The 285039-nt window shown below is 41.3% G+C and overlaps 6 protein-coding genes across 18 annotated transcripts; 3 read left to right on the top strand and 3 right to left on the bottom strand.

Annotated features, from left to right (window-relative positions):
- The first annotated feature begins 21899 nt into the window (after positions 1-21899).
- SH2D7 (SH2 domain containing 7) lies at positions 21900-31031 on the top strand. The gene is made up of 6 exons (XM_067534689.1): positions 21900-22246; positions 22881-22970; positions 25105-25270; positions 26548-26796; positions 27966-28955; positions 29680-31031. The coding sequence occupies exons 1-6, from the start codon at positions 21900-21902 to the stop codon at positions 29725-29727; spliced, it is 1890 nt and encodes a 629-aa protein (XP_067390790.1). The 3' UTR covers positions 29728-31031.
- A 24895-nt stretch (positions 31032-55926) lies between these two features.
- Positions 55927-164888, bottom strand: CIB2 (calcium and integrin binding family member 2). 3 transcript variants are annotated; one of them, XM_067534543.1, is made up of 6 exons: positions 164654-164888; positions 129294-129328; positions 96640-96751; positions 85708-85855; positions 80080-80275; positions 55927-56982 (listed from the first exon to the last, which is right to left on the bottom strand). In XM_067534543.1, exons 1-6 carry the CDS (start codon positions 164753-164755, stop codon positions 56961-56963), a joined length of 615 nt encoding a protein of 204 aa, XP_067390644.1. In that variant the 5' UTR covers positions 164756-164888; the 3' UTR covers positions 55927-56960. The 3 variants fall into 3 exon arrangements, with proteins under 3 accessions (XP_067390644.1, XP_067390643.1, XP_067390645.1); XM_067534542.1 differs by lacking the exon at positions 55927-56982 and adding an exon at positions 76182-76891; XM_067534544.1 differs by lacking the exons at positions 55927-56982; positions 164654-164888 and adding exons at positions 76182-76891; positions 149113-149214.
- Positions 164889-165567: 679 nt separating this feature from the next.
- On the top strand, positions 165568-183180 carry IDH3A (isocitrate dehydrogenase (NAD(+)) 3 catalytic subunit alpha). 2 transcript variants are annotated; one of them, XM_067534834.1, is made up of 11 exons: positions 165568-165678; positions 169332-169394; positions 171547-171630; positions 172686-172800; positions 174204-174391; positions 174679-174812; positions 176407-176509; positions 176591-176655; positions 178385-178469; positions 179149-179301; positions 181446-183180. In XM_067534834.1, exons 1-11 carry the CDS (start codon positions 165652-165654, stop codon positions 181527-181529), a joined length of 1101 nt encoding a protein of 366 aa, XP_067390935.1. In that variant the 5' UTR covers positions 165568-165651; the 3' UTR covers positions 181530-183180. The 2 variants fall into 2 exon arrangements, with proteins under 2 accessions (XP_067390935.1, XP_067390936.1); XM_067534835.1 differs by having other exon boundaries at positions 165571-165678; positions 169332-169370.
- Positions 183181-185041: 1861 nt separating this feature from the next.
- Positions 185042-262660, bottom strand: ACSBG1 (acyl-CoA synthetase bubblegum family member 1). Of its 6 annotated transcripts, none has more exons than XM_067534682.1 (15): positions 243512-243706; positions 240409-240501; positions 237083-237165; positions 219384-219601; positions 217654-217742; positions 216390-216510; positions 213909-213989; positions 210616-210765; positions 207811-207987; positions 206954-207135; positions 205190-205423; positions 199961-200178; positions 190502-190641; positions 189163-189409; positions 185042-185319 (listed from the first exon to the last, which is right to left on the bottom strand). In XM_067534682.1, coding segments are annotated over exons 1-15 (2112 nt in total). In that variant the 5' UTR covers positions 243514-243706; the 3' UTR covers positions 185042-185242. The 6 variants fall into 6 exon arrangements, with proteins under 6 accessions (XP_067390783.1, XP_067390784.1, XP_067390787.1 ...); XM_067534683.1 differs by having other exon boundaries at positions 205190-205420; XM_067534686.1 differs by lacking the exons at positions 240409-240501; positions 243512-243706 and adding an exon at positions 262527-262660.
- A 1368-nt stretch (positions 262661-264028) lies between these two features.
- Positions 264029-271242, top strand: DNAJA4 (DnaJ heat shock protein family (Hsp40) member A4). 2 transcript variants are annotated; one of them, XM_067534764.1, is made up of 8 exons: positions 264029-264177; positions 264404-264541; positions 267021-267201; positions 268101-268205; positions 269163-269390; positions 269576-269806; positions 270461-270561; positions 270647-271242. In XM_067534764.1, exons 2-8 carry the CDS (start codon positions 264410-264412, stop codon positions 270857-270859), a joined length of 1191 nt encoding a protein of 396 aa, XP_067390865.1. In that variant the 5' UTR covers positions 264029-264177; positions 264404-264409; the 3' UTR covers positions 270860-271242. The 2 variants fall into 2 exon arrangements, with proteins under 2 accessions (XP_067390865.1, XP_067390866.1); XM_067534765.1 differs by having other exon boundaries at positions 264110-264541; positions 269576-269819; positions 270387-270561.
- A 1512-nt stretch (positions 271243-272754) lies between these two features.
- Positions 272755-284797, bottom strand: SKIC8 (SKI8 subunit of superkiller complex). Of its 4 annotated transcripts, none has more exons than XM_067534769.1 (11): positions 284779-284797; positions 283465-283510; positions 283345-283372; positions 282170-282275; positions 281612-281784; positions 280228-280376; positions 279372-279465; positions 278335-278428; positions 276761-276853; positions 275960-276038; positions 272755-274746 (listed from the first exon to the last, which is right to left on the bottom strand). In XM_067534769.1, the coding sequence occupies exons 2-11, from the start codon at positions 283474-283476 to the stop codon at positions 274657-274659; spliced, it is 918 nt and encodes a 305-aa protein (XP_067390870.1). In that variant the 5' UTR covers positions 283477-283510; positions 284779-284797; the 3' UTR covers positions 272755-274656. The 4 variants fall into 4 exon arrangements, with proteins under 4 accessions (XP_067390870.1, XP_067390868.1, XP_067390869.1 ...); XM_067534767.1 differs by lacking the exon at positions 284779-284797 and adding an exon at positions 284702-284749; XM_067534768.1 differs by lacking the exon at positions 284779-284797 and adding an exon at positions 284080-284245.
- Between the last annotated feature and the right edge of the window lie 242 nt (positions 284798-285039).

Genomic DNA, 285039 nt, shown 5'->3' with positions numbered 1-285039 from the left:
TCTACACATCATTCAGAATGGATGACTGGAGCTTCTCTTGGCATTTCTGGTAAAGCTGTACTAGATGCTGAAGCTTTGTAAATAGACATGGGGGAAAAGAAGGCCGATCTCACTTAAAGGGCAAGTATATGTCACATCTATAACAAAGACTATTCAATATTTCCTCTGCCAAGTAGTCCCATAATGTGTACAAATTCAAAACTGTGATGGTCAACAATTGCCAACAATTCAAGGTCTGATCTTGCAAGGTACTGAGCATTCTCAGCCTCCGCTGACTCCAGCAAGAGTTGAAGGTGTTACTGCGCTAACTGCACTGCTGTCCCTTCGCTGAGTGACCCCCCCTCCCCCCCCAGGTGTCAGTCCTTTACCTCTTTTGGGATGGAATTCTGAATTCATCCACATTCAGATTAGGACTTCATTTACAGTCCCTTGGTTACCAACTGTGACTGATTCAGTGGCTCCACTTGGGGTTGGACCCTGCGTGCCAGAGTTTCTCTGTGGGAGCCTGTGACAGCATACCTTTGCAGTGAGACAGAAACAGCATCTTCAACACAAAGCATGATTTATTTTGCCCTAAAAGGCAAAAGGCCTAGTCTACACTTCAAACTTAGGTCAACATAGCTATGGTGTTCTAGTGCTTTGAGTGCCGTAGCGGTGCCAGCCTACCCCCTGGTGTAAGTGCATTTAGGTCAACAGAAGGATGCTTCCGTCATCCTAGGTACCACTGCTCAGGAAGGTAGAGTTCCTACAATGCTATAGTCTGTGTCTAACTATGGGCTTACAGCTGCATAGCTACAGTGCCATACTGCCCATAGTGTAGATATGGCCAAAGAGACCTGCATGCATATTGCCTTACCTAAGCTTAACCTCTCTATCCACAACTCAGGCAGGTCTGGCCAACACTGCTTGCAGCCTTCTCCCGCTGTTTGACTGCCAGCCATTTCACTGACACATCCTGACCATCCTCTCTGACTGCTTCTCCCCTCCCTTTTTGTGAGGGTCAACTTTTTAACTGATCAGGGTCTTTTGATCTTTTGGCATCTCAGCCTTGGCAAAACAAATCTGATAACTTTGTTGGGACCTAGAAGTAGCATCTCCCATAATGGTTCTCATTGTTTTGAAGGTATGTACCTGCACCTGTCTTATCTGTCTCATTGTTTTAGCTTTCCTGTGGGGTTCTGTAACATCCCCTTTGCAGCCTCCTTTGATTTTGCTGTATGCATTCAGTCAGGTAGCCTACAAAATTGAAACCAAGTCACATAATATTCATAAAAGATAATACAGACATTTTCCCAGTTTGTCACAGAAGGCACTCAGCATCTTGCAGGATCAGGCCTTCCCTTAAAAGTGTCATTTACCAGACAACACATAACACTTCCTTCTTCCCCGTTTCCAGGAGATGTTTTCACTATTTAGAAGTCTCACATTGCCCTATCCTCATTCATTCGGATATGCTTAAAGAGATTGTCTCCAATATTTTTCTTTAACTTATCACCTGACCAGCAATGGGTCCATTCCTGTGAAGAATTTAGCAACCTGATCTTGCACCGCAGCTGCTATTGGCATCAACAGAAATTTTGGGGTCCCAGCAACTCACAGATCAGGCGCTATACCCTCAAGACTTTTGCTCTCAATACTTCTCTTTTTTCATAGTTGCTGTACAGCTTCCTCACTTACAACACTCTCATCAGGGTGTGCTGTTTTTTACAATTAGTACGTTGAAACAGAAAGTTCCCCTTCTTAGGAAGATAAGTTCCTTATTTCATGCATATTCTACAAATGTAATCCAGATGTAAACTGATAAGTGATAGCCACATCTTTCAACATTATTACAGCATTTTATTATTAACTAAGCAGTGTTTATAGTGCGTTTGTACTCACTTTACATAGTCTTTCTTTTTTATTGTCAGCTCTAGAATGCAGAGTCCCATGTGGGTGACATTCAGTTGTTTGGCAGAGATTTAGAAAGTGAATATAAACAGCAAATTAGTCACAGAGGGTGAAATTTCCCTCCTATGCAGAGGTTCAGCGTAAGGCAAGCAAAGATCTCTATGTAGGGTGAAAGTGGGAGTTGATGGAGTGTAGGCATTAGTCTGATCCACCATAAAGGGGTACACTTCACCCAGAAAGTGTGACATACATGATGGGGTGTCTATATTTCTATTGATAATGGGCTCATAAAGCTTGACAAAATATTTGGTTGGGGTTTTTTGGTAAGTTTGACCTTTCTTAAAATGAACCAGTAATTTTGTAGGTGCATTATTGGTTCAAACTTGTTCATTTACTCTACATATAAAATGAGAGAACCAGTTTTACTCTGAATAATGAGAATTCTTCAACTACTTATTTCATAACATTTGGAATGTTTTTCACCATATTGGGAATATAGGTATTCATAGTGCATGAAGTAAGTTCTCATTTCAATGTAATAGGAACAATAATAAATATTGTGCAAGAAAATCAGTATCTAGGGCATATTATTAAATATAAATGTATCAAGAGTACAATCAGTGAAGATCCTTTGGCTCAGACTTTCATGTTTACACAAGTGCAGGAAATTGGTAAATTATAAGCAGCACAACATCAGTACTTTGCCTTTGGTTAATTGCTTTTGGTTTACAGAGCAGCAGGGTCACACTTGACAAAAGCAAAGATTGGACCCGAGCTGCAAAATTCAGATCTAGTTTTGTGGGTCCTTTTGAAGAAAGATCTTGCAAAGACTTAACCACAAGTACAACCTGTCACTATCAAAGATGATAATTTTCACTGTTGCAAGGACCTCTGCAGGGTACTAATATGAAGTACTTTGACATAGTGCTACGTCATCTGTATTTGTGGGATAGATACTTATGACTCACTGCACTTCAGGTTCTTGAGAGGGAGGGCATAATGTGGGGGAAGGCCAGAGGTCAAGGTGCCCTAAGCCACTTTTACAGCAGGAGCCAAACAGGTGGAAAGTTGCTCTAATTTATACTTGCTAGATGTTTGTAGCTGTGTTGATACCAGCACATTAGAGAGACAAGGTGGGCCAACTGTAATATCTTTTATTGGACCAACTTTAGTTGGTGAAAGAGACACGCTTTGGTGCTTACACAGCTCTTTGTAAGCTTGAAAGCTTGTCTCTTTCCCCACCAGAAGCTGGTCCACTAATATTACCTCACCCAGCTTGACTTGCCTGATGGTCTCCTAGAGACCATTCGGCTGGCAGGGGATCTGAGGAACACATCATGCTCCATCTACACCCCCACCCAGTCCTGATATTCCTCCACCTTTAGGGTGGCTTCAAGGTCCGTCAAGAATATCAAATGTATCCAGTTTACAAAGCAAACCCCTCCTTATGTATGAGCTAATCAGCCAAACTATTAAATGATACATACTGCAGTTTGATTAGAAATGGTCAGGAGAGTTGATCAGTATTAACATACCACTATTTTACTGTATAGCAGTGGTTTATAACCCAGGGTCTGCAGACTGCTGGGAGTCCACAGACTATGGGCTTGTCTACACTTACCTCCGAGATTCGGTGGCAGTCAACCGGAGTCACGCAAGCTACGCAAAAAACGTGCGTAACTTCCGTCGACTTCTCTGCTTCTGTTCTGCGCGCTGTCTTCACTGCACTGCGCTGACGGGAACCACGTTCCCGTTGACACAGTGCTACGCTACTTGAGAAGGTGGTCTTAATTCGTTGATTTCTGGATCGACTGAGTGGGTCTTCACTGACCGCTCAGTCGATCCAGAGAAGTTGATCTGACGGCGGCAAAGTAGCCATAGCCTATGTCCAAGATTTCCAGAGGGATCCACACCCTTTGACATTTTTTAGGGGTCCATAACGGAAAAGTTTGAAAACCATCGCTCTATAGAAACACTAGGTGGTGCTCCTCCACTGTTTCACATTCTCTATTGCCAGTCTTGCTCTCTTTTTCTCAAAAAGAAAAAAATATACCCTGAATAGTCCTGCAGATTAAAGCAAGAAAGATACATATGTACACCTCTAAATCATCTGGCTTTTGTATTAAGGGCAATTTAGAGGCATAACACTATTTCAGTCGGAAAGATGTAATTTAGCTTTATTAGCTCAGCCTCCGGATAAAAAATAGCAAATATATTATAAAGAGAAAGATGTAAAAATGTCTCTTTTTGTTGTGGTAAAAGAGCATTTCTTGAGAAAGAAAACTGCTTTTTGCTTAGAAAGGCCAGCTGTTGTACCACAGTGAAGGGGAAGGAATCAAAGGAGAAAGGTAGCATAGGTTTCTAGTTAGGAGTTTGTAATCTAAATCTGACATCAAAGCAGAGACAGCAAGACTCAAGAGGATTTTAGAGAAAAAAAATTAACAGAAAACATTATTTTAAATCTAAGGCAGAGAACTAATCTGCTAATTAAATTGATGGATTCCATTGTAATGAACAATTTTTTCCATTGTGTAATCTATTTTGATTTCAGATGTAGCATCTGAGAAAGGGGGCAAATGGCTCAGACTAGGAAAAACACTAAATGGAAAATGGGAAAGGAAAAGACATGGACACAAACCAACATTACTGCATATATTTTTGTGAATTTTTTTATATCTTGGTGGGAAACAGAAAATATCCCAAAAGTTTCCCTGTCTGTCATCTATGAAAAAGTGGTTTATAAATGGAAAAATAACAAGATTTTTAAAAAATGATACACCCCTTGATTAGACACAATAATGTGTAATAAACAAAAATAATTCTTTCCTTTGTACTCCCTATGGGCTTGACCTTGCAGTCAAATCCATGTAAGCAGATTCTCGAGAGCCTCGCTGACTGCAACAGGTTTCTGCACAGGTGCAAGGAACTACCTTGATCTGATTGCAGGGTGAGGACCTATGTTTGCAAAATCCAAATTCTGCTAGATGCATAGATCTCTACAATTCTTCTGGCATATTCATATCAATAAATACATGTTTTAAAAACTGTCCAGACAGAAGGGGATGAGTAAGGAAGAGGGCCATCAATTTAGTAATGATGAATTTTCAAAGAGTTAAAAATGGGTTTGGTTAAGTATTGAAAACTTGGAACACTTAACTGAATTTCTTTGGTCTAGAAATCAGCCTGGGGATCTCTTGAGAATTGCTTTTCTCATGTAGGGTGACCACTTAGCAAATGTGGAAAATCGGGAACCGGGGGTGGATGGTAATAGGTGCCTATGGAAAACAAAGCCCTGAATATCGGGACTGTCCCTATAAAATTGGGACATCTAGTTACCCTATTCTCATGAGATGTTCAGGACATTCTTTTTTGGGAGTAGACTAGAAGTATCACAATATCTTCTTGTGAACAAGAGGGAAGCCAAATGGCTTCTGTTCAGAATAGCCTCTTATAGTATGTTAGTATTTCCATTTCTGATCCAGGTTAAAATTGAGATGTGTAGAAACATGGAAGTTAAGAAAGAAAAGATTACTATTTTTTTTCTAAATGTCAAAGAGGTTTAGTTCAGTTCTGCTCAAGTGTTAGCCAAAAGTTTGCTTCAGACCTCCCCTATAATTTTTCTAGGCAGAATTCTGCTGTTCTCTCCACACAGCAGACCTCATCTTTGAAGTCAGGAGAGATGATCTTGTGGGTAAAGTACAGATCTGAGAGTCAGGTTATCTGAGTTCTGTCTGCCACTGGCTCACTTTGTGACGTTGCAAAGGTCATTGAATGTCTTTTGTTTCCTTGTCTGAAGTGGGGATAATACTTCCTCATCATGAAATCTTTACAGAAAATGGTAAAATATTATTACGTCCTGCTGTACCTGTATGTACAGAACTGAGTGTTCCATAAATGTAGGGAGTGCTGGGATCTGCTATGCAGATCTGAAAGCAGATTATTATAAGTAGTCCCATTAAAGTTGTGTAAATAATTCAAGCAGGACTTGGTGCCAAATCTAAAAGAGCAGAAGGCTGGGGCAAATTCTGTTGCCATGAAACCTTTAGGATGAATTGGGCTGAAGCTATGTACCATCAGCTCTTTTTCCTGTTGGTCTGCAGCAACTACAAATGGGCTATCCCACCCTGTGACAGAGTCCTTGTTGTCTTTGGTTTCAGAGAGTGTTTTATGACATCAGTCCTATCGTAATATATTTGCATCTTTCCTATTAGGAAATAATAAAATTACTTTCTCTTACGCAGTGGCTGATTTACATAACGTACCTGTGATCGCAGAGCCGGTGGAGGTTGTCCTTTAGTTTACCAAGCGCAAAGCTCTATAGCCAGAGTTCACCTAAGATAGATGCATTTACACAGGACCTTTTATCCAGGTTTCTCAAAATGCTTTATGAAGTGTCCCTGTGAGGTAAATATTATTATCCTAATTTTACACAGTGAGAAACTGACACAAAGAGGTTAGGTTAACAGGGTCACACAGCAAGTTATCAGTAGAGTCCAAAATAGAACCCAGGAGTCCAGACTCCCTGACCTGTGTTCCAATAGCCCAGATCTTGAGCGGTGTCTGAGGAACACAGAGTGCAACTCAGGAGAGACAAATGTGAAGGCCCCAGTCCTGGTTTAAATTAGAGGCTGCTCTGATTTATGCAGGTTGTCAAGGACAAATCAAGGGGGTCATTCCTACAGTCAAGGGTGAACAGGGCATAAGGGAGCTCCAGCAACACTTAGGCCATTGCCAGAAGAGTGGTGGTGTTGAAAGCACCAAGGTATTGTTACACCGTTTCATGATCTGATGGTCAGGTAAGAGGACTCCTGCTAGTGCAAAGCTGCCATAAGACAGAGTAGTATGGGAGACAGCATGGCTAAAACACTGTTTTTTGGTTGTCTTCCAAAGCCACCTCTACATCCTGCATTTTCTGTTGCTGTTGACACCACCACCATGTTCCCTGATTCTCAGGCTTGTAACTTGAGAGTCATCTTCAACTTTTCCCTCTCATTCTCCCCTTAAATCCAGGCTGTGTCCAAATCTTGCCCTTGCTTCCTCCATAGCATTTCAAAGATCCATCCCTTCCACTTCCTCCTGGCAGCTAGAATTCTCATCCATCCCCTAATCATCGTCTGTCTCGATTAGTGCCTCCTCCTGCCTCACATCCTCTATATCCACATGAACCTCCCTGCCCTCCACCCAGCATGCAGCCACAATGCCTTTGAGCCCATCAATCTGATAACGTCCCTCCCCTCACTGAATTCTGCACTGGCTCCCCATTCCATGTTGCATCACATCTAAGTTCCTCACCCCCACACATTTTCATGCATGTACATTAGTCTGCCCCTTCTTGGTTTTTTTTGAAACCTGTTTTGTTTCTTATCACAGGGCCACTTGGCCTCCTCCCCTTCCTCAATGACTCCAGCCATGAAACTACATTTCTTCCACAAGCATCTTGGTGCCTTCTTTCATCCCTTATATGGAATGAAGTTCTTCCTACTCCTACTCTGATCAGCAGGTGACTGCTCTCCCCTCATTTCAATCCCTGCAGAAGACTAAGAAGTGAGGAAGGATGGTCTTGTAATTAAGGCAGTGGACTGGAGCTTTGGAAATCTGGCTTCAGTTCCTAACTGTTCCTGTGTGACCTTAAGCAAGTCACTGAACTGACTTAGTCAGCTCCACCTGATTTCATTAGGAATCACAGCTTAGTACCCCTGAGAACCAGGTTCTTAATCTGTGCCTCAGTAAAATAGGGATAATAATCATCAGCAACAGGGATAACAGTACTACCTTTCTCATACCCTTTGGCTTTCTTGTCTATTTAAATCATAATCTCTTCGGAGCAGAGGCTGTCTATATAGTTGTACAGCACCTAGCACAGTGGGATTTTGACCTGATTTCAGGTCTTTAGGTGCTACTGCAATACAAATGATACTAGTTCTGCCCAAGAAATAACTCAATGTAACAGGGTCAGCCACCTCCCATGCACCCAGGCATGCCCTGTAGGGCCCTGCTAACAACTTCTCCCTTGAATGACACCTTAAACCTCACACAGGCTTTTCTTGTCCAGTCCCCATCCCTTCTCAGGGGTCCAAGCTTATTCATGTAAATAAAGCTCCAAAATAAAACGTATAGTCCCAAAACACAGCCCTCTTGCCAGGTAACACCCAGGCTTTTCTTGTCTGGGGCCTTTCCTGCTTTGGCAGGGCCTCCCTGGCTGGAGCCTCAAATTTCCGTTTGCGGCTTCAGCTTCCCCACCCTCTAGTATTAGGGTCTTCCCTGCAGTGCACCCATGTGCAGCCCTGTATAGGGAATTACCTGATCCAACCCTGCTGGGCTCTTTAGTAATCAGGATTGGCTAGCCCCAGGCCCTTGAGCTCTTAAGGGGCAAGCCACCCGGTTACACTCAATATTCATATATATTCAGAACATGTATGTGAACCCCAAAGATGGGTACCCTGGGTATCCACACTGCCTGTTGCTGTAATTCTCATCATTCTGTCCACCATCTTCATCCTCGTTGTACTGTGTGCCATTTTCACGTCTGTACTTTAGATGGGGAGTTCTTTGAAAAGGAACTGGTTTTTTTTATGTGATCTGTGAAGCATTTAGTGCAATTATGAGTGCCAGTTAAAAACGTAATTATAATAATCACACTGGTTCTGTGCAATCCAGTGTCCTTCAAATCCTTTTAATTACTAGCTCTGTTCTCAGGTCTGTTAATTTCCCTTTCAGAAAGGAAGGCAAGCACTCTAATGGGTCTATTTCCTTCACAAAAGAGTAGGGAAATTTGTCAAAACAGAATGGGACTGAAAGTGACTAAGGGCTTGTCTACACAAGGACCCCGGGCATCATCTTTGACAGGGAGCTGTTTCTGGATTCTCTCATCCAGGCTATGTCTAAATCTTGCAGATACTTTCTGAATAACATCTGTAAGATATGACCTTGCCTATCCATTCACACAGCTAAAACTTTCATCCAGGCTCTCAGCATATCATGTCTTAGTTACTGTAATATCCTTCTTTCTAGCCTTGACAAATGCAGATGTGCCTTGCTCATATCCATTCAGAATGCTGCTGCAAAGTTCATTCTCCTAGTTAATTGCTTTGACCATGTCACTCCTCTCTTTGAATTCTTCCACTGGTTTCCCCTCCTCTGTTCCATCAAACATAGATGCTTGCCTTCACTTGTCAAGGCTCTTCACAGCTTATCCTCTCCCTACATATTATCTCTTTCACTATTGAGATATCAGTTCGCACTTCCAATTAGTCATGATGCCAGCGTCCATCACCAAATGTCCAATTTTCAAACAAGCACCTTTGTGCTTTCTCCCATGCTGCCCCTTGCATTTGGGAGGAGTTTCTCAGAAACATTTGAGAAGCTACATCATTATCCTCCTCCAAATCCATCCTTAAAACTCTCCTCTGTCATGATGACTACAAAAAACATGACAATGGCTAGCCTGCTGGTGTGCTGAGACCACTGCCTATCATTCTGCCCATATTTTCTCATTGTTTCCTTGTAGCTCCCTGTCTGTCTGTGTCCATCTGTAGTCTTTTGTCTTATACTTAGATTGTAAGCTCTTTATCTTTTTGTTCAGTTTTTGTACAGTGCCTAGTACAAAGGGGTCCTGGTCCATGACTAGGGCTTCTAGACATTATGGTAATACAAATAAATAATAAATAATAACAATTGTGAATTGAAAGAAGTTTGCAGGTGCAATTTAGATAACCCTCTACAATTCAGTTGCATAGCCAAATTCATTCAAACCTTGTCAATCTAGAACTCAGGCTGAAAAATGTCATAAGGACATGCTCTTTCAGGAGATTTGTGTTGCTCTTTGTTTCTGATCAGGCTAAAAACATGTCACCAGAACCACCTTTCCTGTGGTGGTGTATTTTGGCATCTGTGCTTTTAGTCTTGGATGAAGTCAGGAGACACATTCAAGATCTGGAAGGTTCAGATCTGGATCCAGCAGTTGAAGGTTATTCAGGCCTCTCTTTGGCTAATAAAGATATCGGATACTAGCACTGTGTGTTAAAGCATGATGGCAAAATTCTCCTATCACCCATATCCATCTTACGGATGTACCTATTCTGTAGGAAATATTGGCCAAATCCAGCTTTACTTTACACTATTGACAGTATAGTGGTTGCACAAATATAGCAGACTTATATTTGGGCCACACTGCATGCATAACACCACTGACATCAGTGGAAGTTCTGCACATATAATACGTGCAGAATAAGAGATCTGTACTCTGGGAAAAGATCTGCAGTGCAGATGATTGAGGAAAAATTCCCTCAGACTTTTAAGATCTATGATTTTCCTGTCATTTGTTCAGAGCTGTTCAGGAAAACTCAGAGTAATTTGGGTTATTGGTGTCTAATGCTGCTTATTGTATGTGTTTTCCCCAAATTGCTGTATCAAATCTGACATATATCGCAATCTCCATTTATAGTCCTTTTCTATGACCATAGAAAATAGCATGTATGTAAAGTGTCAGCATAAACAGGGCAACTAATTATATTCCTAACTGCAAATATTGTAAATTGTGAGGATATCTATCTGAAGAGTGCCATCTAAAATATAAGTAACTGTTATGCTGCTTGTCATTCGTGGCACCTATCTTGCTGTCCTAGTGCTCTGAAGTCTCTATTTAAATCAAAGGGGTATTAAGACCTCATATTTAGTGCACACAGCAAGTGTAGTAGATGCAGTCAATCTGGAATGTTTTAAGGGCATCAGAAAGTTAATTTAAATATTTGCTACATAGCTACCTAGTCTCAATATTGCTGCCTGCTGACATTCCCTGTAAGTGGGATATGTGCTAAAGACAACTATCCACCTCTCCCAAATTTTCCCCCTGTATCTAATGCTCTCTCTGTCCTCCCAGACCCTCCTGACTGTTTATTAGGAAATACATTGTTTGCAATGGGGGTTAATTCCCCTTAACAAGTGGAGAAATTTGTTTGGGAATACACAGCGTAACTGAATTATACTGTTCAGCTCTAACAAGTAACATAGGGTATTGGTTTTTTAGGGCAGGGGAGAGAGGTGAGGAGGAGGGTAAGAGCAGAACTTTTCTGAAATGAGGATGTCAGAGATGATAATGATGATTAATGTGATCTACTCAGAGTATACTGGGTCGAGCCCTTCAGTCCTCATTCAGACAAAACTCCCACTGAAATCAGAGAATATTTTACCTAAGGAGGGACAAGTGGATGCAGGATTTTGCCCACTGCTGCTCAGCTCATGGCTCAAGAGATCTCCTGTGAATAATAAACCATGATAGTAGGAATCAGATCTGACTAGAAATACACTGAAGGGAGAACATCTCTCGGGTTCAGTATGCAACTCAAGTCTTTTTTCCAAAACATATTTGCCTCTTTTTGTAATAGTATTATTTTGTTTACCTGAGGAAAATCCACTCAGCAAAAAAGCACTTCTCCTTCATAATGGAAATATAATGTACAGACAGGCATTTATTAGTTGTGCAGCCAGTATCAGACAACAATTTGCTGGCAGTTAGTTACCTAAGAGCTGTGAATCACAGAAAAGCATTATCACTGCTCAGCATGAGCTCTTCGAGAAGTTAGGTCAGCATCAGTGTTTCTATAACACAAGACAGAGTCACTAAAGCATTCATGACATAAACAGTAGCATTAATTTTGTGATATGTGCTGAGACCACACAAGGAAATGGCAAGTGAAGGCTGATGCTTTGTGCTTATCACATCCTGCCTTGCCCAATTATTGCAATCCTTATGAGATGTAATAGCAATGGGTTATATCCCCCTGCATCATTATTCATGCTTAGGACAAACTTCCACTGACGTAAAGGTACAATGCATGACCTGTACAGTTATTAAAGGTTATCTGCAAAGAAAATAAATATAGGTTATTTGCCCTTTTTGTTTCTTTGCGGTGAAGCTCTGAAGGTTTTTGTTTGTTTTTGTTTTCATTCTGCTTATTTTTCACATTAGCAATATCATGTCTTGACTTGTTTTGAGTCTGTTAGAAGATTCCTTGGAAGACAAAAGAGTTGGAGTGAGATTTTTTTTCAGCCCTCAGAAGTAGTACTGCATGGCACAGAGTATCCATGTAGGACCGGCAGACCCACTGCGAAGAGATCATCAACAGAAAAAAACGGACAAGAATGGGCCTTATCCTCTGTGGTCTTGCACCTTCTGGAGTCATTTACTTCAGTGCAAAGTGGATGTAAAATGCTACCCAGTTAGAATGGTAGCATTTTACTCACACTTTGCACTGTTGTAAATGACTACAGAAGGTGCAAGGCCATGGAGAATCAGGCTCAAGGTTTAAGAATCAACAGCTGGAAAAATCAAGTTATTGGAGTTGGACGCACAGGGGAGAGAGTTTATTCTCCTCTGTAGTAACTTCATACCAAATCTGGATCCTAATGAATTCAGTAGGAATTTTGTCATCAGCTTCAATCAGATGAAGGGCAAAGTTTGCATTTGGAGTTAAATTCCACAGAGATGGTTCTTAAAGCTTCTTTATTGACTCTATTCTACTGATAGCTATTTTTGTGTGTAAATAACTTCATTTCATTTTATATTTGTCTGTTGGAGTTGTGTATATTAGTTAAAGGTCTACAGAAGGTAAGTAATATAAAATCATCCATTCTCAAAATATTCTGCATTAAAAGAGTGAATTGGAAACAAAACCAAACCAAAAAACCCAAACCTGTAGTTGGTGCATGATGAGTAAACTAGCAATGAGAGAAAAATCTCACTCTGAAAGTAATGGACTTTCAGAAAAAGAAGCAAGTCATATCTAACTCACAGAGAAATGTAACACCTAGGTTTGGTTTTAGTATTTTAAGTGGAAGATGCCTTGTAGACAGCTTGTGTAGTTAAGTTCTCTATTTAACTACACAGATACAAAAGCAATGCAAGCTTCCATCACACCATTACCTGTCAATATGGTTCAACTCTACTTCTATAGCTGAAAAAGTAGCTCATTATCCATGATCATTCAAACCCTTGAGCTCTAATAAGGCTGCCAATAAGTATGTCAGTTTGGCATCCAGTATCTATTGGCGCTATTAGAAACTGGGCTTCGCACACCAACTCAATCAGCTCCCTTTCTCAATAAGAGCATGAAGAAACGTTGGGGGAGAACGGAGCAGCTGTGTGAAATTGCCGGTTTAACTTCTCAGAGATCAGAAAACCTTTTATTGTTGTTTTCAGTTGTGTTTATTCATACCTTGGAATTTCACTTTGAGCTTTTTGTGTTTGTATAAAGCTGAAAAACTTGGAGTGAAATTCAGCCTAAACCACAAAGTCTCTTAGAGTTTAGAGTTGAGATCATGTGAAAGTGCCACATATGCTGTGGTTTCTACCTGAAACTTTAAGCATGAGCCCCCAACCAGCTTTAGATATTAGAAAGAGGGAATATTGGGCCATCCCTTTACGCATTTGGAGAAGTGCTGTGCAGCACAACCTAATCAATCCTGCAGAGAGCTCAGATTTGGGGCCATTTTAAAGAGTGAATGCAGAGTGCTCTGATTTTAACAAACAAAATGTCCATGGAAGATTCAATGAACTGTGATGGATGCTTTACATTGCAAGCATTCAGTCAGGAAATTCTGACAGCGCTAATATGCTTTGGGATCTGCTGATGAAAAGCGCTATATAAAAGCAATGTGTTATTATTATTATTATATGAGTTTTAAATACACCAACCCAGATTTCAAAGCTCAGTGTTCCCAAGAGCATGCCTGCACTTGCATCTGCCTAATTTAATTTGCATTGAATCATTAGAAATTTTGGGATTCTCCACATGAAATCCTCCCTCCTGGCACACAGAGTAGAAGTGGGATTTGGGCCACATAGCAGAGACTGATACTCTTCAACCCTGAATCTATAGGGACCCCCTGTGGGAGGGGTTGTGGACTAAAGAATCCATTTAGTCCCCTCCCCCATTCCATTCCTGCTGTCTTCATCTGCTTCAAAGTGAATTGTGTAACGTAATCATACAAATCTAGATATGTATCTGCATTTTATTTTTTTATTTTCTACTGTTTATTATTTCTGTAACTGTATTAATTCATAAAGGTGTCATAACTGGGTGAAACCTTGTTATGGACTGAGTTAAAACCTCATTCAAACTGATGTATGAACAAGTTCCCTATTTGAGCCCTCGTCTACACTACAAAATTACTTTGATATAATTTACATCGCTCAAGGGTGTGAATAATCCACACCCTTGAGTGGTGTAGTTATACTGATCTATGCACCGGTGTAGACAGTGCTATGTCAGCAGGAGAGCTCCCACCGACATAGCTACTGCCTCTTACAGAGGTGGAGTTATTAAGCTGATGGGAGAGCTCTTTCCCATCGGCTTAGAGCATCTTCACCAGAAGCTGCGCTGCTGTAAATTTGTAGTGTAGACCAGCCCTAAGATAGCTGTAAGAGACAGTTAAGGGGGTCATACCTGAAACAGATGCCTGGACTACACCAGAATTTTACATCGGCATAGCTACATCGCTCAGGGGTGTGAAAAATCCAGCCCCTTGAGAAATGTAACTCTACTAACCTAATCCGCAGTGTAGATAACTAGGTCAATGGAGGAATTCTGTAGACCTAGCTATTGCCCCTTGCAAAGGTGAATTACCTGTGCCAACAGGAGAATCCCTCCTGTCAGCATAGGTAATGTCTACACTGAAGTGCTACAGCGGCACAGCTGTACTGTTTTAAGTTTAGACAAGCCCAAAGCCTAAAAGAGTCTGTCTAGAAACTAGCACCACGTGGAGGTTTGACTAGGTATTATGACCAGGTGTGCGTGTGTGAGCGCAGAGCAGTAGCCTGTGAGCACAGTGTCACCCTGGAACAAGCTAGAGGGAGGGCTTTTGAGGCTGTTGGCTCCAGAGGCTTGGGCTAGTAAGCCAAGAAACTGCTCCTTTTGTTCGTCCTTCTCCATTCAGACACGACTTCGTATATTCTTCGTAAATAAATAAAACTGCATCAAAGAAATACCTGGCTATCACCAATTTCTGCTCCCATCTGGAACTTCCCAGAGCCCTGAAATTTGAGTAGCCGCTCTGGCCGAAAAGGGACGACAAAACACGAATACACATTGGTGTGATATACTGTGTGAGATCAAGTAATTCCGATTATTGTTATTACTACTCAGCCAATCACTGTTTACAGGTTAGCAATTCTTACCAGCTTTATCAGAATTCCAAATCACGGGTGTGAAAACCAGACAGCAAGAATTTACAGAAAGCAACCTGCTATTTCACTGGAGCAGTGTGCTCTTATCTCCACTGCTTCACACACAGAAACACCTGCCGATTGAATGAGACTATTGCCTAAAAATCTGAAGTAAACAAATGATTGGCCAGATTGTGTAACCATACGGAAGAAACATAAACACAGCAGAGGTCTAAATATGCTCCCACTGAAACCAGTGGCTCCTGTAAGTGTGCACACACACAAACACATGTTGTGTAAGGGAGCCCTGATATCCCTGGATCTAGCCATGGGAAAATTCCTCTGGTGAAGACACTGCAGAGGATCCCTTTGCAAGCTCTGGTATAGAGGGCATGCAGAGAGTGGAGCTGGGGGCAAGAGAGATGTGTCAGGAGCAGGACTGCAGCATGGAGTGCTATGGTTTTCTGTGTAGTGTTCTGAGCCATAGGACAGCTTCAGGGAGGCTGCTGCAACTACAATAAGCCCCTTTGGCGGTCCATGTTACATCAGGGGCTGCTCTGGCCCACAGGTTTAGGGGGGTGCAAAGGCAGGTGGATTAAAGCCATCTTACTCTCTCCTCCCCATGGGCTGCGAATTCTTCGCTGAACCTCTTAGAATCCCAGCACAGACTTTTATCCCCCATGGTGTCACTAGGTATAAGATTGGGCCCTGCTCCCAAGAACTTTTTGATGGGGTCACAGGAGATTATGGGTCTGATTCACTGCTGCCCTGCCCCTTCTACACTTTTTTGTACCTGTGTGGAATGGATGTACATTCTCCCAAACTGGATTGGGAGCATTTCACACCCTCTTTGCACTGGTATAAATGACCATGCACAGTGCAGGGCAGTGGAGAATCAGACCCTATGCAAGTATTTATATGGTCAGTTTTCCTTCAAGCTTGTTGGAGGGTTCGGACATATTGGTTTGTAGAGCTGTTTCATTTCTAGGACTCTGGCGGACACATGGGCTAGATCCTGGGTTGAGACTGAACTGGACAGAGCACAGGTTAGTGGGTGATGTGCGAAGGTGGATTAGTGCTTTCTTCTGCACCCTCGGATCCTCATGTTGCTGTGTGCAGGGACAGCCCCCTTAATTCCAGGCAGTAAATAGTGGTGGAGAAGATGCAGCTGCTTTGTAACCTCTTCCCCAGTGGATTTTCTGTTCTGAGGACCCCAGGCATGGATCTATGGTGGCAGAAGCTGATAGAAACGCTAGATAAATTTGGCTCCTGTGTCCCTAAGGAGGATCTTCTTTGGGGCTTGGCAGTAGGCAAAGAGACAGAATAACTAGTCCTGCTGTGTAGCATTGCATAGAGCAATATAAAGTCTCATAGCTCTATCCCATGCAGCATTCTGCTTTACATGTTAGGTAACAATGATAAGAGGCATCCCGGAAGAGACACATATAGTCTTAAGGCCAAAATTCTCAAAAGCTTCATGCGATATTAGCCAATTGCCTCTGCTTTTGAGTGCACAAGTTAAGACACTTCAGGCTTGATATTCAGAGGTGCTAGGCACCCATAGCTCCTACTGACTTCATCTGGGATTGTGGGTGCTCTGCACCTCTGAATAATCAGGGCCCAGGTAGCTCAAGCTGGGCATCCAAAGATCAGTGACCACGTCTATAAATTTGGGTAAGTTTTTAAACTTAAAACTGCAGGAAAGCATCTGATGATAAAAGAGCTGATGACATTAGCTCTAAAGATAGAGTCCAGATAATTTGCATTTCTGTGAAAAATGAACACCTACCGGTCTGACATTCCTATTTTTAACAGTTTGCAAATGAATGAACAAAAGCGTTTGTTCCCTTATGCAAAGTGTAAAAGGCTCTAGTCAAATGGGAATATTATTTCTTTCCACTTATTAAAAAAAAAAAAAAAAAAAGGTAAAGTCCTCTTGTTGAAGGTTTTAAAAAATGTGTTATTTACCCAAGGGAAATATTGAAATACCAGAATGTTCAGTTCCTGCATAAGAAAGGGTATACTGAGTCAGACCAATAGTCCACTTAGTCCAGTTACCTGTCTTCTGACAGTCACCAGCACCAGATGCTTCAGTGGGAATGAACAGAACAAGGCAATTATCGAGTGATCCATTCCTATCATCCAGCCCCAGCTTCTGGCAGCCAGTGGTTTTGGGACACCCAGAGCATTGGATTGCATCCCTGACCGTCTTGGCTAATTGCCATTGATGGACTAGTCCTCCATGAATTTATCTAATTCTTTTTTGAACCCAATTATACTTTTGGCCTTCACCGCATCCTCTAACAACAAGTTCCAAGTTGTCTGTGCATTCCTTATGTTTGTTTTAAACCTGTTGCCTATTAATTTCATTGGGTGACCTCTGGCTCTTGTGTTTTGTGAAAAGATTAATAACACTTCCCTATTCACTGTCTCCACGCCATTCATGATATTATAGACCTTTATCATATCCCTCCTTAGTTGTCTTTTTTCTAAGTTGACCAGTCCCAGTCTTTTTAATCTCTCATATGAAAGCTGTTCCATCCCTATAATCATTTTTGTTGTCCTTCTCTGTACTTTTTCTAGTTCTAATATATCTTTTTTAAGATGGGGAGACCGGAAGGGCATGTGGTATTCAAGGTGTGGGCATACCATGGATTTATAGAGCAGCATTATGATATTTTCTGTTTTATTATCTATCCCTTTCCTAACATTCTGTTAGCTGTTTTGACTGCCAGTCACATTGAGCTGATGTTTCCAGAGACCTATTCCTGATGATCTGAGATCTCTTTCTTGAGTGGTAACCTCTAATTTAGAACACATTTGGATGTATAGTTGGGATAATGTTTTCCAATGTGCATTACTTTGCACTTATCAACATTGAATTTCATCTGCCATTTTGTTGTCCAGTCACCAAGTTTTGTGAAATCCCTTTGTAACTCGACAATGACCACAGTGACTTAAGTAGATATATATTTAAAGCCTTTACCGTGGTTTGTAGTGAAGGAGACCAGATCAGCTCAATCTAGTCTCTTGGTTAGATATGTATTTAGGTATGTTTTTAAGATGCTGTGTTACACATAACATTTTGCTGTCTTGTGGAGGTAACCTGGAAGTGAAATGACGACACAGATTGATACTGAAATGGCTGTTTGACATGGACAAAGTATGGACATCAAGATGTGACATATATTTATGAAAAGCAGCTCATGTGAATGTAGAGGAGCCTCTATTCTAAGTGTTGGCCCCTCCCAAGAGCAAATGCAATTCACTTTATTAATTTAGGTTGTTTCAAAATTGAAACTAAACAGGATTTGTTCAAGCACAAAATAAGCAGCTTAAATGGGTAAATGACACTGTTTAATATTCCGGAGGAGTCAGCCTTCTGTAAAAACTATGTACTGTGCCTGCTGCACAATCCAGGCTGCTGCTGGCCCTGACATAGCAAGGGAATAAACACTGCAAACATTAGCCGCTTTCTATGCAGGTGAGAATATTATATGCATAGGGTTAATTTAACAGAGCTACTCCAACTAGAAGTCCATGCATTCTGGGAGCAAAATGTCAGGAACATATGCTGTATATACCAATGCTGTGCTTGTCACCAGTATGCCATATTAGCCAGCAAAGTATGGCATTACACCTGCACAGGCAGGAAGCCCATATCTATAGTTGGAAGACTGGCTCACAAACGTATCTTAAGTGTAAATACTGGCTTTTCTGAATCTTGTCATTCTGCTCTCCATCCGTCTAAATGAGCAGTCGTTATCTTGAGGCTTATTTTTATGATGAGCTCTCACAGCTACCTCTTTCACCCTAACTTCCTTTCTTAGGAGGTCAGGCCCCAGAGAGTTTGCCTCTCTCCCTATGGGATGCTGCAGCAGCTGAGGTACATTCACTTTCTCTCCTCTTGGTATAAACAAGAGGGTCTAGTGGTGTCACATTCTTGGTGAGAGGGGCCTTGGCTCTGGAATCTGCTTCCTTCCCTCTAAAGGCCCTGACTCAGTTTCTTTTTGGACATGCTGCAAGACCTTCCTGGGTGTCTGATGGGGCAAGTGATTGGGGTTACGAGTGGAAGGCACTGTTGGAGGGTGGGGACTCATTTTATTGAAACTGGTTTTGATAAATTATGTAGTGTACCTCACAGGCAACTGTCCATCTCGAAAGATGATGGTGCAAGCACCAAAGCAGTTCAGTTACTGTGTGTCATGCTCCAGCATTGCAAGTGGCTAAAATATCCTTGCCACAGATAATGCTGTTGTCAAGCGCAGAGTCGGAGGATGAAGCCAGCACACTGCGCTTTCCTCTTCACTCTCCTCTCTCTCAGCCACCTCTCTTCAGCCTCTCTGACTCCCTGTTACAGCACAGCCCTGCAGTGTAGCCTGTTGCGAGCTGCATCGTCCCAGCTTGTATAGGCAGTTTGAAAGTTTTCAAGTTCCTCTTGCAAATGTCCTTGAAGTTGAGCCTAGGTCAACTCAGTGGCCTTGGAACATCCACTAGTTCTCCATACAGGAGAGCCTTTGGAATGCATCCCTCATCCAGGTGATGCAGATGACCAAGCTTACAGAGACATCTGTGTTTGAGAATAGTAATTAGACTTGGCAACTTTGCTCTCTCAGATACGTTGGTGTTAGGATCTATGAAGGCCATGTAGAGAGGTTTTCCTTGTTCTTGGTGCTTTTCTTGAAGTTGCCTTAGTGCAAAGACCATCTTGATAATTGATCTACTGGCACGGAAGCCATATTGATTCTCTGTGTATACATGTTCAGCAAGAACTTGCAGTCTTTTGAGAATGGTCTTTGAGAGTGGTTCAAATGCCTTGCCCACAACACTAAGGAGTTTTGGTAATACACAGTCCTTGGTGGGTGCATAGCTCCAGAACTCTTTTCCCATTGTCCTTCACATCTCATGATCTGAGCAGATTCTAGCGTTGAAGTCTCCCAGCAGATAGAGTCATTCACCCAGTGGTACTTACTGATGAGCTGCTGAGTTGCTGATAGAACAAGTCCTTCACTTTGGAGGTGGAAGAAAGTGATAGGGCATATGTACTACTGATGTTGGTAAAACCTCAGGTGATAGATATTCTTATATATGTTCTGATGTTACAAGAGGACATTCAGCAATAGATGCTAATGAGCTTTTGATCGCAAAACCTGCCCCACTTTCACGGCGGTCTTATTTGCTTTTTCTGTGCCAGAAGGTGGAATGCATCTCATGCAGAGAGCCTGTGTCAGCTCATCTGGTTTCAGAGAAACTGGCTACGTCAATGTTAAGCTTCTCCAGCTCTCTGTCAATGATGGCAGTCTATCTAGGGTCATCGATCGTGTGACATACCACTACACATTGTTCTGACATTCCGACAAGCAAGGATGAAAATGGTTAATTTTGTTCTGTATTGCTCCCTGCTCCACACTGATGAGATCAACCATCGTACCTGAACCTTCGGCACATATGTGTCAAGGCAGAAAAATAAGAAGGCAGGGTCTTGCTTTAGGACCAAAGTCCCTCTCTCAGCAGTACTGACTGGGCCCAAAGGTATGGAAGAGCAAGACATTTGGAAGCCAGCACAGCTGCAGGAGATGCTGGAGGGCAGAGCTGGGTGGCAGTGCTAACTGCCTGACGCTTTCCTCTCAGTGGATTTGATTCAGTGTTTTCTTCCCTACCCTATGTTCAACCAAGAACTACTGCAAGGCAGCAGCACCAGATGGAATCACTTCTTTATGGCTCTAGTTTTTCAGTGGGTATCTGTCATACTCCCTACCACTCGGTGAGGGATGGGGTTCCCAGTGTGGTCGCTGAGCACCCACCTGTTGTAGGTTGTATTAGGTTATGTGGTACCAGAAGCAGGCTTACATGTCTCACCTGACCTGTGTAGTGCACTTACAGCCTACAGTAAATGCAATACACACAAATAAATACATTAATTAAATACACCGAGTTCCCATTGCAGCATTTTCATCCAGGAGCTTGTCTTCCAGCCAAGATATTTGTCTCTTGAGCATTGTAGCTCCCTGCATCCCAGACACCGTTCTAGTAAGACACAAGAAAAGCCCCTTTAGAGGGCTCCAAGGGCTCAGTGATTCCAAATTAAGGACAGTCTAGACACTCCTGGGTGCTTTTCAGCTCACTGATGTGTTGAACTCAAGACATTTGGTTACATCTAAACTCTAACTCACTTTTATAAAATAGGTGAGTAGATACAGTGTAATGAAATGGGTATTTGTGTAAAGAACATCAACTCCACACCCATTTGTGTGAACAAAAATATATTTGTAAAGAGCAAAGAAGAAATCAATATATGCACATATAGAAATGTTTAGAATTTAAACTAGCATTCTTGCAGCATTCAACCAGTGTGGATTGGTCTAGTCTCCATCTAACAGACTTAATATCTATTTTAATCTGGATCATGCTGTGTGCTAGATTTTCTTTACTGTACATATTATATAACTGATTTAAAATTTGTTTGGAACCATGTAGATGTTTACATCCCTTTACAGTATGGCTAAAAAGTTAAGTAATAAAGTAGGTTCCTCAATGACTATGGTTTAAAAGTTCCAATATTTAACATGGTTTACTTAATCCACTCAAAAGACTAAACACTTTTTTGTAAAAGTGTAAGGGAAACATTTTCCTCTCAGACCTCAGTGGTATATCTAGTGCTATTGCAATATAAATAATAATTTTCTGCTCACTGCTACATACCCAAAGTTTGCATTAATATCAGTTTTGTTCCCATATGCAGAGAAATATTCAATATTGGAATTAAGTTCTATCATATGGATCAGAGAGGAAGATTTTGTCTTAAAGTCCTTGCACAAGAGAAAAGCAGCAGATAACCTTTGCAACAATGACAGCATTGAGCATATGTTATTATCTGATTAATGAGCCGCAGGGCAGAGTGTACAATAAGCAAATGAGATCTCACATTCCCCATAATAAAGACAGCAGTGGAGTTTTACACTGTTGGATTGCTCTCTTTTTCTCCTTTCAAATGCTTCAGGTTCAACCTCAAGACAGCATGGAGAACAAACAACAGCAATTACTCTTAGGAAGGAAAACTAACCCAGAAACCGAAAACCAGTCCTTTGAGATGCTAAAAGAACTAGCATTGAAGTGGTTTTTGGAGACGCAGGCTCCTCTTATATTACAGAATGGTACTTTACCTGAGTGGTTCTATGGATTCATTACAAGAAAGTAAGACAGCCTATACCATACAGTATAGCATAAAGTAGATTAAATAAATATGCTTGTTAGGTTCCTCTGTCTTCACAAATCCTCTCATATTTCAGATTAAGTTTAAGCTTACTTTGCAGAAAAACAACCCACTGACCTCTGCTTATGTTTAACTCAATGCTCTTTTAGTGAGAAGGGTTTAACAGGATGGCATTCATATGCAGAGAAAGCAGATATTAAACCATGTAATTGTGTTTCATCACCTAAATATTGATGTTTGGCATGTACTCTGCAGAGGTGAGAATGCCTGAATGTGGTTTTGCATCAGCTTTTAATGTATTGTACATTCTCTAATCATCCAGTTGTCAGTTTTAGAAATTGATCATGGATTATGACAGTCTAGGATAATTCACATAATTTTAATTCATCTTATTTTTTCTGACCAGAAACTTTAAAAATGAATGTATTTTTGTTTGGTGGTGGTCTGAGGAGTGTTTTTCCAGCTGGAAATAATTGTAATGTGCATTGACTTGTTCAAGTGTCTTTAGTGTAGAGATACAGTGTATTTTGTGACCGTAGGAGTCACTAGGAATTTGAGTGTACTACCTTGATAGAACTGGATACTAACTTGAAATTCATTGTAATTCTTCTACAGGCAGAGTGAAGAGCTGCTTAAAGACAAAGACATTGGCTGTTTTCTTATCAGATTAAGCGACAGAGCAATTGGTTACATTCTGTCATATAGGTAAGACTGAACTTTACAGGAAACAGAAAGCTGCTGCCATTTGGTTCGGAAATGTCACCAGCTGTCATTTCTATTTTGCTCTTCTTTTTTACATTATTTGATTCATGAACGCTTTACACCTTTGAGTTTGCTTCCTTCCCCGCTCTGGCAATTAGTTTATGCTATGAGGAATGAGGATCTCTCTTAGACTTTCCCCCCTAACTAGTATAAATATCCCAAAAGAATAAAGATGTCAGTAATCTACACAGTGGCATGATGTGTCATATTTACAGCTATTGGGAAACCAAGAAGAAATATATTACCAAAGCCTGTGGTAATGATTCTATCTTTTGGAGTTTTTTATTCACTAAGAGCCCAGTCCTGGAGTTCTCACCCTCATTAAATGAGTAAAGACTTCAAGACTGGGCCCTATATAGGACTAAAATAGCAATGCCTATTTTAAACTGATCATTCTAGTGAAGAAAGGGATCAGGAAACCCAATTATCAGGGAGAATCTTGCCAATCTGATCAGTGTAGCACATGAGTAGGGGTGTGTGCAGGAATTTAAATTCCACTGCTTTTGGAGCGGCATTCTCTGTGCCCGTTGGGCCAGAGGAGTTTGCTCTCCCTGCCGCAGCTTTGGGGTTGCTGCCAATTATTGGGGGGGGCCCATACTCCTGTTCCCCCCGCCTTTGTGCATGCCCCTGGATATGGGAAGAAGCATATGCAAAACACTTCTGCTGGCTTTTCAGAGTTATTAGGTATTCTGTATGCAGCAGCATCATCATGACTCTTTGTGGTCAAATGCAAAACTGCTTTATGCTTCAACCAGTGCATCGGGGGATTTCTCCTCTCCTTTTCTCACGCTTGACACCCTATCTCAGAACTCAGAGAGCACCACCTCCTCCTCATTAGACTCACCATGAATTCACGCTGCTTTTCAGCTAAAAGGTTGGTGTTAAACCTCATACTGCTGTTTACCAAAAGGTGTTGGTACTCAGCTCAATAGCTGGTCACTGATGATAGTTTCCTGTGCTACCTGCTGATGCAATGGATTTTCAGTCGAGTTCATAAGATCAGATTCAGAGGTGATGTGTGAGGTAGTGCCAGGAATGTGTCATTAGCTGCTGTGGAAAAAATGGCCACATTTTCTCCAAATCAAAAAGCCTTTGAAAAATTTCAGTTTGCACATTTTCAGTAGAAATATGTTGGAATGTGGCCACTAAATTCTTCAAAGATTCTGTCTGCACTGTGCATGCTTCTTCCCAGGGCTTCAGGGTCTGAGCTGGACTTTCCCTGAAACGACCTTTCCTGCAGAAGTGAAAGCTCCCCCGATGGTGCCCAGGCACTGAGAAGGAGAACAAGAAACAGCCTGACTGTACTGGGTTGGATAGGAGCAGGGCGGAGGGCAGGAGCCAGGATTGGGTGTAGTAGATAGGAGCAGAGTGGCAGGAACCAGAGGGCTGGATAGGAACAGAGGTAGAGGAGGGCAAAAACCGAGACTGGGTATGGTGGAAGGAGCGGGAGGGCGAGGCGGGGCAGGAGCTGGGATTAGCAGTGGATAGGAGCATAGGGGAACAGAGGCAGATCGGAGGCACTAGGACAAAACAGTTGTGTCCACTAGAGCACATTCCCCTCCAGACCCTGGAATGGAACCCTTTGTTCCTGGGTCTCACCATTTCTCCATGGTCAGCAAATATCTGTGAAACCAACTGCCAGAGTATGTCTCTCATCCCTCATGAGTGGCTGGTCCACATAGAGGATAATGGCCTACTAATGCTACCGTTACAATCCTGCTGAGGACCCAAGTTCAGTCAGTATAGTTCCACATGATAGAATTTCTTGTTTTTTCAGGTTTTTTAAATGTAGAAAATTACTTTTTAAAACTGCACTAAAAGATTGTTAAGATTGAAAGTCAAGCACTCAAAAGTTAGGAAATTCCAGAATTAAGGCTGTCCAAACAACAATAGACCAAATCAGACCCTTTCGTTCAAAATCTCTTCCTTTTTAGTGTTTCAGATATAATGGAAGCTGGATCCAAACACCCTCAGGTTTTGGTTTTGCAAACCTGAACCAAGAATGCAAAACCAGAACAGTCTTCTTAGCTTGTGTTGTGCTTGCTATTTACATCTAAATGACGTATTTCAATTGCAGAGGAAAAGATCGATGTCGGCATTTTGTCATTAATCACCTACGGAACGGACATTATGCAGTATCAGGGGATACCTGTACCCATGAAAGCCTTACAGAGCTGATAGGCTATTACCAGACTTCAGAAATCGAGCCTTTTGGAGAAAATCTCACAACAATTTGCACTCAGGTATTTTCGACTCTTCAAAATTCCATCAGTTCCTATTGAAATGGGATCAGACATAGTAACTGTTACCTTTGGCTGAGGCTAAAAATTGTTGCCTCTATGTCTGCCCACCTACGTGCAGGAATCAAAAGATTTGTTCTCAACCCCTGTAAGCTGCCTTGGTACTGGTGTCAAAAGAGATAAGTAGATAGAACTTGAAATATGTGAAAGAATTTTATTGGACACAGTATCTGTGAGGAGCAGATGTTGTTGTTGTTGTTGTTGTGTAAGGATGGGGGTGTGGATCTAGAGGTTAGAGGGGCCACCTTTCATATTGAAAGGTGAGATCCTGGACAGCTGAGATTAGATCAGGGAGCTGCAGGCTTCAGCCAACACCAGGCTCTGGTTTTTGTTGTGTTAGACTTATGTAAAATGAAAATAAAATAAACTATTAAAATACAAGCTCTGTTGCTATAATGCAAAGAATACGTCATAGTACCAGGAATGGATGGATTTGAGACCCACTAGGAAGAATTTTGACAGTGATTTCAGATGCCAGAACTTCACACACCCAGCCAGTTCCATCTGTGGGCTAGTCTACACTAGAAGTACTACACTGGTGCAGCTGCATGCCGTTCTAGCATGTCTGGTGAAAATGCTCCATGCCGAGGGAGAGACCTCTTCTGTTGGCATAACAACAGCATGTCTGCAAGAGGTGGTAGCTATGTTGGCAGGAGAAGCTCTCCCGCCAACATAGCGCTGTCCACACCGGCTCTTAGGTCAATATAATTTATGTCACACAGGGGTGGCTTATTCACACCTCTGAGCAACATAAATTATACCGACATAAGTGGTAGTGTGTACAAGCCCTTAGATTTGATTCTTGAAGCATCCCACATCAACTACTTTCAGAGATAGGGTACCAGACTAATGGACCATGTGTCTGTTCTGGTACTGCAATTCTGATGTTCCTAACGTTCCTTATGAAATTTTCTATAAATAGAGCCCTGAAAATCTCCAGATATTCACTTTCTGTCCATGGACCATTTTTGTGGATTGCGGATGGATGCAAATATAAATTTTGTATCCACGTAGGGCTCTATATATAACGCTATTGTAAGGAGGTACTGGCTTTTGCAGAATAAATAATTAAAGATTGCTAACAGAACTCATTTATATCATTATTAAAAAGTGAAGAGTTCAGGCTATTGATCTTTCAGGAAAGGCATGAACATCCCTTTTACCATCATAGTAGTTATTCATGACGTGTTTTAGTAACTAACTACTATTTTTTTTCATAGCCATTTGAGAAAAGTGTATATGATGAGATCTATTTGGATCAGCAAACCTCTTCAAAGCAAAGTAAATCAAACAGTGGGGAAGTCAATCCCTTGCTGATACAGCAAGCGTCTGGCAGCTCACAAACCACTGTGCTAATGAAGGAAGCCACCAGCAATCCTGGTCACAATGAAAAGCTGTCACCTTTACCTCCAAAGTCAAAGAGAGAGCATAGGAACTTATCAGAAGAAAGAAAGAACTTTGATGCCCAGGTATGTTTTATGCAGAATGCAAAAGTAATGGCCAGATGTTGGTGACTTGTCTGAAGCAGAGGCAGCAGGTATTTTGAATTAATTAGTGTTGCTAGGGTGACCTGCTGTGTTGTGACCATGTTTCAGGAAGTGCCTACCAATATGGTGATGTTTCAGTGTCAGAAATGCACATTCAGTAACATTGTAACATCACCTTTGGAATTATTTTCTGCCAAAGGTGGCCTTGCTTGCTAGGCAAAGGAAAGACGATCGATCATATTTTTGCCACTAGCAAAGAGTGAAATTCACCCCTATGCAGCGATCCAGGTACAAGGACTGTGCACTCAAAACAGGGCTTTAAAGAGGACTTAAGAGATGCACTGGCCTTGTGTATGGGGATGAATTTCATCATATGAACACACATCCCCTGTTCTTCCCAGAAGTATCATAGGAAAGTAGTGATGCTGAAGGACCTAGCAGTGATTGTGGACAAGTTACATATTAGCTTGTAATGTGACTTGACATAAAAAAAACCGGTGCAATCGTGGGCTGCATAAGCAGAGGCATCAAGTCACAGAGCAAAGACGTGATGGTCTCTTATTGTATGGCTCTGGTGATCTCTTACCTTAAGTAGAGCATTTAGTTCTGTGGATCTCTACAGTGCACTATTCTATTAGCTATGCCTAAGGCCCACGTCTGACCCCCCAACAACTTCCCCTTTCACAAAACAGAGGTAGAGAGCTGCTAAAAAGCTGCTGCTTTTCAAGTGTAGGGAGCTGACTTCTAGAGACAGGCCCACATCTTGCTGGTTGTGATTTGCAGAGAAATACTGAATTTAAAAAGAATGTAAAAAGAACTTAAAAAGAATTTAACCATACATCCTCCTTTAAAATTAATAAGCTAAATCTCCTATGATATTTTGAAAATCTCAGCCACTGTCTTTATTCTGAATCAGGCCAAATTCCCCATTGGCTTCAATAAGAGTTCTGACCAAGGACTCGGATCTAATTAAGATGTAGGAAAGGCTACTGGATTTGTAAAATGCTTAAGGATTCTGTGATTTCTATGAAGTTGCCTGGGCGTAACCACAGTCTAAGTTTATCTCATCACCTTTGTGGATGCACTGGCATTTTACATACATTACTGACTCCTGAAAATTAAATTTCTCTCTTTCCTCCCCATCATATTAGGATCCAGACATAGGCCCACCACTGCCGAATAGGAGCAGCTTGCTTATGCAGGAGACATGTAAGGTTGACTTAGATGATCCAGAAAAGACTGTATATGCAGAGCTGAACAAACACCATCTGAATGACAGAGGCCTTGGTTTGGAGACACTCTCTGCCACTGAAAAAATCCTCATTGAGAAACCAACCTGTTCATCACAAGGAGACACCCAGCAGAAACCAGACCAAGCCAATTACTCTCATAGCAAAAAAATCAGCTCGGTGTATGCTTTGGCTAAGCAAGCTGAACGTTTCTATGAAAAAAAACCTGATCTTATGAAGCCATTGCCTCCAGAAATTGTTTATTCTGAAGTTATGCTCAAGCAAGACAAAAGCCATTCCTCACTTCCTTGGGGTCAAAGTGCCCATTCCTTATCCCTTTGTTCCTCAACTCCTTCAGACCCAAAGAAGTTGACATTAAGTACTCCTGCTTCAACACCCCCTAAGTTGTCTCCTAAGTTAGCCACTAAAGCTAAGACTTCTGTGGAGTCCCAAGGTTCAGAACAGCTATTTACAACCTATGCAACCTCCCTCCACTGCAATGAAGGGCTTAAAAAACAAAACAACAAGATCCTTTATGATTCACCGACACATAGCACACATGGGCAAATTGAGAAAGTGAAATCCTGTAAGCCTTTTGCTTCTGGCTCTGATAATGGCAGCAATACTTATGAACAGATTCCTATCAGACGTCCAAAGTCGTCCACCCGTGGCGAAGCTTCAGAGAAATTTTCCAAATCTGCTTTAATACAACCCGATGATATTTATGATGAGATATCTACTTTGAACATAAGATCCCCCAGAACAGAGAACTGTACTGAAAATCCATATGAAAAAATCCCTGAGAGTTTCCACAAAGGCTCATCTGCAAGGCAAATTCCTGCTATTGATAACACATATGAGCAAATTTCCCTAGAGCTTGTGAAGGGAGCAGAAGCAAAACCAAATCAGAAGGTACAGTATAATTAGGTTTTATTTTTAAAATCTTTTAACTACCATTCAGAATCATTCCAAAGGATCAGATCCTGTCATTCTTCCTCATGCAAATTTCCAAAGTCCTAAAACTCTAGGTACTTGGGACATGATTTGGGTTGTTTAAAGAATACTATTCAAGACAGAAAGCACACAAAGTTTTAAACATCTTTAGATCTTTAGCTTGGGATTAAATACCAAAAGCAAAAAAAGCAAGGCATCAGGATGACCAAAAATGAACATTTCTAGCAAATATAGCTTGCTGCTATCGGCATTTTCCTATTATAGGGCAAGATAAAGGAAGAGAAATCACCACACTTCCTGAAAACAGAATTTTTTGGCAGGGAGATGCATTAGGCTGTAGAATATTCTCTCAAGGGAGGTGTTGGTCATAGGTTTTGAAATATAAAACTACATGGCCAATGCACTAGTAATTACTGTATAAAACATGGGCAGGATTGGATGGCTCAGATGAGCCCAATAGATCTTTTTGATCTCTTAACACGAGTCTATGGTTAAATACATAAAAGTACATCTAAAAGTTTTCAACATCTGGAGGTGGTTTGTTCAAGTCACTGAATCTGCGTATTTGCTAGTCTTCAGGTATTAATGACCATACATATGCAGAATATTCAACTGTGCTGTCAGTGGCTTAGGAACTATTTCTTGCCATCTATCTAAAATACATGCTTTTTTTTATTGACAGATGGACAAGCGAAGATTTTTTTTTGCTGACAAGAAGAATAAATCATGAAGGAGGAGTTTTACATTAGTTCCATTTAGCCAAGACTAAAGATCATAGAAAAACATGCGGGGACAATTTCATCCCTTGTGTAATTTCACCAGTGGCTGTGGGTTTAACCAGGGACATCTTTAGTTTGTACTGTTTATAAAAGCAAAAACAGAGATGAAATGCTGGAAAATGAATGCCTGTTGTTTGTCAGACAGTTATCAGGCCCCCAGTTCATAGAAATCTGCACAATTTCAATTTTCTTTTCACCTGAACCATGTGAACTTAGGACCACATTCAGACACTGACCTGGAGTCCCAAGCTCAGGAGCATGAAGCACATGGTGGAAGCTGACGATGCCATGCCAATTCCACACAACCTGGGGGGAAGCCACAGTCTGCAATCCCTCCATCACAGACAGTTTTAAATTGGACTAGGAGAGAGATACAGATGGTGTGGCTCAGCTAAAGTGTGTTTCCATCCTGCACTTACGTATTATCCCTGCTTGGGTACAGCAACAGGGAGGGATAGCACTATTTTTATAGTGTTTCTAAAGAACCAATTTAGAGCTGTACAGCTAGGAAGCCATCCTGAAATGCAACAACAACTTTATTGAACATATAAATGTATGAACAATATTACAGACTCTGTTCTAATAAAGAGCCACTGGCATATATGAACTTGTGTTCCCTGTCTGTCTGTAGGCACCTTTTGACTCTTATAGTTAGACTGTAAGCTCTTTGGGGGCAAGGACTGTCAGTGTTTTTGTTCTGTCTTTGTACAGTGACTAACACAAGGGGATCCTGGTCTATGATTGGGGCTCCACAATTCATATAATTAATAACAACAATACACACATACACACATCCCACCCATAGAGCTTTTTATATGCAACTGTCATGACACAGATAATTGACTAATGCCAGTAAATTATTTCTATATGGTATTTTTCCATTTTAAAAATAAAACCTCAGCCTGATTCTATTCCTACAGTAGTTTTCCATTGGTTAAACTCCACTGGCTCAGGTTATTCCTGATTTGCACTGGTGTAAGTGAAAGCAGGATAAAGCCCTTTGAACTTAAGTTTATGCAGTTATTTATTTTGAAATCTCCATACTGAATGTTGAGGACAGAATGATTCTTTCATACTTTTTCCTTAGGGCTTAGAATTAAATGTCTCTTTTGTGTAATTAAAAATAAATTATGCTCCTATTTGTAGCTTATTTTGAAATGTGCCTTCATTCCTGCATGTATCTTTTCAGTCAGAGCTACAAACATTCAGATCCTGTATGTAATTTGTTCAGAGCTATTAAAATTAATTTTGTTCACCACCTTTGGTTCATTTCACACAATAATGGTGATATTGTGTGTTCTGTGGATCAGCTTCAGATTTAGACATGCTGAATTTGATCACTGTACTGTGTGTGATGGGGGCAGGGCCGAGAAGTTATTCACAAGGCCACCTGACTTCTTCTAAGATGTCTTCTTTATAGCTGTATCCCTGTACCTAGCTCAGGTCCATTGCTAGAGCACTGTCAGTGTGCCTGTGCTTTAGCTATGGAGCTGCTCCGCACATACACCCATCTTCACATCAAGGGGAAAGGCCCGAAATGTGCCATAGCAAACTGCATTCTCTTTCTATAAAGCCTAAGGGGCTTGTTCCGGATCTCACTTGCACCAACACAAAATCAAGAGCAACTCCATTTAAAGCAGTGGAGTTGGCCTGGTGTAAAACTGGTGTGAGAGGAGAATCAATGGGCTTGATCCTACTGTCCTTACTCATGGCAGTGATCCTGCTGAAACTGAGCGGACCGCTGATGTAAGGGTTGGAGGATCAGCCCAACTGACATCAACAGAGTTACTCCAATTTACCATAGGGCAGGCATTAGCACAAGCCAACAGGGTGATCCATAGAGTTTTCAGCTAGATCACACTCTTGTGGGAAGGCATTTTATGGTGAGACCTGAATAGTATTGCCATTAGAAAGGGCAGTTTGTAGGTGTTCATCAACTCATTACACTGTAGGGATTTATAGATTTACATATGCATCACAATCAAATGTGGATCTGTGTTATTTGAGGGATATTCTCAGTCCCTGCCTTATAACCTGGTGTGCAGTGTATGGCTGGTGTTTACTAATGTGCTACATAGCCATTATGCTAGTTAATCTTCCCTTTGGCATGTGTGCCTGGTGTTGTGTAAGGGTTACTCAGCAGTTGTGTAACGTTAAACCTCAGATTCTTCTGTTTCCACAGCCACCCTCCTTCCTCATTTTACACTAAGTCAATATTTTACCACTTCTGCAGGTAAATTACCTAGAAACACTTTATTTAAGGACTGTCAATAAATAGCTCACAACTAGTTAGCTGTTATGCTAATACCTAAAGCTACTTGTCCAGTAGAATAAAATGTAACCAGCCAGACTCACTTTAAAACCAGTCATTTCAGTTTTGAATGATCATTTCAATAACAAAAACTTAGGCCTCAACCCTGCAAAGACTTATGCACATGCTGAAGTTTGCTATTAATTTAATTGATTTCAGAGTACGACACACAGGGGCTACTCAGTTGCCCACCCTCTGAGTTCACTTTCAGGGGATGAGAGAGGGAATGAGTTTACTCAAGGTCATCTGCAGATGTATTTATGGAAACCAATTTTTGTCCCTGATCCTGGCTATGCTAGCCGAGCAGTTCAGCTCTAAAGCCAGCATAGCTGCCCACAGGAGGATTGCCCTGTGTAAGGGGATCACTGGTTGGAAAAGAGCCAGAGTAAGGGCTCATATGCAGCAACTCTGTGACCTGCACAGGGGGCACGACCAGAGGAAATTGTGGCTGGAGCATCACTTCATCTCACTGATCTCTAGGTTTTACATAAGCCCCTTAGGGCTGCAGGCAGCTAGCGCAGGTTACAATAACCCTAAGGGTTCTCTATCTTAGGACTAGCTTGTCATGCAGTTAGTCTAGAATCAGGGGAACACAGATATGGCTCAAGCCCCCTTTACACACACACACCCCTACTCCTTCTTAGTTGCAATATGGGCTTCTCATCTGCATACAAGGATTTTGGACCTGAAATCTAAATATGCATGCACAAATATACATGCCATCTAGGCAGGGACACAGCCCCCCTCAAATTGGCCACATTAAACATAAGATCCAGAGCAACATGGTTTTATCCTGAATATTCTTTACTCGACTAGTTCCTACACTTGGAGTTTTAGTGGTTCAGTAGCTCAAAGTCAGAGCTCCAGTAGCAGGTTGTATGTAATGTGCTACATTTCAACTGATCTTGTTAGCTGCACCCACAAGACTTGTGAATGCATCTGTTGGCCAGCAAAAGTGAATTTTTGCACATGCAACTGAGGAGGCCTATTGAGACTTTGATCCCATAAACATAACAGATAGTTTCAGGTTCACAATAAATATAAATAGAATCACCAAGGAGCACTTTCACCACCTGGTCAAATCTGCAAACAGTTTCCATGCATTTCCAAGGACTTTGGTCCAAATTTTAGTCCTTTGGAAGTTAATCAGAGTTTTGACACTCACTTCAGGTGTAACCCACTAGTGGATGTGTGTTACAGTGCCTCCTCTGTACTGATGTGCAGGGGATAGGAGCTTTAACAGCTCCCAGGTATAGTACTTAGCCAAATCTATTTAGTTCAAGCTGTAGCAGCATGTGCTTTTAAGCTTTAAAGGTCCCTGATTCACACCCTGGTGTGTCAGCCAAGATGGCAGCTGTCACACAAGTGGGGGCTCATCCTGGGTTCAAACCACTGTGGACCTCAGATGCTTGGGAGGAGTTTCTTTGAGCAGAGGAAGTATGTCATGTAACTCACTGGTAACTATGTGTTACAGGTCCCCAGAGCACCAATCTGCAGATCAGATATAGGAGAGAGGCTGTCTAAATGCAAGGTCTTTTTTGCACACATGGAATATGAAACACTTGTACCACATTCTACGCAGATCCATGTGTTACTGTAATACAAATGTGAAAACTACCACAGCATAGAGAAGATTGAGAAACTGGAGTGAAATTCACCCAGTTTGGCAGACATTTCCCTCCCCTATCCCCTTTGAAGCTTAGGTAATTGATTATTTATCTGTTCAGAAGTCCTTAAAGAACATGACACTCCTTCTAAATTATTGTGAAGACCATTTAAGTTATGTTGGGTGAACATGTTCAGGTAAAACAACTAGTTAAACTTGTCCCAGAACCAAATGCCCAGGCAGGATTCTCTCTTCAATTACACTGGTCTTACACCTGTTTAACACCACTGCCTTCAGTGGAATTATTCATGATTTGCATCAGTGGGACTGAGGAAAGAATCAGGCTTTCCCCTCTATTGTATCCAACACCCCTTAAACCTTAGCAGATTCTAAATCCAAATGTTGCTTGTGCATCCTAGCTATATAGTGAGTGAAGCCAAAACCCATGATCCAAACACCTCCAAAACTTTGTGGGATTCAAAATCCAAATCTAGACTTTGTAGCTTAGCTTAGGCTTGTCTATCATAACAACCCATCAAAACCTTTGCCCAAAACTAAAAGCCAAAGTTTGCATTTCTCTGAACTTCTTCATTTTAGAAGGACGGGAGGGAGAAATACCATGAAAAGATACATCCATTCTCATCCAAACCCGGAAGCACTGGGAATCTTGCAAGGAAGCCTCTTCTTGTTTCATTTCTGGCCAGCCTGATTTATTGACCACATTGGTTCAAACAAGTATCAGAGCCAAACTCCCATCCCTTTGTTGATGTTATCTCATGCTTGTCTATAGCTATTTTTTAAATATTTTTAAAGATATATTTTACAATCTGAAAATTCACAGCTAGAAGACTCAGGAGGTTCGGACTGTGAGTCACTGCTGTGTATTGCAGATGGCTGTAAATCATAACTGAAAACAGCAAAAGGTAAGAGGTTAATTGTGGTCCAACAAGCATCATTAAACTAAACCAAGCATGGGTCTTAAATATATACATGAATTTAATCATAAAAAGATATGTACACAGTCAGCACCATCTACAGAATGCTAAAGAGTAAAGGGGACATTCAGAGAGGTAAGAACCATACTAGGTGGGTAAAAAAATCCCTTGCAAGAAAAAAAAGTCCTCTAAAAATCTTGATTAAAAATGATCACCACAGCTGACTTTTCTTCCTGTACCTATAATGACTTTTTAAACTGAAAAATAGAAACTGGCTGCCTCAGCAGCCATGGAGGTGATTAAAGATCCTACCTGGGGGCAGAATAAATCTGTCATACAGAAACCAGGGAATTGTTCTTGACTACTCCTCAGCTGCCAATCCATCATTTCCCCTCCTCAGTGTGACAGAAGATGGAGATTAATTAGAAGCCAAGGCTCCAAACACAGAAGGAGAAGTCACATTTATTTGTAATAATGATTCGATTAGATTCCACAGCAGCAGATTAGCTAGTAATTCTGAAATTCCACTCGCTTTACATTTTACCCAAGGTGAAGGGGAGAGAGGAAGTGAGGACGTTTGGCAGTGGTTAGAACCGAGGGACTGGGAGTCAGGTTTCTGGGATTCTAAGTGCTAACAGCCCCCTCCCAACCCCCAGTGAAGAACTTTGTAAGAGCTCAGCATCTCACAGTATCAGGCCTTAACCTCACAGTCTCAGTTTAGCCATCTCTAAAACAAGTATATTTTACCTCCTTCACAGAGAAGTTGCAGAGGGAATAAACTGTACCAGTATAGGCCCATTTACACCAGTATAATTGCACCCACACTGGGGGAGGGGTTGTACCCCTTTATCTACACTGGTATAGTCAAAGTGGTACTGTGAAGGGGGAACTCCCCGCCGGGATGCCTCCTTGTGGCTAGGTGTGGTGTAGTAGCTCTCTTCCCATCTGGTGTCCCCTGCCAGTAGCCAATCTTGTCCTGTGGTGATCAGCTTCTTCCCAGGGCTCAACCCTTTGGCCAGGTCACCGTTTAAATCCAGACCTTGTAGAGTATCAAAAGTACAACCAGAAGTCCAAAAACATCACAACACAAGAGATCCTTCTGCCCCCACTTGGGCTATTACTCAGCCTCCCTTGTAGGTTCAGTCTTCAGCCTCCCTCTGGGCTCACTAGTCCTTGCATGGGCTTGTACATCTGTTCTTTGGGGCTGATAGAGGAACCCAGCCCAGGCACCCTGTATTAAGCAGGTACATCTACTCCTTTAGATGTGCTGCTGGCTCCTTGGGTCACTTCCTACCTCTGAGCCCCATATGCTGCTTCTCTGCAAGCTATGCTTAACAAACTCCTCTGATTTTCAGGTCTCTGGATTCTCCTTGGGTCCTCTCAACTCCCTTCTCAGCTAGAACTTTGACCCCTCAGGACTGCCTATCTGCTCCTTGCCCCCTTTTCAGGGCCCACCACAAGACTAATACTATCCCTGTGGCCTTCTTCCTCCTGCTTCCACCAGACCCTTCCTAGAGAGAAGGAACTTCCTACCTCCTGTCTCCAGGAGTTTTCTACTCTTTCTAATCCCTCAGAGAGTGACTGCAGAATCTCTTCTGCGGCCCCTTCTTCTTTTTTATTGTGAAGCAGACTCACCTCCTGCACCTATAACCACCACCTACTATATTCCTTGCACAGTCATGCCACAACATTCTCTTAGCCTGCTCTACATACTTAAAAATACACAGTACAGCTTTTTTAATGTTACCCCTACTTTCCCCATCCTCTCACTAAACCCCTCACAGTATATTCTGCCACCTTAAATCATCTAACTTCTTCATAAAGAACCTGTCTTTCCCGGGAATGCTCCCTGCATTCCCATATGAGGTGATCAACTGTTTCTTCAATCTTACATGCGTTACATAACCCATCTTTGTGTTTATTTAACAAATATAAATTATTATTCAAACCACAGTGACCAGTTAACAGTCTAACCACATGTCCTTCACTGATCCTTTCCTAACTGTGGAGTAGTGCATTATCCTCTATTTTGGAGCATAGTTCATAGAACTATCTTCTCTTCTCCTTGGTCCATATTTCTTGCCATTCTATTTTTAATCCTTTTTAAACTAAACTTTTAAATTGATGCTTATTCAAAGGAATATTCATATAATTTTCTCCATGTTTTCAAGCATTTGTCTCTTCTTCATCTGCCATTTCAATGCCAGATATTCCAGCATGTGCTGGAATCCATGCTAGTACTATGTTCACACACAGACATGCTAACTCTGTTGTCAAGATCAATATTTCATTTCTTAGATCATTTATGCTTTCTGAGGTACACCTTTTAATTGCCAGTATATCCAATGAGTTCAAAAAGATAACAGCTGCAGTAGGCTGTCCATCACTTATACAGTGTAATGCTAACAGTATTCCCACCAGTTCAGCTGTCATAATGGCTACAAAAGTCAATATTTTAGATTTCTTAGCCACAACCTCAGGGATGCAAAAGGCTGCTCCCATTATTCCTGTTTTTTCATCTTTAGATCTGTCAGTATACATTGGCAATGGTGACTCCATTTACCATATGTAAACTCATACATTTTATCTATCATATGGGATCATTTTTCTTCTGCTTTACATACTATATAATTCTAAATCACATCCAGAGAGATGATTTTGTATGTATAATTTACTGCCCCATAATTACAGATTTTAATCTCTTCTAGTCCTTTCTTTTCAAATAACTTTTACCCACATTTTAATGCTAAGAGCATAAGGGAGTTTATTGTGTTGTGTTACCTTTCATCTGCTTAATTCCCAACATTCCTCAGATATTTGTCCAGTATTCTTATCTGCACTATTTTCCCTAGCCCCCTTCTGCTTTCAACTTCCTTGGTTTATAGTTACTCTCCCAGACCCTCCCCACCTGGGTTTCATCCTCAGTTAAACTTGGCTCTCCCTCCAGGTACAGCTTGGTATGTTAATTGGCCTCTCAGATCCACCCTAACCCTTTTGAAGCCTGTGGGGATACTCGCTCATCAAAGGTACAATTTTGGAGCATGCAGATAAGGCCTAAATTAATTAATCTCTATAAGGGGTTTTGAGACACTTGGGTGTAAGGTGCTGGCAGTGTTGCCAGCTTTTGTAACTGTACTGTGAGTCTTGAAATATTTGGTGTTTTTCTTAAAGCCCCAATTCCTGTGTGTTCTCTGATTATGTACAAATGTTGCTTTCATTAAAAAAAAAAAAAAGTAAGTTTCTAGCCCCCATGATTGGAGAGAAAAGCTTGTAAATGTTAAGGATAAGAGCTCAGAAGGTAAAAAAAGACCCCAATGTTCTTTAAAAAAAAAACCCTCAAATTTATTTAAGCTATATCTGATTCATGATTTTTGCATGTTTGAGCTTGGCCATACGGCACTAAATGGAGAGTAATATTTGAAATCATTTTAAGTTGTAGATGGCTACTAACAAAACACTTGCACTCATTTTACCTGGGTTGCATATGCTGGATGGGCCAAGAATTTTTTGGAGGGGAATCATAAAAATGTTGGGCTGGAAGGACCTCACAGGGTCATCAAGTCCAGCCCCCTGCACTATTAAAGCCCTCGGGCATTTTTGTGAAGTATTCTTAATAGCAGTGGCTTTCAGATTAAATCTGGATAAGATGGCAGTGTTTGTCTGAACCCTGTACAACATATGAGCTGCTGGGGAAAGTGGATCCTGTTGACTCAGTACCTTACTGGATATAAGGGAGGAGGGAGTGGCTCTTGGAAGAAAGAGGATTTAAGGTATGAGCTGATCAGGCCTGAAATCGGAACTTTAGGAGTAGACAAACCTGAGGAGACAGTTGAGATGAACTATGTTTTTCTAATTTCTTAATAAAGCCAAACCTAAAGACAGGAGTGGAGTTTAGACTGTATACCATGTGTTGACTTGGTTTTAGGGCAAGCTGGGAAAGACACCTGTTCACAAGGATGATACAAAACTCCTGCCAGCTGATGGAATGCAAAAATACTACTTGAATTCTCAGCTCTTTGTGGCAGGGACCATCTTTTTGTTCTGTTTTTGTTCTGTATAGTTTATTATTGCCTAGTACAATGGGGTGCCGATCTGTGACTGGAGTTCCTAGGCACTACTGCAGTATGAATAATAAATCATAACAAAATATACTACAGACATGAAATTAATGGTTCTGAGTCTCCTCTAATTTACATAACTTTTACACCAGTACCAATCCACCAAGTTCAAGTGAGTTACTCATGGGTTACATCAGCATGATCAGAATCAGACCCTAAAGCAAATTCTCTTTATAGCATCTGAAAAACATAATGTGGCCCAGAAAGACAAGGATATTAATGCAAGACCTGCTCCACTAAGTCAATCATCTGACCGGCTGTAAAGAAATGAGAGTAAATAGTGAGAGTAAATAGCCATGAATAAGAGGCTGAATTTCTCAAAGGACTGTAAGAAAATCCAAGAGCTGAATTTGGAGTTGGGGTGCATTTGTTGAGGACAATTTCAAAATATTGTTTATTATTTTATATATTTCCTAGTGAATGCTTTATCAGCTCATTTTTAGTAAATGTTTATTCAGCAATGCCAAAGGATAGGGAAATGATTCTGGCAAGAAGCATGCAGCCGCCACATGTACAAGATGTGCTCATCTCACCCAGGGGCATGCTGATGAATACTAGATGAGGTCACCATAGAATGTTATGGGAAATGACAATACAGTGCACACTCAAAGAGCAGAGCTTCATAAAAACCTCAGTGCTCGTTGTTGTGGGCAGTGTGCACTCCAGATAACTCAAATAAAAAGCTGCCCCAGGCATAATGAGATTAGACAGCTCTGGTTTCAGTTTCATTTCATATTTCACACTAGACTCAGGGCTTTATTTTGTCTCCCCTTTACCAACACTGATTTACACCTTAGTCTGCAACTGACCGAGTGAAATCAATGGGCCTTAGTGAGAGAAGGACACTACTCATTGTCAGTAAAAGGGGGACACAACTGGGTCCTCAATGGGCAAAATGAGAAGGTTACTCACCTTGAGGTTCTTCGAGATGGTTGTCCCTGTGAGTGGTTCACTTTAGGTGTCCGAGCGCTCTGCGCGTGAGATCAGAGACTTATGGTAGCAGTGCCCGGTTGGATCGCACATGCGCTGTCATCATCTCGCACTGTTTTCAACAGTTACATAGCACTGTGCGACCAACTGTCCCTCTGTTCCTTCTCTACTGCAGAGTGCATTTTATATCTACATATTCCAAAGTAGAGGGGAGGGGAGAAGATAGTGGAGCACCCACAGGGACAACCATCTCGAAGAACCTCAGTTACTGCACAAGGTGAATAACCTTCTCTTCTTTGAGGAGCGTCCCTGTGGGTGCTCCACTTTTGGTGACTGTTGAGTAATGCCCCTTAATGGAAGGAAGGGGCTTTGGAGCTGTATTATGTACCATTGATAAGACTGTCAGCCTGAATAGGGCATCTGATGCTGATTGTTTTTCTATTGTATAATGTTTTGAGAAAGTATGCATTGATGCCCAAGTAGCTGCTTTGCAAATATCTATAATAGATACATTATTAAGGAAGGCAATCGATGCTGAGAATGCTCTTGTAGAATGCATGTGAATCCCAATTGGGGCCTATTGGTGCATTTTCTGGTAACGGAAGTGAATACACCCCAATATCCATTTGGATAATCTTTGTTTGGAGATAGTCTGTCCTTTCGATTGTTCAGTGATAGAAATGAATCGTATCGGTGATTTTCTAAAGCTTTTTGCCCTATCTAGATAGAAGGCCAGTGCTCTTCTGATGTCAAGAGTGTGGCGTGCTGCTTCTCTTTTATTTGCATGTAGTTTTGGAAATAATGCAGGTAAGTAAACAGGTTCGTTTAGGTGAAAAGAAGAAATGATTTTAGGTAAGAATTTTGGATGTGGTCGCAAGATGACCTTGCCTTTAAGGAAGACCGTATATGGAGGATCGGCCATTAATGCATCTAGCTCGCCTACTTGTCTAGCCAACGTGATGGCAGTAAGAAAGGTGACCTTCATGGAGGGAGCATGTGGCAAATGGTTCAAAAGGTGGTCCCATAAATGTATGTAGAACCAGGTTGAGGTCTCAGGTAGGGACTGGGATTCTAGTCTCTGGGTAAGTATTTTTAATGCCCTTGAGGAATCGTTTAGCTGTTGGATAGGTGAATATGGTAATGCCATCTACTTTGTCATGAAACGCTGTGATGGCCACCAGATGTACTTTAATGGAGTTAATGGGAAGACCACTTTTTTCAGTTCCAGTATGGAATCTAGTACTCATGGTAGCTGAGAGGAAACCGGGTTGAGACATTTGTTGTTGCACCAGGCACAGAATCTTCTCCATTTTTAGGTGTATATCTTCTTCATATTTAGTCTTCTACTGTTTAGTAGAATGTCTTTTACTTCATCTGAACAGGTTAATTCACTTTCCATGAACCATGGAGTAGCCATTCTTTGAGGTGTAGGATCGTCAGGTTGGGATGATGGGTATGTCCCGAGTCCTGGGAGAGTAGATGAGGTATTTGTGGAAGGTGCTATAGTGTGCACAATGACATCTGAAGAAGGTAGGGAAACCAGGTTTGTCTGGGCCACGTAAGTGCTATGAGGATGACTTTGGCACTGTCCTTGATTTTGTGGATGACCCTGGCTAGTAGTGGTATGGATGGGAATGCATACATTAGGGGCGCATCCCACTTGATGAGGAGAGCATCGCTTAGTGAATTCAGACCTAGTTTTTCTCTGGAGCAGAACTGTGGGCATTTGCTGATTTGTGCCATTGCAAATAAGTCTACTGAAGAGAAGCCCCAATGATTGAATGTCATATTGAGGACTCCTGGGTCCATTTCCCATTTGTGGGTCTGTACAAAGTCTCTGCTCAGTGCATCCGCTGTGGTGTTCAGTGAGCCTGGAAGATATGATGCTGTTATGTCTACATTGTGCCTGATGCACCAGTTCCAAAGATTAAATGCCTCCGAGCATAGGGAGTGTGATCTTGCATTGACCCGGCGGTTTATATAAAACATGCATGTCATATTGTCCATTAGAATCCTGATTGATTTGTTATTGATTAGTGGGAGGAAGTATTTGCATACATTTCATACCTCTCTTTGCTCTAGAAAATTTATTAGGGAGGCATCTGTTGTTATTGTTAGTGTCGGGGTCCTTTGGGAGAAAGGGAATCCTCCACAGACATTTTCAGGAAGAGTCCACCATTTTAGAGATTCTTTTATTTTGGGTGGTATTGTGAAGAATCTGTTGAGACTGTGCCTTTGAGGAATGTGAACTGTTTGAAGCCATGCTTGTAGACTTCTCATATGAAGTCTGGCATGTTTGACCATGAAAGTTGTTGCGGACATGTGACCTAACAGCTGTAGGCACATTCTGGTGGATATCTGCAGGCTGTCCATCACCGTTGTTATGAGATTGGTTAGGGAGGTAAGGTTCCAGGATATTGAGGTAGGTTCCAATAAATTCTAGTTTTTGAACAGATATCATTGTTGACTTCTGTTCGTTTATTTGTAACCCAAATTTCATGAACAGAGTTATTGTGCCCAGAGTGGCCTCTATTGCTTCTTTTATCGTCGTTGCCTTTATCAGACAGTCATCTAGATATGGAAATATCATGATTCCATGTTTTCGTAAGTGTGTTGCCACCACCGACAGAACCTTTGAAAAGACCCTCGGTGCAGTTGATAGATCAAATGGGACCACCTTGTACTGAAAGTGTTGGTTCCCTAAAGTGAGTCACAGGAATCTCCTGTGAAATGGGTGTATCGTAATATGAAAATATGCACCCTGGAGGTTGAAAGCAGAGAGCCAATCATCCTTTTCTAATGCGGAGATTATTGTTGCTAGCGTCACCATCTTGAAATGTTGGGTTCTGATGAATTTGTTGCATTTTCTTAGATCTAAGATAGGTCTCCATCCACCTGTCTTCTTCTGTGTCAGAAAATGGTGTGAGTAAAAGCCCTTCCCTCTGAAGCGTGGTGGTACTGGTTCTACTGTGCCCAGTTGTTTGAAGCACTGTACTTCCTGTTGTAACAGGTTCTTGTGAGAGGGGTCCCTGAAGAGGGGGAGGAGGGTGGATGGGGTAGACATAAATGGGATGGAATAACCATTCTCTGTAATTTCTAGAACCCATTGTCTGATGGTATGTTTCTCCAGATGTTCTGAAATGGTGACAGCTGGTCTCCGAATGGTGTGGACATGGTAAGTACTTCTTGCGTTAGTCTCTTGGGGGGTCTTGTGCTCTTGACGGGACCTTCAAAATTATTGTCTGGATGTGGGCTCCTGGCTTGTTGAAGATTGATTTGATGTTGGGCATCTTCTGGTCTGATGCTGTTTATGCCTCTGGTTGAATTGCCTATGAGGTTGGGTGTAAGGTGGTTGAACTCTTTGAGTGTAAAATCTGCCGTTTCTTTTTGTTTGCAGGTGTGTAGATTCCCAAGGATTTGAGAGTTGCCCGAGAGTCTTTGAGGGAGTGAAGACATTCATCTGTTTTCTCTGCAAATAGCTTCGGGCCTTCGAATGGCAGATCTTCTACTGTGGACTGTATTTCTTTTGGGAAACCTGAAAGATGAAGCCATGATTATTGATGTGGCCATGGAGCAAGCCGCTGTGTCAGCTGAGTCAAGTGAGGCCTGTAATGCTATGCGAGCGATGAAATGGCCCTCAGTGATATTGGCTCTAAACTGTTTTTTTCTTTTCCTCAGGTAAATTATCAATAAAAGTTGCCAGTTTAGAAAAAATTGCGTGGGTGTATTTTGACAATAACACCTCATAATTGGCTATGTGGAACTGAACTGTAGCGGACGAGTATACCTCGTGTCCAAAGAGGTCTAGTCTCTTTCAGTCCTTATCGTAAGGTGTTGTTCTGCTGTGGTGTTGTTTACCTCTCTGATTCACAGCCTGTTCTACGAAAGAGTTCGGTACAGGGTGGGAATATAAGAACTCATTATCCTTGAAAGGGACATAATATTTTTTATCCAAGCATTTACATGAAGGTGGTGCCGTGGCAGGTGTCTGCCATACGGTTTTTGCAGGTTCCATAATTGCGTCATTAATGGGTAATGCAATCTTAGAGGATGCAGCAGCTTGTAATATGACACACAATTTGTGACATGCTTCTGGTACCTCTTCCAGGGATATTTCAAGAGCCTCCGACACCCTTTTGAAGAGGTCCTGGAATTGTTTGAAATCATCTCCAGTTTTGGGTGGTGGAGGCATTATAGTGTCGTCTGGAGAAGATGACGATAATTCTGGAGAAGTGTCCTCATGATCAGATGGTACATCAGAGTCATCAGCTACCTGCTCGTGTGGCTCAGAGGGAGGTGAAGCCATTGTTGTTGTGGAAGAGTGTGGTACTCTTGACCTTGGTGGACTAAGGGTCCTTGAGTGTTGGGTTCTGTACATGGCCCAAAGGTCCCAATATTGCCACTGAGATGGAAATGGCATAGGAGGTCGTACCCACAGGTGTCTGTACCAATTGCGTGCTTGAAATGTTGGGTGGTGGGAAAGTCCCGCTTTTGGGAGAATTCACGGGGAAGGATTGGTGAGGTGAATGTATTTGACCTTCTTCCTCCTCCTCATCATCACTGGATAGTAGCAGGCCTGCCATGGGTGTTGTAATAATGTGGCGTGGTACTGAACGTGCTAGTGTAACATTGGTACCGAAAAGGGGGGATTCTTGAGTTGTTGAGACTACCAGATCTCCCTGCCTGAGAAACTGCTGGGGTGCTAGGAAGGTCGGTACCGGCACAGGTGCGGCTAGTGTAGGTATTGCTGCCGTTGGTGCCAAAGGTTTCACTGGTACTGTAGGCTGCAGCATAGGCTGGCATGCCATTGAAGTGGTGCTGGCTGTCTTTTCGGCTTTGTGGGTACTGGGGTTGTGCACTTTTCCTTACCCTTAATACCTTTTCCGAGCTTGCCCTCTTAGGATCTGTAGCTCTATGGGTACTTGCAGTACCTCACAGTACCCAAGTCCCGGAGTATGAAGCGCTTGGTGCTGTCGGTACCGAAGTGGTTTCTGCGACCAAGGGACACTTTTTCTTTGATGATTCCCTCTCAGGTGAGCTTGCAGAGCACTTTTTGATGATCTTTTTTTTTACCAGACTCCTTGGTAGTTGTTTTTGTAGCTAGCCCTGTGTCAGAGGTTGCTGAGGGTGACTATTGGCTTGGAGAAGACCCTGGTTCAGGCTCTGATGCGGGTCGCAGTGATTTCTCCATTAGGAGGCATTTCAACTGAAGGTCTCTAGCCTTCTTTACTCTCACCTTCAAGTTATGGCAATAAGAGTGCTTCTGAGGGATGTGTGATTCCCCCAGGTAATGGACACACTGTGATTGACCATCTGAAAGCCGAATGGAAAGCCTGCAGATCAGGCACCCTTTGAATCCTGGGGAACCAGGCATGCACAGGTTTTTGCCCATCGGGTGAATTTCTAGTCTTCTATTTTCTAACTATAAGCTATAAGAAGAAACGGGGAAAATTCTGGGGAAATAGGATGAAAAATAATTTAAAAAAAAAAAAATATATATATATAGGGAGAAACAAGGAAAGAAAATAAGGGTTTACTAGGTTTCTAACGAGAACAACTAACTATTAAGTATTAACTATCTAAGAAGAAGGGTGCTGCTGTGGGCTCCGACTCAAGCCAAAGGCGGTAGAGAAGGAACTGAGGGACGGTTGGTTGCACAGTGCTATGTAACCGCCAATAACAGCGCAAGACAACAGCGCATGTGCGACCCAACTGGGTACTGCTACCATAAATCTCCGATCTCACGCGCAGGGCACTTGGACATCTAAAGTGGAGCACCCTCAGGGAACTCCTTGAAGAAGAATCAAAGGTTCTGTGTACACTTCAATAGGGTCCCAGTTAAAATTGGTGTAACTTAAAGAGAGGGGATAGTAGAAAAAGCTACTAACAGGACATTATTAGTTTAGTAACCTTCCCACTACCCAGAAACGTCTGGGGCTCGAATAAAGGCTCCGCACCATTTCACCAGACATATCAGTATCCAGGTGGCACAGGCCCTATCTCTGAGGGGCCTGTGTGCAGGAGTCAGATCACTGTGCTAGGCATGATGCACATTTTACAGTGCTGCGTGGATGCCATCTGTGAACCTGCAAAGCACATGAGTGCAGCTCGGCAGGAACATCTCTCCGTGCTGAGTCCCGGCCTGCAGGACCAAATCCAATGTTCCTGGGAGTAAAGGGTGATGATTCAATGACTCACTTGCCATGACTATTAACATTATAAATCTGAATGCCTAATTATTTCAGGAATTACAGGATAGTTCAATACAAAGTTTGTTATTGTCTTCTGATGGAAGTGGTGTGATTAAATCTGAGAAGGCCATAATGAAGAAGTTTGCTTTGAACAGATTGAGTGAACTCATTCATTCTAACAATGTGATAGACTTAGGGCACCTACCAGGCCTCAGTAGTGTTGGTTCATGGGGTATTCAGTTACTCTCTTTATTCATGTTTCATTTATGGAGTTCACACTCCAGCTTTGACTTTTGAAGGTGCCAGAAAAGTCAAAGGGAACTTGGCTGAAACTGCGGACTTTCATGTGGGTACCAATTGAAACTGGAAATCCCTGCCCCAGGGAGTAGAAGATGAGTTGCCTGAAATCCAATCCCACCTTACCCAAAACATCTCCCAAGTTTTCCAGATTGGTTGTGACCCTCAAAAGTTCACTGTTCCCCCTCAGTTCTAGTGCCTACTACTATCCAAACCTTCCCTTAACACATTTTCTAAATCTGAGCCTACCTTATTTTCTTCTCTTCTTGCACCTCAGCCACTGAACAGTGAAATGAGACAATAATGAAGGTTTCTTGGCACTGTAATAAACCTAATTCCATATGGGGTGACCAGATGTCCCAATTTTATAGGGACAATCCTCATATTCGGAACTTATTCTTATATAGGCGTCTATTACACCCCATTTTCTGTCCTGATTTTTCACACTTGCTATCTGGTCATCCTAGTTTCATACGCTCTTTGAGAGGGACCTGTATTAATGTTCTACAGAAAATAGAGCTCATTTGTTTTTGCCCCTTGCCAACAGTGCCTATCTGCACTCTTAGGTTTGTCATCTACTTGCTCTATTCACATATATGTTTGAATAAAGTAAGATATTATTTAAAGACCTGTTCCAAAGCCCCCTGAGGTCAATGGGAATATTTTATTCCATGGGTTTAGGATCAGGTTCTAAAAGCTGTCTGTCTGTCTTTGGCTATCAGCTATCCATCTTGATTCCACCAAATTGAGATAAACAAATAGCTTTCTAGACAGACTTAGGCTGGACTCACAGCATCAATATCCTCAGCACCAGTCTGTGTGAATTTCTGAGAAGGAACAAAAAGCCCAGTAATGTGAAGTCAGCCTTCTGTACTCCACTCTCTTCTCCTGCTCACCCCACCCTTGGCTCACGTCAGTTACAGGAAATAATTGAAAATGAAAAAATACTGGGAATGAATGATTCCTATAAGTTTAATTCTCAGCTTCTATGAGAAACATTTATTAGCTAGTTCAATGGAGGGCCAATGCTAAATCAGTACATAAAGAATGACCAGTGGAACTATCAAGTCTAGTGCCATTGACATTGTTAAGAAATGTAAATTTATGCTACAGAATGTATCTGCATTTCATTTTGATCTGTGAGTTTACCACTTAAAAAATTATGGCCGTTGAAATGTCTATGTAACAGGCCAGGGCTTTTATGTAATTGAAAAGCCTTATTGAGTTTCCTGGAATCAAACCCTCTTCTGAGATCATATACGTTTACTAGTCCCTTTCTTCAAGTGCAGTAACTTAACTCACGTTAGCTTCAAAATGTTCCAGCTGAGGCCTTGATCCTGCAACTGCTTTGTTTGTGTGGAATCCTCCCCCACCCATGTGGAGCCCCACTGAGGTCAATTGCAGAATCAGAGCCCAAATTCATATTCTGAACACATAATTTCTATTTTAGCTAAAATCCCACCACTCTCCCCTTCCATCCTGCCATGATGTCAAAGGGGACTAGGCTTCTCTACTGGATCTGCAGAAGATCATAATCTTTGTTAGGGAAACAAAGATTTGGTAAAAATGTAAATGGAATCTATCAAAGGCATTTCTAATGCACGTATCTCTGTAACATCTAAACACTGTTAAAGCAGCACAGAATATGGATATATAGATAAGGATTACTTCAACATTAGATCAGCTTAATAGCCACATGGTCTCTCTTTGGGAGATTATATCATGTGCTTGCAGGGAAATGGCCCATATGCTCTGGTGGGTCTTTTCCATCACTCACTTTAATGATCCTATATAAATGCTTGCTAGGACACTAACCTATAGGAGCTCATCCAATCCTCTCCCTCAAAAGCCCACCACACTTACATTAATAGTAGAACAATCTACAAACTATTTGGGGTTTCTTGCTGTACATGAAAATAGTAACTGAAGGCCTCGTTGTGAAGTCCATACTCAGGTAAAATGCCCACTGACATCAGTTGGGAGCCTGAGGAAGGACTCAGTGGCTTTGAGAAGGAAAAAGTTACGGCAAAAAGGGAGGACATTTCAGCCTACTTTTGAGAAATGCACAGGCCTGACTTGTACATGCTCATTACGTACATAAATCAGGGGTTGTTCCCCACATGCTGATGCAGGAGCTCCATCTGGATTGTAAGAACCCATTTGGCATTGTGCATGTTCACTAAGACCTTTGAGTCATGCACAGAGTATTTAATAAATCTGAGTCCTGGAGGAAAGAGAAGAATGGAGTCCTAAGCACAGTCCCTGATCTTGGTGTGGTGATTCTGTCAACAACATAGCCTATGTCAATTGACATTTTCATCATACAAATCATACAAAGGGAAGGCCATTTGCATAATGACTGACTATGGTATAATCAAAGACATTCAGTTCCTCCTCCTGCCCATGAACAGTTTCAGTAATGAGAGGCCCAAACCAGATCACTCTGAAACTTGCAGCATGTCAAATTAAATATTTTTAATGACAACTTGTTTTTCAGATGCTTTCAAATTTTTCTTAAGTTATTCTTAGTGGAAGGACCAAGCCATGAAGTTCTTGACCTGTTCTTGATCTGAACTTCCTAAAAGAATAAGGGAGTTTGAAACCATATCCATGTTTTTTAAACTTCAGAATCACAATCAATAAGGTAGTGACAGGGGATAGGAGAGGCTGCATTATATATTCTTTTAATCTAGTTCATTTCTGAAATTTACTTTTTAACTTTTCACTCCATATGCCACACTATGAGATTCAATACAGTCTCTCTAGTTTCTCCTCTCTTCCCACATAGTACTTTCTTTTTTACATATCATAGGCACATGACCACCACTCTGGCAATTGTGAAATCCAGATAGGGGGTTTCCAAATTGTACTTCATCTTTACACTACAGGAGTAGAGAATTTTCTTTGTAAATAAACTTGATGGATGTTAGTATCCTGAAAAATGATGGGAACAGGATTGTAGCAAATGATTCTTTTAAAGTGACTTGGGAATTTAGAAACACATGCATCAGTGCTTAACATCTTGGAGTCTTTTATTTTGTGAAAACATCTTCCATTGGAATTGGGAGATTAGAGAGTAGTTGGAGAGGGACTCTGGTAGTGGTTTGCTTGATTGAGCCCATTTCAATTTTGTTATATTCATGTTGCTGCTGGGACAGTGTTGTTACTGTGGGTAATTGCCAGAGTCTGTTTATGCATGAAAGTACTTTTAAGGGTTTGTCAAAGGTGCCCAGAGTTCAGGTTGGATGCTCTTATGTCAGTTAGCATGAATAGATAAAATAGATTGTGTTTTCTGCTGTTCCAGGAAAGTAAAGCTCACCTCTCTTTAAATCTTGCTAACAGGTTCAACTAACCCACTAGGTTTTTAAAATTAATTCCACCAGTTTAGGAGGATTATCCTTCCAACTGTTTCCAGACTGTAATTAATCTTTAACCACACATTACTCAGTAACATGGACCACTGTGACTCAGGACATGCAAGACCCAGGACTGTGAATGCTCCAGGCTCCTTGCGACCTCTCCCCAGGACCCGGCTCTATGTTTTTTCCACTGATACTGCTATATGGACAGTGCAGCCTCTGCTACTGATAACAACCCAGCACCTGCATCCAACAGCAAAAGTCATCTTCGAAGAGATGTTTCTCCTTCCACTATATCGTTTTATTTATCTATAGAAGAGGCTTGTTTCCTTATTATCCTTTAGTAGGGAACTAAAGAGGAACAAGGCTGTAAACATCGGCTGACGACATCAAAATTAATGACATTCATATATCATAATACATTGAGAGTTTAATAACCTCTCTTGTAAGAGAAAATCCTCTTTATTAACCAGCTGCCTATCCCAACCCTTTTCTCTCTGAACATTAGCTCAGTAACAAATTCCCTATGTCTGGGCATGGCCTTCTCTGAGCAGTCACTTTTTATTCATCGTGATGGAGAATTATTTGCTTAGAAACTAAAGTAGATTCCAGACTTTCCCATTACTCTGTTGGGCCCAATGCTGCAGGGTGCTGAGCATCTTTGCCAAGTGCTGAGCACCTTTAGCTCTTACTGAAGTTTTTTTTTGTTTTAATCCACTCCCTACATAGAACCTGACATGCATTTTAGTACTTTTACTATTGTTTCCTTCCCCTTTTCTTTGTTCCCTATCATCCTCTACCTTTCTTTACCTTTCACAAGAGAAACCATCTAGATCTACTTGCAACTGATAATAGGGAGGAACTCACTGGGAATGTGAGTGTAATAGGGAAGCTTTGAAGCAGTGGCCATGAAGTACAATACAATATTAATGTGGCATAGCAAAGAATTGCTTAACAGGAGGCAGCATGGAGAAAAATGGGTTTCTGTCCTCCCCTGTGGATGGACTTTTCATCACTGGGAGTCTGCAGCCTGGAATCAAGGCCAGAAAGAATTTAGGCACAACAGACTAATTTTCAAAAGAGGATAGAAAAGCAATGCCTTCCAGCATCTGCCCTATAAGTCTGACTTCTGTTTCTAGAAAAACAACAGGATAATTATTGTAAGAAAAACAACCCATTCTACGTCTGGAGAATAATGGAACCGTAAGCAGCACTGGGTTTCTGCAGTGTAAATCTTGCCAGATGGAATTGATCATTGTCTTTGATGGAGCAATTAAATTAATGGCCGAAATGAAAGCAGCAGAGGTAATGGGTCCAACTGAGACTGGCACTTGTGTTGCAGGAAGCAGGGGGAGCACTCAAAGGCAGGATCACAATCCCTATACTCTGAGGGTAGAGTTTGCTCCTGCCTTGACCCCCCTCTCCACTGCAGGGAATTGGAGGGAACAGGCTGCACCATTCTAAAGAACAGTGTAGCATGTATACAAGCCCCTATGCACTGAGATGCTTGTGCCTGAAATGTGTCTCTCTGCCTGAATACAGCTCTGCAGCAGCCCCAGCATGTTTCAGTGCCTAACTGGCACAATGTGGCTCAATGTGTTTTGACTTCAGTGATGCCTTTGTTACACTATCTCCCAAAACCTCACTCTCAAAACTAGTCCCAATTGGCTCAGATTGGAGTACAGTCACATGGATTAGTTACTGACTGAGAGACCAAAGGCAAATTGTGGGGAGGGGCTTAGTGGGTAATACAGGGAACAGGGCAGATCCTGGTCCCGTTGTGCTAGGCACCATACAAACACAGAACAAAGGAACAGTATCTGCCCCAAAGAGCTGACAATTATTTCCTATTTGCAGTTCTGTTTTAGAGCAAACTCCCCTGACAGTGTTTGAAGCACACTCATGACTGGCAGCTCTTATTTTCATAGACACGATAGCAAAAGCCCTACTAGCCCATCTTCTGCCATAGTGGGATTGTTCCCTGAAGTCCATTGTCCATTACATTATTGCATGTCCCAAATGATGGGGCTTCCATCATTTTGCCTGGGAGACCATTTCTCAGTCTAACAGATGGCCCTGCTAGAAACTCTCTCCCAATATGCAGGCTTAATTTTGAGTCTGATTAATTTAATAATCCTGAAGAAAAAATCCTACATCCTAAATGGATGGACTGGCTTCTATAACAGAAAGAGAATGAAAGTGCTAGATTGAGAATAATGGATCCATGATGGGGCAGGTAATCCCCATACTGGCACTGAGAACATTAAGGAGAGCCCATGGACTCAGTCAGCTCCATCCTGCTGCACCTGCAACAAATGTCAGGTGTGGAGGGGGATGTGAAAAGGAGGAGACCAAGTCCAGTTCAAGGATGACCATTCTGTGTGGGAAACCTGGTTCCAGCCATGAGCCTGAACCAACTTACTACCTGAATGAGCCTCCCAGGGGATGGGATGTGTAGGCCAAGGAAGATTGACTAAAGGAATTAGCTGCATGGAGAGAAGCCCTGAATAGAAGGGCAGGGTCCTCCTGACAAATCCTCAGCCAACCCTGATTTAAAGTTCACTGTTATCCTTTTATTTTGGACTCTACTTCCCTGAAAGGAGTAGGATTCAAGTGTGCCATAGCCGGGGCAGCACCCAATAATGAGGACCTGCAGCTGGGCACACAAGGGGGCGCTGCCTAGACAAACCAGTTACAGAACCCAATCCTACTAGCCTTATTTTATTGTAGCCACAGATACACACATATAGATGATAGAGTCCTGCTCCAAATAAGCTTACAATGTAAATAATAGGTTTATTATTATCTTCCATGCGACCAATTTCATGAGTCCTATGAGTAAGGATTGCACAATCAGGCCCTCACTCTGTTCTCTCAGCTATCTAATCATCAGGCTTCGTGAGGTTTATATACTATTGCACTGCAATTACTCTGAACCCTTTGCATATTGGAGAAGATTGCACTATACATGTGTGTCCAATTAGCGTTTCTATCCATAGCATCTCTCCGCTTCTGTTTAGCATCTCAATAGATGTGTTGCTGCTGCACCCCCCTCAAGGCATGAAGGCCAAGCTGATAAAAAAATATTAAGATTTTGGAAACTCCTATAAAATCACAACTGGAAGCACTCAGCCACCCCAGGGACATTTCAGTTATGCAGAATTCCAGCCATATTCTGCAGACACCATAAGGGCGGCCAGTCTGGTCCAATATATCTATATGCAGAAGCACACACCGATGAAAGATAGGATTGCCTAGAGGTTACAGAATGAAATTGGGACGCCAGACGCTTGTGTTCTGTTTCTGGCAGCCCCTGACTTACTAAGTAGCTTTGGACAACTCATTGTCTCCATCTGACCATACATAAAATGGGTATAACAAGCAGCTACTGATTTATGTTGAGGGCATATTTGGATCTATTGGCGAGATATTGACTGAGGAAAACATGAACACAGAGTGATTCCTGATGGATTCAGTGGAGCTCCTGAAACTAGCATAATGTTTCTTTTCACTAGTATCACGAACATGGGGGATTTCGAGAAGTGATTTTTCCAGGAGCTCCTTCCTCTGCTTCCTCTTCTTCCAGACTGGGAAAAGGCTGGAAGCTCTTTTAGAGATAAGAACTGAAGAAAGACAGGCACTTCCTCCTGTAATACTGCTACCCTTTAAATTCCAACCAGAGCAGTCTCCTCCTCTTCCCCACTGGAGAGAATTTGATAGTCACTCTGTCATTTGTCTCTCTCCATGAATACTGTGCATACACACATAAGTGGAACCAGATACAGAGAGGAAAAGTAGGACATTTGCTCAGCCCTGCTTCTCTGTGCCCTTCATTTCTGTCTCTAGCGTACGTATGTTGAAGGACATCACCAATAATCATAATCCTGTTATCTTTTAATGCCTTCCTTATCTCATCATCAAATTTCATTCCACTATCCGTCCTGCACTGAAGGTGCACAGTGCACTAACATTATAAATCCTCTAATCCTTGTTATTTCAACCCAAATTGATTCATTATGGCTCTCTTGCGCTGACAAATGCAATTCCTTCCACTATACATTCCTTTCACTGATATATAAAACCATACCTCCGGCTTCCTTTCTCCTCTGTTACTCCAGGATATCAGGTGGCATTGAAATCTCAATTCTCCCAGGAATTTCAAACTACTGTGACTCTTGCTTTCTGCATAACACTGTCTCATTTTTTAACGTATATTTCAAAGTTTCAAGTATTTTACTTGGAATAGCTGATCCAGCCAGAATCTAGAAAACAGAAAACATTGGATCAGGTTCTGGCCTACTCAGGGGACAGGTTATGTAATATGGAACCTTTCATCAAGAAGACCACAATTCTGGAAAGCATTCCTGTTCAGGAGAGTACTTACACATGGTTAACTTTAAGTTAAATGTGCTTAAGTCCCATTAAAATCAAAATTTTCAGATGACAGAAAATTATTTAGGTCAGTGAAGACTGTGAGGCACTTCAGAGGGACTTAATGAAGTTAGTAAACAAGCAGCACAATGGCAGATAAAATTCAATGCACAGGATAATGCACATCTAAAGGATTAATCTGACTCACTTCTTCACGTTAGTAGGATCTATACTAACTATAACAGTGCAAGACAAAGACACATGGATCACTGTAGACAGCTTAATGAAGAGCTCTACTCAGTGTGCAGCAGCGTTCAAAGACAACCAAGATATTAGGTTTTGTAAAGAACAGTATAGAAAACACTGAAAATATTATTCAAATCAATGGTTTGCCCACCTCTGGAATAATATATTTTGTTCCGGTCACCATATTTCCAAAGGATATAGCAGAAATAAAGAGGGTTCAGAGACAGGTAACAAAAATTATGAGACGCTTAGAAAGATTTGTATGTGAGAAAAGATTGAAAGACTCAGACTTTAGAGAGGCGATAAGTAAGAGGAGACATGATAAATGTATTCAAAATAACGAATGGTGCAGAGAAGAAAAACTGGGTGCTTGTACTTACCCTTTCTCGTAATAAAAAAAACCAGGAGACATCCAATGAGATTGAAAGTTAGCACATTTAAACTGGTAAAATGTTACACACACACACACACACACACACAGTGGCATAATTAACCTGTGGAATGCATTGCCACTAGATATTATTATGGCCAAGAACTTAATAGGATTCAACAATGGATTATAATTATAAATTTATATGGATATATATGATTTGAAAACATATATATAAACCCGCATGTACTGTGGAATAACGACTTCTAAATGTCAGAGGGTTAGGAAAATACTTCCCCCATGGGCAAAATTTTCTATAAAATTGTCCAGTACAGGATTTCTTGCATCTGCTGCCAAAGCACCTGGTACTCGCCAGTATCAAGAGACAAGATACTAGACTAGGTCGATCACAGGTCTAATCAGGTACAGTATTCCTATGTAACTCTCTGTGCTACTGCATCTCTGTTGAAGAACAAATTTCTTCTTTTCATTTAGTCCAGTGGTTCTTAACCTTTCCAAACTACTGTACCCCTGAAGCCTGAGTCCCACCCCCACGGGGCTGAGACATGTAACTTAGTTTCATGGTGCCCCTGTGGCTCCAGGCAATTGCCTTTCTTGCCACCCCCAATACCAGCTCTGCACTTGCGACCCCTCTAAAACCCCAGGTTGAGAAACACTGATTTAGTCTCATACAGACCACAGTTACATCATACGGGTCAGAAAAATGTTTAAATAATGACCTGGAAGAAGAGTTCTGTGGTGAGAAAGGTCAGGAGATGGTCTTATGATGCCACCCAGTGGTAGTGTGTCATAGATACTTTTAGCATGCATAATAATGACATGATGAGCCAGCCAACAGGAGGTAGGAGTATGATCCTGGTTAGAGCAAAGCCATGTAGGATGTAGCTCTGGAGTTCCAAGAGGTGTCAGTGAAGTCAGGTGACTGCAGCATTGTACACCTGCTGACACAGAGGAAAGTGTGACTATCAAGCAGCAGAAGAATATACAGTAGCAAATGACTAAATAAAAGAAATAAGAAGAGGCATAGCAGGGTGGGAAGCACTGCAACAGAGGATCATCTGCTTTCCTCAGCACAGGCCCAGAGGTTGATCTCAAGTATATTGGTGTATATCTGAATTAATTCCAATAGAGTTACTCCAGAAAGACACCAGTATACCAGGAATCATGCTCCTAACTCACTTAGGTGTTTTTGAATTTTACCCTTGGTTTACTCTACCCTCCCCCAACTTCTTCTTTGAGGATACCTTTAGGCCAATATGCAGCAGATATTTCAGACAGTCACATATTCCCTGAAAGGTTAAGATTACACTGACTGGAGGAAAATTCTGATAAAAAAGGGAATTAATGTTCATATTGTATCTCAGCACAAAAATCCTCAAAGCATGATAAATCAGTCAAATGTTTTAATTGTAGGGGACTTTGATACAGAAGCCATGTAAATGACAGAGCCCTTCTATTGACTGTTAGAACAGTTATACAAGTATGATTGTCGTCATGCTCCAGTACCTAACCAATAGTGGAATTAAAAAAGAAATGACAAAGCTGATTTTCAGGAGGACTACGAGAGAGAAATACAGAGCTGCATTCATGCGTTTTATGAGAAAATTGCATAGCTGGTTTAAAAAATGTCTTTTTTGTGTCCTTGGTACTGATGCTGTGCTTCTTGGGGCTACAGATGACAGTATTCTTCTATCCAACTTTATCAGCCCAAGACATGAGAAAAAGCAAGACCTCCTTGAAGAACAAAGACACAATTTAAAGTTGGTCTTGAGAAAAAGTGAATCACTTATGCGGATGTTGTACAAAAGACAAATATATCAAGTTTCATAAGGATATGACAATCCATAAAATATTGGTTGAGGGTTAAGCACCAAGCCCAGCAACCTGATATTTTTAGACTTAAATGGCAAACCCCGTATGCGGTTGTCTTCAACACCCTGAAGTTGATCTTGACTTCAAATTTTAATCAAATTATTTCCAGGCATGATCCCCAGCTGTGTAACACAATGGTGGAGGTGTCTCGCTATTTTAAGGCCAGTGCTTTCTTTCAATGAATAACCTGTGGGAAAGTCACCATAGCTTATCTCTGTCTTTCTTTTTTGCTTTGAAGAACAATATTAAATTTTCATAAATATAAAAACTACAAGGAAATACATTTAATAATATTCTGTTTGTTTAAAAAAAACCAGTCAACCACCCTTTTCCAGAATGCCATTGTTGGCCAACATTGAAGATAAAAACATAGACATCCCAAAAGTCTTGTAGATCAGTGATGATTCTTCCCCCCATGGGACAGAATGATTCCAGTCCTTGTTGCTGAGTTCTAAGAAGCCATAATAAGAAGACAAAAGCCCCCAAAGTGCCTGAGATTCAAAGATGCAGGACTGATGGCAAGTCATTTCTGATAACAGTGGTTCACACCAACATCTTCAGATTCTTATGTGGAAAGTACTGCAAAGAAAAAAAGATTAAGCGGTATCAACACTTGTCATTATACAGGAGATTTTCTCAAAGAGTCCACTTTAATGGAGAAAAGTGGGAAGGAGTGGACTTGATCACTGGTCCATAGTGCCCTTTATCCCAATATAGATATTTCAGAAGAAGGTGAAAAACACAATGCCTGTGGCCAACTGTACAGTGCTGTATGTGAAGGGGAAATCCCTTCCTGACCCCGTGGCAATCAGTTTATACCCTGAAGCAAAAGGTTTGATTATCCTTTTCTTAGAATGCCTAACAACTAAAGGGCTCAGGTACCAAAATGATGAATGGATGATGGGATTAAGAAGTAAGTGTCTGCAATGGTGAAAGTTTCTACTGTTTTGAGAAATATTCCCTGTGCTTAAAATAGGGTGTTTTACTGGAAGCCCTAATAACATCAACTGTTTTAGAAATGACCTTCATAGAAAGACAGTGAAAACTGATGCTGGCCACAAAACTATTCAACCATTTTTAAAATTCAGACACAGTATTTGACTCGCCGACCTTCTGCAGCAGGGAGTTCCTCTTTCCAGTTTCAATCAGTGGGTAATCAGGAGGGTAATTCACAGCACAAAGCAACAGTTTATCTAGAGATGACCCTGGGGAATGAAGCTGGGATTCAGATGTGGACTCTTCCATAGCTTGAGCGTATCTGGATCCGGCGGAGTTTGGTCTCTCAGACACATGCCCAAGTGGAAAGCTCAGGCCTTGGATCTTGAGAGATCAGTGGCAGAAGGTTTTGAGATCTGCTGCTTCAGTTTGGATCTAACTCATTGTTTATCAGAGGGGGGTTGTCAATGTGTAAGTTGCATGCATTTAATTATAGTGGCTATTTTACTTCTTCAGCAAAGCCCTTAAGCATGTGCTGAAGTCCTATTTTGCTCATACAGATGCTAAAATGCTTTGCTGAACTGGGGCCTTGGTCATTAATGATTGCCAGCATGGAGACCCAGAACACTGCAGTATGACACTATTCCACCTACCGGAAGGAGGATCTTCTAGGAAAAGCTATGTAGGATGTCACATTGCCTTTCCCTTTTCTGTAGCTCAGTCAAGAAACAATGGGCCAGATTCATTCCAGGTGCAATTTCACTAAGGCCTGGTCTACACTTACTGGGAAATTCAGTGGCAGTCAACAGGAGTTATGCAAACTACATAGAGTAGCTTGCATAACTTATGTTGACTTCCTAAAGTCTGTTGTGCATGATGTCTCCACTACACTGTGCCAATGGGAAATGTGTATCCGTCGATGCAGCATTACCATTTTCTGGAGGTGGTTTTAGTAAATCGACTTCTGGAACGATTGAACAGGTCTTCACGTCCGCTCAATCAAACCAGATAGATTGATCTGATGGTGGCAAATTTGCTGCCATCAGTGTAGACATAGCCTAAGACACTGGAGATATGGCAGGGAAGACTGTTCCCCTGGTCTCCTCTCTGCTTAGTGTTGTGAGTGTGTTTGGACTGGTGGGGTTGTTCTGACAGTTCTGCTGAATGCTGATAAACCAATATTTATTTGGAGCAATCTCAGGAGACTGTTATTGGTCAGCGCCATTAACTGACTAGCATTCAGCATTGGGTGGGGCAGGTACTGTCGAATGTAGCTAGACTACAGTACAGCATGTTAACTCATCTGCCACTAAACAGTACACAACTCCACAAACCAAGCAGCTGCCAGAGTAATTGATGATTAAACACACGGCACATTGAGCAATAGCCTGGTACAGCAATGTGTCTAGATTTCTGATAACATGGCTAATAAAGAGATTTGAGAGATGCTCTGTCTTGTTCAAAGCCCTGCCCTTCTTCAACAGGTGCAGAGGGATACAGACTATGTGGATGGGTGTAGAGGAAAGGGAAGGAAGGGACAAGATTTTGGATGGCACAGAGCCAAGCTCTGCACGGTCTCCTTGTACACTACATTGCTTCAAGTTCCCTGCCAATCATGCACGGGCCAGGGGAGGTGCAGGAACAGAGCTGGTGGATTCACCACTACACCTGGAAGCTACTGCAGCCTCAGGACTGTAGTAATAACACCTACCTCTTATATAGCACTTTTCATCAGCAGATTGCAAAGCACTTTACAAGGGAAGTCAATGTCATTACCCCCATTTTATAAATGGGGAAAATGAGGCACGGAGAAGTGAAATGACATGCCTAAGGTCACCCAGAAGACTAGTGGCACCCAGGTCTCCAGCCTCTCAGTCCAGTGCTTTTATCCACTGCCCAGTAATGGCCATTAAATGGCCTGGGGAGAGATTCTTTTCTCATGGCTTCCATAGAGAAACCCAGCGATTCAAACTGTGTCAAATGTCAGTATTAGGGGTATAGTGATGCTATTCTGAGGTGGGAAAAGTACTGCCCTTTGAAAAGTTTTTCATCATGTTATCATGGATGAATAACTCTGGAAACCTGGCTTTACAGGGACACATTTATAGAGGATGGATGGATAAAAAGCATCACACCACACAAGTTCAAACTCAAAAATGCAATGTTCCATTTAGAAAATATAACATGCATTTTCCAATAGTAGTGTCATGTTTTCCTTTCCCTTTGCAATAAAGTTAAGTAAACACAGGATGGTAATTCATCCTTAAAGACACAATCAAAGCAGATTTCATGGTTACTGAAAGCTGGAGTGTCATGTCTGAATTTTAACATAGCAGTAGCAATTTAGTCCAATATTGTCACAACTATGATTTCCAGAGCTCCTTTCCATTGTATTGCAGTTGACCTCCAGGAGTTCTTCAAAACCTGCTAACCCAAGGTTCAGTCTACCGAGCTGTTCATTAGAAATTTTAATTAAAAGGATTTCTGGTTCTGGTTCTGGCTGTAAACCAGACTACAGTGCTATGCACATGAATGGATGACAAGGTCAGCCAGGTTAGAATGCTTCCCTGAAGCTGGGAAGATTTCATTAGTCTCTCAGCAAGGAACACTGTGATGTCTAACACTCTCTTGTGTGTGTGCAAGGCCAAATTCTGCTCTCAGATACACTCATGTAAACCTAGAAAAACTCTGCTGATTTCAGCGGTGTTGATCTGGATTTATACCAGTGGAACATAGAAGAATTTATTCCAGATTTAGTACATACGATAGAGTAACCGATTCACTCGTGATAATGGTGCCATAGGAAGGAGGGAAAAGTTACAATTTCACAGAGGAGAGATGAATCCAAACCAAGACCTATGAAATTCAGGGGTATCTTACATTCAAGCTCTGATTCAGATCAGAAATTTGCAAATGGCTTCAATCTTTGTGCTGGACTGAACCAAGACTGGATTTGAATGTTGCAGCCTGAGCCCCTCTCAAACAGAGAGATAAGAACTGCAACTCGTTCTGGAGTTCATACGACATCTGCGGAATATAAGCCAGTTACTGAGACCTGAGGCTGGTGCAGCCTTAGCATCATCTTCAAGTTCTGAAATGACATCAAATGGATTGGAGACAGGACACACCTCAGGGTGGCTGCTCAGCCCAAACTGAAAGACTAACAAAAATACCCAGAAATAGATCTTTAACCACCCAAGGAAAACTGGGATTCTTCTATGCTAAGAAGAATGGAAAGAACATTCTTCAAGTACTGGCAGACAAAAGGACAGTGTGCGGTCTTTCCAGAGCCAATCTAAGAGATGTGACTGCAAGATTGGATGAGCTTCTGAAATTAATGGGCAAGATTCCACTGGTGAGGGTGCATATCAGCTCTAATGACAATGCTTCACGTAATACCTCACAGATCATAGATTATTTCAGAGAACTCAGAAGGGTGTTCATGGAGAAGAATGTCTAAGTGATCTTCTTGGAGATACTTCGGTGACCCAGGGACCCCTTGATGCCAACTGGCAAAGGGCATAATGGGATGTATAGGGGTTTAGAGGGATGCCTTGCATCTGATGTCTACATAATAGTGTGCCAAACAGTAGCATGTGAGGTCTTTACTGACAGCCAGTAATGACAGACAGCATCCTTCACCTAGGAAGCATGTTTATTTCATGAAAAAAGGGATCATGGCCAGCCAGTTTGTCAAGGGCTGTGAAAGACTTTGGGATAAGCTGAATTTGTTGGACAAGAGGGTATCTTGTTAATTAAGTCTAGGCTCTAGAATGAGTGTTATGATTTCATTTTATATGTAACCATTTGTTTTCAATACTTCTGCCTACTTGCTATTACTTGAATCTCTCCTCTTTGTTAAATACACTTACCTTGTTTTTACTATAAGCGAATCTCAGTGCTGTGTATCAGGCATGAGCTTCTTCATCTTGAGCTTGAGGACTAGCCAACCTGGTCTCCATGCAGATTAATGAGTTCAGTCGGGTTGCAGTAAGACTGTCTGACTGGCTGGCCTGCCTGACTGGCTGAAGGGAGCCAGCAGGCCTACTTTTAAGCTCAGCAAAAGCAGCATGTTGCTGGTTTCTCATCATGTATTCCTGCAGCAGTAATTCTTCCTTTGTCTGCCTTTTTCCAAGCCTTGCTTTCGCCTTCTTCCTCTCGTGCTCCAGTCTGCTCCAGCCCTGCTTGCTCCTGACTCTGTCACTGACCCTCATCTTGACTCCTGATTCATGTCTCTGGCTTTGACCTTTGACTCTAGTTGCACCCCAGCCTGACTACTGCTCTAGCCTTTATGCCTGACTGCCCACCCCTTGGTTGTAACACCGTGTGCTAAACAGAGCTGTAATCTCTGGTGTAACTGGTGAGCTGAAGCATATTGTTCCTTTGAGAGCAGAGGATCTGGGACTTCTATGAGTTTGCAGTGGATCAGGGCATGAACACTGCAGGGAGAAACTCAGAGGGCTCAGGAGTTGGAGTGTGCCTAGTGCTAACCTGTAAAGGGAGAGCGGAGCCTGTGTGGGCTGAGAGGGGAGGGCCTGTGTGGGAAGTGGCTTGTGGAGCCAGGGAGCTGACCTCCAGCAAGGCACAGACAAGGCTCCCTCACACTACGGGCAGGTGGTAGTGAGGTACCTCATAACCCCTGCTATCCCCGGGAAGCATCACTCCTTCTTGTCTCAACAGCAAAGGATAACAGAAGACAGAAGAGTCTAAAAGCAAAGTTCTAGCTAGGTAAGTGATATAAGGGAGAAAGTTTTGATTTGGTGGAACATTGGTCCACCTTCTATGGGGAGAGGGGATTGTATAGTTTGGATGGCCTCCATTCAGAAGAGGAACCAACCTTCTAGAGGACAGGCTGGATAGAAGAGCTGGGAGGGCATTAAACTAACAATAAAATGGGAGGATGAAAAGTGGGGAAAAATGAACACTAATGTAGCAGAAAATCAAGATGTCAAGAACAAAATTATTCAACCACTGAAAAGAAGAAATTCTTTAAATTGCCTATACCCCAAAGCCAGGAGCCTGGGTAATAAACAAGAGGAACTGGAATTGCTCATTTATGAGCACCAATTTGATCTACTTGGTATTACTGAAAGTGAGTGGGAAGAGTCATATGATTGGAATGTTACAATCAAGGGTTATAACCCATTTAGGAAGGATCAAGTGGGATAAAGGGGATGAGAAGTGGCACTCATAAAAAATGGCATTATCTGTTTCCGAGTCACTGACAACTCTGAAGCAAATGATCTTGTGCTTCATATAAAGAACAAGATGGGATACTAGTTGGTGTCTGCTTTAAATACATATCTAAAATGTGTAAGAAAAAAAGTTGCATCCAATGGATGGAGGCAGATGATGAAGGTTCAGAAATGGTACATCTCCAGTCAGGATATACACTTTTTAACCTCTCTATTGTTTCCCTGTCTGGTTTTGGCAGCTCTGGCATGTTGCTAATACTATGTTTTTCTCAAGCCCCGTTTCAAATTGCTACACTGTGTATCATCCTCAGGCCTTAAAATAAGCTTAAGCTTCCATGATGATTTATAAAACAATTTCCTGTGGAAAACGTAACCAGTCTTGTAGAACAGAACACTTATCCAGTGCCAGTTCAGAGTGCTAATGCTTCCATTAAGCTACAAGCAGGCTCTTAATGATAACATTTTTGAGTGAAATAAACCCAATGGTATCAAATTTTCTGAACCAGCAACTGTCACTATCATTTACAACTTATTCAGCTTCTGGGATAATAGCCAAGAATGCATATTTCCTCTGTCCTGGTCAGTGATTATAGTTGAGTTTTCTCAAAGTATTTAAAAAAAAATCATTTCCTCAACACAGGAGTGCAAATCAGACAATACACTTTACTGCATCTTCATTTCCTTGGCAGCAGTACAAAGCTTGGCAGACTGTCTCTAGGAGATTAAACCCGCACAGTGTCATTAAATGAAGGTTTGCAAAAGGAGCAACGAGAGAGAAAAAAGTCACTATGCTATGAGTGAACTTCAGCCAGCATCAGGCCAAATGCTGGGCCCTTGGGCCAAACATAATGATTACGGTACTATATGTACAAGTGCATCGTTGTGTGGCATGGCTTAAAAAATCCTCTTGTATGTGCAAGAGCAAATATTTAAAATCAGTCACCTGTATTCATCATTCGTCCAACAGGCAGTGTGGGGACGATGTTCCCACCACTTGTGTAATTATGCCACTGGCTTCATTTAAATGATAATGATGCTTTGTACTTTGAGAACTTCCTGTGAAAGGTGCTAAGTTTTTCACAGGTTGGGTCCTCGAACAAGAAAGGGAGACAGAAATTATGAGACTTACCACAGGCCACACAATGAACCAGTGGGAGAGTCAGGAACAGAACCCAGGAGTCTGGAGTTTCTGATTCTAATCACCTGAAGGATTTGCTTTCTTTGGGGTGAGAGATAGGACAGCCTTTTGTCACTGACATTAGATCAGTAAATGAAATCAATATAGCCATCTTTTTTAAAAAGGATCAGATGTTGGGTGCTAAACTTGACATACTTTGGGCTAGATATTCAGAGATGCTGAATGCCCCTGGATTTTGTCAAAGTCACTGGAAGCTGCAGGTACTTAGGACTGCTGAATATCAGGAGCAAGGACCACAGTTTTCAGAAGTGGCCATGGATTTTGCATGCCTCAGTTACTGGGTTCCTTTGGGCCAAATTTTCAAAGATGCTGACCACCCAAAACTACAGCTGAAGTCAACGGGTGCTCAGGCACCTCTAAAAACAAGACCTAATGTGTCTCAAATTGGATATCAATAAATGGAGGCACACAAAATCAATGGTTTCTTTGAAACTGTGGCTGTACCTGTCCATGGTTTGGTAGGTATTTCCTCCAGGGATCTGGAAATCTTCAGAAGAGCATTTTTATAAAGAGAAAAAATGTTTTACTACCACACTACAAGATTATGAAGATAGTTACCACTTACAGTACCATTACTGCCGCTAGCACTGGATAGACAAGAGCACCAGAGGCCATAAATGGAGCTTGAGATAAATTCTGGCCAGACACAGGAAATGTTGTTCCATTCAGCGATCAGTAAATGTTTGGAATGGCCAATCAAGATTGTTACACTATAAATAACTGAGATAATGAATAAGCAAATTTATTTAATCTTGGGGAAAATTGAGGCAATGTTTCTTAGAGAAAATTGCTGTCTCTCCCATATGTTAGCCCCCACAGAGGGAAATGCCACACATTCAGAGGTGTATTTTACTAAAATGATTACTAAGAGTGTTTTTTACATGGAGTTAGGGTTTGGACTGTAACTTGATAATCAAACCTGAGTAATGGGTTGCACATAGTTGAGCTGCCTACCACAGGATGACTGGCCCCTTTAAGAGGGAGCAGGGACAATGCACCTGTGACTGTTTATCTGACCCCAATTAGGTTTAAAAGAGTGTATTTGGGCCTAGAGAAGAAGGAAACTTGGTGAGTTAGAGCCAGGGATCTGCAAGAATCAGGTGCTACAGGCAGGCTGCCAGAGTTCCCTGGAGGGGAGGCAAGACTCCAGGTGTGGCGATGGGTTCTCTGTGAGCTGAGGCGAATGCCAGCTTGTTACATGTGGTGAAGACTGGGCAGGCAATTGGCCTGTAGAACTGAAGGGAGATTGAAGCCTCTGCACACTGACTGATACCCCACCCAGTTTGTGTGACCAGGTAAGGTGGTGGAGGTATATCTGTTGGTAAGGGCGCAGTGACAGCAGAATCAGAAACAGCCCCAGCCCAGGCTCCTGCAGTTAATGGAGAGCCAGCAGAAGCAGCAGGAGGCACACTTTGCCACTCAACAGCGGTGGCAAGAGGCTCATTTCCAGCAACAAGAATGGTTGCAGAAGTGGCTGGGCCAAGGGACTTTGGGGAATTTGGTTGGTATTAGGGAGGGTAGCTTGGGCTGGCTGGTCCCTGGACTGGAGAAGCTGGGGTCAGAGGAAGATGCAGAGGCCACTCTATGTACCTTCGAGTTAGTGTCCAGTGCAGTGGACTGGGAAGAATTGTCTGGGGAATTATACATAGCATGTTTGATAGGTGAGGGGCTGGCAGCCTACTGAGCATTGAGCAATAAGCAGGTGCACTCCTATCCTGTGGTGAAGGCTACCATCTTAGACAGATTGGGACTGATCCTGGAGGCATATCAGTACTATTTTTGGGCTGAGTCATTCCCATAGGGGGCATGATAATGGGTACTGGCTCAGTGATTACAGGACCTTGCTGCCCAGTGGTTATGCCCAGAGACTAGCTCCATAGAGAAAGTAATGAACTGAGTGATCCTGGAGCTATTCTTGAAGACCCTTCCCATGGGACCCCAGAGCTGGGTAAGGTGGTTCCAAACTGGCTCCGTGGACGAGGTAGTCAAAAGGACTGAGGGAAGGGGGAGAATCCCCTCGGAGCAGTAGCCCAGAGTCAGCTGAGGAATGGATTTTGTTCATTTTGCCTATATTAGGAAAATAAAACTGCCAGGAAAAAGATTGTATGGCAGTGGGTCCTATGTGTGCTGGGAGAAGGCCAGCTTATTACACTGTCCCACAAACAGGGCAGGGTCCCATTTTCCCCCTCTGCACCCATTCAATTATGCTAATCAGTAAGTTGAAAGGGTGGAGTCTTGGATCCTTACAATGTGGAGTTCATGACTGAGCCCTTGGGGACTGCAGACAATGACAAAGCAAAAGCAATAGAAGCTTTGCAATCAGACCCCAGATGGAAAAATTGCAAGCGTCCGCCACACTGCTACCTAACAGCAGGCTCCAGCCCTGGTTCAGAAGGGACCATCAGAGAGAGCTGTTTACACTCAGTGACCCATTCAGTCTTTGGCCTCCCTATTGTGATGGTAGTTGGTGAGGGGGCTCCCTACCCCAATAGGGATTGAATCTGAGTGCCTCACTTTAAAAATACAACACTTGCATAGATTCTTCAAAACCAAGGGTAAATAACGGAGAACACAGAGTTCAGTATAAGACGCAGGATACTGAGCACACAGGAGGAGTAAGGTAATGAAAATGTCTAATAAATGCCTTCTGTAGTATAAACAGATCAGGTACAGACCATGAGAATCAGTCAAGACAACACAAGAAGTAATGAAAGTAACAAGAGAATACAGAATGGTAATTTGGAAAAGGCAAACCACAAGAATGCCAATTTCTCTTTCTTTAAAAGGCAAATGATACCTTCCACAAAATATGCATTAAAAAATAACAAGGGCCATACTGATCAGAGATGCACATGATAGAATATTTTAGAATATCAGCCCTAGACCCACAAGCAGCCAAGGATTTTTTAAGACATTCCGTGCAGTGATACACTCATGCTACAGTATATTCAGTACAGGAAGTGTCAGACAGAAGTATTGCACCATCGTTTGGTGACAGCAGTGTATCATAAGACCTTATACAGTGCACTGGCCCAGACATGCCAAAGAACCAGTCCAATGGAATGCTATTGTATTGTACAATAGCTGCAGCATGTTTCAGCAGTTTGATAAATAGCTTCATTACCATTGAAAACCTAGAACAGAACTTGATCTTTAGTCCTTAATGAAATGGAAGTTGCCAGTCAATCTACTATCCACTCTGTCTATCATTAATATACAAACTCTGAGCACTAGTCCCTATTCAATGTACATATTCTACATCTTATAGCCAGAAACCTTCATGAGATTCAGCATGATTGGTCATTGCAATTCAGTAGGAACTCCAAGGTGAGACTGGGGAGGATGTGTGCAGTTTGGGACAGAGGTGCACTAGCGGAGGAGGGTAGAATTGGCTGTCCAGCATGTGCCCGCAGTATGCTTTAAGTATCCTTATTTCAGTGGGTAATTAAAAGAACGGTTACTTACCTTGTAACTGTTGTTCTTTGAGATGTGTTGCTCATGTCTATTCCCAATTTAGGTTTGTGTGCTCGCCAAATGCACCGATGCCAGAAACTTTTTTCCCTTAGTGATACCCATACCAGCCAGCTCTAACATTCCCTGCAGTGGCATACACATGCACCTGCATATAGGTGCCGTGGGCTCCCCCTCCCTCTCAGTTCCTTCTTACTGGAACTCTGACTGAGGGGAAGGAGGGCGGGTGTGGAAGGGACATAAGCAACACATCTTGAAGAACAACGTTACAAGGTAAATAACCGTTCTTTCTTCTTCGAGTGCTTGCTCATGTCCATTCCCAATTTAGTGACTCACCAGCAGTGTCTTCGGAGGCGGGCATGAGTTCAGGGTTGTGACCTTTGAAGCACCACTCTACCAAAGCTAGCATCATCCTGGGCTTGCTGCGTAAGCGCATAGTGGGATGCGAAGGTATGTACTAATGACCAGGTAGCTGCCCTGCAGATGTTCAATATAAGGATGTGCGCCTGGAAGGCCACAGAAGATGCCTGTGCCTTCATTGAGTGGGCTGTCAAGGACACCCGAGTTGTGATTCCCACCTGCTCACAACAGGCCTGGATGCAGGCCGTGATCCATTTTGAAATATGCTGCAAGGAAACCTGTAAGCCCTTCATCCAATCCGCAACCACCATGAAGTGCTGAGAAGAGCAGCAGAAGGACTTAGTCCTGTTAATATAAAATGCCAGGGTCCTCCTCAAGTCGAGAGTGTGCAAGTGTCTCTCCTCACTGGAGTTGTGTGGCTTGGGGTAGAAAACAGGCAGGAAGATCTCTTGATTCAGGTGAAAATGGGAAACCACTTTAGGCCAAAAGGCCGGATGCGGTTGTAGCTGGATCTTGTCCTTGAAGAACACCATGTATAGTGACTCCAACATTAAAGCTCTGATCTCTGACACTCGCCTGGCGGACATGATAGAAACCAGGAAGGCGACCTTCCATGACAGGTATGTAAGGGAGCATGAGGCCATGGGGTCAAAGGGCGGTCCAGTAAGTCTGGAAAGGACCAAGTTTAAGTCCCACTGAGGAGGAGGCTCCCTTATCGGCGAGAAAAGCCTTTCCAGCCCTTTGAGGAGCTTAGTTGTCATTCCATGAGAATAGACTGTTCTACCTTCCACCAACAGGTGGAAAGCAGATATGGCTGCCACATGGATCTTCACTGATGAGAAGGCCAATCCCTCTTGTTTCAAATGGAGCAGGATATTCCAGGATTATAGGGATCAATGTCTCCATCAGGGACACGCCATGTTCGGTCGCTCAGCAGGTGAAGCGCTTCCACTTGGCTCACTAGGCAGATCTGGTCGATGGCTTTGTGCTTTCCAGGAGCACCCACTGAATCTGGATTGAACAGGCCTGCTCCCCTTGGTTCAGCCACAGAGCATCCAAGCCGTCAGGTGGAGGGAGGCCAGCTCTGGGTGGAGCAGCTGACCTTGATCCTGGAACAGAAAGTCCGGGCGCAGGGGCATGGTCCAATGCCTGGGACCCACCAGCTCCACCAGCATCCCGAACCAATACTGTCTGGGCCACTCTGGTGCCACCAGGATAATCTGTGCCTTGTCCCTCTTCACCTTCAGGAGGACCTTGTGGATCAGAGGTGTTGATGGGAAGGCGTACAGGAGCCCCTCCAACCAGGGGAGGAGAAAAGCGTTGGTGATGGAGCCTGCACTGAGGCCCTGGAGGAAGCAGAAGCCACAGTACTATCTGTTGGCCCTGGTGGCAAAGAGGTCCACTCGGGGATTGCCACACCTTCGGAAGATATGAGCCATCACCTCCGGGTGGAGGGACCATTCATGGTGAGAACAGAAGGCCCTGCTAAGACAGTCCGTTAAAGAGTTGTTGACCCTTGGGAGGTGAACTGCTATTAGGTGGATATTGTGGTTGATGCAGAACTCCCAGAAGCGCAAGGCCTCTACACACAGGGGATCTGGCCCCCCCTTATCTGTTGATATAATATACGGAGACCATATTGTCCGTGAGACTCTGCACCACCCTGTAGGTAAGATGAGGTGGAAAAACTGCACAGACTAGTCGAGTTGCCCTGAACTCTTTGATATTGATGTGTAACCCCAGCTTCCATGGGGTAACCATGGTTACCAACAGCTGGGGTGTTTCATAGGGCATTCCTGAGAGGACGTGACCCGGAGTCGGCCACCAGATCAAAGAGGTATTTCTAGAGGGACCGTAAGTATCCTGTCCAAGCGGTGCCTGATCGGAGAATATACTGACACCAACCACATCTGGAGGGGTTTGAGGTGCAACCTGGCCTGGGGAACCACATAGATGCAGGCCGCCATGTGGCCCAGGAGGTTAAGGTACACCCTCGCTGTTGTAAGGGGACAGGCCAAAATATGAGTAATGATTTCTGTCATTGCCTGGAATCTTTCCTCCAGAAGGAATGCTCTGGCCCTGGATGAGTCCAGCATTGCCTCGATGTACTCTATGCTTTGCACGGGGACTAATACAGATTTCTGTTTGTTTATTAGGAGCCTCAGCACCTGACAAACACCTCAGGTGATCGATATACTGACCTGGACCTGAGATCTTGACCTGCCTCTGATGAGCCATCATCCAAGTAAGGGAATACCTGCACTCCTCTCCTTCTGAGGTAGGCCGCTACCACCGACATGCACTTGGTGAAGACTCTTGGTGCAGTCAAGCGGCCAAAGGGGGTGGATCCAAGGAAAGAACTGGTAGGTCGCTCTCGGGCGCACCTTCAAAAGGACTGCTTCCCACCCTGGTTATGGTGGCTAGGGCTCAGTTGAGGGCTGGCTGCTGCCTCTTGTAAGATTTGTTCTTCTTCTTATAGCAGTCTCTGTGGGGGTGGTCCCCAGACTGCTGTTCATGCTGGGGCTTAAAATGCTCCCTAGAGGAGAAAGGAGTATAGAGATCAAGGGACCACAAAGTCACCCTGGAGTCCTTCATGCCATGCAATTGGGCATCTGCCTGCTTGGCAAAGAGGGACCGCACTATCGAAGGGGAGGTTCTGAATGAACTGCTGGACCTCAGATGGGAGACCCGAGGACGGAGCCATGACGCTTGCCTCATCGATATCACTGACGCCTTGGTCCTGCCTGCAGAATCTGCTGTGTCGGAGGCCACTTGCAGAGATGCCCTGGCCACTGGTCTCCCTTCTTCCAATATGGCCTCGAACTCCTGCTCGGAGGACGGGGACAGCGAGTCTGTGAACTTGTCCTGCGAGTGCCAGATATTGAATTGGTATCTACCTAGCAGTGCCTGTTGGTTTACCACTTGCAGCTACAGGCTGGCCATAAAATAAATTTTTCAACCAAACAAGTCGAGTCTCTTGGTGTCCTTATATTTAGGGTTTGAGCTGACTTTCCCCTGCCTGTCCCTCTCGTTGGCGGCCGTGACAACCAGGTAACCCGGTGCAGGGTAGGTGTAAAGGAATTTAAAACCCTTCGCCAGCACGTAATATTTTCTTTCTGCCCTCTTGGATGTGGGGAGGCTGGGGTTTGCCACAGGGCCTTGGCAAGTTTAACAACCCCCTCATGGACTGGAAGGGCCACTCTACTAGGAGCTGCCAAAGCCAATATCCTGAACAGCTCATCCGTTGGCTCATCCAGTTCCTCTATCTTGAGGCCCAAGTTAGAGGTGACCCTTTGCAATAAGTTCCGGTGCACCTTAAACACTTGTCCACTGGCTCCGCAGATGAGGATCCCATGACCGCTTCATCTGGTGACGATGAGGAAGAGGTTGGCACCTGAGCTGGGGGAGGGGCCACGGGTGCCAAGGTGCGCGAACCATCATGGTCTGAGTCCGAGTCCAGGTGCGGTACTGTGCTCTGAGGGATGGAAGACTGCTGTGCCGAGGTTCCTCTCACGGAACCGACCTGCAGGACTCCAGAGGGAAATCCCCATCAGTAAGGCCATGGTCTGGGCCATTGACCTTGAGGCCACGCCGCCATTGGTGGTATCATGGGGAAGCTGGGCACCGTAGCTGGGGGTTGCATAGCTTGGACAACATCGATGTTGTCCAAAGATGATGTGCTGATATCCAATGGCCATGTTGGTGCCATCTCCGAATAATTTTTGGTGCCATGCAAGCCGTGTTGTCAATGCACCAGCACCGGTGTGGGACAAGCGAAGCCTGAGTGTTGGGAGTGATGAGACCGGGTCTTGTCCTTCGGCTTCCTGTATGGACTAGGCAAGTGGGGTCACAGTGCCGGGGAAACACAGTGAGTCTGGTGATCTGCGTCACTCTGCTCCATGGTGGTCCTCCACTTGGTGCTGGTCCTCCGGCAAACATCGGCGGGAGCCCGATCTGGCGGTGTCCTGACCCGGAGAGTGTAACCCGATCTCCGGGGACCGCCTGCGCACCAGTGAACGGTGCCTCGACTAAGGGGATTGGTGAGCAAACCTGTCCCTCACTGACCTGCCCCAAAAGGCCAATGCCAAGCCATGGTGCAGCATTCTGCCATCCCTTGGCATTTGTGGTACTGGCAGTGCCAAGAAGTCCTTCATAGCTTGGAAAGCCTCCGGAGTCAATGGCACCACTAATCGATGAGAGCCTCTACCACTACCTGGAGTCGGTGGAGGGCCTGGTGCCAGGATTGACACTCGCTGCGGTGAAGGACCTTTCTGAGGTGGGGAGGGTTGGTGGCCTGACATGGGTCTCTCCAGGTCCCCCTTGGCCTTCTCCACCGGAGAGCTACCCAGTCCTGTGCAAATCTTCTTAGACCTCTTCTTCGGAACCAAGGAGAGAGATTGGTGCTGGGAGGAAGAGACAGGTGCTGGAGGGGCACTGCATGCTGAGGCCATCGTGCTCAGTGCCGAGTCCGACCTGCTGGCCTCTGACACCAGTCTAAGAGCCGACTCCATCAAAATGCCCTGAAGAAGGAAGTCATGGTCAGTCTTGGTTCTCGGGCGGAAGCTTTTACAAATCTTATGCTTCTCACTGATGTGGGCTTCCCTTAGACACTTTAAACAACTTTGATGAGGGTCACTCCTGGGCATAGGCTTCTTACAGGAACCGCAGGGTTTAAACCCCAGGAAACGGGGCATGCCCCACTCTTGGACTCTAACTACTAACAAGTAGAACTAACTGTAATGAATGAGAAACTATATACACTAAAAACAACCAATAGACCACTTGGGAGATGAAAAAAACTTGTGATGGCACTGTCACTGGTGGCAAGAAGGAATTGAGAGGGAGGGGGAACCTGTAGTGCCTATATGTGGGCGCACATGCGTGCTGCTTCAGGGGGCGCTAGAGCCATCTGGTACAGGTACCACTAAGGGAAAAAAGTTTCCGGCACTGGTGCATCTGGTGAGCACACACACCTAAATTGGGAATGGACATGAGCAACACATCTCAAAGAACAACAGTTACAAGGTAAGTAACTGTTCTTTTAATTACCCACTGAAATAAGGGAATTATATTATTACTACCCACAGCAAAGCATACTGTGGGCACATGCTGGACAGCTGATCGTACTCACCCCCGCTAGTGCACCTCTGTCCTAAACTGCACAACGGGTGCCACTAAGGGAAAAAAGTTTCCGGCACTGATGCATGTGGCGAGCACACACACCTAAATTGAGAATGGACATGAGCAAGCACTCGAAGAAGAACTTACCAAATCCAGCTATAAAAAATAATGCAAACTGGCAGTAAGGAAGGCACAGCTGTTAGAAACAATATTAATGATGCATACTCATGTTCCCACAGTCTCAAAAACATAGCCATATAATTAGAGATAGGTCATAACCAGATTCTTGAATGTGAATCTTCTTGAATTTCATAGAGTGTGAATGCTCAACTTCCACCTTCGAATATGCCCGTCAGTTTGTGTTCCAGGTTCCATTTAAAACCTGAAGGATCCTATTTTCCAGTTCCAGTTTGAATGCGGACAAGACAGTAGAAGTCTCATGAACACACACCCTGTGGCTGGTTCATCCTCATGCCTGAATCCTGAACCTTTTGACCATCTCTGCTGAAAGTGTAACCAAAGATTTGTGAAGCTGCTGAATATCTCTTAATGATCAAACAATAAAACAGCAAAGGAGATTCATCAAGTTCAGAATGCGGCCTGGCTTGCCTAGAAGAGGCACCTGGAAACTGTCTGTTTCCTTTCTTGTAGCCATTAAATGGTGGCTCTAAGAGAAACCACAGAGGAAACAAAGCATGCAGCCTCCTCTTGACCCTGAGATTGTACAGGCATTTGTACCAGTGTTTCACGACAGAGGTTCTAAATACGGAAGAGATTGGTTGTAAAGCTCAGAGGTCAGAGGCTATGAGCCAGATGGCTTTCAGTGAGAGCCTGGAAGGAAACCCATTGCTTCAGGCCATACCTTATCAGGAGCACTTCAGTCTGAGCACTTCAAGACTCTTTCCACAGACACTTCCCTGGGGAAAGAGACTGATCTTGTGGCTCACTCAATCTGCAATCAAAGCATGGCCAGAGAGGATGGAGCAAAGCCAGCATTAAATCTTCCTTATGTGCCCCAGAGGCCAGATGGGGCCAGCTTTGCTCTGGAATAAATTTACAGCTGGCTGCCTACGGCTCTGAGAGGCCATCATGATAGCAAGGATCACTGGAGAGTAAGTGGTTGTTAAAGTGGGGGTTGGGGTGGGAAGGAGGATTGCTAACATAATCCTTTGAGCCATCAGTATTGTTAGAGATCCCTTGCTCTCTACTAGACTTCTCTTTATACCTTCTATGTAACTATTTACCGGCTCTTCCATCCATCTGCTCACTCACCTATATCTACAGTTGAACGCCCACTACCTCCTACACTCAGCAAGCTACCCAATCACTCCCTTGCCACCATCCCAAAATGTCACAAGCTGTGGGGAAAAAAAAGAAAGGGCACAGGACCTCTTATGGCTGCAGTGACAAACATACCATTGCCTCATTCTTTCTCAGGAGCTTCTGGGATTATATAGCTTCCTCAGCTGCTTTTCAGTTCTAAGAGAGCAGTTTGCAAGTCTCCACTGCACAGCTATAAAGGGAGTGGTGGCACAAGTAGGCTCTACAGGTTTCTCATGCCTGACCCCCATCCCTTGCAGCTGATCCATTCTCTTTATGAGGTTTTCATGTATAGTTGCAACATTTCGTATTGTAAGGAAAAAACAACAGCTCTACATGGCGAAATTTACAAAGAAGTTCGGGGGTTTTTTAAACGGAGGTAAAAATTGGAATGCTGTCTGTTATTTCAGAGGACATGCTTAACTGCCTGGGTATCTGGTACTAAAATTGCTCAAACTGGCACACTTAATTAGTATAGGAGATGTTCTCATTGACACTGTAGCAGCTCCTTTTGAGTTGGTACATTGTCAATGACCCTCTTCAAATGATGTCCCTGTGGGCATGCAGCACTCAGTTCTCACTCAGCATCAGTGGACTATAAAATTTCATTGTAATGTGCCATTCTTCAAATTTTGTGTGCTGAGTAACTGCTGTGTGTCCTCCAGGCTATTTACAAATCATAAAACTAACTAGTGGTGCCAAGATTAAAGGTCCAAATTTGGCTTTACCTCTTTTTTTTTTCTCTACCAGTACAAGTGTTTGTAAAGTCCATGTAATTCTCTAGACATATTTTTTCTCCCCAAGTTCCACTGCTCTGTTCTTTTTAAAATCAATGCCACCAGCCTACGCTAACTAAATGCTCTGTGTCTGAACAAAGAGGTGTGGGGAAAACATCTGTTTCAAGTTAACAAGGGGCAATTATTATTAGGGATAGATGAGCCCAATCCTCAAAGTTGAGAGTCAGAACAAAACAGAGGGAGAATTGGCGTCTGGGGCTTTGGTTATACAAATAGGGTCTGGATTTAAATCTGATCTTCTCCAAAATTGGGAGTATTTAGGTCTGTGGTTTTGGTTCAGTCACCTTTCAAACATTACTGGTGTTGTTCAGTCCTCCGTGCACAAAACCTGAGGATCTAGGGAAGGATGGAATTTACCTATCTACAGAGATTTAGAGTCACAGAAGTGCAGATCCTATGGCTCCATTTCCAACCTGCACCCACCCTGCCTCACTGTCCTTTTTAGCCAAGATTATTTGTGTGGAGGACACTTGAATAGATGCTCCCCTCACTGCTCTTCCCAACATGCAGCCACACAAGAGTATGTGATGAAAAGTTAAACAATAGCTATAATAGAAATTTAAATACAGTAGAAACTCAGAGTTCCGAACACCAGAGGTACGAATTGACCAGTCAACCACACACCTCATTTGGAACCAGAAATACACAGAGAAAAATAAAAAGCAAACACAGTACAGTACTGTGTTAAATGTAAATTACTAAAAAAATAAAGGGAAAGCAGCATTTTTCTTCTGTATACTAGTGTTTCATAGCTGTATTAAGTTAATGTTCAGTTGTAAACTTTTGAAAGAACAACCATAACGTTTTGTTCAGAGTTACGAACATTTCAGAGTTATGAACAACCTCCATTCCTGAGGTGTTCGTAACTCTGAGATTCTACTGTATATGAAATCTAGATTTTAAAAATCCCTTTTAATTTACTCAGTGTAAATTCATGACTTCTCCATGGCTGATGGGAACTAGTGAATTGAAAATAGATCTTTCCCTTTCACTAGCCATGCAAGAGAGACTCCTGCACCTGTGATGGAGATCATCCTTCTGTACTCTAGTACCCCATATGACACTGTAAGCAAAACATGAAATCTTTGCATGATGAAGCAGTGGAAGATAATGCAGTTGAAGTATGTGAGACTTTGTAATGACTGGAGACGATGTGCTGATCCTTGGGATATATACCTGTGGTATATATAGCATGATGATGACTGTAGTAGGTATATAGATACCATGTTAGGCTGAAGGTCTATGTAGAGTATTTTATTAATATGTGCAAGTTGAAGATCTTTGCCTTTTCACAAGATTCTTTTAAATATGAAACTTGCAATGGAAAACGTGAACAATTTCCAGAAGTCCATTATCTTGGGCAAATTGCTATGTGCGGGCTAATAAACTGATTTTGATTTAGGTTTTAAGCTCAACTTTCCCCTCTTTGCTTGAGGGCATCTTTCTGGCTCAGTAATAGGCTCTAGTAGCATTTAGGAACCAAAAGAAAATAAGTTGCCAAAAAAAAAAAAAGAAGAGTCAAATTAACTGCAGATCTAGAAAAGATCGCAGTATTTAATTATTTTAACTGGTTCTGTATTATCAGTTTGAATTATACAGTCGTGACAATCTCTGGCTTGCATTTCATGAAGACAAGTGACCATGATATTTTCATGTATATTCATGACTTATATTCAATAAATACACCAATGGATATAATTAATCCAGCCCCAACAAGTGCTGCAAAATTCACTATTACATATTTCCCATTTCTGTTCCAGGAGGAGGATGCTCTTCAGTTTAATTCTTTTCTCTACCAATCGTAAACTTTCTGTAGTTTTACAAATCAACAAGTTGAGGGTCTGATTCCATTAGGTGCTGGACATCCTTATCTCCTCATGACTTCCACTGGAGTTGAGGTGAATCTGCTCCTCCCAGGAGGTTGTCAGCACCTCACAGCATTGGGTTCTTTGTGAACCAGCCCTCTCTCTCCAAATAAGTCTGGTCTTTTTCTTATCAGAGTAAGCACTGTCCTTTCAGATCCCACAGCATGTTCTTAGGATGATACGGTATGTTTCTGGCCCAGTGGCAACAGTAAAGAGGAGACCCCTCTGTAAACAATAGAGTTCCATTTCATTTTAAAGGCTATTGTGCTCAGAGCAGGATTTAGACAAAATGCCTGTACCCTGTCTGTGCTCGTGCTCCCATTGTGGATCCCACTGGTGAGGCGGCTGTGGTAGTGGTGCACAGTGGGGGGACTGTTTTACTCAGAGGTTTCATGGTCCCCCTGTTACCAGAGAGGACCAGCATGTTGTAAACGTGAGTTAATAAACTGAGGGACCTCTGGGTAGGAGATCATTCTCTAGTTCTCTGCTAAAGGGCTTGGAGTCTCCTATCTCTGGGCTCACATTTGCAGTGTCAGCAGTGACAGGATCCATCTCAAGAGTGAGCAGAAAACAAAAAGGAAAGGAAGAAAAAGGTCAGTGAAACTCTTTGCAGTGAGAGGGAAGAGTCTGAGTTCCTCACCCCCCAGTACTGGAACACGCCCCGAGCAAGCTGGGATTGGACAGGGAGAGAGCAGATAAGGCTCAAAGAAGGGCTGCAAGAGCAGGAAAAGCTCCAACCTAGAGAAGAGGAGACAAGGTCAAAAACAGAGAAAACACAGAAAAATAAAGACCACTGAGACCTGCAGCACAAAGCCCTAGACACGAAGCCCTAGACACAGAAAAGGAGGGATCATCAGGCAGATCTCAGTCTGATGATGTTAGTCCTCACTACAAATCAGAAAAATGAAATAGTAAAGAAAATGTTCACTGCATATTTCACTGGGAAACATGAGCTACCCCCCAGAATCATTGTATTCACCCAGATTCCAGCAGAATCCCTGTTCCAAGGAAACACAGTTTTCATCAAGAGTCCATGAGAGAAGAATTTAATGGAAGATAGTAAGGAAGACCTGGAAGAAGGGAAAGAGTAGAGCCGTTCCTTTGGTGAATAGGGCCACGACAGACAGGGTTTATAGAGTTGCCAATCCCTGATTGTGACAGTGCTGAAAGTGATGAAAAAGAATCACAGGAAAAGCAGATTGGACAACAGAGCTGCAATGGCTGATCATGGAAGCACTGAGAAAGACAAAAAAGAGGCAGAGTAAGAGATGCCCATGACTATGCAGTGGCAGATATTGGCATGTGACACTGGTCAGAATGAAGTTTTTGCTCTTCTGCTGCCACATCCTATTGAAGAGCAGCTCAATGAAAAATGTAATCATAGATCACCACTGGATTCATCAGCAAACTTAACAGATCAATGCATAAATGTAGAAACTTTGATGCCAGCCACATTACAGAGGAACCTTTATATTCAGAACCCCAGAGAATTTAGGGATTCTCCCAGGTAGGCATCTACTCATGATGGAAAATACCACTTGGGCTACTGGGGGAAATTTTTTATAATCAGTATGGAGATGCCTCCTGTACAGCACCATTTTGAAAATCATCAAGAGGAAGGCATGGTGATCTCACACATGGCTGTTGCTGGAATCTGGTTTGCCTGCATGTCTGGATCTATACTCCACTTGTTCCACAATGAAACACTTAATCATCTCCAGGACATTAACATTGCCATTCCTATACACAATATGTCATCAGGACAGCAATGTGTTTCTGTGACTGGTCTAATGTTGTGTCATGGATCATTGTTGTTTGGAACAAATCTGGGTATTTCAGTAGCACTACCAGTTCCTTGTTAGCAAAGAATTCCAAAAGGAACTGGAAGGGACTGGTATCGATGTGTGAACATAATGGCTAAGTTAAATTCCTTATAATGGCTACAGTTATAAGCAACAAAAACAAATCCAGAAACAGTCTACCCTCTAATTCAGGATCTAATGACTAAAATCTGTCCTGCACAATGAAAGACCGGGTTTCCCTAAGTAACACTCATGGCAGCACAATTGGACCAGGAGTTTCCACAGGGGTCCATTACACAAAGAAGGAACTCGTCTGCATCATCTGGGTCTCTAACATTGTCTCATGGTTCAAAGTCCCTAGAACACAGGTGTCACAGGGTGAGCTGGCCCTTTAAGGTGGCAGGTGTAGCTTGCCTCCACAGCTGGAGGGAATGAGAAAGCACAAGGATCATATAAGTAGGAATCAGGTCTGCTGGGAGATAGGACAGCCTGTGGTCATCCAGGGAGAATGGAACTGGGAGTGAGTGCTCCATTGAAAAACAAGCAGTAAGCCAGGGAGGCCAATCTAAGCAAACAAGAAGAGGTTTGGGAAAGGAAAAACAGAGATATAGGGCCCAGCTGTTTGGAGTCTCAGGGCAGGAACCCATAATAGAAGGTGGGCATGGATTCCCGTTGTGCAGTTTGCCTTGTGAGGTGGTACAGCCATGCCTGCCAACAATGGAACAGGGATGAAGGAACTGATTGGAGTAAGGAGGGTGGGAAGCTGAGCTCTGGGGAAGAGCAACAGACTATTGTGAAACAGGATAGACCCTGAGAGGAAGGCTGTGCCTAGCATGATGCTTGGGCAGAAGATTTGGGATGGCCTTGTGATTAACTCCAAAGGGATGTGCTTTTGTCACTTAGCCAAGGAAATTGAGGCAGAGGATGGGCCCAAAGTCAGATTGGGTAGGAACCTGCTACAATAGGCCTATCATAGGGTAGTGTCATTTGAGTTTTTAAAGGATCAAAGCATCTCACAAAAGATCTAAGAAAATGAAATGCAGAGATAATTAAAACTCATTGAGTTCTTGGTCGTCAAATTGCTAAAGGACTAGGATATGTTGTAGGAGGAAGTCAGTAAAGTAAAGGATTTCTGGGCAGAGGTCATCCCCTAGTTTGCAGCTAAAGGACTTGGGTTCAGATCCTCAAAAGGTATTTATGCATCTAACTCTCACTGAAACAAATAGGAGGTAGGCTCTTAAATACCACTGAGGTTCTGAGCCCTGGGATCTGGTGTCTCTCCACTTTCACCACACAGTAGGAGATCCTCCAAAATAATAATAATAATTGTATAAAAGCAAGTATAGGCAAAGCATTGATTCTGGAGAAAGTGCAGAGACCTTGGGTGAACACCAGGGCAGAAGAGTTTAAAAAAAAACACTAAGCATTGCTGCTTTGCTGTCGTCAAAAGAGGTTAAATTGTAACTCAGCTTTTGAGTCTGTCTAATGTTACTCCATCATGTCAACATATGGCAAGGCAGTCATCTTTCCAACTGGAAAAAAATATGTAAGAAGAGCATTTGAACATTTGATAGTTTTGATAGTTGATAGTTTTGAAGGAAATTCTTATACCTGAGAAAGTCTGGTGCTTTGGAAATCATATTTTCGAAGTCTGCAAATGCTAGTTTCCCATCACCATCCATATCAGCTTCTTCTATCACCTTCTCACAAACTAGAGTGATTTCTTCTGCTGTGAGCTCTTCTCGTGTCAGCTTGTTGAGGGTTTTTTCTAGGTCAGATTTACAAATGAAGTTATCTGTGTTAAAATCTAAACAAGAAGAGAAAGAAAGAAAAGAAGATTGTCAATACCTCTCTCCAGATTAATTTACTCAAACAAAATGTGTACAAAAAAGAACAGCTTAAATAAATGTTTACTTCTGTCTTCAACCCCAGCAAACTTGGGGCCAATTTCTCTTGCAGCAGGTAACTCCCATTTATTTCAACATGACTTGATTTTGTAGGGTACAAGCAAGCAGTAGGCCAGCATTCAGAAGATGCTGTATTTGACCAAACATGGAGCATTTCCATCTATTCAAATCTAAAGCTCTTGGATCAACATCTGCATTCTCTCAAAGACATCTCACCTAGTTTCTGTGGCAAGTGACAGACTGCATGTCTGTTTAGAAGAGCTGATATTCTCTGTGGGCCAACCAGTAACGGGCAACATAATTACTTGTTGCCTGATCCAGCAACATGTGGACTTCCATGGGAGGTCATGGCATGGAGCAACTCACAGAATCAAGCCTTTATCAAGAACACTGCAGTCTGTTTCCCCATTCATATAACAAATACTTGGCGGGATGAATTAAGGTTTGGAAAGTGCTTTGAAAACAAAGCACCCTATCTGCAAAGTATTATTTTTAGAGTTCCCATTCAATCTGGGTTTCTGCTAAGATTGAGGTTTTGAGACACCAATCATAGAGTTGATGGGGGAATAGCAAATTATGATATGGCTCCATCTATCATACAAACAGCTAATAATTTGCCAATAAATCTCCATGTAGCACTTCCATGGTCACAAAAGCGCAGAACAGAGTTGTCCACTGAGCAGCAATATTCCAATCCTGATGGAGCTGTCAGATTTGCAGCCTTGTACACCTCAAAATTTAGTGGATTGTCTGCCAAGAAAATATACACATAGCAGGTTTGTTTCCTACCTGTTTTTCTGTCATGGTCTATAGCCAAATGGTTGCCTTTCTCTGCTCTCACTAAGTAAACCCTAAGCAGGCTGTTCACAAGCAGATGGCTCTTTTTCTTTGCTTGGGCGGAAACGTGCTCCAGCAGGGGGTTGGTGGATATATGCATAGTATCAGCAGAGGAAATGGTGTGTGCGCACAGCTATATGGCATTGTGACAAATGTCTCTCAATAGATTAGGAGGAAAAAAACACTCTCCCCCCCTAATCTGAGAAAGCGGCTGTGTGAGGTGATCGCCTGGATAGTGGCCACCCCACTATCCACAGATAATAAAATAATAACCAGCAATTATACAGAGCTTCTCTATTTATAAATCCTCATGCCCTTTATAACAAGGAGTAAGGGTCATTACCATTTCCTGCATCTGATGAAATGGACAACAGGAAAGTGACTTGCCCAGCATCACAACACAGATCAATGGCAGAGCCAGGAATAGAACCCAGGTCTCATGCCTCCTGGTCTTATCAGACATGCAGATTACACTAGTAATGTAATGTAATCACCAGTCCTTGTATAGCGAGCAACACTCTGACTCGCACCAGTCTGTCTTCAGAGAAGATGATGGCTGATGTAGGAGACTAGGGTGGCAACACAACATAAGGGAATGTAATGGGAAAGGAAAAGTTTCCTGCAAAGATTCCATTGTTTTATTTTTTGCCTGGTGCATTGCGCTATTTTTTATGTTTGTTAGTATCTCCAGCATCAAAAAGGCAACTGTTGTGAGCAAATGGTGAGTTTTGTTTTTACATTTCAGCTGATGTCAGGACTCTTGTCTCAGTGGAGATTATGGAGGGACACTGAATTTAGAAACATTTCACTCACTAATTTTGAATCTCAGAATCTCACATATACTTTCATTGTCACTGCCAACTGTTCCATTTTACATGGGTATGGATGGAACACACACTGACTAGGAGGTTACATAGACACCTACCAATAATGCAAAACAACAGTATTTGCAGACCAGTGTTTGGTAGTAATGTATCTCAACCTAAGGTGTTTTGCAATTACTTCTGCAAATGTATAACAGAATGCCTGTTAAAAGACCACTGTGAACTTTTTTTTTAATCGGCCTTTGAAAATAGATTAGATTAGTATGTTACATTTAATTATGAATTTCAAGAGGACATTTAGCATGCTGTATTAAAGGATTATAGAACAGTGATTCAGTGGGTATGAATTTATATGCAAGGCCTATAGCATGTGGCAGCTGATTTTATGATACAGAAAACATTCTGGGAGGCTTGGTTTAGCTCTAATTGGTTAGAAAAATATGCATTCAGCAAACCTGGAAACAGCTGTTACTTTAAACTAGATATTTTAAACACGGCCTAGATGATCACAGTGGTCCCTTCTGGCCTTGGAATCCAATAATTATTCTCTGTGTCCACTGAAGGTAGGAGAAGAAGAAATTGGCTTAATCTGGAGCAGGGAAGATTTAGGTTAGATATTAGGAAACACTCTAAGGATAGTTAAGATCTGGAATATGCTTCCATGGGAAGCTGTGGAATCCCCATCATTGGAGGTTTTAAAGAACAGGTTAGACAAACACCTCTCAGGGATGGTTAGGTTTTCTTGGTCCTGCCTCAGCGCAGGGGGCTGGGTTTTATGACTTCTTGAGGTCTTTCCCAGCCCTACATTCCCATGATTCTATTCATCTAAACTGTTATGAGTAAGACTGTAAGAAAGGTGTGAATTTTTTTGTTCAAAAGTTGCGGCCACAGTTTGTTCAAGTTGAGGTTTCAGTGCAGTCACACCAAAACTGCAATTCTGTCCAACATCCAGCCCTGCTCTCCCCCACCGCCTGAGAAGGGAGTTTGCCATCTCATCCTGAGAGGGCGGAAGCACACAGGCTGGGCACCCCTGCCTCAGTGGTAGCATCAGCACAGGTTCTCTTTCCCCCTGCACTGCAGCTCCCTGATGGGCCAAGCTGCTGGGTGCTCACTGCCAGCCCTGGTGCTGCTGCTAGAGGCAGGGACCAACCGCTCTGCAGCTAGCTCTGTGCACCTACGCTCCCCGCCTTGGGACAGGACCACAAATAACCTCCCTGCCAACAAAGAGAACAGCCAGCTTGAAATGTTGCCCCTGCATTGTGACCCCATGCACCTGTTGACAACACACACACTCAAATATACAGCAACTACACAAAGTTGCAGACAGAGGCTAAAAAGATGCAGTTTCCACAACAAAATTGTGTTCCATGATTTTCTTACAGCCTTAGTTACAATCCATTTAATGCATCTGTTGACAGATGTTGTCATAACATAAAGGGTAAATGACTAATAATTTAGGTGAAAAAATAAATACTAATTTTTATAGAGAGGCTTTTAAATTTTAATGTTATTGTGGGATTTCCCCTCCTCCCAAATTTAAAAACATTCTCCTATAGTGTTTGCCACCCAGTCACTGAAAATTGTACCATTACTTGAGAACCAAGAAATAAAACATTTCATAAACAGACCAGTAAAACAGATCAATTCAGGTTAACTATTCAGCAGGAGTGAATTGCAAAAAGGAAACCAAGAGTAGAAATGGAGAAAATTGAGAGTTTTATCTTCTTTCAATTTTATTTAAGTGTTAATAGTACAACTAAGGGATTCTTTAATATAACTAAGTGCTCTATTACAGTTTATATCAGAGCTGCACAAAAAATTAACAATGACATCTGAAAATCTCAGAGTCTGAGGTTTCATTTGCATTTTGTTTTGACTTCATGGAAGTTATTTCTGTAAAATAAGAAATACCTAGTCCAGTAAAAGTGCAGTGTTTGAGCTAAAATATTGCTTAGCTGCATTACTAATAACATTTGAATCATTTTAGAGAACTCATCCTATATTCTAGTGAAAAACTTAAAATCTCTTGTTCTGTGAAATGGTTTCATAGATCATTTTTTTCCATCTAAAAATACAAAATTTCAAAACACCCACATTTCCTTAAAAAATACATGGAAGAGGGCTAACAGTGGCTTATTACCACTAGCCTGGCACTAGTCCTTTAAATACAGTTGAGTTTTGGGAAACGTAGTCTGGGAAGGACGCACAGCGGTCATCATATGACTAGTGATCACATGACTAGGCTGATAGCAACTCAAGATATAAAAGGCAAAGTCTGTTGCTCAGTGGAGGGGAGATGCTGCTCATGGGGCTTCCTATGGAGAAAACCCTGGAAGGAGCAATGGCTGAGCCAAGTCATAAGGGAAGCCCAGGCTCCAGCCTCAGCAGGAACCTCTACACTGTTATTTTCAGCTCTATTGCACAAGCCCAAGTTCAGGTGGGCTCTGAGACTTGCTGCTGCAGGTTTTTTTTGGGCGGGGAGGTTGCTTCTTTTTTGTTTGGTGGGTTTTTTGTATTTTTTTTTTGCAGTGTACAGCTTAGAGACTTTGGGAACAGGCTGGTCTAATGAGAAGGAGCTCTAAGGGAAAACAAGCCAAGGGGAAAGGTTCAGAAGGGGATGGACTCCTGTGTAACTGCTGGAGATATTGTTTTTTGAGACCTTATTAATAAGTCAGACCCTAGGAGGGGAGACTGTGCTTTGAATTTGGAAAGGTGTGATCTGTTTCAAAGACAGGGCAAGTTGAGGCAGTAATTTTGTACCGACTGTGGAGTGCTGTCTTGGCCACCTTTGCATCCAGCTTTTCTCACTAGTGCTCAATGCTTCTCAGCTGGACCCCAGGATCTAGCCACTAGTCTCTAGTTAATAAAGAACTTTCAACCTTTTGATGATTATAGAAATTAGCAGTTTGTTGCCTGAGATCTGTTATTAGTGCTTTGCAAACATTCTAGAAGCACATGAAGAGGACTCCTCTCAGGAAATTGTTGTGCAGAGATGCAATAACAAGAATATTTTTTACAAAAATGTTGCCTAAGTGCTAATATAAAAAGATTTGATTCATGTTTTCAGAACCATTTGTGCTTCATTTGGCATTCTTCCACATGTCTAAAATTAGATGCACAAAATAAGAAATGCATATTAGTATCATAAGGATCAGCTATGGGCTTGTACAGCTAATCAACAGATGTGCAAAGATATTCTAAAAAGGCCAGAATTAAAAAGCAAGAGAAGAATTCAGAAAGTATGCTTGTGTGTACAACATGCTTTCTAATTATCTTCTGGTTTCTAGAACTTAATTGATATTGGAACTCTGAAACAACCTTATTTATCTTCTTTGCTGTTATCACAATGATAAATAACATCTTTTGATATTTCAGTGGACTAAATAATACAGTATAGCTAGAGTGGAAGATCCCAGAATTACATTAAGATCATCTCACATAGCAGAACATCTCTTCCTAGGGCATAAGTCTTTCCATTGATTTTAAAGTTAAACACATGGTTTGCTGATGGGCCAGAATGCTCAGTACCTTGCAGAACTAAGCCATTAAAGTGTGAATGACCCTTATTTTGCTTTTTGGTTAAGCACGGAGCTGATGGTGAGCATCTCTCCCAAGTGGACAGTTAACCTGAATTAATGGAATCATTTATCTACAGCATCCCCGCACATTACCATAGATCTTAAAGGCATAGATTGCTTTGAGCTCTCTGGGAGCCATTTCACTGAGCACAGAGAACATGTCCACGAAGTCATTGAAGCTGAGGTTTCCGTCTCCATCCTCTGAGAAAGCCTCCACAATCCTCTCCTTGAAGGGGTTCTCCTGCATAAAACACATAGGCTTATTTTTAGAACCTGGGACTTCAAGAAAGCAGCAAGCACAGCAGTCATAAAGTGTAGCCTCTAGATTCCCTGGGAGTTTGAATAGGCTGGTGTGGAGAAAAAGATGGAGGTAGGTCAGGGAAAGAGCTGCACAGATACAGTGATCTGGATGCCAAACCCTGTTTACCTTACTCATGAAAGTAGTCCTAGGGAAATCAATGACACTACTTTTGTGAATCAGGCAAGGAAAATTTGGCCCTGAATTAATTAAAATAGTAGGAAAGATTGTGTACAAATGTTTAGTTTTTATAAATCTATATATAACAAACACCTGACACTGTAGAAGATACTAAATCGCTTCCCATGCCTACCATGATGGGTCAGTTGGTCATGTTGATGTAAGAATCAATGTCACTCCCAGAAGCATGGCTTTTTATAGGGGTAATTTCAGGACTGACTCTGAAGGTACTTTGTAATAGTGTGTACGTCACAGTCAAATAAATGACCTTATTTTTCAGTAAATTGGTATCTCTGTAGTCAGAAGAATTCAAAGTTTGCCAGCTCACATATTTTGATATATATACATTATTGAGTATATATTTTCAAACACATCACAGTCATATATTTATGTATCTTTGTAAGCGGAAAATGAAAGTGACCAAGATGAGCTATATCCTTTAAAAAAAAAAATCCTATTGCCTCCAAGTTCCAGGCAGCAAATGAATTGAACAGAAAGTCAACAAGGAAAAATGTGAATCCATGCCACCTTATTTTTAATTCAAAAAAGAAATAATAGAATCAGAAATGGAAGGACCTCAAGAAATCATTGAATTCAGCCCTCTGTGTTGATGCAGGATCAAGTAACACTAGACCATCCATGACAGGTGTTTGTCCAGCCTGTTCCTAAAACCTCCAATGATGGGGATTCCACAATCGCCTTTGGAAGCCCATTCTAGAATTTAACTACCCTTATACTAAAAGTTTTTCCTAATATCTAACCTAAGTTGTCCTTGCTGCAGATTAAGCTCATTACTTTTTGTCTTACCTTTAGTGGACATGGAGAATAAATTAATCAGTTCTCTATATAACAGCTTTAACATACGTGAAGAATGTTATCAGGTCCCCCCTCAGTCTCCTTTCTGAAGACTAAACTTGTTCAGTTTTTTTAACTTTTCCTGATAGGTCAGGTTTTCTAAACCTTTTTTTTTTTTTTTTTAATTCTTTTTTGCTCTTCTTTGGACTCTCTCTAATTTGCCCACAGCTTTTCCAAAGGGAGGTGCCCAGAACTGGACACAGTATTCCAACAGAGTGCCAAATGCCAAGTAGAACAGGACAATTACCTCCCATGTCTTATGTACGACAATCCTGTTAATACACCCCAAAATTATATTAGCCTGTTTAGCAAGTGAATCACATTGAAATCATACTATAAGTTTTACAAGAAAATAAATAGTACATTCAGAGAATGAAATATATATCATAAGTGACACTCGGGGTTGTCAAACTTAAATTAAAACCTAGTTCTTTGTTATGCATAGATTTTTGTAGAATCCATGTGGTCCAAAACGGACTGTGGTATTGTACAATCATGGTCCAGATATACCACTGGTACCATGCTTCCATAGTACTCTACTTCTTTAGGAGCAATTCTTTATATACTGTATCTGTTTTTCACTGCCCTTTTTTCTAAGCCAAACAAAAAATACAATGCCAGCCTCAGCCCAACCTTTCTAAATAACTCTACAACCCCCACCTCAGTGCTTCCATGCAATGGAGCGAAACCAAATATGGGGAAACAAACAGAAAGACACAACTAGTCATGACAAATAGCAAATAAAACTTAGTAGAAATTACGGAACAGATCTTGTGTGTCATTTTTAAAAAACGAGTGACAGTATTTGAATGGTACAATCCTTCTGTTGATGTAGCTCTCCTGCCAATACTGAATCACTATACATTCCTATGGCAATGAGTTTAAGCAATTCCAATAACCTTCAAAGAAAACACTGCTGGCACCTATGATTGTGGCATTCTGCTGTAAATAATTGATTGCCACTTTATATGAAGTTGACTAGATTATTAAAGGTTTCTTTTTTTCCTCTTTTTGATGTATTTCTCAGGCTCACTGAGACTGTGCATGTTCCCATGAATAAGGTATCATATAATTTCTGTAGCAGCTATAAATCAGGAATGTGAAACAAATTTAATAAACTAGGTCATTCACAGTAACTTTTTGTACAAGCTGATCAACTGTTTCTAATTACAATTTATAATGAAATTTCATATGAAGCTGCCTTTGGGAGGTGAATGGCCAAAAAAAATGCTTATTGATTATTTTTCAGTTTTACTCAAACCCCCTGCTGATGACTCCCATGCAGTATATGTGCAGTATTGGAACACAGCAGCATTTTCTGAGACTACCAAGTTAACGGAGACTACTAAATTGATGGAGTATATACAAAGCAGAGTACCATGAATAGATTAATATTTTATACTTATATAGCACCTTTCAACCTGAAGGTCCTAAAGTGCTTTACAAGGATAGAAACAGGAGTCACTTCACTAACTAAATGCTGCAGCCTCTAAGGTGAAATGCAGCTATTGTTTAATGGCACCCAGCAGCTTAGGACAAGAAGTGATAAACAGGGTATCTAAGTGAAACCATAAGGGGAACTTAGCAGAAATGGAATTTGTCAGACACATGTGGTTAACATTAGAGATATTGATGTTTTGTTATGAAAACAAAACTATGCAAAAAGTTATCTAATTTAAAATGTGGGCCAGTTTGCTGGGGTTTACAAAGCTTGGATGCGACCAAATCTGAGCAAACCTGTGCTGATGCTTAGAGAAGTTAGTCTGACCCAAAAAACCTGTGCCCGAGATCCTCAGCTGGTGTAAATCAGCATAGTTCTATTGACTTCAAAGATGCTGTGCAAATTTACACCAGCTTACGTATTGGCTCTTGTAGATGTAACAGCCCTGAACTCCAGGGGTTTACAAAACCAAAGTCTGGACTTTGTGATTGGGCTTTTCTCCATCTGGAGCTTCATTATTCAAACTCAGTGAAACTCAGTGATTTCTGCTGATTGAGTTTGTTGGTTGTTTGAATCCCAAAATCAAAGCAAGACTCAGGACACATAAACCCAACTGGACTGAAAAGTACAGAAAAAGAAAGTTAACTCCATTCTAAGGAACATAATCAAAAATCCAACAAGTAACTCAGTCCAGATCCCATTAGAGTTCAGTGGAAGTTGATACCAATGGAAATGGAGTTAAAGTCCATCTGAAAGAGGATTAATAAATTCCCAGTTTTTAGGGAATACTGATTTCTAGGAATGGACTGGATGTGATGTAAAAGGCCTTTTTACTTTAGTTTCTATGAAATGGTTTTCTTCAGAGCAGACTTTATTACAACTGGAACTTATGCCAGTACAATTTGCAAACTGACACATCAGAGGGAGCATTTGTGTAATGAACTGGTTTGGGACACACACAGATACCCTTAACATCAGTGAAGATCACACCTAGGACCTTCTGCAGCACAAGTGCAAGATCTGGTCATATTTACAGAAAAGATGTATTGTACTTTCATAAGTCTAGTTACCAGTTCAACGTGTCATTCACCTAGAAAAAACAAATAACCCAACCATGGATTAACGGGTCCTGAGTATATTTCTTAAATGATTCTGTATCTTTGCCCAACGGATCTTTCAAATTTGAGTGAAAAATGAAATCTTTCCTACATCAATTTCTTTCTTTTACCTTCCCCACATTATGTATCTTAGGGGAGGTATAGTTTGCATAATGGAAAGTATTAGTTAGTCTAACAGATACTTTTCAAATCCTTTACATAATTCCATTACCTCTGCTCTAAAGAGCACAGATTAGAGTTCCATAATATTTAAAGGAAAAAGCATTTTCATATAAACTGCAGGGGGGAAAGATTGTGTTCCTTCCTAGCTTCTTGTGTTCCCTTCAGCATTAATTGTTTTTAAAAGAACCACTGTAAAATTCAAAACCTGGCTTTAGCTTGTTAAAAAAGCTTTTTATGTCCTCTCACAATACAAATTAAAGGGAGAGAGAAAAGCAGGAAATAATTGTTAATGCTGAGAATTCTGCTATCTAACAGACTGTTTGAGCATTGCTCTGGTGGTTGAGATCATCAGAACCCCCTTGGATGGTTTATAACATAACAATTGTCATGATTCTTTAGGCTCGTTATTACCCTTTAACCCACCTTTGTTATAACCATGACCCTTTCTATGGATTTTTTGAGTATGCTACAATACACATTATGAAATGCAGTCCTGGAGTATAATGCACTAAGGCAGCCCCTGACCATTACATTGTGTGTGTAACTATATGGAAGCTTTTCTGCCATTCTAGTTATGAATCCTAACATGCAATTTGTTGTTTATTCCTGCCCTACCATTTTGCTCCAAAGCCTTTTTATAGAACATTCATGTTTTGCTTTAATTCCATCCATTTTGTATTTATCTGTAGTTCAACCAGTGAATTCAGAACACTATGTACTGTTAGCATGAGCTGATTGCGCTTTGGAAATATGAGGTTACAAGGCACAGATAAGTAAAGTAATACTCAGGGCTGTGAACAGGTCAAGATAACCAAGCAGGAGTGGCATGGTTGTTATTAAGAAAAGCTTTTATATCAAGACAAATCTTGAGAGTGCTCTCCCTTCAATGTTTGCACATAAATCCACATTGACTTTAATGGAGGAATTTCACTGCATCAACAAGAGAATAATCTGTTAGGTGGCTTAAGGAAGGTCATGTTAGGATGTTTGAAATTGAAATGGACTTGGTCTGAACTGGCCAGAATGAAAAGTCCTCCCAAATCTGAGGGTGGTTTGGTTTGGGCCCATCTCTACTTTTAATCTGAAATGTTCATATAGTGGATGGATACTTTAAATAGCTAAAATGTTCACTAGCAGAGGTGACCCATCATATGCTGATTAAAAAACAATTGTATAACTCAGGCTGGGCAGATATAATTATTTTTAGAACTTCTGGGACTATCCTGTCTGTCTTTAAACATTTTGCTGCTTTCTGAAATGTGGCAAATAGTAAAACAGAAACCCAACAACTGCCACTGGATAAAGCAAACCAGACAATAAGAAAAAGCCTTTGCTGGTCATGAACTGGATTTTTGTGTAGAGTGTTCTGGTGCCACATAAACACAGGAAGAAGAGCTCAGATGAAGATTCAAGGGTGCAAAAGTGGCATTGAGCATCCCCGCCCTGCACCCACCTGACAGGGAGATGCAGGGGACCCTGAAGCCAACAGAGGGATGTGGAGGTGGAATGGTTCCAGAAGAATGCTGTGAGGGAATGCCTGCATAGTTACCTTACATACCCATAGGACCCCCATGTCTTGCAGGACAGGTTGATAGGATTACCAGGGCCTAAAGCATGAGAGGGGATAGGTGGAACAAAAAGGCTCCCTCCAATATAAGCTAATTCTAGAAAGTGAAGTTAGCACTGGTTTTTCAGTCAGAAAGCATGGTTTGTAAAGGAAAAGATGATCATATTGGATGTGCCCATCTGGTCCTAAAGGAAGACCTCTGCTCAATAGGTTTCAGTTGAATATCAAAACCCCTCCAGGTCCAGGCTATTCATAGTGATGCCCCCTGATATATTAGCACTGTGTTGTGTAATGGGACTGTTAACATTTAGAAAATCCAGAATCTCCTGGAACCGCTCCTGAGATGGGATAAATTGGTGTAGCTCTATTGACTTCAATGGAACAAAACAGACTTACATCAGCTGAGGATATGGCCTACTATGTTTATATATTTTCCTGTCCCAACAGTGAATCTCTTCTCTCACTTTATCATGAATTAACGCATGATACATGGCAGATGAAGATTTGTGGCTGTCGGCAAACTTTCTCTCCTTGAGTCATAGAAGTCACATTTAAATTCAGTCTGGCTCAACCATTCCTGTGTGCGGCAGTGATCCCTCTTCCTCTATATCTAATTCTCTCTGAATCTAACTTAGAAAAGTGCATTATTGATTCTATGTATCAGATTCTGCGGCTGTGGTGCTGAGCTCAGTCTTGGCAGCAACTACAATGATACAAAAAAAAAAAAAAAAGCCTGTGTGAGAAACACCAGGTACACAGGAAATCTCCCAAATGTACTTAGAATTCAATAGCTGTTTTGTTTGTTTCTTTTCAGAGACTCAGATGTTAGCTTTATCTTCAAGTCTATGATGATGAAAAGTTACTGATCGGAAATACTACTGCAGGGATCTCTTTGGCACTCCATTTGGAAAAGCTGCAACTGCAGAGCTATAGTATGCATCTTTTCTTTGTGCCTGAGTCAAAGCAACCACTGCCGTTAGATTTAAACTCTTTGGGCAGAGACTATTTTTGTTCTATTTTTATGGCCCCTAGCACAATGCAGTTCTGGTCCATGACTTGGGCTTCTAGGTATGATCACAATACAAATTAATAATAATCATAATCATAATAATATTCTAAGGCAGCTCTGGGAAAAATAGGAAATCAAATCCCTTCCTCCAAACCAAATTCCTCGCTGCAAGCAAATTCACCAGGCACTGAAATACAGATCTCTTTACAAATAATCAGAGTCAGTTTCTCAACCAACAAAATTTGCAATCTGACAGCAACCTTTTCAAGAAATTTACAAATTCTGATGAAACTGAAAAACAAACTATTGTATAATAACCACAAATCTGGCACTGAATTCTGTCACACTGTTTTCACAAAGCAAGATCCAAGATTTTCATCCGGCTCCATTCCCCTATAGACTCCTTCTCAAAGCCAGCCTTAAAGATTTTGCATATTCTCACTGAGAAGACCAAAAAAGGTAATTTTAACAACTCTGGCCCATAAGGAAACACCATTACAGCCTAACCCTTCCTACGCAGGCTGTCTCAATCTTAGGAGGGGGAGTCTTATTCCTGCAATTCAAAATCTGATCACATTAAGAAACTTCTGTTTTGTGCCTCATTAATTATTTAGCACCAAGTATCATGTTCTGCTGCAACTATACCTATTCAATGGATGTTCTCTCACAACAGGCAGCTTCTTAGAGACTTCACCATTTGGGGCCCAATCCAAAGCCCACTGAAAACAATAGCTATAGAATTTTTGTAATAAACCTCTCCGATGGGTCCCACTCCAGTTCTAATGATCCCTGTTGATAGCTATAATGGTCCCCTATTCTCTAAGGAGTTCATATAGTGAGTTTTCCTGTAAGTGCCTGATCCTTGAGGTCAAACAGGATTTTTGCCACTGACGTCATATGGGAGCAACACCAGGGTCTTTCAGTTGTCCTAACAACTCACTTCTCATAGGGCCATTAACCACCTTTTGAGAGTTATAATTTTTGTCAGTGCCATTCAGTCTGGATTCCTACCACTGAACTAAAGCCAGTGGGTTTCATATCTCATTACCAATACCCAGAGATCTCCAGTTAATCCAGTTCTTCCAGTTTGGTGTTTATATAAAATGAAAGGTGTGCTTGCCTGGTCATATTTACCCCACAATCTCTTAGATTGTGATGGGTGTATTGCTGGTATGACATTAGAGATACACATTTCATATCTACATAAAACGTCCTTGCGGAGGATGGATGAGTCAAAGAAACAATTTCTAAATCAAACAGCCCTGGGTGATGAATGGATTTCTGAGTGGTGTAATTCAGTTTGCATGCAATGTGTCTGAAAAAGCAACAACAGGTAGAAGGTAAAACTCAAATGGGGACATATTTCCATTCTGCAAAAGTGCTTTAAATGTGAAGCATATGTTGCTTTACCCTCCTCTTCACCAAGTATGTGAGCTGATTAGTTTCTTCAAATACCCCATTTTTCACTTTGTGTCAGTGTAGAAATGGCAACTGGCACTATCTGGTATATAACACAGTACCCCAAACAACACTACTTTGCACTTCTATAGAGTACTGTTCATCCAATACTCTGACAGCAATTCAGAGCAGTGATTAAGTATTAACCCCATTTTACAGAGAAGTATACTTATCTGATATAGAGAGGTATAGAGGAGCCAAATCCTTGGTCCCACTCTAGTTGCCTTGCACCACCTCAGTGATGCACAACAACTGGAAACTCAATGGATCTGGCCCCGGTGATTCCCCTAGCATCAGGAATTCCCTAGGTGTAACAGAGCTACCAGGGAAGATTTATGCCATCCACCCTTAAAGCAAGAAGGAGAAGGATGTGTGGACAGATTACTTTTGCACTCCACAGACCCTAGGCTGCTGGAATGTCCCTTTCAGGCCACAGGCAAAGGACCATAAATCAGAGCCACCTGGGTGTTGCTATAAGTTACTCTGTGAGTTGACTGTAGGACTAGGGAGAAGCAAAAGGAGACTTAAAACCACCTTTGCCTTCCCCACCTCTCAGCTGCACTGCATGTATCTTATCACAACTGTGGATCTACGACAAAGATTTAATTGGTTCTGTTGGGTGCTAGACACTTCTGACAATCAGGCCACTTATTTAAGTGCTGAAATATGGATTTAGGAACCTAACTTTAGGCACTTAAGTTGGACAATCTTGGTCAATATGTCTAAAGTTGTCCACTGAAAAACTGAGATATCTAAAATTAGAGACCACGTTTGAAGAATGTGGCTGTTAACCTCTGTGCCTCAGTATCCCCACCTGTGAAATAGGAATAACACTTACCCACCTTTAACACATGTTTTGAGATCTATGAATAAATACTGTATAGATTTAATAAAAGGATATTTTATGTAAAAGGACTTAAGTGACTGGTTAAAAGGATTCTGAAATAAATATTTATTGCGCCAAAATAGCCTATTCATATTATGAGCTATTAAAATATACTATACTGTGACAAATGATAAAATTAACAATTCAACATTTTGTTTAAAACGTATCATTTCACACAATGTTACAGAAGAATAATGGTTCTTGAAATATTTCATACATTAAAGGTTTATTGATAAGTAATAAATCTTGAATTGCCCTCATTTTGTTTTCTGTTTCTGCTGTCATGCTATATGTCATGATGGACAAGGGAGGGAATATTTTTGGATTCATGGATTACCCACATGTTGTCTCACATTGTTAAAATATTGCTAATTTTATTACACAATGGCCCTACCAATATATTAATAATATAACATATTTAATATTGAATTGAAATATCAATGTGTTATACTGGTGATGATAGTGGTATTTATGATACCGATGGCATTCAAAAGTTTGATTCATATGTGGGCTTTTTTCTGCACTTTTTGGTAAAGTGTTGTTTCTTTGTTACATTTTTTAACAACTTTGAAAGCCTGTTGCATCTTCTTGTACCCTCTCTATGCCTCTTAAAGGGTTAGCACATAATGAGAATTTATAAATACAAGACTCATGTTTTGATCAAAGAAATCAAAATATCCCAGCATGAAAGCATCCTGAGCTAACCTCCAATATTCTTAGTGAACCCCACTTCTAAGCTGCATCTTTTAGGCCTCCAGTAAATCTTAATTATGCCTGAAGACTTCAAAGTCAAAAAAAATCTTCAAAGATCTTTTTTTTTAAATAAATCCTTATGGGCTGAAAGCCCTTCATTTCTTAATTTACATTAAACCTAGGGCTGGTCAAGTGCTCTTCAACAAATACATTCTTTTGAGTCAAGTGGGCTTCTATGAATATGTATGATGTTGCACCAGCCCTGCACATGCACCAGATGTGGTATTCAGGGGACTAACAATGCTGAACTTCTGTTTGAGTTCTGCTTTAAATGCCTTTCAGTGCATCCTGACTTCAGAACCATACATTTATTTTTTCACAACAGTACTGCATTTGCTTTTGTTTCCATTCAGATGCTGATTGCTGTTCTACATTATGGAGACTTTCTAAACCACCAAAATGAGGACAACTACCAGTCACAACATTTTTGCACTATTTCCTCAAACATTGGGTGACTCTTCAAATGATGGTAGTTTGGACTGTGGTTTTTGCATGATAGTACATAAAGACTTTATTAATCTATTTTATATTACATAGAAAACTAACAAACACATTGTATGGCGTAGTTGGTATATTTCAATACTTTGCTTCAAAAGGTTCAATGGTATCTTACAATCTACACTTGTCCTATTAACCTATGGTACATTTAGTTGCTGTAATAGAAAACAGACAGACATGTGGACTCCTATTTCTCACTCCAGATTTTTACACTGTGTGAACCATATTTTGATTGTCTTATGGACACCCTCTCCTCCTACTTCGATTATGTGACATCGCTTTGGCAACACAAGCGCTTGATTATATGGAAAAGTAATATGGAGGAATAGTTAGTGTGTTTTCAGCTTCTTTTTTATGCTATCAAGTAGCTGGAAACAAAGAAAAGGAACCACCACCTGTAATAAGCCAGCTCTCTGAAGACCACCAGCAAGCTCTCCACCAACAATAGTGTAAGACCTATTGATTTAGTGGTCTGAGAAGAGGGCTAGGAGCCAAGAACTCCTGGGGGCCCTATCAGTTGTTTGCACACTGCTCCCATTAACTTTAACACGAGTTGCATACATGCAGCTGACATCATGATGAGAGCCTTCAAGTTCTGATCCGGGGTCCCTTGGTGATGGGAAAGTCTATACTTCATGCAGTTACATAAATCATTTCCAGTGTCTGATATTGGTTTTGCCCTGGAACAGGAAGGGGAGGAACTCAGCTTCTCACATTAGTTATCACACAACCCTGGTACCAAACTCCTTCCCCTGAGACAAATGTAACATCATGCCATTTAAAGCAGTTAGAAGCAATACCTTTAGTTCAGGCATGTTAATTATAAGCTGTATAGGTAGTTTAACATCCGGATCCTTGGTGTAGTCCATGGGCACAATGTTTGGTGCCATTTCATGATATCGGCCATGCAATCTGCAAACAAGCAAAAAGAAGCCCCTTTAGTAGCTAATTCCATTCGATTCCATTCAGTAAACAGACTCGTGTTGTTTTGCTGCTCTAGGCCGCATTTACTTTTATTACAACAAAAGTCTGGCAGTTTCAGTCATAATGTTTAAGGCCAGAAGGGATCAACTAGTCTGATCTCCTGTATATCACAGGCCACGAACACCACCCAGCACCTGCACTCTAAACCCAACAATGGAAATGAGACCCACAGGAAACTAGTCCAGGGGCATGCACAATGGGAGGAAAGCAGAGGTATGGCCCCCCCCAATAACTGGTGGGGGCATTGAACTCCTCTGGCTCTGGGGCTACGGTGGGGAAAGCGAGCTACTCCAGACCTAGGACTGTAGTAGGGAAAGCAAGCTCCTCTGTCCCCAGGGCCGTGTGGGGAAAGGGAGCTCCTCCAGCCCCAGGATTGCAATGGGGGCACAGAATATGCCCCTCCAAAGCCATCCAATATTTATTCCTGTGCACACCCCTGGACTAGACAACCATGAGCCACTGGCAGAGAATAGGAGGGACCAAAGTGCACCAGTGCTCAAGGCCTGTGCAATGGCAGGGAATTGATTAAATGAGATATACCCAGATAATCCTGGCAAGTGACCCACTCCCTGACGCTGCAGCGGAAGGCAAAAAAAACCCCAAGGTCACTATCAATCTGACCTGGGTGGAAATTCCTTCCTAACCCCACATATGGAAATCAGTTAGACCCTGAGCATTTGAGCAAGAACTAGCCAGCCAATCACCTGCTAGAGAGAAAGCTTGGTACCACTGCAGAGCCCTGGCCCACTCTGCCCACTGTTCCATTCTCAGTCATGGCCATCCCAGATGCTTCAGAGGAAAGAGATAAAAACCCTTCCAGAATACACTGGTTAGAGGATCCCTTCCTGATCCCTGCCAGTGACTGGCTCAAACCCTGAAGCATGAGCTTTAGGAACATAAGATATAAACCTGAAGTGAGCCTCCCGGCTCTTGAGCCCTGCTCGTCACCATCACAATCAGCCCATCATAGAATTGCACTCAAATTTGTCCAGCTCTCTCTCAAAACTAATTAAATTGTTTGACCCACAACTCCTGTTAGGAGGCTGTTCCAGAACCTCACCCCTCTGATGGTTAGAAATATTCTTGTAGTTTCCAATCTGAATTTGTTCATGGCCTCTGTCGCTTCCAACTGATGAACCCCCAGCTTGTAGCAGAAATTCTTATTATTAGACCCTAAGTACACAACCTTGCACTTTGTACTATTGAATTTTCTTCCATTTCTTTCAGTCCAACCTTCAAGTTCATCCAAATCATCCTGCATAATATTCTGATCCACCTATGTATTAATGATGCCTCCCAACTTTGCATCATCAGCAAATTTCATTAGCACACTCCTACTTTTTGTGCCAGTGTCATTAATAAAAATACCGAGTAAGATTGTTCCCAAGACCGATCCTTGAGAAACTCCACTTCTAACCTCTCTCTCATTCAATAACTCCTCTTTCAGCACAACCTGGTTTCCTCCTCTTTAGCCAATTCCTTATCCACCTTACACTGTTTGTACTGACCCCACTTTCCCTACCTGAATTAATTAATTAATTGAATTAATTGACAAGTGGTACTGTGTCAAATGTTTTACTGAAGTCCAACTATATTAGATCTACTGCATTTCCCTTATCAAAATAATCAGTTATTTTCCCAAAGAAGGAAATCAGATTAGTCTGGCATGTTCTACCTTTGGTAAACCCATGTTGCGTTACTTCTCCTTTACCATTTAGATCTATGAATTTAATTATTCTTCCTTTCATAATTTGCTCTAAAACCTTGCATACTACTGAGAAAAAAGAGAGCCTGATCCAGTACCTGGTATGCAAACTGCAAGTAATATTCATTAGACCCTTGTCAGAGTGCAAAGCAGGAGTGGCATTCGCAGATGTCAGTCTTCAATAAGCTAGGTACAGAACTGATGAGTCCATGGGTGGGTCAGGCCCAATTTATATAATATGCCCACACAGCAAACCTGTGTGATCCTGAGATGTATTTGCTTTGCAGCTACACAAGAAGAGGATCACCTAGGCCAAGGGTATGTCTATGCAATTGATGTGTAGTGATGCAAAAACAGCATCTTACTGCTAGACCCCCTAATATTAGTCTGTGGACCCAAGCTGGGAGGCTTGCTCCCAGGTGCAGTGTAGACATACCCCTAAGGGGCCAATGACATGGGCAAAAAGGTGTTTAAAAGACAGAGGATACATGACTCTCACCAGTGGACAATGGCATCCCTGGTGGGACCATGGCTGCATAAACCAAGTCCCCTTTTCTATTTGTACACCCTTCATTGAGGAGATTTCGACCTGTTCTTCTAGCAATGAATTACACTAGCTTGCAAAGCACATTTCTATTTCATGCATTCCACATGACTATTTTGCCCACCCATGATAAAGCTGATCAATCAAACCATTGTGTTGAAATGCAACAGACAGCTACTTGGTTTTTTTCCCCATGGAGAAGCAAACCAGGAGCTTTCTAAACCCAATTTCACTGTATAAACGCAGCCAGTAATAATTATAACAACATTGTTTTGGGAGGGAACTGGGAGTGGGGGAGGCAGACGTTCTTTGGATTCATTAGATCAGTGGGTACTGATATAAGTTTTCATCTTTCATTAAAGCATTACAGCAAATTCAGAACACTGATGTGGAGATGCTGTGGCGGCTGCCATGGCTCAGTTCTTCACTGGTTTAGAACTGTCCCCACATGAGCTAGGCAAATTGCACAAGTATTTCCACAAATATTGGTTCTAAATGAATTCACTTCCAATGTGTTTGCACCCCAATTGTGTCCCCTATTGGCAAATATTCTAGTGAATGAGTTTATGGGCATCAGCATTTGCAGAAACAGCCAGTTTTAAAGAAAACATTGAAGAACATAAACAGGAAGCAAATTTTAAATTTGCAAACATGAGTCTTTTTTCCAGTAAGCTGATTCTAACAGAACCATTCCATGTGAACTATGGCCCAGATCCACAAAAGTATTTAGGCTTTTAACTTCCACTGATTTAAAGGAGCATAAATACCTTTGTGGATTTGGGCCTATGTGCCCAATCAAATCTAACTGAGCTCGGATTCTGGGCATGCATTATATACTCACAATAAACTGCTCTCAAACAACCTGCAGACTAAACATTATTTGAAGAAATTGTCTGGTGACTAATTTTAAAGACCACATTTAAGAAAAAATCATTAGCTCTCTGCAGACAATTCTCACATAGGGAGAGAGGTGAAATTCTAACACACTGTTTGCTATAAATTGTTCACTCAGCTCTAATGGCTGCCCTGGTGTGTGTCAGAGACCCAGTTACAAGAGAGAAAGCAAAAAAAGAAGCAAATACTGGAGAAAGCACTTGTCAGTATCCCCGTATACAGCTGAGATAGTTCAGAAAGGCCCTGGTCTAATACCATTATTATTTGTATTGCAGTGGCACCTCAAGGTCCCAATGTGGGATCAGGCCCCACTGTACTAGGTGCTGTACACACAGTACCTGTCCCAAACAGCTTACAGATTAATGAAGATGAGAGACAACAAGTGGATGCAAACACACACAGGGGAACAATGAGTCAGATATAATCAGTGTAATAAGCAGCTGGCCCAGTGTACCAGCTGCCTAATCCTTGTCAGCAGCATGGCATAAATGGGTTTTAAGGAGAGCTTTAGAGGAGGATAATGTAGCAGCTTTGCCACAACATCGAACAACATTGATTTTTTGTATATTCTAGTGAGATAAAGGAAACTTTACCTTGGGCTGTACTGGAAAATACAACAAGGTTGCTCAATAGTTCTAGCTACTAAGAACGTCTATTCACAGTGCCAAAGGCTCTTTATATTGACCCCTACAGTCTGATCCTGCAAACCCTTATTCAGAGCGTCAGATTCAATTATCACAATGGTCCCTTCTGGCCTTGGAATCTATGAATCGATAGTTCCACTAAGTTTAATGGCATTACACACCTGAGTGAGGACTAGTCTCATGGGAAGATAAGGACGAGTCTCATTCTCTTTGCAGGATTTGGCCCTGCATTATTTTGGATTAGTATCAATGATCTAGAAGTGAAAGATTGCATTACAGTACCAATTCCCTCTGCCATCCAGTTCAGTGTCACTTGAAATGATTTTACACAGCTATTTGTGCCTAAATACTGTATGTAAACTAACTATACAACAAGAAATATTTAATGGTCTCATGCAGGCTGATATGTATCAGCATTCTAATTTGTCAGCTGTTTTTCTGCAGTCCTCCTCAGTTGCATTCAGTGCGTTTCACAGAGCAGCTGCATCAAGCTGTGATGTGCTCTTTAGTGTCATATGTGCGCCAGGGTGTTTTACAAACCTTACCAAGAGCAAAATGTTAAGATAAGTCCATTTCCCCACAGTTATCAAACACAGTTAACCACTTTGAGCCCTTAAAAATCTCATTAATGCTTTCAAGATTCCATGTGCAACGTTTTGGCTAAAGTCATTTTTTATGCACTTAGTGGAAGAATAAAAGTCATATTTTTCCTTTACAAGTTCAATTTATTGGAAGGTTTCTATAGGATGTTCTCAGTACTATATGACAGTATGATATAGCCTATCTACGTACATTTAGAGATGTCATTTCATCAACGGAATCTAGGCACATTATAGACGAAGCATTTATAAGCCAGTGCCTTCTTGATAATCATCAAACCACAAAGGACAGAACTATACATCTTGGCTCAGAGCCTTGGCTATGACTAAGGATCACACAATGCACCTCAGGAGGGATGTTACAAAGATGCCTGCAGTGTCTATGCATCTGTTTGATCATTGGTTGTAATGCAGAGCAGCCTAAGAGCTGCTCTAAATTACATTGGTTGCTAAAGAGCACAAGGGTCTAATAAAGGAACCGGGGTTTCCAGAAGGATAAGGAAGCTCCAGCCATATCCCCTTTCCCCTCCGGTTATACTGGCTGCACAAGGAGTAGGAGAAAGGGAGGTAGCATAGAATCCTCTACAGTAGCTCTTGTCATAAACTCATGGATTTTAAGGCCAGCAGGGAGCAACAGATCATCTGGTCTGACCTCCTGTATATCACAGATCATAGAATTTCATCCACTAACCCCTATATTCAGCCCAATAACTTGTGTTTGACTCACTGAGGATCCCCTAAACTGGGGTGATCCTCACAAAGCTGCACTATTGTGTGTAGTTATTTAAAAACAATAACAGCCACTGAGAAGATACTTATTATCTCCCAGTTTATAGGCTTGATTTGAGGGATGCTTGAGTACACAGCCCCCACTAACAAGGATTAGGCCCCAAGTCTTATTCTCATCTCCTTTCTAAGGCTGCCAATTTCCCAAGCTGTCCCACAGAACAAACTCCTGCATCACAAGACCAGGATGTTCACGCTACGATGTTTTGATGTTTTCTTAGTAAGTCATGATACTACAAAATGCTTTAGCCCAAGATCATCATGATCAAGAATATCACTGCATCATGAAGTTTTGCATGCCCATCAAGGACCCAGTTCCACCATGCTGAGTAATATCTTACTTTTTGAGCAGGCCTCTTTTATTCAGTGGGACTACTCAGAGCTTAAGGTATTACTTACAATAAGGTCTGGAGCAATTTCAGAACTCGTTCAGCACTTAGACACCAAGGTGTTAGGTACGTGAGAAATGCCACAAATTAACTTTCTCAAGTGATACTTGATGGATTCAAGATCACCTGCAATAAAAGTGGATTAATCCTGGAAACTACAAATCACCCCCTATAATCCCTATTCTTTACTTCTGCTTCCCTGTGCCACCATGTTTTTTGTTTCAACTCCTCCCACTGCACCTTAGATGTTTTAATATTACTCTGAGCAACATTTCAGAGGACGACATATGCTTTGCATTATGTACTCTTCTGAGATTATGTTTTTTCCATGCATTTTTCAGAGGTCACTTATGACATCAAGTGCTGAAAAAGAGCATATAAAACACCCAGGACTTCCATCTATTGTAGATCTAGTTGGTATTAAATCTGGTCATGAAATGAATCCAATGATACGACAGAGGGTATTATTTAGATAGAAAAAGTATTGGGAAGAGGTTTTTAGAGATGTATTTCATTTAACAGTCCAAAGGATGCAAATACTAACAAACCTCAGTCTTGACCGTCATATTTAGCAGCACACCACAAAGTTTTCTAAGCTCATTTGAATCAGCTTCTGGCTCATATAACCATCAGCAACTACTGAAATAACATTTTCCTTATCACTGTGCAAAAGCTGCTTTCAGCACACTCACAGTACAATCAATGTGATTACAGGCTAATGGATGTTTCTCTGTCAGCAAGCTTCTGATTTATCAAATGCATTTACAATGCCTTTTGACATACGGTTTCAGTTAACTAGTTGGTGCTGAGGTTTGTAGGTATATGAATAATGCTAGAATGGGGTCAGAAAAAAAAGTCAGACTCCTATAGTGAAATACTAGCCCCAGTGAAATCAACGGCAAAGCTCCCATGCATTTCAGTGGGGTCAGGATTTGACACCAGGTGTGAAAGGGTCCAAGAAGACTGTTTCTCACATTCCCATGTGATAGGAGATAAAATTCAGAGGGAGGATTAATCTCCAGATATCAGTAAGGATATCTTGCAGGTATTTATTTCTGCTTCAACTTTAGCCTACATTTCCCTAATGATTATATCACCAGGAAGATGATAGTGGCTGTGAAATGCTCAGGGAGATTACAGAGGCTATAAAAATAAAAAAAATTAATAATAATGGGGGATTTTAACTATCCCCATATTGACTGGGTTCATGTTACCTCAGGTGAGGTGCAGAGATAAAGTTTCTTGACCCTTAAATAACTGTTTCTTGGAGCAGCTAGTCCTGGAACCCAGAGAGGAGAGGCAATTCTTGATTTATTCCTAAGTGGAGCACAGAATCTGGTGGAAGAGGTGAATGTAGCTGAACCGCTTGGTAATAGCGATCATAATATAATAAAATTTAACATCCTTGGGGGGATGGAGGGAGAACACCAAAGCAGCCCACCATGGTAGCATAATTTCAGAAAGGGGAACTACACAAAAATGAGGAAGTTAATTAAACAGAAATTAAAAGGTACAGTGCCAAAAGTGAAATCCCTGCAAGCTGCATGGAAACTTTTTAAAGATACCATAACAGAGGCTCAATTTAAATACTCCAAATTAAGAAACATAGTAAGAGGACCAAAAAAGTGCCACTGTGGTTAAACTACAAAGTAAAAGAAGCAGTTAGAGGCAAAAAGTCATCCTTTAAAAAGTGGAAGTTAAATCCCATTGAGGAAAATAGAAAGAAACGAACTCTGGCAAGTGACGTGTATAAATATAACTAGGAAGGCCAAAAATAAATTTGAAGAACAACTAGCAAAAGACTCAAAAAGTAACAGCAATTTTTTTTTTTAAGTACACCAGAAGCAGGAAGCCTGCTAAACAACCAGTGAGGCCACCGGACGATCAAGATACGGAAGGAACACTCAAGGAAGATAAGGCTATTTTGGAGAAACAATGAATTCTTTGCATTGGTCTTCATGGCTGAGGATGTGAGAGAGATTCCCAAACCTGAGCCATTCTTTTTAGATGACAAATTTGAGGAATTGTTGCAGATTGAGGAGGCATTAGAGGAGGTTTTAGAATAAATTGAATTATTAAACAGTAATAAGTTACCAGGACCAGATGGTATCTATCCAAGAGTTCTGAAGGAACTCAAATGTGAAATTGCAGAACTACTAACTGTGGAATGTTACCTATAAATTTTATAAGCTTCTGTACCAGATAACTAGAGAATAGCTAATGTGACGCCAATTTTTTAAAAAGGCTCCAGAGGCCGTCCTGACAATTACAGGTAAATTGGTTGAAACTATAGTAAAGAACAGAATTATTAGACACATAGATGAATAGGATTTGTTGGAGAAGAGTCAACATGGTTTTTGTAATGGGAAATCATGCCACACTAATCTACTAGAATTCTTTGAGGGGGGTCAACAAGCATGTGGACAAGGGTGATCCAGGGGATATAGTGTACTTAGATTTCCAGAAACCCTTTGACAAGCATCCTCACCAAAGACTCTTAAGCAAAGTAAGCAGTCAGGGGATAAAAGGGAAGGTTCTCTCCTGGATCAGAAACTGGTTAAAAGACAGGAAACAAAGGGTAGAAATAAACGGTCAGTCTAAATGCACTGGGAGAAGCAGCCAAAAGCAAAACCTCCAAACCAATACTAATTTTTAGGATTAATTAATGTTTTAACCTTTTTAGCCATCAGAGACTGAAATGAAGTTTCATTCTTCAAAAATGGGGTATTCCCTTCCCTCCAAGAGTCCCCACATGTATTGTCAATAGGATGGCTGGGCATCATTCTGGACTCCATTCCAAAGCATAACTGCAAGGCACTATGTGCCTATTGATTATTCCTAGATTTCCTCTTCTCCAATTCTCTCCTTAATCCCCTCCTATCTGGCTTCTGACCTGTCCATCCACCAGAACTTCCCTCAGCAAAGCTACTAATCACTAATGTAACCTCCTAGTCATATCAAAGCTGCATTTCCCCATAGCTCTTTTCAGGATGCTTTGCAGAAATCAGAGCAACAGTCTATGTTTCATAGATTTTATGGTGAAAGAGAACTATTAGGATTACAGCCTGACTTGCACAACACAGGGGGTAGAATTTCACCTAGTCTTGAGAGAAATTTTGGTAGAGATACAACAGCATCTTGTGCTGCTCACAAAATTAATTGGCGTCAGAAGACACGATGTCCACTGTGAAAGTAACATTCTGCTAGGAACAACACACTGGCCATGGTAATGAGAGATGGCAATGATGTATCCCAGCTGTCCTGTTTGTGCACAGCTGTCTTTTTAAAATACCAGCAGTAGATGGGGGCTCAGTGGGTGGATGGTGAGGAAGGCTAGGAAGAGAGCAGCAGTTGGAATAGCAGTTATTTTTGCTCAGTATAAAAACTAAGACTCAGTCTTTTTTGACAGATACAACATTAGCACAAAGTAAACACACCCCAAGAGAAATAAAAGGACCTTTCCTGCTGATGAACCCCCTATACTGTTCACAGAAACCAAATCAAATCATGCTCTACAAATGACATCATGCTCTACAAAACAGTGTCCTTTGCACAATGTGACCTCATACGTGTTGTGTGTGCAAGTTCATGCTGTGCAGAGAATGCCAGTTAATAGGGCAAATGGTGTCCTCTATGCATTGTGACCTCACATGCAGTGCACATTCAAGGTCATGCTCTGCAAGCAAAATGATGTCCTCCGCTTAGGAGGGATCGCCATGACCCCATCTGCTAAGAGTTTGACCCCAGCTAGGGTCTCAACCCACACTTTGGGAACCGCTGATGCCCATGGAACAATACCTTCATCATGTGATGCTGTGCCTGCCCCATGAGAAACTGCAAACCCTTCCCAAAGCACCCTGCATGCAGTTGCACAGTGGGATAGCTACCCACAGTACACTGCTTCCTGTGTCGATGCAAGAGCTGGTAATGTTAATTCACTCCACTGACACAAGGAGCATAGTGAGGACATGCAACAGAGTTTTAATTACAGTGGTGACTGTACACCGGCATAACTTGTGTCGACAAAACTCTGTAATGTAGACAAGCCCTAAGAGTATGGTGTTGTCAATCTTGTCCCATTCAGAAAAATGACTGGGTTTCATATTAGATCATAGAACTGTCTTTGTTGACCCATAGCGTACCAAACAACTTGTGTCTTCCAGTGTAAGGCCAACAATAGTGCTCATCTTATTTAAAATGGACCCATTTCACATAATTAGTTTCCTTCTAAAGCACTTGGGAAAGTAAAAATGTCCAAGAGCAGTGTCTCCCTGACCAATGCATCCTGTCTCCTTGGTTGTGCGTTCCCCACTGCTTAAACATTTAACTGTTGCAACTGTATAAAGGAAAACGATATTCCTGCAGCACATTTGCATCTCTTTGTGGCATTTCAGCAGTACACTAGAGTTAGAAAGCATCACCAAGGGAACATTACAAGCAATATTCCTTGGCAGGCTATTAGAATGATTAAGCTACACAACAACACAAAAAGACATAGAGAGGTGCATGTTCCATGTGGTTAGCTAAACAGAGATTGAAAATAAAACTCATTCCAGTTTGCCCTATTGCAGGGAGGCATGGCCAGAAGTTTAGAATTGGACGACACTTCTGATCAGAAAACTAAGTTTGTTTTTTAGAATCAAAAGGAAAATGCTTATTCTTAGGTAGAAAAACACAGCACCATGTACCTGAGTATCTGTCCTTACCTATAGAAAGTAATAATGCACCTGTGTGTTTTACCTAGAAGTCTCTCTATGAAGACACACAAAGGTTTATTTTTAAAGAAAGCTGAACTAATAATGTGCTTATCAGAGCCATTCCGTCAATGCTAGAACAAAGGCTCAGGCAGCACAGGAGGTTGTGAAAGCAGGGATATATGGCAGGGTGCTATATAAATGATTTAATAATTAACAGTCATTTTGACTAAGTTGCTCACCCATCTGATTGTCCTCCCTCCTCCCACCCACTCATAAAAACACCAGGGAGTTAGAAACAATAGAGGAATTGTGAGGTAAAGGGCAGAAAGAGTTCAAATGCCACCATCCCAATGGCAGAAAAAAATAACATTTATTCTCTATTGTTTGCTTTGCTTCTTTGTTATCTCAGAGTAGATCTTTCCCTTTTGGGGCCTATCCACCTACTAGCAAATGGACCAGAACCTCATCTAGTGTAAATCACCATTGCTCCATTAAGTTCAATTTATATCTGCTGAGGACTGGGCCCATTGGCTTTAGTTCTAGCTCATTCACAGATGAAAGGAGAAGCAAGTCTGACAATTTAAACTGAAACCCAGAGTCACAAACGTCTCCCATTCGGCCCTAAATTCTATCCCATTATTCACCCAGGTAACTGTCTGATCACCTGGCTTTTCATCTCACTGCCATGATGGCTTTACCAAAATGTATCTATTGATTTTGTCTATGCTTTTTCATATAACGTTTATTCCGGCATTGATCCTGGAGCGTGGAGAGCTGGGAATACATCCATTGAAGTGGAATAGGATTTCCAGCCACTTTCTGTAAATAATTAACCTTTTAGACAAAAAACAAAGGCTGCGCCTGTTTTTTTCTGGAGTCTGACAGACACAAGCTATTGACAGTTTTCTGAGAGTCTTTGGAGACAGAACCAAGTCTGCGACAATGATATTCACGGCTGAACTTTAAAAATAATTGCTTTATTGAAAAACATTTCATTCAGGACTGTCCATTAGTGAGAGAAGTACAAGAGATGGAGTAGAATTTTCAGTAACAGTCTCAACTGTTGTGATTAAACACTGTGAGCTTTGAGCTTCCATGTCATACATGAATAAACAGTTAAGGCAGGATAATGCTGCTGTCGAGCAGACCAGTTCCTCTCTAGAAGGCTGTTTCTGGGAATCACACACTGTATTTTATGGGAGCTGAGTATTGTATTATCAGTCTCTATCATGGAGAACTGGCAGAGAGTACAGTGTATGAAGGAGTGGAGTAGCTTTGATTATGCAGTATTATATAGACTCATAGACTCTAAGGTCAGAAGGGACCAATATGATCATCTAGTTTGACCTCCTGCACAACTCAGGTCACAGAACCTCACCCATCCACTCCTGTAATAGACCCCTGACCTATGACTGAGGTATTAAAGTCCTCAAATTATGGCTTAAAGACTTTAGGGTACAGAGAATCCACCAGCAAGTGAGCTGTGCCCCATGCTACAGAGAAAGGTGAAAAAAACCCAGAGCCTTTGCCAATCTGTCCTGGGGGAAAATTCCTTCCCAACCCCAAATATGGCAATCAGTTAAACCCTGAGCATGTGGGCAAGACTCACCAGCCAGACACCTAAAGAAAGAATTCTCTGTAATAACTCAGAACCCATCCCATCTAACATCTCTTCACAGGCCATTGGCATATCTACCACCGATAGTCAAAGATCAGTCAATTGCCAAATTAGGCTGTCCCATCATACCATCCCTTTCATAAATTTATCAAGCTCAGTTTTGAAGCCAGCTAGATTTTTTGCCACCACTGCACCCCTTGGAAGGCTATTCCAGAATTTCATTCATCTGATGGTTAGAAACCTGCATCTAATTTCAAGTCTAAACTTCCTGATGGCCAGTTTATATCCATCTGTTCTTGTGTCCACATTGGCACTGAACTTAAATAATTCCTCTCCCTCCCTGGTATTTATCCCTTTGATGTATTTATAGAGAGCAATCATATCTCCCCTCAACCTTCTTTTGGTTAGGCTAAACAAGCCAAGCTCTTTAAGTCTCCTCTCATAAGGCCGGTTTCCGAACCTGTTCCAGCCCTTCTCTGCACCTGTTCCAGTTTAAGTAAATCTTTCTTAGACATGGGGGACAAGAACTGCACACAGTATTCCAGATGAGGTCTCACCAGCGCCTTGTATAACAGTACTAACGCCTCCCTATATCTACTGGAAATACCTTGTCTGATGCATCTAAGGACCGCATTACGTTTTTTCAAGGCCACATCACATTGGCGGCTCATAGTCATCCTGTGATCAACCAATACGTCCAGGTCCTTCTCTTAATCTGTCACTTCCAACTGATGCATCCCCAGTTTATAGCAGAAATTCTTGTTATTAGTCCCTAAATGGATGACCTTGCACTTTCCACTATTAAATTTCATCCTATTTCTATTACTCCAGTTTACAAGGTCATCCAGATCTTCCTGTATGATATCCCGATCCTTCTCTGTATTGACAATATCTCCCAACTTTGTGTCATCCGCAAACTTTATTAGCACATTCCCACTTTTTGTGCAAAAGGTCAGTAATAAAAAGGTTAAATAAGATTGGTCCCAAGACCGATCCCTGAGGAACTCCACTAGTAACCTCCCTCCAGCCTGACAGTTCTCCTTTCAGTATGACACATTGTAGTCTCCCCTTTAACCAGTTCCTTATCCACCTTTCAATTTTCATATTAATCCCCATCTTTTCCAATTTAACTAATTCCCCATGTGGAACCCTATCAAATGCCTTACTGAAATCTAGGTAAAAGCAGATCCACTGCATTCCCTTTGTCTAAAAAGTCTGTTATCTTCTCAAAAAAAGAGATCAAGTTGGTCTGGCACGATCTACCTTTTGTAAAGCCATGTTGTATTTTATCCCAATTACTGTTAACTTCGCTGTCCTTAACTACTTTCTCTTTCAAAAATTTTTCCAAGACCTTGCATACTACTGAGGTCAAACTAACAGGCCTGTAGTTACCCAGATCACTTTTTTCCCCTTTTTTAAAAATAGGAACTATGTTAGCAACTCTCCAGTCATACGGTACAGTCCCTGAGTTTACAGATTCATTAAAAATTCTTGCTAATGGGTTTGCAATTTCATGTGCCAGTTCCTTTAATATTCTTGGATGGAGATTACCACTCCCCCCCCCAATTTAGTCCCATTAAGCTGTTCGAGTTTGACTCCTACCTCAGATGTGGTCATTTCTACCTCCGTATCCTCATTCCCATTAGCTACCCTACCACTATCCCCAAGATCATCATTAGCCTCATTAAAAAAAGAGGCAAAGTATTTGTTTAGATATTTGGCCATGCCTAAATTATCCTTAACCTCCACCCCATTCTCAGTGCTTAGAAGTCCCACTTCTTATTTCTTTGTTTTCTTCCTATTTATATGTCTATAGAATCTTTTACTATTGGTTTTAATTCCCTTTGCAAGGTCCAACTCTACTTGGCTTTTGGCCTTTCTCACTTTATCTCTACATGTTCAGACCTCCAAGAGGTAGCTTTCCTTGCTGATCCCCCCCATCTTCCACTCCTTGTAGGCTTTCTGCTTTCTCTTAACCACCTGTCTGAGATGCTTACTCATCCAGCTTGGTCTACAACTCTTGCCTATGAATTTTTTTCCCTTCCTTGGGATGCAGCAGGCTTCAGATAGTTCCTGCAACTTTGACTTGAAGTAATTCCAAGCCTCCTCCACCTTTAGATCCATGAGTTCTTCAGTCCAGTCCACTTCCCCAACTAATTCCATTAATTTTTTTAAGTTAGCCCTTTTGAAGTCAGAGACCCTAGTCAGAGATTTATTTTTGTTTATCCTTCCATTTAGTTTGAACTGAATTAGCTCGAACTGAGGTTGTCCCCTACAACCAGTTCTTCTATGAGGTCCTCACTACTAACCAAATATAAAATGGCATCTCCTCTTGTTGGTTCAGTAACTATTTAACTTCTAATTTCTTTACAGTCTACCTCATCATTGATGTACAATGCTACTCCACCACCTTTGCCTTTATATCTGTCTTTCTTAAATAGCACATACCCTTCAATACTTGTACACCAGTCGTGACTACTATTCCACCATGTTTCTGTTATCCATATAATATCTGGTTTCACTTCCTCTACCAGTAGCTCTAGTTCCTCCATTTTGTTACCCAGGCTCCTCACATTGGTATACAAACATCTTAATTTTTGCTGTTTGGCTTCACTCACTTTCCTTAGCTAATTTGGCACAGTCATTCTACTGCCAATATCACCTGTTGGACTGGTATCTATACTACCCTTCCTCTTAATGTCTATTCTGCTCCTCACTTCTGTGTCCTTTCTTACTTCATTTTCCTCCTTCTCAGTGCTAAAATCAGGCGTGGAGATTACCTGGGCATCTCCCAACCATCTCCCCCAGCTTCCTAGTTTAAAGCTTTCAATCAGTTGTGCCAGCCTCCATCCTAGAAGTGCATTTCCCTCCCTACTCAGGTGAAATCCATCCCAAGAGAACAGTCCTCTGCCCGTGAATGCCTCCCAGTGATCATACATCCGAAAGCCCTCCTTATAGCACCATTGCCTGAGCCATCTTTTGATCATCAGAATCTTGTCAGGCCTTTGTTGTCCTCCTCTAGGGACAGGTAGAATCCCACTGAAGATCATCTGAGCCTCGACTTCCTTAAGAGTCTTCCCCAGCCTAGCATAGTCTCCTTTGGTATGTTCCAGCTAAAATCTAGCTATATCATTTGTACCCACATGAAGGACAATCAGTGGATTCTTTCCCGCTCCCGTTAGGATCCTCTTCAGCCTCAGGTCCACATCCTGTATCTTAGCACCCAGCAGACAGCACACCCTTCTGTTCTCTGGATCAGCTCTGGTTACAGGCCTGTCTATTTTTCTCAGCAGGGAGTCCCCAATCACGTAGACCTGCCTTTTCCTGGTAACGGTGTGATTCTCTGGCCTATCCCCTGTTCTTTCTGGATGCAAGTCATCTCGCCTACTATTCTCCTTTGGAATTCTATGCAACCGTTCCTGCATCCTCCTGGGGCTCTTATTTGGCGGTATCTCCATTGGCTCATCCACTCTTTGTATAGGATTAGCTGCTCTTCTCTTCTTCCTTGCCCTCCCACCTTCAGCAACCACCTGCTGGGACCCTTCCTCATTTTCCAACTCCGCAAACCTGTTTCTGAGCTCTATTTCTCCTTCACTAGCCCATCTTTTCCTCTGCCACGTTCTCATAGTCACATGCTTCCACTGGCCACTTTCCTCATCCAGCATTCTCCCCTCAGAGTTCATTGGTCCCGCTTCCATCTGCAGGTCTGGGTTTTTCCCTTCAGCCTCCTCATTCCTTTGCTCCATCATCTGCTCGAACCCCCTTCTAAACTCAACCAGAGCTTCCACCTGCATCTCCAACCTCGAATCTTCTCTTCCATTAGCTCTATGAGTTGGCACTTCATACAAACAAAGCTCTTTTGAGGTACTCCCTCCAGGATCATGTACATTTCACAGCTTCCACAGTGTCTTTTCCACTGCTTGAGTGACTACCACTACTGCCTCTGTATCTGTCATAGCCTTTCCGCCTAGTTCCTGTCAGTGAGAAACACAAAAACAAAAAACCCACCAAAACAATCCCCAATGACCACCCCAATAATACCAGAACACCATACACCCCCTCCCCAAACCACCTTTGCAAGCTTCCACTCAAACTCCCCTTTTCAGCTCCATGTGCTGGCTCCTGTGCCAATGCAGCTGTGGCACTGCCTGATTGAGTGTTAGTGTAGTATAATTATTCAGGAATGCACTTTAGTAACAAGCTGCAATTTACCTAGGTTACTCCACCAGCTTTTCACCTCTGCAGACTTGATTTTGACAGGGGGGGTGGATGCATTTCTAATCACACCATAAAAGTCCAAGTGTAGAGGGGCTATTTCCTAAACTGAATACTTGCTTCATTTTAGGGCCACAATCCTCCTATTTTTATCTAGTGGATAATCACATCAGTCCAGGGGCATACACAAGGGGAGACAAGCAGGGGCAACACCCCTTTTTTCCCCCCAATAATCAGCAGGGGGACACAGAGCTCCTCCAGCTCCAAGTGCCCTGGTGGGAGCTAACAGCTTATCCAGCCTCGGGGGCTCCAAGGCGAGAGGGGGAACATAATGTGCCCCTTCAAGAGCTTTGGAATTTAAATTCCTGCACATGCCCCTGCAGTCAGTCATGCAACTGCTACTATTTGGAACAAGTTGAGTTCTGAGTTCTGAGAGTCAGATTCAGCTACCAACTCCCAAAAGTTGCAGTGAATGGAACTGCATGGAATATTGTCTGCTGAGACTCATCTCTTGCTGAAAATTATTATTACTCCTGAATTCATACAGTACATCAGTGAACCTCTGTGCTAAAGGCTAGCAGCTCCTACACTTGCTGTGTTCTTACAGGAGCAGAAGACACTTTGGATGAAAGATGATGACCTCTGGTCACTATTATCTTGGGTTGGATCTGATGGCGCAGTGACCAGGAGATGAAGGTCTCTCTCCTATTATTTTGATTCTGAGCTCTCCATTCCCTTCAAAGAGGAGGGGTATTTGGAATTAATTTTAAATTGCTTTAATTACTCTGGTCCTGTCCCCCCTCATAAAAAAAACTCATATCTTGTCATAAAGGGGCAGTATGGAGTTTGCCCCCCCAGAAAAGATTTCAGGGCCTGTCCCAAACCAAGAGATCTGGAGGAAACTGGAGACCACCCTTGTTCTAGCCCCCAACAGCTCCCACTTCCCTTGCAACATGGTTCCATTGGCTGCAGCAGTCCTGAAGTATAGTATCTTCTCCAGGGAAGATCCACAGAATCAGAGAAGGGATGAGCACCCATCCACTCTGTGCTCTGGGCTGCTCAGTCTTGACCCTGTGGAGATTGCAGATGCAGTATGTGTTCTGGGTGGTTGGGGGGAGAAAGGAAGATGTTGATGCTGTGGAGGAGATAGGATCTTCCCTTTCACATAAAGGGAGCAGTTCTGTTGAGGGTTTGCTTTGGCAACAGATCTCGGGAAGGGAGCATCCCAGGCCTCTGACGTCACGTGTGGATTTACAGAGCTGATTCTTTTCGTAAAATGACCAAGTGGATTTCCAAGCTCACACAGCTGCAGAGACTGTTTTCATTTACTATTGAATTTTTATCTGAGCACGTCTCAGATTTTGCCAAGGTTCCTGATGTGTTAAATTAAGACTCAAAGGCAAGCTCTTCTTTGGCCTGGTACCCATAAATCACCACCATGCTAGGCGATGACAACACATTATAGCTGGCTACACTGCCTTGATAATAAGAACTCTACACACAGGGGAGTGCTGAAAACAAAAGATAAAAGCTGGTAATGGCTCATTGATTAGAAATAAGTAGAGGCTTTAGCTGCCATTAGACCCTAATACATTAAACATCTCATTAACTCTGTAGTGCTTTCACAATATCACAAGCTAGTAGTAGAGGCAAAGTAAGAATAGATTGCACACATTTATTCAGGAATATTATATATTCTCCTATACATCAGGAATCTATTCAAATACATTTGATAGTGTGAATCATTAAAATAAAAATGTCCAAAGTTGAATTCTAGATTACTTTGCATATTTATAGAAAATTACAGCAAAATGGATTTAGTGGATTCCAGTGACTATGGCGTGTCTTGGAAAGCACTATCAGTATCAAGTGAAATGCTGATTAGGTCACATCTTCTCATTCTAAACCAGCTGTGTGCTCAGTGCCCAGTTTACCATCCACTGGTGACTCATATCACATCAGCCCATCACCATCACAAGATAATGCAACAAAAGCAACAGGAATCAGCCTACCTCCTCTCAATACAATTTTCTTCCAGTGGAAAATATGGCTTCTACCTTATGCAAAAAACATTTCAGAGATGGATTGTGCCCAAATAAGGGTGTACCATTCAAAACACTCAAATTTTTAATGCATTATTCTCAAACCATTTGTATCATTAGTAATTTAACACATGAATTAGGTATTTACTTCTAAGGTAGGCTTCTCTGTGCATTAGCTACTCTATGTGGGCAGAGGAATTCTGTGTTTTACTCTAGGGTCCAATCTTGCAAGGTATTATGCACCCTCACAGCTTCCACTGAAGCTCTTTGTGGTCAGGTTAAACCACACCAGCAGCCAAATTCCACTCCTGGTGTAAGCAGGCACTATTCCATTGGCATCAGTGGAGTTGTGCTGCTTCATTCCAGTAGTGAATTTCACCGTAAGTCAGCAGTGTCTGTTGGACAAGAAAAAGAAAGATCTTAGTGACAGTCTAAACCCTGTAGGAAACAGAAAATCTACCTGCTACATGGCTATTTGAGACTAGGACATGAAGTGCAACTATGGAAGAGTTGGTCATTATAAGCCTGATTGTTTGGTCTCAATGAAGTCAATGAGTTGTAGCTTCTTATGCCAGTGGTGAATTTAATCTGTGCATAGAAAAACTGTTAACTGCTTCTAGCAAACTGGAGATAAGAATGAAGTCTCCAAGTTCTAGATCATTGTGTAGGGGACAGTGTGGAGTTCCATTGCCCCAGGAGCAGTGCAGGAGAGGGTGGCAGGGTAATGGCCTGGTGTGGCGTGGAGTTGCACCCACCATCTTTTGTAGCAGCAGCAGGTCCAAAGCAGTGGTTTAATTGCTCTTCTTAGCATTGTCAGCTATTCAGTACAATCAAAGTGATGGGTTTTATTGGGACAGTTAGTAATTCCTGTCTAGGTGCATAAGCTGAACAGAGAGGAACATAGATGGACAACTCAGGTGCACATGGGGAGCTGCTCTCCAAGACTCTTCAAGAGGTTCAAATAATCTGTTGCAACCAAGGTGCCCAGACAAATGGGTTTAGCCTGGGAAACATGATTGACCTGACCTGGTGTTAGGACCCGAGGGAATGAGCCACTGAGCTCAGGAAGGGGCAGGTGTAGGGCATACATTAGTGTGGCCTATAGCTCAATTATTATCCATATGTGGCGTCCCCATTCCACAGATCAGTAGCAGTACTGTGGAGACTAGCTCTAGCCCAGACCCCTGGTTGGCCTTTTAAATCTTCTCTACGTTGAACAGAAATACACAGGAGAACTTCTCATTATTTATAAAATTTAGGTTTACAATAAAATAAGATAAGACAAGAAAGAGAAGGAGCAGGCAGGTGGGCATTAGTCAATTTTTAGTAGACGTCAAATGTAGCTTGATTCCTTCTATAAATTCAGTAAGTAAATTGTAAAACCCACTCCAACCAATATTAAATAAATATTTTTCCACCCACCACACCACTACCTGTACTTCATTCAAAAACCCACGTATTGTTCCACTTGTGCTGACAAGCTCCTGTGCCAACTATGATGACCATTTCATTTTAGAATAATTAAACCACTGTGAAAATTGTGTTCATGCATTAAGATTTGTTCTTTATCTTTCAGCGAATGTAGTGCTGCTATTCCCAACATTGCAGTCATACTTATCCACAGCACAATTTAAGGACTGCCATATTCCCCTTGCCACAATGCACCCACTCACTCACTCCCCATCTTGCTAGTGTGCCTGAACTCTGACCTCTAGGAACCACTCCTGGAGAGCAGAATAGTTCAGTCCCTGTCTTAGCTGAAACTGCCAGGGAAAATGTCCATCCCGACTGGGGTATTAAAGGGGAAAGCTTTGCCACAAGACGCACCTGAATGGGGATGCAGAGGATGACACTTATATGGAAATCACATTTTCCATTCAAGGAACTAGAAACATTAGTTAAAAACTAGAACTATCAAAAACTAGAGCCATAATTACAGACTTTTCAAGTAATACACTATTCCCATGCAGGTTAGGAAGATCACAATCTACTAACAGAATGTTGTCAAAATCAGTTTGTTGGATACAATCTCATGAGTTCCTTCATAAGCTGAACATACAAGGGGTTCCCCTCTTAATTGTGTGGATCTTGAGCACCCCATGTGGGGCAACAGTGTAAGAATGTGTGTAGAGAACAAGAGCCATTGCACTGTTTCAACTCCCCTTTTCTGCACTGCAGCTTGCTCTAGTAAGAACAGCATAGTCCCTCATCAGTATAGTAGTTTGCTGCACTTGCTCCCTTTAAATGAAGGATTTCCAGCCCCTGGTCTGATCAGTATGATTTCTAGGCAAATTTCTACTTGGAAACTCACTCTGAACTGAAGAGAGCATTGCTATGTTGAGCAGCTACTTCCCATCCATGGCAGTGATCCCCTTACACAGGGCAATCCTTTCTACCCCTGGCAGGCATGCACAGAAGGGATCCTGTAGTATTCAGGGCAGAGCAGAGAATGCAGCAGTTTCTCTCTCGTTTGCAGGCTTTGCGGCTTGTTGGGTGCATTTGCCCACCCTCTTTGCAGCATGCAGTTTGGCACCATGTTCCCCCAATAGTTTGCTGGCCAGTCTCAAGCGTTATAACTTTTATTTACAAAGTTGGTGTGTTCTGACTGGGAAAGCGGAGCATTCCTGAACACCTGTGCTTGCAGTGTTGGGTATTTGCCAAATTATACTAGTCTAGAGGAAGAAATAGAAACAGATGGACTGGCCAACAGAAATGTTATTACCGGAATAAAAACCTGTCTGTTGGAAAATTGGATTGACAAAACACATAACAGAAATACCATAGCTAACCAGCTGCCTTACAGGGGACAATTTAACCATTTGTTACCTCTGCAATGACAGGAGAAACAGGTTGTGCACATGCCTTCAGTGCTGTGCTGAGTTAACTGAACCTGTGTGGTTCTGAGGCAAGGAGACAATAGAAAGGCCAGAAAACACACACATATTCCTACTGGGTTCTGTGTGACTGTTTCCATGCTGATCACCACCAAAGATTGAGCTAGAGGTCCCCAGAGAGAAATGCTTTAGTCTCTACATCTAGAGCCAAAGAGTCACGTGCTATTGCTGGCATCTGTAACAGACCCATATTCTCTGTGGATTGCACACAGAGGGGTATACCTAACACACACTGATCGGTGGCTTATACCTGCCCATTTCCACATTAAATCCATGGCCTTAGTCATAAGCAGCAGATCTTATCCATCAAGAGTGTTGCTATGTGTAGGATGTTGCAGCCTAGTCTGATGGTCCTGCATTTTTTAAATTAACTTGTTCTTAATCCCTGCACTCAATTATTTTTTAATACATTTTAAAATTATTTTTTAAAACAGATCTTATCTGTGCATTGATCATCACCATAATGAGGCAATGCTTGGTCTAGAACGAAGTCCAAGCTGTTGACTCAGAGCTTTAAGATCATTATTTGTGTACAGACATTAAATCGCTCTCCATAGTGTATAGGTCTTGAGGGAAGAGAGAGTACTCAGTCATCTTTCAGTGAAAAATGAAAATTGAGTATAATTTAAGTAAAAGTGCAACTGGAGAACTGAGACATACTCAGTGATTACAACATGTAGCAGTTGTATTCAAAGAGTTTCCATCCAAAGATCTCAAAGCACTTTGCAATTCATAGTTAATTCAACCTCACAATGCCCCAGGAGGTAGTTAAGTATTATTCCCGTTCTACGGATTGAAAAACTAAGACAGAGCGAGAGGATGTCAGTTGCTCAAGCTCATACACCAGCAACAGGAACAGAACTGACTCCCACTCCAATCTATCCTGCAGATAATACTCTGCACTCAATTAAAACAATTATACAGTAAATAAAATGTCACTGATTGGGTTACTGTCTGCTAGCTAATGTATGCTGATTATAGATAAAGTTTCTCAGTAAGCAGAACCGTCACACTGGTGGAAAGAGGAAACATGAGAATCCTAAGAAGTCTCCATTCCTTCCTTCCTCCCATGATTTTCAGCCTTTGATAGAGCTACTCACATGTTTTTATTCTTCTACACACTGTGCATCAGAAATTATCATTTTTTCAGCTCATGGAACAACCCATTTTCACTACAAATCTCAACTTTATCCCCCAGAACATCTATTTTCACAAGCCTGTTTTCAGGGATCTGAGACTTGTACTCTGCTTTCTCTCTCTCATGGAGATGTGCTCTTTGCTCTCTCTTTGGCCTACATCCTGCAAGGGGGTTTGCGGGCAGGAATTCTCTCACTGTCCATATGGAATCTTACCCCAGGATGAGCCCCATGTTTTCTTTATGTGACCAAAGTAATCTAAACTGTAAGATCATGCTTTGGTCTGTGTGTCTAGGGAAACATAAGAGCCTGATATGAAATATTGCTTCTTCACAACTTCTGTTATGATACTCAGGATATATTAGGGTTTTGAGGCTGTCAGACTGTGATGTATAACAACAAATAATTGTCACAGGAAAATGCAGCAAGTTGAATTTCATAATAAATTGTCACCATTTCTGGGGTCATTAGTGCCATCACTTAGCCCCAGGTGTCTTACTGAATTGATAGGGGTGGGCCAAGACAGTGCTCTGTTTACATTTCTGTACAGTTTCCCCCCCGATTTTCTAGAAACATTTATTTCCCCAATTCATTGAGAGGTTCTAAGTTAAATACAATTTGCCATTTGCAAAATTCAGCACATCCCTTTCCCTGATCTTTAATCACTCCACATGTAAGGCCAGGTTCACCCATGCTGGTGAAATATACCTCTCTGAATTAGATAGCCTCCATGCAACTCACCTGATGGGAGGGCAGGTGATGGCACTATGTGCAATCCATATTTCAGCAGAGCCTAAAGGCTTCAACTAAGATCAAGGCCCTAATGCACTCTATATACAAACAGTAAGAGACTCTCCTTGTTCCACAGAGCTTGCAATCTAAATAGACAAGCCAGACAAAGTGAGTATTATCCCCTTATTTACAGGTGGAGAATAAAGACAAAGAGAGATTCAGTGACCTATCCAAAGTCACACAAGACAACTGTGGCAGACCCAAGGATTGACCCCAGACCATCTCAGTCTCAGTTCAATATGAGATAATCCATCCTCTCTAACTCCTGATGCCTTCCTGAAGATTCTCTGCCATGCAGGTAACTTTATCTTTGGCTGGGATGGCACAGGAGCTCTAGAGGAAAGTGTTGAGAAGTGGTGCCTCAGTTTCATCCCTTGTCCTGACCTGCACATTAACACTGTAAAAGCAGTTACAGTTAACCTAAGCCCTTCTCCTGGATGGGTCTCAGTCCTTTGTCTCACAGCTTCAAATGTAGAATAGTTGATCCAGAGGAAGGAAGACCAGATGGAGATGGTACAGCTACATTTTATAGTTTCTACCATGAGGCTTATACTTCCTTTGTCCCAAAAAAAGCTACACAACACATGGTATGGAAAAGTCTCAGAGTCCCTTGTCCATAGGCATATTCCTACATGTCCTGGTGATTCATGAATCTTTCACTGGATTCATTGTACATTTGAGTTCCCTTAATGGGTCATTAAGCAGGCTTAGTGCTGCTGCCATTCTGTCTGGGGGTGTCATCCAGAAACACAGCACAAGTTTGAAATACAAATATACCATACATATTTATAACTTATAATACAAAACTGATACATACATATACACGTGTTTATCAATCTTAGTGAATCACGACTTTTTCATTGGTACCTTGCATGGTATATCCTATATGATATTTACTGCAATTCTGTAATATTGGTATCTAATATTATAAATGGTCATTCCTAATCCAGACAGTGTCACAGCAAGCAACTACAGAGTTAGAAAAGACTGGCTTGAGTTAGCACAAACCTTTTACTGACAGGGCTGGAGAACTGATAGGGAAATAAGAAACTAATACACATGTATAAAAAAAAGCTGTATAAAGTCAACTTAATAAATGTAAATTGAAGCTGTGACTTGTCTGGTGCTGGAACGACAGTAATGAGATCATCCTGATATGCTTCCCACTTGTAATTAACTCATGACTGCTTGCTGGTGTTTTGCCATAATAAAGTTTTGTTAGACCCATCTGCTGAATGGTGAATTTCAATCCAACACCTATCAGGTGCACTTCACACCCCTGTAAGTGGTATAGGTGGGATCCACACAAGCTCCACCATGGGGGCAGAGTTTGGGCAAAGGGAATGGGTGTAGCCAGTGGTCCAAAATTAAAGCAGATCCGGTATCCACAAACCATTATCTAGTGGGTGCCCAAGAATCAGAATTCCTATTCCAGCCTAGGGATTTTAGGGGCTGCAGAACCTAAGGATCAAATTGATAGATATTTTAGAAATAATTCTACCTATAAAGGCTTTTTAATATATAGAGTTCAAAGCACTTTACAAAAGAAGTATAAGATTAATTATTTCCAATTTAAAGATGGAAAGCATAGCGATAAAGTGATTTGCCCAAGGTCACATAAGAAAGGCATTTGTAGAGCAGGAAGCAGAACCCAGGTCTTCTGATTGAGAACCACTGCTCTATGCCATATCACACTTGCAGGGGGAAATACTACTAGATATTTTTCTTCAAGAATAAGTGCCAAATTTATACATGTTTGAAAAAGGCAAAAGTAAAATTGTATTTCCAGAAGTGAGTCACTTAGAATACTGTGCACTATGCCCAAATCAGAAGGAAAGAGAGATATTTAGCCCCAGAAATCTCTTAGGGTTGAGGAAGTAAAAAGAAAGAACCTGGCTGGGCTCTTATTTACAAAATTAAATACCTAGCTATCGCCACCAATACCATGGGTCCCATATTCAATGAGGTATCGTGTTGATACTGCACACACACACAATCCTTCCTCCCCCTGAGTAGTGCTACATAAGCTGCTGCCTGTCAGCTTTTTGTAGGAGTCTGTTCTTCATCTTCATCCATTATCTGTGGCTACGTATTACTAATGTGCTATTAGATGACCATATATTTTTGCAGTGCAAGAACTTGTATGTAATTTTTCCTCATTATAGTTTTTCAAATTAGTAGCAGAATAAAAAGCAATACAAGCCACAGATTTCTTCAAGGTCAATTATCCTTGATAAATTAGCCCTGAATTTTAACCATATCACTGTCCAGAGCAGGTTGAGTAATTTGCTACACAAAACTGTACTGCGATATTGACAATCTACGGTGCTAAGACTTATGTGCCTTTATACATGTTGCAAGAGAAAATAGTCCATAGATTGTTTATTTGCTTCCATATAATTCTATACAAATTCTGACTTTAAGGTTCCCTAACATTAAGGAAGGACTCTCAGCGCTATCCTATTTGTAATACAATTTTCCTTCCCTGTACTACTGACATCTTACCTTGCTCTAGACGAAAGATTTTTCAAGATCTATTTTAGTTCTCACTGCTTGTTTAATTTTCGCATTTCACTGAACTTGGACAATGAAGAGAAACTAATAACAAAGACTGGACATTTATATGGAGAAGAATGTCCAGAGTTATAAAAAGGATATTTAAAAGACCAAGAGTGTAGTGTTGCCAACTCATGATTTCATCAAGAGTTTCACAATATTTGTTGATTTTCTTAAAGCCCCAGCTCATGGAGTCATGTTATTACATAAAAATCTCAGCTTTCATTTTAAAAAATAGTTACTAGCACTCATGGTTGTGGAGAAAGCTTGAAAATGTAAACTCTATAGGCTCAGAAACCAGAAAGCAAATAAAAAGCACCCAAAAAACTGATTTTTAGAAATCACATGATCTTTTAGGACCTGACTCATGGTTTTTCAATGTTTGGCACTGGCAATGGTGGGATATAAACCTTCATGCTGAAGATCACAAACCAGCCCTGTTGGGCTAGATGCAGGTAACAGCTGGCGAAATTGTAGAGCCTGTGCTATGCAGGAGGTCAGACTAGTTGGTCATAACAGTCTCCTCTGGCCTTGAAATCTACAAGCAATTATCTAATGTTTTATTTTCCAACCTCGCTTCTCTGGGACCAAGTTATTCCATAGCTACTCTTTGTGGGGTTTCTTGCACCTGCCTCAGAAACAGCTGATAGGGGCGGGCCCTGTTGGAGACAAGATATTGGACTAGAGCAGCAGTTCCCAACCTGTGATTCACAGCCCCCTGGTGGTCCGTGAGGCTACTACAGGGGGTCCACAGAAAAGAAAAATAACAACATCCTTACCAAGGAAATTATTACTGAGTACATATTATTTCTTTGTTATTATGTTAGATTTCCATAAAAATGGAGTGTAAAAAACAACTAGTAGAATGTGGTGCTCTGCAAAATGCTTGAAGGTTGAACTCAAAATGGTTGGGAACCACTGGACTAGAGAGATCACTGGTCTGATCTGTTACAGCAATTCCAGTGTTCCTAATATCATTACTATGTATCATTTGTGTTCCTGTAATATTATCTAGGAGCCCCACACAAAGAACAGGATTCCTTGTGCCAAGCACTGTACAAACAGAACCAAAAAAAAAAGACTGGTCCCTGCCCAAAGAGCTTATGATCTAATTAAATACAATTTTTGTTGTGTCTCATATATTCAGAGGTGGCAGTTAACTTTGAATGCTTCATACAAGTCTCAATTTTAGGTTACATGCTCTAGCACAAGGCTGCATCATTTGTACTGGATATTTTGTTGCAAGCTAAACATAAGCATGTTGCGTAACCATCTGTTACATAGGAGGAAATAAAGCCCACTTAATGGCTTTGAAGGGTGATCGTGCTCACATTAGTTTAGTCTACTGAGAAAACTCCCCAAAAGAGAATACAGATGAAGGATTTTCCACAAAACTAACCATCACAGCTGTGCTTTTGTGGTTACCTTTGCCTGCCTAACTGAATCTTTTTGTGTATGCCTACCTTATAGGTAAATCACCTTGATTAAATGGAAAATAAAACTGAAACAGAGCATAAATTTTACAGGATCATCAAATACCCTGAGAACAACCAACCCTGTGATCACACAAGATAGGAAGAGGGAAAACAAACAACCCCCCCTCTTTCATGCATCTCAGCTCCCTTGCTAGCTGGATATAATTACCCTTCAATCAGCACCAATTACATTTTCACCTGTGCCTCTTGCAAGTCCCTGAAGCTCCTAGTTTATAGAGGCACCATTTATTGAACCATCTCCCACCAGAAGAAAATGGCAAAGTGGGGTCCTCTAGGGAATTAACTCTGCCTACCAGCATCTTAGAAGGTGTGACAGGAGACCCATTGCCAATATGCCTCCTTAACCCAGGGAAACATTTGATTTATGTTACATGTAATTCTGGTGACTCTCCTGCCCCTTGTAATGTCAGGAACATTGAAATGAACTGATATTGTGTCTCAGCTGATGAGAGACCACTCTTAAAAACCTGACTTTTGTATAATAAACCTGTGCAGTTCTTTTTCCCTGATACAGTCTCTTAAATCTTGACCCTGCAAACATTTATGCACATGCTTAAACTTAAAGCATGAGTAGTTCCATTGACATCAGAGGCACAGCTTGCCTGCTTAAAGATAAGCAAACGTGAAAATGTTTGCGAGGACCTTATATGGACAGCAGACAGTTACTGACAGAGTATTTATGTCCTCATAACAAAGCGATATTGCTCCTGACATTACAATAGCACAGTCTGAACCGTAGGTTAAAACAACATAGCTGAATAATTGGATGGCTCACAGAAGTGATAATGGGACAGAGAACCTATCTCCTTGGGTCGCCCATTCATATCTGACCCAAGTCAGTAGTGACCAGTGGTCCCTACCAATTGTAGAGGTTGTTCCGTGGTTTATGTGAAATAAATTGATCTCAGTCCAGTTCTCTCTTATAGTGGACATGTTCCAGATCACACAAAACACAATTACATTGACATTCCTTCCATCAGTCTCAGTGAATGGGCCAGTGATTGAATGGGTATAGTTCATTTCAAAGGTATTTAGGTATGTAACCATCATTGACTTCAATGGGAGTTAGGTGCCTAAATATCTTTGAGAATCTGAGACAGTCCTGGTGTTCCCCTCTAGGTCAGTGATCAGGGATCAGGCACATTGACAGGGCAGCATGGGTAAGCTTGCATTGCTACTGCCTGCACTCTAACAGTGGACAAAGACCTCCTACCCCTGAGCCATCACTGCATCAGCATCTGCAAGCTAGAGTCATTAAATGAAATACTATAGGGAAAAGTCTCCAAATAAAATTTCTGCTTCAACAAAAGGGATATAATTCAGCTGCATTGGCTTCAATCCATCTCTAGGTTGTCCACTGAAATATATGCCTGTACATATAAAAAAATTGTAGACAATGACTACAATAAGCAGATACCTTTATCACCTTCTACAAATGATATTTTAGATTTTCCTTCTGTCAGATAGTTCAGAAAGCTCAAACATACTAGCTAATACTTCCCAGCTTGTGAGACTAAGATCACATAATGTTAACAAGGATCATTGTGAAGGGGCCTTGCTAAAACCAAGGCTAAATAATTTTAAAAAAAATCAAGATGATTATGATGCCCAGAAAGTAGACTATTATTAATTCAGAGTCATCAGGAGAAAACCTCCTGAGCCTAGAAACTGACAACTGCACAAGTCCTTTGCATGATGAGACCCAATCAGTGTAACAGGGACCAGAGACCTAGCCAATACCATAAGGCAATCAATCTGGCAGTGGGCCAAAGAGATAAAAATACTAATGAATATAACATGTGGGAGGATCCTGCTGAACAAATTACTTTACCACCAATGCAGAGATTCATTACCACTGACAACTGTCTGTCAATGCAGATAGATTGGCTATGAGTTCAATCAGCCAGCTGGAGCAGGACAACATTAATCAGTTAGTCTTATGTCTATAGAAACAAAGGATGGATTCAATTGCTTGCCACATCAGTTGGTAGCACGTAAAATGGACATGTGCTTGGTAATCAATAATAACCTAGAGAATTGCTCAAACGAGCTTTTAAACCATATAAGCATCTGAACCTATTCCATTTTAACTATTTCTGCAGCTGTTGAGCTGTTATTGCAGAAACATTTTCTTTGTATAGACACCTATCAGGAGTTGTAATTAGGGCTTCCCCTACAAGAACACATCAACTGTCATCTGTATTTGGGAATTTGTTCTCTTACATTGTCTCTTTCAAATCCAGTTAAATGTCATTAGCTTCTGTGTTTGTTCAAATTTCATATATATAGCCATATATTACACAGACTTGTGCCGTACAGAGCAATGAGACCACACAAATTGTTCTAAATTACGTGTAACAGCTATGATCTGCCAATTTTGAGATTACTGTGATTACTTTGGGATTGCTATAGATGACATACTTTAGAACAGCCCATAGGCTGCTCTAAATTATGCTGGGGGCCATTTTTGGCCCCAGAATAATCCAGAATTGGGAAGCACAAAGGTAGATTAGAGCCACCTTTCCCTTCCCACTCTGTAGTGAGTCTAGATTTGGCACAGCCGAGATTCTGGCCCAGAGAGACAACTGAAGTAAATTCATCACTGATGCAGGGCTGTGATAGGGCTGGGTGTTAAGCAGTTTTTCTCTGATTAGAAAAAGAAAATTCTTCTTCTTGTTCAGCTTCAGCTCAGCAGTTTGGGAATAAGAACTTTAATGAAGAAAATTAAATCCTCAATTCTCTTCTCTGCTGGGATTCCACATTTTTTAACCTAAATCTGTTTTTTCCAAATATTAAATTCTTGCCACAAATTTAGTTGTCACTGATTATCACCTGAGACCCTCAGTCAGAGCTCTAATGCACATGTTCTGGATTCTTCATTGGTCTGTAAATTTTTTTCTCTGGACTGCACGTCCTGAATAATGTATGTTTAGCAGAAATTCATTCCATCTCTGCCTGTGGTGAAGTCAATGCTTCTCTCAGGCTATTGATTCTATTACTGAGTGTTTCCGGCATTGCCCTCAGAAATGGACTAATAGGAGAGAGAAATGACTCCAGAGAGAAAGGTGGCATTGAATCAGGCCTGGCAAATAGCCACACCTAAAAAAGGTTCAAATGCTCAGACCTTCTGTTAATATGTCCCTATGAAATTGGAACTCACAGCTGACCAGAAATTTGAATGTAAACCACTTAACTTTGTGTCACATAAGAGTGCATCAGAAGGATGCCTACTGTGACAGCCTCCAGCCTGTATGTCCAAGACTCCACCTTATTAAGGGTTTATAACCTTCTCCTAGATTGATATTTCTTAGTTTCTCATCAGAAATGAAGTCAGACTTACTGGCCTCCTGTTCTTCAGCTCCTGTCCACATGCCTCATTCATCAACATGGGAATGATCAAAAGCATTCTCCACCCTTGTGCTGCTGAGAATGGCCTTGAGATTAAAGCCCAAGAGTGGAAATCAAGAGAGCTGTGTATTAATTCTAACTCAGTCCTAAATACAGACTTGCTGTATGAAACAGGGCAAGTCATTTATCTTCTCTGTCCCCAAGTTCCCCCTATATAAAATGGAGAACATCATAATTATTTCCCTCACAGAAATGTAGTCCAGTTACAATTAATTCATTAATATTTGTAAACATCTTTGAGTTTCACAGATGGAAGGGACTTTAGATGTTTGCTCTAGATATATTGTATGTATGAAAGTGTGTGTGTGTGTGTGTACACACGTGAATCAAATTAACCTGGGAAATAGGAGTGCAACATTAGTTGACTTTTACAGAGCTCTTGATGGCTACACTGTTGCCATGTCAGCATTAAAGACTGAATTTTCACAGGAAGCTACTGCTTTCCCCCAGTATCAAACTCTGGGGGTGGGTGGAGAATGCACAGGAATATCACTGAACAACTTCTAAAAGTTATATTACAATGTATCCATTAGTTTGGTACCCACTACCACCCTTCTGTACCAATTGTGACAAATTCTGTTATTGTCAAAGTTGCTGTTCTTCAGCAGAACTGAGAGTCCTGCAGCCTTGACTGGACATATAATATAATTATCATTCATTTTTATTTTATCTGCATGGCTTTCTGTAGGGTACACTGAACACAGAAATGACACGTCTTTCCAGCTGTAATGATAACGTATTGTTCCTGGGGGCGCACAGCTAGGGAGGAACGCTTTGTCAAAGTAGTTACAGCCAGGCCTACAACAAATCACAACCTGTGGGATAATTTTAGCCACAGCCCTTGGTAGGGAATGGTGCAGAGCTGCCTAATCCCAGCAGGAACTCCTGAGGGAACTGCTTTTGAGAAAGGTTCAATGTCTTGGGGACTCAGGTGAGAGAGTAGCAGCTGCTACACCTGTTCCTGGTGCAGCATACATGTGAGGACATTAGTGACTCTGGTGGTGCTAGCTTGGAACAGCTTTTTCACACCTTGTGTTCAGAGACTGGGTTTGTCTAGCCCTTGCACCCACTGCCCACCCTTACACACACACACATGCTCAGAGCTAACACAATTGTGGCAATTCACATCACATAAATGCTCTCCAACAGCCCTGCAGTATTTTAGATAATAAATTACAGAAAGTAGAGACCAAGGACACATTCAGTCCCAGCATAAGTGGATGCATCTTTCCGTGTCACCGGTGAAGCTCAGAATAGGGCTGCATCCTTTCCTCTGTGCACAGTGAGATAATCCAAGTTATTGGCTAAAATTCACCTCCACTTTCCCAGTAATTGTGCACTCATGAGCTGTTTAATCTTTTATGGCAGAACTCACTGAACATTTGACTCACTGTGCATTACAAACACAAGGCAAAGCCAAGGAATGTTTTCCATGAACAACACATTTATATCTGAGCTCACAACAGCGCCTAACATTTGCAAAGATTAAAACCTTTTACCTGCCATTTCTCACAGATGATTGAAGTATGGCTCAGTCCTGCACTACCGATGCAGGGAAAACTCTCCCACTAAAGTCAGTGAGACTTTTGCCTGAGTCAGAAGGATGGGATTCGGCCTTACTATCTTCATAAAAATTAAGCTGGCCATAACCCAACATATCTTAATAATACAGCAATTTAGGTTGCACCTGACCTTAACAAGAAAGGATGGGGCCCTTAGTGGTTTAACTGAGCAGGTTTAGCAAACACAAATTTCTTTTTGATGACAGTATGAGTTGCCAGGCACTCAACAGTGGAATGACTTCCCTGAGTTTCCCTTGCCAATGTAACAGTATTACAATAAGAACAGTTGCAGAACTGATTCCCAAGCTAGAAAGGTATTAGTGAGTGCATACATTTGTGTATCCTAGGTACATTTGAGGACCAAATCCTTTGCTCATTTACTCATATGAGTAGTCCCATTGGCTTTACGGGGTTTCTTCAGATGAGTGAGGAGAGCAGAATTTGGCCCTTTCTATACAAATTATGAAGGAAGAATGGAGTATGATTTGCTTACCGAAGGATTTCTTTCCGAGTGAAGAAGGTACAATCCTGTTAAAAAAGGAAAACACATTAATGTACTAGAGAGATACAGATATCAAATGCAAGACAATGGCTTCTAGCTTTCTGGAAAAAAAGGTAAACTTACACATAGCCTGATTTTGGCTCAAGATGAGATGTTAGGAAATACAGACTGTAAAATAACTGAAAGGTGAACTGTATTAAAACTGAGGAGGATGCGGCTTTCAGGAGGGTTTTATTTATTGATGGACTGAAACATCAGAAAACATATCATGTCTGCTATTCGTGCTGTGTGTGGCATTGCTCAGGTTAGCCACAGAATTGTGAGATGTTGGCCTTAGTCCCCTTTCTAGTCTGGTCAAGTGCCTAAAACATGCAGCAAATGGACTTTGGGGAATCTGTCTTTTAACTTTTAAAATTTTACTGCAAAATATATACAACAATCTAACTAGCAAACTATCATTATTAATAATTATTTGTATTGTGGTAGCACTGAAGAACCCCAGTCATGGACCAGGACCCCATTGTGCTAAGCACCGTACAAACATAGAAGAAAAAAAAGATGGTCCCTGCCCCAACGAGCTTACAAATTAATCCACTTTGCCAATGGTATTTGGAGAGATAAGCCATGGCATAGCTGGAAATAATTTACTAAACTTCAAAACAGAGTTGGCTGACTACCACCAAGCACAGCACCCAGAGCTTATGGCGATTCCGAGGACTATTTGGTTCAACCATATTGGTTTCTTTTTTTAGTCACTTTTTATGAATATTCATATGAATGGGGTTTTGTCTGAAGATTGGCACTTCTGTCCATACCACAGAAAACCCATTGTCATTACTGGTTCTAGTTGGTGCCTTTGGTGGAAGTCTCAGTAATGGCCAGCAACTGAATGGGCTGTGGAAAATGCACACCTACATAAGCGGGTACCCCAGGGTTTCAATCCTGTTAGGTTCTGAGTACTCTGACCTTGATCCAACAATGCATTTGCTAAGTACATACCTAAATGCTTTGCTGGATTGAGGCAAGATCCAATACGAAGTGAAGGATGAGCAGTGTGGGGAAGCATAACCTGCCACTGCCCATACTGCAGTGTGCTGTTTTGTGGACAAACAGAAAATTCTTCTGTCACCAGGTTTGTTAATCCAGCACCTTCCTCCAGCATAGACTCATAGTAAATTCACCGAGACCATGTTTCCCTAGTTTGCTTATGAGAATGCCATGTGGGACTGTCAAAACCCTTACTAAAATCAAGATATATCATATCTACTGCTTCCCCCATCCACAAGGCCAGCAACTGTGTCAAAGGAGGATATTCGGTTGGTTTGGCATGATTTATTCTCGATGAATCCATGCTGGCTGTTCCCTATTAGACGCTGGGTTCTTATAAATTGATTGTTTCGTAATTTGTCCTGGTATCTTTCCAGATATCAAAATTAGGCTGACTGGTCTATAATGTTATCCACTTGGAGCAAATCCTGCCCCTGCCTCACAGCTGGGGTGGGTTCCCTTGTAGCAGAATTGGTGCCGTTCTGCTGGACAAGAGGGGAAGGGCAGTGTTTGAGAAGGAAACACAGGGAATGGGCATCTTTTGGTCTTCCAGCCTATGGCTGAGGCACACAAAGGGAGCAGAGCCTCCGCAGTGTAACTCTATGGTCTGGCAGGAGGATTCCTCCTACTCCATCCTACCACACTCCTGTGCCCTGCACTTGCCCAGCTTAATCAGGCTGGCATGAGGATTTGGCCCTTAGTTATTTTCCTTTTAATGTAAATAATTTAAAATATATTGCAAGGTAATAATGTTTTATCTGTTAAATGTCTGGTTAGAGCTGCTGGGGAAGCAAATACTCTTGCTCTTTACACCCCTGAAGAAAAATCATTTACTTTCTGCACTGAGAATCATTTTGGCCAACTGCCTGTTCCTTCTAGGAAGGGTAAAACAGATCCATCATAGCTGATTGTAGCATCATCCTCTAGGTTGTCTCAGGTTTCCAGGTAGGTGATCACGCCTGCTGCCATCAATTATTAAGTTGTCTTGCTCCTCTCTATATGAAGTGGTAGGAGAGGCCGCTCCTCCTTTCGCATATTGTGTAACAGAATAGTGTTACAGGGGCACAATCAGAAGGCTCCTTGTGAGCTGCACAGTGATGTCACATTGTCTGGAACTGCACAAAGTGAAATAAGAACCAGCTGGTTAAGTCTTCATTAATTCCAGCACATGTAACACCTACTGTCAAGCTATCGTTTAAAGACACTTCATTTACCAATGAACGGCTGGTGTAGTTTGACAAATAAATGTGATGCTGTCACTAGCAATCTTCCTGTAATTATATAGACTCAGGAAAGCAATGAAAACTGTTACTCAACTAGAGAGCTAATGGGGGATTTATGTGCAAGTGGATGCAAAGATAAAAAAGACAAAATTACCTTTTAAGAATGACTTAAGCTGCTCTACATTCCAGAAATAAGCAGCTTAAAGATGATTTGGAAACATAGTGGTGGCCCAGCTATTTTATAACATAGTTTCTTTTTGTGTGTGGGGACAGAAAAAAGCATGTTTTAATCATGTTAGGGAGCAATGATTTAATTCTGTTAGAGCCTTAGGCTAAAACACAGTAACATAGGACACAGGACTGAAAGGGACCTTCAGGGTCATCAAATCGAGTCCACTGCTATTGCAGGCAACCCTGTCAGACAATCCAGGTCACAAATGTATCAAGTTCAGTCTTAAAACTAGTTAGGTTGTTTGCCCCCACTACTCTTGTTGGGAGGCTCTTCCAGAACCTCACTCCTCTGATGATTAGAAACGTTCTTTAAATTTGCACCCTGAATTTATTCATGACCAGTTTACACCCATTTGTTCTTATGCCATCAGTGTCCTTTAGCTTCTCACTCCCTGATGTTTACCACCTTCCACCCACAGCAATCATATCCCCTCTCAGCCTTTGTTTTGCTAGATTAAACATTCCAAGCTTTTTTAGTCTCCTTTCCTAATATAGACTCTCCATTCCCCTGGTTCCTTCCCATCAGTGAATCTCAACCTTTGCCAAACTGTGACCCCATTTACAAAAGAAAAAGCTTTCAGGACTCCCCTCAGGCCATCCAGGGATGGTGGTGGTGATCCTCCAATTGGGAGTCCATCCTTTACGTAGCTTTCCACAGTCCATCCACCAAAAAAAACAAACCCATGTTATTACAGGGGTGGGCCATGCCAATGTCCCTCAGTCAAGTCTGAACAGGATTATTTTTATAATGTAAATGGGATTTTACAGTAGAATAGAGAAACAAGGTGGCTGAGGTAATATCTTTTATTGAACCAACTTCTGTTGGTGATGGAGACAAGTTTTTGAGCTACATAAAGCTCTTCTTCAGGTCTGGGAAATGTAATCAGTGTCACAGCTAAATACAAGGTGAAATACAAGGTGGAACAGATAGTTTAGCGTAACTAGTTAACACATATTTCAAGGGATCATTCGCGGTGAAGTGACCTATTAACACCTCATCAGTCATGGGGGACAAGAAGGGGAAAAAGGCTGGGAGATTCCCATGATATTTAATATCTAGCAAAGTTGTGAATTTAAGCTTTTTGAAGATGTTGTGCAGGTTTCCTTTGAGGATGAGGACTGAGAGGTCAGATATAGAGTGATTGCTTTGTGAAAAGTGTTCACCCAGAGGTGATACGATGTTTTTGTCTTTTATCATTTTTATGTGTGAATTCATTCAAGAGTGATTGTCCTGTTTCACCACATAGGTGTTATTGGGCATTTAGTACATTGGAAGATGTAAACCACAGTTTGTGATAGGCATGTCTAGGATCTATGGATGTCGGGGGTGCTGATCATCATTGCAGTGGAGATACGTCTAGGTTTTGTATCTGTTTTTCTGGCAAGGTCTGGTGCCACTTTGAGTTGGTGGGTCCTGGTCTGTGGGGAGCTTGGTTCTGATGATGAGCTTGGAGGATCATCTGAAGGCCAGAAGAGGGGGTTCAGGAAAGATGTCTTTCAGGATGTGGTCCCCATCACATATGGGTTGTAAATAGTTTGATGATACCCTGTATAGGTTTCAGCATGTGGTGGTAGGTGACAAGTGGAGGTGTGCGATTAGAAGGGGTTTTATTTCTGTATTGAAGCAAGTTCTCTCGGGATATTTGCATGGCCCATTCTATGATGTGATCTACTTCTCTGGTGGAGTGTCCTTGTTTGGTGAACGCAGTTTTAAGTGGGTTAAGGTGCATATCCCAGACTTTCTCCTCAGAGCATATTCTGGGGTTATCTGAGTGCATGACTGAAGATAACAGATTTCTCAGTGTGTTTGAGGTGTTTACTGTATCTGTGAAGGTAGGTGTGGTGATCCACAGGTTTCTTTTATATAGTTGTCTGTAGTGTTCCATTATTTAAGCTGATCATGGTGTCCAGGAAGTTGATGCTAATATGAGAATATTCTAAAGGAATTACACTGGATGGTGGTGATTATTGGAGTTATAATAGAAATCTATGAGGGAGTTTAGGTTGGCTGTCCCGAGGATGAAAATACTATCAACATAACCATCAGGAATTTGGGCCTGCAGCAGTGCCAGTCTCCAGGCAGCCTTATCAGTACAACTGGCCTACAGCAGCTGCCTGATGAGCCACGCAACCTGATTGGCTGCTGAAGCTGGCTCTGAGGCCAGCAAGAGCAGCTGGCTTCTCAACACTTATGCCCACCACTGTGCCTGCTCCTATGCTAGCTTGTTCCTGCTGCTTCCGCCTTGCATCCAGTCCCATCCCTGCCTTGAGCCCTTCCTGCTTGCTCCAGTTCCTGACATCCAGTTCTGACTCCTGACTACAGACTCTGGCTTGACCCTCTGGCTCTGGTATCCCATTCCAGACCTCTGGTTTTGACTTTGTCTCTGGTGACTGACTCTGACCACTAGGCCTGCTACCTGCTCCAGGCACTAGGCTAGACTGCCTTCATCCTGGTCAACTGACAATCTCTGGAACAGCATTGGCTTCATGGTGCATTTGTCCAAAAATTCTTCTTCAAGGCAGCCCATGAAGATGTTGGCTTAATGGGGAGCCATCCTAGTACCCATGGCTGTTCCCGTCGTTTGGACAAAGTGTTGTTGAATGTAAAACTGTTATGGATGAGGATTAAATGGATGAGTTTGGTGATGTGTTTGGGCTGGATATCGGGGGTTTGTCCATTAGATTGTAGATATTTGAGGCAGGCAGCTATGCAGTCATCGTGACGGATGTTGGCATGTAGGGAAATGACATCCATGGTTGTTCTGAGGGAGGTTGTCAATGTTGTAGAGTTTCTGGTGGAAGTCAGTTGTGTTCTGAAGGAAGCTGGCCTTTTGTGTGGGAGTGGTTTGAGGATGGTTTCTATGAGTCCTGATATTCCTTCAGTAAGAGTGCTGTGACCAGATATGATGGGTCTGCCTGGGTTCCCTTGTTTGTCTTGGGAAACATGTAGAAGGTCTGTGAGGTGTTTGTGTGGGATGAGGTTATAGAGTTTATCTCGGAGTTGTTTGGGGAAGGATTTGATGATACACTTAAATTTCTGCGTAAATTGTGCTATCGAGAGCCAGTTTCATTCATTTTCCCCCCACATAGCCTATTAAAGAAGCATGGACTGTACTGGTACAGACCTTATCAATCTCCTTAATTGCTTGTCAATGTTTATGGATGGTTTGAACATTCAGATCTAAATCCAAAATGTTTTCACTTTTCATAAAGTTTCAGATGCCATTGTGCTGCTGATGTCATATCTGCCCTTCTCTCCAATCCTGGGCCTTTTATGACAGGAATATAAAGGGGGGAATTAGTGGGGATTAAGTTATAGAGCCAAATCCTTAGCTGGAGTAAATCAGCACAGCTCTAATGGAGTCAGCAGAGTCAGTGATTTACACAAGCTGCAAACTGGCTCCTAGAGATGGGACAAGCTGCAAAGTGTGGATAAGATTAAAACTCCCACAAAGTTTAGGCATGTTGATAGCTGCAATTCTGGTTGTTCCATCATAGAAACTTAGAGGATGTTTGCATCCTAGATTTTGGTTCAATTTTCTCTCTGGTAACAAAGGCATCATCCCTTTTATCAGCACTTTAGGGAAGACACTCTATAAACTCATTCAGGACTACATGTTCAAATGTCAGCCCAATGTCTAAAAAGTGTTTTGCCTTCAAGAAGATTGGCTGGTCCCGCCTTGCAAATTAGTAAATAATTTTATTAAATTTTGTAATAGCTGGAACTCTGGCAATTTAATTCCAATTTAATTAAAGACTTTTGGCCGGGATAAACATGGACGTGAATCATCTAATTTTCATCTGGCAATTTCATTCATACAGAAAATTACATAATGAGAAAGAATAAGTAGTAAACTAGCACGTTATATTACCTCCTTCATAGTGGAGGGGAGACAAGACTAGGAGAGACATGGTTTATTAGATTGGCAATACCCATCCTCCCTCAAACTAGAAGTTCAAAACCCAGGAGAATCACCTCATCTTTCCAAGCACCAGAACATTTACTACCATCTACATTACCACATGTGGGTCTTTCTGATCAGACCTTAACAACCACACACCTGTTTGCATTGCATGGGTATTGAAGCTCTGAACGCATTTTCCATAAAAGCAGGAGCCAGATCCTCAGCTGGTGTAAATTTCCATAGTAAACCAAGCTATAACTATTTGCACAGAGGATTTGCCCTCAAGAGTTTATCCCCATGACCCTGGCCAAAATATTCCCTTCCTTTCTGATCCCCATGGTTACACAGATGGCTGAACTACCTTCAACCTACTAGAGGTACTCTCTGTGTGTGACAGTTTCTAGAGTCAAGACCCTGCTCTCCAAGTAGGAAATGCACAATGTCACATGCTCTAGCCACTGAGCGGATGGCTCCTACTTTTATGTAATGTTCCATTCAAACTATCCCAATGCCCTTAAAAATAAAAGTTAACTAGATGTCTGTTGAAGGGTCATTGATATCCTTAAAAGTTAGATGTCATGTAGCCAAAGGTGCACGTTATCTATTAATGCACATTCACCATTAAATTTCTCTTTTCTATATGTCTGACTGTGGCAGTGAATATAATGAGCTTCTTTTTGTCATAAACCAACCAAAGTCCAATTAATTTTTCAGAATTCTTCTCCCCTCCGTTGCCTTTAAACTGAACATTGGGCCTAAATGTCAAGGAACTAGGAGTCTGTTCAGATGTGCTCAGAATCTGAAATTTGTTGCAAGTAGTATTATTATCTGTGGCTTTAATTAGCACAAGTGAAATACTGTCCTTTCAGCATAGGCGATCAATTCTTAACCCTAATTTGGATGATTTCTGAAAGAGGTTGTTTTAAAGGTGGGGAATTAATACAAAGGGGAGGGGGGGTTTCTCTTAGACTCTAATGGGAGGATTAATGGCCATCTTGTGCGTCAAGGGATAAATTCCAGCCACCCTTTCCTAGGTGCACAAGGTAGGAACAAGGTTGCAGCAGGGATTTGAATTTCAGCAGAGCAATAGTCCTGAGGTGCCTTTCGTTGCCCCCATGAAAATCTATCTAGATTTAGCCAAGATCTAACCCACAGAAAATCATCATTTGTGCAGATGCAGAAGTTTCTGGCACAATTGGATCTCCTGCCAGGCTGTACTGTACATGTTCTCAGGCCCTAATGAGCATCCCACAGCCCTTCAAGGTGAACACAGAATTCTAAATGCTCAGGAGAACACAGGCAAAAGGGTGCCTGCTCCTACTTTCCTTACCAGAATGCCTTCTGGCCTAAGAAAAAGTGTATAGACACAGAGCCAGGCAGCCATGAGCTCCAATCCCACCCTCTGCACTATACAACCCTTATTATTCAGCAGGGACTCATTCCCCTACCCCATGAAGGAACCAAGTATAATTTCCATCATTTTACAGATCAGATCCGGCAGAGCTAGAATTAGAAATGAGATCTCTAATATAGCACACCAAACATTCATTAAGGCCCTGAGCAAACATTCTTTGAGCCATCTTTCTCTCAAAGAATATGCCAAATCTATAGGTTTGGCTATGCTTTCTGTAAAACTGGGCAACTTCTGCATACTTACCCTTATGATACCTACAGATTAAAAAAAACAAATACCCAAGAGTCCTAATTTTAGTCTCTTACTCTAAACACTGGAACATACTTCTCTTGTGGAACTATAAATAGAACCCAGGAGTTCTAAATTTCAGTCTGCTGGTCTAACCACTAGAACATACTCTCCTCCTAGCACCAGACAGGGAACCCAGGAATCCTGATACCCAGAGTTCTACTGCTGTCTAACATATAAATGCACTTGATGGAGTTTCTTTGGGTGTTTTTTAATTTTTCTTTAAAAACAAAAACAGCCCAAATTAGAAAATTGCTTCATTTACTGTCCAAACTTGGCACTGAGGGCTTTATCCAGCTCCCGTTCAAACCAAAGGAACAATTCCCATTAACTTAATTAGTGCAGGATAAAGCCCTGGTTAAAGCCAGGGTTCTGTGGCAAAAATAGTATGTGTACAAGAGGGATGAATTAAGGTTGCGTGGATAACTGTAATTTAGCAATTCCTGATTTCTGAGAGTTTCAATTTGCATCCTAATGTTCTTTTAATGCAAGGGCTGGTCAACAAGCAATTTTGGCACCAATTTTGTTAAATCATTTTTAAAAGAGATTGTTAATAAATCAGTGCAAAAACTCTGTGTAGACCAGCCCTAAATGTTTGTAATTTAATAATACATATTTACCCCCAGTAATGTGGGGATATGATGTTATCATTCTAATCCGGTAGTGCTTGGCCCTTGCTTTGCATAGGAGCATTATGAACACCTAGACAAGCGCCACTGGAGAATCAGGTTCATTAAACCTTAAAGTGAATGGCAAAACTTCAATTCACTTCAGTGGGAACAGAGTTGAGACTTTTGACTTCCACCCAAGCTGTAAAATGGGATAGTTAAAAAACTTGGACTCAAACTCTTGGTTCTAGCATTAAAAGAAGTTTGAAATAATGAAGACTTCTGCCTAAACACCAATAAGAATAAAACCATCTACTGTAGCATTTGGCAGAATACAGATAAATGTTCAATACGTATCTCACCTGTAGCAGAACACAAGTACAGTTGGCAGATTCATTCAATACCTTTGGCTGATGTCCATTTTTAAAGCTTGGATTGTAGTCACAGGGTTCAATCCTGCTCCCAGTGAAGTAAATGAAAGTTTTGCCATTAACTTTAAGGGGACCATGAGCAGGTTTACTGGGCCTGTTACTCCAGTACCCTTTTTGTACTTATTTACAGTGCTCTCATGCAAAGTCAGTGTGAAACATCGCTAAGTGAGAATGGCAGAGTTTTACCACCACTTTACATAGGTTTAAATAGCTACAAAAGGGACAAGACGGTGGCAAGTCAGGTCCAGAGTCTAGATTTGCCAGAACTAGCAAAGCACTTAATGAACTCTGGCAGTGCCATGCTCTGTGTACAGATTTTTAAGGACTATCCATGGGTTATCCAGTTACACATTCAGTGTTTCTCAACCTTTTAAGTAGCAAGTACCCCCTAACTTCTGAAAATTTTAATAAGTACCCAAATACTCCATTTTCCACAGGATTTTATATTTACAGACTAATGTGAGCCATATGTTGGAAGAAGGGTTGAGTATATAAGGCCATGATATGACAGATGTCAGATCTAATGTGCGTAGGGTTACCACATTTACACCAGGTGTGCACAAATAAAGTATGTTCCTGGGCTAGAGGTGATGCTGGCCAAAACTAGGAGGCTTTGAGCGGCATGCCAATGCTGGGGAATATAAAGCGCCGCATCAAATTTTTTGCCATACATTTGAGAGGAGGAAGGGCTGAGGGGGAGACAGGGAAGGAGGGCGAGAGCGAGAGAGACAGGAAAAGAGGGTAACTGGTAAAATCTGGGACTGTCATAGAACAGTGAAATTGACAAGTTTTCTGGGCATTGGGCTTTGAGCCAGGGAGGGGGCTGCCACCTGGGCAAGTTGCAGGCGGCTGCTGCCTGGCTGCCAGCCCGGGAGTTGGACGACTGCCACCCAATCTGGGTTGGGGCAGGGATGTGGACAGGCGGCTGCTGCTCGTCTTCATGCTGGGGCGCGGGAGGTTGTCCCTTGGCTCGGAGCCGGGGCGTGGGTGGCTGCCACCCAGCTGTGAGCCCAGCTCACGGGACACAGGAGGCTGCCACCAGGCTCCCACCTGGGAGCTGAGACCCAGCGGGAAGCGGGGGCTGCTGCCCACCTCCCCCTGAAGCTAGCAGCTGCGGCCTGCCTCCCAGCTGGGAGCTGAGACCGGGCAGGAAACAGGGGCTGCCGCCTACTTCCCCAAGAGCCATCGGCTGCCACTCGCTTCCCAGCTGGGAGCTGCAACCAGGCGGGAAGCAGGTGGCTGCCGCGCACCTTCCCCAAAAGCCGGCAGCTGCCACCTACCTCCCAGCTGGGACCTAGCGGGAAGTGGGGGGGGGGAAGCTGCAGCCTGGCTTCCCAGGACTGTGGCAGCTGCTGCCCACCTCCCAGCTGGGAACTGTGGCTGGGTGGGAAGCAGCGGCTGCCGCCTGCCTTCCTGAGAAGCCAGGGGCTGCCACACAACTCCCCGCTGGGAGCTGAGACCGGGTGGGAAGTGGGCTGCTGCTGCCCACCTCCCCTTCACTCTGTTTTTCCCCGGGTACCTCCTGCCTTTGTCTCATGTACCCCCAGGGGTACGCATACTACAGACTGAGAAACTATGCACTATATGGCTAGAGAAATGCCCTTCACAGGATACATCTTGCGTATGTCAGGACACAGACCTAAAGCCCAATGATTAACAACCCTTGGTCCTGCTTTGCAGATGTTTTCCCAGGAGTCATGAAACAGACAATTTGAAGGGAAAGCAACAAGGCCAAGCTAAGGAACAGACATGCATTTAGGATCCTTTCAACACAAGAGTCTCCCTTACTGACACCCTTTCTGGAGTTAAGATGTCCTGATAGCTTATGTCATGAGCTACTCTCTGAGAAAACAAGAGTCTGCACAAATGCACCCCTTTAACCTTTGTAATTACGCCTCACAGACCTTTCCAGCACAGCTTCTCAGAGCATGTGACTAGGTGAAATTAAATGTAAATGCCGCCTGACAGTTTCATGCATTTTTCCTCCAGTCCTTAAATTAGCAGCATTTTATTTAAATGCAGCTATAATCTGGATTAGGGTGCTACTGTGTGGATGCACATGCTAATTGATCATCCTGGGAGATGCTATGCTCAGGAGAGAAATAGGGAACAGATGGGCTGAACTAGTCAAGCTCATAAGGTCCTGTGGTCCAAAGGATAAAGCACTGAGTTAGCAAATCAGGCTTGGCTCTGCTATTGACTGGCTGTGTTACCTTGGGCAAGCTCAGCCTCAAACCTTGCTTATAACATGGAGCTAATGGTCTCTACCCACCTTTAGAAAGTACTTAGAGATACACACAGCACACTATAGAGGCTGCTATATGTGTTGTTATATTAAGGGATTAGGAAGGACTTTGGTCTGTGCCCATGAATGTGTCACAGCTGGTGGATGGGGATCCATGTTAGCATAGTAATAGATCTTAGGGGGGCTGAAATGCAGTGACACACTGACATAATGCAAATAGTTTCTCACCCAGTGCTATAAACCAGGGATGGTCAATAGGTGGACCGTGGGCCAAATCTGGACCACCAGACACTTTTGAATATACCCCAAAATTGTTATACTTATTTTTACCATAGGGTTTTTTTTATTATTTTCTCTGGAGTGTGGACCTTGACTATACCTTGAGCAAATAATTTGGACCTTGACAAAAATAATTGACTACCCCTGCTATAATCCTTTGCTGTAAACTATTAGTTGGATCTTTGCAAATGTTCATTAGTACTAACTCTTAAAGAGATAGATAATTGTGCTGGGAGTGCTGATACTTACATTTACAAAAATGTCAAGAGTACATACAGAGCATAGCATGATAGATGGCCCCAGAGTATATTCAGGATATAATTCCCTCAGTGGAATCTGCTGATGTCACCAACCACAAAAGTGCAGCCTGCAGTTTATGAATGGCAGCAGCAGAGCACACTGAGTGAATTACAACCATTCACTAATTCTGGGGGAAAATATTGTCATGTATAAAATGTAGATTGCTAACAGAACTAAGTGAAATCCTCATAGGATCAAGGAGACATTTCCCCATGAATCACAATGTTGGGCTACAAAAAGCAAGAGGGGATGCAGGAAGAATCAGAGCATCATCATCTTTAAATTTCTGCAACAGACTAAAGCTTCAGGTTTGTGAGGTTACTCCAGTGTCATAGTTATCACATCAATTATTTCAGGTTTATTTCCCTTTAAAGATTACAAGTGTATAATTCTGCTCTTTATATTGCACTTGCTTTATATAAGGCATATTTATTATGAACTGGCAGCTGCTTCATCAGAGGATTCTAGGAATGATGAAATAACCTGGCAAGTATTTCGGTAGAAAATGGGCATTCATTAAATGAGGCACAATTGCAATCAATGGATCAACCCCAAATGAGCCATAATCTCAACACAATATCAGTCCTGAGGTGATTACTTTCATTTTAAAACTAATACAAGGGAAAGATTTATTCTACAGTAGTAAAAGGCAGGGTGGCCTAGTGAGTATGGACCAAGAGTGGGAGTTGGGATATCTGGGATCTAGCCTTTCCTCTGCTACTACCTGCTGGGACTTTGGGCAAGATCCTCAAAGGTACATAGGTGCCTGACCTGCATCGAAATCAATGGGAATTAAGCAACCTTTGAGGATCTGGGCCTCTGTCTTTGCTCTCCCACCCCTTTGTGTGTCTTGTTTATTTAGATTATAAATTCTCTGCAGGGACTATCTCTTCCTGTGTGTTTGTATGGCACCTAGCACAATGGGACCTTAAAGTGCTACTGTAATAAATTAATAATCACGTATGCAGGACCTGAAGAAGAGCTCTGTATGGCTCCAAAGCTCGTCTCTCTTACCAAAAGAAGTTGGTCCAGTAAAAGATATTACCTCACCCACCCTGTCTAACTAATAATAATGTAAAATGGCCATATCAATTCCAATTACTCCAGAAGAGGATGACATTCTGAGGCAGAAAGTAACAAGAACCTGATCCTTCACCCACTGACTTTAATGTGAGCAGGGTCATGCCCTTAAAAGTTAAATATATATTGTATTTAAATTCCAAAAGCAGCCTCTAGAAACAAGTAGTATTTGAGGCAGCAACACTTGCATCTGTTTTAAATTTTTTAAAAAAGATTTATTCCAAAGGTTTTACTTTGGAAAATTCCCAATTACTTTTCATAGTATGTCAAAATTAATATTGTACTGCAATGAGGCAAAGAGGATTTTGCCAAGACACAATCAGGGAATCACATAATGAATTAACCAGAGTCTGCCCAAGTGATTGGTTACTGGAGTTCTTGCCACTTTAAACAAATATCATCTCCAAATAGTATCCCCATTTCAACTCACTGTCCATTAGTGATTTTTTTTCATAACTATAATAATTCAGTCATTTTTGGGGGGATTCCAGTAGGTTTTCAAGATTTTGATCATCAAATGTTCTACAAATGTAATCAATTGCCATACAGATAAAATATGTCCTTTAGGATGATCTTTGAGGTTTTGCGTGAGATTGAAATTGATTTTACCCTTCTTCTAAATCAATATGATCCACATTCAGTAAGGTATTCAAGCATTTGCTTTAAACACATGCATGGTCCCATTGAAGTCAACCGGGCTACTCACAGGTTTAAAGTTAAGTACCTTGCTGAACTGGGACCTTGCAACCAATTTTTTAAAACTGCCCATCAAAATGCCAGCTAGATCTATATTGATGATGGTGGCTATTAAGTGGGCATTTGATTCATCTCAGAAAAACACAAGCTGGATTAGAAGTCTAAAAATGTGCAATGCAGGATTTAAACATTTAAACTACCTAAAACTATAGCAAGATTTACAGCAGTAAAGCCAAAACTACCAAAAACTGATGAATAAAAAGCAAAATTATTCCTTTAAAATCTGCTGTCAGAATATCACAAAAGAGCAGTTAAGATCTTCATGTTGTTATTTGGAATGACAGCAGCTGTAAATTGAGGCAGAAATTGATGGACAGTAAAAGTAATTTGGTGTGGTATATATTCAAAGGTAACATGAAATAGGAATCAAACCAAGGGACTTATCTCACGAGTCCCATTGAAGTCAATGAGTCTATTCATGTTTGTAGCATCAGGGCCCAACAACTAAACTGTAATCCCTTTTCTCATGTTGAATAATACTTTCCATTATGGATAGTCCCACTGATTTCAATCAGACAGCTTGTGGAAGAAGGTACCACCTAGTGTGAGTGAGGGTAGCACTACCTAGCCTCCTGTGATTAGATTTTTATTTTCTTTACATACACTGCTTATGATCGGGTTAAGCAGAGTTTTTAAAATCCATTAAATGTAACTTCCTGGCCTGTTTTTACATTATAAATGGTGTTTCTTGATAGGCCATAAAAGTAATTTGTTTCAGCTCAGTACAGTGCTGTTACCATCAATTGATATTTTAACCCTATAGTGAAAAGTGTTTTTACAAAGGAATTCATATGGGTTGTATAACAGTCTTACCTAAAAGCTGACATTAGCCAATAGCTCATCTGTTTGGTATTATTATTTAGCATATATATTGCAAGTGTCTAGAAGCCAACCCCGTGTACTAAATGCTGTAAAAATGTGTAATAAAGACAGTCCCTGCCCCAAATAGCTTGCAGCTTACAGGCTTGCAATGAATAGTAGCTGAGCTGCAAAATCTAACACAAAGAAGGTCTGTGCCTCATTAGTTAATCTGCACAAAAGACAATATAGAATCAAATTCTGCTCATTCTACTCAGACAAGTAGCTCCACTGATGGTAGAGGGACAATGGCTCATACTGTCTCTATTTTCTGCATGTGCAGCTCCCATTCATATCCGACTCATTACAGCAATGTCTCTCAATGGCAGATGCAAGTATGGATTGAGGCCAGTATATGGGCTTGACACTGCTTTATTATATTTCTTTATTACTTTCAATTGCTTTAAGTTTCTTTATTCAGTAGCTTATAATCCTTTTTTGTTATTATTATTATTTTCTCATCTCCCCTTTGGCAGCATAATATTGCAACTAGAAATGATACCATTTGTTTGTTTTACAAAAGAAGTTGATCAGTTCAGGGGTTTGCCATTGGACTGCACTTTTCCTCGCTAGGGGCCTGATCCAAAGTCCATTGAACTGAGTGGAAATACACCCACTGACTTCAGATCAGACCCATAGACATCGGGTTCAAGTCTGGCTCTGACCAACATTAATCAAAAGCTGACAATTGTTCCCTGTCCTACATGTAATGAATAGGAAGTTGCAGCTTAGTTCTTAGCAAGCAGGAGCCCACATCAAATTGGTACATGGAAGTCTCAGCCAGCCTCAAGGCTAATGACTCAGACAGAACCACCCTCCCACCGTAGCTCTGATCCCCCGAGCCGAGGGATGATACAGATTTCCTGGATGGTGGAAGGAACCTCACACTGATGTTGACTGAGCTTAATTATGCTCTGTGGATAGGCAGAAGATTTTGGTCATGAGGGTTGTCAATGTGGCAGCTTTCACAGGCACAATCTTGATTAAGGCTCCAGTCCAGCAAAGCACTTAAGCATATATTTACCTTTAAGCATATGTACAGTCCCAGTGAAGACACTGGAACTTCTCACATGCTTAAAGTAAACCATGTGCTTAAGTACTTTGCCAGACGGGCCTAGGGACATTCAGTAATATTTTAGGGCTTCTCTACACATGGAGTTTTTCTGGAATAGCTATTCTAGAATAACTTCATGTGTGGACACTCTTATTTCAGAATAAGAGTGCCTTTTTCAAAATTATTTGTAAACGTGGAAAAGTTTTGGAATAGCTAGTCTGCTTTAAATTCAAACCCTACCTTATTCTGGAAGAGCTTGCCTGTGTAGACAAGTCCTTATTCCACAAATAGTCTGAATGAAATCATGGGGTCACCCACAAAGTCATGCCAGACATTACTCAGTGTGAGTAAGGGTGACAGATAAAGCTCCCAGGGGGTTAATTTGAATGGAAACTGAGTGTTCATTGTCCCTTAGGCAGCTTTTAGAAGCTTGATCTTAAAATACACTTTGTTGTTAGAGAAGTGTTTCTTTTCTACTGACTAACATTTACTCTCTTCTCCTCCAGACTTTACTTCTATTTTGTATTTGTATGTAAAAAGATTTCACTAACCTGAGCATAGGGCAATGGCAGAAGAAAGCCGAAAGCCCTGGTAGGATTTGTTTTCCTACTGGTATATAGTTTTTAACTGATGTGAAGTTCTGCTGGGAAACCAATCTGTGCAAAAGCCCATTTCCTTTAATTTTCAAAGCTTTTCAATGTGCTTATGATAATTTAAAGAGCTCTCAAACTGGTGCACTACACGAAGGGAATAAAGGTTGCCAAATGATAGGAGAAGGTATTAGGAGATTTATACCTTTGTAGAATTGGTTAATTTGCCTCCATCTTTCACTAAAACAAGAGATAGAGAGGATTTAAATATAATCAGGTCTCACTACACAGCTCTCTTACAAACAACTTCAGCCAAACACTCATCTCCAGACTTATATAAACCTCTCCTTAAAACACACTACATTGTGTAATGACACAGGGATCATCTTGTCAATGATTGAACCCACAACTTCTGGATCTAAATGAAAGAGCCTCAAACACATGAGCTAAAAGACCAACTCCTTGAGCCTCTGTGGTATAGATCTATTAGAGTACCATGTATAAAAAGGCAATGCCTCAGTTGCCAAAGAGGCATTCAGATGCCACTCAGATAAGTATGGTACAAATGCCTAGATAGGTGGGGGTGGGGCAGGGCGGGAAGAACTACCTATCCCCATTTCCAAAAGTGCAAAATAAGGACTCATCAAACTGTAAGGTCCATTTTAAAAGTTTTTACATTTCATTAGTAATGTTTATAATTCACAATCCTGATGTTGCTGCTGTGAGTTCTCTCTTTTATAAAAACAATCTGTGAATCACATGCACACAGGTGCACATCAAGGGTACTCTAATCTATATAACACCATATATTATTAAGGAGTTGGTTCTGTAGCTCAAATGGTAGAGGTTCTTCTGTTTAGATCTGGAAGTCCTGGGCTCAACAGATTTGCTATCCTAGCTTTCTTAGTTTCCTTTGAACTTTCTACCCACTGTTTCTAAACAATGGAAAGTCCATATTTTAAAAAGCTGTGATACCAGTGCTCCATGCTCCCTTATCTCCAGGACAGCAGAGACCTCTTTGAAGAATTTCCATTGTGGAAAGGGGGCAGGTGGGCCAGCAGGTCTCCACCCAATTCTCCACCTCCCCAAACCTACACAGCGTAGCATGTAAGTTACTGCAGCCAGGGGGCCATTACAGAGTACATAACAGTAAAGCAGCATAACATTCTGCATACTCTTGGTCAGATCTTGCCTCACTTATGCTGGTGTAAATCTTCAGCTTCAATGGAGTTACTCTGGAGTATGCTTCTTCCTCATCCCTCTGAAACACTCCACATGGCTCCTGTGACTCAGGGGCCTAGAGTCAGCAGGAAGCCAGGGCAAAGAGTGGGAGAGCAGAATGCAGTGTGGCGGCAAGAGGTCTCTGTGCATATGCTCCCTGACTATAGTGGTACTCCCAAAATCTGTATGGATCTAGAGGATCCAAACATTGACGAGATGGAATCCCCTGTCTCTGCCTTCAGAGAAGAAAGAGGAAGAATGTGTGAGACAAGCAGGATTGAGTCTTTTGCTCCTTCACTCATGCTGCCAGCAATGTGCAATAACTGATGCTCCAGAGAAAAGCAAATAAACAACAAAACAAAGACTTTGCTACTTATCTGTGCAATGTATGTGGGTGGCATTCCTTCCTGACACCTGGGATTAGCTGATATGCTGAAGCATGAGATTCAATTGCCCTTATCTTAACATGCATAACAACAAATGTTATTACTGGTCATAAAATTATCCAGTCCTTTTAAAAATACAGTGACTCTAATTAATTTTATGACCTCCTGCAGAAGAGAAATCCCATAGGCTAACTCAACCCATTGTGCCTAGCTACTGCAAGGGTTTGAGATCAATTTCCTGATGTTATGAAAGGTATGGGCTGCAAATTCTAGATGAAGTGTAATGAATTAAGGATGGCATTTCAGCTCTAACATTTGCCAGCCTGTGCCAAGATGTTAATGTTAATTACATTCAGGTCTTGTTTTGTTTTACTGCAGTTGTGTCTCTGCTCTGTGTTCACTTTTATTGGTAGTAGGAATACAGACATTTGGTGTTTTATAGACCTTTACTTTCCCTCTCTGAAGCATATTGAGCATAGCTGTAAACATAGCCTTGGTTAAGGTCGCTCAGGCTACAGAATATACTGTAATGACCAACGGCAGGTTGAGGAGAGATTAGCAACTAAATGAGGCTAAATGAGCCTTCCCCGCATGTTGCTTGTGATCACTATATGAACATGACAAAGCACACGTCTGTAACATTATGAAAGGGAGGAATCCAGCCAGAATGTTGGATCAGTATGTGAAGGTATTTATTCTCATGTTATATTACGAATATATCCTGTTTTCACCATGGGAGAGCTGTTTTAAGGTGAGAAATAAGAGGCAAAGTACAAAATAGCTTTGCCATTTGCCTACTTGAATATTTGTTAAAGATTCACAAATCTGAGAACGCCCCCATTTAGAACAACCCCAGATTAATCTAGTTTCTGAAATTATGCATTCCATTTTAAAACCTGATCCAAACCCTCTGAGGTTAGTGAAAAGACAATTGACTTTAGGGGACTTTGGATCAGGCTCTTGGTCAGGAGGGAAGCTGACTGTTGCAATGTTATTTACTGCACTATTAATTCTATTGTTGTTGAACTCTTTGTAGAAGAGAACAGAGCAGCCAGACCTCTTACTTCTCAGGATGATTATTCAACTCCCCCTTTTCTCTGCTTTCTCCTATTTTACATTTTGTCATCTTTTATTCTCTTGGACTTGTGCAAGATGCCTGCTAGTGCAGGCAGCTTCCCAATCTGCTTCAGGTATCTCTGCGGTGTGCTGAGATGTTGTGAATGGAGATTGGAAATGACTTTGCTGGGCAGAGAAAAATGCAACTGAGGTAACATACTGTATTCAAAAAGATGTCAAAAAACTACTGTCACTTCCGGAGAGTGCTGCTCCCAAAATGCAGATCTCTCTCTGTCAGGGGGAGAAGAAAAATCTCCACCCAGAAGTCTGAGCAAAACTAGGGCAACCATATCTAAAGGATTAAAACAAACACCTCTCTACAGCTTCATGAGCAATGAATGCAGTACATAGTCTTTAAGAGACATGAAACTGATGTATCTCTATAAATTTCCTTGCCACTGAAGGGATCAGGGACAAAGTGCAAGTGTGTCCAATACAATCTCTTCTTTAAAATATGCTCAATGCAAGGATCACTCTAAAACCTTCCATTTATCACTGCGGCCACAAACTTTAATTTGTTTCCTGGCCTTGGGTGTCTGGAATTTGATTCCCCTCCCTAGTGGAGTAGGGGGGTTCTTTTTGCACCCACATAGGGGACTGGACTAAAATGCATGTGGAAACCCAGACTAACGGTATTATTAACAGGTCTAAGGGGTGAGGAAGAGTGACAGTAAAATATAAACATGTCCGTACAAGCTAAGTTGGATCATACATCAAAAACCAGAGCAGCACATTCAGATCTCCCTCTTTGCCCTTAATACAGACTTAAGAATCTTACCTGGTAGGCATCTAGCTGTTCATCAGTAAATATCGTTTGCTTATTACCCATCTTAAATGAGGAATTCTCCCTTTGTGCAAATGCATCACATAAGAAGTTGCAAGAGTCCTCTGTACTGTAGGCATTTAGAGCATAGACACTTCGTGATTGTGCTGAAGAAATCCCCAAGCCCGCATTGAACTGCACTTGCTTGCAACTGTCCTGCTAGCAAGGAGCAATGAAGCCGTTTCTGGGAACCTTGGCAAAGGCTGGTTTTTGATGTGCCAGGAGGGATAAGGTTAAAATCCTAGGCAGGTGTCACCCAGAAATAGTGATTCCATCTTCGCCTTTTCCTGTGTTTTCCTCGAGTACAATACAGGGCTTGTGTGGCGTGAAAACTGATGAGGAGCATTCAGTGTCAGAAGAAACCAGCTCTCTGCTGTCCCAGTCTCTGTCTCTCCGCAGCACTCCCTCTCTTAACTTCCCGGTGTACGAGTAGTTCTGCACCACTAGGTGTCACCCAATAACCCATTTATATTCTGCAGGAGGCCAGTCAGAGCGGGTGTGAAGGGTTGCTCCAGGGCATCAGGGACACAATCCAAGTGTGGATTTTTATTGCAGGGAAATGCTGCTATGCGCTGTGTTCAGTTAAAAGTCAAGGGAATACAGGAATAAGGTGTAACGAGGAACTTGAGGGGCTGCAGGCAACATGCGCATTGTGCTAAGAGCAATAACCCGAGTAAAAAAAACCCTTGGCCATGTTATTGTAAGTGGAATGGGCTTCCAGACAAACTACAACTAGCTTTTCTGAGACAGCAGCTAAAATATGACCCTACTGGAGACTCCAGCAGAATGGGATTCCACCTCCCTGCCACATACTACTGTCAAAATCCACTCTCCGGCCTGCTTCAGAACAACCTTAATAACTGAATGAAGATTGCTACTAATTTATATAGAGACGAGGTGAAGCAATATCTTTCATTGGACCAACTTCTGTTGGGGAGAGAAACGTGCTTTCCAGCTTCTTCCTGAAGAAGAGATCTGTGTAAGCTGGAAAGTCTGTCTCTCGTACCATCAGAAGTTGGTCCAATGAAAGATATTACCTCATCCACCTTGTCTCCCTAAGATAGTGGAAACTACACAGCTACACCACCATTGCACAAAATAATTTATATAGACAGGCAGTGATGCCAGCAGTTAGAACAGAGCACTAAGGGAAGCAATGCATCTGAAGTCAGATTCTCCCCCCAACACAGTACAAATCCCAGTCTCTCTCTGGTTCAGGGTATGGCCTGGAAGGGGAAAGCACAGCCCCCCCCCCCCCCAACACTCTTAGGCTACAGCTATACTGATGGCAGCAAAGTCACTGCCGTCAGATCGATTTCCCTGGATCGACTGAGCGGTCAGTGAAGACCCATTCAGTCGATCCAGAAATCGATGTACTAAGACCACCTTCACAAGTGGCATAGCACTGTGTCGATGGGAACACGGTTCCCATCGGCACAGTGCAGTGAAGGCAGCGCGCAGAAGAGAAGCAAAGAAGTCGACGGGAGTTAGGCAAGTTTTTCGCGTAGCTTGCGTAACTCCCATCGACTGTGCCGAATCTCGGAGGTAAGTGTAGACAGGGTTTTAATGTTGGAGGAAGCATATTGCTTCCCCTCCAATCTCTAAGCCCAGCTCAGCACTAGCACAGCACAGGAAAAATCAGGGCCTTGGTGGACAATGAACAGAATTTCTCACTGTCTGGTGGCCTATGTGAAATAAGTCAGTGGTCACTACCTAATGGACACAAGTCCATCGAAAAAAGGCATCACAATCACTGGCATTGACAGGAGAGGCCAAGGACTGAATTCATTATGGAGAATGAACTCTTCTCTCACCCTTGCAGATGTTGCAGATAGTTAGGCAGTGGGGAGCGGCTTGCACAGATGCTGACATTGCTACATCTATTGTATTGGTCAATATAAAATCTCAGTCTCCAAGGCTATTAATCCAGCACCTTTCCCCAGCACCAAAATTCACTAAAATATATTTAATAGATAGCTGTGAGAGCACATTGCGTATCATGAGGTCTGACTTTATGGGTGCAATATTACTGACCCTGACCCTCCTAGGGCTCTGCCCCTCCCTGTACAGATCCAATTACCCAGGACTGCTAGCTGGGCTGGGTGCTAGAAATAAGATTTGCCTTGGTATACAGCAACTGGAAACAGGGAAAAATCCATAATAGTATGACTGAAAGTAAATGCATCCAGTCTGTAGTAAACATGCTCTGGGAGTTACAGAACCATATGAAGTTCCAAAGCAGATATTTAATTCAGATCATGATGAGTAGGAATGCAAGGTTAGATTCACTGAAATACAGTATCAGCCCATTATGGTGCTGTAAAGGCACAAGACAGTACAGCATTTTACAAGTTAATGGTTTGAATTTAGCAGATGGCAATGCATTTGCTGAGACTTATTAATGAGAAGCAAGCAAGAGTTTTAATACTGAATCTGAATTTTAATATTGAAAACATAGCAGTCCAATCATCAAACAATATATTGTTTATTTGAAAATATAAAAGGAAGAAGCTCCAAAAACATGACCTGTTCCCTGACCTGTAATGATTTCCTGTAATAATACTTACTGTCTGTAAGTGTTGAGTTAAGTGCTGCTATCTGACGTGTGATAAAGAGCCACTAGAACATCAAAGGGTTGAACCTGCATTTGGTACATCACCAAACTGACTCTTATTTTTCTGGCTGCAAATTATTTTTATTTCTTCAAGGTGCAATGAGATCAAGTCCTCCTTCAGTCCCAAAAGATCACCAGTATCAACAAAAAATGGCAGGAACAAAGAGAGTAAAACACAGTGCTGGAGTGACCCAGCTTTAAGCCATAATGGTAAACTGAAATTGTGGGTGCTCAGCATCTCTGAAAAACAGGCCCTAAGAGACTCTTGCTGCCTCAACATGAGCATCCAAAAATTAAGGCACCCAAACTTAGTAGATACTTCTGAAAATTTGTGCCTTAATTTAATCTGAATCTCTGTACCTCAGGTTTCCCCTTATGTAAACAGGGGAAAATGATGCTTACCCACCTTATAAAGATCTTTGAGAACTATGGATGAAAGTGCTAAGTATCACTGAGTATACCTGTTAACCTCAGATCTAAAAATCCGGAAGTAAAAATACTGAAGTATTAGCAAGAATAGTGTCTGTTAATCAGAGGACTTTTTAGTAGGTGCCACTTGCCAAATGCTGTTTGTTCTCCATCTGGTCTCATTCAGACATCTGTATTATGCTTGTAAACTGGTACTAGTGGGAATTTCTCACATTTGGAAAAGTTGTAAAACTGGCTCTGATCAAGAATTACATTTTGAGGATAGATAGAAACCAGTATAGCCAACTCTGAGCTTCTATAAAGGTATGAGAGGAGAGGAAGTAACTAGGAGGGCAGCCATTTTGGGTTTGATTCTGACCAACAGGGAGGAATAGGGGGCAAATCTGAAGGTGGAAGACAATTTGGGTGAAGTGATCATAAAATGTTAGATTTCATGATTCTAGGGAAAGGAAGGAGTGAGTGGCAGAATAAGATAATGGACTTCAAAAAGTCAGACTAAAACTCAAAAAGCTGGCACGTAAGGTCCTATGGGAAGAAATCTAAGAGAACAAGGAATTCAGAAGAGCTGGCAATTTCTCAAGGAGACAAAATTAAAGGCACAACTGCAAACTATACTGATGCAAAGGAAAGACAGGAAGAATACTAAGAGGCCAATAGGGCTCCATCAGGAGCTCTTTTATAATCTGAAAGTCAAAAAGGAATCCTTCAAAAAATAAAAACATGGACAAATTGCCAAGAAAGAGTAAAAAAGAATAGCACAAGCTTGTAAGAACAAAATCAGAATGGCTAAGGCACAAAATGAGTTATATCTAGCAAGGTACATAAAAGGCAGTAATAGGTTCTTTAAATACATTAGGAGAAGAGAAAGACAAAGGAAAGCGTAGGTCCTCTACTTAGCAGGAAGAAGAGCTAATAATTGATGAAGAAAGGTAAGGTGTTTAATGCTTATTTTGCTTCAGTTTTCACTAATATGGTTAACAGTGACTAGATACTTAACACAATTAATATCAACAAGGGGGAAGGAATGCAAGCCAAAACAGGGAAAGAACAGGTTAAAGACTATTTAGATAAGTTAAATGAATTCAAGTTGGCAGGGCCTGATTAAATTAATCCTAGCGTATGTAAGCAATTAGCTAAAACAATCTCAGAACCACTGGCAATTATCTGGAAGGTGGGTGAGGCCCCAGAAGACTTGAGAAGGGCAAACATAATACCTATCTTTAAAAAGGAGAGGAAAGAGAATCCTCAGAATTAATAGATCAGTCATCTTAACTTCAATACCTGGAAAGATAGTGGAACAAATTATTAAACAATAAATCTGTAGGTATCTGGAGGATAATAAGAACGACCATACTGGGTCAAACCAATGGTCCATCTAGCCCCGTATCCTATCTGCTGACAGTGGACAATGCCAGAGGGAATGAATAGAACAGGTAATCATCAAGTGATCCATCCTGTTGCCCATTCCCAGCCTCTAGCAAATAGCAATCCCAGCTTCTCCTGGCTAAAGGCCATCGATGGACCTATCCTCCAGGAACTTATCTAGTTCTTTTTTGAACCCTGTTATAGTCTTGGCCTTCACAACATCTTCTGGCAAGGAGTTCCACAGATTGACATGCGTTGTGTGAAAAAATACTTTTGTTCATTTTAAACCTGCTGCCTATTAATTTCATTTGGTGACCCTTGTTTCTGTGTTGAGAAAGAGTAAGTAACACTTCCTTATTTATTTTCTCTACACCAGTCAGCAAGGGAAATTTAGGTTAGATAACAGGAAAAATTTTGTAATAAGAAGGGTAGTTAAACTCTGGAATAGGCTTCCAAGGGAGGTTGTGGAATCTCCTCCATTGGAAGTTTTTAAAATCAGGTTGGACAACCACTTATCAGAGATGCTCTAAGTTAGACTATTAGGATAGCTCAGCCAGTCCTGGCTGGTTTTAGTGTTAGTTCAATAGACTTTTCATGGGTGTGCATCTCTCTGTGTTCGTGCTGATTTCTCTCTGATTTAACAGGCTATAACTACAGTATTTGGGTCAGCAGGTACAGCAGCCAATAATGGCCATTTAAGGTGACTAAGGTCCCAGTCTAGCAGATGCTTAGGCATATGCTTACCTTTGAGCATAAATTGTTTTATTGATTGTAGAGGGACTATACTCACATGCTTAAAACTAAGGGATGTTTCAAAACTATCCTAAGTACCTGAGATTCTGTACCACAGCAATGAATAAGAATTTGCTATTGATTTCAGTGGGAGCAAAATAGCTGGCATTGAGATGCTTGGGTTAAACAGCATTCCTCAAACTAGACGTGTATTTCAAACTGTGTGCCTATGAAGAAGATCAGACTAGATTTAAAGGGCCAATTCCATCCCCAGGGCAACTCCAAGGAAGTAACTGGCATTACACCAGGAATAGACTGGACCCAGAGTCTTTTAATCTTGTGATTACTTGGACTGAGAGGATTATTATGGTTAAAATAGTGACATGTCCTCATTTTCTCACTTCTTACCTGCCTTAATATTCCTGATTCATGTTTTTTAAATCTTAGTACAATTAGCAGCTACAGTAAACATTATCATCAGAAGAAGGAAACCACAGGAGACATTTACTACTCCAATTCCTCCCCAGTGTCGGAGCAATCTTAGTATAGAGCCAAATGACTGATAAATGATCTGGGATGTTACTGAGGACTTCACAGCCAAAACATGGGAATAAGCTGAGGTGTTCCAGTTTCTGTGGGTTTAAGAAGAGAAAGGACCTAATCCAGCTCCCCTTGAAGTCAATGGGAGTGCCTGCCTTTGACTCCAATGGTATTAAAGAATCCCAGCAAAAAACAATGCTATCGAGTCTCATAATTCTCCATTGTGCTGAATGGTATGTATATAATCCACTGGTCAGTGTGTTACCTGTCCCCCTTTGGACCCAATGCAACATACAGGGTGTGTCATGTAACACACGTTGACCAGTGGGTTACCTATAGCACTCAAATACACTATTCTCAGTGCACCAGCACAGGCAGCGAAAGGTCACACAGGCTTTTGTGCCATAGACAGCTTCTCCTCAGTGGTTGCTCATTAGCTCAAGATATAGCAACTTGTACTTTTAGCTCCAGAGGTTACTCATTGAATCCCTGGTGCATCAGTCAAGATGGTAGCAGTCATATAAGTGGGGGCTTGCACAGGATTTGAACTGCTCTGGACCTCAGGTGCTTGGGACAAGATTCCTCAGACATGGGTAAATATGGAGCTCACTGGTCAGTGTGATTTAGGTATCATATGCCCTGTTGATTATTCAGAAAGGGGAAAGGGGTAACACACACTGACCAGTGGATTACATATACAGAGCAGCTTCCTATTCCACACCTGACAGACATCTGCTACTGTGCAGCATTTAAGGTCTGTGTATAAGACAGGTGATACAGACCCTTTGGAGCCCTCATGCACCCCCATCCAGTTTCCATAATAAAAGAGCAGCAGAGAAGCTGGGCTAAAAGGACTCCAAGTGAAGCTAGGAGAGAATTCCCTGCAAATCTAAAGAAACTTAAGAGAGAACACCTGAATCCCTTGGTTTATAGTGCTTTGTTACAAATGGCTCCTAAGGGGATGGCAGGCTCTAAAGGAATGAAGTTAACTCTCTACCTTTTTGCAGAAAGTTTGAGGGAGAAGTGCTAATCAAGTCTCCGACTCTAGGTTTATTTGGTTTGTTTGAGAAGCCAGTCTAGAGGCATGCTTTTTGGAATTCTCTCAGTCTAATAAATGAGGCCTTTCAGTGGAGTAAAGCAGTGTCCACATGGATGATTACTGTGCAGCAAGTTGGTTTACTGTAGATTCACTCTCTGGCTTCCATGCAGTAACTTGTCACGTCAACAAGACCTGAGTCTTGGTTTTCTAAAGTCAATGGCCTGTGCCACTGGACTCACCAAGGCAGGGCCTAAAAGCATTTCAGTAAATTTTAGAAACATAACTTGACTTTCTAGGACTATTCACAATGGATAATAAACCCCTGATGTTCCCAGTGCACTGACTTGGAAAAAGGGACATGAAGTTGTCTTCTAAGGGTACAAAGAACGTGGTCCTAGAATCAAGTGCAAAGGTGGCAAAAGGTGTGCAACTCTATTGACTTCAATGCAGTTGCCCCACATACAGCAGGTCTGAATTTGGCTCTTAGGTGAAGGATGTCCCAATAATTCTCTGCCTTCAAAGGAAATGCATCCTGGGGATAATATGAGATAGGTAGAGAAATTGTATCTCTGGGACTTCTTTCTTCAGTCTGAAGAGTCTCTTCATATATGCAATACAATAATAATAATAATAATAATAATACAGAGAATTATTTCAACAAAAGAACATACAAACCACAGAAGTGGTGGGGTACTATAGTATTAGCAAACTCTTCTGAAGTACCTTATTCTATAACACTGCCATCTGTTTCATTGCATAATTATCATGCTATATTAACTGGTTAGGTTTTACAGACTTTGGCATAAGGTACAAATTTCTTATCACTCCCTCTGTCTGTATGTACCAAAGAGTGCTTTAACTGGTCACTTGACTATTATGCAACATTCATCTCTATTTGTAATAAGAGATAACTTCATGAAATCAACACACTTCTATGTACATAACAAGGCCAAAGGCCGTATAGTATTATCGAAGCATGTCTTTCATCACATACTTTTAATAGTCTTAAAACATTTATCAAGTAGATTGCACTTAAACTATTGAGCAAAGTAAAGTTTATCAATTACAATCAAACTTATAAAGTGCTTTCAGTAAACATAACAGAAAAGAATGGATATATGCAATAATCTTACTAACATTTATACTGGAGAGCACAGTGCATTAGCCATGTTTAAAAAGTTTCACTCATTCATTCAGGGTGCAGAAAATATACTACTGGTCTATTCACATAGCATGTATAGTGAATAGCAGATAAGTAAAGTTAATAGCAAAGTAATTAATGTTCTTTAATTGTACAGTGCCTACCACAATAGAGTCCTGCACCATGACTGGCGTTCCTAAATGCCACCACAATACTAATAATAACTAATAGTAATAATAATTTAAGTGAACAGTTACAAATAACCTAGCATTTGAAAATTATTCATCCAAACTATTCAGTAAATACTAACCAACTCTGATGACATTTGCAACTCAGGATCTGTTTGCGATTAATTTGTAAATCCAACTAACTCTGGCCAACCTCTGTGCTGTTCTGTCTCACTTGGAGTGTAGTATGATGTGTTACATTATAGTAGGTCTTAACAGCCTACCTCTCTTATAAGTCTAAGCCATGCTGGGGTGCACTGGCTTATGGATACTGGAGGGAACACACTGAGCAGTGCCTTATGCTACACCTTTATAAAAGGTGTAGCCATTCACAATTTGAGTGAATTACATATTGCAATATCATGCACCTGTGGCTAGTGCTAAAACTGAAGGCTCTTTTTCACAGGGAGGCCTCGTCATCACTAGGAAAAAAGATGTTTTTAAATCAAATTAATTAATGTGGTAAAATCCTAGCAAAGACAAGACAGTTGATAGTTTTCACACAAGTTAGCAGGTCAACCCTAGGTTCCCCATTGTCTTTTTAACTTGATCTGCTAACTTGTCTAAACAAATTGTCTTGTCCTCAGTAAGATTTTACCATGTGTTTGCTAATTCAAGATAAGATGACATCTTTGTTCCTAGTGAAAATGCACTCTTCAGCTTTAACTCCTTAATAACCAGACATGGTTAAACCTGATCCCTTCTATTACACTATATTAACATAAACTTGCAGGAAAGGTGCAGGTTACAACAGAAGCTTTTCTGTCTTAAATTATGCTGATATATTCTCAGTTTACTCACAAGCTTAGTTTTATCGTGCAACTTTCCCCAACAAATACGTAAAATTAAAAATAGGAGAAGGAAAAATAAAGCTTCCTTTCCATGGTAAGATGGCAATGTTTGTTATCAGCTTTGGGCAAGAGTTGTGATTACTTCTTCAGGTAGGGAGAGTCCCTGGTCCATCAGAAGTTTGGATGGAAGACTGGATCTCAGTCTTTGTGACTGGACAAAGCCTCTTTCTCTCTCCAGGCAGCAGAAATCAGTAGAGGTGTCAGATGAGCAGGCAGAGCAAACTGCAGTTGCCTCTAAGCTATGTTGTTAAATGTGAAAACACCAGAACCTGAGATACAATAGGCTATAAGGCCATTAGACCCCGTATTCCATTAATTTTTCTCCCATCCTTCTCTTCCTTGCAGAGTTAGCTCTTCCTTGTAAAGTTTCACCCTGCTGAAAAATTATGTTGGATTTGCCTCCCAAAAGAACAGTTTTGATTTAGAGAGACTGTTTGTACATTTATCCTGTCCCTAATTTGCCACAGGAGAAACAGATCACAGACAAGTTTGATATTATTTGATAGAAACATGGCATTGGAGTGATAACATGAAACATTACATTTTAGCTAGGAATGACTCTCCATTGATGCACAGTCCACTAGTGGAATTTATAGAGTATCTAGAAGCCCTGAAATATATATAGTACAATCTTGTAATGATTACTGGATTTAAGAACTAAACTACATTTCTTATACTATAAATGAATCTATTAGTAAGAATGCATAAACAAGAATATTCTGTGGAGACAAAACAAGGTCTAGTAGATGTATTGAAGAAAAATAGTATCTCTTTTTAAAAAGCTGCAAAAGAAAAGGAGCAGATGGCACTTTACTATGCATTGGTGCACAGTCAGGAGAAGGAATAAAGGAGAGATGGAAGTGAGCTTTGTCTAATGGTTACAATAAAACTGGAGTGGAGGCAGGCTCCCAAGAACCTATTCTTCCATTACAGCAACCACTCCAATCTTACTGAAGTGATACTAACTTACTGAAGTCAATGGGAGCCACTTGTATCCTGCGGCAGGGGAGAAAAAGGTTCTACATTTCTGTTCTTGTCTGTCTGTGTTATCTTGGGGAAATTCAGTTAACCTCTTTAGGCCTTCATTTATCTAGCTGTCCCCTCTCTGTGCTGCTGTTTGTCCATCAGTAATTTGGGGATAATAATGTTTATCCCCCACAAACAGGTGTTGTAGGGCTTAATTCATTAAAGTTTATATAGTGCTTGGTAATGTCTCGGACTGAAGGTGCTACAGAACTGCAAAGCATTATTATTACTGTACAAAGCATTATACAATGTCAAAGTTTGCTTGCGTTCATTAAATTATATCAAAGTAGTTTTAGAAATGGTGTGTGCAGAATCAAAGGTATTATCAAAGGTCTAGGATTTAGGTAGCAAAGCAGACTTTTATGACTGCATCACAGAGTTAAGGAGGGATTTCCTTAGAGCAAACAAAGAAAGGATAGTAAAATTTGTAAGCAGAAACAGAGGATAAATTAAACAAGTATCTTCCTAGATACTATTTAAAATAAGATTCAGAGACTCAAAAACCTATGCTGCTAATGGTGCATGAAAACAGACTTTAAACACACATGATCCCAAAATGCAAACTCAAAATTATGTAAAAGAAATGCTAAAATATCAAGGAATGCTTGACAGAATTGAATCCTGGTTAAAGGTACAGAAAGAGAACCTGAAAGAAAACAGTTTTGCACTGATACTCTTTTGTTTTGAAATCATTGGGATATTATAGTCCTTATATAGCTATCGTAAATAACTGATTAATAAGACTACGAAAGGTACTACAATAGAACCTCAGAGTTATGAATACCTTGGGAATGGAGGTTGTTCGTAACTCTGAAATCTTTGTAACTCTGAACAAAACATTATGGCTGTTCTTTCAAAAGTTTACAATTGAACATTGACTTAATATAGCTTTGAAACTTTACTATGCAGAAGAAAAATGCTGCTTTTAACCATATTAGTTTAAATGGAACAAGCATAGATATAGTTTCCTTACCATGTCGATTTTTTTAAACTGTCCCTTTATTTTTTAGTAGTTTACATTTAACACAGTACTGTAATATATTTGCTTTTTTTTCCTCTGCTGCTGATTGCATATTTCCAGTTCCAAATCAGGTGTCTAGGTGACTGGTCAGTTCATAACTCTAGTGATTGTAACTCTGAGATTTTACTGTACATAAGCAATGCAAAAATCATCATTTCTAAAACAAAGACATAAGATAACTGACTGAATCCATAAAAGAAACTGAAGTGAATAAGCAGCTTCTCACTCTGTCCTATGTTGATACAGGCAACAATCATACAAGCTTCTCCCACACTGCCATTACAATGTGCTTCATCATTTACTGGAAGGACCATCTCTAAGGGTGAAAGGGTAGTTCAAGCTGCATGACCGTTCAGATATCTAGTCTTTCTGATGAGATTGCTACCAAAGGTTACAACTGAGATGGCTCTGTCTGAGATGTGAAGACCTTTCCACTGGAAATTGGACTGTGATCTTCGAATTAATTTCACACAGGTAGGGTGCTCACCAAACAGCCATCACATGAGAACAACTATCAGTGACTACTGCATTTGAACCAGTGACTTTCAGGTGAAAGACCCTGTTCCATTACCAGTCCCCTGAGCCCTGCTTAAATTAAAAAAAAAGAAACCAAAATTCAGAGGTTTAATCCCAGAAAACCCTCCTGAATTATCTAAAAGTGTTTTAACATTTTAGTGCTTGGCACACCTATATAAGAAGATCCAGGTCTCCCACTCCCCACAATGATACAAAAGTAATTAAACTTTATTTTGCTATTGGATGATTTGTAATTCATGTGGCTGTAAGAATTCTATGATGTTTTCCCCTTTTTTGTTATTAATATTTATCTAAAAACCCCTCAGTTCTAAAATTAATTGAAAGTAATCAGCACCAGAATCTTATGGGAATAGCATGATGTCTGTTTACATGTACTAGGGTGCAGGGTAAAAAGGGTTCTAATTCACCAAAGTCAGGATGTCACATTCCCCAGGGTGCAATCTGGACTGCTGTGTCTCCTTAGCTCTCCAACCTGTGATATCTTTTACACTGCTCCGCTGTTGAACAGCAACCCCTTCAGGCTCTGCTCACACACAGCGACTAGCATGTAAAATCACTCCCAGCTGAACACGACTGCTATGCCCCGCTACCCATGAATTACATACAGAGTGACACTCACATATCCTCAGTCCCAGCCTTATCCCATAGAAGTGTGCATCTTGTACTGTCCAGCACACTACTGAACAATGCAAGCTCATAATAAGTCTGTCATTTCAATAAAGGAAAATGATTATATGCAACAGCCTTGTTGATCTGAGTATAGCTTTCCAAATACTTCAACCAAAACACGCTGGTTTAGATCAAACAATAAAACAAGTTCCTTTCCCCCTGCTGAAGAATGGCTAGTTAAATAGGCTCTTTGGCACCTTGTTGGTGCTAGTGTCCGTCTCTGAGAAAAAGGTTTGTGGGCATTACCCAGAACTACAACTCAGTTCAGTAACAATCATATAGCAAAATCTCATAATTTGACATGCAGTGATGCTACACACATTTCAGCAGGATAATAATAATCAGCAGATAATGAGTTTTCAAATGATACCTCACAAGGCATACTTTGTACACAATATTATAACCATATAAAAATGGTGAACATGGGATACAGGGTGTCACACAGGGATATAGCCCAGGAAACAGCAGCTTGTGAGGAAAAATCCAAATGTACCAAACTTCTCATATGTGGCCAGTTCCTTGTTCTGTCAGTAGGAGACTTGTTAATGATTTTGGTCAAACTAGGATCTGACACAAATTCTGAGTTTATGTTAGCAATAACCAGCTACCAGAGTTAAAAATAACATATTATGGATTCAGAACTGAAACCACTGGCCAAATACTTATTCACAATTTTAGAAACCATCATGGATTTTAAGGCTAGAAGGAAACACAATGATCATTTAGTCAGACCTCCTGCATAACAGAGGCCATAGAATTTCACTCAATAGTTCTTGCATTAAATATCTAGAAAACATCTTGCTTTTCTCAGTATTCACTCTCCTAACTGGTTCCTTTGTCTCTTTCTTCCACTCTCTACACTCTTTATTTTCTTGCTGTCCCCCACATCTGGAACTGTGTCTGACTCAAGCTCTCTCCCTTTCCTCCTTCCAATCCTTCTGTAATACCCACTTTTCTTGTGAAGCTTTCTTATGTTAATCTACTTGTCAATGTCTCCTTGTTGTGTGTTTCCCTGCCTCTTGTCCTTTACAAGGTTTATAAAGCACTATGTACCCTTTAAGGTGCTCTATGAATAATAAATTAAATGAGTGGTTTAAAGTGTGCAAACAAAATAAGCAAGGCAACCTCCCACTAAGATTTCAGGCTGAATCTGCTGTGGAAAATGCTTCATTGCTACAGTATGTGCTACATACTGGGTATAAGATCCCAGGTTTCATCCTGCTTAGTAGCCGTATATGGCAACTAATTTTCCAATGTGTATGGCACTGTGTACTCTACATGTCTGAGGACAGAACCAAGTCTTTACGGGGTGTCTCACACACACACAAAATCTATTATGAAAAGGAAAAGAAAAGGTTATGAAACAGAAGTCTAGCTACATTGTTGTTCTCCTTATATGGATGGCAGATATTTACTATCTACTCTTTGAACTATACTGCAGTTACAATGATTTGGAGTAAGTAAACGTATTAGATTTTGTGCCAAACTTTTTGACTTTCACAGTAATTCTCATCTGGCCTAATAAAATTCACTACATTGTCTTGGAAGATGTGGGTTTTGACTGCACTTCATTAAGCCTAATTCAACCATAATATTTCATGTAAAATGTGACATTATGTTTATCATTTTGTCCCTAGACCAAACACTGTCTTGTGCAAAATATCCTTTAAAAAGTTACAGATTAAGTTAATGGTGGCACAAAGCAGACTACATTTGTTATGTCATTGCATGCCCTGAATGCAATGGTTATTAGAAAACAATATAGCTGTCTCTACAGTGGGATTTTATTTTCAGGGAAACTCCCACCACTGTTGCCAAGCACTACCATTGGTGTAGCTCCACCAATGCTACCAAGTGTGGGAGTGCAAGGGTAGACCAGTTGTGGGAGCATTTACCACCATGTTGCCTAGCCCTGCTCAGAGCAGATGTGCTGTTCAATGCTTGAACTCCTACTGTTGATGCCATGCAGCAGAGAGAAAGTTCCCAAAGCCTGCCAACATAGACAAGGCCTTATGGCCAATTCTGCTCCCAGTAAAATGCAACACTGTAAAAAAAAAAACAATTGGATGCACACAAAAAATAATAAAATAAACATGTAAAAGCATGTCTTAGTAACAGGAAAGCATTTGGATCCCCGCTGCTGCTCTGCACCTGAGAGAAAGTAGCAAACGGCCTGCTTTCCCCATGAAGATGTGTGAAACCATAATGATATGGATGAAGACAGAACCACTTCTGTATTTTTTCTATTCATTCACACTTCCAAATTCTTGCAGGGATCAGCAAATTTAGGGCAGAACTTTAAGACTATGACTATCTCCTTAAGCATATGTAGGATGGGGAAGGCAAAAAAAAAAAAAAATTAAAAAAATTAAAGATGCTGATAACACTCTTGCCAAGCCCAAGCATTCAAAAATCATGAATCACACCCTAAAAACATCATGAGATTTTTTAAAAATAATAAGTTTTAGGTTTTGTTTGCCTTCTGAACATTTAGATCACATTTTCAGGCTTTTCTCACAACCTTTGGGGCTAAATAACCAAATATCATGAAGTCTTGATAAAATTCTAAGGAGTGTGAACACTATTATTATTTATACTATATAGTTCCTAAAGATCAGGGCCTGACTGTGTTAGGTATAGTTCATGCACATGGTAAGAAATGCCCCCTAGCCCAACAGCTTACAGGTGTGAAGGGACCCTGCCTTGGATGCGGGATCAGGGTGGGGGGATGGATGCTGGTCTCCCTCTGATCCTCACACCAGAGCAGGGCCTCTTCTCAGAACTGTTCCTCTTTCAAGCAGTGGATCCCAGTCTCAGTTCCTTGCCAGGGACCACTGTGGAATGGGCCAGGCTGGGGCTCCTAATCATCGTTACCTGTTGTCAGCACCACCCCACTTTTCCTGCAGGACAGCAGGAAAGCTAACACCTTACCAGCAGCTGAAATAGCCCAATACAGTGATTCTTTCCTTTTTTTAATTCCCCCTTCTGCCTCTCCCCACTGGGGAATTCACATCATTCAACTAATTTCACTATTTCCATGCAGTCCATCCAATGGTGATTTAAACAGGGCCTTATCCATGGATGATCCCCAGCTCAGAGCCTTTCATGGGGACCATGTGCAAGGCTGGGTGTTGCTGCTATCCAGGAATGCCAACAACCATTCAAAAACCACAAGTCAGGCCCCTTAATGTTGAGAGTGGCTTACAAATTATGAGTTTAAAAAAATACATTTGGATTGTTTTTATTTGCTTTCTGCTTTGGAAGCTCGTAGGATTCTCTCACCCCCTGGAACGATTGAAACTCACTTTTCTGTTGTGTGAAATGAAAGCCGAGATTCTGTGGTGACCAGCTGAGTCCAGGAGACAAACACCAGCTGCCGTGAGGCTTGTGAGTTGCAATAAAGTCATGGCAGATGGTAACGCAACAAATCCCTGATCCTAGCTGCGTCTTCGCAAAGCCCAGGGCAACCCCTCGCCCTCCGCAGGCACTGCCTGGGCCCGCTCGGTGCCTGTGGCAAGGTGTGGGCGCCACAAGGCAGCAGGTCCTCGGGCGGGCGAGGCTGAGAACATCCTGGGTGCTAATTAATAACTCTGTGGAGTGGGTTGCAGCTGGCTCTGGCCATGCTGTGAGCTGGCTGCTCCTTACGCAGGAGAACGCCCTGCACTGTCCCACCTCCGGTTACCCCTTCTCTTCACCCGTCTCCAGAGCCCCGTCCTCGGGGCCCCCCTGGCTGTGGGCTGGGTGCCTTGCTCACTCTGCCCAGGCTGGGTGGAGGGGCAGCAAGGGGCAGGTGGCTTGGGCGGGACTCATGCCCCGGGTCAGGCGACAGCAGGCCCAGCAGCCCTGCCCTGAGGCGTTATTTCTTTGCACTGGGCGGTGGCTGAGAGGCAGGGGGAGAGGACCCTGCTGGCAGGCGGGAAGGGAACACGAAGCCCCGCTCCCTCCCTGCGACCGACACCCCCACCCCAGGCTGCCCCTGCTCTGTGACTGACTCTGAGGCGAGGGGGGGGGGAGGGCGCCTCCGCCAGCCTGAGGCAACCCGCGCCACACAGCCCCCGGCCCGCCCCCTCTCCGAGGGTCACCCATTGTCTGACTGACAGCCTCGCTCTGGGGTGGGCGGGCGGCGTTGCGCTGGGCGGGTCAATGAGCGGCGGGTGGGCGTGTCCTGCGGGGCGGAGCCGGGCGTGCGCGTGCCGGTCCCTGAGCAGCGAGCGCGAGCGCGAGCGCAGGGGGGAGGGGTTGCCTAGGAGGGGTCCGGGTGTCGGTCCGCGCAGCCGGAGCCCAGGCAGTAGGAGGAGGCGCCATGGCCGCGGCCGCGTGGATGCCCACGGTAAGCGGCTCCCCGGGGCCCGGCCCTGCCGCTCCCGGCCGGCTTTGTCCGGCTCTGGGCGCCCGCGCCGCTCCTTGGCTCGCGCTCCCCGGATGGCTGCGGCGTGGCCCCGGGCCTGCTCGTGCCCTTGACTCCCCGCTGCAGGGAGCTGGGAAGCCGCCGGCCGGAGGAAACGGGCCTGGCTGCTCGGGGGGGTGCACGGTGCCCAGGGGGCCAAACGCCGCTGCCCTGGGCTCAGGCGAGGCGGAGCCTGCTTAGTGCCTTGCCCTTGAATCCGCTCCCGGGGCAGCGCGCCGTCGGGCCCTGTTCCTTCCCCTGCGGGATCGTCCCGCTCCTCTGGGGATGGAAGGAGCTGGGACGGTCGGTGACCCCGCTGGCTTGTCCACGCGCCGCCGAGGACGGAGGGAGCCGGCTAACCAGCCCCGCTACTTGCTTCCCTGCAGCTGCGGGGCTAATCTTTACAGTAAAAAACTGGACATCTTCGTTCGCGATCACCTGAGCAAGGGGAAGAACCTTCTCAGCTGCCTGCTGAGCTGCGCTTGCTCCCTTTCCTCTCCTGATTGTCTCTTCCTTATCTTTGTAAACGAGATTCGTTCTCAGGATAGTACTGGACGTAATGATCCCCATTCTCTATCCACCACAGCCCAAGGTCCTATTCAGTGCTGTGTGTGTCCAGGAGACCATGGTTTGCTGAGATGCTGCCATAGTTGGATTGTATGGGGTGTCTGGAGCATGTTGGTATTGTCTATGGACGCACACTTAGTGACTGCCAAGGTTAAATTGCATTGCATAAATTGCATACATTCTCGCATATAGAGAATATTTAATTAGTATTGTAGGTATTCTGATTATTTCTTGTGAATTTGCATACATTGGTGGTTGCACATAACAGAGCAATAAAACCTTTAGGCTTGGTCTACACTTACCTGGGAATTTGTCGGCAGTCGGCGGGAATTACGCAAGCTACGCAGAATAGCTTCTCTTCTGCATGCCGTCTTCACAGCACTGCGCCGATGGGAACCGTGTTCCCGTTGACGCAGTGCTATGCCACTTGACGGGGTGGATTAACAGCATCGACTTCTGGATCGATTGAGTGGGTCTTCACTGACTGCTCAATTGATCCAGATAAGTTGATCTGACAGCGGCAACTTTGCCACCATCAGTGTAGATGTGCCCTTAGTCTTCAAACTAGCAGCAATGCAACTTACTTCTGCTATGCCTCATATTTTAGCAGTAAAACAGGAGATAATTAGCTTTCCTCAAGCTCAGTAATGTGCATTTTTTAGTGCATTTACTACTAGTAGTGTTCTTGAACAAGCTACTAGCAACTTGCTTCTCTATATTCCTTTTATTTAATACTGTAGAGATTACTAAAAATAGGATTCTAGTAAAAAGACCACTTTTACAAAGAATTAATTTTCTCTCTTTCTGGCATCTGATTGGAAAAACAAGCATATTAATACTTCGTGTTTATATTCTGACTTGTTTATATTCTGACTCGTTTCCACCAACTCTTATTTTTTTGAAAATGGTAGTTATTCTGGAGGTTGTACCATAGACATAGTCACTTGTGTTGCATAAACAAGAGTAAAATTCCTCTGAATACACTGTTGGATCTGTTTGAAAGATGCCCAACCTATACTTAATAGTGGGCATTTACTGTCCCAGTACTTTTCAGTATTTTCCAGCAAACGATAAACTTTTACTATTAGACCTGCATTCAACATAATAGCATAGGCAAATCATTGAAAAATTCAACCTCTGAGTTTTCTATTAAATTTTTAATAATTTGGACAAAAACACTTCTGAGTAATTCATAAATACATGATTAAGGCCAAAATGGACCATTCTGATCATTTAGTAGATGCCCTACATAACACAGGCTATAGAATTTCATTTTATGAATCCTATATCAAGCTGATAACTTCTGGTAAACACAGGTCTGATTCCTAGTCCCTGCTCCAACCACTAGACCATGCTAGCAGCCCATAATTTTCACTTGTCTCCAAAGTTACCCAGTGGCACCACAGGCAAGAACTATACCACGAAGACACCCAGGTGTTTATGTATCTAAGGCAGTTCTCTATTGTGGCTTCTCTCTCAAGTGTGCAGCTTGGTATGATATGCAATATTTGCCTGCAGTTATGACCTTATGTATTTCATGTTCAGTTACAGGTCAGAATGAATCCTAGCTGTAATTACTTTTTCTACAGCATTCATTACAATATCCTAGATGAGAATTACATCATTTCTAATCATCTTGCCTACAGTTTGCCCTCCTTGTCATACAGCTATGTTCTTAATGCCAATTCAGCATAAGTGTCAAAGATCTATGATGGAAGTTATGATAGTAAGTTTCAGGTGAAATGTGTCCAACTGTCCTTTATCCAGTCCTTTCAACTGGTGCTTACATTAGTATGACATGATGTCTCTCTAGTTTGGTCTGTCTATACACTACTTTTTACTGTGTATGGCAGAATGGGTCATGATAAACTAGATCTTTTTCAAACTAAATTCGGTATACACCCTTCTTTTGTCTAAGTATCTTTGCATCAGCTACAGTACTAGTAATATCACATTTAAAACAGACTTGTAGTTAAAATTCCACTATATTCATGTGTAATCCAGATATGAAAATGCTAAGGATGCTGTTTACAAAAGTGCTTACCATTGGCCTGACTTTGCTCCTAGTGGTAAAACTTCCATGGACTTCAATGGGAATAGTAAGGCCAATGCTGAGTGCTTTTGAAAATCCTATCCCAGGTATTTAAGTGCCATCAGGGCAGCTACTAATCAAGTCTTGCAGCAAAATCTTGAGCTAAATTTTCAATATGTGTAAAGAAGACAGTGTTTTCATATTTCATTACTTTCTCTGCTTGTCACAAGTTCCATTGCAGCTTTATATCAGCTCTCTACTTGAAGGGGTATCTTCAGCTTATTGTTTCTTTGTACTCTCCTGTCTGTATCCATCTGCTATCTCTTTGGGGCAAGGATCATCTTTTTTCGTTTTGTTTATGTAGTGCCTATCACATTAGAATCTTGGTACTTTACTAGAGTTAGTTATTAGGTGCTAAAGACATACAGATTAAAAAAAATTAGTCAACCATTATGGCTTCTTTGTGTCTAATGTGTAATCTCTGTGTTCTATCATTTGCATGACTTTCCTGGCCTTTGCCTATACAGATTTTTTTCCTATAATAAAACATGTCTGTCTCACAATTTATTGGACACAAGGACAAATATTTAAGGGAGAATCTAAAGTTCTCTTATTTTAGACTTTTAATTTCTAAATCCACATAGTGTTTGTAGTGGAATTTACTGTTTTTTCCTAACATTCTTGCAATATATTACAAGCTTGTTGTCAAAATTAATAAAGAACGGAAGAAATTATTTGTTGGTAGCAGACTGTACATTTAAAAATCTTGAAAATAGAAGACAAAATAATTAAAATAAAGTGTTTGCAAACTGAAAACGCTTGTCATCTGAAAAAAATATTTACATACTAAATGTATGGCAACTAATATTAGCAAAGATATTCCTAGTATAAAATGTGAACTGAAATTATTGTACTTTTAAAATGCAAACCAGCTGCAGTATTAAAAATCAATATTGTCTTTCTTTCTGTTCACACACTAAAATATTTGTTTTTACAGATGTCTCGGTTGCTAGGAGTTTTCAAAAGCCAAAAACAGGTGACCAGATGTTTTAGTAGTGCTGTGAGTATAATAGTATTTTTTTTCTTTTGAGAAGTTTCTCAATAAAAAGTACCGAGCAACTTACTGAATAAGATAGGGTAGCTATATTATCTTTCCATACACTTTTAAAAATAAACTCCTAAGTACAATGGCCATGCTCTTATGCCATGTTGGATTTCTGTTGACTAACTTTAGTGCCAATATCTTTTGACAGTTTCACATTCAAAAGAATCATATAAGCTTAGACTAATTATTTGAATAACCCTTTATGGAAAATTATAGCAATTGCATGGAAAAAATTCACATAATCTGATTACATTAATGGGATAGTCAGAAATCAACCCTTCTGAAACTTTTATAGAAACTTCAATGGCAAAGTTGTTGAGAAGCTTCTAATCATCTTTTTATTTTGCAAAATTTTCTATAAGCAGTAGACTTACTTGCTGTTTAACAACTACCTTATAGTTTAATTCAAATCTATACCTATGAACTCTTTAAATAATTCTATAAACACTTTAATACCAGTATTCATATTGACATTTAAAAACTGCTGCTTTTAGAATATCCAGCATCTAGAGGCCTGCCCTTTTGAAGTCCCTCTATAATACTTCACTTTAGTTTACAATATGATTGTATAATTTCTCTCTTGAGCTTGTTTGTATAAGTGATTTGATCACATTTGGGTTTCTTACCCTCTTTGTGTATGTACAAAATACACACAAGCATGCTCTTGAAGCCTCACTTAAAGAGGGTTTTGAAAACTGCTCAGACTGATGCATGCATCAATGCAATGCCTTCTCTTTCATGGGAAGTGTGAATTTCAGCAGAGACTGTGGCTTTTAATCATAAAACATTTGTGAAAAAGAGAAACCAATAAGTTTTCCATGGCTTGTTTATTAGTGAAAGAGTTAAGAATGGTGTTGTACCTCAGGCTCCTGGTACATCAAAGTTGGCATTTCAAATTTTATATAAGATCTTACATTTCTTTTGACTACTCCAGTCACACATTGCTGTATAACCAATTATATTAGTGGGGAAAAGAAAACACAAGCATAGCAGCCGAGCAGTCAATTTAAGTGTTGGAGGACATGGCAATGCTTGAAGGCATTCAAATAATGGTGTATTTAACATTATTGATGAGCCTTATAAATAGTAGTCGTCATATCACCATTAGTTCGTTTTTCTCTGAATCTCCATTTTCTCTTGTCTCTATAGTTAACCTCAATGACTGTTTCATTCAGAAGAAATTCAGATACAAAATATACATTGAAATACTGAGTCTCTTGTGTGGCCAATTGTAACACCTTTTGTGTTTTCACAGTTGATTCTAATCAGGACTTTTTCAAATAACATTGTATCGGGCTGCTTTATTGAATTAAAAGATTCCTGTGAAGGTTGGTCTGACAACTGAAAACTTATTTCTAAGATTCAAAATGAATGGTAAAAGTAAACCTGGAATCTAAGTAGCAATACTTACATCTTTAAACCAAGTTTGATCATTTGCTTCCCTAAATACTTGATGAGTCCGAGCTGTGCAGTCAGTTTCTTCTGCTTCAGGGATGACATCAGAAACCAAGTGCTGGGGAAACTCAGAAGAAGTTATGGTGGAAAAATAACTTCATTTTGCTAAAAAAAAAATAAGTTTTTAGGAAGGAGATCACTTGTGAAAGCTAAATGAGTGAAGCTTTTTTAAAATGAATGTTGGAAAGTTAAGAATGAAAGAAAATAACCAAACAAAATCTTCTTTAGGAATAGATTAGTATGACTGGAGCCAGCTGCTGTGTGGGAGAGGTCCTAGTATATGTGACATAACTGTACAATGCTGTCTCCTGTACAAAGTTCCAGGAAGAAATAAATAACTGTAGTGTACTGGTGAGGATTGTGAGCAGGAAGGCTGCTTTTCAACTAGCTTAGCCACCTTTGTATTTCAGACAGACTGAGGCACCAGATGGATTCTAAGACACCTCTCTTTGGAATACCGTGCAAGCTGTTTATTTGGAAATCAGACTTCCTGCTTGCACTCCTCTTTAGAGCAGTGCCATCTTTTAGAGTGACTTTGGTAATTGATTGTTCTCTGTTCTAGCAACTATCTTGGTTTTCACCAAAACACTTGTAAATGATCTATGATGAATGCCAATGTTCCTTAGGTGTACTATCTGACCTTTTTGCATAGGTACAGACAGTAACTATAATCCCAGGAGATGGCATAGGACCGGAGATTTCTGCTGCTGTTATGAAGATTTGTGATGCTGCTAAAGTAAGCGAGTCATTTCCCTTGTTAGTCATGTACATTACAACTTTACCAAAAGCATAATGGCTCACTGAAGTGATTTGAATACTACTTCAACTTGCCACATAGTAGATAGGGGTTTTACTTGCGACTCCTATTTAAGTTTGTGGAAGTTCTACTTTGGAATTTTGTACCAAATTGCCAGATTTCTGGGTTGTATGTCTTGCTAAAAAGAAACAAAATACTGATGCTTCATATAACATAAGAGAGCAGTTAGGGTTGCAATATCAAGACAGGACCTGTACCTCTTGGCAAAGGAATGGGGAGCTCACAGCAAATAGTGTGGTTTTAATTCTTAGAAATATGAGCCATAGTTATTTTATGTGAAATAAGTATCTGAAATAAATTTAGTATTGGCTAAATATGTAGCCACTGATAGAAAAGTGTTCTTTTATCCACTTTGATTTGTGGATACAAATAAAAGAAAAGCGTACATTAAAAACATTGGCTTGTTATTAACAGTGTATCCGAAATTAATCCACTATTGCTTCAAACGTATTTACTTTTGCAATATGGAAACCCAGCATGTCCAAAGATTGATATAGTACATATGCAGATAACTTACTCCGTATTTGAGAGAAGATGGATACAAAATCAAAATGTACCTCTTCTGAAATAATTGTGGTCAGTTAAAATGATTCCCCACCATTGGTACCAAAAAGGAGTTTATCCTTCCCTTAAAATTCTACTTCCACTACAACATACCCAACTGTGAAAAAGGCATAGACTAACTACTCTTGATTATATGGCAGTATTACTTCATACTAAAGAGCTAATAGATAGTTCAGTTTTGTGGGACGGGGAATGGATTTAAATACAACAATGATCAGTTCAACTTAAGTACAATAATGATCAGAAATAGTCCATACTTGTCAGCTCCAAAATAAATTACTTTACAAGGTTTGAGCAAAATGTGTTCAGTATTTCTTCTTGTAAATATATACACACACACACTCTCTCTCTCACGCACGCGCACACACAAATTCCTGATACAGAAGATAATGTGGAACAAATGTGTTTAGGCGCCTATTCAGTGGGAAGAGAGAAATGTTACAGCTATCCAGGGACCAGGAGGAAAGTGGATGATTCCTCCAGATGCCAAAGAATCCATGGATAAAAACAAGATGGGATTGAAAGGTACTTCAGGAGTGAATGTTGAGATATTAAATGCAGTTGTTGCTTGTACTGTGGGTGGGATGTTCTTGGAAGTATGTTTGGCATGTAAAAGACAAAAGTACTCTGCACCATGACAGAATGGTGAATTCTAGAGTGCAGACTACACTACACTACAGCAGTCCCTTGAAACTTCAAGGCATGCCCTTTATTTCAGCTTTTAGTGCAGTTTTCTCATTTAATGAGTGAACATCCCTAGCCGGTATCGACAGATCCACCCACACCATTTCATAAATGGAGTTGCATATCAAGGAATGAATATAGCAATTGGGGTGTGTGGAAGGGTTGATTCACCAGTGGCATGGCCCTTCATGGCTGGCATAGTGTACCAGGTTTTCCTCCTCTAGTGCCCCCTGCCAACAGCTGCTCCAACCCTGCAGTGGTCTGCCGTGTCTCAAGACTTGCCCTCTGACCAGGTCACTTATAGTCCTCCCTTCCAGAGTAACAAAGTCCAACAAACGAAAGTCCAGTGTCCTTACATCTCAGAACTTCTTGGGAGAGGATCCCAAGACCTTGTCTCTCCCTGGCCACCTCTTCCCCCTATTGCCCTGAAGTCCTTCCCTGGCCCAGCAGATCTCTCTTACCCCCAACAGGGATTTCTAAGTTCTTCCCCTCTCTTCCTGCAGCCCTGGTCTATTCTGGGCTTCCTCTTTATAGTAACCATCCAGCTCCTTCCCATCTGGGACTCATCTTTAATTGAACCTGACCCACCTTGCAGGCGTATTAATCAAGTTCTCTTCGTTAATGCTTTTGTCTCAGTGTGGGGTATACCCCCTTCACAGTGTGACTTTTTTTTGAAAGCCTAAATGAAGGTGTATGCCACATGTTGTCAATCAGAGTTCTGTGTAGGCTCGAAAGCTTGTCTATCTCACTAACAGAAGTTGGTCCACTAAAAGATATTATTTCACCCACCTCTTCAGTCTGTAGTGTCAGACTTTTCATGGGTTCACTAAGAGGAGTATTAGAGACAGGAATATTACTAATAGAACCCTGAACTGGTATAAAACATAATGCGCTGGAGCCAGTATCTAAAACAGCACAAACCAGTTCCCCTGCTGCTGGAATACTTCATAGCCAGAATGTGATTCATGTTATTCTCATTGAGTAATACCTTACTCCCCAAGTAGTCCTATTGAATTCAATGAGAATGCTTGTTGTGTTAATTGCTACTCAACTTGAATAAAAGGGTCACAATTTGGTCCTTAAACAGCAGAATAACTTCACTCTTTAATGGGAGTTCCTCAGCCTAACAAGGGAACCCAGGTCTCCCACGTGACAGTGCTTTAGACCTACCTTTGATGTCTGAAATGAATTTAAACTCTAGATTGGTGCTTTTCTATCTCACTCATTCCTGTTGTGTTTTATAGGACCTTTAAAAACTCCAATAGCTGCTGGGCACCCTTCGATGAATCTGCTGCTGCGTAAAACCTTTGACCTTTATGCAAATGTTCGTCCCTGTGTCTCAATTGAAGGATACAAAACCCCTTACACAGATGTAAATATTGTCACAATTCGAGAGAACACAGAAGGAGAATACAGCGGAATTGAGCACGTGGTATGTTGTTGGGAAGCAGTTCACTTTCTGGCAGTGTTTTCTTTCTTTTCTTACAATTGCAACCTTGTATGGCAAAATTAGGAAAGTGTTTTTTTGTTTTTTGGTTTTTTTTAATTAACTATTCTGATTCAGAATTTATTTTTAATGTGAAATGCCTTGTGTACAGTTGTCTGCAGATACTTGCCCATGAAAATTATATGATGCTGTTCCAAATCTCCACATTATCAACTTCTGCTTTATAAATCATTTTAGGTTTTTACTTGTGATGACTATTGTCTGTTTTTCAGATTGTTGATGGTGTTGTACAGAGTATCAAACTCATCACAGAGGAAGCTAGCAAACGTATTGCTGACTTTGCTTTCGAGTATGCCAGAAACAATCATAGAAGCCATGTTACTGCAGTGCACAAAGCAAACATTATGTATGTTGACATCATAAAGTAACATTCTTACGAATGGATTTTAAAACTATGAATTTTGCCTTTTAGAGATGCACAATAATTTATGTAATCTCCCCAGATGTGCAATACCCATTAATGTTAGTGGGAAAAAAGTAAGCAACATGGGGAGAACTGACCCAGTGTTGAGGGGACTGCATTAGTTACATACTAACTTGTTAGTGATTTGCGTCTGCTCCTCCATCCCTGCTCCCTGTGCTCTTACCTATTTAAAAGTAAACTTAAGAATAAAAATACTAAGAGAAACTTGCACTACAGGCCTGGTCTGCACTTAAAAATTAAATCAACCTAGCTATGTTGCTCTCAGCTGTGAAACATTTTGCATCCTGTGCAACATAGTTAAACCAATCTAATCCATGGTAGAGGCACTTCTGTCAAGTTAGCCATATCCTTCCATTGAGCTAGCTATGGCCTCTCAGAAAGGTGGATTACCTATAGCGATGGAAGAACTCCTGTTGATGTAGGAAGCATCTACACTGTAGTGGCACAGCTGAAGTGTAGATATACCGACAGTGACTTTCATCCAAAGATTTCAAAGTACTCCACAGTAAGCCTCAGAACTAAGCCATAATACCTAAGGAATTGCATAATATTTCTTTGCCTGTTTTTGTATATTCAACAGGCTTTAATTACAAAAGTATCGCTTTTGTTTGCTTTAGTAGTGCATACCTGAGGTGGATATTGAAGTGTTCTTGCCAAAGAACACTTGCATAGTACAAAATGTGCTTGTTGGGAGGATGGACTTTATCATTCTCACTTTCTTTAATGCAACTGAACTCATTGAGGAGGTAGTTCAGATCAGCTTTGAGGGTTCTGACAACCTAGCTCTCATTCTGTGTAGTAAACACTTTAGAGAAGTCTGATGTGTGTATTGCAAAACAAAACAAACCTTCACTTCCAAACTGTCAAAGATGAGAATAAAAACACTTTGGTATCCATTTATGGTAAATCCTAAGAATGTTTTTAATGCAATGAAATCAGAGAAGTTAACATTTGAATTCTTTGATCAGTTGCTAAATTAGACTCTTAGGGCCAGATCTTGGCCCCTAGTAAGGTTGGTTTGAGTCATGACATAAAACAGCCTTATAACTCCTTTAACCAGGCAGCTGGGAATTCCCCCAGTTGTGAGGCTAATTCCCAAGTGATGTAAAGCCAGCAGAGCCAACTCTGCATCACCATTTTCATACATGCATCTGCCTTCCCATGTAGGGGAGTATTGGGTGCAGGGAGAGGGCCATGGTCAAACATACTTCTCTCTAGCAATTCCTGCCACTGAAATGGCCTGTAGGGGTCCCTTACAAGACAGCCCAAATTAGAACCTGCCCTAATTTGCTCCAACAGCTGAACCAGCTCTTGGCTGGTCCCAGGAACAAAGTGGTGAAAAGCCACCACTGGGTTCTCCAGAGTAGCTTTATTGGACCCAAGGATCTGGCCTTTAAATTCTTCTATTTATTCCTTGTTTCCAGAGGAGCATTCATACTTACCTTGGTGCAGTTATTTTTTATAACTTGTTTACTTAGCCATGCCCTATAACATTCTTTTACTTGTCTAATTGCAGGCGAATGTCTGATGGGCTTTTTCTGAGAAAATGCAGGGAAGCTGCAGAAAACTGTAAAGATATTAAATTTAATGAAATGTACCTTGATACTGTGTGTCTGAATGTGAGTACCTAATCCATTATATCAAGTTTTTTTTATAGTTACAATACATGACCTTAAAATTAAAATACTTTTTCCTCCTAGATGGTACAGGATCCATCACAATTTGATGTGCTTGTTATGCCAAATCTGTATGGTGACATCCTGAGGTAAGTAGAAGTGAATTGGTAACAGGTTTTAACTTAGGGGATCTCCATGGATCCTAGTACTAGTCTCACTGTAACTTTGTTCTAGCAATGTGGATGAATGATTACCTTAATTTACAGTGCTTGTTACAGGCATTTTTGCATTTTAAATAGGTTTAATGCTTTTTATGGCTCTTGGCATCCTCCTTCAATGACGAAGTGGCTTTTGGCTGTTAAAGGTTGAGTAAAGTTGGTGTAAATACCATTGTGAACTAACTCATTGTAGAATCCATCTTTCACATTCTTTATAGACAGTAGGGAAAAGATCACTTAGCTCAACAAGCAGATCTCCTTTAGGTTTACTTAGAAGCGCACCCTTTTTCCTTTGCTACTGTATTCCCTAATCAACTTCTGGTTAAACAAAATAGAGCTCAGATTAATACTATGTGCTTTAATACAGTGTTTTCTCTGTGGTTGCTGTTGAAAGTTCTACCTGATAGCTCTGCTTACTTTCCTGAGGTTTAGCTGACATCCTAGTTTGATTCTCTACATTGTTGCTTATGTAATTTTCACCTCATATAGATTTCCCCATCAATTTGAGTTCTAATGAAAATGTCGTAGCGCACTTTACATTTGTGCCCAATTTTGACAAAGCAGGGTTTTCTCGTAAAGGTGGGTGGCCCCAACACACTCCTCTTCCCTGTAAACTGCCCCTGTGGCTTTTTAAAGTGCTTTATGACAGTGCCCAAAATGTTCTACCCTCTGAACAGATATTGGATGACATACCTGAAATGACAAAGGATGGAGGAGGGGGATACAACATACAAGCCAAGCTAGTCCCTGTATTTTAAATTAAAAAAACTGTTTTATAGACTATTCCCCATTTCCTGTTTATTTAGCACTTACTGGCTGGCTAATTTCTTATAGGTATTGGAATAGAAGTGGGTCTTGAGTAGTGTTCTAAATATCAACATTTTATGATGCTTGTTTGATGTCTTCCACTTTCAGGATTGTGTTTTATGACCACTGGTTGGCTTGTCCTCAGTCATATTGATCTTGGAGGAAACCCTGCTAAAGCCAGACTTTTGTGTTGCTTTCTTTAATACTCTCACAGATCATACAAGCTTTTCAACAATGAAGGAGCAAAGCAATTTTGCATCACTTATCACCTGTTTCCTTCAGTTGTGTATAATAATTGTTAGTAATTCAGATCTCTTGTGAGCAAAGTTCTGGCTTCTTTATAGGCAGCTCTTATTTATAACATATTTCTGTAATTTCTTGGGGAAAATGTTGGATTACACATTGAAAGACTTCCAAACAATTACATAAAACCTCTCCATTGATATTTATCTGATTTTTTTATTTTAAGATTTGTAATGGTATTGTAAGGGGGTTGGGTACTCTTTTATTGTGCTGATTGGCTATGCAAACTTTCTTCTACAGTATGCAAGTTTGTAATATTTTCCACCTAGCCCTATCATTTGGTAAGCACTATCCTGGAATTCGAAGCTCCCGTCATTGTCCTCATTAAGCTGTTTTTATTGGTCTAGTAGTCCCCCTCATCTTCAAACATGCAGCTGTAGTATAGCTAACTTATTACATGTCCTTTTTGCCACAGTGCTAAACACATTAATCGTTGGGTGTTAAACCTTCTGTTTTACTAATATAGAATAAGTGATTAAAATCTCTGTATACCTTGTTGGTAGGAGGTTGTACCTTTGTAACTTAAATGAAGAGATTTTTTTTCTTCCAGTGACTTGTGTGCTGGATTGATTGGGGGCCTTGGAGTAACGCCAAGCGGGAACATTGGAGCTAATGGAATCGCAATCTTTGAATCTGTAAGATATCTTGGACAAGAGGAAATGTTATTAACTAACTTTGCCTAGTCTCAAAAATCTAAAACTACAGGATATCTTGTAACCATTACTGAAAAACATTCTCTGCAAAATGTATGACTGCTTTAATTGTGAAGCTTACTTAAATTCTCCGTAAAAAGAAATGCTACTTTTAAAATGATTACATTAAAAGCCAATCAAAATAACTAATCAAGGAAATAATATGGTCAGTGCAATTTGAAACCAGGATTTCAAATATATAGTTAGTTTTTGCAGGAATTGTAATATATTCACCTGTTTTAGAAAGGATTTTGAATAATGATTAGTTGTCAGAGAGATCCCCTTTTTAGGGTATCCATGTACTCTGGATTTTTAGGGGGAATACTTTAAGAAATACAAAGGAGCTAAATGTCCAATTCCCATGTGCATGCAGTGGGAGTTGGGCAACACAACTAATCCCCTTTCTTTATATTTGAAACCCCTTATCTCCACCTTAAAGTACTCTGGTTTAGTAAACTTATTGGATTAATGTGCTTTGTTCAAAAGAATTATATTTGAAGTGACTTACAGTGTTAACTCAATCATACATTTTTCAATTGTCTAAAGTACTTTAGACAACAAAACAGGCACTAAACATTTCTGATGTGTTGACTTCATAAAAAAGCTAATTTCTTATCTGTAGGTTCATGGAACAGCACCAGACATTGCAGGAAAAGATTTAGCAAATCCAACTGCCCTTCTTCTGAGTGCTGTGATGATGCTGCGTCATATGGGACTGCACGAATATGCAACTAGAATTGAGACTGCATGTTTTGATACAATTAAAGATAGAAAGGTATTATCAGGGTTTACAAAGTATTGACCTTACCACTTTTCATGTAGCTACAATAATTAATATAGAACACCAAGGCCTAAACTACAGATTACGAGGCGGATGCAGAGGCTCATTGTCCCAGCAGGATCAACCAGGATTGGTCACACTGCTTTGAGAGAGGCTGGGGGGCTCATAGATTCTGCTGTCTGGAAAGAGTACTTTCAGAACCTGAAAATGTCCATTGTGCATCTTCACCCTCTAGTTGGGACCATCTCCGTTTATGAAAACCTAGAGCTGGGATTGGGCCTGGCCCCTGTATGCACAGGCGAGGAGTAGCCTTTAGTTGGTTCTTGTGGAATCTAAATTATAAAATACAAATTCTTTTGTGTGTGTAAATTTGGTTCTCAGGAAGGTAAAGGAATCAGTTTTCCTATGTCTGGTTGAAACCAGTGCTGTCTGTATGTCTTGCACAGGCATCATCACACAACTTTCCCAATGCATTTCATTACTGACCTGTACCACCTTTGTTTCCATTCTGGGCTCAGGTCTTTTCTAAACTTCTTCCCTGCAATCTCATTGACTTTGGTAGGGTTACATGGATGTAAATGAGGTCAAAATTTGACACACAAATTAGATTTTGCTTAGTTGTGTGTATAACTTCTCTTATGCAGTAAGTATCTAAGAGATTTGGAAACCACCAAATTGATTTTCATTTGTAACTTGAGTAAAATTTGAATTGATGTTTCCAGAAGTTGAGGTTTCATCTTTAAAATGGAGTTGGTTGGCTTCTAGAGGGTGTGTTTAAAAAGGATCATTACTTAGCCATGCTGGTGGAATTCTTTGGGCCATGAGCAGGGGAGGATGCTTTGTAATTCCTCATAAGAGGATTTTTATGCAAATGTTGAACAAGATAAAATGAAAAGATGTTCATTTTATAACTGAGCTATTTGTGATAGCTGCCATACTGTACATAGGAGACACTTAAAAATGCTATTCAAATTACGAGTGAATATGAAATGCTCCTAAAAAGCACCAGATCTACTGTCTGAAGTGGAAGTCCTCTAGATGTAGGTCAGTAACACAATGGCTGATAGTGAGCCACTAGCAAACTAATACTTACACTATGTGATGGATATATATGCTCACAATGGAGAGAACTCGGCTTTCATTAAAAATTGGGCAATGCAGTGAAAATGACAAAACCCTAAAATTATAAATTGTCATCTCTTCTTATGTCTGCAGTTCCCGTCACACAATTTTTTAGGATCTTGTTGTATATGGCTGAGACCATTAGTCTCTATCATGCAAATTGCCCCATTGCCATGCCTTATCAAAGGGGCCAGGCAATGCTTTTATCCCACAGTCTGCCATTACAAGGGTGGTGGGATAAAAATTTGATTTGAACAGATGTCCATTGTAGCCATCATTTAACTTCTTTTTGCATTCTTCCCCTCCCCAATTAAACAAAGATCTTGCTTCTCCTAGAGGACTATTAACATGCTAAGTTTCAACTTCTATAATTATGCTGTTTTGTGGTTATTCTTTAAAAATAAATAAATAAAATCCCTGCAGAAGTTTCATTGTGTAAGAATTACTCACCTTTGCCCTGAACTTAAGCATTTAAAACTTTAGTCCCAAAGGAAACTTAAGAAAGGTAATTGTTGGAAGATTGAGGTTGTAATAGTTGGAGCTGTTTTACTGTGCAGTTAGGAAGCCAGAGGGCTTTCAAAAATTTTAGCTAAATATGTTGTAGGAAGTAATTTCAGCTAAATTGCGAATAAAGATAATCACTAATCATAGAACCATAGGGTTAGAAGGGACTGTGGGGTCATCTGGTCTAACATCCTGCCAAGATGCATGATTTGTTGTGTCTAAACCATCTGAGAGAGATGGCTATTCAGTGTAATAATGATGCTAAAGTCTTAACGTGATAACAATCTACTACTATGATGAAAACTTGCTGTTTGAATTTGGCTTCTGTACACACTGCAGTTTGCAAGCTCATTTCTAATAACATTGTGGTACAGGGAACCTCTGACAGTTGACATTATTCCCTTGCATGCATAGTACCACGTGCTCTGTGTCCAGAAGGTAACTTTAATTTAGACGTTGCAATAGTCAGATTAAATGTTTTTAATTCAAATGTCTGTTTTTTCCCCTCTCAGGTCCTAACAAAAGATTTGGGAGGTAATGCTAAGTGTTCGGACTACACAGCAGAAATCTGTCGCAGGGTACAGGATATTGACTAAAGATTCCTCATATCACTAATGTTGTAATCACTCCGAGTGGACACATTACAAATACATTATATAGTCATCTGCAATTTGTATGCATTTGGTTTGCCTATCTGTTGAGAGAGCAAACTTTTTAGATGGGGCCATTTTGTTAATAAATGTAGCCCAAATGGATACAAATAACTCTTGTGCCTGCTTTCAGTGGACTTTTTCCAAGTGCTTTGTTTTATTTATTACTTGTCTCTGGTGAAATATTTTTGTATAAGTGGATTCCTTTATTGTATTGCTTCCAAATATTTACCATTTTACGTTTCAATTAAGGGGGTTTTAGTTTCTGGAAATAATACTGCTGTAAATATCAAGATGACTGGATTAGCAAGATTACAAAGCATCTTTAAAGAAAGCTTAATTTATTTTATTGGTCTTATCCGAATGGAACATAATAGGCTTTTCAGCCTTAAAATAGCACAAAAGGACACTTCTGTAAATAAACGGGTATGAAACTTACTAGAAATGTATCAAAAGCAATGAAGAAACTCTGAAGGTGCTGGGATGTTCCAAGAAAAACAAAAAATTCTCTAAATGCATGAATAAAGATTTAAAACCCTACAGATATTTAATCTGTTTAAAATATTTTTGTGTATAAAAATCAAGGCATCAAAACAGGGGTAAGAAATAATACTAGTAAAATAAAACGATTATACAAAGCTGTGTATCCAAATATTCTTGTAAGGTGGCTCTGAGAGCAAGACTCTTATTTATTTTACAATAGAGCTTGCCTAATGAGTAGATAATCAAATTCCTTGACTTCTGCTCTCTACTGAGGGGAAAATATAAATTTTCTGTAGATTTCTACTACAATTTTTCTGTTGTCCTTTGTTTTTATGTATTGTCTGTTTTGAGATGTTTATGATCATTTGTAACTTACATTCAGAATTTGAGAAACTGACTAGATAACAAGGGATTGCTACAGAGCTTGAAACTGGGTATTATCTAGGACAATAAGCTATGGTTTTGGCTGTGTTGCTTAAATGTTTCTGGAACCTACCTGTCTTCACTGTATGGATGGATATGAGGTTTCCAGGCATTTGCTTACTAAGCCTGGCAAAAACCATGAAGTTAAGTCCCTCTTCTCATCTCTATATGGTGATATCATAGACATGTGACAGATACTGACCTAAATGTCTTAAAATAGCTCCATCCCTACAACTTTTAACATACATATACATCTTATACTTCCTGGCTATGTTCTGATCTGTATCCCTAGCTCTATGTAGTCAGCTAAATTCTGTCTACGGGTCCCATGCCACTTATTTACTCTCACTTATTTCCTCATTCAGTCGGGTTACAAAAGCAAAACTGAGTGAGGCAAAGTCACTTAATTTTGTACCGCAAAATAATCATCCCAGCTTCTGTTATACCTCTGCTATCCTATGGCAGTGAAAGGGACAAAGTTTGGGTTTTTTTCTTGTGAACTCAACTGCTTCTGATAATTTTTCTTTTGGATGTACCACAGGACAGACTAGAAATCTTAGGAGCAGAAGTTGAGCTTGATTTGAATGTGCAGATTGTGTTTGCTGCTCCCTTGATTCATTTGTATTATGCTAAATAAGCAGCTGAGTTACTATTACGCACAAAGTGAAAAAATAAAGACTTCCCACAGTCATACCATTTGTTTTGTTTTTTGTAAAGTCTGAGTTGCTGGCTTGTCTAATGCTTTGAGTAGATAATTGATATTTGCACTAAGATGCATGTATATATGATGTACAGTTGAGCATGTTTTCTTACAAGATACTTGCTGTAACACATGATTTTCAGTAAAGGACAAACTTTTTGTAGAACTTTAGCTTGCTTCAGCTGTTACTATCTTCTATTCGATAAGGACCAGATCTCAAAATCAGGTTCCTTAAGCAGTTTGCTTTGGGGAAGAGGAAGTGCACCACAGAGGTTTTTAAGGATCTATAAATGAGATTTCAACACTTAAGAAGTGTCTTAAAAAATGTCATTGGGACATAGTAGACAACTACACATACCTCTTTCAATCTTAGATACAGGCATTTTGCGAAGTGCTGGCAATAGATGAAAACTTCAAGATGCCTGGTATTCCAGTGAGTTTTCTGGCCTGTTATCAAAGCAGGATGGATTGATTTAAATCACTGATTTTAATTGTTTTGCATTAGTAATAAAGTTATTTTCCTAAAGAAAGGGTGATTCTCATTGGTTGGTGACCATTAAAGCATTGATTTGCAATTAAATATATCCTTCACACTAAACCTGGTGCTTCTTTTTGCTAAACAGGAGGATACACGAGCTGTGTACTTAGAAGTTATATAGTTTAACTTAGATTCTTAAATTTTTACTTGCTATTGTGTAGATTTATTTAGATGGAAATTCAAATTTAATTAAATGCACAAACATTTTAATTTTTTAATTAAATACCTTAAATGTTCTGGATACAAACATTTTTCCTCATTAAAACATTTTTTGCATTTAAAATGAACTGATTTATTAAACAGAGGAAATATCTGCAATTAGTGAATTGAACTGATTCTTTCTGGTCACCAAGTGCATCAAGATTTTACAACTAGTACAGCTAATCCTCTCATACCTAGTTTTTAGTCAGAAGAGGAAAACAAGCTTTGCTACTTTTTCAACTTCCAATTGGTTTCTTAACTTTGAAAGAACTAGTCATTGAACTGAACTAGCTGAATAAACTTGAAATGGAGAAAATATTCCCTCTACACCTGCAGAAGAGGTTACTGCTGTCAAAAGCTGGTTGAGTACTTCAACAAACTCTAGTTCCAGTGCTTTGACCAGCTTTAAAACGCAACAGCAAATGTACTGCTTTATCTTTTTATTTCATTTAAATGATTAATAGATAAGTTTAGCTTTAGGCGCTGTCAATGTCAAAGGTTTTTAAAAAATAAACCTGTATTTAAATTTTTTTAAACCATAACTTTTATCCACTCTAAATCAGGGCCCCTGCATTAAGTGCGATGTCATTTGCCCTGGTCTATGTTTTGATCTTGGGCTGTTACTGCTGAATATGCCCACCATCTCTCATCACTTGATCCTTTGGGGGATTTTTTTTTTGGGATGGTCAATCTAGAACTCATTTGACAAGCTACAAGCCTGGAAAGAGGGAGGAATTAGACCATAAGGTGTAGCATTTCTTTTGGTAGAAGACTATTCAGAGGCTCTTCACTGAAAATATAGAACTGTTAATCTTTTAATTTCAGCTAGGGTTTAATGCCCATTGATACTAGGAGGCTGTAGCAGTTTCATCCAACAGTGGCACTAGATTAGTCCTGTCTACCAAACACCATCTGTTCTGTAATTACTTAGCCTATTATGGAACTACAAAAATTGTAAGGAAATGTCAATCGGGCTTTAGTCTTCCCTACTTCTTTTGCCCAACCTATAAGCATGTGAGCTATGTCCTTACAATAAGCAGTTCCACTCACATTTGCATATTAAGTTTCTCATTTAAGACAAAAAGTAAAATATTCACAACAGGACAGTATAAATACTTATCTGTAGCAAGAAATTTTATTATATTGCAGGCAGAATTACAACTAGATCTTTATATGGATGTTTCTCTTCTAATGCCTGTTGCATAGGGTGCAAAACAAATGGTAGGTGTACTATCCTAGAGAAGTAAATCCTCGAATGCATTTGTTGGGAGTTGTTTGCCTAACACCGTTGGTGAATTGGCATGAAGACAAATTTTATTCTTTGTAAAATGAATCAACTTCATCTTTGTACTTTTCAAGCACAGCAAGTCGTTTTAATTTCATCGTAGGACCTAAAAAAAAATATCACCAAAAAACAAACCAAAATTGGTTACAAGAGAAGAGGTAAATTACAGCAAAGTTTCCTAGCTGGAGGGTTAATGAGCTCTAGTATATCATTCCTCCAAACGAACTGGTTCTAGTGGAAGTGCCTGTTGCTTCAATGGTTGATCTTCCATAGGAACTGTAGAATAGCTGGGGCAGAAACAGAAAAGTTCAGTCCAAAGATTTGTGGACACAGCAATGTCAGGCTTGGTGGACTGAGGTAACAAAGTTGCTACTGCCTAGATTAGTAATACTTTCAGAGCACTAATCAAGCTTTCTCCCTTAATGACCTCATCTAAAGCGACCTCTCTCAGCAATGTTGTGTCTATTCCCAGGGCATCAGAAACTGCATCTTGCCTTAGGTGATGTGGTTTTGTTTACTCTTCTCTCTCCCCTAGATCTCATCTGATACTCACTAAAGACAACATCATTTTAATACTGAAAGGAGCAAGGAATGTAATAACTCAGCATCACTGTAGCCAGGGCTCAGATGGGAGTTGGGTGTCACATGCTCACTCTACTCATGGAGGCTGTAGGAAGAAGCTGAGTCAGAATAGAGAGAGAGAAGGAACCGAGTGGCGGTGTGGCCACCACCTCTTATGCCCTCAGCTACACTAGGCAGGAGGATGGAAGGATGCAGCCACAGGCATAGCAGATACTACTATTCAAAAAGGAACCACACTCAGCCACATGCCATGCAGGCACAGAGTAGAACTGGTTTGTAGATAATCATTTGACAGTATAACTACAAAGCTTTGAAGGAGAAGCTTAAGTTTGAACCTGAGACAGAATGAGTCAAGAAACTGGTGGATTTAAGTCAGCAGGATGAGATGTAGCGAGCAAGAAAGGTAACTATAGCTAGAGTGTGGATGGATTTGAGTGGAAAGAAATTAGTCATAATGGCTGTAGAAATGGAGGTATTATTTCCCTAAGATCTGCCTCAGCCTGCAGCAGGACCTACTAGCAGGGCCCCACAATTCATTTATCCACTTGGTAAACATTAACCCCATTCTTTCAAAGGACTTAACACAGTCTGATTAGAGGAAGCACAGCATTCTATCTGCAGTATTACAGAAATATAATTGAATGTATACCACACTATTTTTCTGACATCTCAGAATCAGCCACAGACTAGAATAAGGAATTTTAGTGTCCTGAAATAATGTTGTGGATGAAGGAAACTTTCCATCCACCAGCACAGTTCAGTCACTTGATCAGAAATCATTCTGGTATCGGACAATTGGCAGTGACTTTGGCACTTTTGAAAATTTTACTCCTAGATAGTATCCAAGATGCTGCTCAAGGCAAAGATTATAACCTGGAAGAAATTAACAATGACAAAAATAGGCACCCTACATATCTATTAACCTCCCACCTTTTACATGTTCTCTTTATTAGATGGGAAAAGTCTTGTTCTGTGTATTTGGCAATAATGTCCTTTCATACAATACATCTGTAAATACTTACAGGAGGCTGCATAAATACTCTATATTGCATTAGTGAGAAGTTCAAGTTGGTGAAGCAAGAAACTAGAACATTTTTCACCAACAGATCTTTAATTATTGCTCATATATTTTCCCTCCCCAAAGAAGACAGACACTGGCTACAAAATGGCTTTGATTTCCTGGTTAATTTTTATGCAAGGCTTACAATAAGGTTTTGTTTTCTCTGATTAAACTAGCTTCATTTGACCTTCTAAAAAAAGAAAAAGCTGTGGACACCCTTAAGCATTATTTAAAAGACTGGTGTATAGATTGTTTTGGGTTTTGTTTTGTTTTTTTGGTATTTTTTATTCTTATTCTAGCACCAAAATTGTGGGACTTCTTGATTTTCTTAATTTAAAAAAAACCTGAAGCTAACGTGCTAGTATGTTATATGAAGGTTTTTATAAAGATCCCATGTTTCATTTGATTTTATCCTGGACTAGTTGACGTCCTTAAGACTGTACCAATATCACTGTTCCATAATCTGATAGTGTGCACTGTTATCAATTAACTGCCATTGCGGTGTGTTACAGACCACTGGGATCTGATTTAGACATGGATAGAGACCTCTTTAAGACTTTTAATGAAGTAAATACTACTGGGAACTGTGTCAGATTATGGGAGACGTTAACTTCCCAGATATAGACTGGAGGACAAGTGCTAGTAGTAATAATAGAGCCCAGATTTTCCTGGATGTGATAGCTGACAGATTCCTTCACCAAATACTTATTGAACCAACAAAAGGGGATGCCATTTTATATTTGGTATTGGTGAGTAGTGAGGACTTCACAGAAGAACTAGTTGTAGGGTACAAACTTGGTTTGAGTGACCATGAGCTAATTCAGTTCAAACTAAATGGAAGGATAAACAAAAATAGATCTGTGACTAGGGTCTTTGACTTCAAAAGAGCGAACTTTAAAAAATTAAGGGAATTAGTTGAGGAACTGGACTGGACTGAAGAACTCATGGATCTAAAGTTGGAGGAGGCTTGGAATTACTTCAAGTCAAAGTTGCAGGAACTATCAAACTCACATACCAAGGAAGGGGAAAAAATTCATAGGCAAGGTGGATGAGTAAGCATCTCAGACAGGTGATTCAGAGAAAGTAGAAAGCCTACAAGAAGTGGAAGATGGGAGGGATCAGCAAGGAAATCTACCTCTTGCAGGTCAGAACGTGTAGAGATAAAGTGAGAAAGGCCAAAAAACAAGTAGAATTGGACCTTGCAAAGGGAATTAAAACCAATAGTAAAAGGTTCTATAGCCATATAAATAGGAAGAAAACAAAGAAAGACGAAATGAGACCGCTAAGCACTTAGGATGGGGTGGAGGTTAAGGATAATCTAGGCATGGCCAAATATCTAAACAAATACTTTGCTTCCATTTTTAATAAGGCTAATGATGATCTTGGGGATAGTGATCTTGGGGATAGGTTGACTAATGGGAATGAGGATATGGAGGTAGAAATTACCACATCTGAGGTAGAAGCCAAACTCGAACAGTTTAATGGGACTAAATCGAGGGGGACGAATAATCTCCATCCAAGAATATTAAAGGAACTAGCACATGAAATTGCAAGCCCATTAGCAAGGATTCTTAATGAATCTGTAAACTCAGGGGCTGTACCGTATGACTGGAGAGTTGCTAACATAGTTCCTATTTTTAAGAAAGGGAAAAAAAGTGATCTGGGTAACTACAGGCCTGTTAGTTTGACCTCAGTAGTATGCAAGGTCTTGGAAAAAAATGTGAAAGAGAAAGTAGTTAAGGACATCCAAGTTAACGGTAATTGGGATAAAATACAACATGGTTTTACAAAAGGTAGATCGTGCCAGACCAACCTGATCTTTTTTGAGAAGATAACAGATTTTTTAGACAAAGGGAATGCAGTGGATCTAATTTACCTAGATTTCAGTAAGGCATTTGATACCATATTTGGGGTTGGGAAGGAATTTTCCCCCAGAGCAGACTGGCAAAGGCTCTGGGGGTTTTTCACCTTCCTCTGTAGCATGGGACATGGCTCACTTGCTGGTGGATTCTCTGTACCTTAAAGTCTTCAAATCATGGTTTAAAGACTTCAGTAACTCAGTCATAAGTTACAGGTTTATTACAGTAGTGGGTAGGTGAGGTTCTGTGGCCTGCATTGTGCAGGAGGTCAGACTAGATGATCATATTTGTCCCTTCTGACCTTAGAGTCTAAGAGTCTATTTGGAAAGAGCTATATAACTCTGAGCTCCACCACTCCTGAGAAATAGTCATCCCAATCTTACTGCATTCAACACACCTCCTGTATTCAGTAGGTATCTCAATATAGATTAGTACGCAAAGGTCTTACCAAATTCTCCACCAAAAATAGAGAAATCCTTTTCCAGGACTGTCCACTTCTGAATATGCTGAACACTGGCGGTGGACTTCATGTTGACTCTGTTGATTCCTTCTTGAATGGCTTGGTAAACAGCCTGATCTCTTGTTGCCACAATCTCTGACACTTTAGTGGCTTTGCTCCCAATTTTCTGGCAGAATTCTCTGGCTTGCTCAGTCAGATTGTCAGTAGGTTCGGCTGTATCTGGGTCCAGAGTACTCTAAAATGTCAAGTGACAGTTTCAGTTCTAATGGTTGGCTCATATAGGGCACTAAATGGCCTAATTCTTACTCAAATCAGTGTTGGGTGCATCTCAGAGTATCCAAACTTAAGTGAAACAGTACAAACTGAGTCAGCTGATCCAGGCTCTGAGACTGAGCACCGTGGGTTTTTTATTGCACTGTAGACATACTCTGTGTTTTTCCAAATCAATTCCATTGTTATATCAAGAAATTTATTCAAGATGCTATTTATAAAAATGGATCATTGAAAATCATACAGTTAGGTTTGATCTCTTGGGACAGAGCTGCTATTTAAAATTAGAAAAAATATTGTTCTTACACTTGTAGGTGGGAAAGAATCAGTGACAGAGGTAATAAATGTACAGGGTGACTAACGCTGGGACAACTGAGACACAAGAAGTTTTATATGATAATATACTGGGCTCTTGTTTTCATTCTGTTACTGAAATATTTGCATTTTAACAAAGAATGATCTTTCAGTTGGGCTTGATGCTGTAGCACAGCTATTCATAATCTTGTTCTTAAATTCATTCTTTGATTTCTTCCCAAAAGGAACAAATAGATGGGGAACAGGAGATGTTAGAAAGCAAACATTCTGTTAAGCACAAATTGTAATGAGCAAACATGGCCAGAAAAGCCTCTTGTGCATGTGGCTAAAAAATTAATGTTGTCTTTTGTTTTTTTATGTATTGAGACTTTAAATTTCTAAGGACTCTGCCTGTCCAGAGTTTTGTGTATGGAAGAATATCAGAAATGGATGTGAAGTATTTCTTCTACTATAAAGCATTATGGCCAAGTCCTGCTTGCTTTACTTGTGAAAAACCTCACAGCAAATGTGAGTAAAGCCAGCAGAATTTGCTCTCTAATTTGAACATTTTTCCCAATGTGGAACTACACACACCCATACACACCTTTGCTAATTTTTAAACCAGAAAAATATCCAGGAAGTTTCAAATCTTTTCACCTCTAGACTTCAGGCTTCATTAAACTAACAAAATATTTGAAAGATTTTAAATCTCAGGAGTTTAGTGGGGTGTGATTGTGTGAAATCAACAGTAAAAGCAGTTTACCTTTAAGGTTAGCAACATTGATAAGAACTTCTTTTGATCTCCAATCAACATAGCATTGCTAACAATGGGCAGTTCCTTTTTGACAGCATCTTCAATTGGGATTGGAGGCACATTTTCACCTCCAGCTGTAATAATTAGCTCTAGGCATAAAAAGACACATTAGTTAAATTCAAATCACTTCCTCACAGCTGTCTAAGAACCATTTATCACATTCCTGCTAATAGAAGATACCAGGAATACCAATAGCTTTCAAAGAGAACAAAACTTGTTTATGTGTCAAAATTAACCCTCTTGAAAAACAGATAAATCCTTTGCAATATCCCTAGTGGGCACTCTTTCTCTCTAATATACACACAAACACACACTACTATGCATACAAAGCAAAACACATTATACCAGACTGCAGATAACCTCAATTCTTGGTTAACTGAAGATTAATTACAACTCTCGAGGTATTACTGATATTTTGGTGCTGGGATTTTCAGGAGTTGGGATCCCTTCAGCGCTATCTGGCATTCTTTTTATGCTCTAGTGTTCCTAAACTGCCAAAAAGATCTTTCACAGCTGGCACCATAATAAAAAAACAATTCTTTAAACCACCAAGAGGGGACAGGCCAGTACAAGCAAGTACATAGAGAGGGATCTTTAGAAGAAGCAGATCATGCACAAAGCAGCCAGGGAGTAGCTGAGGCAGTCCTGAGTAGGACTGGATGCATGGCTGTCCCTAGGGCAGGGCGGATCGGGGCAACCACCCAAGACCCTGCACTTTGGTGGGCCCTGCTCCAGACTGGGCGGGAGGAGGGCAGCTGCAGCCTGCCTCCTGGCTACACGCCAGACTGGGCAGGAGCCGAGCAGTCACATATTGAGGGGGCCAGGCCTCCGGGCGCCAGTCGGCCCTTCATTACTTGCAGCTGGGCAGGAGGTGCAGCCTGCCACCCCTCAGAGCCTCCCGCGCCCCCCGTCTCCGCTGCAGGTCATGAAGGACCAGCCTGGTGCCCCCCCCCAGGCCAGAGGGTGAGGCTGGGCTGTGGGGATGGAGTGGGAGAGCCGGGTGTCATAAGGTGGGTAAGTGTGGAGGTGGGAGGAGGGAGAAGAGACGCCCTGCGCAAGAGAAGATAAATGGCATGTTCCCCCTCAAGCCCCGGGGTGGCTGGGGGGCGGCACCATCTTATAGGTGTCAGGGACCCTCCTGCCTTGCTTGGGGTAGGAGCACGAGGCCTGGGGAAGAAAGGCCTAAAATGCAGGCTTGCCCCCCAGGCACCGGAGACCCAGGGTATGCCACAGCAGCAGGGTGGGGAACCCACACAGTGTACTTTGCCCCAGGCCCCAAATCCCCCCAGGGATGGTCCTGACTGGATGAATAATAGATATTTTGTTTGCTGCCAATTAAATAAATTATTATTATTTTGGGTCAAATTGACTCAATTTTTTAAAATTTTCAGCAAATCAAGGAGAGGAGGTTACTCACCCTGTGCAGAAATTGAGGTTCTTCAAGATGTGTCCCCCTTTGGGAGTTCCGCTTCAGGTGTTGGCGTATCCTCAACTGGAGATTTTTATTAGCAGTGCTCATCTGGGTCACACATGCATCATCCCCCGTCTCATGGTGCCATTGGCACCTTGCTTGGCACACACATGACCAGACCCCCTCTGTTCCTTCTCTACTATAGAGTCCTTACCTTGAACTCCAAAGCAAAGGGGAAGAGGGTGGGCAGTGGGGCACCCACAGGGACACACATCTTGAAGAACCTCAGTTACTGCACAGGATGAGTAACCTTCTCTTCTACTTCAAGCGGTGTCCCTGTGGGTGCTCCACTTCAGGTGACTCTAGAACAGTGCGGAAGGGACTTCGGATTTATTGGACGGAAGGGACTTCGGAATTACTTGGGTGAATAGATGACAGTACTGTTAGGCCTATTGATGCATCTGACTTGGAAGCCTGATCAACAGCATAACATTTTGTGAAAATATGTGTCAAGGTCCAAGTAGCTGCTCTATATATGTCTACAATTGGTATGTTATTGAGGAATGCTATAGATGAAGACAGTGCTCTGATGGAATGTGTTTTGGCCCCTTCGGGGCCTTGCACGTTCTTTTGTTGATAGCATAAATGAATGTACTCTGATATCTATTTCGATAATCTGTGTGGAAATGGCTATGCCTTTGGATCATGCCGTGATGGATACAGAGTTTAGAGGATTTTCTGAAGGATTTTATTCTTTCTAGATAGAGCTAGTGCATGTCTGAAATCTAATGTATGTAATAATGCATCTTGTGCACTATTGTGAGGTTTTGGGAAGAACATAGGATTGGCTGATTTATGTGAAAAGCTGAGGTGATTTTTGGTATAAATTCTGGATGAGGTCTGAGTGACTTTGTCCTTATGAAAAATGGCCATTAAAAATGCCATCTTCATGGACATGTGTGTAAGTGAGCACATTGCTAAGGGCTTGAATGGAGGCTTGATAATACTTCGCAGGACTAGGTACAGATCCCATGGCACTGTGGGTGCATGTGAGGGCATAAGTTCTGAATACCCGTGATGAAGCATTTAACTGTTGGTTGTGCGAACAGTGGGGTGCCATCGATTTTATGGTGGAAGGCGATGATGGCCACCAAGTGAACTTTGATTGAGCTCATTGAAAAACCTGATTTCTTTAGTTCTAGGATGTATTCAGTTATGACTGGGATTGGTATGGATACAGCAATAATATGTTTGTTTTGACACCATATGTTCACTCTCCACCGTTTTTTAAGGCAAGTCTTTCGTGTTGTAGATTTTCTGCTATTTAGTAATATGTGCTTAACTTATTCCGAACAGTTTAGTTCTTTGGGACAGAACCATGTATGAGCCAGGCTTTCAGGTGAAGCTTCTCTAGATCTGGATGGAGAATTCAACCATTGTCTTGGAATAGATGGTCATTGTGTAGTGGAAGAGTGATTGGTGTGCATGTGACCCATCTGTACCTTGAGTAGCCTACTGAAAATGCCCAGGTCAGGGCAGGCTGCAAAAGAAGAGCAGATTCTCCCAAACTGGTGGCTAATACTGAAGTTAGATTCCCCAACCAGTCACAAACAGTGCTTCTGATTCCTCACAATGATTATCAATGATTATCAAAAAGCTAATTATCAAAAAGCGATCTGAATTGCTCTCTTCTCTCTTCCAGAATTTCATTAATAAATTCCATGATTTTAGAGTAATTGTTGTAGTCATCATTCAAGAGCAATGCAACATAATTAGCTACATATAGTTGTAATGTAGCAGATGAGTACACTTTGCGCACATATTGGTCTAGCCTTTTCCAGTCTTTATCATGTGGTGTAGACTAATATTGTGGCTGTTTGCCCTGTGGATTTGCCACCTTTATAACAAGGGAATTGGGGATGAGTTGGGTAAAAAGAAATTTCATATCTTGAAAGGGGACATAATATTTTCATCCACCCTCTTGCAAGTTGGTGGAATGGTTGCTGGAGTTTGCCAGATGTTGTTGGCCAGCTCCAATAGTGCTTCGTCAATTGATAAGGCAATTTTTGATGAGGAAGTGGTGTGAAGAATTCATAGCAGCTTGTGGTGCATTTCAGTGACTTCTTCAAGTGGAATTTCCAGATTTTCTGCTACTCTTTTAAAAAGTTCCTGAAACTCCTTGAAGTCATCTGCAGTTGAAGGAGGAGAAGGTATTATTGCCTCATCAAATGAGAAAGATGAGTTTTCCATTGGAGGTGATGTTTCCTGCTCAATACTTTCCTCCCTTTCTTCAGAAATCTCCAGAGGTGGTTCAGAAATGACTGGGACAGTTCATGGTGGAGATCTGGTTTTGTCCCTATAGGAGTCAGGAGGTCTGCTATAACCCCTTGTATAGGCGGATCATGTATCCCAGCTGGGCCAGTGCACTGGGATAGGTGTAGGCAGCCTGAACGATGGTTGTCCATACCATGATTGTCTATGGGTCTGCTATGTGACTTACATTTTGGATATTCAGCAGTTGGTTTGGCAGGTGAGGAACATTGGGAGGAGAAGACTCCTTCCTCACCCTCATCCTCTCCACTGGAAAATGGTGTGGGAGATAGCGCCTCATCAGGGGCAATGTGCATTGGGGAGATATCTGTGCTGAACAGCGGTGACTGAGATGTGGATGTTACATGTATCTTTCTCTGATGGCAGTAATGACATTTTGAGGTGTGTTCTTGTCCCGGTGCCAATGTCGGTACTGTGCTTTTTTATTGGTGCCGTCGTTAAACTCGGTGTCGTAGTCGTGATCAGTTCCATAGTCGGAGTTGGTGCCGAGGACTGGGTCGGCTCTGTCACCATTATCGGTGCCACTGTCAGCATTGGTGCGGTAGTTGGAATCGGTGCAGAGATTAATGTTAAGTTGGTTGGCGGCGGTTTGACCTGTGAAACTTGTCTGTGTGCCACATGTTTTGTCGGTGCCGTAGTGGAGGAGGTTGGTTTATTTTTGACTCTTGACTCCACACCGGAATGTTGAGAGCCATTCAGTGCCCCTGAATGGATGGTACCTGAGTAACCTGGTGCCTCATAAATATTTAATCTTGGCACTGTTGGTATTTCCAAGAGAGATATTGCTGGTGAGCTCTTCTTTTTTGCAGGTTTTCTCTGAGGCAGAGTTGAGGCTCTTTTCCACAAAGATTTTTCTGTGGTTTGAGCTCTTCTGGACTCTTAACAATAAGGTTTCCTGGCCAGAATCAGAGGTGGGTCTCAATGACTTTTCCATTAAAATGAGTTTGAGTCCCTGCCCCTTCTGGCGCTGCACTTAGGTTCTTATGATGGTACACTTTTGGGGTATGTGTCTCGCACCCAGACATCGAACACATTGAGAGTATGCATCTGATGCTGGGATCGTGTCTCTACAAGACATGCATCTTTTAAATCCTGGTGAATCCAGCATAATAGCAGGTTCCCTGAGGTAAAAAACTATTCTATGCTTTGAGGAAAAATTGTTTTTAGTGGGTAAATGAGGAAAGGTAAGTAGCTAACTAATGACTAAACTAATGCTATCTAAAGACTATCTAATTGTTAGGACAAGCTAAAGATAGGAACAGCTGAGGGCTCCTTCTTGGACCATGGACGGTTGAGAAGGAACAGAAGGGGTCTGGTTGCATGTGCACTGAGCAAGGTGCCAACAGTGCCATGAGATAGGGACAATGTATGCGCAAACCAGACAAGCACTGCTGAAAGAAATCTCCAATTAAGATGTGCCAACACCTGAAGTGGAGAACCCACAGGGACACCACTCAAAGAAGAAGTCAAAATTTCATTCCAGTTTGAGCAAAACATTTTGTTTTTTCCAAAATCAAAATGATTTGTTTTGGTTTTGACCATTTTAAAATGTTTTTGATTAGTTTTATTTAAAAACAGAGGACATTTTAAAGTGAAGAGTCATTTCAAATTTTAAAAATTGATTTTAAAAAAAGTCCATAAAATATTTGGATTTTTTCAGAATTTTTAGGGTGTTTTTTTTTCCTTTTTACCAAAACCATTTGCCAAATTTGACACAAATTTGTCAGTGTTGCCAAATCTGGATTCTTCACAGAAAACGTTTTGACTGAAAAATTGAACCCAGCTCTAGTGCAGAGGACCAGGAGTGTGGCACCTGCCTTCACTTTTATCATCGACATGTGCCTAAAAATAACCTTAAAAATACCAAACAAGGGCAACATTCTTGTGATGTTTTGCTGTTTCCTCTTGATAAGGAAGGAGCGTGCATTTTTATTTGAATGCCTGACAATTAAAGTGAAATATTTTGATGACTACAATTCTTAATATATTTCACCATCCTATACGCAAACTATGGGCGCATTAAACTGGTGTCCTCCTTCTGTGCCTAAAATGAATTGTGTCCTTTTAAATATATAAAACACTTCAAGAAATAATGTACTCAGTACAGAAGGCGGCAGACAAATGTTATCCCGGACTTCTGTGTAATATTGTAACTGAAAGTCATAACATTAAGGGACCTGATCCTGGAAGTACTTATATGGAAGTGCTCAACTTTACTTACATACTTCCATTGAAGTCAATGGCACTACTACTGCACATGAAAGTAAGCATCTGTAAGTATTTGTTGAATCAGTTTCTCAGTTGCCAATAGCATAATCGGTATTAGCTAAGAGGCTTCTTGTCTGTATTACTTTTAATTTGGTTCTTTGCCAAAATCCATGGTATTGAATACAATAAGATGATAGAAATTTGACTAACTGTTTCAGTGGAATTATGTTTTTCTAAATTATCAAAATTTGCATATTGCAGTACATATTAAGTCTGACAAACAGGTGAGTCTAAGAAGGAAACTGAGAAAATGAGAAGGAAAGAAAAGGTTATGGAAAACTGACACGTGTCTTATTTCTTATGAGAAACATCAGACTGTCTGACTTGTGTGCTGTGTATTATGGTAAAACTACCATTTTGGCAGCCATACTTGCCAAGAGAAATAGTTTAACTTTCTCTTCCAAGTTTACAGTGAGTAGTGAGGTAGGGAGAAAGTAGAATGGAGAGGAGAAAGCCATTAGTTCTGATGTTCAGTGTTTACTTTTAAACCAGCTTATTGCTCCTTACACTCCCCTTCAGATATCTTATACTTCATGGATCAGCATTTCTTTCAAACTTCCTAACTGTGATAATCAGTTGTCTCAGTGTTTTAATACTCTGTGATACAAAAATAGTTATCTTTATCAAGTTTTTTAAAAGTCTGAGGTGGAAAAGCTTAACAAAGATAGCTCATTCAATAGCTCAGTACCTGATTCCATTTGCTACTGAGCTTTATTCATTTCAATGGCACTTGAGGGAACTCAGCACTTCTCAGGGGAAATTATTACTCACAGGTTTAGGTCCTAACTTCATGAGTGCTCAGTAACAGCTTTGGAGGCTTTAGTGTATTATATACTTTCCCTGCTCATGTTTGTTTTATACACATTGTTCAGTCTGCTAAATCCATATACATTGGCACAGTCAATACAACAGAATTATTTTCCTGCTAATATAATGTGTGTACAGAATTATTTTATGAAGCACAATTTATATTTCTAAGATGAGAGTCTACACTATACTATATCAAATCTTAAATGTCTGGCTATACCTCCACAAATCAGATGTTTATCTAAACCTTAGAGATTTCCTCCTCCTCAACTTTTCACCTCAACTTTTCCAAACCCAGGAAACCCCCTGTAATTTTGTAACTGCTTCTGGCTCACCCCCAACAAACTTCTATTAAGGGGGTTCTCTCATCTAACTATCTCTGACATGTGACTCTATTAAAATCTTAAGTGTCAGAAACATCACAAAACAGCATCTCATCCTTGATGCACTGAAAATCCCACCAGAACTCATGAAAGTTCAAGACACCAGTCAGACCTGCTGAGATGGATTTCAGCAAGGAGGAGACCTGTTTCAGGTTCAAGGAGAGAGGGGGAAATTTATCTAACCTTTCAATATTTTAAATGGGTCAGTGGTTCCCAACCTTTTTGGCTTGAGGGCCACAAATATCATTTTTACAACCCTGAAGGGCCACCAGTCTATCAACTCATAAAAAATGTATTGACATATACACCATTAAGGACTACAAACCACTACATATTTAAAGTAAACATTCTGATGCTACTGTGCTCATTTTTATATTCACTATTTTACACCTACAAATTACTCACAGTATGTCACACACTCACAGACAAAGCACTAGTGTAGATGAGTGACTGACACTACACACTGAAATACATGGCCTGGCTGTTAAGTCACGGTGGGTGGCCTGCTAAGTGCATGCCAAACCGTAAGGCACTGCAGCTAGACAGAAGATGTTCAGCGAGGAGGCTGCCTCCTTGCTGATCTCCCGTCCCCCTGGCTGCAGCAGGGAAACTGCATGCGTCCTGTAGCCCTGTGCATTCCAACTGGGTCCGTAGACAGTGGCTCCCTTCTGCAGCCAGGGAGACAGGAAATCAGTGCTCCCCTCCTTCTGACTCCAGCAGGAACTCCAGCGCGGAGGGACCCAGGCAAAGCACTTTGCTTTCTGCTGGAGCCAGGGGAGGGGCGTGCTGATCTCTGCTCCCTCTTGTGCCAGCAGGGACCCCAGCGCCTATGAACCCAGGAGGAGCGCTTTGCCGTGCTCCCTGCAACAGCCAGGGGGAGGGGAGCATTGATTTGCCCTTCCCTTGGCTGTAGCAAGGAGCTTGCACCCGTCTTGTAGCCCTGTGGCAATGTGCTCCACCTGGGTCCTTAGGCAGCAGATCCCTTCTGCAGCCAGTGGGAGGGGAGTGGTGGGCCACTTTGAAAGCCCCCAAGGGCCACAGGTTGGGAACCACTGACTTTAGACTTGACTTTGAAGTTTGCATGGAAATTCAGACAGTATTTATTTTATACAAACTGGCTCACCTAGCTTTAATTTATTCTTAATTTATAGTATTTATTTATTTTTTAAATGGCACTCCCATCATGGAAGGTATAAGTGTAATGCAAGCATTATGATAATAGAACTGGGCCTCTTTGTTAAAGAAAAACATGGGGGGAAAGGAAAGTAACCAGAAAAGGGAAATGCAGAGAATCAAGGGAGGCCAAAATGATCACATTCAGTGAAGGCTAATTATAGCATCTAATAAAGCCCACTGGGTTTGACTGAACATGGTAACGTTATCCTGTGACAAATTCACCAGCAAATGCAGCTACTTTCTTCATGATTCATCTTGTCTTCTGGGGTTTAGTTACTCATTACACAAGGTGGTTTAGTAAGCATCTGAACTGTGAAAAAATATCACCCTTCTGAGTATGTATCTTGGAAGAGAGCTTTCATGCAAACAAATTACCAAAACCTTTCCTGGTCAACATTTCAATCAAATTACTGTTACCAGACACAGCTATGCCTCTTTGCTTTTAAACTTATCCTTCTACCCTCAAAACTTAAGAAAGCATTGTTCAACTGGACTGGAAACACAGAGCTTACAGCCGTCTCAGGTGTCCGGCTCCCACATGGCAGTAAGAGTACAGTGAGTTTTCCTGGGTCTCATTAGGCACCCTTTTCTAGCATGTAGCCCCATGATTCATAACTGAATACAAAACATCGTGATTGTCTAACATTAGCATCTGAATATTCTGATCAGTCAATGAGGCAAAGGACTTAGCAAGATTTGAAGCGGGACTGGACATTTATCTGGGTAACAAAATACCCAGAGTTATAGTTATATAGAGCTAGCAAAATGAATACTGGAAGGGAGATAAAACCTCATGTTGCAATGCTTAAGCCAATCTCTAAGGATGAGACCTTCATGGGGATAGATTCTCTCATATTTACTTATTGTGAGTTTTCCTCTGAGAAACACTTGGTGCTGGAGTTGGAGACAGGATACTCAACCAGGTGGACCACAAGCCTGATTCAATAAGGCAATTCCTGTGTGCTTATCTGCTGTGTGACTGAACAACACTGAATAGTTACTATAAAATGGAGGGAAGAGATTGCCTTTTACCTTTAATTCTTCCAGTAACATAAAGGAAGCCATCCTTGTCTAGTTTTCCTAGGTCTCCAGAGTGCAACCATCCATCATTATTGAAAGCTTCTTCTGTTTTATCTTCCATATTTAAATAACCCATGAAAACGGTCCTTCCCCAGAAACAAATTTCTCCATTGCCATCTGCATTCTCATTCACCAGTTTCACTTTGCAGCCAGGCACTGCTTTGCCACAGCTACAGGGGAAGAAGAAGGAAAAGATTAATAAGGAAAGCTAGAAAAGCCAGATAAAATACAGAGGGAACCTTTAAAATATCTCATCTCTAAGACCTTGAGAAGGTATAAATAAACTCTTTCCCGTCACAATTAGAAAGTTATTGCCAGAATCTCAGCTGATGTAAAGCAGCAGTGTAAGTGGAGTTATGTACATTTACACCAGCTGAGGATTTTGCCCTGTGTTGCTGCTGAAGGGTACTTTTTTTCTTTTCGAGCATTAAAACACTTCTCTGTTTGAAATCTCGCATTTGCACCTTATTGCCTCTTGACTAGGCCAGCCCTTTGATTTAGTAGTTGTGCCCTGTGCAGTATGCAGGAAACTGGGTTTGACTGACACCCTGGGTCAAAGTGAGTGGAAGCAACATGCTAAGCTTCTAGCATGAAGACTGTCTTGAGCTTCAACACAGAGCCTTGAAGATGGGGAAGTTAAAGGAATGAACAAAGGTAGGTAATCTTTAAAGAATACAGTAGATATCTCCCAGAGATAGAACAAAACTCACTGAGCCCCCAGTACTGTATGTATCTATAATGCATCCACCACGTTATCTAGGCACTGTGGTACACTGGGCTCTTCCGTGACTTCTGGGATCTAAAACTATGAGCCTCCCGGACAAACAGCCAATTTGTGTAAGTATAAGTTACCTATAGCTAATGAGATTGTCAGATTGGATAGGGTAATTTTTTTTTGGTAAAGAATATAAAACCTGACACTTGGATGCATAAACCAACCTCTAACTGAAAGGGAGTGGGAAGAAACATTATTTATATGCAGGTTAGAGTACTATTGCTAATCTCTGCTCTGTGTCAGCAACCCTCATTGGGCCAGGTATACTCACTACACCTAACACACTGTCATCATAACCTGTATCTAAAAGGTGTCATTTGAAAACTAATGACACACTGGCGATTAATATCATTGTGAAATGTATTAACACTTATATGAGTAATTCTGGATATGCTTATATATCTATAATATTATGCTTTAAAAGTCTGTGACCAAACAAAGGGAGAAACAGGTTTTCTGCCAGACAGGAGGGAAGACAGCTATTTGTCTCCAAAGTAAATTAATCAAGGTGTGACCAAAGACAAAGAAAAGCACATTTACATGCAAGGTAAACAAAGCCAACAGGAGAACAAGTGGGGAAAGATGACCACTTAATCTCAACAGGAGATGGAGACTGCAGCCCCCAGCAAGCCTTGCTGCTTCTTGAAACATGGTCAATGAACTTTGGGAAGATATAAGCAGAGAGAAAACGCCATTTTGGCATCCTTCATCTGAAGAGACAAAGGAACCAAGCACTTTGAGATCCAGGAAGGGTCTGGGCCAGAAAGCCTGGTCAGCCATGCTGGAAGAGAGACTTGGGGAGAAATACTTCTTTGAACAAGAGAGTCTAGTTTGTTAAATCAGGTTTTAGTCTGAGAAGTGTATTTTTTACTTTTGTTTGCTTGTAACCTTTTCTATCTTTATTCGTTATACTTGGTATCACTTAAATCCATGCCTCTTTGATTAATAATCTTGATTTACTTTTAATATAAAACCAACACAGTTCTGTGACTGAAATGAGAATGTTTGTCAAACCCCAGTCAAGTCACTGAGCTGCTCTTTACTGCCTCTTTAAAGAAGCAGTGAACTTAACTCCTGTGAGTGTTGGAGAAGGAGGGTGGACACTACAGGGCAGACAGTTTGGAGGAAATTTGGGACCAGGGGTGCTGGAGTTCCTTGCAAAGAGTAACTAAGGCTGATGGAAGCCAGGGTGAGGCTATTGTGCTGTGAGCATGTTATTGGTGAACATACTCTGATCCAAGGCTGCACAGCACAGAGACACCCAGGATTCCAGGGCAGATGGTGACAGAACCTCTTACCGGTATGGGTTGAACCCCAAAGCATCACAATAAACCCAGGTCCAACTAAAAGATGGGAGGAAACAATGGCATGTTACTTCATAATTGTTCACTCCAGGTTTGCACCTTCCTCTGAAGTGTCTGTTACTGGCCAACTGTCAGAGACAGAACACCAGACTAGACAAGCCACAGTCAGATCCAGCATGGCAATTCCTATGTTCCTATCTCACTGTGATTTACAAAAAAGGTAAGAGTCATTATTCACCTTTTTACTACTGGGGAAACAGAGCATTTCTCCTTTGATCCCTTTTATCAATGACTTCTGAGTTCCCAGTGTCCCACTTCCCAAACACAAACTTCTAACGTGACCTTGCCTTTCCTCATTCCAGTGCTGTTATGCCAGTCACCACACGTATTCCCAACACAAGCACCTTCTCATGTTGCACTCCAGTTTTGCAACTCCACTGTTCAATAGGTAGCTCTTGATGTGTCCAGCCTGCCACTAATAGGTTGATTTTCAATAGGGCTTGCCTTCAGCTTCAGCTCTCAGGGTTATGCTGCTGTAGGCAAACTGAAATCTGCTCCCTCTCCATCCTAGATTCTTTCATAGGAGAATAATAATAGTACCTAGCTCTTATATAGTGCTTTGTATCAGCAGTTCTCAAAGTCTTTACAAAGGAGTTCAGTATTATTATCCCCATTTTACAGTTGGGAAACTGAAGCACAGAGAGACTAAGTGGCATGCCCAACATCACCCAGCAGGCTAGTCAGGAAGAAAACCCATGTCTCCCAAGTCTCAGTCCAGCACTGCAGCCCCCAGACCACACTGCCTCTCAAGTACAATGCTCAATGGACACTGTAGCAAGGTGAATCAATTCTACAGCAAAGCAAACTGGAAATACTGTAGCAGCTTCTCATACATTACAAAAATAGAGTATTTTACTGAATCAATATAAAAAATATATTGTTTTTTATATTCGTTCTGTCCTTTCCCAATTTTCCGTTTTCAGTTTGCTTCAGATTTTTGTAGTAAAAATGCATAAATATGAGATAGAAATCGTCAAGGGTGAAACTAGAAGTTTTAGCAGCTGGGTTCAGTGCAATAAGGGCTTTTGCCAGCTACGTAGATGTGGGAGGCAACTTGGGACTCTGGGATAGAGCACATTGATGTTTCTGCCAAAAATGATCAGCAATGAAACAGTTAACAATATCAACATTGGAATTGTGCCTATTTAAATTAATCAGTAGGAGGGTGACAATTAATAGCCCAGAGAAACTACAGAGTACTTGATAGTTGTCTGGATATACATTAGCCAGAAATATAAATAATTTCGAATGCAGACTGAGTATCAGCTCCAGATTTTTTCAGAATTCACTGCGGCATCACATTGTGGCATATAACTTGACTGCGCATGCCTCTTCTTGACAGATGTTAAAGAACCCATCTGCTTTGGGATCTGATATTTGCTGGTGATTTGTACATCAAAAGCCTGATTCTGCATTCACTGTACACTCAATCACTCTTGGGTTCCAAAGAGACAACAAAAATGTATAGCAGTGTTGCATTTGAACTAAAACTTGTCAGCAGTCTGAAATTCATATGCTAGAGAACATCATATCAAACAGAGTATCAGCATGTTGGAACATTTATACCAGATTTTTTTCAGAGCACAACTGATTCTTCATTTTACCACTATTGCATCAATGTCTTTTTCCACAACTTGCTCAACACTGCTGTATACTAGAGCTGGACCAAACCCCCTAAAATCATAGTATTCTTTGTGAAATCACCACATCTGTACTGCTAGAATATTAACACCATCACCTGGATGAAAAGAATATGACAGGGAAGGGGAAAATGAAGGAGAAAATGTGTTGTAGAATTAAAAGTACACAAAACTCATAGTCAAGGTGTTTTCATACTTCTGAAAATAGTTTCTTATGGTTTATAACACTGGTTTAGGTAAAAGAAAAGGGCCCTTAGAGATTCACCTCACACTTCTAATCTTTCATTTACATTTAGGATAACAGACTAGTGAAATAAAATTCTAGGAAGGTGCCTAGTTCACAAAATTACTCAACAATGTAAATGACACAGGAATGAATACTATAATCTCACGTAAAATCTGATCAAATCAAGCTTGGTGTAGCTGCCCTGTTCAGGAAGTAAAGAGAAAAATGCACCCCGATCCAGTGCAGTCTCACCCTTTTCTCTACCTATATGAGGTTCTTGGCCAATTGAACCAGGGAAGCAAGAACCGAATAGCTTCTCCCAGTATCCAGCCCAACACTCTTTTCTGTACCAACATATTCAGGGACGGTCTGCTCACGTCCTTGGCTTGCAGCCCCTATGTAATCATTCCACCCAGGTTCCTCACAGGTTGGGTAAGGGTTTAGGGTGAAGGACAAGTACTGCCTATCAAACTTTGTAAAGCTGGTACAAGAAACTATGTTAACTTCACAGATGCATTACTGGGTCTCAACAGTTAAAATTACACCAATAATAATCACACACATAACAGGATGATTCAAATCTACAACAATGAAGAGCTTTCGCAGCATGGAGGGCCCTCTGCCAATGGATGAATATAATCCATGTAGGGTTAAATCTAAGAAACTGGAAGATTAAATAATAACCCACCTGCTGTTACTGCTTTAAACAAGGTTTTCATCTTAATGTTTATATGAAACCTAGATAAAATCAACGGTGCCTTTACAAAGTTATTGTAGACAGGTAACCTCACAGTCTGGATGCACACAACAGTCTGGTTTTTACAAAGGACTCAACAAAGCTGAGTGCTTCAGAAGAATCAAGAAACCTGGTTTAAGCAAGGAGAACATTTGCTAGCCTAATAAAGAGTGTTTCATAGGATGTTGCTTTTATTAGACTATTTACCTGAAATACACAGATTTTGACTCCGAAAGCAAAGACAAAGATTTGGAAAATTCATAGAATAATGTGTAATTCTGAACCATGATTTAATTACCCAGAACTGCCATAGAAGCAAGGAAATGGAAGAGGGAGCGAGAAAGAGAAGCAGTGGGAACAGCAGGCATCATGGGCATTCATATGTTGGCAGGATTGTTTGGTTTCTGCATGTATGTTCTGTAAATGTTCTGTAAAATTACCTGCGACGTCTGTAAACAGATGGCGCAGACATGCAGTGTGGGCCTGAGGTCTCACTCATCCCATATGCCTCATACAGGGGGATATTCAGACTCAAGAAGAAATCCAGAGTTTCCGTAGTGAGAGGAGCAGCACCAGAGAAATGCTTCTGACAGTGGGAAAATCCCAGAGCACTGCGGATTTTTGCAAGTATTAAGTAGTCTGCTAATCTTGTTCGAAAAGGCTTTAAGTCACTGCTGAGTGGAAAACACACAGAAAAAGACAGGGGAATTCAAACGAAATTTAATTAATTTCCAAAATAAACCAAGTGTCTGTTTCAGTTACCTGTTCATCATTTGGTTTTGGATGTCTAGGCACACTATTTCCCATTTGTATCATTTACAGAATGTCCTTTCCTGAATACTAACTCCAAATACTAGGGATGTCCCAATTTTGCAGGTTCATGAAGGACTGATGAAATGCATTGTGGAGGGCACTATTTTCACTATTCTTTGATTCTTCATCGCTTAAATGTGTGCCAGTGCCACCAAAATCTATGATCATTAGGATAACAAGACCTCATTGTCTGGGCAGTTTGATAAACCTGTCTGAGAAGCTGAAAAGTCATACAAGTAAATCAGTACAGACATTCAATGTTTTCTGGATTCTCTATGGGTATATCTACCCAGCAAAGAAAAACCCATGGCTAGCCCATGCCAGCCAACTTGGGTTCGGGCTGATGGGCTGTTTCATCGCTGTATAGTCTTCTGGGCTTGGACTGGAGCCAGGGATCTGGGACCCTCCAACCCCATAGTGTTGTAGAGCCCGGGGCCCGAGCCCAGAAGTCTATACAGCAATTAAACATTGAGCCCCATAAGCCCAAGTTGGCTGGCATAGGCCAGCTGCGGGTTTTTCATTGCTGTGTAGACATAATCCTATAGGGTCTTCTCCCCTGCAGTATATAAATTCCCAATCAAGTGCTAACATGCCTCAGGCCTCTATAAAACTGTTCCTTTTTGGAGGGGAATGTGAATAATTAATCCTCAGGGCTCTGTAGATAACATAAGAACATAAGAATGATCATAATGGATCAGACCAATGGTCCATCCAGTGTCCTGTCTGCCAACAGTGGCCAATTCCAGGTGCTTCACAGACAATGAACAGAACAGGCAATCATCAAGTCATCCACTCCCAGCTTCTGGCAGTCAGAGGCTAGGGGACACCAGAGCATGGGGTTGCATCCCTGACCATTTTAGCCAGTAGTCATTGACGGACCTATCCTCCATGAACTTTTATCTAATTCTTTTTTGAACCGCATTATAATTTTGGCCAACATCCCCTGGCAACGAGTTCTAAGACCCTGGAAAATCAGATAAATACTGATAATGATGATTCGCTTGAATGGATGCCAAAGCCTGAAACATGCAACAAAGATAAAGAAAATCTCCAGTGGAAAACTACAGTAAAGCCCAGGGCAGAACCTTGGATGAAAGACATGGAATAGTTTGTGCCATACACAAAACCTATCTTTAAAAATCCAGTCAAAACTAGATAGTCCAGCAGACACTGAATCCAAGATCAGTTTTGACTATCTTTTCCCCTCACAGATTTCTACCAAAATATAAAACTACAATGCTGAATGGCAACTACCAGGCAAAACATCTGTGCTATTGGGAACAGAAAGTCCACCCTCATGAGGTCAATGGGGCTATTTAGGGATAATTGAGGGCAGATGCCAGATGGGGTTCCTTGGGCATAGCTAAGGTAGTACTTGTTACTAAGTGTACCTTCTTGAGCAGCTTAGGTTCCTCTCTAAGCTAACAGACATGGCCCATGATAACATTTTCTTTTTCATAAATCCCGACTGAGCAGACATGTCCTTTAATTTCTCCATGATTTTCTCCCATACTCGTGGAACTCCCATATGAGATGTTGGCTGTGCTTCTTTCAGTGTGTTGACCAAGCTGCCCTGTTAAAATAAGAGAATATATTGCAAACAGTCAGGATTGGTGTTACGGAGATTTTTTTCTTCCTAAGAGACTGAGTCTAACAGCACTTACATGAATAATATAATTTAAGTCAAAGGGATCAAGCCCATTATTTCAGCTGGAGCCCCAGACGAGCTGGAATAGTGCTTGACACAACTGAATGTGCGTTGAGGCGCGCACAGTTGGCTTTACGCCTCCTTTCTGTCCCCCCAATCCTGACATACCTTTCCCCGATCCTGCTTATCTGGGACACTCCTTACAGTCCCTCCTGTGTCAGGGGAATCTTCAAACCGCTGCCTTAAGAGGGGCTGAGTTCTGGCCATATTATTTTTTCATTTTGTAATGAAATGAACTTTGTGTACAGAGAGGATAAGAGAACCACTATTGCTATCAGTTACAGGAGTTCTCCTTTAGCTAACGTGATAGAGGCCTGTGATTTTGGAGCTGGTGGACCAAAGTTCCAGGCATGGCTCGGGTTAGGGGAAAATGGGCCTTAGGGCACTGGTGTCTTGGACCCACATATAAACCCTTTGGATTCACTTTTCTAGAATGGTTACACAGAACTTGCAATCATCTCCTCAAAACCAAAAGCTCTACTTAGTGCTTCTACTGGTGAAAAAAATAACTTAAATGTAAACGTAAAGTACTACAGAGACCTTTAAAGCATCTGGTTCAGCAAAGTAAACTTGCTCTCCCCACTTGATTCCAGTCCAGAGGTCATATATCTGAGCAGCTATGTGGCTGAGTGGGAGGTAACTGACTATAATCTCCTGTTGGATTTCTGCTGGTTGCATATCCCCTGCTCTGCTGGCATGCGCTGATGTCCAGGTTATCTGTTCACATAAATAACAAGGTTTTAAATATCATTTTGTTTTCTTTTAATACAAATTAAGCAGCCAGTCCTGCTATATTAGTAAACTATGAAGCTGTCTGTAAGCTTTGTTAGAGATATTATTGCCTTTTACAATAGGTAGATTGTCACTCATCTATAAGGCCTATTTAGAGCAAATAAACTGCAAGGAACATAACAAAATGGTGGCAGTCTATTTTTTCCCCCCTGCTGCACTGTGAACAAAACTCTGCCCCCCTCCACACACAATTGGTATTGCTGACATGATTAGCCTCACCAGAGGGCCAATGGACTGAATAGACAAGGGAACTGAACTACACGTTCATAGAATCACAGAAATGTAGGCCTGGAAGGGACCTTGATAGGTCATCTAGTCCAGTCCCCTGCACGAGACAGGACTAAGTATTATCTAGACCATCCCTGACAGGTGTTTGTCTAACTCTAACCTGTTCTTAAAAACTTCCAGTGACGGAGATTCCACAACCTCCCTAGATAATTTGTCCTGTACTTAGCTATCCTGACAGTTAGGAAGTTTTTCCAAATATCTAATCTAAATTTCCTTTGCTGCAACTTATCTGGTCCTTCTTATCCTGTCCTCAGTGGTTAAGGAGAAAAATTTGTCACCTTTCTCTTTATAACAACCTTTATGTACCTGAAGACTGTTATGTCCCCCCAGTTTTCTTTTCTCCAGACTAAACAAACCCGATTTTTTCAATCTTTCCTCGTAGGTCAGGTTTTCTAGACCTTTAATCATTTTTGTTACTTTCCTCTGGACTTTCTCCAATTTGTCCTCATCTTTCCCAAAGTGTGGTGCCCAGAACTGGACACAATACTCCAATGAGGCCTTACCAGTGCTGAGCAGAGTGGAAAACTTACTCCTTGTGTCTTGCTTACAACATTCTTGCTAATATATCCCCAAATGATGTTAGCTTTTTTTGCAAGAGTATTACATTGTTGACTCATATCTAGTTTGTGATCCACTATAACCCTCCTTTCTGCAGTACTCCTTCCTAGGCAGTCATTTCCCATTTTGTATTTGTGCAAATGATTATTCGTTCCTACGGGTACTACTTTGCATTTGTTCTTATTGAATTTCACCTATTTATTTTAGACCATTTCTCCATTTCACCCGAGTCAGGCTTGAGATATACAGGGAGACCTATATGAAGAAGCTTGTACTGTCCCTGCTTGTGCTGATGCCCTACTGTGAGTAAAGAGGACTCCAGTTTCCAGGAAGGTCAGTCTGTCACCTTTCACCAGCACTGCATTTATAGGACGTAACTTGAAACAAAACAACAATAAATACTATAGAACAGTGAGTTCACATGACAGAGAAAGGTAATTTGCCTACACAAATGAATTTAGTATCACCAATGATATTTATCATTAGGAATACTAGCAATGGTGTATAAGGTCAGGGAGGCTGCTTTAGGTGCAGAAGGCAATACTGGGCAAATGCTTGTGGGAGAAGAGTACATAGAGGTTTGACAAGATGTTGTCTAAATGTGTCGCAGCGTTATCTGCTTAGCATCCAAAAATCCCTCAACACACAATCATGTTCACACGTCAGATTAGGGTGGGGATAACGAGGATGAATCCCTGACCCAGCACAGGTTTTGAGTAAGGACAAAAGGAAACTTCTTTTGACTAAAGAAGGCAGCAGCACAGTTACAAGCAAAGGATGTTTTCCACTGTGTTGATCAGCATAAAAATAGCCTGCTTGTGAACAGTAGCCAGGAATAGTTTGGCAGCAAAACAGAAACTATACCAGACTCCTGTGACACAGAACAACACAGCATTTGCCATGTCAGATCAGACCTTTGGTCCATCAAGTCCAGTGTAACCTACCTCCAGATATTGCTCTGACTACTCCCTACTTTAGAGTGAATTGTTCCCAAGAGGGTGCAGCTCAATATCAGTTCCTGTGCTTCATCAAACAGCAGAGGTTGCAATTCCAGCCAACCCTTTAAGAGCTGTGCAAGTGTTAATGCAAGTTCCTTAATCCCTCCCCGTACTGCATAGCCATGTACAGGCCAACCACAGTCTAGCCCTTTGTGAGCAGACTTTTGTGGAAAGTCTTTTTTCCACTTGACTTTTTGCCTCTCCTTAGCACTGGAGAGTTTTCTATTTGCAGCAACATAGACAGGGATTTTGTGAATAACAGGGTTGTGGAATATACCAAACTTGTGCTATTCTTTACTAAATTAGGAGGCACTAAAACTAATGTAACTTGTAAATGTAATAATGTTACAGATAAAGGGCCAAGTTTAATAAAACCTTGAAAAAGCTTCTAATATCAGGCTGCTGTGACACTAGCTGGCATACGATTATTTTGAAAATGATCTTGATATTTGTGGTAATAGTGTTTTATCACACAATCAACTGCATGAACCAAAGAACGTCATTTATAAACTCAGCCATGAGACGTGCTTGTATTTTTTCAGAAATATATAGTTTGGATACAGTTTCTTTTTCTATTGCATCCTTAAAACAGAGTACCACAGGATACTTGGAGACTGTGCCATGATCCCACTTATTTAAAAAAGCATAGAAATAAATATTCTCCTGCTTTTGAGAGTCTTTATAGTAAAGCTGTGTCTAGAGTACATACATTGTCATGACTCAGCATGGCTCCTTTTGGCTTCCCAGTTGTTCCAGAAGTGTATATTAGCACACAACATTGATTTGGCTTTTGAGAGTTAATAATGTCATTGAGTGTAGCATCTGGTATCTCATTTCCCAACTCCATAAATTCTTCCATCTACAAAATGAAATGGGGAAAAATGATTCAAGGAGTCAGCTAATAGCAAGTGTGGAAACTGCAATATTTTAACAGGCTGGAAAAAAGGCAGAAAAGTTAAAATGGGCCTGGTTCTGCAGACCTTTCTTAGGCAAAACATCCATTCAGGTAAATTGGAATTTTATCTCTGTGGGCCGTCTAAGCCCAATACAAGACCTCAGTTTTGATGTGTACGTCATACAGTCCCTTTTCCAATATCTATCCCAACAGTTTGTGAATCAGAACCCCTAACATACAGTTATTAAAAGTGGAGTGTGCAAAGGCAGTGAAGTTTTACTAATCCTTTTGGTGACTACTAAGTGAATAGGAATGTTATTCCCTATTCTAATCATGTACTACAGATCAGCCATGTGGGTTGAAAATTTGATTCAGACCTCACTTTAGAAATGTTTTGATTCATATTTAAAATAAATTGTATCACAGCTTATAATTAAAACACCAAGTAAGTTGTCCAATTTTGTTAGATTTCCAATGTTACTTCTTATTTATTCTATATGTAAAGAACTTTGAGATCCTAGAATGAAAGGCTCTATGTAAAAGCAAAGTATTCTTATTATTTAAATGTGCGAACAATGGCCTTAGTTCTTCACTACCTAGGGAAGATGAGCAGATGCAGGAAGCTGGCTGAAGCTCTCTGATTCAGGGTTGTCCAGCCCCCGAACAAAGGATTGCATAAGGTATATGGTTCCTTTGTGCATCACAAAGTTGCCTTAGCAGAATGGAGAATCTGGGCCAATATATTTTATTGGTTACTATCAGATATGTCTAGGTGGAATGCATCTATAATGGGCCTGAATTTAACATGTACACATTAAGATCCCATTGTTTCAATGTAAATAGGGGATGGAGGTGGGGTAGTCACAGCATGTGGGAAGGAGAACCAGCAGCTAAAGGATTAACTTCTCACTGAGACTGGATTATTCATATAGTGTTTACACAGCTGTCCATGAGCAATGACTGAGGACAGCACCCCTGTTCTATATCTGGCAAGGTAACTCCACACTATTGTCTTAGGGGCAAATCTTGGACACTGCACAAAGCTTGTAACTGGGCTTTAGGGTGGCAAGGGAGAGTTTATGTGGCTAAGGAGGATGCACTCTGTGATCAGTACTGCTGAATTAAACATGCAGTATTCTCCATGGGAGCTGAGCCCTCCCTCCCCCTCCATGGCAGAGTCTGTTGTGGGGTTCCATTTTAGTCACTGACACATCACTCGTGCCCCATCCCTCCTCCAACCCACACCTGTAAAAGCATGCAGAAGCCACTACAGAGCACAGCTTCACGGCATATAAGGGGTGTGGACCCTCTTCATGGTTTCCTCACATCGTGCTCCTCCCCACACAGTGGAGCTGCATCAATTCCACTAGCAACTGGCAATGCTACGGGGCCAGGATTTGTTCCTATATGACTTGACTCTTTGTGCCTTGTATTCTTAACCTTCATCTATTTCATGCCACAAGGCATTGATATCTGTGTGCCTGTTGCCTAGGCTTTGTTTACTTGAACAGCACCTGCACTGGGATAGTGTTTCCATTCCACAGAGACTGAAGGGCAAAACCAGGCACATACATCTACTGATTTATGTAAACATGCACTGTCCAGAGGACTAAGCATCTGACATAGTTGTAGCAACTGCTCATTACTGTACAATTATCTCAGCTGTCAATCTGTTACACAGAAACCTTTTCCTATCAATATCTTGTGTTTTGTGTGTTTGGGTTTGTGTCAAAGCTAAAAAACAACTTTCTCTATCATTGGTGATCTGAGCTCTGATAGTCTCTGAATGAAATACAAACACGGCAACTGCCAATTCTTATCAACACAACTGATGTAACAATTATCCTCTCTCACTGAAAAAAGGTGGCAGATTTGTTACTGGATCAGTGGCATTTTCAGTTACATTTTGTCCTCCACAATTAGAAAATATAAATTTCACGTCATTTCTCGCTTCCAAAGTTCTCAGGCACTTGGAATTCAGTGTGAACTAATCTCTATTCTTTACTGTTATTTAATAACAAATGTATATAATTAAATAAGCTCTTCTTTATACTGCAAATTAAATTTTCTTATTGCACTACATTTTGTATAGCACACTCTTGATATCTATATACCTCTGTATAGTTAAGTGTTTTATAATATGAAAATAAATACAAAGAGAAGGACCAATGTCAGCATAAACATGTTAAACATTTTCTCTTCCCTCCTGTTACTAGTAAAATACTTTCAGTTTTGATATCCAAAGCCTTAAGATATTTATTTACTATTCACTCTCTACTAAATGTTGTGGTCTTTTTGCAATTCATTCAGCGTGGGCAATGAAACTAAGCAGGGGACTTCCACTCTTAATTCACAATCAGTTTCCAGCACAATGCTGATTTTGATGTTCACATTAGAAAATTGTCTTCAATGACATTTAAAAATTAAATAATGAAAATTCTTCTGCACATATTAGGTTTTGTAAAAGCCTATTTTTAACCTAAATTTTGGGCCTACAGCTGACAGTGAGTTTGATTCTAAATCTTGACCCTAATCCTGCTGCCTAAGTACTGCGTAGGCTAAGGAAGACCCTGAATACACTAGAACCATTGTTTTATTCTTTGCATACTTAATAGTTGCTTGTATTCAACAGTTGCTTGTGGATAGAAATATTTGCTGCAAACAAAAAGATTAGTAGAATAGGAAGTTTCTTAGGACAACAACATATTGACTATGGATTGTGAGAGTTCAAGCATTTTCTAGTTCCCAGCATACCTGACCACAATTCAGTATTCACTAGAGCTGGACAGACAATGTATTAACCAAAAAAAAAAAAGTTTTGCAAGTATAGTCTCACCAGAAGTCTGGTAAATATTATATTGATCCAATCAAGTAACTGAAACAATAACACATGACCAAGCCCAGCTAAGCAATGTAGCTTTAATTTTGAATATCAACTATCAAACAAACTGCAGAGTGAATGAAATTAATGAAAAATTACACTGAAATATTTTGAAGACAAACACATTTGAAAACATTGTGATCCTTTGGCAGACATTCCACAGACAGAAAAGGAGATGAAATTAATCAAATAAATGAATTGCTACACAACTCTAAAATTCACATACCGTATATATATTGGGATGGCTCTCTAGCAAAGAGTCATTGTACACCACAACTGCTTTCAAATATGGTAAACGACTCCATATCTGTTGGGGTTTTAAAAAACAACAGTATATAATTTATTATTCACTTGTTTCTGATTTAATTAAAAGTGTCTATCAATAGCTTCCAAAAATTGAATTGGACTGATGTCCAGAAAAATCCTCATGCCCACCACAAATACCCTAAAGCTACTCAGACCCAGTTCAACCCAATTCCCCTGGGGAAACACCACAAGCCTTGCAGCATGCTCTGGAAGAGATTATAACTATGCTATGTTGGACAATGGTGCTGCAACTACGGTCCTAACTCGAGAACTGTAATTTAAAATGTCCTGCCACCAGCCCCTTTGCATTTCAACCAGTGACAGTGATGCTTTTAGGGTGAGCTGATTACAGCCACCATGGTTATCACATGAAGACAGAGATAAAGTAGCCAAGCCTCAATCAAGCCTTGGTTAAGTTGTTTAAAAATGTTCTGCTTATTTTAAACATTTTATATATAAATATATATCGTTTTAAAAAATAAAAGCAATTTGGCAATTTCTAAGAAGCAGAAAAAATTGAAAGAGTGCTATTGTATTTCAATATTCAGCTAGTGTTTAGCCTTTAAAAATGTTAGGTTACAGTTTCACCACTAGATGCCAGAGTTACTTCTTTCACTTTCGATCTTGCAGTTTTGCCTTTGCATTTAATTGCATCATGGTGCACTGTCAGCCAAAGCTACACCTATGTTATTGACCTGAATCATGGGTAACTGAACTAGTGAGACTGTACCTGTGTAAATAGCAACAGTTTAGTGCCTCTACTCTAGCCATTATGTGTGTATTACTAGCATGATAAACACACAGGCTGAAAAACAAGACATCTGTAGTTTGAGGCATAGCTTTCTCCTGGAAAAGCACCACAGAAAACATTCAACTGGTTAAAACAGTACTGGCCACAGGCTTCATTTTAACTTTCTAGATTAAAATGTGTATAGACAAAAAAACAAGCATCATGATTCAGATACCTTTCTCACTTGCTTTTGATAGTATAGCATGGTATTCAACTAGTGTAAATGGAAACAGTTCTGGTTGTAAGCCTTGTAGGGAGGTTCATGAGTAAAAAAAACACATGACTCATCAGAAGTACATTTGACAAGACTCAGGGATATGTTATCTCTGGCAAGGGGGAGTTTTTTGCAGTATCCACAGAAGGAGTGAACTCCATCAGAGGCAGAGCAATCAACACATTGTTCAGTTTCAGCAAGGGGGCTCCAGAGACACCTCTCTTCCTCCATCCCCAAGAGCCTCTTCCAGCATATCACTGAAAGAAACACCCAACCCAATGTTGTTCACTTGGGCTTGCTCCAAAGCCCACTGAAGTCAGTGGAAAGATCACATTTCTCTTTCCCTGGCCTTTGGATCAGGCCCCATATGGAGAAGCAGAATGGCCCCATTTGTAGCCTTCAATGACTTTTGCCAAAATTGTGACACATTTTAAATAAAGAGCTTCCCCCTCTGTTCATGTGGTTATATCATGTTAGTCACCATGATACTGGATTGTAGTTCACACCTGCCTCAGTAGTTAACATTACAAGCTGGAAGAGATGATGTTCTGAAGAGGGAAGATTCAGTCTCTAAACACCAATATCTTTAATAATTAGCTGGATGTCTGTTATAAGAGGTATGCACTTAAAAGTTTCCTCCAATATGATAACCCTTCTTTAACCAATATTTCATTTGCTCATTGGAGACCAATTGGACTTACCATCGAATTCAATGGAAACCAAAGCAGGCTCAGTCTAAATGGAGTAAATTCACTGGGATTGAACAAAAGCCTGGATCTGTTCCATTGCTCTGCAAAATGCAGGTTGTAATCCCAGTTACAGTGGGGTAAATCTCCAATGATAAGTGAAGCTGTTTTGGGATATAGTAACTTCGCTGAAAGAAGTCACCTTGTGATTTCTGAAATCCAGATCCAAGTCACATTAAATGGGTCAGCCCATAAAAGATCAACCTGTCAGTCAGAACTCAGCATTATTACACTATTTAATCCTGTAGTGAAATTGTAATTGCAATTAATTTTGCCCTTCTAATCACTTGCATTGAAGCAGACTGTAATATCCCACTCAGATTTAAGATATGATGCTCATCATCAGAAAATGGCTTGTCAGATAACACTGTAATAAATTGGCTAGTGTGCTCTCTACTGAATAGAATAAGAACTGCTAAGTTGTGTGTCATAGGCACTGTATTTTTTAACAGCTATGGAGATGATCTTTTAGCTCAAATATCTCAAGGGGCAGAGACCTGTGATTTCAGGGCAAGAAATATTAGTTCTATCCTTATCCGTGAGATGTTCCAAATGACCATCATACAGCTAAAAGATTTTATATTTGGCCTTCGACAGCATCAAGAGCAGTGGAATTACAACTCAGAAGTTACAAAAGCAACCCCCCCATACCTGCATTATCTTGTCCAATTGTTTTTGATTTTCCACCACAATAATATTGGCTTTGCAGTCATAAGCAATGTAGTAGCAGGCCTCAGGAGTGTTGGTTGTATAGATGCCTGTGACAATTCCTCTATTTAAAAAAAAAGTGAACTTGAGGGATGAGCAGGAAAACACTGAACACATGATATACTTTTCCCTTGATACTACATATGTTCAAAAGGGAAAAGGAATTTGAGACTGTATGAAATCCAGTGGAGTACACAGGAGTTTGGGTATACACAGTGTGTAACGTGGATATGGCTGTCAGGCTTGCCCCAGATATTCTGCACAACTAAACAGTAACAGACGCAAGAAAAGAGATCAGCACTTCATGTGAAAAACAGCACCATCATGTGGTAGTGTAGTGTGAATGTTTGAAGCACCCAAGGCAGTGTCTACAATAGGAAAATTCATAATGGATGCAATAATAGAGGAGGCTGTAGCATAGGACTAAGCACTTTTACTAGAGTAGGCTTAGACCATGCAGTGGTAAAAATGCCTACGTCCTCTTTATAGGACAGCCTCCACTATTTCTGTCACTGATGGAACTGCACTGATGGTAAATTACCAGTTTGAATGTTGCTGGGTTAGGTGCAACCTCAGAGAGACCAAACAGAGTATCAATTATTGGAAATATACAGACAGATGCCGTGACAGACAAAATTTGACTAATTAGTGATTCACTTGTCACTTCAATCATGTTATCGTATTCTGCACTGGGATCAAGCCAGGAATCAGTTCATGGGCAGGCTTAGCTGCACTGATGGGAAACTGGTGGGCTTTGGTTCATATTGCTCAAGGAACAGAGATAAGAGACAGTACAGTATCTTGTGTGTCTATCGCAGCTGGGCCTTTAGCAAACAGGTTCGTTTTGTGAGGTTTTGGATTGTTTACTTTAGATACAGGGAAAGCAACGGGTCCCCACCATATGACTGAACATACTAATGGATTCTAGCACAACTTATGAGATGATAATATTTGCAAATGAAACCATACCACAGATCATAGTTTAAGGGGTCGTTAACTCACACCTTGAGGTACTGTGAGCCATGATAACCCTAATATGTTTAGTGGCTATAAGACAAAAGGGTTGGTTTATTTGGGGTGCACAAGGAGCATGAAATGTGGTTTCTCTTTTCCCCCTTTCTACAGGAGGGAATGGTCAGACTCTACAGAATCAAATGCTACCCTGGAAACCATTCATTACTAGGCCTAGCACCAATCCAAAACTTACCCAGCAAAAATACTTCCAACAGCTGAAATGAACCATTCTGGAGAGTTAAATCCCAGTATTGCTACGCTGTGGAATCGTTCAAGACCAAGCTTAAAACAAAAGAGCAAACATTGGGATACGTAATGCGGCATTTGGAGAGAAAGATATAGTGAACACAAAATAAACCTAGAAGATCTGAAGCTCTTTATTATTTATGTATTTAAAATGTGCCCATCCATCTCTCTAGGCATATGTGTAAAATGTTTTAATAGACCCAATATAATGTTTTAATAGACACAATACAAATGGAACCACTGTCTGCAATTAATACTCCCTAAACTCATGCAAACATAAGACTCTCCCCACCCCTCTTTCCCATCTGCCCAGCCCAGCTCCCCAAAGAAGGCCTGAAAAACAGATGGGCTTTGCAATATGAACTAAAGTTCAACAAATATTAGACTTATCCCATACTCAGAATCTTTACTCAATCCTTTTAATCTTGCCAGGTTAGGTTTTTTTTAGTTTTATTTAGGGCTAGATTATGGACTTAATACACAACCCCAAATGAGGAGTCTTATATGGCCCCGGCAGCACTCTGTAAGAGATTGTACTTCAAGATTCCTGGAGAACAGGGAGAAGTATGCATGCTGCACTACCCCTTAAGGATGGTGTAGTAGGTGATCCTGGCATGCCCAGTCCCCTCTCTGGGCTTGTGCAAGGTGGGCCATGAATCAACCCCTTCTTTGATCCTCTATGTAATTTGCATCCCCAAGGAGCAAGTCCCCATGGTCAGGAGCACCAGATCTGAGATTGTGTCCTGTCCCTATCTAGGGGCATACACGAAGAGAAGGCTTTATGTGTCCTCCCTCCTTAGGCCATGAAGAGACAGGGCACAATCTAGGTATTCATGTAGCGCTGCTGTTATTGTTACTGTACATAATGACAGATGTCACCTGTGCCAACTTTTGTTGGCATTATTTTCTTTTGAACTATTTCTGAAAAACATGCACTAGTTTCTAAAACACAATGAAAAGTAACTTACTTGACATATTAGCATCCAAAGAGAATCTAAAAGTCATTTCACCAATCTGCATCACTGACTCTAAAAAGACATTCACCCAAGACTCCCGTATCGCATCTCTGTGACTACCATCCTTGTCTCCCTGATTACAACTGCTTTCACAAGCAGGGTCTCACTTATTGATTTTGCCGCTGTTTCTCCCAACACCTTTGCAAGCACAGGCATCAGTGCCATCTGCTACCATTGAAAATACCTGTCTGAAATACAACTAAAATAGTATAACAAATATAACTATAACAATATAATATATTAAATAGAAATATTTACTAATCTACCTCTCATTGACTTGGTCAATCATAAAAAGAAAGTTGTTAGGCAATTCAGAAATTTAAGGGATATTCAACTTGTTGGGGTCCTCAAACATACCTCCCTTAAAAGGAAGGTAAATCCCATGAGGGATTCCAGGATGGCACTGATCCTCTACTACGGATTGAGTGGGTCTCATTTGGATGGTACAGTTACTAGCCATAGAAAGCTGTATCTAATAAGGATAATAAATTGGGAGATTTACTTCAATAAAAGCTGTGCTGCAGATTCTAGCAGTCACCAGTAATTGCTACTCTTCATAAAGACTGAAAACCCACAGGTATATTTTCATGCTGTGACTTGTAGTTAAAAAAACCTTGCATACCAAGTATGGGTTTGGATTGTTGTTTTCTTAAACACATACCTTCAAGAAGCTTTTGGCTGCCTTCCAGGAAAGATTGTAATACTCTGAAAATGTGATCTTTTCCCATTTTCCATTCTTTTTGCTGGCCATAGCATTGAGAGGCCCGTATCGCTCCACTGTCTCTTTGAACATCTGATGAACAGTTATTGGAGTTTGTGAACATGATTGATCTATTCTCAGCTTGACCACACCATCAGCAAATGTAGTCCATAAAGGTTCTGAAAGGCAAATTATCATCAAGATAGTATATTAGTGGAAAAATAGCGTGTGATCTTGTAATTAAAGACTACTATTATAATGCATATGCACGATGGGTCAAACTAAGTTTGCATGGGCAACCTTAATTCTGGCATTTCTAAACTTCTGCATGTTTGAATTTGCAACCTTAAAAAAAAACCTATGTTAAAATAATCTTAAGTATAAATTTCCTACATTTTTTAGAAAACTGAAAAATTGGGGGAAAATGTCATAATGTAGAACCATATTCACTCTCCATGATTCATCAGCAGAGCTGCAATCTTTAGAGCCACAACACTGTCCATTACAACCTAAGCTGATGGAATGGATATGAGCAATCACTCGAAGATAGAATTAGATTTTACCAACCCAGTAACAAATGTGAACTCCTGGATCATTATAACAGTCTTGCCATGGAGTCACAGACAGTCCCCGTAGACTCTCCAATTTATCTTGCCACCTGATCCAGACAAACTGGATTTAGTGATAAACAGTCAGTTACTTGAAAAATCACATCACACTCAGGTTACTTCCAGTCCCAAGAGACCAGTCACTTACCCCAGATAAATTGGTACCCTAGATTTTACACCAAAGACAATATATGTAGCCAATCCTGTAATAAACTATCTAAAGGTTTATTAACTAGGAAAAAGAAATGAGAGTTATTTACAGGTTAAAGCAACCAAACATATACACACAAATGAGTTATCATCTAAATCCCAAGAGTGCCAGAGTTTTAGTGACCTGTCAATTCAAAGTGTCTTCCAGGAAGGAACCCGGAGGCAGCCCCTGGGGATCACTTGCATCAGTTAGGTGTGTCTAGCCCTGTCAGAGTTCAAACAGCCAAAAAGATGGAAAATGTTCCTGTGACTTTGTTTTATTTCCTTCATTCAGCTTCCAAGTCCACAGGACAAGCTTCCTTGCACATAGCATTTCCAAGGTGTGATGAGGCCATTAACCAATTTTTTTATTGCAATGTTCCTGGATGGGGGGTGCCTGAATTCAGAAGTCCTGTGCCTGAGTTCAGAAGTTCAGAGCAAACATTCTCAAAGTTATAAAGCAAAACTTACATATTTTCTTACAGCATGGAATACCGACATTATATGTGAAATTAATACATGCAGCAACTTACAAACATTTCATAGAGTCTAAACACTAAATACATTCCTATAAGACTATTTTGAGCAAACTAACATACAGGCGAACTGCCAGTGTCATAGCCTCCTTTACAGAAGCCATTTATTGTCAATTAGAACTGGAGTCAACTCCAAGAGGAAGTATCGGATATTCATTTTGTTTTTTATATACCATCAGACAAGATTCAGAGAATGGAAGTGAGTCTGTTCTCTTATTAATACAAGGTTAAATTTGGCACAGCCCAGTAAACAGTAGATTGCTATTTGGCATGAATTATTATAAATTCTAACACTCAGCTAGTGATTTTTGTTATAAATATTTCAAAACAAACAAAATAAGGTCTTTGCACATGCCAGAGTTTTAATCCTTTTGCTGTCTGACTGTTTTGCAAGGAAACAAAGGAGAAAGCAAACCTTAAGCTGTCTTGCCTGACTTGCTATGAAACTTTGAGCCTTTTTTCACAATACTGCCTCATAACACACTATTAAGATTTAGAACAAAAAATGAATTTATTAGCTGATATATCTTGGCATCTGGAAAACTGCCAATAGGTAGAATAGCCCAGCACATGCACAGACTAAGTAGGCCTTTCAGTTCCCAGACAGCAAGATATATTCCCACTCCCATGCTTCAACTGTCATTCAATGGTCTATTTTTTGTTTTCACATCAAACCTCACTTTGGTTGCCAGAGAGCTGACCTATCCTTTTCAGGGGAAAATCACATATCTAGCAGTTGATGGGTTAGGGGAGAGGGAGGCAGAAAATGATTAAGCTGTGACTGTGTTCTTCCATAGTTCATGCTCAGTTGTTTCATTCCCAGCAATGATTCCACATATGCCGAAACTGAAGCTGACAAGAAGTCTATTTCACAGTCTGGACATGATGGCTTTAGAAACAACACCTGTGTACACAGCCAGATATGTCCAAAAATGGGTGGGAAAGAAATCCAGAACAGTGGAAAGACAGCACAAAGCTGACATAGTTGGCATCCTGAGTACCCCTAACATAAGGGGAACTCCCAGGTATGGTAGAGTCAGTGTGGAGAGCATAGTCTGGGAAAAGAGGATGTGGCCAGAAAGCAGCTGCACTCTACTGCTGGAATGGCCCCATAGGGCCAGAGGAAGTTGGGAGCAACTCAGAGCAGCCCTGAGCCCTGGAGCTGTTCTAAATTGTGCCACAGCCAAACTAGCTTCCAAAACATCTTAAGATCAGGACAAACGTGGGACAAAGATCCAAAATGAGGGACACACAAAATTATTTTTGCAGGAAACTTAAAATGTTGAGGGATTCATCCCATTAGTGTAAACAGGCTATAATCTCAGTTCCATGATCCTTCAGTTTTGACGTAAATAATTTTCAGCAATAAAAATGAGGGGATACCAAATATGTATGCAACATAAGTAACTTGGGAACTAAAATGAGTAATGTCTCTTGAAATAAAGTACAACTGAAATGAATGGATCGAGGAGCCACAAAGGTAGCATAAAGCCGACTTTGCTCTCTGGGTTGGATGCTGAGCCCAGCTTAATCAGACCAGAGGATCCAGCTTATCTGTAGAGGAGAATTATAAAAATTACAGATAAAGCTAAAAGTAGAGAATAAAGGAAGACAGCACAGGAAGTTACGTTAATGAGACTTTTCAAGTTCACAAGAAGTGAAAGTTCACTGACAGAGGCTGGGAACCTCAAAGAGAAGCCAGCAGTAACCAACTGAAAAATGTTAAACATTGCTAAAAAGTTAGTAATTTGCCTGAGTGTTCGTTTAATATATTTCTTCTTCTTCCAAGAACAGTGTCTCACTGCTGACACCAGTGTCACCTCCTGCCAAGCAGGAGCAGACACAACCCTGTCTCAGGAATTGCCTCCAAATGGAGAGTAAAGCAGAATGAAAACTGTCTGCTACCTGCCATAGCTTCTTTCAGAGGACCACTATACAACAAAACAACAATATAGCATTTCTTGACTAGAAATTTGCTCACATTCTAAGAAAAAAGCTTGTAAAACTGTGTCACCAGTGCCAGCTGGTGACCCCTGCCATAATATTCAACTAACATATCCCACATTAAACATAAGGCAGCAGCACACAACTGTGTCATTTCAATTCACGTAAGAAAATAAGAATGGCCATACTGGGTCAAATCAATGGCCCAACTAGCCCAGTATCCTGCCTTCTGATAGTGGGCAGTCCAAGGTGCTTCAGAGGGAATAAACAGAACAGATAACAATTGAGTGATCCATCCCGTGTCATCCACTCCCAGTTTCTGGCAATCAGAAGCTAGGGACACCTAGAGTATGGGGTTGCATCCTTGACCACCTTGGTTAATAGCCACCGATGGACCTATTCTCCATAAACTTATCTAATTCTTTTTTGAACCCCGTTATACTTTTGGCCTTCACAACATCCCTTGGCAATGAGTTCCAGAGGTTGACTGCGCATTATGTGAAGAAGTACTTCCTTTTGGTTGTTTTAAACCTGCTGCATGCTAATTTCATTGAGTGACCACTGGTTCTTATGTTATGTGAAGGAGTAAATAACACTTCCTTATTCACTTTCTCCACATCATTCACAATTTTGTAGACCTCTATCATATCCACTTGTGAGCCATCCCCAGGAGCTGTGCAAACAAATCAGATGTAGACTCCCTGTTTTATTGTATAAGTGAGATAGAGGTAGTGAGAAATTTTGCCTTTACTGTTATGATAATGGTATACTGTTTAGTGTGGCATAAGTGGACTCCATCTTGTTAGTTTCTTGAAGTAAGCTCTTTCCTGAAACTTGTACTATTGAACCTAAAAATATCTTGATAAATTCTCTTTGTGTGTGTGAGTGAGGAATGTATGTGCAGGGCATAAAAAGACATTAACCTAAACTGATCTAACACCAGAAAGGGGAATAAAGACACCAACTGCCATCCTAATCCTGAAGGCCGAAGAATACCTATTAACAACCTATTAAAGTGCAAATAAACGACCCTAAAGTACAGAAGGATCCACCCTGGGAACAAACAAAGTACAGAAATAAGAGATAGTCATGCTTGCAATTACCTGGTGATTAACAACTATACTGAACTTAGAGGCAGCATGACACAGCAAGGCACGAGAGCCAGCAAGTATAAAAGATGGGGTAAAAACATGGAAACTTTGGGTCTCGTTCTGCAATTGTCATCTTGGAGCATCGGATTCGCAACCGACAGAGGCCTGGCTCCCTCCTCGTGCCCTGCCTAGTTAGCCACTACGCTGGCTCAAGCAACACATAAAAGGACTGGTAATTATATGATACTGGCTTGCAGAACTTCTTGGGTATGAATTTGTGTGTGAATGTGACTGCTTTTTAATGTTCTTACATTTACAATAAACAGAACATATTGCCATGTCCCCCTGAATAAGATTCTGCTAGTCTTTTTTTTACAAGTATAACACCTTCTTAGTTATCTTTTTCCAAACTGAAAAGTCCTAGTCTTTTTAATTTCTTCTTATACGGAAGCTGTTCCATACCCTTAGTTATTTTTCTGCCCTTCTCTACAACTTTTCCAATTCTAATATATCTTTTTTGAGAGAGGGTGACCAAAACCATACATAATATTCAAGGTGTGGGAGTACCATGGATTTATATAGTGGCATTATGATATTTTCTGTCATTTATTCCTTCCCTAGTGGTTCCTAATATTCTGTTAGATTTTCTTTTAACAGTGCATCACATTGAGCTGATGTTTTCAAGGAACTATCCACACTGACTCTAAGATCTCTTTCTTGAGTGGTAACAGCTAGTTACCATCATTTTGAATGTATAGTTGGGATTATGTTGTACATTACTTTGCATTTATCAACATTGAATTCCATCTGCCATTTTGTTACCCAGTCACCCAGTTTTGTGAGATCTCTTTGTAAATCTTCATAGTCTGCTTCAGACTTAACTATCTTGAGTAATTTTGTATTGTCTGCAAAATTTGCCACCTCTTTGTTTGCCCCTTTTTCCAGATTGTTTATGAATATGTTGAACAACACTGGTCCCAGTACAGATCCCTCAAGGACACCGCTATTTACCTCTCTCCATTCTGAAAACTGACAATTTATTCCTACGCTTTGTTTCCTGTCTTTTAGCTAGTTACTGATTCATGAGAGGACCTTCTCTCTTATCCCATGATTGCTTACTTTGCTTAAGAGCCTTTGGTGAGAGACCTTGTCAAAAGGCTTTCTGAAAATTCAAGTACACTATTTCCACTGGATCACTCTAGTACACGTTTGTTGACCCCCCTCAAAGAATTCCAAGAGATTGGTGAGACATGATTTCCCTTTACAAAAACTGTGTTGACTCTTCCCCCAACAAATTGTGTTCAGCTATGTGTTTGATAATTCTATTCTTTACTAGAGTTTCAACCAATTTGTCTGGTACTGAAATTAGGCTTACCAGCCTATAATTACCAGGATCGCCTCTGGAGCCTTTTTTAAATATCGGCATCACATTAGCTATCCTCCAGTTATGTGGTAGAGAGGGCTTGCAATTTCTCCAACTCCGGCCTGTTGGGCAGGCCTCAGCCCAGCTGTGACCGCTAGGCAAGACTGCCTACACCTGGTCCCTTACACATGAATACAGGATAGCTATATGAACCTGAATATCAATTCAGTTTCTGTAATGTGATTGCCTGCAGAAAAAGAAAACCTAAAAACAGTTCTACATTCTGGAAAATAAATCAAAGGATTCTAAAGGAGCTGATTGTTCCATTTCCTGGAGAACTTTGTAAGAGCAGCAGCAAATGAAAACAACTTTTCTCCTCTCACATAGCAGAGGTACGTGGTGACATAGAAAGAGCCTGGGAAGGAACTACTGGCTAAAGGCTGAATGAGATGATTATTCATTTTCAGAAAAGCAAAGTAAGTACCATGCATAGCTGAAGATCAGATTATATAATAGAGAGGCATAGACTGGATATGAACTCAGAGCACTAACTGAAACCAATGTGGAAATAAAAATAAAGATCCTTTCATACTATTTTTTAAAATGCACTATGAAGTCTCTAGCAAACTGTACATATAGGTCTATCTGCAAAGTAAGTTCTTCTTCGAGTGATTGCTCATATCCATTCCAATATAGGGTGAGTGCACGCCCCTGTGCACGGTTCCCGGAACTTTTTTCCCCTTAGCAGATCCTGTAGGGTTGGCTCTGGTGCCCCCTGGAGGCCCGTGCACATGCCTCGGTATATGAGGCACTGCCGATCCTACGGCCCCTCAGTTCCTTCTTTCCGCCCGTGATGGTTGCTGGAATGACTCTTGCTCTTTGCAAGTACCATTCCCCTTTGTCGGACTTTGTTGTTATTGCCTTAGTATAGTTAAGTAGTTGTTAAATACTGTTAAGTAATGTTAGTTTAGAAGATAGATTAGAAGCCCTAAAGGACTTAGGGTGGCCAGGCCATGCCCCTGTCACCTGGCTTTAAGCTGTGTGCCTCCTGTGGGAAGGCTTTCCCACTCAGCGACCCCCACGAACGCTGCCTTAAGTGCTTGGGGGAACAGCACAGGAGAGAGAAATGCAAAATTTGCAAGGCTTTTAAACCAAAGATCCAAAAAGACCGGGACATTAGGTTAAAACCCATACTAATGGAGCCAGCACTCCACCTGGCTTCCGAGCCGCCCCGATCCACCTCGGCACCGAGCGTCTCCTTAGTGCAGAGCGCACCTCCGGCACCGACATCGACTCAGTGCAGAGAGGCATCCCCAGCGCCGAGGAAGACGAAGCGGCAGCGCACGGAGTGTGGACACTCCCCTGCGCTGCCAGTAAGGGCAGGGTCGAGTGTGGAGATGCACCAACCACGGCCTGTCGAGTCCCTTCTGGTGCCTGCATCTCCGAGCAGGGAGCCTCCCCGGACTCCTGGGAGTGGGGGAGCACCCCTGCCAACGCCGTCGACACTGGAGGCTTTTCAGGGAGCAAGAGCCCTGATGGCCTTGCCTACACCACCTCTGCTCCCACCCCTGCCGAGGGAGAGAGAGCTGGTGTCCCGGGGCAAGCACGTGTTGGGTCCCCACGAAGGGCAGTGGAAAAGTCTCCCGCCAGATGGCCATCGGGGGTAGAGTGTGGACGCTCCCCCAACAGTCGCTCCGAGTCTATCTCGTCGAGCCGACCCTCCTCTCGGCACCGAAGCCAGTCCCCGATGCCGAAGGCAGCGCAAGCAAGGAGGTGCCGCTCGAGGTCCGCAGTGCGACATGAGGACAGTTCAAGTTCTCGATCCCCAGTACCGAGGAGTTGCCCTCAATGAATCGGCGCAGAACTTGTTCGTCTTTGAGGAGCCTGGTACCGAAGAGTTCACCCACACCAGCGCGGTGCAGAACCCAGTCATCCTTGTGGAAGCACAGCACCCGGTCTATGGAGTTGGGTTCGGCATCGCGATGCTCCCAGCTGCACCGCTCCCATTGTCCTAGGGGCAAACGGCACCGGAAGTCGTCGGTGCCAAGACAGCATTCGACGACGTCAAGCTCTTTGGAGCACTCCTCCACTCGCCGGCACCGATCGAGGAGGAGGAGGCGGTCCTCGTCATCCTCCAAGTCAGAGGCATCAAGAGGTCGTCCCCGGCGCGGAGCGGCACCATGGGCTGGAGGCAGGCTCGACACCACCGCTCCAGTGGCTCGGGGTCCCAAAAGGGGGGCAGCCGAGGGGATGCTAGTAAGGCCAGCCGATGCCCCCACGAGACACCTTAGCCAGTGCCACAGCCAGCCCCTGCTTGGCCACAGGGTCTCTGGCAACAACAATGGCCTTATTGGGGCCCATGCAGCATCCAGATGGGATCAGGGCCACAGTCTGTCCCATCACTGGGGGTCCAGTCTGCGCCTCCCACACTGGACAAAGCCTATAGGGACCATTCCTTGGATGAGGAATCAGACCCAGGGGAGGGACTCTCCACGGGTGCACCTCAGCAGGGGGAACAGTCACAGGTTGCACCTTGGCAGTCCTCCTCCTCCTCCCCAGACAAGGCAGCCTCCAGGGACCACGTGGCACCACTGAGGGACTTCAGGGCACACCAGGAGCTGCTAAAGAGGGTGGCCTCTAATTTAAGGCTGGAGATCAAAGAACTAGTGGAGGAAGAGGATACCCTCTTCAACGTGCTGGGGGCAGAGGGCCCAGCAAAGGTGGCTCTGCCCATCCATGACAGGGTCCTTAAAATTGCCAAGCCCTGTGGCAAACCCCTGCCTCGGTTGCCCCTACATCTAAGGGGGCTGAGAAAAAGTACTATGTCCCAGCTGAAGGGTTTGAGTTCCTGTTCACCTACCCGGCCCCAGGGACCCTGGTGGTGGATGCGACCAACCAGCGGGACAGACAAGGGCATCAGGGGTCCACTCCCAAAAACAAGGACAATAAGAAACTGGTCCTGTTTGGGAGGAAGGTTTATTCAACAGCAGCCCTGCAGTTTAGGATTGCCAACCACCAGGCCCTGCTGGGCAGGTACAATTTTAACTTATGGGACTCCCTCAGACAGTTCGCTGAGGCTTTGCCCCAAGACCAGACCGCAGACTTTGCCATGGTCCTGGACGAGGGGAACACGGTGGCTAGGGCGGCACTGAAAACTTCCATCGATGAGGCAGACTTGGCGAGTAGGGCAATAACCTCCGCCATCCCCATGAGGCAGTGCTCATGGCTGCACTCCTCGGGGCTGTCACAGGAGGTGCAGCAGTCCATTCAGCACCCCCCCCCCAATGGGTTGGGCCTGTTTTCAGATAAGACTGATGCGAAGCTACACAGCCTTAAAGACTCCAGGGCCATGCTTTGCTCCCTGGGCTTGTACATGCCCCAGCCTTCTAGGCGGTAGTCATGGCCCCAGGTGCAGCAGCAACCAAGGCCCCCACCTCGGCCCTTCCAGCCCCATAGGGGCAGGGACAGAAATAGGGGGTTTGGAAGGTGAAATTGGCCCCCTAGCTCATCCTCAGGCTCCAAGCAGGGGCCCTGCAAGGGGTCGGGCAATCAAAAGGGGCAATTTTGATGGTGCACCCGTGGGTGGCGCCCCTACCGTCTCCCTGGATCTGCCCCGTCCCTTCCTGCACAGATTAAGACCCTTTTATGCAGAATGGGCAAGCATTACGTCAGACCATTGGGTCCTCGGGATAGTCCTTCGGGGCTATGCCCTACAATTTGCATCCCCTCCTCCCCTGCAACAACCCTCCATCCCTCTTCAGGGACCCCTCTCATGAGCAACTTCTCTTGCAGGAGGTGGTCACTCTCCTCAACCTGGAAGTGGTGGAAATGGTTCCCCAAGACAAAAAGGTGAAGGGGTTCTATTCAAGGTACTTCCTCATCCCCAAGGCGAAGGGGGGGGTCTAAGACCCATATTAGACCTGCGTTGTCTAAACAAATACATCAAACAACTCAGGTTTTGCATGGTCTCCCTAGCTTCCATTATCCCTTCTCTGGATCCAGGAGACTGGTATGCCACCCTCGACCTGAAGGATGCATACTTCCGTGTGTCTATCCTCCCCAACCACAGGCGCTTCCTCCGTTTCATGGTGGCTGGTTCACATTACCAATTTACGGTCCTGCCCTTTGGCCTCTCATCGGCCCCCAGGGTGTTCACCAAATGTATGGCGGTAGTGGCTGCCCACCTGAGATGCCGGGGTGTGCAGATACTCCCTTACCTGGACGACCGGTTAATCGAGGGCAGGTCCAGGTCCCACGTGCAGAACAGCGTGTCCCTCACTTGCTCTACACGCAGCAGGCTGGGATTGCTCATAAACGAGCAGAAGTCCACGCTAACCCCGGTGCAGCGCATAGAATTCATTGGGGCCACCCTGGACGCTTCCGAAGCCAGAGCGTTCCTCCCTCAGCCACGGTTTGAGGTGATGGCCTCGATCATCGCTCAGCTGCACCAGTGCCCCACAACAATAGCCAGGCACTGCCTGCGACTGTTAGGCCACATGGCGGCCTGCACATACGTAGTGAGGCTAGCTCACCTGAGGCTCAGGCCACTTCAGGCTTGGTTGGCCTCAGTATACGTGCCAAACAGACACCTCTTGGACAGGGTAGTCACAGTCCCCCTGCCAGTTCTAGCCTCTTTAAACTGGTGGAGGTCTCCCAGGGAGGTGATGAGGGGAGTCCCGTTCACAGACCTGGTTCCATCGGTCACCCTAATCTCATATGCCTCGGATGTGGGATGGGGAGCCCACATCACCACCAACCTAAGCACTCAGGGGCTCTGGTCGCGGGAGGACAGGCACCTGCACATCAATGTGAAGGAGCTGAGGGCTATTCGTCTAGCGTGCAGGGTGTTCCTCCAATTTCTGAAAGGCAGGGTGGTGCAGGTGCTGATGGACAACACTGCAGCCATGTTTTATATAAACAGGTGGGGGGAGCACGCTCCTCGGACCTCTACCAGGAAGCCATCTGCCTGTGGGACTTTGCTGGGAGGCACGACTTCCACTTGTCTGCCTCTCACCTCCCGGGGGTGAGGAACGACAAGGCGGATTGTCTCAACAGGTCCTTTCTACCCACCACGACTTGTTGTTGCACCTGGAGGTCGTGACTTCGATCTTCCACAAGTGGGGTGTTCCCCAACTGGACTTCTTCGTGTCGTCCTGGAACAAGAAGTGCCCGAGGTTCTGCTCGCTCCAGGGTCACGAGCCGGGATTGATATTCAATGCATTCCTCATCAAATGGATGGGACCCTCATGTATGAGTTTCCATCCATTCCGCTCCTGCCCAAAGTTCTCTTGAAAATCAAGAGGGACAGGGCGGATGTGGTACTCATCGCTCCGGCCTGGCCGAGACAGCATTGGTTCAGTATGCTGATGGACCTGTCTATTGCCCCGCCCATGGAGCTCCTGAGATGTCACGACCTTCTCTCCGAGGACCACGGCCGCCTGCTACACCCCAACCTGGACTCCCTGCACCTCACAGCCTGGAGGTTCTGTGGCTGACAGAGGGAGAAAGAGCCTGGTTGGTGCAGGGCCAACAAATTCTGCTGGGCAGCAGAAAACCTTCAACACAGGTCGTGTATCGGGCTAAGTGGAAACGGTTTACCTGCTGGGTGGAGTCCTGGGGTATTCTGCCAAGCCTCTTTCCTATCCAGGCGATCCTGAAGTACTTGCTCCAGCTAAAGCTGCAAGGTCTGGCGTTGGCCTCCCTGAAGGATCACTTGGCAGCCATTTCAGCCTTCCATCAGCCACTAGAGGGGAGATCCTTGTTCTCCCATCCCATGTCGGTCAGGTTCCTCAAGGGAGTGGAGAGGCTTTATCTCCAGGTCCATGACCCGGTGCTTCCCTGGGATCTCAACCTGGTCCTGTCGAGGCTCATGGGGCCCCCCTTTGAGCCCATAACTTCATGCCCTCTGCTTTTCCTTTCATGGAAGGTAGCCTTCCTGGTGGCCATTACCTCAGCTAGGGGGGTCTTCAAGATTAGAGCCTTGACCTCGGAGCCCCCCTTATATTGTATTCTATAAGGATAAGGTGCAGTTGAGGCCGCATCCAGCCTTCCCGCCCAAGGTGGTTTCCCAATTTCATTATAACCAAGATATTTTTCTCCCTGTGTTTTTTCCCAAACCACATGGTTCAGAGGAGAAGTGGAGATGGCATTCGCTGGATGTGAGACAAGCCCTGGCCTACTACATCGAGAGAACAAAGCCATTCCAGAAATCGACGCAACTCTTCATCGCAGTGGCGGACTGGATGAAAGGATCACCTGTCCCCACCCAGCGCATCTCCGCGTGGATCACATCCTGCATCAAGTGCTACTATGAGCAGGCGAATGTGCTGCTTCCGGGTGTCATCACAGCGCACTCAACCAGGGCTCAGGCCTCCTCTGCGGCCTTCCTGGAGAGAGTGCCCCTGCAAGACATCTGCAAAGCTGCCACCTGGTCGTCGGTGCATACCTTCATGTCCCAGTATGCCATCATTTAGCAGGCGAGAGAGGACGCGGGATTCGGCAGAGCTGTGCTGAGGGCAGCTCACCGGTAACTCCTACCCACCTCCAAGGTATTGTTTTTTAATCACCTATATTGGAATGGACATGAGCAATCATTCAAAGAAGAAAACAAGGTTACTTACCAGTAACAGATGTTCTTCGAGATGTGTTGCTCATGTCTATTTCACAACCCACCCTCCGTCCCCACTGTCGGAGTTGACAGAAAGAAGGGACTGAGGGGCCGTAGGGTCGGCAGTGCCTCATATACTGCAGCATGTGCGCGGGACTCCAGGGGGCACCAGAGCTGACCCTACAGGATCTGCTAAAGGGAAAAATGTTCCGGGAACCGTGTACAGTGGCGTGCACTCACCCTATATTGGAATGGACATGAGCAACACATCTCGAAGAACATCAGTTACTGGTAAGTAACCTTGTTTTACCATTTCAGCTCAAAGGGCTTAGCACAAATAAGCACAGCCTAAAATTCCTTGGTGTAGTAAATAGAAAGGTTTTTGTGCCCTCTTCTTGCAGCTCCGATTGCTCCTGCCCCCTTTGACACTTCTGAGTCATTTTTTCTCTAAAGAAGCATGACACTGATTAACATTACGTGTCTGAATACTGGGGACAGCTGGCTGAATCACTGAATTCATACTAGAGCTGGTCAGTACATTTGTTTTTCCCCAAGAAAGGATTTTTTTTGTCCAAAATATTGAGATCCAAAATATTTTGATTCAGATATGCCACAGGTGGTGCCTTATTGGAATTGCAGTTTGGGTGCCTTGTGCTCCCATTCTCCTCTGTGGGCTGAGCTCCCTAATTGGATTAAATTTTCTGGGATGCACCCTGGTCTCTCCATCTGGTGGGGGAGCAGTGTATCATGGGAAGTCTGGTCTTAGAAGAGAATGGGGGACATAAGGCAAATGAACTGCAGCTCTCTTGTGGAACCACAGTGGCAAATCTAAATCAAAATACTGTGGTTTTCAGGCAGTTGGTTTTTCAACAAAAATTTTAATTTCCCACAAAAAGGAGATGTTTTTTGTGAAAAATTTTGTTTAACCGAAAACCCAGTTGTCTACTGAAAAACAGTTTCAATAGAATAGTCCTCTTGATTATGTATTTTCTGACCAGGTTAGCTCTGACTTTCTGTTTGCAAGTCATTAGTGAACAGACCCTGTTTTATATAAATATAGTTGTCATTCACAAATTTTGCTAAATATGTTATGACAGCCTATGGGCTATCTGTGAACTGTTTACTGACTATTTGCTATTCACATTTCATGGTATATGATTGAATCCCTATGACACATGGTATTGTTTCCACTCTCTGCTTGGATGGCTGAAAATTTTTTAAATGGAGTAACAAATGATAAATAGCAAATAATTCAATTTCTGGTACAAATTTTCAGCCATCCAACTGCTGACTGTCTGCATGCTGGGGAATACTAATATAAGCCTCCAAGAAAAATATGGGAGTGAATCCCCCCATCATGTTTATTCACAAAAATATTTTAAAATCACTTTAACTCTACCAGCTCCAATTCTGGGACATATGATTCTGGGGTGCAGAAAATCTGACATTCAAATTAGACGGATTCTGGGATGGATATAAGACCCAAAGGTGTCTATTGCACATGGCTCAGCAGAAACAAGTTCACATCTGAGAGAAGGAAACAAATTGGCAGACTGAGACACTGAGTATAAGACTGACCTGATGAGGAGGGATTACAGCAGTTCCAAGTGCTGTTTGGGGGTGTCCTATTAAATGCACCACCCTGAGCAGTTGTTTAATTAGCCTATGCCTAAAACCAATCCAGTCATAACTTGAAGAACATTAACATTCATTATGAACCTGATGATTCTACAAAGGGCTAAGTGCTGCTTGACTCTAATGGGACATGAGAGTGCTGAGCAAAGGAAGTGCTCCTCACAGTCAGTCATCATCCAGGATTCCTCACTGTCCTGACGCCTTCTCATTTTGCCAGGAGCACAGTCATGTGCCTCCCTTAGAATGCGAAAACTCCAGTTTGACCAGAGTTCATTCCACCTGACAGTGCCTTGCCTCTGAAAATCAAGCCACTTATTTATTTTATTTCCTACAAATGGAGTTATGTGCTTAAATTTAAGGAAATGAGTTTGAAAATCTGGGACTTTGCCCTCTCTCCCTCAAACTTCCTCTTGCATGGAATAAAGGAAATAATAAATCAGAATTATTGGGCACTGAGTTCCATATGATCCTGATGTTATTGAACAGGAATAAAGTAAAATATTTTCCTGTGTGTTTACTCTTTTCATAGGCTCCCGAACCAACAGAGGGATTAAAAAAGGTGAGGGGAAAGACCACACATATGCAAATAAATAACTGAAGCATAAATGCTCAATGCCCATGCACATGCTTGTCAATTAGTGAAATGCTTTGCAGATGAAAAGCACTGTATAGATAACAGCACTATGTACATTTATATAAGTATGGAAGGATTCGATTTTTATAGGTAAATGTTAATAAACATAATTTCACTATACACACATAAACCAATGAAAAAATATTTCCATCAATGATCACTGAAATTTACAGATAGGTAAAGTAAGAAATGTTGCTTGAGAACATATCAGAGTTTGATTTAAAGCTATTTACTTTGTCTATTTTGACATGTGATGTTGACAATTTGTGTTTTAACAGTTATCAATCTTTAACTTTTTGAATCTCAATATCTGCCATTAAATAATTGTCGTCTGACTCCCCTCTCCATAAGTTCCTGCAACTGTGAAAATTTAAAAATAGAAAAAATGCTTAAAAATAAACATTAATATTTCTATTGAAATTATAAAAGAATAAAAATCTAATTCTGCCAAACTCATATTTATAGCACCCTTCATCCAAGGATCTCAGTGCATATTACAAGCTTTTATTAAGTAGATTCATGACACACCTGTGGAGTAGGAATTATCCCCATTTTATGGTGAGGGAAACAGAGGCCCAAGAGAACAATAAAAACAGGATCAGGCTGTTAAAAATCAATACACGTTTTGGCATTGACTTGAATGGAACCAGGATCTGGCAGTAGGACTGGCCCAACTTCAAACAGGAAATCTGTGATGGAGCTGGCATTAGAACTGAATTCTTGCTACTCCCAGAATTGAGCCTTAACCAAGAGACCATCCTTTTTCTTCCAATATGGTTTGATCAACAAAGCCATAAAATCCACTACAAAAAAGCATGAGGCTTAACAAGCTAGCAAAATATTATATTTTCCCTTAATTTTCCCATTAAATTTCTCTTAATACTTATTTACTGTGTCCCATATGAAAGAATACTCTGTTCCATACTCATCAGCCCTTATCATTCTCTTTCCTTATGTTGTTGTTCCTTATGTCTCTGCACCACTCCTTTGGGCCCCTTTACTATTTTATCAATTCCCTCATTATAAGCCTGTAGCTGGAAAGTTGCACAGAGGTTTTTCTAGCCTCCAAAAGAAAAGATGTTTAACAAATAGCAGACATCATTTTCAATTAGGCTAAAGCACTAAAATATTTCAGTACATGAAACCTCCTTGTAACTTTTCCTGTGCGGGAAAAAGCAGCATTAGCAAAATATAACAGAATGCATTGTTCAGTGGCTACAGTGAACTACTATTAAGGCAAAGTTATCTATAGGCATTGAAATAAAAAATATCCCTCAAAGAATACCTCATCTGGATTCTGCTATTAAGTAGCCCGACAAAAAACAGGAGATTTGGAAAGGAAACAAATAAGTCAAAAACAAATCTCATAATATTGTATTAGTCAAGCTGGGTGGCCCTTACAATTAAGACAAATTTTAACTGGATCCTGGTCTCAAGCCAAGGAAAATCAGTAACTCCACTAAAGTCAATGATGTTGCAGTGCCAATGTAAAACTGGCATTCATGAGAAAAGAATCAGGCCAATGATGTTAGAATTGGACCCAGTTCTCATCCCACTTACATAAGTTTTAAACCAGTAAGTAACTCTCACTGACTTCAGTGAAGTTACTTTGGATTTATATTGATTAAGTGAATCAAAATTTGGGCCTGACCCCATAGCATGTGCGATTCTGTAGACAAGGTAGAGTGGATCTGCTGGCTCAGCAATAAAAATATATCAGTTTTATGTCTCGTGATTATATTTCTGAGGTTTCAGCATGCACTGATTACAACAACAGGAAAAAAATCACAAAAGAGTTCTTTATAAATAGAAAACAAACAGGATTCCCTCTTCCTCTCTAGGTACACAACAGAGACAGTAACAACTGGATGTGGTGCTCTCCTTTCTTAAAGGCTTTCTTCTCTTACCATGTGACTATCTTTATAGATTTTTCCTATATAAATTCTGAGAACGTTCTTGGGCCTTCAGTCCCCAACCTTGCTTTGTGACTCAGCTCTTGTATTTGTATATGATCTCACAACACATATTTAACTTTCTGTTTGACAAATAACAAACAGGGACTCTGAACCCAGCCACAGGTTCATTGAAACAAATGATAGAACAAAGCTAACATAAAAACTTACATAAGGCCCTGATTTATCAAGGTACTTGGACAACTCATGCTTAACGTCAGGCACATAGCAAGCACATTTCTGAATCAGAGCCTTAGTAACTATCTACACATGTAATATGTGTCCCAAAAGGCCCTACAAAATACTTCTGAACTTTAAACATTGGACAGTTAGCAATCACTTTTGACTATTCTGGTTTGTAAACTGCTTTACAGAATAAGTAGAAGGAATCTGCCAGCTGTCCAGGCCTTTGTTAAAGAAAAAGCCTTTTGTGTGACCTTAGAATGGCTCTTCTGTGACTAAAAATCTGCATACAAGATCCTTGTGGAGTGTTCCCATTTCTTCATCCTCCAGCCTAGTGTCATTGCCTAACACACAGAATCCCATAAAGGTTCCTATTATTTCAAAACCTGTGAACAGGCTTCAGTGGCAAAGCTAACAGGAGATGTGTGATTCTGCCTACAATTAGATTTGTTTTTTCACTTTTATGTAATTTTCACCAAACCAGATGAAGGCCACTACAGAGCTTGGTAAAATTGGTCCGGTCACATGGGTTTACAAAAACCTCCTAGTAGTTTTGGGTCACCCTGATTTGCCTCAGTTCAAGTTTTATTTTCATTCTTCATCACTCACCATCATCCCATCTGTCATGCACATAATTCCCAGCCTTAAACTTTATTCACTACAATTTGCAAGAATATACAAAGGCCAAATGAACTCACTAGTAGAAGATTATTAGAAAAGGATCCCTCAAACACACTTTAAATATGGAGCAGCTACCACTACCCGTAATATGCTACTAATGCAAATTTCTCTCTCATTTCAGGTCTCTTTTCCTACTTATAAATTATGCAGAATATCATGACTTTTTCAGTCACTACTGTCACTGGAAGAACTGAAACGAAGCTGTAATGACTCAAGTTTTCAAACAAGGTTGCTTACCTGAGGGTTCTTTGCCTTTATCTTGGATCTTCTCAGAATAAATCACTGATTCTTCTGAGATGCTCTGTTTATCTGTCAGTGTTCTAAGACAAAAGATACATTTATAAAAAAATTATCTACAGTGTACCTTTAAAAATCAGCTGGTAAATACTACATAATACAAAATGGAGAGATTATTTTGCTCACAAGTGTGGAGAGCCTTTTCACCTCTTGATGACTGGTTCTAATATGACCACATTAGTGACTGAAAGCATTTCCTATCTGATGGTTGATATTCTCATTTCACATGGTGTAGATTATGATATCTCCATCTAAATTTACTGAATAAAGTTAATATCATAGAATACATCATTACACTGGGCACTAATTGACCTGTTGTCAGCAGCCACAGCAGAATGGACAAGAATTGTTTGAGCATAAAGTGTGAGCATATTGGCAATAGCGTATGTGGAAGATTTCACTGCTGATATCTGTACTATATCTGTTTAAGGGACTAAAAGCTAGGGGAAAGGGACTCTAAATTCTAAGTACTATTAATCTAGCACCTGTTACAAACAATAAAAAAAAAACTTTGTCAAAGCAACAGAAACCTTATCACAAGGATGAAATTCACCCCTCCACAGAAGTTTATTGCAGGGATGGAAACAACATATACTGGCCTTTGCACACACAAGACACAATGGCCACCAGAACAAAAATCAGCTGGCTACTTCAGGTATTTAGGGCTCATTTGTGCCTTTAAGACCCTGCTTCTGGAGACAATGACCGATTCTCCATTGCCTCAGACTTTGTGTAGTCCTTGATACTTGTGCACAATGCTATAGAATCAGAATTCTCCCCTCATTACACCAGTGATAGCATTGTAAGTGTGTGTAGGCTTTGAATTTGGGAGCTTTTTATGCCCACTTTTCACAGGTGTAAATGATAACACAAGGTGCAAGGAGAATCACTGGAGAATCAAGACTATTGCAAGATTGTTGCATCACACTTGGAGAAGCTGCAGCATCTGCTCTTCCATGTGCCTAGCCAGATCTGCAGGCTGGCGCAGTTGGTATAGTGCAATACTTTGCAAAATTTGATGCTGGCAACAACGCTCATATTTAAACTTACAAAACACAGACACTCCAAAATAGGGAGCAAAACGCTTTGGTGTCCCACAATTCATGAACATTACTAAAATGGTTTTAGAAACATTAGAATAATGCCATTAAGTATTACTTTTCTCCCAATGCCAGATCTTCCAGACAGCAGTGCAGGAGTCTCATCTTTCTCATCACTAAGAGCTTATGTCAGGGGTTCTCAAACTGGAGGTCGGGACCCCTAAAGGGGTCTCAAGGTTATTATGGGGGAGGGGTTGCAAACTGTCAGCCCCCACACATGCTTGGGACTGCGACTGTCAGCCCTGTGCATGGCTGACAGGCAGAGCCCTTCAGAGCTGGGTGTCCAGAGAACAGCAGCTGCTGGCCAGTGTTCTGAAGGCAATGCCACCCCCGACAGCAGTACAGAAGTAAGGGTGGCATGGTATGGGGGGGTCGTCACTTTTTGGGGCAGGGGTCATCACAGCCTGAAATATTTTCAAAGGGAGTCCCAGCAAAAAAAGTTTGAGAAACCCTGGCTTATGCGGTAGCTAAACTTCAGCAGCCTGCAGGGACTCCATGAGCAGAACTCTGAATGGTCAATGAGTGGAGCCTTTTGAAGTGACTGACTGCACAACGCAATGCATTACAGAGAATTTTTTTAAATAGCTTTGTGTATTTCAACAAAGTCATTCAGATTTTATTAATACTTGAAATTCTAAACTGAACTGTGTTACTAAGAATCTCTTAACCCTGCCCATCCTCACCCTCTGGACAGATCCACCAGGAAAGCACTGAAGGAAACATAGGTTAGTTTTTTAAAGGAGTATCAAAGACCCATTCCTCTGTATTCACCCCTCAGAAGCCCTGAAAGCAATATTCACTATACAGGCTTAGCATCCCTCCACTACTGCAGGAGCACTAGAAGCGTTCCCCATCCCACATAACATTATCATTTTGTTTTAAAAGTCAAATGAACAAAAAAACAACAATGCATAAGTGACTTTCATATAGCACAGAGTCAGAACAGTCCTTCTGTTCATTCCCTATCTCAGTGACTAATATTTCTTATTTTAACAATCATATTTCGTAGTACAATGAACAACTGTCTGATAATCTTGGAAATCATTATTACTATTTATCATTCACAATGAGATAGCATTTAAATACCTCGACCAAAGTGGATCCCACTGTACAAACTGTCAGATATGAATGCTAGGACTAGATTGTGGAAGTCTTTGAAAGTAGAGACAAAAAGGTTGTATTCAATGCAATGGAAGAGCGGGAGTCGATGGAGGGTCTTAAAGAAAAGTGGGAGGAGTTTATATATACACTTGGGTGAAAAAAGGTATTTTCTTTTTTTGGATGATTTCAATATTTAGAAATTTGGTTTTATCCTGGTAAAAAACCAAAACCAAAAGTTTCAGAATTCTTCCTGAAAGTAAAATGGAACCCCTGCTCTAGGGCAGTCTGCATGGTGGGCTGCTCCAAAGTCTCAGACCCTAGAAGCCCAGGCTGATGAGGTGCTAGGTTGGCGAGGCAGCAGGAAACCAGACAGGTTTCCCATCAGAACCATGTCTGCATTCTGTGGGAACTCTGTCAAAATAGAACCATCTTCACAAAACATTTTGATTTCAATGAATCAGCAAATTCCAACAAAAAAATATTTTGTCAGAATTTTTCCAGCCAACTCTAGTTACATAAACAGAGTGATGGGCCAGGAAGATGACCATAGCAATTAAAATATATATTAAAAGCTCAGAATAAGTAATAAACTATTTTTTAAATATATATTTTACCATGTTACCACATCTAAAATATATTGCTGACATAGTTCTTATATTTTGTTAGCATATTTTAACAAAATATTTGATGTTTAAAAATATTGATCAGTAAAATGTTTTATATTTAAATATACTTCAAACACTAAGATCTTTTAAACTATATTTATGTTACATCAAGAAACAAAAAATAAATAAATGAAAACTAAGTCTCAGTCAAAAGGTAAACGAATGTTACAAATGTTCCTCACTATTGCATAAACCATAGCAAAAACCATTCAGAAGTACAACTGAGTAGCTGGATATCAGATATATCAGGCTAAAAGGAAATTAGTTAAGAATCAAGGAGCCATTAGTTCATTAGAAATAGAGAGGAGATTGTAATGTAGCTCCCCCCACATCTGTACAACTTGTAGTTTACTCCAGACTTCCAAACAAAATGTGAAAAATTATCCTCTTTGTAAATTACCTTCTTTGTATATTTATTCCTTTCGGCTGCAATCTGTTCAAAATGATATTTCGAACATTCACAGCTCCAGCAAGGAGAAGTCTTTTCCGGAACCTAAGATTAATGTCAAAGCAATAGATATTAGAATGTCAATAGCTTTTTGGGGCTGGAACCACAGATGCTAGGTAACACTGTAGATTTCAGCTTTAGAATTTGGATACCCAAATCATTGTGGTCATCTGTGGACCCCCATTAAACTCCTAACTTGTTCCAAGAGTTCCTGGATGTAGGTGTTAAACAGTGACTTTCTGCTTAACTTTATAGCAAAATAGTATGTTGTACATATTCATTTCAATCACTATTTCAATTCTATTTAGGATTCATAACAACCACCATTCTCAGGAATCTTCAGTCTGAGAAGCCCTGCACTTTGTCAGGTCACTTCTTGTTCTTGCCTGTTTAATACAAGGCTCTGGCCAGATTTACAGTATTTTCTCTAGATGATTCTATTATGCTAGAAGTGTCAATCAACAACTATTGTCCAGACCCTTGGACCTGCTCCTCCATTACCTCAGCATGCAAACCTCCATTGTCTTTGTGGGGAGTTATGTGCTTCTAAGGTATACAGTGTACATCTAAATTAAGTAGCTCAGTTGCTCTCACTTTCTTGGATATTCCTAATTTGAGTGATTTTTTGTTCTGAAAAATACAGTTGTAAAAATGGCATCCTCCTATCCAAAAACATCTGGTGTGTTTTCAGTGTCAGAGCCGCTCACTTTAGAGGAGAGACATTTTTACTGCTGTTACTCCTTTTAACTATGCCCAACATTATTAAGGGCTTGTCTTCACTATAAAGTTAACTCAAGCCTTGCCCCTTACTCAAGTCCTGTCCACACACAAAAACCTTTAACTTGAGCACGCTGGTGCTTTTAACTTGAGCTGGCTGGCCCATGATAGGATTTAGAGGCTAAAGACTGAGTGTAGCACTTGTGGATTGTTAACCATTCTATTGCTCAAGTGTTATTGCAGAGTGGCTGCCCTGACCTGAGCTAGTTAAAAAAAGAGATAACTTGAGTTAACTCTTCAGTAAAGACAAGCCCTTTGAGGGAGTGAGCTGGATTCCCTTCTTTCCTGGGCCTAGCCCACAGAATAATTAAAAGTTCTAATTAGTTAGTTACACCTGTGCAAACCCAAGGACAGCAATGGGTTTGTACAGATGTTACTGAGGGTATAATAGGAAGATTGCACAAGTGTAACTGATAGCCCAAATCGTCCTCTAGAACCGGTTACTGGTGATTATATGCAAGAAGGAAAATATGCTGCATGAGTTTGGTGGGCTGGAAATTTTTAAAAAGGTGATTTAAAAAAAACCCTCATAAATTGTGCACATTTGCTGGAATCAGTTTGAATACATGAAACCTCACAATACTGTTTTTATAGAGTCACTTCCAAATAGAACAGCACTTCAACGAGTAATGAAGTTCCAAACCCACTCCATCAGTCCGATAATGTTTGCCTGCTGGAATTATATGCATTGGAAGGTTGGAATTAGTTTCTACTATGATACCAGTACTGAGGGTCTGATTACAAGCCCATTGAAGTCACTAATGAAGTGAAGACTCCCATTGATTTCAAAGAGCTTTCGTTCAAACCCTTGGTTCCCATAGATCCTGGATTTCTTTCCTCTCCTGTGTTTGTGATTGCTCAGTAATTCCCTTTTCCCCAGTCACACAAAACAGACGTCTCTAAAGCAGTCAGGTCACATGTTCTCTTTTAAAGTTCCCCTTACAGAAAAGTTCTATAGTACGTACCAGGGATTTCATAGCGATTCCTTTCTTTTTTTTTTAAATGTAGAATGCACAGCAGAATGTCCTATAGAATTCTTTTGAGTTTTAATTTGAGCAAATGAACATTAAAAATAATTGTACATTTCTGGGTTCAACGTGCTTCCTGTTTTCAACTTATTCTTGTGTACTGCAAGTGCCAAGAGTTATGCATAATAAGCACAAGGTAAAAAGTACTGAACTGGTCAGGTAGTGCAGAGGAACCCAATCCTGCATTAAAATGAGCATTGCTGCTACATGTCTGTCAAGTTATTGTGAGACCCCAGAAGAGAGTGGATTGCTAGCCACTTTGGTTTGTTTGTTGAAGATTGCACTTTAGCCTTTTAGGCCACCACCATTCCTGTTCTCTTCTCATAGCCTGATACTTACATAACCTTGCAAGAGCTATACCAATTTACAATCAGCTGAAGATTTGGTCCTATACGTCTAATGTTACAAATTAAACAACCATGACACGTGACTTTCCATAAGCTGGGGAAAAGTGTGCGTGTTTACCAGGTATTAAATACCTAATGTATAAAATAGTATATTAACGTATATGTTAATGTAGAGCAGGTTGAACTCACTAATGTTAGTGTCATAGTTACCTAAAGTTTCATATTTAATTGTAACTCCTTATATTCACATCCCCCACACAACACTGGTCACGGTTGGTCAAATTCAACCCTTACCACAAAGAGCTAGAAAATACATTTTGTAGAGGAACTCTGCAGGAGTTTGGGGATTGAATCCACCCCGCAAACCATTAGTATTCTGGGCCATACATTGATCCAATGGTCCTTACCTTGGCTCACAGCCAGGGCTAGCCTCTACGCCAGCTGATTTGGACCCAGCATGGAATGCCCCATCCCTAGCAATTAGGTGATATAGACTCCCCTCCCCTGCATAGCTTCTCCACTCACACCTTCCAATGTCTATATACTGCCCACAGTGCAAAAGGCATTCCACCTTGTCTTATATGCTACAGCTATACTCAGTTGAGATATTGAATACATATAAATTATTGGAGAAAGAAATTATTGTAATGTCTTATTTTAACAGTGCCCACTGTATATGCAAGAAGCAGAGTTGAGGCTGCATGGTCAACCGTAACATTTGCATTTCCTGACTTATGAGTTCTGACCAGAGTAACCTTACTCTTGCACTAGTGTATGGTTTTTTTGTTTGTTTGTTTGTTTTGCATTAAATTACATTACCCTGAAAATGGAAGGTGCAAGCCTCTAGTGTGGTTGTCTCAGATAATCTGCCTTCCCAGTTCATAAATCTCTTCTATCACTCACATGTTTCTTCTAGAAGTGATTCCGTTTGCTCCTCCTGTGGGACAGCTGCTTCTCCACTTGGAAAGATTTGCTTGTGTTTTCCCAACATCAGGTTCCACAGTGCAGTAGCTCTTCCATTTACTCAGCAGCTCCTGCTGCTAAATCATTTACTGGCTCACCCTGCAATCTGCTTTCCTAAAGGCACTAAGATTTTGGCTACTGATTGCTATATATTGTTAATAGTAGGTGTACCTCCTCCACATTAATCCCTCCACTCCTTATCTTACCTGAATTATTGTGCAATGTCTAGTTGTTTGTCTTTACTAATTTAGGACTGACTCCTGCAAACTCCCTCTTACGCAAATAGTTTCTTCATAAATGCATTCCTGTTGCCTTCAGGAGGCTCCTTGCATGAATGAACATGGGTCTGTGTGTGTAACTTACCTATTAATCACAGACGCTAAATTAGAAAACATGCCATTTTTATCCACAGCAGAACTTTTTGATCAAACATAGCTTTCATATCTCACTGCCTACTGCTCCTGAGGACAATTTTAAGTACTAAAAGTCTCTCTAAAAGTTCAAAAAACAAAATGATTTAAGTGACCAATACTAGAAGTACATGAAAAAGATTCTCTCAGGAACCCAATTCCCCTCGCCAGTGTGTCTTAATACAGCAAAAGATCAATTGTTAAGAAAGTATCTTTTTACATCAGTTAAGCTCCTGGTATATACTTTCCCAACATTGCTTTTCTACACACATTCCACTATTCCCAGTCCAAACTAGATTCAGGTAGCATATTTGATGCCAAACCTGCAAGGTCTGGAGTGTCTCCCACTAGGCAGAGCTGAGAAATAATTGATTTTTTGGTTCAGTGGTCAAAACAAAAATAAAAAAAAAATATTTCGGTTAGTTTCAAACCAAAACCGAATTTTTTTTTTGTTGGTTTTTCTTGGAGAAATGAAAAATCCCCCAAAACTTAATTTGGGTCAAACAAAATGTTCTGAAGGTTGATTTGAATCAACATTGTCGAAGCAGTTCATTTAGAAAGTTTTGAAATAAAACCTTTTGACATTTCTGAAATGTTTCTTCAGTTTTTTTTTTAAGTCAAAAATATTTGCCAAATTTGACCCAAAATGCAAATAGTTTCAATGCCCCCAAAAATGCATGTACTAAGGCAAGCCCGTCTGAAGTGCCCTCCTGTGGCAGAACAAGTGACTGTCTTAGTTTTCCTTCAGAGGCCCCAGTAACTCCACAATCTCTTGCATCAATATTACCTGTTTGGGACCAGTTTATTACTGAAAGTCCCAGACTTGGTCCATTTCTCAAACCCAGTTTATATAGTCCTTAAAATCCCACATCCCCTAGGCAGTGGTTCTTAAACAGGGTATGTGTAGTCTTCCAGAGGGTAAATCAGCTCATCTAGGTATTTGCTTAGTTTTACAACAGGCTACATAAAAAGCACTAGCAAAGTCAGTACAAACTAAAATTTCATATGACTTGTTTTTAATGCTCTATATACTATACACTGACATGTAAGTACAATATTTATATTCTGATTTATTTTATAATTATATGGTAAAAATTAGAAAGTAAGCAATTTTTCAGTAATAGTATTAATAATAATAGTAATTGTATTTTTATGTTTGATTTTATAAGCAAATAGTTTTTAAGTGAGGTGAAACTTGGGAGCACGCAAGACAAATGAGACTCCTGAAAGGGATACAGTAGCCATTCAGAGCCACTGCTCTAGACCATTGACAAAGCGAGGGCCAGCCTTGGGGAAATGACATCATGGGCAAACTTGTATTTTGGCTCCCTCTGGCCCCCACTGCCTACTTGTGCTCCCCACCCACCTCCATTGCCCCCTGCTGCTTCCCTGGACTTCCACTCCATCACCCCCATCCCTGCTCCCTCACTGGGCTTCTGCTGTCTCCCTGGCCTCCCCCCTGCCATTTCCCCCAGCCCTTGCTGTCTCCCCAGACTCCACCCCCATTGCCTCTGGCCCCTGCTGCCTCCCTCCCTGAGCTCCCCACTCACCCCCCTGTGACACTGTCTGGATTAGGGGTGGGCATTTATAATATTTAATATCAATATTGCAAAATTACAATAATTTGTACAAGATATGCCATGTCAAGTATCATTAGAAAGGTTATAATTTGCTAAGTACGGTGATATTGTTTATGTGTATGTGTCATATTTGTATGGTAAGTTATGGATATGTTTTATATAGGTGCATTTCAACTTGTGCTATGTTTCTGAGTGACACCCCAGACAGGATGGCAGCAGTAATAAGCCTGCTTAATGACCCATTAAGAGAACTCAAAGGTAGAATGAACCCAGAGAAAGAATGCAGGGGCTGCTACACCTTATGAGTCACCAGGACTTGCCCAGGTGACTCTGGACTCCATCTGGTTTCTGTGAATTTCCACAAGCCACATGGCAAAGGGACATAAAAGGCAGCTGCTCCATCCCATGTTGTCTTCACTCCTGCTTCCTACCTCTGGATTAACTCACCTGCAACTGAAGCTATGAAACAAAGGACTGACCCATTCAGGTACTGGATGTACACCAGAGGAACTGTACAAGCCTGCAAACTCCAGAGTTCTACAGTTCTACTGAAAACCTGATATATATGGACTTTGAAGTATTTGTATCTATCAGATTGCTCTCTTCTCATTGATTTCTTTCCTTTTATAATAAACCTTTAGTTTTAGTTACTAAAGGATTGGCTGGCAGCGTGGTATTTTCGGTAAGATCCAAACCCATATTGATCTGATAATTTGGCTGACCCTTTGGGGTCAGGAGAACATTTTGGTAAAGCGAATAGAGTTTTAAATAACATATCTCTTTATTGGACCTAGTGGCTCCTGGGAGCCAGACTGAAATGCAGTAAAGGGAGCTGTGTAATTTTTTTTGTTTTAGTTTCTTGATAACCAGTATGGGGAATCAGAAGCACTGTTTGTAACTGGTTGGTGAATCTAACTGCAGTGTTAGCCACCAGTTTGGAAAAATCCACTCTCATTTTTTAAGTCTACCTTGACCTTGGCATTTTCAGGTGGGCTACTGTAGGCACAGACAGGTCACATTCCCGACTGGTCCCTGACCTCTGCTGCCTTTCCTTCCCATTCCCTCGAATTCCCTTCCATGGCCTTGCACCCGAGGTCTGCCCTGTTCCTTGCCTCTTGATCATGGCACCCCCCCAATCACAGCACCCTAGGCAGTCGCCCACATCACCAACCCGTAAGGCCAGCCTTGGGCAAAGCATCTACCATGCTTCAGCATCTTCCATCACACCTGGGCTCTTCTTTGTCCTCTTCTGTCCTTCAACCAGGACAGCCACCTCAGCCCTTCCAGGTGCATTACAACCCTGCTCTTCTCAGCAGGAACCCTCACACCATCTCTACTGGAGTTCATCCTCCCCAGGGCAGGATTGAGCCCTTAGATACATTAAATAAATATGTAAACATGCTGGAATCCTTAGATAATATTAAAGGCTCAACTGTGCCCACCCTTATGAAGGTACAAGTAGTAAAAGGTGCAATTCTGGGAGGAAATGTGTTTGAATCAGCTTGAATTCTTCTTGGTAATTCCTGTTGCAATGTAGCCCCTCCTGCATGGACTGTGGCTTAAAGACCACAAGTTTGCACTAAGAATTCTAAACATTTGAGGCAATGGAGTCACTCTACCTTTACATCAATGTGAGATAAGAATATGACACCGAGGCTCCCCAGTGTGTAAACCCCTTACTTTGGCATCTCATCAGTGGCTATACAGAAATCTATGACCGCACACTCACTAAAATGGGTTATAGTACCAGGGAATACATCCTCAGGCCGTGGAAAGCTGGGCATGCACCCACTTGTACCAATGACTCAACACGATGGACATAAATAATGTAAAGGAGGATATCCACACGTTGGCCACAAGATAAATAAATTAAAAGAAATCCCGGCTGCCTTTCTACAGAAGATAAAATTATGCTAAATACACTTCTCTCACACTTGCACTAGTCCAAAGACTCACCCCTACTAATCCTAACTGCCGACAGGCTCAGCTGATTTACAAACTACTAGTAGTCGTGGTATTCATCGCTGAATGTGCAAACTTGTTTTTCATAAACACTGAACCAATCTTTCTCAAACTACTAATGTAATTCCTTCATATGTAAAAGCCACATTAATCTTAAAGAACAAAATAAAATAAAAAAATCATTATTACTGCCTGCTAAAGTTCACAGGTAGCTGATAGCTTTTATAAAAGAATGGCTGCCAACCATAGGCATAGTTTGACTTCTATATTGGGGGGACAGGGTCCCCGCCCAGCAGCCACCATTCTCTAGCCACCCAGCTCTCAAGGCAGCACCACTGCCAGCAGCAGCACAGAACTTCAGAGCGGGGCAGCCAGAGAGGATTATTTTTTTAATCCTGCTCCTGTGCCACCCCACAATACCCACTCCCACCCACTTCTGGATTGTTTCTTGAATTTTTATCCTGCTCCTGCTATTATGACAGCGGGTCCGGCAGAACCAGTGGGATCCGAAGGGTCCACCTCACATTAGAAATCACGGGTGCATAGAAAATGTTTTTTAATCTGAATTGTAAACTACTGAAAAAAATCCCAACATATACAGTTTTGGGGGTAATGCCCCTATATGCCCCTCCCCCCGCCAATTTACACCCCTGCTGCCAACAATAACCTATTTTGAAGTGGAAACAGCTATCCTGATTTGCAAGAAAAAGGACAAAAATCTCTTTAGTAGTGATTAAATATCATCAAGAATCAGTTGATTCTTTTCCTTTTAGTTTGGTGAACAGACAAATTTAGCATATGGTTAAAAACTATATGAGAGCATGGGGAAGAATTAATAATGTATCAAGCTTTTTAGTCAAAAAGGCTTTATTCAGCAGATACAGTATGTGACACAGTCTTTGAATGACCTTGGAATAGACTTGCTTGCTTCCTTTTGACCTACGCAGCAGATATCCAGCTAGCCAGTGGAAACTTTCTAGTGACCACTTCTGTATAGTCATTTGTAGAGCGTGCAATGAAGCTGAGTTGGATACTTTTTCTCCCCTCCCCATCCTTGCTCAAGTAACAGCAATCCAGTTTCCAGACTTAAAAACATGTCACAGAAGGTATTTTTCCCCTTCATTAATTCTGTGCTTCTCTCATCTTCCTTAATATCAGAGTTCTGGATGCCATTTCATTTTAGAATCCTCTTTCCAGCATACACACAGTTACACACATAATTTAACTGCCCAAACTCAAGATAATGTATATGGATGTTTGATGGGATCACAAGTACTATGCCAGTTTCTTTACAAACACCACCATATAAGCAAAAATACCTCAAATATTTCAAATCACTCTCTCCAGTCCTTTAAACTCCAGTATTGTCAATCTACTTTTAACAGAAAATCAGCAAAGACCAAGCAACACCCCATTCCCAAAATGAAAACAAAATTTGAGAGGGTCAAACTGCACCCATAACTTCCAAAGGTAACATAAAAAGTTACAGATCAGCATCTTTTACTCTTGATTTTTTTCCTTTAGCAGATATCTATTGACCAGTGTGAAGAAAACCTCTTTGCTCATGCATCAAGGTCCCTGACAACTGCTGAGTAAAAGTATGCAAAGACTGAATAAGAGGCTTTATTTATAATTTGCAGAAAGCACAGATTTTATGAGTTATCTACAATATGGATATTTACATAAGTCACAAACCTCATTTTGACTTTTAGACAAAATATAAATTAAAAAAGAAATTCCTATTTTAGCTGCATTAAGACTCAAAAAAAGTCAATCCAATTGAAGGCCCATGAAGAGGATATCAAATATTACTCTCCAGTACAAAAGGCTAATGGATAGCTTGACCTTAAGAGAATGTATAATATATTCAAAATATACATTATCCTTGATACAAGAAGGTATTAGCCTGAAAATGCTCCAAATTAACAAATTACCTTTGATGATCAAGCAAATCTACCTGGCCATATGTGAACGTAAGTTGTTATCTAGAGTTTTATACTTATGATTAATAGATGGCTGAGGAAATATAAAGTCTAACTTCATTTTTACAGGAAAGGTGAGGCCGTTGTTCTAGTAAAATTCTGTGGAATTCACATCTGTGGTGTTCTCATCACTTTATTTAATTGTTGCAATAATAGACTTTACAAAAAACAATAGTAAAATAAGTAGTAGTAATATGAATACTATGGGAAGAAAATGTCTTCTGTGTGATTTTTGCTTATATTACATACCTTCCGAACAGATAAGCAGGATTTGGTCACTGCTAATCCCTGCAGACCCGTCCCCACTGCAGCTCCTGGCTCTAGTGCCTCCCTCACCATGTCCATGCCACACTCAGTTTCCACCTTCCAGTGCAGGCAGGTGCAATGTCACTCCTCATCCCGGAACTCCCTGTAACTATTGAGCATTCCCAAGGTACTAAACATGCCGAGGAGTAGCTGAAACTGCTGCCCTCCCCAGCTCTGCCCCCACCAATGATACACACCATATGTATGGCTGTTGGCACCCCTGAATGCAGGAAATCGTTTCCTTCAACCAGGACAAGAGGTTTAGTGGGTCAAAATGGGACAGTCCCGTGGAACCCAGGACTGTTGTAAGGCATGCTATTATTTTTTTTACTAATTATTATTACACACTTTTCCAAAGAGTCTTGAGAGAGAGAGAGGGATGTGTATGCCGGAAGAGCCTCATTACAGTAATACTAACAGTAGTCATTATTTTTGTTCCCTTCTGCTCTTACCAGATAGGAAAAAAAGTAATGACCAATAATAGTTAGACAGTCCACCATCTTTAGTGGGACATGATGAACTTCTAGTAATTATCAGTCATTTCATAACCTTAAATTAAGTTTCAAATTTCCCCATGAAATCATAGTAACAAGCCATAAGACAGAGACTGTCATAATAAACCTGAGGTACCATTCAGAGGATGCCCTTGCTCTCTCTTCTTGTATGCAATTTCCCACACAAGAGATGGGTCAGTCTGTCTGCTCCTGTTCTACTTCAGGTAGTGTTGAGATGCCAGTCTGGACTCTTATGGCCTGTTTCTCCTTGCTTGGCACCCTGTGTAGTCATTGGCAGCTCTGCAAAGCAGGCTTGATTCTTCTTTCACTTACATCCATATAAATATCCATATAAATCAGAAGTAACTACACTGAAATCAGAGTTACAATAGTGTAGGATGGGGAGTTGAGGGCATTCATCCGGGCATTTATAGTAGAACCTCAGAGTTACGAATTGACCACTCAACCCCACAGCTCATTTGGAACTGGAAGTACGCAATTAGGCAGCAGCAGAGACCAAAAAAAAAAAACCCCAAAAAACCCAAAACCAAATACAATACAGTACTGTGTTAAACTACTAAAACAAAAAAGGGAAAGTTTAAACAAAAATGTGACAAGGTAAGGAAACTATTTTTGTGCTTGTTTCATTTAAATTAAGATGGTTAAAAGCAGCATTTTTCTTCTGAATAGTAAAGTTTCAAAGCTGTAGTAAGTCAATGTTCAGCTGTAAACTTTTGAAAGAACAACCATAATGTTTTGTTCAGAGTTACGAACATTTCGAAGTTTTAAAAACCTCCGTTCCCAAGGAGTTTGTAACTCAAAGGGTCTTCTATACTAGGATTTGATCATTAGTTTGTTGTTGTTAATTTATATTATGGTAATACCTACAAATGTCAACCAAGATCAGGATCCTATGGTGTAGGCCCTGTAATATTCTGCTTATTTTGTTCAAGAATATCTCAGCATTGCCAGCCTCAAGAGATCATAACCATAAGGCTTTTTTTTTTTTTTTTTTTTAAATCAAATCATGTTTTTAGACTGTCTTTTGACTTTTTAAATTCTCCTCTACTATTCGGAAAATGTATGTGAGAATCTTTGAAAAGTCAATCTTTAATCACACAAAAATGTTCATCTCTCCCTTGCTGCTCAGTTGGAGACTCCACTTACGCCCTCCTCACCTCTAAGATATGGGAATGAACATCCATTGCCTAATACTATTTTGACCCAGCAGCAACATTTCCATGCCTCCTGGTGTCCTGGGACTTCTCTACTGGGTATTCAGCAGCACCACTAGCCCAGCTCCCCACTCCACTGCCTCCTGCTACCCTACAACAGTCTCCCTGCTCAAGGGTCATATATGAAAGAAGGGCAGGTCTGCATCCTTAGCCCCAAGGCTCTCTCACAGAACTCTGCCTACATAATCAGCCCTGAAAATCATGGGATCGGAGGAGCTTGTTGCATCACAACAGCTCCTCCTGCAGGCACAAAAATCCTATGACTTGCAATTGATTTGCAAGAGTTAGCATCATTGGATGGTTAGAGGAGACTCCCCTTTCCCACCTCCACCACCAGGTTCTAGGAGCTGGCATCCAATCCCTCTATTTCCCACCTCCATCATCATTCCCTACAGCCCCACCTCAGCCAACCTTCTGCCACACATACCCCTGCATCATTCTGCTGCATTGCCTATATCTGCCTTCTGCTCCCTACACTGACTCCTTCCTTTCATTCTCCCCATTCACCTTCCAGTGCTTCTGCACCTCCTCACAATCCATGTCCTATCTAGCCCCCTAAACTATACAGTAACAACCATTGAAGCCATGACCACACGCAAAATCTCACTGAAAATAGTGGAAGGTGACAGACAGCTTTATTAGGGGCAGCCTCACTTCCACAAGCAGATAGACTGTATGTGAATGGTGGCCATCTTCCTGGCTTCAGCCCCATTGATAGTAATGGGAGATGGTAGCCATTTTGAATATGTGAAAATTCACAAGTTAGCAACCTCTCCTCATATTTTCATAAGAAAAGTAATCAAAATTGCTAGAGTCGTGATAAAATCACAAGCACTGGCAGTATTGCATCCTGGTAGTCGGACATCAGAACATCCACAGTGAATCAAATATTCACCCTGATCCCCATCCACACTGTAGACTCTCACAGAGGCCCCAGTTCAGCAAAGCACTTAAGTACAAACTTAAATTTAAGTCCCATTGACTTTATTGTTAAGCACGTGCTTAACTTCTATGCTGAATTCACACCAAAATCAGGGCTCATTCGCCTAAACAGGAAAGATGGGAGAGGCCTAGTTTAAGCTATCCACAGTCACAGTCTGGATATTTCTGAAAGTCCATATTCAAACCAGAAAAATATATGAAATATAATATGTCTACACCCATAGATGTGGACTTCTTACAGCCCAGAGTGGAATAGGAGGGATTCAGAATATTCCCAGCTGCTAGTATATGCTTCCAAGACACATGAAAGTGGTACAGGGGCATAGTTAAGGTTTTCTGGACTGTCTTAACTGTGCATTTCCTATTTTTAGACACTTGGGAGTTGGTGTAACCTCATTAAATGGTCAAAAAGTCAGAAGGTTTTAAATCTAATAAAGATTCTTTTAATAAATGAATTATACAAACTTATTTACGCTTTACTGAAATTTTTGGTCTGGGAATTTCATATAGAATCATATACCTTTGTCTAGCAGTTAGCTATGAATTTCTGCATTTGACTGTGAATCATACTTGAGTTTTAAAAACTGATAGAGTAAGCTATTGCTTGTGGTGACATTACACCAATATTAGTGTGGCATTTATTTTGCAATGCAAAGTATTAAGCTGCTTTCCACTGCCAGAAGTTGGCACTGGATGACAGGGGATGGATCACTCAATAATTGACCTTTTCTGTTCACTCCTTCTAAAACATCTGGCACTGACTGCTGTTAGAAAACAGGATACTGGGCTAGCTGAACCACTGGTGTGACCCATTATGGTCTTTCTTATGTTTTTATGCATTAAGATATATTTATTGGATTTCATGCCATTCGTTTGGTACATTTGTAATAGAGCTGAACTTATAGTTTATTTATTGAATCCCAAGTCCTCTGCATCTTGATGGAACATGGGTAAATATTCTGAATGTAGTAAAGATAGCCTTTTGTGAAATGTCTTTAAAATCTTGTTTCACGTTAAACATTAAACACATTGCACAAAAAGATTGGCTAACAAGCAGCATACTAAGAATGGTGATTTCATCCACCCTTGAAACTAAGTCCCTCATGTGATATGTCTAATGCCACCTTGGAATAGCTAAATCCACTGATCGGTTCCTAACCTGAATTTCCTTTAAATTATATTTAATCAAGTGCCTGTTGCCATGGCAGATTAGGGTGAAATTCTGACCCTATTAAGCCAGTGCCAAAACTTCCACTTCAACAGAGCCAGGATTCCACCCTATGCACTTATGTACAAATTTAAAAACACAACTTATATTAAGCTACCCACACCAGATATTTTGGTAACAAATGCAAAATAGAGATAACTACTATTTCTTTCTCTAGAAATATTAGCAGTCATATATTCAAGATGAAAAATAAGCAAGAGCGTAAGGGATGGGACCAAAGGAAAGGAAATACTTTAAAAAGGAAATAAAAATGAATCTTATTTAGACAAAGTTTTAAGGTGCTGATGATGATTTGTCAGTGCTTAGTGTGAGTCTAGAATAAGGTGTCTATCAGGAATTAAGCTTCTTTGTGTAATGGAAAAATCAAGACAATTAATTTCAAGATTCTGAAATTAACTGATATTGGCTATCGCCTACCACAAGCAGGCTGCTAGTTCTACCGTACCATTTGCCTCGCTTCACATATATGTGCACTGAAGGGGGGGTGGGGAGAACCAGATTATGCTGAGAATGACTGCTGCCCTGAGGCTGCAGTAACTTTTAAACCATTTTTCAACTCTAAATTCTTTTTTTCAGAACTGTTTTCAATTTTTGTAGAACTACAAATCTTCACATCAGCATTCAGATAATTGCTTCCGCCACCCCACCCCACACCCTATCTCTGCTGCACCCATTTCTGGATTTAACAATCTCTGTCCTATGAAGTGAACACTATGCCACTAGACATAGGTGTTAAAATAAAAAAGCCAGAGACTGTGCAAACTGGACATTTTTATAAATAACACCACACACACTACAAAAGGACATTCTGTGTTACCTCCAGAAAGGATCTAGCAAATTTTTGACAATTATGATATGTGGAGAGGACATAGTCTGTACAGAATAATAAATAAATAGCAATAAAATAGCAATAAAATTCAGACAATCTATGGATTAGCGAAGGAGATTGTCAGTTCAGAATCACTGGCAGTTTTCTTGCATTCTATTTTCAACAAAGAACTTTTGTCATTCTGCAGTAAATAGTAAAGTTAGCATTAAGTGAATAAGACTCTCACTGACTTTAGCGGGAGCAGAATCAGGCCCTTAATATCTTTAGTTCACAGACTTTAAAACTGTTTGTTAGTATAAATTCTCAAGTTACTTTACCTGATTTCATGGCTTTCTGCAATTGCATTTTCATCTTGCAATTTTTTCTCAAGGGTCTCTTCGCTACCAGCCATTCTGACAAACTCTCTAAAACAAATATGCTAAAGATTTATCTGGTTCAGGCATAAATAAGCTCCTGAGACCATTTAAGAAACTAACAATAACTGGATACTTGTTCAAATAAAGACGTAATGCAAGAGGAGGAGACTAAAGCTCTATTTCTCTCCAATTTTAACATGCTTGAAATGCCTCAGTGCCTGTCAGTTGCTTACTGTTAAAACTTTTCTTTTTTACTCAGTTTTCTGTAATTACACATGAGAAGAATTTCAATGAGACCATAGTTCTTTAAGATGCAAATTTTCTCTTTTGCTAGGCTATCTAACCAATCAGTTCACAGCTTACAACAACTAAAGCAATTCTGAATCTATTATTAATTCTAGTTTCAAAATAGAGCATCCAAGTAAACTATTTTCTCTATAAAAATGTAGATTAATTAAATTAGGATATGACTCTGACCTTCAAGTTAATGACACATATGAAATCCATTCCTGTAAGGGGCTGAGTGCCAACAGCTCCCATTTACTTCAACTCACAGGACCAGGCTTAACATTTATATTGAAAAGGACTAATCACTTAACTAATAGCCTGTCAGAATTTAAGAAATCTGTGTTTGGCCACTCAGTGAATACATTTCTCTTTCCTAAACTTATATTATCTCCTTTGCTAGAAGTGTATTATTCCTGAAATATATCCCCAGTACACTGACAGCGTAGCACAGCATTCAATAAGTATCATTTTATCAAGAGCAATTTGAAATGATGGGGAGAAAGAGAGAACTGTAGAGGTGGGTCCCAAGATGTCCCATCGGCTCATCCTACCCACCCCCAGAAATGTGTTTGAAAATATGTAATAGCACAATATGAAACATTACAAAGGCAAAAATGTGTATATTTATGGGGCCCATATATAAGCATTTTTGTGATGGGTGATTAAAATCCATCAGCAAGGGAAATCTCCCTACTTCTTCCTTTGGTTTGGGGACAGTTTTCAAAAGAGTTCCTGCAGGGATCTAGAAAGCCCTCTTGAGCCTATTACTGGTTTTCCTGAAGCATTACAAGGAAAAAGTACATAAGCCTGGGTTGACCTTATATGTTAGTTTCAGCTTGCAGACTTTTTAATTGTAGCATATAACAAAGTAACAGGCCATTGCAGACCAAGTGGGCCCTTTTGCTTTTGTCTGTGGGTATTCAGTTTATTAGAAGCCCAGATTCAATAGGAATAAATTTCAGATTTTTTTTTTCTTCTCACCATAATTTTTTCTTCCACATTTCCACAGAAATTCCACCTAGAATTTCTTACCTTCTATATTAAGTGAAGGACTCCAGGTAGAAGATCACTGGCTTCTATGGGTGGCTGCCGTCTGTGGTTTTGGGTGGTTCAATGACAGGAGCAGATCTCATGGGGGAAGCATGAGTAATGATGAAAATACTCTGAAACTTGTCCCCTAAACGAGTGCTCCCGCTTTTTTTTTTTTTTTTTTTTTAAACCACTTCAGAGATCTGGTCTTTAAAACATTTTACTTTTCTTAGGATCAGGAGAACAGGGAAAACTTGTCAACCTTCCCCAAGTTCACAGGAAAGCATTTGGGAAGCAAGCTAGGGGCTCAGTGATTGGTGGGGGTGAAAGGAGTCACAGATCCTATCAATACTTGTTCTTTTCCCAAGTTCAAGCAATGAGGAGCTGAAGCACAGTGACAAAGTTAGCTAAGCCATTAAGGTAGAGACGATTTGTTTGATCTGTTAGAAAGATGTTTGGACTATATAGCTTTATAGTAACCTCTTTGTAAATTTCTTGCAGCTACAGAGGAACCTGTATCAGAATTGCCAGGCAGGAGCAGATGCAGGCTGGAACAGGCTGGCTAACATGGAAACAGGAACAGACTAGAGTAGGAGCAGGCTAAACCATGAGCAATGGTGAACTGGAGCAGTCTGTCAGAATTGCTAGGCAATAGAAGTACTCCCAGACAAGTAAGCATATTTGAGGAGACTGTTCCCCACAGGAGCCTATACACATGCCTTGGGATCACCTGCATGGATCCATGCCTATGAACTGCATGAATGGTGAGGGGCCTATCACAAGAGCTACAGATAATTGCCTCTGATGACTCATCACAGTCTCCCTTGACTCATGAGGCTTTAGGTTTAGCCTAACTCAAAGATGACTCATCAGGTTTAAGAAGGCTCAGGCTGAAAGATAACTCAGGTTTATGAGTCTCAGAGCTAGCGAATTTGTTACCTATGCCAATGGGACAGCTTCTCCCGTCAGAGTAGATACTCCACCTTCCATCAACATAGCGCAGTCTACACCAGGAGTTAGGTCAGCATAACTGTGTCGCTCAGGCGTGTTAACTTCCCACACCTCTGAGCGACGTAGTTATACCAATGTAAGTTTGTACTGTAGACCAGAGCTCAGGTTCAGAGGTAACTCATCACAACCTGACAGCCTAATTAGAGTGTCATGAATGTGACACTGTAATAATGTGAACAATAAAAATCTGTACTAACTTTCAGTTCCTGCACGACGTTTCTAGCTTCTCTTCCAGCTGTTCTAAATAATACTTCCTTACAAACAAGTACAACCTGAAGCATTAAAGAAGGAAGGACCTGCACTTTCACTCTTTACATGCAACAATCTATGTTTGGTCACTTTGAGGTGCACCTCTATCTGTCTAACTTAGGTACATCCAAAGCACTTATTTTATCAACATATCAAAACAGCAGACATCAGAATAAAATTAGTTACATGTATGTATCGAGTGGAGAATACACTCGGACAATTTTATGTACATGTATGAACACAGGAAGTTATAAAGAGGGACATTTGGGGAGACAGAAGCTGTGTACCTATCTCCACTTAAACACAAACTGGACTCAGAGCTTTTCAGAGTAGCAGAGTGTTAAAAATGATAGCTTTGCTTAAAAACATTAAAGGATTCTCTCCCCTAAATAGAGACAGTTAACATGTACATTTATGTAATTTGCATGAAACTGCTGATAGCTACATGCGCTCTGATTTCTGCTCTTGATAGACCAGAGTGTTGTATGTGAACTATGATAAATTGCAATTACCATATATGGGCAGTAGAGGATGCTAATTTTGAATGTTCCTTGCTGTTCATCTGTGCTAATACCAGCTCTCTGAGCATCCTGACCCCTTCCTCTACATTAAAAATTCCAGTTAATACTCCATGATATCAGTCTATATCACTTTAGTATGACTGATTAAACAATGCACAAAGGATTCATTGAGGCTAAATTTTCTGCTGTTTGAAAACAATAGTGAATAGAAGATTAACAAAGAAACCCTATGGGTCATATTCATCCTGACATAACAATAAGATATTGTTAACTCAGAGGAGTTATGCCAGGACTGAGTTTGGTCCTTGTGGATTTTAAATTATTATTACAATGATAAATATTATTGTACATTGATGTCATTGTACAAATTAATTTTATTTTAAATGAAAATTTCTACAACATGAAGAAATAATCACTCATTAACCAAATTACTTTCTTACAAATATGTTTAAACACATTGGGCCATATCCCCAGCTGGCATAGGGTAGAGTTATGGCTGAGAACTGTACATTAAATATATGTCTTTGTGCAGAATTTTTAAACATATTTTGGGTTTTAGTTTGTTATAAAATAAAAGCACCAACACTGGGCTTTAGACATCTTTGCCCAAAATTAAAAATACAATAAAGTCAAAAGTAAAAGTCAGCAAATACTCCTGAACCAGAAAACTTTAAAGCCCCCACAAAAACAATAAAATGAAAGTGAGAAAAAAAAACCTCCCTTCAAAACCTCAATCCTGTTTCTGTCCTGCCCAAGCTTTGGTAAACAAATGCATATTGCACATGCCCTGAAGGTGAACAAATTTGGGCTATCTGGGACTGAAGTATGGGAGGACATGATTAGGTTCCAAAATTCAAGAGAACTCCCAGAGAACATTGTGACACCAGCAAAACCCCTCTCCCCCTTCTTTTATCACAGCTTTGATGGCAACTCCTTCCCCTAGTTGAATCTGCCATCCACAGAAAAAAACAAAACCTACCCTTACCCATTCCTACTGCCCAGTCACTGAGACTGGAACACGAGGATGACCTAGTAGTCATTAATCAAGAGAAGCATCATTTACCTCATAAAATTTGCCTTCCCAGCCACAAACATACCCAGCCACACCTACAAACACTAAAAAGCTCACCTCCTGTAACATCTCCTCCTAATGCCTGGTCAAGGGTCAGAAGTTAGTTGGAGCAAGCTCTCCATCATAAGCAGATGAGTTCGCGGTTCTTTCTGGCCCTTGACTTTAATTTGAGGCAGAGATTACACTTCTGAGGGAGGTGTGACTCCCCCAGACAGCATATACAGTAGGAATTTTTGTCACTGACTGGAATAGCCTCTCAACAGGAAAGGCAATGTTTACACCCGGGGATGCTGAGTACTCTGTTCCACTTCCACAGAGGGAAGAAACAAGAAAAAAATATCTATGGACAGGCAGAATGGAAGAAGAACAGAACATCTAGTGGAGGTACCATCAGAGATTGGTTACATTAAAAATGCCCAAAGTACGTAAGTTCTAATGCAAATCTGATACATTAATTTATATAAATAGAAAAAATAACTTTCCAGTAACATGTAATATGACCTTTCCTTCTTAATAATCTAGAGTTTGCATCTGACTACTCATGAATATATTCAAAATCTCCAAAAGCTATATATAATAATATATATATAAAATAATAAATTCTACAGGAGAGAAGGACTGTAAATTCTGCAGAACATTCTGCAACAGCAACATTGTAGTCTAAGGCCTTGTCTACACTATACTTATGCCAGCAAAACTTCTGTCACTCGCGGGTGTACAAAAACACCCCTCTTGAATGACATAAGTTTTGCCAGTTTAAGCACTAGTGTGGATATAGCTACCACTGCTTGTTTAAGTGGTTTTATTAGGTTGGTGGGAGAGCTCTCTTCCATCAACATAACGCGGCTACACAAGTCCTCTTACAGCAGTACAGCAGGACTGATACAGCTATGCCACTAAGTTTTAAGTGTAGAATAGCCCTAAGGCCTTTCTGCAGTAAGGAGCAGCAGCCATTACCTAAAAGTTTGGAGTCAGATCCCATCTAAACTGTACAAAACAATAAAATATCTGGTTGTTAAGAAAGCATTCCTGCCCTAAAAAGGCATGGCATCAACAAGTGATGAAATAAACAGACAGACCTTAAAAAGCTTAAAAAAAAACTTTGCAAGATAACACTCTGGCAGAACCACTTATCAGCAGTTTAAATTGGGAAACCTATGACCCAAAGGTAGCAAGTCATAATTACTTTTTGTTTTATCTTTAATTGTTTCTGTCTGTTGTGTAACTGGTTTCACAACATTTGAATTGACTCTTGTATGTAGGGGATGGTGTGATAAGATTGGTTAAAGAATTGTTTGGTAATGTGCTAGGATTGGTTAAAAAATTGTTTTGTAATACTTTAGTAAAAACGATTGGTTAAGGTACAGAAAAGCAAGACCTAAGTTTAACTATATATACTGGGGTCCAAAAAGAAGTTCTTTAGAACCTAACTCTGGGACGCAGCCCAAGATCAAAGCTACTAGAACCCTCACACCCTGCCAACTATACTGTGCAGAAGCCAGAGCCCCAGACAACCCAATTCTGACTGGCCATCAGGAAAAGTTAGTCTGTTTATTGGGAGTGGTGAGCATTGCATGCTTAGCATGTGTATTCCGTTGGTCAATCGCTAATAAATACAAGTTAAAGGATGTTACTGTGTAAAAGCTCTTTCGCCGGTAAAAGGTCCTGTAAAGGGTTACGCTCTGAGCCTACAGAAGAGTAGGGGTGGGTGCCCTAGATTGTGTGGGTAACAATATCAAGAGGCCTTTATGTGGCATTAGATATTACTGACACTACTTACTTCACTAGCTGATAGAGGAAAACAGACCACTTAGTATCATATTCTTCATGAAGCAAAAGGAAACTTATATATTGCTTTGGCAATTTACAAAACTAGAATTTAAACAGAATACACAGAACCTCTCCAGGTACCAGAAGGATACTTTCATCAGTCTAGTTACTAAAACATTTGCAGTCCCCAGTTTGAAACAGATGAAATAATGATTGCTATATACAAAGAAACTTATGTATCCAAAGATTTATATTAAGTAAAAACACAATTGATATCACCTCCTTTTTGCTTCTTAATAAGCTGCCTGAAATTATTGCTGCTTGTTGTTTTCTGGCTTGAAGCCACAATTATTTTCTTGAACTGCTTGCTATTTTTCACCTGGAAGGGCTATTCACTCTATTTGTAAATTTATTCTCTCTAGTGTCCTCAAAGAATGTTTGCATGCCTACCCTAAAAGTAAACTGTACCACTTTTAAAAAATAATTAAAATGAGTTAAAGATCTTAACATTCTTAATAAAATATTTATAGTCTTAAAGTGCAAATTATTCACATTATAGAACAAACTATCTGAATAACATTCCGTCCTTCATTTACCCTCAAAGACCACAATGCTCAAACTAGATGATCACAATGGTCCCTTCTAGCCTTAAAATCAGTGATTCCAAATACTGTACTTGTGTAAAAAGAACCTTAAAAAGCAATGTGTGTGAAATTTTGGCATCTGAGAAGCATAACTCGTATGTCTAGACTTATGGCGGCAAAGTCGCCGCTGTCAAATCGACCTATCTGGATCGACTGAGCGGTCAGTGAAGACACACTCAGTCAATCCAGAAATTGATGCAGTAAAACCACCCCCTCAAGTGGCGCAGTGCAGTGAAGATGCCGTGCAGAAACTCTGCGTAGCTTGCGTAACTCCCGTCAACTGCCGCCGAATTGCCGGGTAAATGTAGACCAGGGCTGAGTGAACTCGTACATTAGTATAGCAAATGCCTGGTTTTCAGAGGTGCTGAGCATCAGCAAGTCCCACTGAAGTCAATGGGAGTTGCAGATGCTCAGCATCTCTAAAGATCAGGCATTCAGGCATCATTAACTGGTCTTTGCTGTGAAGGTTTAAAAAGGGCTAAATTCTGTTTTTTATTAACACCAGTATAAATCCAGATTATCTCTGCTGACTTCAACGAAGTTACTCTGGTTTTAAACTGGTGTAACTGAGTTCAAAAACAGGCATAAATTCTGACATGAGCATGAATCGTCAAATAGAGTGTGTCTTATGCAAAGTATGCTTAAGTTCATATTTTGGTGGAGTAAAGGGCACCTAAATCAGTGAGGTATGTTAGAGTAGTTCCCCCTCTCCAGCATTACACAAAGATACTTTCCCATTACAGCAGTCTTCAAAAGACTATGGCTATGGCTACACTGACGGAGTTGCTGCCGTCAGATCGATTGCTCTGGATCGACTGAGCAGTCAGTGAAGGCCTGCTCAGTCGATCCAGAAATCAATGTACTAAGACCACCTTCGCAAGTGGCGTAGTGCTGCGTCGACGGGAACACCCATTAACTTAATCTTTATTTTTATTATTTTGTTCCTGGATTAAAACTCTGTCTTGTGCACTGTATCTTTTTTAAAATTTGTGTTTTTAAGGGGTAGCTACCGCCCATCCCCAGCCATCTTTCCCTTTGCATGCTTACCTCGTCTCTTTCCATCTCTGTGTTACCTATTTTTGTATTACTGCGTCTGAAGAAGAGAGCTAGCCTCTCGAAAGTTTATGTCTCCAAATATTAAATCTGTTAGTCTTTAAAGTGCCACAGAACTCTCGTTGTCTTTGCTGTAAGAATAGTTCACTGTTGAGTGATGAGACTTTGGCTTCAGTAGTTCCTTCTCTTCATGATTCCTTCCTCTGCTGATAACCTATAAAGAGCACAGCTCATCATTCAACGTTGGGATTTACAAGTCAGAAGTATGTGACCCAGTTTTTAGGGGCTGAAAGCCAAAAGAAAGCGAGTCACAGAACAGATCACAAAGCTGAGGCACAAGAGTGGTGGAATTGAGAGTGATGTTAGACGGAAGAAGGTGATGCATTGGGCCCAGTCTCACAGGTGAGACGGTGAGGTTAGAGGTTGATGGACAATACAGCGAGTGGAAGTGGAATAGTGACAGAAATGGGGTATTGATATGGCAGGTGGGAGATGGACTCCTGGCAGTATGTCAGGGCAGCAGTATAATGACCTGAGACGGTAGGTGACATGGGAAGCCAGTGAAGAAGCCTCAGGAGGCACTGAGAAGAATGGGGAACAGTGGCAGAGAATCTCAATGATGTGGATAAATCATGAAAAAGGAAGCATGGTTGTGCTTGGGGGAGCACCACAGAGGGTGTCTCAGAAAAGGGGATGAAGTGATTGATGAAGAAGCAACAGGGGTTGTGTTTTGCGTTGAGGAGAGCCAAGCAGGCTTTGGAGGGAGGAATAACAGGTGTGTCTTGGGGCTGGGAAAGGTGTGACCTAAAGGTGTCTCAGTGGGGAGTTACATGTGGGGGTGGCAGTGTGTCTGGGATAAGGTGGCAATGGAGTTGTGTTGTGGACTGAGGTTGTGGTGAGGCAGTGGGCATTGTAATGCTGGAGGATTTTTTCAGGTGGAAGGGCAACCTAGGAGTTTGTTAGGGAAGCAAATGCAGAGAATACTGGGTGTGGGTTTGTCAGGAAGAGTCAGGGGTTGTGTCTCTAATGTGAAGAGTAAGGGATATTTCGGGCAAGGGTTGTCTTCAGTGGGGTGTGACGTGTGTAGCAGTAGAGTGTGATAGTGTGTGCAGTAGGGAGTGCGGAGTGTGAAAGGGTATATGTGTAGTAGTAGGGTGTGTGGGGTGGGGAGGGCAGCCTGGGTCAGGTGGGCGGAGATGAGTCAGTCAATGGAGGCTGGAGAGGACGGAGGCCTGGACTGTCTTGTAGAGGCAGCAATGGAAGAAGTGCCTTAGCGGGGGTTCTCACGGTGTGCTAGGCGAGCAGCAGGGGTTGTGCGGCTGTGTAAGCACCAGGCCGGCACACGGAGTCACCGTCTCGCCGGTCGGCAACTAGCGCCGGTAGCAGCGGTTGCCTAGTAACAAGGGGTAGCGCCTACCTAGGCTGTCCGGCCGCGGCTCCTCCTACCGCAACGGCCGGGCGGTGATGTCATGCGCGGGATTTCTAGACCGTTCCAGTGCTGTGACGCAGGGTGGCGTCATTCCAGAAGGTTCGGCGCTGTCGCTATAAAAGGTGCGGAGCCGGCCGGGCGCTGTGCTAAGTACTACGGTGGTGGGACTCGGAGCGAGCCGCGCCGCGCCGCTGGGGGCTTGGGAGTGCGACAGCGGTAAGAGCGGCCCGCCTGGCCTGGGCCTGTCCCGTCCCGTCCCATCCCATCCCATCCCGTGGGGGCCGGGGGATCAGGGATGCCCGTTTGTCTGGAGCGATCGGCCGGTGGCTGAGGGAGCCGGTCGCTGCGTGCCTAGCGCCGGGCCTGGCAGCGCCGTGAGGGCGCCGGTAGGGGTGGGGGCTGGCCCCCGGCTCGCTAACGCTGGCCCCGCTCTCCCGCCCAGGGCACCATGGTGAAGGAGACGGCCTACTACGACATCCTGCAGGTGACGCCCGGCGCCTCCTCGGAGGAGATCAAGCGCGCCTACCGCAAGCTGGCGCTGAAGTACCACCCCGACAAGAACCCCAGCGAGGGCGAGCGGGTACGTGAGGCGAGGGAGGGCGGGAGCGCGCCCCGCGCTGGGCCGGCGGTCGGCCGCGCTGCGGTCCAACGAGCTGCGTGGGGGCCCGGCCCGGAGCAGGCTGCGAACCCCTCGCCGCTCTCCCCAGGGCTCTCGGGCCTTGCGGAGGCGGGGCTGGGAAGCCTCAGTGACTCCTAGGGCCAGCCTGGGGGAGGGGGTGTTGAAAAGCGCCTGCCTCGCGGGGAGCGGCTTGCTTGCCCCGGCGGGCCCTGGTGCTGGAGGGCGCTGTCCCGTCTCCCCGGCAGCCAGCGGGCCGGCCACAGACCCTCGGTGTTAGCGCCTCCCGGCGGCCAGGGCCAGCCTGCTCTTGGAGCCGCCGGCAGACGGACTGGGGCGAAGTCGGAGCGTTACCGCCTGTCAGGCTTTGCAGCCTGAGGCCCGCCCCCGACGCTGCTCACAGCTGTAATTCAAAGCTCTTTTGGAAAAGGTGCTTCAGTTTCGGCATATAACAAATAAATGCAGCTTATCTCGCCCCTCCAGGCTGAGCAAACCAGTTGTGCTTCCATGAAAACTGGCTTTTTACGGGCCTTAATGCTCACTTCATTATTGCTTTTCTGCATTAAGCCTTATGTTTCCACAGGACCAACTGCATGGCTGTGTCTAGGGCTTTACTTTGCTTCCCATGGATGATGTCAGTTGCATTTTAAACAAATGGTCCAACTGTCCAGTATCTTGATGCTTATGGTATCAAAATAGTAGCAATTAGGAACACTGGGTATCAAGACTGTTGATTGGTCCCTGGAAAGCAAGTGAATTATATTTAGCCATGTGTGCATGAGGCATATAACAACATATGCTTTCATAAACTTTAAGGGAGAGGATTATTTGCTCAGCTGTCACAAGCTTGTGGAGGAAACAGATTGACAGGGTTGTTGGAGTTGGGTTCCTGCAGTCTCTTCTCTTCTGATTCATGGGAATTGTCTGTACTGTCCTTTTCTAAAACTTGACCACTGTTGCTAAGAAGTTCAGTTCACCGGTGTTAGTTACACTGTAGACAAAACCCAACTGACTGTTATGAGCACTGCCATGATACTTAAAACACTGGCAGCTACTACCAGTGTTACTGTACTACACTGCAGTTAGAATTGGTAGAACTATGTTTGTGGTGGCAACAGCATTAAAGTGCCCGAGGAAAATCAATGTATATGTGACTTAATTGTCCAGGGGCAGCCATGTCAGCTCTCCTCACATGGAATTAATTACAGTAGAAAGTTTTTGTGGATGGTCAGAAGGAAAGTTCTTTTCTCAAACATCATCTGGTAAGATGACAAGAGTAGTGTAGTTAGCATGCTTTGAAAACTAGTTGTAGTGTGATTAATAGGGTTATGAATTTAGTGAAGCTTCTGGAAACTGCCTTAACAAAAGGCAAAAGTGAAATCCATATCTCTACTCTTACAGAGCAGTGTGCAGAATAAAAATTGAAATAGCAGATAAGGTCTAACTAATGTCCACTGCAGGTTCTGTTTTTGGAATTTTGTTAATGCATGTACCATTGTATGTACATTCTGGCTCCACAGTGGTATCAAAAGCCTTTTCAGAAACAGTCAGTGTAGACAGTCTTTTCTCTAAGAAACTAACCTCATCCAAAAAAATGCAAGATTAGCTTACTTAAGAACTGTAACTGCCTTACAGTGGCATCTTGGTCAGGGGAAAAGAACTGCAGGTGACACACAAGATCATGAGACTTCTTGTGGAACACAGATCATAAAATTATAGTCAACAGAACTGACAAATGAGTCAGGTCACTAGAAAAAAGTTCAAAAATGATTCCTGTCATTTTGTCTTCAACCTGTTGCACAGTAATAGGAGAATTGTAGGTCGGAATGAATATAATAAATTTTCCTTTAAAACCAAGGGATACATCCACTTCTGGACAAGACTGAAAATTGACTTGGACTCAATGTCAATAAAGCACCTCTGTCTTTTCTCATAAGAGAAGGGTTGTCAAGTTTAATTTGATGAGAATATTAGGGTTAAATTATGCAGGTTTAACTGGATATAAAATCCTTCATTGCTGTTGTGTTGCCACATCACCCCAGAAATGGCTGCAGTCAGTGGTGAGTGAGGTAGTTATCACAGGCCAGTAGTACAGTCTTCTATGATAAAACTGTAATAACACCGAAACAGAATGTGTCCCTTTAGGTGGCATACAGTTGAGAAGGCTTGCTGTGACTTTGTTGTAACCTTGTATTTACCATCTTTGTATAACATAGAAATCACTTAATGTGTTGGAGAAAACATTGCAAAAACACAGATATTTCAATAGTGTTTATACATTAACTAACTTTCTGTTGATGGCACTTTCTGCCACAAAAGGATTACAAGTATGCAGAAAAATCTTGTTGCAGTTCAAATCTTCTTAATTAACTCTTGTGTAAAATGTAGGTTATTCTTGCCATTGGTCATAGTAGCTCAGAGCTTTTCTCTTTTTCTTTTTTAGTTTAAGCTCATTTCGCAAGCTTATGAAGTTCTGTCGGACCCAAAGAAAAGGGACATCTATGACCAGGGTGGGGAGCAGGCTATTAAAGAAGGAGGCTTGGGTGGCAGCAACTTCTCTTCACCCATGGACATCTTTGACATGTTCTTTGGTGGTGGAGGCCGAATGAATAGAGAAAGAAGAGGTACATAGCTCTAAAGAGAAGTTCTAGAAACCTATCATGCACTAGTGCGTAAGACACTTAACTGTGCTGCAGTATTGCTTTTTATTAAAATGCATCTCATGTGGTTATTAGTAGCAACAGTATAGCTCATATAAAGTATAAGCTGATCTATTGATGAGAAATAAGATTCTAACATGTAGCTGATGCTAAAAAAAAAAATCAGTGATATGGCTAGGTTATGTAAGAGGGACACAGATAATCTAGAGGAGAAAGAGGTACAATCTAGTGGCTAGAACAGAAGAATGGGAATCAGACCTCCTGGGTCCTATTTCTAGGTCTGCAGCTGACTTGCTGATATATCTTGGACAAATTGCTTAAAAGGATACTATCAACTGGAAAATAATACTGTTATGTTTAACATCTAACACTACAAACAAACGATTGGCGGGTGTAAGAGAAATAAAATTTAAAATAAGAATTCTTGGTGTGCTTCCCCCATTTCTGTGGGTGTAGTAACAGCGGAGAGAAACTTTTTTGAATTATGCCACAAACTGGTGGGGAACATGAAGTCAGATGGAGTATTCTAGTGCTTCTAAATTGACTAGATCTCACATTGACAATATCCCTAAAATGTCTTGCTGTCTGTTAAAACTACAAAATGAGGTTAATAATGGGCTGCCTAATTTATGGCCAAATTAAGTTCTGATGTAAGTATATGCAATTCAGTGGAAGCTGACAGGAGTTGCATTTGCTTACTCCAGGATTGAATTTGGCTTTCAAAATTTGTAACAAACTTTGAGATTCTTCAGTGAGACTGAGCATATACTAACAAGCAGTCTGTTTAGAGACCTTGTAATAAGAAATTGCCATTAACAATGTTTGTATTGGCCTTTAATCTTTTTAAACTCTTTTCCTTGAAGGCAAGAATGTTGTGCATCAATTGGGTGTCTCTCTTGAAGATTTATATAATGGAGTTACAAAGAAGTTGGCACTACAAAAGAATGTAATCTGTGAGAAGTGTAAAGGTAAGAACTTCAGTAATGTGGAGTATATAAAATTCAGCTTAAAGCACACAGACTAAGGGAACAAAACACGGAGTAGCTACATGAATCTCTTGAGTCCATCACTACCATTGCACCTAGCCATCAATGAAAGGGTCTGAAAGCCTTTTTTCCCACTACACTTACCCAGGAATAAGACCATTCCTTTCACATAAAACAATGGCCTTATTGTATATTTGTGACTAGAACCTAGATTTTAGGTGCCTGAGGAGTGTTGGAAAAAAGCCTAAAAGCCCTTTGGGTGAACTCACTTTATTGCCGGCTGAGGCGTTGGCTGGCACTGGACTTCACTAAAACACTAAAAACAACAAAATAAATTAACTGTAGTCAAGCAAACAATTATTTTCTTTCAATAGCAATAATCAAATTAAGATACAGGATGTTAAGAGGGTCACTTCTGTAGAACATTAAACAACCAACTATTTTATGCTCTTAAAGCCTTCTATTATATGTCCATTAAACATCATATGCTTACATAATTGTCTGGCCTTGTTGACTAGCATAAATCTTCAAGTGTTAAGACACAAGATACTTTTTAATTAAAATTCTAGCAGCTTTGTTTTAGAATGCTGTTGGCATGCCAAATAGTTACATTTCCAAGAAATGATAAACATGTTGATCATTCATTGAAAATTGCTCAAATGTAAAGGAAAGGTGAAATTAAGTGTGGGTAATTGGTATTATACCAAATTTATTTGATTTAACTTGCAGTAATTAACTTGGAAGAGAGTTGTTTGAGCTAAATTCAAAACAGTGGCTGTGGTAGTTTTATTGGAAAATTGCTACACAAACTACATGCTAAATGAACTTACCTCTTAATGCTAAGAACAGACCTAGGGTTCAAGCAGTCTTAGTATAGCATGGTATTGAATGAATAACTGTCCCTAAGGTGTTGACCTCAGATTTTCTTTATGCTTTAAGGATATGGTGGAAAGAAAGGAGCAATAGAAAAATGCCCCACGTGCAAAGGAAGAGGAATGCAAGTTCTTGTTCAGCAGATTGGACCTGGTATGGTACAGCAAATTCAAACTATGTGCTCAGAATGCAAAGGCCAAGGTGAACGAATAAACCCAAAGGACAGGTGTGACAACTGCAATGGATGTAAAGTTGTTAGAGAGAAAAAGATCATAGAAGTTCACATTGATAAAGGTAAGAATACTTAAATTAGTAGCCCAATCTCAAATTTAGTGTAAATCTTTGAAGTGTACAGATTTATGTCCCAGGAATTGAGTTGTGTTTTAAAATGAGTTCTAATGGGCTCTTAAAACATGTTAGTCTTGGTGTCTAACAAAACAGATATAGAGTAAGGTTATTAATTTAAATTCCTTTTGTAGGTATGAAAGATGGGCAAAAGTTGGTATTTCATGGAGAAGGTGATCAGGAACCGGACCTGGAACCTGGTGATGTTATAATTGTGCTTGATCAGAAGGATCACAATGTCTTTCAGAGACGAGGACATGATTTAATCGTGAAAATGAAAATTAACCTCTCTGAGGCTTTATGTAGCTTCAAAAGAACCATTGAAACACTGGATAATAGAGTCCTTGTTATAACTTCTAGACCAGGTAAGTTTTCAGAGTTTTGTTTTTAGAAATTGCTTGGCAGAAGACACTTCACACCTTTTTAATAGTCCGCTGAATTTGTTACAGGAATAGGATTTTAAAAACCTGAGTCACTCTGATTTGATTGAGTTACTTCTGTTAGTTCCTTCTCCCATTCTATCTCTTGAACTCCAACTTGTTGGCTTCCTTTATTACAGGTGGAGCTGCTAGTACTGCCTGTAAATTAGGTTGCCTGACAATTTATAGTATGAGATCCTGGTTTTGACTGCTTATAATTTTGCCAAAATTAATATGGGAGTCAAACATCTATGAAGTTAGAAATTTGAGGGAAGAACCACCAAATTACTGTGACTCCCTGTGGAGCTAAAAAAAACTGTCTGCAAGAAAATCCCTTAAAGGGAAATCAACTTAAACTCTCCAAGTTGGATTTTCACCTTTTGTTAAGGGTTACTTTTAAGATCAGAGAACACTTCATTTTTTCATTTTACTTTGTGTACCGTCAGCTGTCTTTGGTGTTTGTATGGACTTTCACAGCAATGGTGAAGAGAGAGAAAACATTCCTGGTTTTATGACTATTATAAAGCTTTGCTTTTATGGCTGTAAAGCCAAATGTAAAGATATCAAAATGTACACTGACTCAGATCTCTTTGTGGGCAGGTGAAGTGATAAAGCATGGTGACCTAAAATGCATACTTAATGAAGGGATGCCTATCTACAAATCTCCACTGGACAAAGGCTATTTAATTATACAGTTTGTGGTAAGTTCACTGCTTTTTATTCCCCTTGATGCTTAGAGTATTTAAGGCAAGGAATTAACTTATGGGAAAAACATTTTTATTGTAGGTCATCTTTCCAGAGCACCAGTGGCTTCCAAGGGCAAAACTGCCAGTATTGGAAGCTTTGCTTCCTCCACGAGAAGAAGTCATGATTACAGATGACATGGAGCAGGTAGAACTTACAGAGTTTGATCCAAAAGAGCAAACTTGCCGTAATAGTAGAGAAATATATGAAGAAGATGAAGGGCCCAGAACAGGAGTGCAATGCCAGACATCTTAAAATGAAATGGATGTCAGCTGGAATGTAAATTTTCATAATGAAAACTGCATGGCTTTAATAGCCCCTACTTGTCTTTTATTTGTCTTCAGCAAATTGAGTTGCTGTGTTGTCCATGTTTGTAACTAATTCATATTTAAGTATTCATAGTCTTTACATGTAACTTAACATTTCCTAGTTATGAAGCTGAGAAAATTGAGTTAGGGTATATCTGAGTTGCTATAAAGGGCTGCAGCTTTAGTGAAGACTACTCAAGAAGCAGAGTGACTTCAACAGTACTGTTTATTTAAGACTCTTGCAATACCAGCTCAGTGTCCTATGTAAATATTTTTCACACTGTAAAGTTATTTTTTTCCTACAATAAAAATATCCTAGATTTCTTCTTGGACCTATCTGAAAAGTACCCTTTTCTTATGCTCCTTTTATCATTAAGCCTGTGTATAAGAGGTCTATAAATCTTTGTTCCTGATATCAGCCCAGAACCACATGTTGACCTGAGACTCTTATGTGCAGCAGTCAGTCTCCAACCTAGCTTGCTTTTAGTGTCTCAACTTTTGAAAGACTATCCCTCGATTGCTGTGCAGGTCTTGCTAGGGCTTTAAGGTGTAGTTTTAACAAGCAGTAAAGACTTGTTAGTACAGTACTATTTTCTACCTCAATTTCCATATGAATAATTGATTCTCTGGGCATACATACCCTTACACAGAACAAGCTTTTCATTAATCATTTCTGTGAGTAATACATTGATCTGCCTGTCTTACCAGCTAGCATTAGAATGGTTAAGTAGCAGAAAAGATGTCGTCGTTAGGCCTCAAGTACCTGGCTTTCATCCACCTACCCCAGTGTTGTCTATGCCTTTGGATAGGTATAGATTGCCTCCTATCTATGTTGCCAGAGTTGGCTGTATTATTTCTACCAACTGCATCTGAGAAAGTGAGCTGGAGCCCACAAAAGCTTATGCCTGCTGAAATTAAATTTGTTACTTTAAAGTGCTCCAGCACTCTTGTTGTTTTTGCTGTATACAGACTAACATAGCTACCCCTCTGGAACTTTTTACCAGTATAATTTTGTGAGGAATATAGTTAATCTGGTAAATGACTTCAGTTTAGCGGAACCATTTTCCAAAGTTGACATGCTAAATGGGGGGTGGGGGGGAAAGAAAGGCACTTCCACCAAAATAAGTACCCAGAGGAAGAGTGAGCTCTAGAACTCAGCTTTCTCTCTTCAGCACACCAAGCCCTAGACTGTTTCCTCCACTCTCCTGCCAAACAGTGAGTACAGGCCTCTAGCCATCTCCTCCCTGTCTGTAATTCACACTCCCTTTAAAGGGAGTAGAGAAATCAGGTTTACCTGCCACTTGCATTAGCCAGCTAAGGAAGTTTTCGGTTTTACTCTTCTGTTCTAGAGTAGCTAGAGGGACCTGCCTTGTAGAGTGATCTCTTTAGATCTTATTCCAGCACCAAGTTAAAATGGCAATAAGGAACTGTAAAACAATTTTTAGTGTTCCTGCTATTCCAGCATCATCTTGTAGGACCTAAAACAGGATAGGAAAATCTTTCTTGGCTCACTTGCACACACAGCTAGGCGTGTTTGATTACAGCAGATAATTATAGTAAAATTACAGTTAGTTTCATATCAAATCCCTATTCAGAATCCCTTCGTTCTAAAATCTCAGCTGTGCTCAGTAGACCTAATGTACAGGGCCCCTCTATACCTGGCAATTGTACTTGAAGTAATACTGTCTTTAGTAGTCACTCTACCTGTAATCCACTAGCATCTTGTAGTCACTTGAGATAAATCCTACATAGATTATGTGCTGGTGTTGCTGAATGGCAAAGTGAAGGCTGGTTCCTAGCACCTAACATTAGAGACACAGAATGACAACAGCCAGGCTTAAATTCAAAGTAAGCTATCTGTTTTTATTTATGTAGGTGACGGCTGTGGTGGTAGTCAGAGGAGCATACTGTTCCCTACAAGGCTACTTGTGAATCAGCATGGTAATTGTGCTGTTCAAGCCGGGTCAAAAAGGACAGCTTCCTTTACATAATTTACTCCTTGTAACATAGCCCATACCTCAATTCTGTTAAATTCCTTTAGGGGAAAAGGCATCTTTGTCTGAAGCTAAGGCTTCCACCACACAACAAAAACTTGAACCTTCAGAGCCTCCTTTCACTAGTAAGAGGACAAAGTCTCACACACACAACATTGATCAGAGTGGTAGAGTTCTATTGTAAATACCTACGTCTATCCCTTCATGAAGCACACTAACTTTTACCCCACTTTGAGGCAGCTTGTTTACAGTTAAGGGGACAGGAATATTCTAGTAAGAAGCAGCTTACATGCTACACTTAAATGTATAATACTTGATCCTGCCCTAGAGGTAGGAACAGGGTTTTTACATAGAAGGGAGAGTATAAAAGTAACACTTGTAGAAGGCAGATGGAAGTCATCTTTCCACTGTTGAGGTTTTGTCACTCAGTGTAATGGTCAATATGATAAAACTTAACAGGAAATGTCTTCGCATAGAAGTTTAGGGACACTTAACTTGTCTTAATATTTCTAGCTAGTAAGAGCTTTCACCTCTAAATGGTTTAGTCTTTCCTTAATCTGCTAATTAACAGAAAGAACAAGACCATACATAGTTGTTCCTTTTCCAAAGGATATATGATAGGGGGAAGGAAAGTATGAAACTAAACCTGTATTTTATATAAGTAGTAAAGTGTAGCATCAACCTTAGAAAGGAAGAAATTAATGGTATACTTGATATAAAATTGTTCTGCATCAATATAGCACTGAAAAACTAGCAAGAAGTTAATTTAAAACCTAATGCAGCAGGGAAATTGGAAGCTGAAACAATGCAGATGTTCCGCATCAATGGTTTACTTGCCATGTGCCCTACAATGAGACAGCGTTTAAAGAATTCCCTTTAACAAGTTATCTAAACAGTGTATTAAAGGAAAGTTCCCCTCCACAGCTTGCATTGGTTTTAGGGTTGTTTGGTTGGGGGAGGTTTTTTTTTTTTGTTTGTTTTTAAAAGAGATTGAATTTTAACTGGAACACCAATATATTTTCTATGTATCAAACTGCATTTTCCCTGAAGAATCAGTTAGGACAGCAGGCTAGGAAATAAGTCAAAATTTACAGCTAATACACTACTAATAAAGGGAATATACATTTGTGCTTTTTTTAAAACATTTAAAGTTGACAGCATAACTAGTGAACCATGTGCCTTTAGCACAGGTGCTAGAACTTGTTGTTTAAATGACCCTGTCCCATCACCAGGACAACTGTTCAGCAACCAATATGAAGACTGCTACATCTGACATGTAGACATGGTCTAAGAGCTAGTAATGCTTCCTAAATTAACTCTCAGCCAGAGGCAGTCAACACTTTCAGATTCAAATCTATTTATACAGTTCAGGGGAGAAAAAATAATGGAGGTAGCTTAAATAAGCAGTTACTTCACATGGAGTACATATTTCCAAATATATGCTATTCCAGAGACTGTGTAAGAGAAAGTAGTAGTTATTTGCAGCTACAATGGTTACTACTACTCTTTACATATTTAAAGTTCTTTCATGCCAAGCGTAAAGTGATAAAGATACATATAAACCTTATCAATATTTTGATTTTTCTATTGTATCAATAGAGTCCAAAATTCAGCTCAGCATTGTTAAAATGCATTATCACAATAACAAAATAATCAGAAGTATCTTTAAGTAAGTGGCAACACATGGGAAATGTGGTACTTAAAATATTTACATACATCAGAATCAATCAGTACACTTGGCTCAGCATATTTAAATTGGACAGTCATAAATATGGATTTCCTGGTCATCTCCAACAGATACAATTTTGGAACCATTTCCATTGTATTTCACTCCCCAGACCTACAAATGTAAGAGTGCAAACAAAGGCTCATTAAAGTAGGTAACAAGTTAAGATGCTATCATTTCACATTTTCAGTAGTCAGCAAGTTGTGGGGATGGTAGTTAAATATATCAGTTCCACTACAAAGGCAAAGTTATTCCCTCTGTTCCATGGCTTCATCACGAATATTTACCTTTAGCTATTGTAACCAAGGGACACCATCTGTCTAAAAAAAGCACTAGTCTCACTTTCCATCTTCAGAACCCTGATATTGTTCAAATACTATCAAAACCCAATAATCTTTCTACCGCATCCATTTTGCTGAATATGCAGTTGGTTCCCCAACAGACTGGAAGAATGAAAGGTGATATGTACAAAACGGTCATTCTAATGTGAATATATTTCAGCAAGTTGGGTTCTCTCAGTAGCTATGTTAGCCTATTCCATTCCAAGCTAAAACTACAGTAATTTCAGGAAAGGAAAGAAGCAAAGCAAAGCATGAAAAATGCAGGGGTGCACCAGGTTGAAGGATGGCCACCTTCAGCAGATGGTAAACCCTGACAGCCATCTAATGGCTTACTAGGTACTAATACAAACCCTATAGAGGTCTGGTCAGTCCTTACATTATTCCTAGTAGTGTTACAAGATTTAAGATAAAATGTTAAAAAGCACATTAACCTGCTATTACCAAAGGGGCTTGGTCTTCAAAAGTCTTTTGGAAAGCCTTTGTCAGTTCCACCACAACTTTCCATTAACACTTTTCTCACACCTGGAAGGGCACTAGTGTGTGTTAGTCTCCCAAGAGCAAGCCATTGATACAGTTCTCAAAAAACTTTCACTTTTTTAACAATTAGAAATCCAGGTCTTCTCTACCCTGTTTATCCTCGAAGACAACTGGGGGAAACTTGTAAAGGTGACATAAAAAATTACCAAGGATGTGAAACCTGACTAACAGAGAAGAGAGGGTTGGCTTTGATTTTAATTATTTTATTTTAAATTAAACACCCCCCTTTCTTTTTGGTTTGTTTTTAACACTCAAACTCAAATGCCCAAAATGTTTAGAAGGAAAGAGGTTAGTTTGGTAAACATGTAGCACGCACCCTGTCTCAAAGGCAGCTACCACTTCAGTGAGAGCTCCTATTCCAGCAAGCATTTGTGTGAACAAGCCCTTAGTAAGTTTACCTAGATAAGGCGGCCGGATAGGAGAATACATATTCTACATTCTTAATGTACCTGATCCTGATGATCAAAGAAGGTATGAACACAGGTCCTTGTTCCAGCATCCCAAACCTTTACACTTTTGTCAGATGAACTGGAAAATATTTTTGATCAATATCTGAATTAGTAGCAATTTGATTATACTATAATTAAGATATCAAATATCTGATACTACAGTATAAAAAATTCAAAATTAGGGGGAAAGCAACAGAACAAATGAAGATCTACCAGCAAGTTCTAAAAACATTGGCCTCAATATGCAATTATTAACATGAAAAATAAATGAGAATTCCAAAACACACCAATCACCAATTCTCTGAAGCACATCAGCTGACTAAAGAAAGCCCAATTTAGTTAGACCCTCACTAGTCTGTGCTGTTCTAAAGGTTATTACCAAGACATTATTTTTACAATACATGGTAGTACAGTGGGATGAAGCGTCAATTAAATCATTAGAAGCTAAGCTACAATGGTTAAATAAATTAACATGCATTTTGAGAATCAGTATCTTTGCCTTTAGTTAGATATGTTCATTTACTTGCTACTTTACAAAAATTTAGGACCAGATTGTGATACCTTTATTTACATTCAGAAGTATCTGAACTTCACGGGAAGCCCCATTGACATCAATGGGACTGTTTGTATAAAGGCACTACTGGATGTAAGTAAGGATATCGTAACAGATCTTTCAGTCATTAATACAAGTTATCTAGGCTCCACTACAATTTATATATACATTCTGTGATGCACCTCAATTTATAAATGGAAGATTAAGTTTCTTCATAAAAATCTAAGAAAATTAAAAATGCCAAATACCTGGAAACAAAATGAGTATCGTCTGGACAAAAAGCCACATTTAATACCCAGGATCCATGACCACTTAGTGTACCTGCCAAGTTCGCATGCTGTCTGTGGGAGACAAAAAGTTTAGAGACCATATAATAAAAAATGCATTAAAATTTAGTATACAAATTCCAGGTCAGAGCTAAACAGCTAGCATGCAACAATCTGCATGAAGCATAGGTAAAATGATTCTGTTCTTTCCTCATTGAAAGGTCGCAACTGGTGTTTTTTAGATAATTGCTAATGCTCTTTGGGGTCCTATCTTGTCACCTTTTCTAGTCAACATAGACATAAGAGCACTGGAGAAGATCTGTGAAGCAATTTGGCCTGCAGTGCAGTTAGTACATTATACAGTTGACACTCTTGTTTTCAATCACACCTAGAGAGTGGTGTATACGTGCTTCCTTATTATCTAATAGAGATTGGGTCATAAAAGTGACCTGGTTACTCTCAATTCAGATAGAACAGATAATTCTGACAATTATTTTCTTTGCTATTTGTTTGTACAGTGCCTAGCATTATGGAGCTCTGATCCTCGACTGGTGTTCCTACAAGCTACTCTAAGACAAATAAATGTTAGGCTAGAGAAGGATTTTGAAGAGATGACAGGAGTGAGTTATGCCTTGGTTATTTGAAGGGATTAATCTACCCTTTACTCAAGTGGTTTGTGACTTGCTGCTACACTGGGATTCTTGATTATTCAGAAAACCCCCGTTAGAAAAATCCTTTATCACTTTCTGGTTTAGCACTTGCAACCTTTAATTTAGGATCTGGATCTTGCCACAGCAATCCATGCCTCTGTCATTTTTGGATTGGATTGCTGCAAGGTTCTTTCTATGGAGCTACACTTAGACCATTCAGAAGCTAAAGTTAATACAAAATATAGCAGCCAACATATTAGGTGGTGTTATCTGAAGAACATCAGTTATATCAGCTCCTGGACAGGTGCACTAGCATTTTATTCACATCAGGATGTAGTTCTAGGCACTGACTTTAGTTTCTAAAGATATTGAGGGCTTAGGTCATGGTTATCTGAGACATAGCCTCTCCCCCAGTAGGGAGTGAGTCACAGGATGCTTGAACTAACAAGGCCTAGGATTTGAGCATAAAATACCTTTGACTTAGCTAGGAAAAGGTAGCTAGTGATTTTGAGAGACGTTTCAGCAGAGAGAAAAGGATAGAAGCCAGACAGAGGAAATCAAGGAAAGCCCAGATAGCAGGAGGAAGAAGAGAGTCAGGAGAGTGGATAAGCTACAGAAAAAGAGGGCAGCAACAGGGAGACAGCCAAGGGTTTCAGTGGAGTTTGAGGACAAAAACAATGAATGAGGCAGTGTATCTTGGGCATGAAGCACAAATTCAAAAGGTGGGGGGGAAGTATGCAGGATAAGAATGAGGCTGGAGGAGGTATACTGTAATAATAAATACTGGCAGGGGGGCATCGATTTTCTCAGTCAGATCTGCCATCCACCCCTGCACCTTTTTAAAAGAGTTCAAGTTCACAGCATTTAATGTTTTACAATTCACATACGTTTTGTGAAACAACTTACACATCATAGATTTTGATATATCCATCATCTGAAGCCGTAACGAGTAACTGGGAATCCGGAGAAAATGTCAATGAGCGAATAGGCATTGCATGGCCTGAAATTGAGAATAGGCATGGTTGATTTGTAACTACTCTATCATTAGTAAGAAGAATGATTAAAAAAGGTTTAAGCCAGGATAATTTCTTTCCTCAAAGCAAGGAAATACTCTTCTGTTTACATATTTGAATAACTGTTAGGCTCCTCATTCTTCGGCTACTTCCTCCCTTGCCCCTCAAAACTCTTCTTATTACAGTCAGTATAAGTAGTGTTCAGGAATACTCCAGATTCCTGATGCAGTCTCCCTCATGGCAGAGCATATTCATTTCCACACAGGATTACCATGTTTTTACAGCTATGGGTCTTACTAAGAAGAACTGCAGCAAAAATTCAGTACCATAGGATCAGAAGTCATATTGTGCTGTGTGTCATTTATCTTTAGTCTTTTATATATTTTCTAAGACTAAATTAAAAAGGAGGTTGCATAAACCAGTTAAGAGAATCTCTTCATCCCTGTTAGAGAGTTGCAATGTTCTATAGCAAGAGAGGTGGTGTGTTCCATCCCTCTTAAAGTCATGGAAATTAACTTTTTAATATCAATACCAGTGGGGGGAAAAACAAAAAGGAGGAAGGCAGCAGTGACAGACAAGCTTCATTTGCTAGTACTGCGGAAAGTTAAACTGATGTTAGGAAGAATCCAGTTAAACAGAACTGGCTATGTATTCTAAGAAACATCCATGGTACATGCTTAAGATTTACAATTGGATTCCCTACACACGTCAGCATTTAGAATCATAAAAATGATGGTGCCTAAATCAGCACAGATATAGGTAGACTGGCTTGGAGACATGTCCATCGTTATAAGCTTGCAAGTGAATGTTCAGGATGGACAAATTAATCTGACTTTCCAATGTATTATACAACATTAAATTGTTTCTTAACTAACATTTTAATCAGGACTAAAGCTATAACTTACACACTGCAAACATTCCAAGACTTACCTTCTAGCGTATGCAGAAGTTTTCCAGTTGCAATATCAAAAATATTGATGATGCCATCTATTGCTCCACTAGCTAAATATTTTCCATCTGGACTCTGTAGCAATACATACATTACACATTTTATAACTACTCTTATTTTGTATTGGGAGGATAGGGAAGGTGAAAATAGACAAGGTAACATCAATACAATCTGTCATGTGAGGTATTTAGTATGGTGGACACAGAAAAATCTTAAGATTTAAGACTGAAATTCATAATACACACGTAAGCAAGAGCAGGCGTGTCTTTTCCAAACAGTTTTCAAACTGCTAGATGTCCTTAATGTCTACCTGGCTGATTCATTTACTAGATGATGTAAATCAGGATGAATAGAGCAACAGGGGATTTTCTAGTGTAATCATTTACAGTCACGAGTGTGGTTTTTTATAAGTTTTCTGTGTCACCTAGGAAAAGTCATTTAAACTTATTGTGCCTCAGTTTCACTATCAATAAAGTTACCTCCTAAATGGAAATTCAGAGTTTTAACTGATATCTGTAATGGTCTGATATCCTTGTTGGGAGCACAAGAGCATTATGGAAAGCTTATATTGCATTAAGGGTGTTCCAATTCATCAGATAAATTGGAGAAAAGGATTATTATACATACAGGAAAGGCCAATGATGATGATAAGCGGAAGTAAAGTGCTTACTTTAGGAGGTTATTCCTAGGAGTGGATAGGTAGGATAGGAAAGGTTTGGGTTTTTTTAAATAAAGGTTCCTGTTAAGATTGTGAATATAGTATCAGAAAATGAGTGATTCACAGTAGATTACACGGATGATAATTGATAGTCTCTTCTTTTTAAAGTAAGTTCTTACATATGCAATGCTAAGGATGAATTTCCCTCTAGTGTCCAGAGAATATTCCTTTTTTCCGGTTTCAACGCCAAAAATGTTTACTTTTCCCACATGACTTCCTGTTGCAAGATACTGGGAATCTGGTGAAAAAGCCAACGACCAGGCATCAACTGTACAAAAAGGAGAAAAAATATATTCAGTACTGTATATATTTAATCTTGTTGATTATTGACTAAAAACGATGTTAATTCCATGCAAACCTGTTTATAGATCATTTATTCCCCTGCACTTCAGCCACAAAAGCTAAATTCACACTAAGCTAACAAAAGGTAACAGAATGAATGCTTAAGGGGTTTATTTTTCAGCCTAATCAGAAGTTACATTTTCCAGGAAGATCTTAGTCTAGGGCACTCTTGTAAAACAGCAGTGCATTAAGAGTGTTAAATGGCATTAGCTATCACTGCCTTTAAAAAAAAATTCCCCTATATACTTGAAAAGCAGAAGAAAGAACTGCTATCTTTGTCAAAAGCAGTACTAGGGAGTTGGCACAGCAACAGAGGCAGGAAGCACTTACAGATAGAAGGGAAGAGTGCAGGACAGATCATTATTCATTGAAATAGAATTACATGGTGACTTTTTACAGTGATCTACTTAATCTGATGCTGTGTGCCTCAGATTTATTATCTATGTGCTTAGTCATTCATTCTCCAAGACCCTTCATGGTTGGTCTACCAATATTCCTTATTTTAACATTTAAATCCTTTGGTGAAGATCTTGTGCACTCCAAGTTAGAATTCAGTATTTGTCAAGGCTCATCTAGATGCAAGCCTTATTTGTTTTGATTTGCACCTTCAGACATAGCCATACAATCCATAGACAAGCACCCTTTGCATGGTACTGAGTTTCAAAATGCACCTGCAGCAAATTTGGGGCCTTCTTAGTATGCAAATCTCAACCATCACTGTGTATTTGAATAGGGGTTGGGTTGTTTTTGGTTTTTTTTGCCATCATTAGACCTTCTGATCAATAGACCTATGAGAGAACTGGATTCTATTCTGCCTTATGCACCCTCAAATAAAAATAGTCACTTTAGTGTATGTATGAGTAAAGACAACAGGATTAGATGAAGGCCTTAACATCTAAAGTTGCACTAGTTTAACTAAATCAGTTTTTAAAATAGATTGTCGTCAGTGCAACCCCAAAGAGACACTGGCTTACACTAGCATGCATCACATTCACAGGCATTCACTTGCATACAATCTCATATCCTTGTTTCTCAAAAGGAAGGAGGCCATTATGATATTATAAAGCTAATACCAGCTCATGTCTTTTAGGTCCATACTATACTGGATAAATATACTCATTGAAGAGATTACAAATAACCAGATTAGCACCAAGATCTTACCAGGACCAGCATCTATTGACTTGATCTGTTTGCCAGTTTCTAAATCCCAAAGGCGAATATGAGCATCTAGGGAACTGGATGCTGCAATGGTACCTGTGTGGCTGATATCTACTGATACCACACCCAGTTGATGGCCCTCTAAAGTCCACTGTAGATCTAATTTTTCATCCGTCCTTTTGTTAAAAACACAAACAAAATAAAGTAATTAAGAGTAGTTTCAGGAATTCCACCCACCGGCAGGCCTCCCCCCTCCCCTTTTTTTTTTAAATAGCATTTCTTACCTTTTGCACAGCAAAAGGGGAGAACTGACTGCACGTGAAGAGTGAAAGCAGATAGCAATCTGTGCGTAGCACAAACTTACAACTTTTTTCCAGTTTCTTTTCCCAGCCCTAGCCCCCATTTCAGCAACGTAAAGTGCTCTGCTACTCACTGTGCAGTGTACAGTTACTTATGTTCTGGGGGCTAGAGAAAGGAAAGAATATTGTATTTCACTACTAGCTGACATATTTCTGATTGTTAAATCAGTTTAAACAAATGTTTATTGAACCCCTCACTTACCATTTCCAGACCTTCACTAGATCATCTAAAGATCCAGAGATTACTGTTTCAGAACCATCTTTTTTATTCTTTCCCCATGCAACTGACCAGATGGCATCATCATGTGCTGGAAGAGAATACAAATATTAGAGAGAAAACAATGCTGCATCTTGGAATCGAGTGGGTATATTTACCCACAGCAGCTGCTTGCTTTTACTTCCTGCTATAAGCAGAAGGAAGCATTATTAATGTGCTGAATCAGCTAACAGAGACGTACCTTCCTCTCTCACCTAGAATTCTCATGTCATGCTGAGAACGTATACATCTTATAGACAGCACAGAATGGAAAGCTGCTAGCAAGAATGGTATTTGACAGCAGCAGCAGCCATGTTAGGCCCTACCCATAGCACAATAGAAGTCCTGGTCAAGATCCAGAGAACCCTATAGCCAGCTGTAAAATTCTGCAGCAAAACTTCTGGTTACTGTGGCACTTTAGTACAACAGACTGGTAATTCTGTGTCAGCCTCAGATTGTTTACAAAACAAAACAGGGAAATTTAACAAAAACAATTAGATTCAAAAATGAAAAATACGTCAGTATAAAATTCATTGTGTGTGTTAGAGATCTAGGGACACCATAAATCAAATGTGATGTAGATGTTTGTATTGACAATTCATAACTACAATGGAAAAGTTGTCAGGGAGAAAGCTCATGGTACCTGCAGTTGGGACTATTGTCACACATAAAAGCATGAGATTCTGCTGCAAGATTCTGTGGCACATGTTGCAGAACCACAGAATACAATGGGCTTTGGTCACAGTAAATAATCTACTGGATCATGGGGACAATACCTTACCTTACCTTGCCTATGAATCCATGCATTCTCAAGTAACATGGATTGAGAATGTTCTCATAGGCCCTGATCCAAAGCCCACTGAAGTCAACAGTCCTTTTGTTGATTTTGGCATGCTTTGGATCATGCCCATGCAGCATTAAATCCAATTTTATTTACCATGATCACTGAGGCTAAAATACTGTAAAGAGTTTTTTAAACTGACTCAGATTTAGACTTGGTGAGAACACCACGTGAGATTTTCACAAATCTATCTGTTCGTACTCATTTTATATCATCCAAGAAAGTAAAGATTTTAGGTAAGAAAAATTAACAGCACAATAGCATGTTAGTATCTCCTCACCTTGTTCTTGCTTGAAGAGAATACTGTACTGAAATGAAAAAGAACATCCATGTTATATAAATGGTCAAAAGGTCAAACTACAGAGATTAGTTTAATTAATTAATTAGTTAAATTTATTACCTGTGTGGTCATTTCTTTATATAAACTGAATATGCATAGGAATACTCTGGAAACAAGACAAAAAAAAAAAGTTAGGTTCAGAAATAAGAATTCAAATCAATCTTCACAAGACAGTTTACCCTTCCATCTTCTCCCAGGTTTACCACAACAAGAACAAACTAAAAAAGTGGATGAACTATTTAACCTTCCAAAGCAAAGTTGCCACTGAGACCTATCTGGGATTCACACACTGGCATATAAAGTACATTGGCAGCAATAAGGAGGAGAGATTTGTAAGTCAGATCATGTTCTGATATGCACAGTGAGATACTATTTTTTCCAAGATCACAGTCTTTATCAGGATCCACTACCGTATACCTCTCCACCTATATGGCATCCAAGTGAAATCAATGGGACTTTGTAGGATTTCATAGGTCCACGGCAATGGATCCTGCAAAGTACTTCCTATGGGAATAAGGATCCACCAACTTGGAGCTCATTCTAAAATTGAGGCCTTAGATTGTAAACCCTTCAAGGCAGAAAAATGCAAAAGGTGAAATACAATGCCATACATACATACAAAGAGCTTTGTGAGTGGAAGTAAAGCAAATATGAAATCCATTTTTCATTACTTACATTTTCTAGTTTTAAGATTCAGGATTTCCAGCATTGCCATAGATTAAACAGACACTGTCATCTTGAAATCAAGCTGATTTTTAAAAGTGATCTTAAAAGACTTTCAGGTTCTACACCTGCCCCAGGTCCCCCTGCCACTTCTTGGAGTTTTATAGTCACGTTTTCCTGTTATTTTTTTAAACTTCTCTCCCCTGCTGCTGGGTGAAAGGGTCACACAAAGAAGAGGGGGAACTGGCAGCTTACGAGGAGGGAGAGGGGAGTGCCACCCACTACACAGAGTGCTGCCGAGGAAAGGAACGAACCAGTCTGGGCCGGGCCAGGCCAGTTACCAGGATACTGGGGGCAAGAGCAACAGCAGCCAGGTGGGCACTGCCCAACAGGAATGCAGGGCAGCGGCCCGAGCCACTTTTCCCAACCCCCCCATCATCACCGTCTGAAGGCCCCACCCCAGGCACACATCCTCCAGCGGCGTCCCCACCCCAGGCACACACAGCCCCTCGGGTCCCCGGCGCCAGCTCCCATTGACCCCCACTCCCGCGACACCAGGTAACACCCCGCCTGGCGCCGCCCCCTGCTCGAGACCCGGCGCCACGCAGGGGCCGCGTCCCAGACACGAACTCACCGCCAGCCACCCACCCAGCCAGCACCTGCAGTCCCGCACCAGCGACGCCGGCGCCCTGTGATGATGAGGTTTCTTACCATCGAGAGAAGGGCTAGAGCGTCCGCGACTTCGGTGCCCGTCTCCCCGCAGTGATCATGGAGGAAGGACTAGGAGCGGTTGGCGCCAGAGCGTCGTGTGCTGCCACCGTGTGGCGAGAAGGCCCCTTGAACCGCCCCGCCTCCCCTCGCCGACTCGACGGCTGCTCAGCCCCGCCCCCCACCGTCAGGCCGCCCGCAGGTCGACACCTCCTCCCTCGCGCCTGGGCCGTGGGCGCGTTGGGGCCTTTTCTCGTCTCCTTC

This window comes from Emydura macquarii, unplaced genomic scaffold (assembly GCF_026122565.2).
Source record: "Emydura macquarii macquarii isolate MOO-44397 ecotype Brisbane River unplaced genomic scaffold, CSIRO-AGI_Emac_v2 contig_3451, whole genome shotgun sequence".
Taxonomy (NCBI): Eukaryota; Metazoa; Chordata; order Testudines; family Chelidae; genus Emydura; species Emydura macquarii.
This window is presented reverse-complemented; position numbering and strand designations above follow the sequence as displayed.

Bases quoted from the DNA above. Each gene is read 5' to 3' on its own strand.
- SH2D7 (XM_067534689.1), top strand. From the start codon at position 21,900: ATGACAGCATTGAGCATATGTTATTATCTGATTAATGAGCCGCAGGGC. The intron at 22,971-25,104 runs GTAAGACTGAAC...TTTCAATTGCAG, and splicing joins GGTTACATTCTGTCATATAG to AGGAAAAGATCGATGTCGGC. The intron at 26,797-27,965 runs GTATGTTTTATG...CCATCATATTAG, and splicing joins GAAAGAACTTTGATGCCCAG to GATCCAGACATAGGCCCACC.
- CIB2 (XM_067534542.1), bottom strand. From the start codon at position 164,755: ATGACTTTATTGCAACTCACAAGCCTCACGGCAGCTGGTGTTTGTCTC. The intron at 129,329-164,653 runs GTGAGTTTCAAT...CTTTTTTAACAG, and splicing joins TCATTTCACACAACAGAAAA to GATTGTACCTTCTTCACTCG. The intron at 85,856-96,639 runs GTATTGCTTCTA...TGTTTTATGCAG, and splicing joins TTAACATGCCTGAACTAAAG to GAGAACCCCTTCAAGGAGAG.
- IDH3A (XM_067534834.1), top strand. From the start codon at position 165,652: ATGGCCGCGGCCGCGTGGATGCCCACG. The intron at 169,395-171,546 runs GTGAGTATAATA...CTTTTTGCATAG, and splicing joins CCAGATGTTTTAGTAGTGCT to GTACAGACAGTAACTATAAT. The intron at 176,510-176,590 runs GTGAGTACCTAA...TTTTCCTCCTAG, and splicing joins TTGATACTGTGTGTCTGAAT to ATGGTACAGGATCCATCACA.
- ACSBG1 (XM_067534682.1), bottom strand. The intron at 237,166-240,408 runs GTAATTTACAAA...CTTTTGTCTTAG, and splicing joins GGAATAAATATACAAAGAAG to AACACTGACAGATAAACAGA. The intron at 207,988-210,615 runs GTATGTACTCTA...TTATGTGAACAG, and splicing joins CCATGCTGAGTCATGACAAT to ATAACCTGGACATCAGCGCA.
- DNAJA4 (XM_067534765.1), top strand. From the start codon at position 264,410: ATGGTGAAGGAGACGGCCTACTACGACATCCTGCAGGTGACGCCCGGC. The intron at 264,542-267,020 runs GTACGTGAGGCG...TTTCTTTTTTAG, and splicing joins ACCCCAGCGAGGGCGAGCGG to TTTAAGCTCATTTCGCAAGC. The intron at 269,391-269,575 runs GTAAGAATACTT...TTCCTTTTGTAG, and splicing joins AGAAGTTCACATTGATAAAG to GTATGAAAGATGGGCAAAAG.
- SKIC8 (XM_067534769.1), bottom strand. The intron at 282,276-283,344 runs GTGAGGAGATAC...ATTCTCTTCCAG, and splicing joins TCTCTTCAAGCAAGAACAAG to CACATGATGATGCCATCTGG. The intron at 274,747-275,959 runs GTACATTAAGAA...TTACATTTGTAG, and splicing joins TCTTTGATCATCAGGATCAG to GTCTGGGGAGTGAAATACAA.